The 266,175-nt window shown below is 40.6% G+C and overlaps 6 protein-coding genes across 23 annotated transcripts; 4 read left to right on the top strand and 2 right to left on the bottom strand.

The window, feature by feature from the left end:
* Positions 1-383: 383 nt before the first annotated feature.
* KIAA1109 (KIAA1109 ortholog) lies at positions 384-92,188 on the bottom strand. 11 transcript variants are annotated; one of them, XM_017825130.1, is made up of 87 exons: positions 92,109-92,188; positions 84,702-84,831; positions 81,877-81,993; positions 80,403-80,481; positions 79,661-79,725; positions 76,107-76,293; positions 74,989-75,070; positions 74,262-74,455; positions 71,708-71,787; positions 71,069-71,219; positions 69,308-69,464; positions 68,470-68,548; positions 68,082-68,173; positions 67,127-67,244; positions 66,547-66,702; positions 65,870-65,967; positions 64,712-64,890; positions 64,460-64,566; positions 62,688-62,896; positions 60,123-60,350; positions 59,447-59,584; positions 58,993-59,169; positions 57,150-57,278; positions 56,599-56,718; positions 54,312-54,589; positions 53,947-54,197; positions 53,258-53,516; positions 52,031-52,874; positions 51,165-51,235; positions 50,522-50,695; positions 50,113-50,233; positions 49,125-49,271; positions 48,815-48,942; positions 48,494-48,696; positions 46,637-46,834; positions 45,787-45,998; positions 45,445-45,596; positions 44,450-44,600; positions 43,478-43,630; positions 41,989-42,229; positions 40,794-40,942; positions 40,129-40,348; positions 39,067-39,225; positions 38,049-38,224; positions 37,782-37,957; positions 36,478-37,184; positions 35,501-35,728; positions 35,028-35,121; positions 33,970-34,020; positions 31,153-31,359; positions 30,779-31,017; positions 29,938-30,182; positions 28,835-28,940; positions 26,729-26,826; positions 26,257-26,442; positions 25,347-25,515; positions 24,649-24,860; positions 23,196-23,394; positions 22,553-22,612; positions 21,077-21,303; positions 20,363-20,566; positions 20,026-20,156; positions 19,407-19,530; positions 18,819-18,928; positions 17,903-17,993; positions 17,437-17,499; positions 15,607-15,851; positions 14,750-14,965; positions 14,281-14,461; positions 13,194-13,386; positions 11,049-11,210; positions 10,795-10,934; positions 9,733-9,934; positions 9,336-9,539; positions 9,040-9,219; positions 8,174-8,311; positions 7,431-7,691; positions 6,854-7,004; positions 6,433-6,590; positions 5,705-5,897; positions 5,336-5,553; positions 4,893-5,144; positions 4,133-4,336; positions 3,097-3,291; positions 2,448-2,582; positions 1,827-1,992; positions 384-1,104 (listed from the first exon to the last, which is right to left on the bottom strand). In XM_017825130.1, exons 2-87 carry the CDS (start codon positions 84,796-84,798, stop codon positions 888-890), a joined length of 15,264 nt encoding a protein of 5,087 aa, XP_017680619.1. In that variant the 5' UTR covers positions 84,799-84,831; positions 92,109-92,188; the 3' UTR covers positions 384-887. The 11 variants fall into 11 exon arrangements, with proteins under 11 accessions (XP_017680619.1, XP_017680624.1, XP_017680625.1 ...); XM_017825135.1 differs by having other exon boundaries at positions 13,290-13,386; XM_017825136.1 differs by having other exon boundaries at positions 15,607-15,710.
* A 29,175-nt stretch (positions 92,189-121,363) lies between these two features.
* TRPC3 (transient receptor potential cation channel subfamily C member 3) lies at positions 121,364-158,215 on the top strand. Of its 2 annotated transcripts, none has more exons than XM_017825196.1 (12): positions 121,364-121,401; positions 130,686-131,457; positions 140,876-141,061; positions 145,583-145,747; positions 147,838-148,054; positions 148,728-148,961; positions 150,299-150,563; positions 151,283-151,478; positions 153,263-153,472; positions 154,730-154,813; positions 155,289-155,364; positions 157,658-158,215. In XM_017825196.1, the coding sequence occupies exons 2-12, from the start codon at positions 130,717-130,719 to the stop codon at positions 157,798-157,800; spliced, it is 2,517 nt and encodes an 838-aa protein (XP_017680685.1). In that variant the 5' UTR covers positions 121,364-121,401; positions 130,686-130,716; the 3' UTR covers positions 157,801-158,215. The 2 variants fall into 2 exon arrangements, with proteins under 2 accessions (XP_017680685.1, XP_017680684.1); XM_017825195.1 differs by lacking the exon at positions 121,364-121,401 and adding an exon at positions 121,829-122,486.
* A 632-nt stretch (positions 158,216-158,847) lies between these two features.
* On the top strand, positions 158,848-179,291 carry BBS7 (Bardet-Biedl syndrome 7). Of its 2 annotated transcripts, XR_001876462.1 has the most exons (20): positions 158,848-158,954; positions 159,119-159,184; positions 160,352-160,414; positions 161,240-161,415; positions 161,974-162,160; positions 162,833-162,905; positions 163,794-163,910; positions 164,835-164,965; positions 165,686-165,770; positions 167,164-167,266; positions 167,825-168,017; positions 168,892-168,966; positions 170,006-170,071; positions 171,317-171,456; positions 172,320-172,484; positions 172,925-173,034; positions 173,139-173,242; positions 174,712-174,835; positions 175,666-176,186; positions 179,281-179,291. XR_001876462.1 is itself a non-coding variant. In XM_017825178.1 (19 exons), exons 1-19 carry the CDS (start codon positions 158,919-158,921, stop codon positions 175,800-175,802), a joined length of 2,151 nt encoding a protein of 716 aa, XP_017680667.1. In that variant the 5' UTR covers positions 158,848-158,918; the 3' UTR covers positions 175,803-176,345. The 2 variants fall into 2 exon arrangements, 1 of the variants encoding a protein (XP_017680667.1); XM_017825178.1 differs by lacking the exon at positions 179,281-179,291 and having other exon boundaries at positions 175,666-176,345.
* On the top strand, positions 177,814-183,690 carry CCNA2 (cyclin A2). 2 transcript variants are annotated; one of them, XM_017825180.1, is made up of 7 exons: positions 177,814-177,939; positions 178,821-178,936; positions 179,269-179,492; positions 180,039-180,243; positions 180,970-181,083; positions 181,349-181,482; positions 181,909-183,690. In XM_017825180.1, the coding sequence occupies exons 1-7, from the start codon at positions 177,924-177,926 to the stop codon at positions 181,958-181,960; spliced, it is 861 nt and encodes a 286-aa protein (XP_017680669.1). In that variant the 5' UTR covers positions 177,814-177,923; the 3' UTR covers positions 181,961-183,690. The 2 variants fall into 2 exon arrangements, with proteins under 2 accessions (XP_017680669.1, XP_017680668.1); XM_017825179.1 differs by lacking the exon at positions 177,814-177,939 and having other exon boundaries at positions 178,799-178,936.
* A 1,630-nt stretch (positions 183,691-185,320) lies between these two features.
* On the bottom strand, positions 185,321-190,397 carry EXOSC9 (exosome component 9). Of its 2 annotated transcripts, none has more exons than XM_017825192.1 (12): positions 190,281-190,397; positions 190,005-190,099; positions 189,284-189,403; positions 189,089-189,191; positions 188,513-188,650; positions 188,328-188,410; positions 187,883-188,015; positions 187,346-187,434; positions 187,011-187,157; positions 186,462-186,652; positions 186,069-186,147; positions 185,321-185,577 (listed from the first exon to the last, which is right to left on the bottom strand). In XM_017825192.1, exons 1-12 carry the CDS (start codon positions 190,344-190,346, stop codon positions 185,496-185,498), a joined length of 1,326 nt encoding a protein of 441 aa, XP_017680681.1. In that variant the 5' UTR covers positions 190,347-190,397; the 3' UTR covers positions 185,321-185,495. The 2 variants fall into 2 exon arrangements, with proteins under 2 accessions (XP_017680681.1, XP_017680682.1); XM_017825193.1 differs by lacking the exon at positions 190,281-190,397 and adding an exon at positions 189,486-189,585.
* Positions 190,398-195,326: 4,929 nt separating this feature from the next.
* On the top strand, positions 195,327-233,099 carry ANXA5 (annexin A5). Of its 4 annotated transcripts, none has more exons than XM_017825174.1 (14): positions 195,327-195,371; positions 210,568-210,648; positions 213,963-214,004; positions 220,647-220,731; positions 221,756-221,850; positions 222,231-222,344; positions 224,447-224,537; positions 225,475-225,554; positions 225,962-226,018; positions 228,213-228,306; positions 228,638-228,733; positions 229,222-229,280; positions 231,364-231,486; positions 232,569-233,099. In XM_017825174.1, exons 1-14 carry the CDS (start codon positions 195,342-195,344, stop codon positions 232,629-232,631), a joined length of 1,110 nt encoding a protein of 369 aa, XP_017680663.1. In that variant the 5' UTR covers positions 195,327-195,341; the 3' UTR covers positions 232,632-233,099. The 4 variants fall into 4 exon arrangements, with proteins under 4 accessions (XP_017680663.1, XP_017680666.1, XP_017680665.1 ...); XM_017825177.1 differs by lacking the exon at positions 195,327-195,371 and adding an exon at positions 204,590-204,615; XM_017825176.1 differs by lacking the exon at positions 195,327-195,371 and adding an exon at positions 205,029-205,100.
* The last annotated feature ends 33,076 nt before the right edge of the window (positions 233,100-266,175 follow it).

Below are 266,175 nucleotides of genomic sequence, written 5' to 3'. Positions count from 1 at the left end.
GAAGACAGAGTACTAATTAATAAGAGAACTATGTAACTTGTAGCCAATGAACACTAATTCTTTTGTTTGATAAGATGTATAAATAGTAAAAAGTTGGCATGATTGATTTATGGAATACCACCGAGCACCCAGGCTTGCGCACTTCTGAAATAAATAATCAGTGTCTCTGTTGAGTGTGTAATTATTGGCTTGTTGCACATGGGGTAAACAAATCCGAGGGTTTTTTTATGGTTGGGGCCACACTTCCTGGCTGCTTTCCAAGAAAGCTCCTGGCACATGGCCAGGATTGAGATTTACCTCACTTAAATCACACTCTGTGCAGTTACACTTAAAACACTTTCTTCTTGTTGTTCACCTTTCTTCACTGAAAAAAAAAAATAAAGTCCTGTACAGTAGTTAAATTTTATTACAAGTGTAATAAACTTCATGATTTTTAGCACTAAGGCAATCACAGTTTCATAAGTTATATATATATGTATATATATATATATATAATTTACACCAGTCTACATTGACAAATCAATTACTGGTCACATCAACAAGGGGTTTGTGTTATGGCAAATAAAACTTTTAAGAAAATTCACAGTTAATCTGCAAGTATTGTAAAGATGCAGGATCATATTGCACATAATAAAACGGATGCTGAGGAGCAGATTTACAGTGTTCCAGCTATTCCTTCACAGAATTTACATTGGTCATCATCATCATGCAATAACTTCAAATACAGAATGGTATCAAGTACCACAGTAAACAGTTACTCACAATGTAAGTTTTAAATAGAGTAGCAAAAAGCTGTTAGGTTTCTCTTTAAACCATATTTAAGTTCTTAAAATATAATAAAACACTTTGATAAAATCAAACGGAGTTACGGTTGTCACATTGTATTTTTAATATTCTTCTTTGTCTTTTCCTTTCTTTTCCTTTTCATCCTGTAATGCAGTACCAAGTTTCTTTATAAGGACTGACAAAACTTTGTCCAAAGGATCCATGACACCACGCTGCAGCCATTTAGGGATAGTAGTCCTTGCATGGTGAAAGCCTAGCTTTTGGAGGATGTAGTCAACACCAACAGGATCAATTTTTCTCCCGGTCCAGGATATTAATCTAAAAAAACCCAAATAAATAGAAGAGTCAATCTCAAATATATAAATATAGCAAAAGGCATTTGTATAAACAAAAATCAATTTTCCCCACTGTTACTTACTACCAAATTAAATCCAACAAGCATTGTTTCAAACTTGATTTATATAGATAAGCTCAAGATGATCAATGGAATATCCTCTTGAAGGAAGAGAATGTTCAAAGAGGTGAAAAACCAGACTGGGCTGCCTGCAGATCATGTTTAAATTGATTTATTACCACTGCTAACACAAAATGCCAATTGTCAAGATTTGTTTGGCCTGATGTGTTGTTTTTATATGTGAATGAACACTCAGGTGCTCCAGAAAAGGTTAAAAAAACCCAAACAAAACCCACACAGAGAAAAGTCAGTTTCAGTGATTATATACAGAGAGTAGTGAGTTGCTGCCATTCACACTATTCTTTTGTGCTAAGTTTAAAGTGCCATATAGCAACGAGTATATTATCCTTTTTCTATTTTAAGGTGTTTAAAAACTAAAACTGGAATGCTAAAAATGGAAAACTTCAGGATGAAAAACTGCATGGCTGAAAGTGAATGGGCTATTGTAGGACAGAGTGAAATTAATGAGTTTAGGTTTCCTGTATCCTATTTTTGAAGAGCCTTCAACAATATCCTTAATCTGCATAAATTCTAATCTAGAAGTTCATGCATAGCCAAAGAGACTGCAGATAAAGCAGCTTATTACCTGAGTGTGGGTTCCAAATGCCAAGTATTGCACATGAATTCTCTCCAGTCGACTGTAGTGTAAGTAATGCTTTCCTCTGCCTCCTTGTCAGTGGAGCTGTCCTCCAGAACACCAACTGAGTTCTTCTGCCCTGGTCGAGCAGCCAAAATGCGAGGAGGAAAAATTGCTGCAAAGTGGAGATAGGAAAAACCCCACACTAGTCAGTCTCAAGCAGCTCAGCTGAATTCTCTTTGAATTGAAATAAAACAGAGGCACAAATCTCAACAAAAAGAGAACCACTTTGTGTTTTACTTTTACAGAATCTCTGGTGCAGACCACATATTATTTAAGAATGAACACACCAAATTTTAATGCTGCAACTGAACATATTCATGTATAAAAATAAAGCATTCTGAGGTCAGAAAAATGCATGTCTTCAAAGGACTCCGCTGGTGAAAGGATTACAATAAAAAAAATAAAGCTTCCTAAAACAGTTTACAGTTTGTCTATACCAAAGAGAAAGTTAAACTAAACACCAGGTGTCAAAATAGGAGCAAGATTATGACAGACTATATTTACTGTCAAATAATCTGACAACTGCAGATTGTCAGAGAAGTGTTACCTCCTAAAACAACAACTCACCTTTTTCTTTTTCTTTTAGATAAGCAGACACCAAGTCATGCAGAAACATGATCAGTTCAGCATCCATAGTTACACAGATGTGGTCTGTAAATTCAGTTACTACACTGCATTCCACCTTTGGTTTAACACTTGTATCTACAGTCAGATAGAAATAGTATTAATACACTTACAAGCACATACGGTATATGCAAAAGTACATAGAATTTGAATACAAATCATTTAAAGATCTGAAGTCTGAAGATACCATTTTGAAAACAAGAGCATAAAATTTAGGCTCCTATCTCGTATTCCCTTTCTGAGAATGGCCCTCCTCTTCTCTAAGATTTTAATAAATATAAGAAAACCAGCCCCCTAGGCACAATCTAGCCAATCTAGCTCAAATGTTCATATCAATTCTCTCACTAACTTTTAGTCTATAGTCACTGGTCTCTGGACTAGATCTTCATTCTCTCAACAGAATTCCCTCTACGTTTTATGTAGAAACATAAAATGAAATGTCCCTCCGCATGAAATTTTACCCTTTCTTGCAGATCTACAGTAATTCTAAGATTAAATCCTCTTCTCTTTACCAGCACGTTACCCTTGTATTTAACTCCTCATTAGTGAGAAATAGTTTTAGTCCAAGAAAAACAAATTATGTTTACTGCACCTTGTAACGAAGGCTCTTGGGGCTCTTGAACATGGATAGATTTAAAATCCAGCTGCATCCTTGGCAATGCAAAGATGGTTTCAGTTTCATGGTTGTAACTGGAGCCACCTCTGAAGCCACTTAGCAAGCTGGAGCTCTTCACTGTTGTGCTGCTCTCTGGGTTGTTGGCATCAACATTCCGAAGCAGGTTCAACTCTGCAGGAACAATGGGAAATGTTTAATTGTGACAAGGCAAAAAAGTTAAGAAAGGTCACTTGTAAAATTGTATAATTATTAAGAAGATTGTATCTTTGAGCCTGCTCCCAAAAGCATGGCTAGAAAAGATCAAACAACCAAATGTTGTTGTTTATAAACTTAAATCCTTCACAGAGCTACACAAAAACATCTAATAGACAGGCCCTCCGTTTGTGAACTTCAACCACTACCTCCTGCTGGGTCTTTCTAAAGGAATAAGTATTAGAATAGTATATCGATCATTTAAAAACACTTTTCCAAGAAATTATCATCTGTTCATTTCTCACTATATGCCATATATATTTCACAGAAGTTCTATTAATGTCAACTAGTGACTCTACACTTTGTGACTGAAATCAACAGCTGTATTTTCAGATTTATTTTAACTGCTTGAAGGTTTTATTTTCCAACTAACAATGATTTAAAGACATGATTCAAAATGTTTTAAGGCCTAGAAACAGCTCAAGGTTGAAAAGCTTTAGGCAGATGAATAATTTAAGTGTTAGCTGTAAGCGGTGATGGAAGGCTAAAATATATTCCTACTTCAACTTAATCCATAAAACCTTTATGTATAGTGAAAATACATCCTTACATTACAAGATCACAACTGAATGTGAAAAACACTTTTTTTGCATATAGTGAAAGAGGAATTTCAGCATATTCCACTGCTTCATTCCAACCATAAGGTCCTCAGGAAGAAAAAACTTCCATTCTCCCTGTAGCCCACTTCAAGTTTAGCAGCTTTTAAGCAGAAACATCTCCCAGCAGATCAATCCCCAGACTTAATGAACATGACTCTAACCTTCATTCCTTGTGGCTGTAACATAATTGAACCACTCTTTCACACTGGCAACTCCATGGGGTGGATTTTCGTGGCGGCGCCGTGTTATCTTTGTGATTGTGGCCATGGGGCTTTCGAGGGCTCCACAGGGTTTGGTGACCATTGTGTTGTGGCCCAAATGGAAGTCCAAGGTTTGCACGATGTATGTGGAGTGTTCACTAGTACCTTGATTGAAGGAGTGGGCAGCACGGGGTGAGAGATTAAAAAAAAAAAAGGAAAAGCAGCTTGGTGAGGGTAGCAGGATTTTCTCTCCCTCTCCTTGTACAGGTATTTAACAGAAATAATTAGTATGCCAGTGGAATAAAAACTGGTATAAAGCTTGCAAACAACAGAATAATTACATCCTCAGTAGCTACAGACAGTAAAACTTCTTAAGACAAATACAAGCAATAAGACCATCAAAATTCATCATACAGAGAGAAAGGACTACATAAACACACACAAGCAATTAACATGTCAGACAATTCACTTTGTAGGCATATTATCAGGGACATATCCAATATATTTGATAAGGTACTTTGCATTATTCCGCAGATAAAGTAAATTGTGCTAAAGATGGAGAGAAAAGATATTTTTTTTAGGTAAGTGGTATATTTGTGGGAAATAATCTTGATTCAGACTTAAAGAAAATAATTTTTTCTTTGATTTCTTCTTATATATCAAAAAATTTTAAAAACTCATTTAAAGGAATTTAGAGAAGTGAGGAAAGGGTTTAAATTACCATCTTCCAAAACTTTCTGGGCTTCTGTCCAAAATGCAATATTTGGTTCTTCAAGGTGAAATAAGGCCCATGATTTTGAGCGGAAATTAGGCCCATGAAAACAAGCCAGTGTCATGTGGTTTCCATGCAAACTCATGGATCCTCCAAATTGCATTCCATCTTCTGGCAGTGGCATCTGAAACAAGGATATATGGCACCCAGATACCACTTTCAGAACTCCTGGCCAATGGCGATGATGGGCTGCATCCAACACTGGAAAGTAAACAGGAACAACAAACTTCAGGAAAGATGCAGAAAAGACTGCTGCCATAATTATATTTTTAGTAAAACATGGCATTATGAGTGATATTTTCTTATCTGTTTCATTGACACTGTTGCTCAGAGGAATTTTTGCAATTAAAACATCCTAATGGGAAATTATGTCATTTTTTCGTGCCACTTACATTGCTCTTGTGAACTTCTCTCCAAGTTGTTGGCCATTGTCTTGGGAGGGAGATAAGGAACAGGTCCCCAGGTGGACAGAGCTCGCTTGCTTGTATCAAACTGCTGTGTGAAGAACTCCTGGAGTTTCATCCCTATTTTTATTAGGTCTGGTGTTGTCGATCTTGAAATCATCACTTGGAAGATATCCCATTTCAAGTCCCCATGGACAAAGATCTCACTAGATATTGAAAATAGCAAGAACATTAGCAGTTAATCTGTTTCCTACTGGCAACCCAACAAACTACAAACCAACCCCAAAAATAGAACTGGACAGAAGTCATTTGACCTTATCAAGCATTACACATTTTAAACATAGGAGACATTATTACCTTTTATCAGTCATGCTTGAATCCAGAGTATTATACAGATTAATTTTCCACTCATCCTGCAGTTTAAGATCAGCATTACTGAAGATTCCCATTAGGATACTGGATCCCATATAGTCAACACGTGCTTCAGTAGAACCCATTGTAATTTGAATTTTATGATTGGGCTGCTGGTTTGGATGCTCAGAAATATGAGCTGAAATAGAAGCAAAGCAATATAGAAATGCAGTATTAGAGGTAAGGAAATCAGTTTTTCCAATGATAACACCTTTATGCCATCCAGAGGATACAGAGGGGACTGAGAAAGCACTGTTTTTTTTCTAGATGCATGGGAAGGCCATGACTCTGGTACAGCACCAGAACACCCAGCCCCTTTCCAAAGCCAGTTTGGCATTTACCTGACCATAAGCACTTGTGAAGCTCTAGGAGGAGCTGAACTGCTGTCAAATCCTTGAGCTGCCGTCAAATCCTTGAGCTGCCATCTGTCCAGACAGCTGAAGGGTTGCACAACTAGATAGCGTAATTTTACTGCAACCCTGAGACTGACTTAGCCCTGATCAGAAGGTTAACCCTTCCATTCAAAGTGTGTTCCATAGTCAGAATGCACAAGTAAGAATCCATGATTTTTCCATACTAGCAGGTTCACAAAGTAAGGAACTGTGTATATTCTTTAAGTTTTTCACCTTTATTGGCTGGAGCATACGCTAATACCAGGCAGCTTTCCAACTTACCCACCATCTCCAGGGTATTAACATCTATGGTACCTCCAACCACTCCCCCTCTGGAGTCCAGCTGGGATCTTCCCAAACCCACAGACATGCTAATTTCCCGATCTCGGCTACTTCCCACAGATAGACGACCCTGACTTTTCAAACCACTGGTGGTCCACCTGGAACAGAGGTGAAAATAGACAACAGTTATCCAGGCTGTCAAAAGAGAGACAAAATATTATTTACTGGAAACCAGTAAATAATGTGGTTTAGGATTAAGCATCGACAGTATTCATGAGAGGATTAACAGTTCCGAACTGAAAAAGTTAGGATTTTAAAGCTAAAGATAACAGGCTGTTAACAGTCTGTGGGGAAGATGTTCCTTTGCCCCCCCCAAACAACCCCATCTGTTAAAACATGCCTGATCTTGTTTTATACTTACGTAGTATTGCCCATTACGTTGCTCATATTCATTTGAACATTTAATTGTTTTAGGTTCATAGCAAAAACAACCAGCGTTTCCCATGGTGTTCCTTGCTGGCTTCCAGCTTTATTTGACTTATTAAATGGAGTTGATGTTTTTGAGAGAGCATCTAAACAAAAACAAAAAAGTAGACAAAAATTTACATTATTCCACATGCTAGGAAAATCTGGCAGAATATATCCATAGTGAAGATCACAAAAGGACTGACAAACACCATATTTAAAGAGCACAACAAAACTATGAGTAAGGATAAATGAAAACTAGAGGATTTGCAATATGTGTTGCTTTAGTTGTCACAGATGTTGATTCACTTCACAGATACCAATATGCAATTTTATAGAAAGTAAGCTAACACAGTACACTTTAATTCATTCATTTCAGGCATTTTCCTCTCTCTAAGCCATTGACTCTCCACTCCCAGGCACTGTGGAAAAGAATATTTTCTGACTGCTTTTTACAAAGCAGTGGTGACAATTTTTTTCATACAACTGATAGAAATACTTCAAAAAACCTAAAGAAATCATTGCCTACTCACCTCTCTGAGGCACTGAGGAGTCAGACACACTCCTGGACCTTGTAACAGCTGGAGACTTTAGGCTGTGAGATGCTGTCCCGGGTGACATACTGCTGCTTGCACTGTGTTCACTAAAAACATTAGGTGACTGTGCCATGTGAGTAAAGGAAGCAGACTGGCAGGGCTGCTCCCATGTCCTGCAGTAGGCTTTCCGTGAGGATTCAGGAGAAAGATGCTGGCTGACTCCTTCAATGGAATCTGGTGTTCCAGGACCCGATGCTGCTGGAGGAAAAGCAGCACGTCAAATGCAGAACAACTATTTCATTTTTGACTGACTATACCCTCCCATATAATTAGAAGCATTTGGAGAGTGTTAAAATATATTTAGCTTAATGTAACTAAAGGTTTTCTACTGTCTTCATTAATATATTATAGAATCAGAGAATGGTTTGGGTTGGAAGGGACCTTAAATATCATCTAGTTCCAAGCCTGCCAGAGGCAGGGATGCCATCCACTAGATTAGGTTGCTCAGGGCCCCATCCAACCTGGCCTTGGAATATTCTCTTTAAATTATTCAATGACCTACTTTATAAATTTTTAAATTCTTCCTTCTAGGATTTTCTATTAAACTTCTTCGAGTGACTGTGCATGGAGCCATTTATGATACAATTATATCTAGTCACACACATGATAAGACACAGGTAATAAATGCTTATAAATAACGCATTGCACAAGAAGTTTTTTCATGATAAGCAGTCTCTTACTTGGCAGATTTATTGTTTGATCCCCAAGGAAAAGCCGTCTAGCAATGCTTCTCCTGTACCAAGCCCTGGGAAAGGCCAGAATCTCACTGAGTCGGCGCATGTCGTATTTGAAAGAAGCAGATCCTATATCACAGACAGCTGAAAAACAAAAAGCATATACAGGCAGTTGTAAATTCTCTGTAGTAACAGGTTTTGGTAACCAAGTGTAATTAAAAGGCATTCAATATAGTCAAAATTCTTCTTCACCCAGCAGTTGTCTCTGCTGTAATGCAAAAATAGTTTTCCTGAGGTTTTGCCATTTCTCCAAATCCAATATTAGATACAAATATATTTCATAAATGCAAAAAGGAACCTAAGAACATAAATGATGTCAAGTCCTACTTCTTTTGGATGTGCCTCAGACTCCTCACGTGAGGGCTTCAGTGGCAGATTAATCACAACCATTCAGCTGTTTGCCCAGTAAGTCAGGGGCAGAAAATGAGTAAATAAGTCTTTAAACCCCATTTTTACTTCCTTTAGTATTCAGGAATCTAGCTTGCACTGCAGTTTCATAGGCACCAGGTAGCAAGGGTCACATTAAGTGGGATGGACTGATGTCAGGGATGTGTTTGAGCCAGTCCATTTAGTTACATTAAATGGATCAGGAGGCTAAAAAGGCACACCTGGCAAACAGATACTCCATGCACGATTACATTTAATATATCAATCCCCACCTCACTCATAAAGAGCAAAGATTTTACTACACAACTGCAAGTAGATGGCTCTCAACAAACAGCTACAAAAGCTGCCCGGGGTGAAGTCCATCAGTGGAACAGCGGTTCCCTAATTAGCTGGATAGATGGGATGAAAATGGAAGCAGCATTTACCAGATATGTTTATCAGTGTGGTATCTATCTTGCTGGTAGCTTTGCTCGCAGACTGACTCTCAAAAAAGGAGGAACCTCCTGAGCGCCTTATCCGTGACAGGCTGACTTTCACGAACTCGAGGTTAATGCTCAAAGAATCCTTGCGGCCGGTGACCGAAGTGGGTTCCTCATCCACGTTTCCTAGAAGCAGGAAGGAAAAAAATTTAATCTCCCGTGAGCTTTTGCCATCTCCATCTCAGAAAAGCATGCCAATGTTGAACAAGGTTCGTTGAAGCAAACACCACCGTGCTATGTACCTAAGGCTCCTGATCCGGGGGTTAGCACGGTAACAGCTGACTTTTGTTTTCCAGCTCCATAGGGATGGAAGACGTAAAGGGAGAAGTCGGACATGCAGGCGGTAAAGCTCAGGCCTGAAGAGCTGCTGCTGGAAGTCGTCAGGTCTGACTGACTGCTGCTGTGCCGTGTCCTGCCAAGAGGGCTGCCCAGGCCAGGTGAGGAACCTGAAGTCAATATTTTTTGGCAAAAAATTAGACTTCGAAAGCGTTTTCAAATGTGAAATAATACTTAATGTTAGCAGCAATATTAAACAGACCAAGTACACTTCAAATTATGCCCTTTAGCAGCAATGTAGATGAAATATTCTGGGTATTGATGTGAGCCATAGCAGAGAATCAACATTCCTACACATATTACCTGGTGCTCCAGATTTGCTAACTGAGTTCTTTGAGCCACTCTGTGAAGTACTGCCACCAATGGACACACTTTCTGAGGGGTATGTTGTGCCTAAGGTTTCCAGTTCTCCTCGGTTTGAAGAGAAAACGAGATCCAGGGAAGGCAACTTCAGCATACATTCAACTCTTGATACTGGCAAGCAACTGAACTTGATTTGAGAGGGCTGAAACACAGCAAGAAAATAAAGCATTCATTGAACAAATGTGAAATACTGAAAACATCTCAAACTTGGATTATAACATGCTGTGGATTGATTTTTAAATCTGAGCATATTACAGCCTTTTCAGACTGGCTTTAGAATTAGTAAGGTAATCGCATACAACTTGATATAGATACATTAATTTCACCAGGGCCAACACTCTTGGCCAAATGAGTTTCCAGCTAAAAGCTGAGAGAGGGTACAGATTGTTGTGGCTAATTTTCACAGGCAAAAAAAAAAAAAGTGTTAGAATAGGTTCTTCAATTTGGCAACATAATCAAGTTCATGCCAAGAAAAAGTGCTGTTTGAGCAAAGTGGAAAAATAGCAACGTTCAGATCAAGCTCAAGTGCTCTGAATCACTTCACAGTAGCACTTTTCTCTCTTACACATACAAAAATTCTGGACACATCAAATATTAAGCAGTATGGACGATGCCCCGTAGATCCTAACTGTATATTCCTACATTTTCCACATAAACTGAGAAAATCTGAAATTATTAATTTTGGTTTGCAATGGTACCTATAAACAAAGGATAGAAAGAGTAGCTATGAAAGATACTTTCAAAAAAAGTGCAAAACACAAGGACAAAGTGATGACAAAAAGTACTCAGAGCTTTCATTACTTTTCAAAATAGCTCATTTCTTTGGTCTCCAAGGGACTAAAATATGTCAAAACTCCTATTTTATCATCACACTATACATTAATATCTCAGAAAGGACACTTGAAAATGTATTTTATTTTTTAAAAAGCAAACTTAGAAGCATAGATTATTTTAAAAGCTGTGACTAAAGTTACCAGCCTTAATGTTGAGTTAGAACCTCACCTGAACTCGTACATAAACCACCACATCCACAGGGAAGGACGAATATGCTGATGTTGAGGATGATACTAATGATGTTGTGGACTCTTCTAAGGGATCTTGTATATCAAATTGTCCCATGTCTTCGTCCTGTGAACTGACAGCTTTTAACAAGCACAAGAAGTCATTAGAAAGTGGAATCTAAAGGGAAAAGCAGCTCAGTGCCACCAAGAGATAAAAAAAAGCATAAAGTAGGAGACCACAAATGCTCAACTTACCTGTGTAATTCCTTTCAATGGGTGTAATGGGAATGGTTTCCAGAGCTTTCTCTAGGAAATCCAGTAGGCAGGGGCTGATCACCATCTCCTCTGGCAGGGACTGGAGTGCAACCCACGCATAGAGTTTAGCAGTTTTCACTCCACCACTTCCTTTCCCTTTGGCTGCAACATTTAAAAGATAAATTTGTCTTATTTAATACGACTGAACAACAACTAATAAACATTACAAGAAACTTGATAACTATCAGCTGTTCCCTCTAATTTTCTTTATCACCCGAAGAGACATAAATCAGATCAGTTAGAAAAAATTAAGTTATTAAGTTTTCACTAAGAAAGCTGTGCAAAAAGAACTGTTAGCCTGTAATCCTCAATTGTAGTAATTCCATTGCTCATGTTCTTGACCAAACACTCTGATGTCATTGTCACCACCTCACTTTTTAAAAACTAGCACTGAAAGCTGATACACACAAATCCTCTCCAAATACCCAATGCAAAGTAACCACAGCTGACTGGAAATCAAAGTGGAATTAGGAAAACTAAATGCACAAGTCTGGAAAGAATGTCAGTTTAAACAGAGAAAAATACATCAAAAACCAAAACTGTAAATGGCAACTCTACTATATTTATGCAAAGAATAACTAAAGATTCTAAACCAGCATTTTTAAAGGCTTATACTATAAAAGTATTAAATAGTTCGTATTTTATAATTTTTATAACTTTTAAACTTTTATAAAAGTTTATACTCTGGAACTAGACAGAGTATAAACTAATAAAAAGGTTACTGTCTTGTAAATCTGTGGAAGAGGCTTGAATCCATGCTCACCAAAATATAAATATGCAGAGAAGATATTAGTACCAGCTCCACTACTGTCTCTATGAAATACAGCTATTAGGATCAATAGATATAAATGGAGATATGGATTTTAAATTCTCCAAGAAAAATATCCAAACTACTAATCCAAAACTACTGAAATGGAGCTTAAAAATCCTTTTATTTGTTAAAAAGCAAGCACTGAATTTTCATTCTATGCAAACTATTCTGTCTAGTGCTTTTACTGGAAACCAAAGACAGTAAGACAAGGTGGTTTCCATTCCAGAGAAATGGTTTCCAGAGGAAAAGCACTATTTAATAAAAGTAGTATAAGCAACAATAAATGTGTTTCAAAACAATTCCGAACTAATAAATACTTATAGAAATACATTGCATAAAGAAATAAAGTAATTACAATCCAATCCCTAGGGAGTCATTTATATTATCCTACAAGTGCAATTCCTGTAAGCTCCCCACTAAATGAAGAGCTTACAGCCATAAAACCAGCAAGACTCAGTAACTGGACATGATACGGTAAAAATTCAAAGGCAGAGATTAGAAAGAAGATAGGAAAGTAGAGAACAAAATTGAAGAGTAGTAGTATAAACCATTACACAACATCTGGTAATCATAAAGAAGATGGCCACTTAGAGGAGTAAGAGCTAATGGTTTAACAGCATGGAGAACTGAGGAAGGTGTCCCCATTTCACTGTTCTCTCCCAGCAATTCTGGTGATTTTATAAGACAAAACCCCAACGCACCACCTTTCAGTTATTAATTTTGCCTGCTCATCGAATTCTGACAAATTTTCAGCTTTGTATTTCAAGCCATATCCAAAATGCTGAAGGAGAGAGAAGTGAATGTCTCAGAAATTGGAGGTGCAATCTACATAGCTCTAGATCTGACACGATGTAACGACACGCTCCTGCTTGAGAACAGGAATCACTGAAGATAAAACAGAACTTTTCAGTTTTACAACTCAAGTTCCTCCAAATCATGGTTATATAAGGGCCTGCAAGAGTTTACAGATGTTTAAAATTTGCTTTCCAGCATCATTGTTTTGTTAAATGAGAACAGGGAGAAGGCAGTGACAGGCCATCACGGGGATACGGTGATTATGGCAGAAACATTACTGAGACTGCTTTGGCAAACAAAGTCTAAAAATGCAGCTTTATGAACTGCATTATTGTTTCTGGGATCAGCTTTCTGCAGCCAAAGTTAAGGCTTGATAAACACAGAGCATCAGGTAACGTGCAGCCGGATCCAAAGCCAGTAGATTACACCAAGGAAAGATATACATCCATGACAGATTCGGAAAGTTTGTCTATAAGTACCTGATGGGATGGGTGGGGGTTGGGGAGGAAGTAAGGTGTTAGTCTTGCTGTGGATAGTGCTAGATAAAGGAGGAGATGTGGCAGTGTCTTTCATACCATACAGCTTGGACTCTTTGGAAAGAGTTCTTGGCAAAGAGGATCCTCGGGAAGTGTTTGGCGATTCAGTCTTTAGGGTCTTAGAGTTGTAGTGCAGCTGGAAAGCAAAGAAAGATCAATTTACTTCACACAAAGAACTCAACTTCTATACAGCCATTTGGTGTCACTCCTTCCCTTCAAAATTTATTTGTTCTCATTATTTACACAAATACCATTGTAAGATACATCCACATTCCAATTCATGTCCTACAAATATTAATATCTGAAAATTTAGTACAAAACAAAAAAAATCAGTTAACAAACTCTAGAAAAAAAAATTAACTGAAACACAGAGAACAGGGTAAAGTAATTATTTAGAAGCAATGTCTAAAGCTTGCTTCTCTGCTCTGTTGTGTCTCATGCATCCTGTGCCACCACCTATTTGTTCCTGTGCACACAGCTTTCTTTCTGTTTTACTGCATGGTGGAACTGTTCCACTACTAAACACAGGCATACAGAAATCTGCATTAAAAAAAAAACAATAATAAGATATTTCAAGAGTTCACACCTCTTCTTTGTACGTAATACATTATCAGTGAAAATACATTACATAACAGAAGCTGTAGAGAATGTTTAATTCTTCCTAAATTTGACTAAAAGCAACAGGCAGGACATGAGGTGTAACTGTTATCCCTGAGGACAGCTTGGAATCCTGGAAAATGGACACACAGTCTTTCCATATCAAGAGACTAAAAGTCAAGCTATTTCAAGTGAAGAGCATTTGATTTATGCTCTATTTGAACTGCATGAAGTTTCCATGCAGCAGTGACTGACTTTTCCTGTTTTTACTCCACAGGATTTCAAATCACAAAATACAAGAACATTTCTGTTGAGACCCTTTCTTACTAAGATCTAGAAACAGTGACTGAATAAACAAGGGAGTGTACAGTTTGATGGTGTTTGAGAGAAAACATTGCCATTGCTTCTGGGCTGAGTTACACCCTCCTTTTACCTTTACATCCACCCCTGGAATATAAAACACTGTTGTTTCCACATCACTCGATTTTGTCTGTAGAGATGATGGCACTTTCTTGCCAGCGAGTAAGTGAGTAGTAGATGCATAATTAGTTTGAAATTTCTTCTTTTTGGAAGGAGACTCTTGATCCAAACTTCTGGAACTCCGATCATAGCTCCTAAAAGAAATATCCTCATGTTATTAAAGGAATTTCCCATGCTGTACACAGGCAGAACAATTGCAACTTACGGTGCTGCTATGAGGTGATAAATACTACAAATAAAGTGATGGTAATAAACTAATGCATATTTCTATGTTTTGCAAACAGGTCAGTGATTAGGTGTCATTAATTATCATACAGGTGGCTATAATTTAAATGATGGAAATATCAGAGGAACTCAACAGCTAAAGCAGAATAAAGTACTTACGCCCTGTTCCTCCATAAGGCAACTAACACATTCCCTACCTCCGTAAACTGATGTCATCGTGCTCTTGCTGGAGCATTGTCGGGTGCAGCACACACTTCCCACAATCGATTTCCACCCTGATGTCAAGTTCAAAGTCGATGTTTCTCTCCGTGGTTGTGCCAGTCACGCTCCTGTTGGTGGGTGTTGTTGGCCAGCGCTCGGTGAAGAGCTGCTGGACCGCAGCAAAGCCCGTGGTTTTCTTGCGAGAGGTGCCCCTGCACAGGATCAGAACATGAGCATCACATCTACCTGCACAGCTGGCAGGAGGCCTTCTTGAACTGAGCCCACACTCAGTGTATCAGCTTTCAAAAACTTTCTGGAAAAGGCCTTATCTGATAAAGCAGCAACACGCTGACCCATATCTTCCGTTAACACGTTACATTTGTTAATATTTAGGGTGTTACAAAAAACAGCCTTTCTTGAATTCTCAATCAAAAAACGAAACAAAAATATACCCAGTAATTTGCATATTTGTAAATATTTGCATTGATGCATGCACTTTGTGGAGGTATAATCACTGGATAAAACTGAAAGTTATGCTGTATTTGACTAATCTGTCATTTGGTCCCAATAAAACCTGTTCTGTGCCTCAAAAAAGAACTTCCTAAATTTTTTTATTCTGTTCCAGCGCTCAAAAAATTCTAGCAGTTGCCTCCTTTTCCAATCAGAATTCCTCCTTCCCACACAGTCACCTCTGCTCAACACAACCTCCCCTGACTTCCACATACACGCTGAAGGCAAAATTCGGTATTTCAGCAGCAGCAGATTTTGTAGCTTTAAATGCAATATTTCAAGTTTGAAAGTACACTCAAGTATTTTCTTCACTTCTGTGTTCTTCCTTAGGGCTGTTACTTACGGTGGTTTCTTATAAAAGTATGTCCTCTCTCTTTCATGGTCATCCTCCTTGTCAGAGTCCTCACTGCTGGATGACAAGCTGTCATCCCGGCGTCCTTCTTCAGGCTGGAAGGGAATGCCGGGTGAGAAGCCTACTGGAGTTTTGGGTGAAGCAAATACCGAGCATGAGCCTTCACTAGTAGATGAGTAATGGGAGGGACCATCAATAGTTACAGACAAAAGGTCCATTTCTGTCTCCTCTGGAAACTGATTATAGAAAGACAAAAAGATATTAAATTTTCACAGATAAGATTTCCATTTAGAACACAGTAGATAGATCTGGAAATAAAGAAGCAAGAGTGCTATGAGAAACTCTCACTTTCAAGTTCCTCATAGTAAGGAGAGAGCAGGTAAAGGAATTGCCAGACAGATTATGAAAAAGAAAGCAATGAAAGCTTGGTGGGGAGACGTTTGCCATTGCCCAGTGATTGATCTGGCAGCTGAAGACGTATCATGCTCTTATCAATTCACAGGATCAGAAGGAATGGAAACATTTAATTTAACAAATATTTGACAGAAAAGAACAAAAGACAGCCAAAATCATCATGACTTGCAGAGGGGTGATGCATCCCAGAGTGTTAGTGAGGTGGGAATGCAGGATGCTACACAGAATGTACGGCACCACTCTGCAGCTCTGGGCTGCGCTCCCGGGCACGCTCAGGCCAAATTCCCAAAAGGAGCCTCCTGTCTCTCACATAAAACACGCCAAAAGCACCACACAAGCAATTTTCCAACATTAAATTCTTAAAATGCCAGTGAAAAGTATCTGTAAGTGTTAAACACCAGCACTACCTACACAATGTTACTATAGAGCTACAACAGTCATTGTCTGCAAATGCTAATTAGAGCTCTGCTGAAGAACTGTCCTCATACTGTCAGAAAGATATATTTTTTTGAATATTCAGCATTTGATGCTTCTAAGTGTTTCACAGCATTTTGCTATGTCGAAAAAAACTAAGCAAACTGGGCTTATACATAACAACAGGTAGGAGAGCTTTTATATGTGAATATATTTAAATGTGCAAAGCACATTTCCAGCTTCCATTTCTACCTCTCTCTCAGAAACAGGAATTTATTTCCTAGGACCATGAGGTGAGTTAGAAGGGAGAAAAAGTACATTACTGTCTCTTCAGTTTGGTTTTTTTTTTTTACTTTTTTTTTGGCTTGGTTTTGCCTTCGTTGGTCTGTTTTGTGTTTGGAGTTTGCTTGGTTAAAAAGGAAAAAAAAAATCTTTACTATTTCCCTTGAACAAAAAAACTGTTTTGGAAAGCAGTTAAAAAATTCTACCATCTGTTCTCAGGGTATTAAGTTTTGGCACATTCCCTACTCCCTATTATTTGAAAGTATCTTATTCTGCATTAAATATAGGGATTTCAACAGAAATAAATGTGTGAGATGATGTCCTCCCACCTGGTAATTACTTTGTACTGGTGTTGATTGCTGCAAACTTGGAACACAACGTAACAGATGAAGGCACACACACTAAAATCCTCTTCTAAAGCACATTTCAAGGCTTGACTTAGGTCACTTTACATCAGCCTTGATCAGTGTCCAAGCAAAATCCAAGTAATTCATTTTACAAACAGTTTTATGTCTACATAAGGGTGGAGAAGCACTTTGATTGGTGTTCATCTCATATGTAAAGTAAGCTCCTCTGCTTACTTTACATACTTAAATAATTTGAGATACATTCTGTTTAGCTGAGTGCAAAAGAGATGAAATATTGAAAAGCAGCTCCCTGTGAGATAAATTAGTTCTCTGGCAAAGAATACTTGTTTCTTCTCGGAAATACCTGAAAATACCCTTCCCCTGGACAGCTGGATTGTTGTGCAATCCCCAAAGCTGTTTGATTCAACTTAATTGGAAATGAAAAAAAATACATAAATTAAAACAATTACAATAAACTCCGCCATGCAAAACAACATTTTAAAAATGAGAAAACATAGCAACAAAAAAAGAAAATCAACAATTCAACAATCCATTTTAAACAGTCAGAAGGCCACAGCGAACTAATACCCATTTCCAAAACTCTCCTGATTCAATTAATTTGTAAGTTAAGAAACTAAAATACATCTGTCTTGTCACAAAACAAGTCTATCTTCCAAAAACACATCCATAATTTGAGGCACACACTAATGGAAACACACACACACAAAACCATTCAGGCAACTCGGGTTTCCTTAGATATTCCTGTCTCAGGAACTTGTGACCAACTGGCACAGGGAACATAATTATATGGCATATAAAGTAATTCTTACAGAATCTTGGATGTTGAAGGTCACTCTTGGCCCAGGAGATGCAGCATCTACACGGATATCTGGGAGGTCTTCACTGTCTCCGAGTCGAGAGCTGGAAGCAAAACCAAACCAAAACAGCTTGTTGGGTTTTACTACAGGATTTTAGGGTCATCCAAGCATTTAACAACACAAATAACACTTACAATTTTGTTATGGAACAAAGTATAAAATTTTAATTGAAGCACTTAAAGTATGTGAAATACTGCTGCAGAGGTATTCCAATTCGAAGCAAATTTCTGTTATAGAAAGTTCTATTCTCATAAGTCCAAAGAACTCTAGCACACCTCTCCACCTTTTTAATTTTCAAATCTTTTTACATTTGATACTTAATAATGCAACTTTTAATTCCAAATTTTGACTGCTTCAGCTAGATCTGCAGAGGCAATAAATACTTTACTAGGAGATGTCATTATACAACTACAGTTGGCTCAGCAGCCATTAAATGATGAAACAAAACCAATGCTGGTTACACAGGTGAAGAGATGAAGTGAAAATGATCATTCACACACAAAAAAGCATCTCCCTTCCTTCTTCTCATTAAAACAGGCCTTTTAAAGGCCTGCAAATCAAGTGTAGAAATCAGAATTATTACACTCTACCATTTTTGCTTATATACACTTCCTCAGCATGTCTTGAAAGCAGGATTCTGTAGGAAACCCTAAGTTGTTGTAGAAGTGGAATCTTCTCAGAGGTTTCAAAAAATGGAGAAAAAACTCTTTTTACAACATGCCTGCCTTCCAAAATGACCTCTCCTATCCAGTTCCACCAATTACAGCTGCTGCCTACAGTAAAAGGACTCTTAGAGCTGAAGTCCAATGTTTCCTCTGTTCCCTATGCTGCTGTTGCTATCACAGATCCCAAATTCTCAGCAGCTCACCTTGCTCTGTCCATTCTCTTCAGAGGTGGCCTTCCTGATGCTGAAATACTCTTAGACCGGCTATAGCTGGGTTTGTAGCTGAGACCCCACTTGTCTTTCAAGGAGGCAGCCTAAAACAGAAATAACATTTAAATGCAACAACTGAGAACAAAGAGAAGAACTCTGGAAAGCTAAAATATTATCTTATACAGCTGTGCCAGTAAAGTAAAAAGGTGGGTTTGTCCCCTAATAGCTAAAAATAGTCCCCTAAATAGCTGGATTCATCGGTTCAGCAAGGAATTATTTGTTAATATGTTAAGAGAATGTCTAAATGACATCTTCAAATGCATATTTTCTATTTCTTGTGAGTGTTCCAATAGCCCATTTACATTATACCATCTGTGAAATATCTATTTTCCTATCATTATTATTATAAGGGAGAAAAACCTTTCCTTGCCCCTCCTACAGGTAAAGATGGTGCTGAACTATTTGATGCTTTTAAACTTCCTTTTCCATTACTAACATTTTCCTTGCTTTAATCAACATGCAGAAAAAGAAACATTCAACACAAGGGCTACAATATTTTTAAAGTTAATTAATCCTGCTCACCCTCATGCTGGATCTACGGAGCTTTTTCCGAACATCCCGGCGGATATCGTTCACAGCCACCGACTCCAGCTGCTGATAGCGCTGGATTTCTTGATTTATAGTTCCTTCACTTGCCCCTAATTTTCTGGACATAAATCATGGTTGAGTTATCTTACCAGCCATTTAAAAATCTGTGTTGTAACAATGCTTGCCCTGAGACTTATCCAATTTTCTCATTTATTTCAGCAGTTACTTATGACCAGTGTCAAATAGAGCTGCAGTAGTATTAGAATAAATGTTTAATCTAAAATACAAAGTTGAGATACAACTGCCCTTTGAATGGTGACAGCAATTTCATTACAAGTACAAGCAGTAAAACATGTCTCCTCTTCAATATTTAACATGTAATGACCAAGCTCTGTATTCTCATCCCAGACAGATCCATATATAATAACTCTGTCTGGGGGAAAGGGGAAATAAACCCCAAGCCCAACAAACCATGCCTGTGGAAAACTATTAATAACATTCACAGAAGTTCAGGTGAAATCTGGGACCTTTAAAATATTTTTTTCTTCAGGGCTTTCTCAATTATAGCAGAGGAGATTAAAACAGCATGTCCAAGAAGCAAAAACCAACTTACTTTAAGTCATCAATAACTTTAGCTTGCTCATTGAGTTCTCTAATATCCACCAAACGTTTCATGAATTTCCTTCCTCGCTGTTCTCCAGTCTGGATACTGGAAGGTCCCTGCCGTCGGTGATCCACAATCTCCTGTTTAAAATAAATGTCTAATTAACACCTTCATCAAAAATGGGCCATGAGTACGATTTAACAATTGGCAAAGTGAATTTCACACCTCGAAATTTGGACCAGTGCATGCAAAAGAATCAGCTTCATCTCAAAAGGATTGGATTGGATTTTTTTCCAGTGATCCAAAGCCCATCATTCAGTTAAGACACACTGTAGCTACTACATACATGTCCCCACGAGCAGGACCTGCCTGCTTTCATATGTGATCTGCTAGACTGGAGAAAATCCCGCTTCGCTGACCCCAAAAGATATTCTACAGGAACAGAGTATCGGTGGTTTGGGGGGCTCAAGCCCAGCAGGTGATTTACAATCCGCTGCCCAAATGTTAGCTTGGGTGCCTCTCCATACAAGGAAACTCCTCCACCTGATTTCTAAACAACAAACAGGAACATTAGTGCTCTGGGATGATGTTTTCACTGCTGGCAGGCAAGAGACACGTAAGATACACATTAAGGAATATCTGATTAAACGTTTTGTTGTGAAACCAAAAGGCAAGATCAGCAGCATACTGTGTACAAGTACCAAAACAGATTTTTTTTTTAATTTGCTCATGTCAGTAATTTACTCCCCTGTGAAGAAAACCTATATCCAGCCACAACTTTTACAATTCAGGCACCTGAAGTTATGTGCTGTGTCTCCGTATTTTCAAATCCAGATCAGTGTTTCCACAGAACATCAGTAGAAACATGATCTGTGATTTCTTGCCTTTGAAATAAGGAGTAAGAGAACACAGACACACATTTTTGATTTGCAACAAGACTTAAATGAGCCACAAGGAGTAACACGCCAGACTCGGGGCAAGACTAAGATCTCTCCGTTTGACTGAAGACTTCATCACACCTTTTCCAATTAGTGGCACTTATTTTGGTTGATTCACTTACTGCATGTATGGTGGGAGACATAGTGTCAACCTCATCCTCGTCTGAAAGGTCAGCTATGTTTACAGAGTTGAGGTCAGCAATGTCATCAATATCCTCCTCTCCTGTCAATGTCGTGAGGGTGTTGCCCAAAGCGTTCAGTCTTTTCCCAATGTTTGGATCCATGTGGACATCAATACCACACATCTTCCACAGCACATTCAGTGTCCAGGTTCCAGCACTACTACTTTCTGGGGGGGGGGGAAAAGAATAAAAAAAATTAACCACTTTTTCCTCTTTTAAAAAGTCCCTCATACTGAATTATGTATTAATTAGCTAAGACAGTGTTTGTCAGTTACAAAGAACTGTCTTTTCTGCCTGTTCTGAGAAAAACATATTCCACAAGTAAAACACTTGCTGGAAATACTTCCCAGCTCTGAAGTTAGTCTTCCTTTAGCAAGTGAAACATATACACAGGCAGAACTAATGAAAATACATTCCCTTCAGCCAAGCTGATGACAAGGAGAGACCACCTCCAACTTATTGCAGCCAAATTACTATTCCAAAACAGAATTTCCAACAGCAGGAAACATAAAAGATACCTTTCTGCATGTACAAATGCTGACCTATTTATTCACGTCTTGAACAAAGATGCAGGAAGATTTTTTATGTGTAATGTGCCTGCTGAATATCCTGTCTTCCCAGGATTTTTCTAACAAGGGCCACCTTTCAGCATCAAAATACAGAACTTGCTTTAAGCAGAACTACAAAAGATACTGGTTTCCTTTCTAAATGGATTCAGCTTGTTTGTCATCATTCACAACTCCATGTGAGGTAATTTTTTAATTTTTGGAGCACGTGTTTCATTTTTTTTTTTTCCCCTCAGCACAAAAAAAGCAAGTGGGGGACAAGGAGCAAAACTACAGGGGCAGGAGACACTGCAGATTGGGCAAAGAGATAAAGAAAGAAGCAGCAGGTATGGTGACCAATATAGAGATTTCCAGCTATTTTTGAGGCCTCTGGAGAATGTCCAAACTACTCAGACTGGGAAGAGAGGGAGTTTGGGAAAAATAGAGGCCTTCTCTGGGAGAGGTGAGGGAGGAATGGGAGCTCAGGGTGCAAAGTCTCAGCACTAGAAGGACTGGAAGATTTAGCAGTCTCTAGGACAGGAAGCAATAGGACAACATTACTGTTATTGCAACTATTGCTGATTTTTCTCCCACCAAGGAACAATCACATCTACACTGTGTCTTTTCCTGCAGGTAAAAATCTGAAGCCAGTGTTGCTGATGTGACTCAAAACCTACAACAGCTTGGAAATGTCACACAGATGAAAACATTGAGGATTTTACCGGAAAAACAAGACACTAAGCAAAACAAAACAAAATAAAAAAAAACCCAAACCACCAATTAAATTAAAACACAGTTAAAGGACTCAAACTTCATATTTTATGAATGTTTTATTTATGTAGGACTTGATTTATTAAAAAAGGCATATTACCTGCTGCAGCTTGTCCTGTTGTCCTAGAACATACCTCATAGGTACCGTCTGGCACAACACCTACATGAAGGATACAAAGCAGAAACACTGGTTAGGGAGGCAGTAAAAGTAGTTTTAGACCAGCCCTTCCAAATCCCACCCTCAGTTTCTTGCCCTCTATAATTAAAGCATGAATGGTGTTGGATTGGAGATTTAGTTTGAATTCCCACTGAATGACTTTTCTTATTTAGTGAAGTGAATCTACTTGGTAACATCCAAGTTTATATCAACTTCATACTGCATAAAAATTCTAGAATTTTCACTGTAATGAAAGACAGATATGTATAAAAATCTATAATAATCTGTATTAAACTATTAAAAACTTAGTGGGATCTTATGAAATTATATAAAAGCAACACATCCAACTCTTCCAAAGTCACCCAGACAGAACTTAAATTATTACAATGAGATATAAAGCAACAAAGTTTATTAATAAAGGAAAACAAAGGAATACAAGTTGTTAGATCCATATTATTTTGCTTTCAGAAAGCCTTTTCTTTAAGTTTTTTTGGGAAAGTTCAGAAGTTTTTAAAGTCAAAGGGAAGGGTAAAAGTGGATTTGTATCTGAAATAGTACTGTCCAGTATGAAATCACACCCACTTACATGCATTCATGACGAGATCTCCTCTTATTTCTGGTTTCCAGTCGTCCCAACTTGTCTCAAAGCCATCAGCAAAGCGGATACAGAAGTTTTTAAAATGCCCTTTGCTAACTAAAGACTCTGAGGAGCAGGCAGTGATTAACGTGCTCTCAATAGTCAGGACTAAAGCAGAGCCAGTGTCAAGATCTGCGGTGTGGTTAGACTGGAAAAGAAAACCACAGGGAGAATTCACTGGTCAGTGCCATGTCAAAGGGATACTGCACATGTATTAAATGACATTTATCTTTCCATACTGGAAACCTGATCCCCTGTTTCTATCTCCATAAGGCCCATGACCACAGAACACAGGATCCATTCTTTTCTCCATGAAGAGTCACACATGAGCTGATTAACAATGACAAAAAGTAGCTTTAATTTTTATGTGATTTGTTTTGTGCTTGTTTTGATATCTACAATTACATACAGTCTTAAATACACAGGTTGACTCATTCTTTTCCATCCTTGTATATGAAGATCCATTAATAAGACAGAACATATTTCACATAATTTACTATCATTTGTAACACATAAGAGCATAAAGAGCCATTGGCTTTGTCCACAGTTGCCAGATAGAACATTCACAATCAAAATGCTATGTCATTGTGACTTCCAGGTTCTTGGTCTCTTTACTCCTTCACATTTCTATGTATTGTGACCATTTCCCTCTACGTCATTAAAATGATTCATTTCTGTTCTGGAATTATTCCCCATTAAGAATATTCCCAGTTCAATGTTCCCTTACAGAACAATTTGCATTAACACACTGCACAATGCACTGTGTAGCCATTACTTTAATAGAGAAATTATATTAAAGGTAACTGCACACTAAATAATACACAATCCAGTGTAACATATTAGACTTACCATGTACTACAATAACACAATTGTTGTCAATGACTGCATTTTAAATATCTTTTCTAACCCAGTCTGAGTTCCTAAATAAAACTGTTTGAAAAACAGATATATATATATAAAATAGTTATTCACACTCTATTTCCTTGTTTTAATTAAACAATCAAACAAAGGAGTCAAAACATCATGTTAAAGCCAAGTTTTCAGAGTTTCTTTATCTATAATCATATGAAAAAGAAAGGATTCATTGGAATTTGTGATGGCAGCATTCAAGAAATATATTCCACTGAAACATTTTCAAGGACTTTCCAAAGTGCTCAGCTCATATATAGTATAAACAAGAATCCATGACATTACCCCAAATTGAAAACAATTAAACCAATTGAAACACACATAAGCTAATTCTTCTATAAACAAGAAGAATTACAAGCCATGCCACTAGTCCACTTATCAGTCTATGTCTATTGTATTGGTGTGAAGAAAAATTACATTTATGGACATAAAAGCCATGTACCACATAGAAATAGATATTTTAACAGACTTCTGATAGGTCAATTTTGCTTACCTGAGGAGTGTTTGTGATGGGCAGGCAAATTCCTAAGTCATTGACAGTCAGCTGAAGGAACAGGGTCCCAAAAGCCTGTGCAGAGGTTTGTTGGATTCCAGGCAACATATCTACTACTTCTTTTGTGGCCATGTGAATATCTTTATGTAAAGCCATTCTCTGTTCATTCCAGTTGTCATAAGCAGCCTTGTAGTTCAGCCAAAACAGCACAGCTTGAGGAGGAAACAAGAAATGTTTCATTGAAATCAACACATAGAAAAAAAATAACGCACATTGACCAGTAAAGTTGTGGGGGTTTTAAATTTTTTTTCAGCTTCTCCATTACTTTAAGATAGTGGATGTATAACAATGGACAGACACTCATTCAGGATGCAGTGATCAGGCTCGTGCTGCAAAGGACAAGATGGATAAATCTGATGATTTACCATTGAAACTGAAATACAGAAAGTGCTGTTGCTTTAAGCATTATTCCTTTGTGAAGATTTACAACTACCTCCAAACCATCTGCAAACTAATCACCTCAGCAAGTAGAATTTTTAATGTTTGGAATTATCAACCTGTTGGCATAGAGTAGATCTCCCAAACTTCTCAGCTACTTAACACTTTGACTTAACATAAAATACGAGTTTTGAATAATCAAGAAAAAGAAAATCTTCTTTAGTATGAGGACAAATCTGTAGCAATTGTCTCTTCAATACCTCTATCAAAGGCCACAGGCTGAGCAAAGACAATTGGCCTGTTCAGAGTAATGAGCACAGCTTCTCTGTCTGATGAGCCACTGATTTCTTCTCTTAGAGCATTTCTTAATCCAATCCTTGTCTTGAAATAGGCAACTTGATGAAAATCTGAGCCAGCTTCTTCATAAACCTTAAATGTTCAAAAAAATGGGATGAGGGAAAGGTTTGCAGTAGGGAGGGGACAGGGAATTGGAAAAAAGAAATAATGAAAACAGCAAGTTAAGATCTCTCTTTTCCCCTTTTTCTCCTCTAACCAGGAGAAGGCTATTTGAGGATATTCAATATTCTTGCATTAAAGTCTAATCACAGTGTTATTTTCCTTATTTATCATAAACTGTTAACTAAAATAATTGTTTATATATCCAGATCCTCTACTGTGACAGTTGATTTATAGGTTTTAAGATTTCTATTTGTTTCTAGGCATCGCAAAATACTTCATATCAGAGAACCAGTGATTCTAGGTAACAGCAGGTTTAGGAATACAAGAAGTACAACTGTCAAACCAAGACAGACAAACTAGGTCAAAATGTAGGTCTAGCCATGTTTGGGTCTTCTCTGATCTTATTATTTCATTCAAATACCCTAAAAATAAAAACAATATCAACAAAAATTTTGAGTTGGACTCAGCAGAAAGGTTATTACTGCTATAAAGGGCTAATAAGTTCTAAGATATTAATAGTATGGGGGAAAAAAGCAAAACAACACCTCCATACTTGACTCCTTCCATCTTTTATGCATGTACACATTTGATACCCACTCCACAGCCAGATCAGGTAAGAACCAGCAGTGTAAAACAGCTCTTGGCTTGGTTATGTATTTTTTTAATCCCACACTACTAAGAACACCACATGCAAAGATGTTGAGCCCTGACCTGATGTTTAACAATCTGTCCTAGTGCCAGATTTAAATCCACCTGGCACTTCCCAAACAGTTTGAGGTAGCTGCTGCTTCCAGGCATTGCTTTGGTTTGCAGTCTGTTTGAGAGCTCAAGTTCAATCAGTCCAGTTTCAAATCTCACAGCGCGCATGGAGGGAGTTGTGGCTGTCACTTGAATTCCCTAAGGAATAAGGAAGGTACAAAGTTATCAGCATCTGGTTCAGGGACATAAAGAGAAGGAAAATAAAACAAACCACCAACAAAACCAATAAAAACCCTTTTCCACTGTGCAGCAGTAAAAAGAGGACATAATCATTTTTCCCATTTGAAAAGATTACAGGAACCAAACTTAAGGTCTTTAGGTCTTTTTCTTCATGCAGAGTATTCCTGATTCAATAAACTTTGAGATAAACACCCAAAAGCCACTAATAGCATCTAGGGCCACTGTTTTGTCATCATAAGATTACCTTAAACTGTAGGCTCAAGGAGTAAAGAAGAATTTTTGGTTTGTCTCCATCTGTTGTGCCATCATGTTCATTCCAAAGAGGTATCGGCTGCTCCCCTCCTGTACACGTTAAATATACACTTTCAGAGTTTTAACAAATAAAACATTTTAAAACCAATAGATACAAAAGGTGAAAGTGAATGAAGCCTCATTTTAAACAGTGATTAGCTGAAGATTTATACAAACAAATGAAGGTTGAATGGAAGACATCAGTGCAGATTCATCTTCTTACGTACAATTAATAGCTCTCTACTAAGAAGGAAGGCAGAGAGAGTCATGTTCCTTCCTCCTGGGAAACTTTCCACAGGAAGGCTCAAAGCCTGTAAGGAGTAACACCTAGTTTTCAAAAATATATTATCTGTCCCCTGCACCAATGTATTCCTAATTATCTGACAATAAAAATTGAACACTTGACTATAAATACTATGCAAACTGCATGAAAAGAAGAACCGAAATTATATCAGTATTTTCCAATGAGAGGAGGAAAGAGTATTCTGCAGTTATTTTATTTCTGTGTTTAATTCCTCATCCTGGCACATTTCATCCCAAGTTAGGTATCCCCACAGGCCCTAACTTGAAGGAGGAATCCTGGTTTTAATTCTTCCTGAGATGTGATCTATATTCCATCTTAGTTTATAGGACGAGCTTGCTGCTGGAAAAAGCCAAGCCATTAATTCTCTCCATACATGCCAATTCTTCTAATTACAGTTATTTGGTGGTAAGAATAGGCAGTTAAATCATGAATTAAAAAAACCCCCAAACAACAACAGTAAATTTTTATCACTCAATTTTCTATCTGGATAATTTTCTTCTTTTAATCAACACTGCCTTCAAGATGCAATTACTATGGACTGCTCTTTCATTAACTAGCTTTCAATCTGTGCAACTTCACCTTAAATAACTGGTACTTATTCAGTTTTTATATAAGGATAATATGCAAACAATATTTTAGTGCAACATAAACCAGAATTAGAAACACCACTGTAGTATATTACACTAATTGGTATTTTCAAGTCACGTCAATTATTTTGCTCCATGGCAGAAGGACAAAGCTGTTTTCTGCCCCCATTCTTCTGCATCCAGCACCCAACTCATGGATTGCTGATTCCTGGTGAGTTCCTCCAACATGGAAGGTAACAGTCACATTTCAAAAACCATCAGGCTGCTACTTGCCACACAAATTTACAGTCCAGAAAACCGAAGAACAAGCAATGGTAATAAATTCCTCACATAAAAACACAGGATAAAAATACAGGGGAGATCAAACTTCAGAGACCAAGAAATGTAGTAAAATCTAATATAGGGCTCATGGTTTACCACTGTATGTTCCTCCATAAAAAATATTCTAATAGAATAATGACAGCTGATGAGGGTTTATTCTTCCCCTAAGCATTTTCTTACTACCCAATACTAATATATTTTGAAGGAAACAAACATCAGGGTGTTTAAAATTTGTTTCTTCTTGTCCTTCAGGGACTCTGACATTTTCCATTTCTTCCACTGCATCTTTTAACTGCCTTAAGGGCACATCATCTAAATCTGCATATTTTTTATTACACGTGTATACATGAATATAAATACATATATAGATATATATGAAAGGAGGTAGATGTACACACACTCCTTTCACTTAGATACCACTTTTTTAGCATTTCTTTCCTCACAATGTTTCCAACTATTGATGAATCTTTCCACTAAAAATTAGCTGTATTTCTGTAACAGCCTTTTAGGGTAACTCAAAAATGAGTTCCAATCAAACAAAGCTGAATGAAGTGAATACAGAAAGTAACCCAGCCAAGGTCATGTCATGGATAGAGACAGAGACTAGTGTCCAGAATGCCAAATTATCCTGCTTCCCAATAAAAAGTCTTGTTTATGACAGAACTAGAATAATTTCCAGAGCCTCTGTTATTATTTCACACTCCAGCTCTGCTTCTTGCTGCTGGAATTCTAGATGTGAAATGATGATGTCTCTGAAATAAAGAGCTGATCCTGAGAGCTATATCATGTTGCCATCAAACAAGGTTTAAGGTTCTTACTTAGAGTTGGTTTTAAGTGTTCTGCTTACCTGAAACCTTCTGTATGACTTCATTTACTTCCTTCATGAACACTTTTTGCACAAATACCAAATGGTTTAAAAGGTCAGTTGTGAGATTATGTTCAAAGGAGCCAACCTGCAGAAACAGAACATTTCAGAACAAAACTTAAGTTTTCAAAAGAGTGGATTTTTGGTTTTCAGGCACGTCTTTTCAAGTCCAATTCTATTGTTATTAGCATAAAAAAAGACAATTATATAGTTTTGCATTGCAATTTTAAAGTTGATTCTCCTGGTTAAGTTTATTTAAACAATAAAATGCAGGACTTGGTTAAGGTTCATGGAATATGTGAAATGCTACTTAATTACAGCTAGAAATCCATTATCAGAAGAAAACAGAAATTAGCAGCCAGCCTCTAAAAGTACATTATTCTAATCACTTTAGGTGAATAAATTTACTGGCATCTTCAACGGTAAACTTACTGTGTCCAGTCTAATTTAAAAGAGTATTTCTAAGAACTGGAGTCTGTCTAAGATTGTTTAAATTGGCCACTAAGATTTTTTAACTAAAATTAAAATACAGACATTTTCTAAAACTACTTGCACTTGGCTTTTGCCTTGGCTAGGCAGGCCCTCCCTTCAGTTTTACAAGCTGAACAACTTCAAAGACCCAAAGGCTTTTCTTCAGCCAGGAAATAACATAGTACCTAATTACACTTCTAATAAAGATGCAAACATCAGAAGTCTCAATTGCTAGACTATTTTTCTGATTAAAGAATCACAGTAAGTGAAAAAGCCCTGCTTTCCCCCCACAAGGCTTGCCTTGAAGCAGCATCACTTTTCTCCCTGTGAAAATTAACTGTAGAACTGGTACACAAACAGAACTTGTGAATAGAATGGAAAATTTTATATTATTTACTAAGGTTATATATAGCTTCTATCTGTGGAGCTGTCTAATCACGAAAAGATAAACTATAAAAAAATAAAATTTTCTTTAAATTTTTTAAGTGTTTATATTCAACCTGTAAACGTGAGAGTTCTGGAGCAGGCAGATTATTAAAATAATATGAAGTTGCACACATAGAAGTGTAACAGAGTGGAAATAACAAGTTATCAAGGATGTCTTCAACATCTACCTCAGCCACACAGCGCAGGTAGTTCCCCTGTAGGTAGTAGCCTTGCTTAGCAGGTAGCTCATCTATGCTCCAAATTTGGTCTGAGTAAGTGTCGTGTTCTTCCATGACATATTTCCCTGACATAGTGACAGGAGGGAGGTTGAGGCTTGCAGAAGGAGGAATGGTTGACATGTCAGTGGCAGAGACTTTGGAAGTGAAGCGCAGTCTGTGGTTTGGAAGCTCGAAATTAAATCTGGTTTGGGCACCTGTAAAAGGAAGGCGGGGAAAGAAAAGGTATGAACTGGCAAAAGGATCTTTTATTTATCCTTAAATTTAAAAACACTTTTGGAATTAATACAAAAATAAAATATTGAAAATGTTACTGAAGCGCAGAGACCTAAAGAGCTATAAATATCCACCCAAATGACTCTGGGTTTTCTTTGTTTTTAAAGAAAATGAAGACTTCACTGTAATTAGATGGAGAAGGGAGTCACACAAACCACCTCAGGTGTAGTGAGGGCCTATTAAAGTATTCTCAAATAGACTTATGAATCAGAATTTAATTAATCAAAGATCATAAACTGATTTTAGCAGCCAGTGGGAAGCTTACTGGGAGGAAACTATAAAGGAATGTACACATCTTCATCTGCTCTTGCATTATCCCTCTGGCAATTGTGTATAACAACCACAATGGAAGTTCTCTACATAGCCCCGATTGAAGTCCACATTAAAAAAATAAGCTGGTAGCAACAGATTCAAAGCTCTAGCTATAATTCCAGCAGAAATACTGAGTGTTCCTGGATGTTTATAGGAAGGGCAAACTAAAAGCAATAATGTTTCTAAAGTTTCAGAGAACTGTTACCTGTCATTCCATGACTCCTCATTCTTCCCATCTTATATTCCGCCTTTAGAGAGGGCAGGAGCGCTGCTCCAATAGCTATACCATCTATCATGGCACTGAACTTGAGCACTATGGGTTTCTTCTCCAAGCCTTCTGGCAGCTGTGGGAATTCATTTGTTTCGACCGGCGTTTGATTAATACTCGTCGGAGTCTTTTCGGAGGGCAAAGGGGTCGCGACGTCTTCTTTGGTCGGCTGGGGCCTGTTTGCCAAGACAAAGAGCAGAAAACCCTTTTTGTTGTGCTATCAGGGATATATGAACAGCCTGACTGTCCCACACAGGTAGCACTGGGTGGCCACCAGCAGGCTTTGGAAGTGCCACGCAGGGAGCACTCACGCGGTGGAGGGCTGGCGGATGAGGTCGGAGATCTGCTTGGAGAGCTGGTGGGAGCTGCGCACCATCATGCTGTGCAGCGTGGCTGGGTGCTGGGGGATGTTGATGCTGATGGCTCCGACCTTCACCACGGCAGCATTGTTTGTTTTCAGTCCTCTCTGGGCACTGTAGAGGGCCTGGGATTTGGCAATGCTGCACTTCACGACAGTCCTAACGGAAAAAGGGAAGAGGAGTCATTTGCACGTCTTTCCAAGCGGCTACAGTTTTAGGTTAAAATGAGTTTTTAAGTGTTACCATAAGTCATTTTGTTTATAAACTCGATACACATTCCTTTTACTTTCACTTGACACACACAGATGCACTACATGCCACAAACAACTATGCTACGTTTAAGAGAACTACAAGTCATGCATTGCCAAAATACCTGTTAAACTGTTACTCTTGCACAAAGTAAGATGGTCTCAGTGCATACACACTAGACAGACAAATTTGCACACACACAGAAACAAAGAAGAGCCTTCCATTTCAACTCCTTTTCAGGAATACTCTCAAATCATCCTTTTCGTAAGAAGACTTAGCAAAATTTGATTTTAGCATCCAAATAGGTCAATGGAGGAAATGCTCACTTAGCATCCAATACACAGCAAGTGATAAATGGATTTGTGAATTAATACTGCTGATTAATTCAAACACACTATTCCAAAATATATTGTCTAAACTTTATTTTAATATTGAGGAGGATATGGTTCACAGTGGTTACCCATGATAAAAATACAACTGCACAGAACTGACAGCTTTTGTTGCCAAAAGGAAATTTTGGCATAGCAGAATTCACTAAGGTCCTATTAAAAAAGATTATGGGGGTAACACATTAATGTTTCCCATCTGTGGTCAATTCCTGGAGGGTTACCCAATGGAAGTATTTTAAGCAGCCAACACAATATTACAGCCTCAAAGAGAAGGACATGTAGCTGTGAAGATGCAGTACATCAGCTCAAATGGCTGAAAAATAGACTCTATAAAACTGCAACATTACATGCAAGTTTCTCAAATACTACATTTCAAGGAGCATCACTAAAATACTTTTTGTATCACAATTTAAATTGTTCCCTAGACAACTCAGTTTCGTGATGGAAGCTACAATATTCTACGAATTCTACTCCCAGGTGTGGAAATACAAACAAAGGAAAAGATATCATCCTTCTGCTTATAATAAAGAAATAAACAGCACTGTAAGGCAACCACAGGCCTATCAACAGCAGATCCATTGACTGAAGCTCAAGGAACAGCCTCAGATTTTCAGAGCTATGCAAGGGCTACAAGTGACCTAAAGTGGTTATGGATAATTTTTTAGGACAGACTGTCAAGTAGAATATGGAGGAGGAAACATATCTTAATTCACAACTATTTTCAGAAAAACATTATACAAATAAACATTAATTAAGAAAAGTCCAAACTTATTTTAATCCACCTCTTTAATTATTTCTCTCTTGATATTTGCTTATTTCCTGCTCTCTTCCTGCTACCATTCTGGCTCAACTATTGTGAGGCCAATCAAGAATACATTTCCATCCCCATCTATAACACAAAATACCACTACATTCAAACAATTTTAAAACATTTTCTTAATTAAAAAAAGTTACACCAACACAGGTGTTGCAAGAGAAAAATATTTCAGCAAGATTAACTGTGCTTTTCTGCTAAGATATTTCCATATGTCATGCAACAAATTAATTTCACTGTTGCTTGCCTGCAACAGTGAAACTACTTCCATGACAGAATGAAATGTGGAATGACTCTCTGGATATACCTTTATTTGGATTGAGGACTGCACATGAATTATCTACAGTTTGCTTACCTACGGTGATGTGCCTATGACAGATCTGGTTATATATTATTAAAATCATTAATCAGTATTTAAGTTATGTGCCAGCAATGCTTTCTGAAAGAATTCTATGTTCTCACATCAATTCCGTGAGTAATCCTTCTCCAGACAAACTCGTGAAAAAAGTATTTGTCCCATTACAGAACTGACTACAAGGCCAGCACTGAAAAGATTTTTGGGAATGTTATAAGAAGGGAGGGAGAAAAAGGTCAGCAGGAGGTCCATAACCCACAGGAACTATTACACTGAGTCAGCTGAAAACTCAGGCAGTAGCAGATACATGAGATGTGAATAAAGTGATTCTTCCCTTAATTCCAGCATTCATGACTCACCACCAGACCTATCCTCCATGGATTTATGCAATCCTTTTAATCATTTATACTTTTGTTAACCACATCATAAGGCAATGAAGTCAACTGCTCAGTGATGTATTAAGAACAAAAGTACTCCCTTCTCTGCTGGTTTAATGTTGCTCCCAGACAAAGAGGAACACAGATCCCAATATTTTCTCTACATCACTTGCAGTTTTACAGTCCATCACCTCTCCTTCCAGAGCTACCTTCTACAAGGACATTTTGAAGTTAATCCTGTATTATCACAATACTGAATATACAAAGAAGACACTGCATCTTTTGTGAGGGAGACCAACACCCACATATAGAGATCTGGGGGACATGAAGAGCGTCACCTTCATTAGCAGTAAAAGCACAGGCAGAGTTTTAAGCCCCCACAGCTTGATTGTTAACATTTATAAGGGCCTGTTTGGACAGATATTTAGCAGGCTACATTAAAAGCTTATCTAGGTAATACTAATGCTAAACTAAAATGTATTCAAGCAACATCTTCCTACACAATCACACGCAGTAGGAATGCAGCCATTAGCTACACGACACAGAGGTAATTGCAAGACTATTAAATATAATAGTATGACATACAGAAACTCTTGTTTGGCTGTGCTTGTAGGAGATGTAGGAAAATCCTCCAGTCTACAGATGAAGGTTGAAGAGAAAGCAAGAAAAACAAAAAAAAGCAAATAAAGAATAAACATCCATGCAAAATTAGTCAGTTAATTACTTGTAACCCACAATATGACATTTACTTTCAAATTTACCAAGGTGAAGGGTTTGGGTTTGTTCAGGTTTGTTGTTTGCTCTTGTTGCTTTTAAGATGTATCAGTATTTCCCCTTTCCTTTTGTACCCTCCCTATATGGAAGCTCAGTAAGATGATGATGTAAAGCAGACATGAAGGGCCTCAGTCACCTTCAGAAACCCTTCATGACTGTCTGATTAAAACTCTTCTTTATGCCTCTGAAACACTTTTATTGGAAGCTATTAGGCTGAGGAAATCATAAAATTCTCTATGTTTTAAGTTCTTTGTAGCATCTTCCAAACTAACCAGGAATTCAAGGGAGAGGGAGAGAGAGACTCAAGTCATGTTATTTAGCCCCTTTCCTACAACATTCATATTCTAAAACCAGATCACATACTGGGGGTTACCCAGCTAACACCCAAACTGTGTGAGGATGATCTACAACAAAGAGTTGTGGTTCAGCTGTTCTGCAACTCAAACAGAAAGAAGTTCAGCTAGGAACAAAGAAAAATAATGCGTGGCCTGTTGGAGCTTGTGAGCCTGGCAAAAAAAACCCCAAACCCAAAACAATGTGGATGCTGAGCAAGTCATTCATGACATCCATGTACAAGAAAAGATTCTCTCCCCCTCCCCTGCCAAGTTGTGTCAGTTATATAAAGGGTGGAAAAGGCATATCTGAAATGTAAAAATAACATGAAGAATGGAGCATGATGGGAGTTCAAAAAGATCTCTGTTAAAGAATTTAAATGGGAATAATCAGCATCAGTAAGTTAACTACTCCCTAAAAATCTTATATGGTTTGAACCTATAAATTTCAAAAACAACTAGAAGCTTAAGAGAAACACTACACAAACTCACTTCTCTGCACTTGAACAATTTTAAATTGTCAGGCTTCCTACTTACTGGATATTTGGGGTAATTCCCTCCAGCAGGACAATATTGACACCTCCTATGTGAGCAGTGGCACATGTCTCAGTCATCTTTTGATGTAGTACATCTTTAAGAAAAAAAGGTATTTAACAGCATTTCATTCAGTAAAATACTTCCAGGTATGCCTACTGCTTGCAAAAACATAGTAGCAGGAAAATAAATTAAAAATTACAGTTATAGTAGTTTTTTCATGTTAAGTAATATCAAATTTAAATTGTGACGAGAAGATGAAAGGAGTGACTATCTTCTAATATCTTCTAATATAATTTCCTCCATGGCATTTTCTGAAAATCTTGCATCCTTTTAAAATCCTTCAGTATCCTACTAAGCTTTTAAAAGAACTTATTGCATATTATTATACTACCACCACACATATTACACACACACATAGCATGCAAAGCTGGCAGTGAGTTTTAAATTACAGAGAACACTGTAGCTCATCCCACCTTTCATTTTCTCTTTCAGGGTGAAACTGCCATGGATCCTCTTCAGTTCAGACTCCATGGTCAGCCCCCCAATGTCTGCCTCCAGGTGGGTCCTGTTCACCATGCCTATCCCAAAGACTATGAGGGTCACGTGCTGCGGCTCCGACGTCACCAGGCTGCGCTTCCTGCCATTCTCCTGCTCGTTCTCAAACACCACTCTGCAGGCGGGGTCAGTCGGGCTTCGAACACCTGCAACACCACGAGTTATTTAAGGAATTATTCACCATAAATCCTTGGCACAGCTGATTTATATCTGTATTTGAAACCGAGGATTGTGTTAGGCAAATCACCCGTGCCTCGCTCCTTCCACCCTAACGCCACGCCAAGTGAACCGAAGCACGTCCCCAAGGCACGATGGGGACAATAATGAGTGATGTGATTTCATTACTATTCATAGATATGTTCTTATGTATATTTATAGCAGCCCAAGGTCACCAACAAAAAGAATGATGCTGTCAGCTCTCAAATTTACTCTGCTGTGCTAAAACACGTCGGAAATAGAGAGCAATGATTATGCCAGATCTCAAAGCTTTGGGTGAAATTATGGCCCAAGCACCTGTAATCTTTGTGGGACTTTACCAAAATCAGTATTTCACCTTTCCTTCTCTCACAGCCAGGTTCACAGATTATTTTTTTTTTACTGTCAGTCATTCTCAAGGCAAAAATTTTTGCAGAATGGTAATACACTAATTCCCAGTAGCCCCTTGAAAACAAAACAGCACCTTGGAAGGAACAAACTCAATCCACACTACACAATTAGTAAGAAAAGTTAAAACTTTTCATTTGTACACCATCTTGGTGAACTAATTACATCCTCACCACTTTAGCCCCTCTGATCCAAGTTTGATGGGGTGGGCAACTTCCAAAAACTGAGTTATGATCAAGCTTTAGAAGAACACATTTGAGCAAAAGCACATGCTCTTAATTCCTCGGATTACCTGTTGGCCCAAAAGTTTCAGAAGACTTTTCTAAAATGCCAGTTGGATCAGAAATGAGCGAGTAGAAGTTCAACAGCTTATACATGTTCTGCCAGCACTCGGCAGAAGGTTCGCTCTGTTCCGACACGGTAATAGAGTCCGAGTCATCCATGTGAATAGTCACGTGGTCAACTACATCTTTTGACCCTTTCCTGGACACTTTGGAAGTCCTTCGTTCTGACCTCCCCAGGGAATTCTTGTTCCGAGACTCTTTTTTGTTGTTCTCGTTGTTTGTCCGTTTGCTCTTGGTGTTGTTCACTCTGTTGACCCCGTTGAGGCTCCCTCGGGAGCTGCGGCTGAAGTCGGAGGAGCGGAAGTCTCTGTGCTTGCGGGTTTTGAAAGTAGGAGTGGGAGAGGCTGATCCAGCTGTGTATCTGCTAAGCTTGATGTCTGTCTGTGTGGCTTTGATGTCATCAATCATGGTGCTGAACTGATGGATGAGCCGAACCAGCGCCATGTCCACGTGCTGGCTGATGGATTGGCAGGAAATGGTGAAATTGCAGTGGAAGGTGTTGTAATAGCGTTTGTTCAAGTCGTGGAAGGAGAGGGCATTGGTGGAGTTATGAGGTGTGCACATGGACTTCTCCATCACAACAGCACTAATACTGAAAGTTTCCAACATCAAAGCTGGTTTGAATTCCAGAGGAGGAAGGTTGACAGCTCCTTGCCTAAGTTAAAAAAAAAATGGTACAAGTTACTACTTTGTTTCTTTTTATGAGAGTGAGAGTCATATGTTTTTTATACAGCCTTTTATTTCCCTTAGAATATCACCTTCTTACCATAGTTCTAAATATAATAAAATGAACTTTTACGGTTTCATACTGTGTGCTACTGACATAGCAATCATTCAGTTCTGTGAAACTTAGTTTGGCATGCAATCACTCCATCATATCCTAAAGCCTCGCCCAAAATTGGCCTAGGGGATGATTCAGCATTTACACAGAAACTAACATCATCATTTACAGGATTAATTGTAAAGCATCATTTAATAGCCACTGGAATTTCCCCCACTATTATTCCCATCAGCTCTCCCTTCCCCAATCGCCAATTTTCAAAAGCAGCTGAGATTCCAATGCTTACAATTCCCACACCATTCTACAGAAAGATTAAAAAAAAATATTCTAAAAGGAAGACAAGATGTAAGATTAAAAGAATAAAGGCCGCTCCTTGTTCTGGGGAAATGCTTTGGAATTCTGTATCATCACTAAAAACGTACCTTGTGTTCTTTAACCAATATACACATTTTCAAGTATCTCACGACATACCTTCGGGCTCGCTTGCTTTTCCTTTCTTTTGCTGTGTCTGAATCAACAATATCTGCTCTGAGGCAGTCCAGAGTTCCTGAGAAGGAGAGGTACTCTCCGAAGTACATTCTGTAGCAGAGGGGCATTGCATCCTGAGACTGAATTCCCGTGTAACTTAGGAGAGGTTTGAAAACAACCTGCAAACCAAAACCCACTGATTTAGTTCTGACGGTCTAGATTATTCCTATGTTCTTGCTCCACCATTTGTTGATGTACAACCCCAGTTACCTGTGCATCTGCCAGCTGGACAGCAGGAAACCCCTGGTTACCCTCTTCCACACCTGCAATGTCATCCTGACTGGTGCTGTGCTGCGAGTGGGTGCCATCCAGGGTGTTCTGGTCACTGGACAACACTGTGTTGAAGTCTGAAGCAGAAGGGATAGTAGGAAGATTGGGTGCCACACCTGAAAAATAAATACCCATGGAACACTAACACCACAGCAAATTTTATCACTACCGACTCCATTAATTCAGCAAGATTAACACATGCCATATACAGAGAAAATCAGAGCCACAGTCAGGTCTGTAACCTCACAAAAGTGGTATTTAGGATAAACAAACAGTCTGATATTGCTGAAACAGTGTTAGTGAAAAAGAAAAGTAAGTATTATTAATAGTGTTAGTGAATAAGAAAATTAAGACACACATTTGAATTTTATGAATGATGACAGGCTTACAAGAATAACAAATAAGCTGCAATAAGTTGTTACACATCTGTTTCTTTATTTTTTTCTCCATTCCCTTACACCAATTAATCATTCCCATTCCTAAATTACTCTCCCAGTAATGTTTATGTTTAGTCTCAAAATAATGTTTATGTTTGGTCTCAAAACTGAACTGAGAAAGAGCAAGAATTCCAATGTACAAACTACAAAAAAAAAAGGCATGTGCAAATTAGATTAAAAATAGCCAACGAAATCCAAGGAACTCTGCAACAGATGATGATTTTACGGCTTAGCTTTTGGCAGCTACACATGGTTTTGGAAGCTACACTTACAGTTCCAAATGTAAGAAAAAGCAACATTTTTGGAGGCAGGGTGAGGGAAATGAAAACAACACTTTTGCTTAAATCACAATTTTTCATTTTCTGCTCTGCTGAGAAGTCCCACAGGTAGCATTTTGAAATGATTAAGTTCTGTTGAACATAAGTCACTTGCTCAGTTACTTTCAAACAGAGTGTGGCAAACGCAGGACCAGCCAACCCCTAAAAAAATCACCTCTGTAATTCAGCTGTAATTAGCAATACCTGTTGGAAGACTGTTGTGTCCAGACTTAGTGGCAGGACTTTCCTGCACCACACTTCCTCTGTTGCCCACAGCATTTGACATCCAGTTATAGAAACTCACAGAAGATGGTTCAGACAGCAAGGGATGCTCAGACAACATGTCTGTGGCCATGGTGTTTCCTACACAGATAAATCAGGAGCTTCGGAATTCGTTGTAACAAAGTCAGCAAAACCAAGGAACACGGCACAGTTTTACTCACAACATCTATTTACTACAAAAGGAAGCCTAATTCTCAAGGTTTATTCCACTAAGTTACTTGTCAGACAGCACTACAGGTGCTACCACAGAAGTTACACTATGACACTAGTGGATGTTGCACTACAAATGTCTTTGCACTTGTTCATCTCTACCATGAATTAAAGGAAAGGAGTCATTAAGAAACCAAAAATACCTTTTTTTCTGAACAATATTTCAGTCCCTGACAGCAAAGGAGAGAGGTTTTAGAGAAAATACAGTATCAAATTTATAATTTACATATGAAGAAAAACAGATAACACCACACTGAACAATAACATAGAAGACAATAATTTCAATATATGTATTTCGAACTTCTAACCCATTTGTTCCAAAGACCATTACTAAAAATCTGCAAATTATTAAATGCAAACTAAGTTACTGGAATATTAGTTTTAGTCCACTTTTTGAGCTACCTACAAGATTGAGAAAAAAATTACAAATACAGAATGATCACTACGTTTCTTTATTCCTTCAGAAAGGCTCACTTAAGTAATTATGTAATAAACTCAAAAATTCAAGGTAAGGAAAGGGAAAATATTTTATGTATTTTGTTAGTCGTAATTTCTTTTCCAACCTGATGCACTTGCTGTTTGCTGCATGATACCATTTCCTAGAAGCAATGTCTAGGAATTGCTCATTAAAAACTATGATTTTTATTTGGGGGAAAGGAGGAAGGAGGTGGGATTTTAAACAAATATGATATTTCATAGTGACAACATAGTACTTCTTTTAAATCATTAAAATCAAATCAATACCCCCTTTAGCTTATATAGGCTACATCATACCTGTTCTTGTTAAAGAACTGCTTTTAACTGCAGCTGTACTTCTTTGAGGAGTCCCTTCCAGAAGGTTGTGCAGGCTTGGAAAACTCCCAGTCAGGTAGCTGAGCAGACTCTCTTTCCTTGGACTTTCCTTGACGGCCATTCCGGAGCGGCCAACGTGCACCGGGGAATCCGTAGCTGTGTCTCCACTAGTGTAACTCAAGGAATGATATGGATGTATGCCCTTTGGGGAGAAAGCAAAGAAAGCAGTGAAGCACTGTGTGAACTGCAAAAAGGAAGGGACATTCGGTCTGAATATGAGATTGGAACACTATAACTGTACTACAAGTTATTGGAAAGCTTTGTCAGTCTTAGGTTTGGTACCGTGATAGTTAAATCCTCGTTTCTGCTTCCCTAAATAGGTGAAAACACACAAAGGTTTAGGCATACCCTTAAGTGATGCACATATATATTGCTTTAAGCATGTCTCTCACGTTAATTGACAAGAAAAACAATAAAGAACAGATGCAGAATAGAAGTCAAGTGATGGAGCATCGCTTCCATAAGGTCAGGAGCATACCTTCCATGTGTTACACTTACAGTTCCCTTTTAGACATGTGATTATTCATCTGCAGCCAACAGAGCTGCTACAAACCACTTTCCCCCCGTGCACAGTGCTAGAAACTCACCTTTATTTTCAGAACAGAATCACTGTGAGTGTGAGTCTTGGATAATTTCCTCATGATCTCAGCACCAGTGACAGGCCCAGAGGAGCCGCTGGCAGGGGGAGGGCGGTTGGCTGTTCCTTCCAAGAGCATCGTGTGCTCACTGACAGTGGCTGGAACCAAGCAAAACCATTTTTCCTCATTTTTTTATATATATGGGGAACCAAGATTATCTATTTTTAGGCACACTTATTTACAGGCAGTCATGAACTTCCAAATTCTGACACACACCTACACACAGCTGTCTAGGCAATGTTAAGACAAATGAGAAAACTTCAGACATGGGCCTACTGCATTTGGTTTAATGATCCAAGTGTTTCTGCTGAACCAAAGCAGATATTTTAGAGAAGGGAGTAAAAATTTCCATCATATTGTATGATTACATATAAGTTTCACACAGAAACATCTTTGAGTTTGCTCTCTTTGCCTGCTGCCAGGCTTTTAACTAAAAGCAGATTGTCCTCCTGATTTTTGAAACGACTTTTTCCTCAGTTAATGTAAATAACTAAGTGAACTCAACAAAAAAAGAGTGCTCAAACAACATGTATCTATTTATGCCCCTCCTTTCTGCAGGTCTTACGCCAGCTCTATATCAAATACAAACCTAAATGCTTTGATATAGATCAAAAACAAAGCTAAATCAGCAGCTTATTTCAAATTGGGAACGTGTAAGATGGCAACAGACATTTACCATTTAAGTAGTAAAAATGAGGGGGGGAGAAAAAAAGAAGAAGAGAAAACATCTTCACAAAGAACAAATAAGAAGGTAGGTTTAAAGCTATGCCTGGAAGAATTCATTAGAATTGCATCTTACAACTCTTAACAAAGGTCAGAACGTGCACAAAAAAATCCTAATTCCAAGGTAGCAGATAATTAAGTTGATGTGTTTTGTGCAGGAAATAACAAGACAAAGCGTGTGAAGAAAGTGTGGTCTCCTGTTTTGTTTTTCCCTGAACAAGTACTAATTATTGTAATACTATAATTATAATTGGTAGCAGCAGCTTCAGAATGAAGATGGTTTTAAAAAAGAAGCTTGATAATTCTAAAAAATGAAAAACATAATGTATTCAAGCATTAAAACTAAAGAAATTACAAATGCTCTGAGGGGATCTGCTTGTCTCCATGAATTCTTCATGGAAGCAGAAGAACACAAAAGTACCTGCATCAAATTCAAATTCTGCTCCATCAGCACTTGTGTCACTCTGAAGACCCCCTCCATTGTCTAATCCAAGTCCATCCTCATGCTCATGGCAGGCATTTGGCTGCAGTTTCACTGGCTGGGTTGGTCTGTGCAAGCTGACTCCTTTAAAGGCTGGGGTTACCACAATGAACTTCATCCACTGCCTTGCTAAGGCAACTAGACCTTTCTTTAGAGTCACTAAGGCAGGAAGGCCATCACTCTTAAAAAAAAAAAGATAAATTAAAATTTATATCGCAGCATTTTGAAGTAAACTTGGAGGAAAAAAAAGTCAAAGCTCCCTTAAGTCTTTGTGCTCAAGAGATTTATGACAAATATGCTGGCACCACGCCACGGCAATTCAGATAGAAGAAGCCAAAGAGCTGAGAGATAAAAAATTACAGCTTCAGTGAACATAGCAGATACATTTATCTACATGACCTGAGGGGCCAAAAATAAACAACAGGAAACAGGTTTGTTAATATAAAAGTACTTAAGTAATTATAAGGCTCTGAACTACAGACTAAAATTAATAGCAACGCTAGGCTGACTGTAGAAACAAAACTGAAACTGAAAAGATGATGGTTTCTCCCATTGTTGGTAAGCAGTATTTTAAGAACATAAATTTGAGGCCAAAAATAGGGATTGTTTTGATTACATCACTGAATTGTCCTAAAGAAAAAAAAAAATCTCATTATTTTGACCGTAATTCAAACAGTGCTATTTCTGCCACAAACTGTGCTATTTCTGATCACGGGCCTCTCAGTTGAATATCACAGAATCATGTTGAAAACCAGAGTGTTTAAAGCTGACAGCTGTGGAATTGGATTATGAAAATGACACAAAATCAGGAATAAACACTCCTCCTTATGCCTAATGTTTGTTCAAACAACTATTTCCCACTACAATCTAGGCATTTACATTCCAAAGGCATCATGATTCTTAAGCCTTAAAGTTTGTGCAATTCTAGTTCCTTCCTTACACTGTCTGCATTATCCCAGTATTTCTACAAGACATGAAAACTAGTTCCAAGGAGAGCATCTGGAATAAGGTAAATGGTTCATGCACTTGCCTTAACAAACTTGAGATTTATTCAATTTTAAAACCATGAAAAATGAAATCTGATAAAAAGGCCAGTGAAATCTGATAAAGAGGCAATGAAATCTGATAGAAAAGGCCATTAATAATTTTAAAGGCATGCCAGTTTGGTTTATGATTTGTCATGTATTTACTAATAAAACAGCTTGATAAACATTATGCATATATACAGGCCACAACAAAAATGGCAGATGTGAAAGCAAACAACATGAGAGAAGCCATATCTACTTATCATTTTGAAGATATATAGGAGTTTGGGTTATATTTCCTTGCCTGTTAACCTTCCTTAAATGGTTACCAAATTTAAGACAGTAGAATTGGTACATTTGAAACTAAAAGACTGAGCTATTTCCAGTTTTACAGGGTAACTCACCATGGTGGCATCCTCAATAATGGAGTAATTTGCTTGATGAAGGTAATGGTGCAATATATTACACAGTAAACAAGAAGGATTTTCTTGCAAGAAACGAGCCACCTTGGTAAGCCTGTTGTACTTGCTTCTCAGAGGGAAGTGCACACTTTTATTCTAGAATAAAATAAAACAATTTTCAGCATAGGAACATCCTTGCAAACAGAGCATGAGCAGAAATGACAAGATTTCACCCATGATACAACAAACTCTAAACCCATTTTAAACAAAGATTTGCCACATGGATACTCACCTTACTTTCAACAGTGTATGTGAAAAATCATACTTGATGATTATCTGTTTATATGAAGCAATAAAACAAAAGCCTGGATACAAATAGCAGACTTTATAAAGTTACTTCTGGACTAACAGACATATATGCAAAGCTAGCTGAGATTTTTCAAAGAAATCATTTATTTGTAGTTGAAGACAAAACAGGCATTTTTGTAATTTGGTTTAATGCTAGAAAAAAGGTAAGAAAAAAATAGGAAAGGAGGCAGGAATAAGAGACTGCTGCAAAGGATGACTTTTGAGTACAGCAGAAAACTAGCCTCACACATCAATTTTTCAGTGCAAGACAGGATCTCAACGATGGGCATCACCTCAAAATCTTCCCACTAGATGGTGCCAACCAAACAAACAGCAGACAAAAATATTTCATTAAATATACCAGGCACTACAGCCATATTTCTTACTACTTTCATATTTCTTACTCTGGAGAGTAAGAAACACAAGGCTTCCTCACTAGTAACACCTGACTATTTTTTGTTCTGAAATTTATTGGGACTGTGCAGTGAATTCTTGTGACCAGTTCTGGAGCTAAGGGTTCATAAGAGGTGCTGTAAGTTTGTCAGTGAAAAGACCCAGAATTCCAAACAGTATATATTCCTTATTGCACTGTTCTGTCCTGATAAGCCTATGGATTTTACAGTTTACCTCTAGAGCCTCTGTCATAATGCAGCCCATGACAGCACAGATCCGCAGGGTCCCTTCGGTTTCCAGTTTGTTTAATGACGATTTCACCTGGTCAATGGGAACAAGCCAAGCACCAACTGCAGGTGTTGCAGTGCTCAGGAGGTTCAGCTGCCTATGAGAAAAAATAAAGAGAATTAGGATTCACAGGCAGCAGCAGTTAATTAGCAAGATTTTTCCAGTGCTGTTATGAATGACAGTCAAACAGGTGGAACACTGATGCAAAGAATTTATTGCCCTGAAGGTGAAAACTGGCAAAAGGTACCTGTGGTGGTTTAGACTCAAAACCATTACAAGTACCTAAGGCAGTTTTTGTTTTAGTCATTCACACACTCATGATTCCACCCACTTTTGCTACTGCTATTCCTCCCTTTTCCCATTGGTATTCCCTACTGAAATCATACAGTTTGAAATTGCCATCACTGACTGACTCCCACGTTAACTGTTACCAACCCCTCATAAAGGACTGTTGCTGAAGGGCTGAGGCAAGAATATTACCAGAATATTTTCTAATTTATAGCTCTATGCTGACCTTAAACTACTGACAGACTGACATATTTGGCTTATTCTACATACACCATATAAAAAACTATCTTATCAAACATTTATACTGAAATTCATAGTGCAAAAGAAATATCCTCCCCTGCCTTTCTCCTTCATACATTTCCATCTCACCAGAAGCTTTTAGTGAGAGGTTTTTGTTTGGTTTGGGTTTTTTAATCTTCCTTTTCTTCTTTTAATTGCATCTAGCTAAAAGTTTTCTAGCAACACTTCCATATAAATTACAACAGTATAAAACTGAAGAAAGAGTTACTGTGATAAATATATAATCCAAAATTTTCATTTCCAGAGAAGCTTCAAAATTTGTTGAAATTACATTCAGAATCTACCAAACACAACTGAAATTTAACAAGGCAGAAGTACCATTTTTTTTTCTTTTAAACCAGACAAAAGTATACCTTGAATATATATGGGCTGGAGAGCGCACATTGGTTGGGGCTGCAAAGCTAAACCAAATTTCTTTGATTGTTAACTTCATGCTGCAGGAGTCGGGGGGAGGAGGCATCAGGGGTATATCTTTTTTTAGATCATCAGATTCAACGCCTTCATCCTTAAAAAAGAGGAAACACAAAGTCAGAAGTGAAATTGTTTTCCAAAATTATTACACTGAAAGGCACTACCATACCATGCTCATAAAAAAATTGTTTCATGTGCATTTAGGCAAAGAAAAATAAACTAATGATGTCAAGTAACTCTCCCAAGGCAAAGCCAAGAGATCTTGCAAAAGGTGAAAGACATACCTGCTCGTCTGAAACTGAATTTCCATTAATATCTGAAGAAGGACTTATTCTATCACAAGGGAGGTTGTCTTCAGACACATCAGTATTATAACCACTACCAGTTGGGGAATCTGAAGAGTTATTTGATGCAAGCAATCCACCTCTCTCTGTGTCTCTTGATTTCCCCATGACTCCAAATGTATTATACAACACTGCTCCAGACTGTCTTCCTCCTGCAAAAATACCGAGACTGTAAAGGTTTGCAGGGCATAAATGTCTCTAAGTTATACCCCATAGAAAAGATCTGCACTTAAGAGGAGAAATACACACCATTTGGGTTAAACATGATGCATTAACAGTTTATACAAGAATTTATCACTACAATTTCAAGCTTCTGATAGTTTGCTCCAAGTAGATAAAGAGTACTCACACAAAAACTGTTTTTAAATACTATTCCCTGAAAAAAATAACTTGTATGACAGACAATGCATATATACTCTTGTTTTTTTTTCTTTTTGAAGCTAGTTCTCCCCTCGCAGAGCGAAACCCTGGCCTTACCTGCAGACACTTACTGTGGGTAAGGTCAGGATTTAAGTGATCAGTGAAAGCATCAATTTCAACAATTTCATTTTAAGTTCAGAAACAGATGAAACCAGTTTATATGGAATTATTTCATATACTGTTGTAAGTGGCATTTACTATTAAAAGTTCCTTTACTGTATAACCTATCTAATTTAATTTATTTACCACATACATGTACTATTTCGTACCACCTGTATTCAACAATCTCTAATCAAATAATTACTAAACTGGAAGATCTAACAATCGACTTGTTAGCAGTTTTATCAGACAAAATAATAAAAAGCTTTACCTTTTATAGTTAAATTTTCTATTCCACACTCAAACATTATCCAACCCCACTTCTCTTGACTAGGACCAATCCGAGCTACATCTGGAACAGCTTGTTGATCTGTTTCATCCACAAAAGCAAACTCATCCAACTCTTCCAAAGTAAAAAGAACTTTTGATTTCCCAAAAGGAATAGCTGTTATTGCACAAGTTCCAATATCTGTGAAAATAAACATATTTACTACTTGGTTACAAAACGAAAAAAACTTTCCATCTTCAAACAGCTCTCTGAAGTTTAGTGTATTGGGAGTGTTATTCCTTTAGTATTCCTCAAATAGAAGGGGAAAAAAAAAAGAAAAAAGACAGGAAAAGATTAAAGTTGAAGCACAGGAAAGGAAAAAAGAAGCACAGAAGGAGGAAAAAAGATCTTGCTCTTGGTATGGTAATATGGGCATAATATAATAATATGTAATATAGCGCACTGAAGGATATTTAAAAATGAAGTTCTACATTGAATTCAAAGACTGCTTCGTGGTTGGAAGCATGTCCATGTCTGCACCGGGGAGATGTAAAGCACTAAGTCTCACTGATTCCCAAGACAATCCAGACTCAAGCAGTTTTTAATTTATTAAGAACTTGGCTGTCAAAGATCCAGGAGGGTGCTATGCCACCTCCATTTCTTTGATGTTAGGATGTAGCTTAAGTATAAATCCTTTCTTTTAGTGACATTCCCAGATGAAACATTTTAAATTATTTTATACCTCCTCACTATTAAGTCACACAGGGGCTAAATGTCAAATAGCTGAGGAAAAGAACTACGCTGAGTCACTTCATATCCCTTCCAATCCTCACTCTCTGCCTCCCATTTATAACCATATTCACTTTTGATGTCTACATCGAATGCTAAGATCCTTACAAAGGCACTTCTCAAACCATCTAAACAGAAGATGATGAGTTTTCTTGGTTAGAATTCCAAAATTAGCCTTCTTGAATGCCTGCAACATACCCAACACAGGGAACTGCTGCGGAAATTCTCCCCATCACCCAGTGAAAATGGAGTTACACCATTTTAATGTCCTCTTATTGCTTTTGTTTTCCTCCAATTCCATTTGCTCACTCATCTTGGCACAGCAGTGGGCTGTCTGTTGTTTATTTATATATGGTGTATTTTTTAATCACACTTGCTTTACTTCCTCCTGTCCTAAAGACTCTTATTCTTTATGGGACAGAGTAAAACATGGCATCAACCGGTATAGATTGCATCAAAACTGACTCAGTTCTAACAAAAAACTGCCTCTACTTTTGATCATCTTTTCCTGCTTAGTTTTTCCAGGATCAGGAGTTATAGCAAAATGTAATTCCTAGCTTCTTGAAGGCAGTTCCTTAAAACAAACAAGAAGGAAGTCCATTGGGCAGATCTCATTTTCAGTTTTAGAGCCACTATAGTTGAAAATCTACAGTTTGTCATGCTGAAATTGCTGGGACAACAGGAACATTATGTCTGTCTTCAAAGTGTTAGAAAGAAGTAAGAAAGCAATGAAGCATAATTTGTTCCCCACATAAGGTGACAAGAACTGGTAACTGAAAAGAGAGGAACTGAGAGGAAAGGATCTCAGGCCTGAAATTCCACCAGTGCAGGTCAATATTTACAATGTGACTCATCTGCCACACAAACTGCTTAGAAGTTTATCTTGATAAGTTTTAAATCTGCATACATTTACATCCAGCACTTTCTAGAATAACAGAAAATAATTCAGTTACCATCCTAACCTCCTTTTGAAAGTAACTGCAAAATCTCCAGGTTTAAGAGTCTTTTTATCTGTGTTGATAAAAACACCACAACCAAATTACAAGATCGAGACCAAGAACTGTTTAATACCTGTTGTATCAAGGCCTCTAAGTTGTCCATGAACACGATGGATGTTCAATTTAGCAGCAATTTCTTTTCCTTTTTCTGCCCCAGAACTGGATCTCAGTGAGCCAGAAGACTGGGGCTGCATTTTGCTGGTTTGGATGTAACGATCGAATGTGACAGAATTCCTCCCGGTTTCTGCACTGTTTGAAGCCTCCTCAACTATACCCCTTTGAATATAAAGGAGAAAAAAACCAATGAAGCAAATCTCAGCTGGACATAATTCCCTTGATTATTTTTGTTTAAAGTTTATTACAAACAGTGCTATGTGCTATGTGCTATTCTTACCTGTTCATACGAACTTGTGTGGCAATTCTATCAAAACACAAAGCTACCAACGAAACGTGAGTCACAGTTTTGCTGGAAGAAACCCCTGGGGATTCATCCACAGATGCTTGTAGTAAACACAGGTTCACCTAGACAAAAAAATTCCACCAAAGAGGAAAGAAATTTAGAAAAACATGTCACAGCAGACATCACTAATTTCTGATACCATCTTGTCTTGTACTTCTCAGCTTTTGGGGAACTAACAGGGATAGAAACTAAGGGTAATTTTTGAGGCACATGTCTACTAATAAGCTAAACAAAAAGTTGTTACCTTTGGTACCGTAACATTGGCCTGAAGACCTTTAATTGTCACATTATCTTGCTTAAGGGAGAGATTGGTCTGTGCTGGTCCCTGGTTTGTTGTTCCTGTGGTGGTAGTGTCTATTTTTGTTCCTCTGATATCCTGCTTCGAGGATAACTTGAAGGGGGGAGAAAAATCAGTTGTTAGCACTGAAACTCAGAGGTACTAAGCTCAAGAGTAACAGGATAGTTTATTAGCACTGAAGCAGCAAGAGATTCTAACTTCATTTATATCACAACACCATGATTTCCAGAGCAAGGGCTGTAGCACTTACAATAGGTCTAGATCCATAAGGGCAGTAATGCTATTCTGCAGTAAACTTTCTAATGACCAGATTCCAACTGAAAGTTTGAGTTCTACATATCTAAGTTGTATAAAACAACTCATTATGAAGCAAATAATTAGTGTCTGCCACACTGTGAAGTCTAAGGAATCATAAAATATAAATATGGTCATTACCTTGGACAGAAAAGACTCCTAATTCTGTAGAACTACCATACAATTCTTTTCAAGCTAAATGAATTTTTTAAGGTATCAGGTGAACTGCAAAAAACCCACAGGCACATTCACAGCTCTCCCTAACTACTGTAAAATAATAAAGTCTTGCTGATATGAATATAATACTTGAGAATATCAGTTTTAGTAATTTCAAAGAACAGAATGTACGCTCTGATCTCATGCAAGTTACTGTAGCTATGACTAGGCTGTCCAAAACAGAAAAACTTCACTTCAGTCCTGTGAGAGATTTCTGGTCACTGACAGTATATAACAGTTGATTATAGAAATGCATGTACATTAGGCACAAGATAAAAATAAGCATCTATTCCAAATTAATATAGCATTTAGCTACTATATCGCAAAACACTGAGTTAAATGAAAGCTTTTTCTATGTAAAATATAGAAAAGAGTATTCTTTCAAGTCATGTGCATTCTTCCAAGTCCTTGTTCCCTTCCTTACATTTTCTGAGAAGCTGGTTTTGCTGTTCTGCACAGCATCTCTCAGGACTTTGCAGTGCAGATCATCCACGATGGCTGCCGGGTGGCGAGAGCTGGCACAGTGCACCATCGCCTCGATGTACCTGTGAGGGGCAACAAGCCACAACAGACCACTTCAACTTCCAGTTTCACGTGACACACCATCAATCTTGTGTAATTAACACCACAGGGGAAAAAAAATAAGCACTGACAGACATAAAGGGCACTTCCCAGGTGAGCAGAACATTCTTCCAGCTGGGAAACGCAGAATTTCATTCGCTGGGCACAAGGCCCTCCCGCTCCATCAGCTACGGTATTCAATACTTTTAACCCAAACCTTGATTTCAGACCATTTTTAGCATAGACTGTAGTAGTAAAATAAAATTAATTACCTATCCAGTGCCTCTGCTACCAGAGGAGTCAGAACTACATCTACAGTTCCTTTCACTTCTACTATTGCTGTTGTCCGTGTCTGGAAGACAGGGTGATCCAATGTCCATTCCTCTGTGATTGTTTCATCATCTGTATTTTCTGCAGACTTCTTATCCAAAGGAGTGTAAGGTGTGCTAAACAGGACAAATACGGATTAATAATCAGGATTTGTAAAAAAAAACCCAAAAAACCCCAAAAGTGTACTGGTATCATTTTAATTCTTATTAGAATTACTAGGTTTCTTCTACTATATAGCTTAGAAAGTACACAAATATAATCCCAGGCAATCCCTAGATTCAAGTTCAGCTTTTGGCCATGCAATGGACACTTGCCATTACCACCTCCCAAATTAATATAAATTAAATTGCCATTTTTAATCTTGAAAACATACAAGTGAAATAATTTAATGTGTATTTTCTCTTTGACCAAACCCAAAGAGTTCATAATAGAATATCCTAATTCTAAAATATATCTGGTACTGAAAACTACTGCTATAAATCAAATTTTGGACGGGCTAGCAAGAGCAAAAATATTTATAAAGAGCATCAGGAAAATTCTACTCTTAAAAAATATGCTAATAATGTTAGACAGTATTCAACTTACTTAGATGTTGATCCTGTGAGCTGCATGCCTCTGTCCAGCAATGAATTAGCTGTGAGACCCTGTTTAACAATCTAAGACAAGAGTGCAAAGAAATTTATTACATTCCTTCCATACATGAAAAAAAAAACCCACCAAGGAGTCTTCAAACATTCACTTTGCAGGTTTTTTTCTTGAAAGAATCCCTCATAAGCAGATTCTCCAATATAGTATACAGAAACTCCTAGGTTTATTTTTCAAATTACTTGAGAGATTACTGTGAAGTTTTTAGATAAACATTGACTCATTGCTTTTTAAAAAAACTCAAATACTAACATACAAAAGGTTTGCATGAACACAAAGTTTTTCCTGCAAAATGAAAACTAATTGAATTCCAGAGGTCAGACACCTATTTTTTATCAAGTCCTTTCCATTATTTTTGATGTATTTTGTTTCAGCTCCTTCCTTAAGCCTGTATGCTTCTGTCATTTCAAAAAATCATTTGCTAAATCTGAGTTTCAATTTTACTCTGAAATAAAGCACTTAGAGCCAGGATTATACTTGATCAGTATCAAATATACTCCTACAGAAATTCTGTATAACATATTTTAAACAAAGCTCACATAAATATCATTCAACAGGCAGCATTTTTAAGAGCAATAATGACCATTCAGAACACACATCTCATCCACTGAATTCTAACTCCATCTTTTCTTGTCCACAGCTTCCCAGTCACTCAGCCCCATGATCTGAAGCCAAAAATTCAAGCTATTCCTCAACAAAAAGCAAAGAAATTTCAAGTTTCTTGTAGCCTTATTTACACAACAGGTGTACTAAGCAACTTTAAGCTTGAGTTCTTACTCCTTTCTCTATTCCTCCATCTTCCATACCTTAAAAGTTGGGACAGAAAGTTGCTCAAAAGAGGATGAACTTTCTTCACTCGTTGGTGTGTCAAGATCTAAAGGGCGATGTAATGAGGATTTTGAAGTTCTTTTGTTAGTTGGATGCTTTACTGACCAGTTGATCACCTGGAACTGTGTAAGATAATTTTGGTAACATGCCATTACAGGCTGCTGGGAAGTTATTTGCTCACGTTCCACAGTCTTCTCAGAGTCCATGACATACATGTTATCAACATGCTCATCATCTCCTCCCAGAGCTGAAACGAATGAAGCCTGTGAAGGATGAGTCTTAATTGGCAACGTTTTAATATCTTGGCTAATTTCTCCATGGATTGTGCTTGTTAAGGGCCCTTCCACACTATGATAAATAGACCCTCTACTGTATTCAGTTTTCTGAGCTTGCTTTTTTCTCTTCTTCCTCCCTGGATATGTTCCTGGACCCTCATCACTACTTATTGGCTCAAACTCCTCTGCTGCAGAAAAATAAGCTTCGCTGTCGGCCATCGACATGCTGGAGTCCATGGAGCGATACTGGTGGAACGAGTTGGAATCTGCAGAGGGAGTGTATGGAAAAGAACCAAAGCTCCTCCTCTGCTTTGGGGAGTCCAGGACATTCTCGTCACTGCGAGACACGTCGCTGCTGAACTGCACCCCCACTGGGACAGGCTGCTTGTCTCCGTAGAAGGCGGCCGTGAGGCTCTTGGTGCTCCCGAGCCGGGCGGAGCACACGGACGATTGCCGCTTCAGCGGAGACCTCATGGGAGACTGCCCAACCGGCCTCTCCTGGCTGCCAGGGGACGCAGGACGGCCCTCTGCAGCCTCAACTGCAACACTGGAAACAGAAATCACAGGTTCATTTGCTTATATTGTTATTAATGCTTCTCTTTTTACATTGCAGAAGCCGTCAGATGCATCAGTGGTTCTGCGACTTTCTATTAGCGCGGTCATTAGTTTCATAATGCTCATTATACACTGAATTCTGCCATTTGTTAGTCCATTTATCTACATAGAGAGGATGTAAAAACAAACATTAACAGCAAGTGCTGCTGTCTTACATGCTGGATTTTCTACCATTATCAGCTAATCATCCCCTATCAGGGATCCAAACTGACATTCAAAGTAGGAAATGCACTTCAGCAGCACCATTAGAAAACAACCAATGCTTTATAAATTGCTAAATCCAAGGCTTATTTTCCATACTCAGAGAGTACCAACCTTCCATGACCATCTTCCCTTTTGGCACCAGACAAGAACTCCTTCTGTCCCAGGTGATCCTCCGTGGTGGATGAGGGGCTGTCCTTCTCCCCTGCCAGCAAGGGCAGTGCAGCGCTGGAACTGCTCGTTTCCTCGGAAGAAGATGAGGAGCTGTGGGAGCGCAACGGCACTTGGAGGCTTAGGTGTTGTGCTTTCCTTTCCATTTCTATACCCATAGATCTGCAATCCCAATCTTTCCTTTTTACACCATTTGCTTTCCCTAGGATCAGAAACGGAAAAGGAAAATTGAGTATCTGACAACACACCTGCAATGGTCTCTTCCTTGCCCACTGAAATAAAAATCCTCATTAAATAAAAGCATCCTAGCATGTTGTACTAACAAAAATTAATAACATCACAGTATCAAAACATCAGATTGTCTTGGGAGGCTGCTTTCTACATAAGCAGAACAGACAAGTCAAAAAGAAAGGGTTTTACTCAGAAAGGAGTTGCAAGTTGCATGTTAATATAAAAATTCAGCATATGAAAGCTTGCTTACTACTTTCAAGCTCTGTCTGCTCTTAAAAGGGCCCACGCCACAAGAACACAAGTAGTTGTGGTTATTAACCAGAATTGTAAACATTATAAAAAGTTAGGAAATTATATGTTTGGCCAAAATAAAATAAAAATACAGTACAATGCATTCTCACCATCTAAAATCTTAGGAATCTCTTTAGTAATTATCCATTCTCCTGGCTGCAGTAGAGACTGCCCGTAAAACATATCAGATTCTGCACTTGTGCTTGAGAAAGCAGAGCTGCTTGAAGGTGTCAGCTCCTCAAGTTTGAAAAAATCCAGTCCTGTTAAGGTGCCGCCGAAGAATCGGCAACCACCAAGACAGCCACACTTGTTCTTGCTTCTCTTGTTTCTCAAATTATCATCAGGCCACAAAAACCACAACCTACAGAGGCAGAAAAACAGAAAACAAAAACATGACCACGTTTAAATTCAGCAAAAGCAAGATGAAAAGATCTCTCTCTCTCTCCAATGCCCCTCCTTCAATGGTGTCTCTCACCTCTTAGTTCGGTTGTCGTGTGTTTCTAAGAAGTGTCTCTGCACCTCATGTTTCGAGGGATGATCTGCAGCCAGAGCAATGTCGGCAGTGATGAGCCCCAGGTTGACAGAGCCAGCTTCCAGCCAATATGCCCTCCTTAATATGGGCTGGAGACCAGTCCTGCAGTTGTTCACCTGCTCCACGTACTGTCTCAGCTGAAGGTCCTGAATGGCAGCACTGACACCTTCTCCAACAGACTGGTTGTGCAGGTTGCAGTTGGCAATGCGTATGGCACCCATCTGAAAACAGGATTTAAAGCATGAACTCTGTTTATTTGCGAGTAAAACAAAGAGAGAGTAGCCTTAAACCACTTAACACACCACATACCACATAGTCCAGAAAGATCTCTGTGAATTATTCTCTCCAAAGAAGCAGTTTTATATGCAGGCAAGCACATGGACAAAAGAAAGCAAGCTTAGAAATTAATTTCCACCAGTTTTTAAAAAATAAATAAAATCTCTACTTAGAAGTCTTTGTAAACAGATCAAAAAAGAAAGCTCAGCTTTGGACAGATGTTGTAATGAAACTTTAAAAAAATTAAATCATTAACTTCTTTGCTGTCATGAAAAAAACTAAGAAATTAAAACTTTCAAAATCAGATTGTTTGATATTACACATATCATGCTATGTCCTTAGACTAAAACTGCAATTATTTACTTTGAATACAAAACTGTATTAGTTGTACAATTAATAAATACCTCAATGAGAGAACCATGTTAACCACTGCAAAACTCAAGAAATTCCAGATCCTAAACCTTAACTCAGATCCATATGAATTGTGTTATAGTAGCTTCTAATGATCACTCTTTATTTCTTGTTTTGATGCAATTCCAGTAGTTTTGGTGAACCAAAAAAGAGGTTGCCCATCAAAGATGATCCAAAAGCTCTTGCTTTAGCCCTCCTGTGGAAAACTGGTCGCTATACAACTAAGCCACCTGCCCAGACCATATCAATCCTCCCCAACACTGGTGTACACTAAAACAACCACAACATAACCCTGCCACATGCTTCAGAATTCAAATAATCTGAAGACATTGGACCAAGTTTCCTGCACAGCTTCAGTTCTCTCCAAAAAGTCACCATGGAGCACCTGAAATTTCAGCTCGAGTTTCCAACTTGAAAGCAAGAAAAGCTGAAACATAACCCAGCCATGGAGGAGCAACCCACAGGGTTAATATTAAATTATTACTTCTCATCTCTGTCACAGATTATAAAGAAGCACTGGAAACCTTTTTTTTTTTAAATTTGAATGAAACACATTCAGGATATAATTTTCTAGAGTGGTTCAGGTTATTAAGCTGCCTTTGAAAATATTGCCATTCATATTTATGCCTGCAGACACAGTTAATATTTGTGATGGTGCTTTTTAATATTGGATTCAAAAGAATTTGGAGGCTCAAATATATTTTTTTACTGCCACAGGGCAGCAAGCCATTGAAATGATGAGATACCACGTCATTAAAAAAATGTCTAAAATAATTATCATAGATTCTTGCTTGTAATGTGAAGCCGTGCCCAAAACCTTACATTTTAAGTCTACTGTTTAAGACTGTATTTATTAACTAACAGCACAACTCTGAGTCAGTTATATCAGCATAGCAGTTTTCTTCTTTTCTGTTGTTGCCATAACTCAATTACCTCTAAACTTATATTTTGCTACACTCAGTAAATTATTCCAGATTTTTCCTGTGCAGCAGGATAATGGAAGAATTTCAGCTCTTCTCTGCACAGCTCTTTTTGAACAGAAGATTCAGTCAGGCAGTGGCACTAACACTTCTCCCTTCTCTATCAAAGATACCTCTTAAATCAAAGAGCTGTATCCCACAAGAGGATCATGTGTTACTAAGCACTGACTTGTACACGATCCATAGCAATCATTTCCATTTGCTGAGTTACCAACTCACAGCACAAGTTCTTATTAGTTCTCAGGTAAAAACACTGAGATTTACATTGCCCAGTGTTTTCTGAATTTTTTACAGCACTCCTGCAGCTTCCACTCTTACTTTGGCAGATAAATACTCCTCCTTACCATTTTCCAAAACCATTAAGGGAACTAATGAGTAGAAGCCAAACTGACCTACTCCTGGTTCAGTCCAAGCCAACCTTTCATCACTTCAAATTCCAGAAATTCTGCTTAGTCCATTGCATGTAAGCAAGCAATTAATTCAGGTACCTATTCTCCCAAAAAATGCAAAGAACTCTACTGACAAAGAAGCATTTCAATTGCTGTTAAGAGAAATATTTTTACCTTTATATTGGTGGCACAGCCATGTTCTACCACGTACAGATCTGCTCCATCCATGGCCAAGCGTGTCATCGTGTACTTTAAGTCATCAGATGTTGGGCATGGCCCAGGCACACAATTCATCTGGAAAAAAGGAAAAAAAAAAAAGGAAAATACATTTAAGCATCTAGTTTAATTTGTGCCAATCCTTTCATTTATGTTCTGTTTAACAGAGGACTAATACTAGAGCAACAAGGAGTTATTTATTCTACAGTATCAACATGGGTATGATGGGGTGTTTCTGTGCTGAGGTTCATTTTCCCTTGTGCATGTTTAATTCTTCTGTCCAGCAATGTCAGTGGACCCAGCTGGCTCTCCTGGCTTCCACTGTGTGTATCCACGGGAAAATCCAAAGAGAATCATTTTTCTTTTAAAACATAATTCTCATTTATCAAAGGAAACATTCAATCTGACTATATACTCCACGTGTCCTGATAACGTTAAGGCTCCATTTCTGAACTGTTCCAAAGAACCTGTGCACATATGGTGAGCAATTAAGAGGGATGAAAGGGTACCTTTGAGTCACAGAACCGACGATCAATCCCGTGCTGGCAAATTACTACGGATTTGGGCCTTTCCAGTTCGAACTCCCGGCACACCACATGGAATACAAAGGTCTGCCCCCACTCCAGAAGACATGCCAGCTGTAAGCAAACAACAACAGCACATTGTCTAACAGCCCCTATGCAAACTGAACTTTTGGTGTTCAACGGAGAGCTGAAAGAACAACACCAAAGGCTGGGAGGTGGGCAGGGGTAAAAACAAAGACCCCACCATACCATTCTGGCTGTTTACACAAAGGCTGTTTCCTGATTTTTATTCCTGTGTGCACCATAACATGCAAATGTTTTCACGGAAAACATTGTGACATGAAACAATTTCCTAAATTATTTCCTAATAAAAGGCAACAGCTATTCCTGTTACAAACTGAGAAATTCACTGTAAAGACAGAGGTCTCCACACTTTACCACAAAGAATACCTCAAAGTACTTTACTACCATTCACAATTCAAATGTCAAACTTGCTTATGTGTAAGCAAGTTACATTTGGAAAGCAGAGGAGTGCTTTCCAAATGTAAAGTGGCTCAACAGAGCACAGCTGATTCTTGCTAGACCTACTAATTAGCCTATTGTTGATTTAAGTCTTTTATAGAGTTAGCTCGCTCATAAAGGAAATGATTCATGACTGTCTGCCTCTGTTGTGAGAGGGAAATGGGTTTTCTTTGGCTAGCCAAAGGAAAGGGCACTTAAAATCAGCAGTAATTTAAATGGAATTTAATACAGCTGTGACTGTCCTGCACAAAACCTCTCCTCCTCCCTTTACTGTTGTCCCTTCACAAGTTCTTACAATATATCACACTATGAGAGGAAAAAAGCCAATGACCCTGAAACAGCAAATTCAAGTTCTGCTCCATAGCAGTGCTGACAACTAAAAATAAATAAAAACCCTAGATGCTGCATGCAATTGAGAATGGCTTTATAAGAAAAGAAAATCCTTAGGTTCCATTAAGCATTTAGAAATGTCCTTTAACCTTAGAGTACTTTGAATCATCTATGTTTAATTTCAAATCACAAAGCAGTGCAGTAAAAACTACAGATTATTTAAATCAGTGGGAGCATTTTGGGAAATATCACTACTAATGTCTGTACATATAGCATGAAATTGTATCTGGAGTCTGTTCTTTAGATTTACTGAACCTGTTTCCTGTTTATGTGCCTTATTTTGATTTTATTTGCTTCAGAAGTCTCATGATGAAACGTGTTCAATCCTAGAAAACAATGCCCATTTTTAGAGGAACAAGAGGAAGTGTCTTAAAAAAATTAAAAATAAACAAAGCAAGCAGTAATTAGTAAATAGAATTTATGTACTTTTCTCATGCCTCAGAATACACTGGCAAAGCAAACTTCTTTAAAGAACTGGCAGATCACAGCAGAAATAAATCAAAGCGATCTGCCTGGATACATTCATCTGTCATCCATCATCACTTGGAGCCATTCATCTATCTGGAAAAATAAATGTATCATAAATGGCACAACTAAAAGGAGTTAGTGCTAAGACTGAACTAATAAGATCCAAGACTGGGAAAGCAAACTGTGTTCCCATGGGACCAAGCAGCAGAATTTATGCAGTGAGCAGCAGCACTGTCTCCGACTTTATAACGTGACTTGGACAATACTTCATTTGGCACCTCCTATCCATTTATAGAAATTATTAGATTTTCAAACTATAAAGGTTACTTAAGGCACAGATGCATCCAAATCCAGCTAAGACCACGTGCTTTCCAAAAATCCATGCCATACCAGTTCTAGAAGAAAGAAGAAAGGTAACACTTCAAAGTAAATAGTTTTTAGATGGTACCTGTGGTGCTGTAACTTTGGCTGTAAGGCTCCCAGCCTGGACATCTATGAGCCATGCATATTCCAAAGTATCACTTCCAAGGGGCAGGCCTTCTGCTGAAAACATGGCATGAGCCCTCAGCTGCAGCCCTGACAGGCTGATGTGACCCTCCCGAAGAACCTCATCCACTGCAGGTCTCTGTCAAGGACAAGGGAGTTAAAGGCAGTTCTTGTAAAAAAAAAAAAAAATTCTTAAAAATAATATTTCCTAGAGAACCTTCTCCAAAATGTTTTTAAGCACAATTAAGGAAATGCAATCTTGTCTTTTGTGCGTTTCACTAAAACGCAAACTGGACAGAAACAAAGATTTTAAAACAGGATTTTCCAACAGGAAAGTTCCTAACAAAAAGGAATTCAGTTTTAAGATCAACACAACTTCCACAATACAGACATGTAAAAATCAGATTACTGACTACCTGATAGTTGTCATTAAGAAACAGATTCACTGGAGACAGTACAAGCTGAAGCATTGTTTCCCTGAATCCTTTCTTCATCTCGAAACACAACCTTTCCAAGAAAGCTGTAGGGCACTCTGGACCATCTGGACTGCAATGCTAAAATAAAAAATAACCACGTCTGTTTCAGAAAATACACAACATGGTTGAAATTTTGAGATTAGTGGCAAATCTCTGAGTAGGAAGCATGATAATTTTCCTTCAAGTGGATACTCAAAAAGAAGCCTGTGAAACTTTCGACAACTGCATAAACAGCAATTCAAGACTATTTGGGTAAATCCAATCTTTTATTCCTGGGGACCTCTCAGAATACAGCTGCACACAGCAGAGTGCACCATTAGAAGACAGATTTGCTAATTGGCAGAGAAATCATAATGGTCAATCGAAAATATCACACAAATTAAGTTCAGTGAATAAAAATCATATAAAAAGTTATCCAGTTCTGCCTCCCAGATAAGCAAAACAAATGATGCCTCAAATCAGTTTAGCCACGGTTTCAGCAGAGAGTATACACACACTTTGGTAAGCACCACAGTGAATAAACATTCCAGGGAATTAAATTTAGCTCCAGATTAAGAAACTAAAAAAATAAATAAATTAAATAAAGCAAATTATTTTAGGATTTTAAAGCACTTACCACTGGTAATCGCCCATGCACTTTGTACAAATTAACAAGCACAGTGATATCCCAGGGGCGTAAAGTGAGAGGGTGAACTGGTTTGACTGAACCTTCGTTCTCTTTTTTATCATTTTCTACTCCAACAGCTGTCCAGCCAGAGCTTGAGGATGTTGACAGGGACAAAACAGGGCTTGAAATAACCTCCTCAAAATCAGTGTACATGTCATCTTCCCCGAAGTAATTTTCCTAGGAAAAAGAATTATGACATATAGGAAACAAATGAAAAACATGTTGACAGTGTATTGGAATACAAATCCAATCTTCTTCTGTGTGTTAGTCCTCCCTAAAATAAGTGGTATAGCAACAACCTACAGCTAAAGGAACATATACTTCAATTTTATGAAAACTGGATAGTTTAAATGAGCAAATTTAGGCCATGTGCTTTCATAGGAAATCAAGGGGCTCGGTAGTTTTTGCAGTACTGGTATTTTAGATGAATGTAATACAAATATTATTATTGACATTTTTAAACAGATTTTGTTCTTTTAAAGACAGATTACAGAGTAAGAACACAAAACACATCCTGCAGGAAGTCACCCTCGTCCAATTTTGTTTCCAACTTAGAAGTCTTAAACATGCTTCTAAAATATTAGATCATAAACACTTCTCACTCGGGTCTAAAAGCCACCTTGTTTGTAAGCAAATCCTCCTCAATTATCTAAAACCAAAGTAATTTTGCCAAATACTACTGGGAAAGAGAAAATCTATCACTAATAAAAATTAAAAGAAAAACCAAAACACACTTTCTTCTATTTTACTTACTAAATGCATCAGAATCAGATTTCTGAGAATTTGTCACACCCTTGCCTTTTAAAAAAAAAAAAGCTAAAGAAGAATTTTCTTTGGGTATTTTTTTATAAGGCAGACCCAGCAGAGGGTGGTAAGAAATCCACAAAGTCCTTAGTAAGAAACAGGGTGTGCAACACCAAAAAACTACTTCCCAAGATTACAAGGCTTAACGGGGAATGATGCATGTACAGGAATCTCTATCACATGTATTAGAAAAGATAATGAAAACAAACTGAAAACAACATTTCAGCCACAAATCAGGAAAAATCAGAAAAACCTCTTAGAAATTCTTCAAGAGGTGCTCCCGGCACAGCTGGACAAAAAGATCAAAACAGAGCCATAAAAATTGTAAAAAGAACAATAAATGCACATTTTTAAAACAAGGTATTAATCTAAAATTTCCCTTGAGATTTAGAAGAGAAAAGCTAGATTTCAATTGAGAAATCTGCACCTAAAAATTAAATCAGTATAGAAACAAGGATCTAATGTAGCACTGTTTACATCTACCTCCAGAGGCAAAGAGCACTGAAAAAGTGCTGCTTTGCTTGGAAAGACAGAACTACCTCATGAATTATGGGTTCCAAAAAAAGGGGCTCAATAAACAATTCAAACATGGGGGCTTTTCCTCTGCATCAGGAGAAATCAAGCCTTCCAAGATGCAACACCGGCCTATTTTTAATCTTATTTATTTTATCAACAACATGAAAAAATAATGAGCTTATTTGCAAGTCCTATACCCTAAAAAACTGCTATTCATTGCTTACATGCAATGCTTATATAAATTCATGAAAATTACTGTTTCAGTGATCCCCTGTCTCAGAAAACTCCTCATCCTCTGACTCAAAATAACAGCCTGGAGAGCATTACCTTAGCCTAGATCTGCATAGGTTGAAACAGACCTCCAGAGAAAACAAACAAGCAAAAACCCACCAAAAAACCACTCCAAAACCACACAAAAAAACCCCAAACCAACAATCACAAAAATCAACCAAACCCCAAGTGTTTCACTGGAACTCAAACAGAACTGTTGTGTTCAACTGCCTCTGCTTTTGTCACCACAAGGGAAGGTGAGGGAGGTGGGAAGAAATTCAACTGTTTCTAGATACCCTAAAAAATCAGGAACGGAAGAGGCCACAGCAAAAGCAACACAAACACATTGTAAAGAATAACAGATTTACATCAAGGAAAGGATCAATCATTCTTCTTCACTATTTATTGAAGTAACTTTTTAAATTAAGCTTATTCTCCTGGCCTTCCCCACTCCCCTCCATGATCCCAACTCCAGAAACTTCACAGAATCTAATTAAAACAAAATCAAACAGATAATTGGGGCACTCTGCAGAACTTAAGATGCACTAAAAGTATGGGTTCTGCTATAACTTTGCATAAAAAGGGTTGTTTATATAAGCTCTAGTTATAATTGTGATTTTATGTTTTATTTTACTGCTGCAAAACTCCAAGAAGAAATTTTGGGTACATGTCCAGAGCACACACTATGCCTTGAAAGGAAAATTATGCTGATGTGGGTCTACATATATATATATATATGTATATGAATTTTTCTCATAAGCCTGTGCCAATTGAATTCATCCCTATCAAAGTCATTCCAAACTAGTGCTTACAGAAAGTTTCCCTCCAAACTCACGTCTTCTGTGGAATTCCAGTTTTCCATTTCAAACTCATCGTTTCCCCTTTCCTACGTGTGGCCATTCACAACTGTGTTCCCATGCCTACCTTTATGGACAGAAAGGCTTTGAGCAGGGGGCCATACAGGGTTATCTGGGAATCTGGGGAGAGTTCCAGTTCCACGTGGAGCTTATCCGGGGGCAGCTCGGAGGGGTCGAGGGGCAGGCGGGTGGAAGCTGTGGGAGATGAAATCACACTGTCGGTTGTTTTCTGCGACGGCCTGAGCACAGACAACATTGTTTCTTCCATTTCTGACACTTTGGGGCAAAATAAAGCAGAAAACAGATTCAGATCACAAGTCAGGCTTCTCTTGGACAATATTCGGTGAATATCAATGTGTATTAAAGATATAGCTTGTATTGTGTAATTATGTGAACGTGTCTGTGCTACAGAACTGGTTTCTCAACTCTTGTAACTATGGGAAGACAAGAAAATATAGAATATTTTAGTCTATGTTAATTATGCAAGAGAAAAACAATCCCTCGAGTTCTGAAAAAAATATTCCATTTATTTATTTATCTTGCTTTTGAAGTTAAACAGAGACATGCTTTTATTTCAGCAGCGTAGAAGATTTCCCACAACCCACATCTACTGCAGAGTAAACAAGAGGGAATAAACATGAAAAGTGCAAAAGTTGTATTAAAAAATTGACTCAAAAAAAAAGAGAACCAGATGTTGCTACCGCAACAAACACGTTCTATGAGCAGCACAGATTAGAAGGAAACTGGACTGTGCTGGATTATTCAGTGAAGGAAGCTGCAAAATTACCTGTGTATGCACCAACTGTCAAGTGCAGGTTTCAATTGCTACCATTCTGAGTAAACGTTTTCAAAATGTGAAGAATGCACATTTGACACGAGCTGGCAGTCTCACAAGAGCACTGAATGAACATCTGCAAAATCAATCTTACCTTTTTCTGCTTCGTCCTCTAAAATTTCAGTTCTTTTAGATGTGAATTGTTGGAACTCAAAACCTAAAAATGCTCTCCAGCATGTCTTCTAACACCTGCTGATTGAGGCCCATTCAAATTAGCCCTCATTATTCTTCTAATACCTCTCCTTCATCAGTTCTGCTTCTACCGTCTCAACTTGAAAGAGTTTTATGTCACCCCATAACTTCCTGCATACCTCCCTCTGCATTTAAATTAACTTACTTGTATCTGTGTTTAATGTTTTGTAACTTTTTTTGCAAGCACATGCTTAGAGGATATTTGTTATTTAGAAATATTTAGACAGTTAAATTCAGAAAATTCTTCGATATTAGTGTTAGACTGACCAGTTTAACACTCATATCTGGTGGCCATGGTTCTTCACTTCAACAGGGCTACAGTGAAATCTCAGAGTTTCATATCCATAAGTGGAAGACAAAGTGATTATATATCATATATAATGTGTTCAAACATTTAAATCCTAAGACAACATGACTATATCTGAAGGGAAAAAAATCTTAGAAAAGCTAAGAAACGTGATATTGCCAAAAATATCGTACTTCCTATTGAATATACCGATATTTAATATACCAAGTGGTATTTTGTCTTGAGCAACAACCCATTTAAGAGATCCACTTTGTTAAGGACAAGGAGAAGGGAACTGCAGACAGTATCCTCTTTTTTCCACAAGGAACTGGGACACAGTCTGATATTTGGCAGCATGAAATGTTGTCAGTTTTTAAATCAAACCTGGTGCATTCTAAAGATCAGCACAGTCCCACGAGACATACAACAGCAGTGGAGTTCCAAATTCATTCCTGCAAATGTGATCCAAGCTCATAGCAGCTTCCAAAACGAAACATGTTAACAAGGAAAAGGTAGTGACACTTACAGGATTGCTTTAGCTGCTCATCTGCCTTCTGAGGATAAATTGGGTGCCACGAGTAGTCGATTGTAAACATCACACTCGGGACTGTCCAGCATTCGACCCATCCAGCCCTTTCAAACAGAGACATCGTGCTTTTATTTGAAGTCCAATACTTCCATTAAATATCTTTCATGAACTTATGAAGTTGCTTTAATCACAAATGAAAGAAGCAAATATGACGAGCCAATATAAACATAAATCCAAACAAAAACTCACTCTTCTTGAGTAATGTTCCTCCATTTGGGTTTGCCTGTTTTCTGACCACTTTGACATTCTGAGGACATACAAGACTCAGGATTTATTTTATTAGGCTGACAGTCTTTCACCAGCATAAAGAGGGAGTATTTACTAGGATGACAATCTGGCAGGTACAAATGAAGATCAACATCTTCTCCCTAAAATCAAACATTAGGAACAGAGTAGTTCACTTTCATTCACTTTATGCACAGTGCTCAGGCTATTTGCATATGTATGTGTCATCATCTCCACTTTACAGGCAAAGTTAGACAAGAAATCTTTGTTTTCCCACCAATTTCTACTACAAACTTAAGAGCTCTATAGTTCTGAACACTTACAACTCCAGTAACTTGCACATAAAAACACACCAAACAATCTGTAAAACACAGGGGCACAGCTTTCAGTGATTCCTGTTCTTTTGTTGTTCAAACCATACTGATAAAGTTATGTAGCGGGCCCAAGGCTACCCTACATCTCAACAAAATCACACTTTAAAAAGAAAAAAAACATAAATCAATGCTTTCTTTGCTGTAAAATTATATAAAATTATCAACATCCCCATCAACTAGTTTTTTATTTTTAGTAGCAGCAGATAGCTTCTATTTCAGGGAAGACAAGAAGTACAGTCTTTCAAAGAATTATCTGTGTCTGTTAAAAACACTTTATCATCATTATCTATTCTACAGAACCTCTTAAAAATCTGGAACATGGCTCTGCAAAACAGTTTGGGGGTACCTGCTCCAGTATTTGATTCTATCATTGAACATACATTAGATTTTCACATTTCATAAATGAAAGGAAGCAGAATTTCAAGTGATAAAATACACACACTGACTAACAGCCTAAGTGTATGTAATAAATACACATATTAAATGTGTGTATATATGTATGTGTGAAGCATATGCTTGTAAATATTTTAAGAAAGATTTTTATTTTTATATATATATATAAATAAAAACAGTCCATGATTAAATGCTTCATACAAGCAAACTGAAACCATTTGCCTCTGTGTTACTCAAAGAAAAATTCTATGAACTTAAATGAAGTGAAATAGAGTATTTTTCTGTCAGGAAAGAGAGAATTGAAAATGTCCTGATTCAAGAAGCTATCTCATATTTAGAAGAAAAAAGAACTTACCCTTAAAGAGAATCTAGTATTGCATGTGGTTGGAACAAAATCAGTGAAAGGCAGACTAAAAACAATGTTCAGTGTTTCTCCACAAGCTGCCAGATAAACTGGGAGAGAAGAGGAAAAACAAACAACAAAAAAATCTGTCAAAATTACTGCCTATTTTGTTCTCACACAAGTTATCAAACACACAGGTAAAAATAATGAAAATATATTAAAGAACTCAGAGGAAATTGCCATTTTAACTACAGTGTATTTACAGTAATAAATTACTGCTATAAATTATTCTCAAACTATTTACTCCCCACGGCTTGTCCTTTCTAGAAAGACACTGTACTTAGCACTATGAAATTGCAGGCAAACAGGAAAAATATCTGTAGTATCTGATGCTTTTCTTTATCGCTTCAGACATCAGTTTTTGGACAAGAAAACACACATTGAAAGTTCCTCCGGTTTCTGATGAAGTGTTGAGCTCATTTTTAACTAGAACACAATTTAATGATTTTTAATCCACCATCTTCTTTCTATGTTGAAATTATAAGATTTGAGCACAGTGTAAACTACTGAAATGCTGAAATATTTGAATTCTATTACTCTCTTTATATATATTTATAAATATACACTGTATATTTTGTAATAATTTTACAGTATGTACTACTTCTTCCAAATAAAAAAAATGATCTCACCATTCTCTTGTTGTTTGGTGGAACAGTCAATCCAATTATGTTGATTTGCTGCCCAAATCATTTCAAATTGATGAAACATGACTTTGAAGTTCCACATATATGGAACAAATGAAAAAATATCAGGTGCACTATCACTGGACCAGTCTTGGATCAAATCTAAACCCACACAAAGTAATAAGAGGTAAGTTAGTAGCAATCAAGTGAGAGATTTCTTCTTTTAAGATTTCAGTGTTGTAGAAGTTCATGATTGCCCTGAACACATCAGCAAACAACATTAAACAAATCAATAACTGTGATAAGAGATCTGATAAGAAATAAATTTAAGATCATTTAACATAAATGCAGATCAAATTTAGTTCAGATATCAGAAAACTAAATTATGTGTATCTCTACTGAAAAGTAAGAATATCATGAACTTAGACACACAGAAGCATCAGGAACTTTGTTCTCAGAAACAATTTGTTGTCCTAAATATGAGAAACCAGACAACCTGACCTTGCACAACTCAGCAAGATTTGACAAGAAATCCCAAAGAAAGAATATTTAATTTGATATGTAACTTATTTAGTAAAGAGGTTACCTGTAAAGAAGCTTTTCTGAGCAAAGATGAAATGATAGGTTGCTTTATAAACCTCAAGCTCACATTGCCACGTCTGGGGCATGTTCCATATCCGGGGATAGCTGGCATTGATATGGAACTGTGAACAAGATATTAAAGCACCAGAATTACCTCAAAAGATGACAATGCTTGACCCTGTAGCTCAGCAGTTTTCACATATGTACCCTGCTGAATAATTAAAATTGTTCTCCTGCTGGGATGAACAGAAGGCGTCTCCAGTTCCTTAATAATTTAATCTCTCTTTCTGCATTTGAAGGTCAAGTGTTAGTATATTAATTTATTTGGAACGGTATATTACGAATCTGCTGTAGTAGATGTACCAAGCAATTTATAAACAAAAGTTTTCATCAATACACCAAAGAAAATCCCTCAGAATACAGTATTTTTCAACCATTGATACAACTCTCAAATTCAAACATTAAAAAATATAACCCTAATAAGGTCATTTAAAAAACAATAAGAACAGTAATCTACAGAATGACAGTATTGTAGAAGTGAAACAAAAAAATAATAGGCAAACAAAGGAATAATACAGTATTAGACCTGTCTCAAGTAGTTCAGGCACACTTAAGTACTTTTAAAGTATTTATGTGCACACATTCTATAGCAGAGCTAGCAAGTGTAATCATTTATTAAGGCAAAGCCTGTATGAACATGTGGCTACACAGTAAATGAGGCAAGATCTGTAAATGAAAAACACTAACTTGGTATATAAATTATGTAAGTCACTGGAGTTACATGCATGCATAGTTATGTGTGTATATATAAATTCATACATTAGTCTTGCAAAATACATTCAAAAGGCATTTTTCTCTATTGTTTAAGAACCTAAAGGCTGCTCCATAGAAAAATAATTATATTCTTCATTAAAAATCCTCTAAAGACTGAAGCTCTATGTTTATTAATGCAAACTTACAGCCAGCATTTCTGCTTCCAGGAGAGTCCTGTACTGCATACTGCTCGTGGCATCAACGTGCAGAAGCTGCCCTTTAATTGTGGGTGAATAGCCTGGCAAACAAAAGTTATCAAATAATCATTCAGACACAAGAGTTACACCAATATTTAAACATCCTTCACCAGAGATTTCAGCAGGCCACTAACAAACAAGAAGTATCCTGATGGATTCACACCTTAATGTCTTGCAGTGAACTGGGCAAGGCAGTATTTTTGTTCCTTTGCATAAGAATATACATCTCCAAGTCACAAAGGAAGAACACTACGAGACATTCACACACACAGGAATTAAGATAACTGCTCAGGAAAAAAAGATTAGGAAAAAAAGATCAGGCTTAGCCTTAACTCACCATTTTCACCTACTGTCATGGGAATATTTATTTCCAAATATGATCCTGCACCAACATTTACATGTACAGCATTAGTTTCCTGCATTGCAAGAAAGGAAAACGATCCAAACATTATTTCTAGGTTTGTTGCATCAACCAGTGTACTTCATACCTCTGGCTCTCATTACCCACACCTGGATTAAGGCACCTGATTATTCAAGTCTTTCCTGCTTTTAGAAAAATTCCTGATGAACTACCTGTGTGCATCGATACCAAATAACACCATTTTTAGGCTTAACAAATGCTGAGGTCCACTATTACAAACAGCATAATCTGATCCAAGGTATGTGAGGGCAGGTGAATATGTATTTCTAACCCATTCAGTCCCCCAAAAAAGAACAAAACAGGTATACAGTGAAGTTATGCTATATCCCATTTATAAGAGTGGCAACAGGGGAAAGAAAAATCCAAATCCTTACACATACATGTTTTGTCTCCCCCAGCATCACCTCTCCAGTACTATTAGATATAAATTCAATATCAGAAGTTATTATCTTTTCATCATGATGAGCTTCATCATAGCTTAAGACTGCCCAGGAAATGTCCAGATCATGAATTCCCAAGACTGTAGGAGCCAGCATGGCTTAAAAGAAACTTTAAATAAGCCAACAAATTAATGCCTCTCAGAAAATACTACTCTTTGAATGCTTTACTCATAATTACTGAAGACTGAGGCAAAAATCACCCAGCTTTTAAAACCTGCAATAAACACCTGAGACAAGTAAAACTGTGCACAACCAAAGAGCAGAGTGGAACCACAGAAGACAAGTTAATTTCTTGATAAGGTTTCATTATTTACCCTATTTTTGGTAAAAAGCAAATCAATGGTGGCATCTGCAATAATATTCATCCGCAGTTCAAAAGCAAGGATCTGTCGTGGCTTCCCAGGCTGAGCAATTTCTGAGACTTTCATAACTTGGTAGTCTGGTGGGAAGAAAAACTTCCACAAGCAATCCCTAGTGGGGAAGAAGAAAAGAAAAAAAAAAAGTTGTCTTTTATTCACTGAAGAAAACATATGTATATTTATGCATCCGTTTGGTTCATTTAATTATTTTCCTTTTAGCTGAATTTTTAGACAACCAACGGGTGAGATAAGAAAGAATGTTTGTTTAAAATCTTCATCATGGGAACCTTCCAATTCATGACTGAAATTTCTAGAAGTTTCAATGACAAGAAGTTACCTTTGGACAAAAGCCATAAATGGATTAGAACAGAAATACTTTAATTCAGAAGGCAAACAAGGTATTTTTTTCTTCCTATTTCCAATCCTCAGTTTAAAAATCTGCTACAAAAACATAGTAGGAAGTAATCTATTTTGCTTCAGTTTGTGCACTAATAATTGATGTAATGCCCAGAAATAAACAAAATACAAACTTTAGGACCTCAGAATGAAAATCAAATTTCTACAGATTTATAGAGGAACATGCAACTACATGACAGGAAAGGCACAGCAATGAAGCACAGACAGCAGAGCTTACACAGGTCTCAAGAGGATGGAAATAAGCCTTTAGAAGGGGTTAATAGTTTCCTGCACCAAGCACCTGACCATTGTAGCAGCTTCAGAGTTTCCAAAACTCCATGTTCTATCCGTGGCATGATGTAAAAATTCCCAGTATGGATCTCTGAACTCTACATGCACTGCACAGGCACCAAACTTCCTTCTGCCAAGCCAGGTAAGATTATAAAAAGCCTACTGTTATAGGGCAGGCCTTCTTTAAAGTATCATTAATGATTCACTGCCCTCATGTTGCTAGTAAAAAATTCTAGAAATTGACATTTTCTCTTAAATCGTCTAGGATTATTTTTATATATATATATATATAAAATGACTACTCTTTGGTCTGCCATCCTCACACTCCTAAGGGACAGTTAATCATAGTAGTGTCACAGGAGAATTAGTGAAGGCCAAGGAGAAGTATCAGCCTGTAATTAATAGGGGAAAAGAGAGAAAGCACTGATGATGTCACTTTTACTTAATAGTCCTTTATTCTCTCAACAGTCCCATTGTCCTCACCACAAATACTCATGTGCAAAAGAGAGAAGTAGAGCTCTGGCCTAATATTTTGTCACTAAAATAACTAGATAATAAATACTTTGCGGATCACATCGAGGAATTGATTATCCTAAGAAGAAATAAATTATTCCCCCCTCATTATTTTCATAGCCAGATTTCTACTTCTCTACAATTTCCTCACCAATATGTAGTGTATTCCCACCCAAAGGGCTTGATAAATCTAAAGATCACCAATTAAAAAGTTAAACCCTTACTATGTAAAACTTGACAAATAATAAAACTACTTTGCTCACAAAAAAGGAGACCATAATTTGTTAATTTAATAATAAAAATTCAGAGTGATCCCGACTTAGGAAGGTCAACAAGATAAACAGCAAGGAATTTTCTAATCTTAAACCACTGGGGCAGGACTCCTCTTTCAGGCTGTCCAGTCTACCCTAACTCACACAAATTAGAAGTCTGAGCAATCCCACAATGGAAATTAATGTTTTCTCAGTAATATTAGATATCAAAGATGAAAACTAAAGCTGTAGATGATGGTAATACCTTTGCCTATCAGCCCAAGGACCATAGTTGAAGTCTGTTCCTTTTCCACACACAATGTCCAAACCCCAACAGGGTGGCAGATCCTGTAGTTTGCTGTCTTCGTTGCTGGCTTCTCCATCATTACTTTCCTCTGTCTCTTCTGGTACAAGACCTATATCACATAATATAATAAACAGATTATTAAAGGAAGCTGCTTCAAATTAGCATGAAAAATGTTTGCTAAGCACAAGACAACTGAAGTGATCTGATGTCAGTTTTATTTGAGATCACCATAGTATGTAAATATAAAGACATAACTCAGTGCAGACTCCCAGTGGAAAGCTAAGAAATATGACCAAAAATCCTTGGGATTGTCTTAAACACAGCTCAGCAGTGTCAGTGATACACACAGCAGTTTTTAAGGATGCTTTTTACCAATACATGCACATTTAGTTCCAAATCCAACTTACAAACCTTGAAAGAAAGATTAGGTTAAAATAATTTCTACAGACAATGCAAGTAAATGAAAAGGAAGACTTAACTATAGTAGACCCAAAATTAATCATAAACATTCAAGAAGTCAAAGAAGAAATTGTCTAGCAAGTCCAGCAGCCTTCAAAAATCCCTTAAAATGTTATGTTTGTATTTAACAGAAGGTACCTGGTTCATCCATATAGTAATAGATGTCAACATCATTGGATTGCATCACAACAAAACCTTCACCCATCAGCCTTGGTGGTCTGTAATGAAAAAGTGCAAAGATAAAGGTTAAAAATCCATGTGCTCAGATTAAGCTTTATGAATTCAAGTAATTCGAAATGCAACATATTAAGCATAATGGATTTGCATAACAATTTGCCAAAAAAAATACTTGTTCATTATGTTGCTATTATTATTATTATAATTATTACATCAAACAACTTAAAGTTTAGTTATTTTAAGCATGAGAATACCATGTTCCTCTCCACAAAGACATTGCTCAGAAATTATAAACCACGAGTAACTACCAAAGTTTTACTTTCATTGTTTCTTTCTGTCAAGAGTTCCTTTCTCCTTGTCCTATATTGTTCTTTCACCTGCTAATTGTTTTCTTACTAAAATAGCACTCTAAACCAAAGGGACAAGACATTCAGTAATTAGACCATTAGTTAATAAAAAAAAAAAAGAGAAAAAAAGCTGTTCTGCCTCAATAACACTTCCCTCAATATAAAAGGATGTGATAAAACTGATAGACAAAACACTTCTCCTAACACTATTATATCGATATATTACAATCCCTTTCATATAGTGCTACCACACATTAATTTACATATTAATATATTCTATAGTAGTAATACTATCGTAATGTGAAAATTCTGGTTTTACTGCAAAACGTGGTTTTGCAGCTTTTCAGCCAGTTTCATAAGTTGTCAACCCTTAACAAAAAAAAAGCCAATTCCAACGACAGAAACACACGGTGTAAGAGCGAGACCTGTTAGAAGCACATTGCCCATTACCCCGCAGCTCATTGCAAGGGCAGGACAGCTTGGAAAACACACAGAAGGCAGCAGATGCAGAGACCATGCACTGCCAGAAGTTCTTCAAAAGCAACAGAGCAGGAACCTTGAAATCAATTTTACTTTGCGAGTGAAAGACTAAATACTTTAACAGCAATTAGATAATGGCAACGAACGATAATGACATTACATCATCATTTTCAAGTATTTCCTAATATCTATCCTGAACTTCCACTTCAAGCCTGCTGGCTTAGTTGCTGCTCTCCAAACTTGCTCTGCTTTGACCTGCTTTTCCTAGCACAGTTTCTTTTTTTTTTTCCTTGGATTTTGGAGGATTTATTTGCAAAGGGCGATGGAGATGTTGAGGTGGGCGTTTGTAAGATAACAGGACAGTTTTCAAGGTGAGGTTTTGATGTTTGTATTGATTAGGCAGTCTCTCAGCTGTTTGTCATACCTGCATTGCCTGCAGGAAATTCTGAAATTTAAAACACCCAGCTTAAATTTTAAGCCAAAGAAGCATAAGAGGACAGANTCACCAAGTCACTCAGCTGTTTGTCATACCTGCATTGCCTGCAGGAAATTCTGAAATTTAAAACACCCAGCTTAAATTTTAAGCCAAAGAAGCATAAGAGGACAGAGTCTAAAGAGTTAAACACTCTCCATTTCCAGTGAACTGGGTAATTTGTTGAATCCGCCCAGTAAATTAGAGCACATTTTGTGCATCCTTCAGCCATCAGGAGCTGCAGGGATGGTAAGAGCACAAAAAGAAAATACTTAGAGGAAGCAGGAGAAAAAGCTAATAGTTTGAGTATCTTAATCCTATTTTGTTTTAATCTTGTTTGTTTTCAATATTAGTTGGAGAAATTTCCTTTGTCGTCATGTTGGAAGAGCAAGATTCTGTGCACATCCACAAAATGCCCTTTGGAAAATACATAGAGGCATACTACAGACAGCAGTATTTGGCTGATAAAAAGCCAATTAAGGTACAGTCAAATGATGTACAGTTTATTTTATTACTTCATGCAAGCCCTCTTGCTTGTGTTTGACTTACTTCAGCTTGTTAAAGCTGCATAACCCCACTTATGCAGAATACACAGAGGTAAAAGGATCAGCCATCTGCCTGCAACAGATAACGTGATTTCCACTCCACCAAGTATTATGCAGCTTTTGCCCATTTTTTTTTAAATATTTTCCAAACCATATGTGAATCAGCTTTACGGAAGTCAAGACCTTAAACCTCGCATTTAACCCACAACTAGAATATTTACCACTGGCAAAGCCTGTGACCAGCTGTAACACCTGAAAGAAGGAAAATAAAGTGGAATGCGGGATGCCTCAACCCTGGAAACAACCAAGGCCAGGTTGGAGAGGGCTCTAAGTAACCTGATCTAGTTGGAGATGTCCCTACTTACTGCAGAGGAGTTGAACTAGATGACCTTTAAAGATCCTTCCCAGCCCAAACTACTCCATGATTCTATGTTTAATCACAGAGCAGAACACACACACACACAAATAAAAACTTAAGATAGAGACAGAAAACCAGCACTATTCTCCACACATAAAATTGTTTCAAAGATCCAAAATTTAAAACCTTCAGAGTGGTAAAAATGCAACTGTCTAAACACACTAAGTAAAATACAGAAAGACAACCAACATTGTCTTCTTTTTACTAAAATAAGCAATAAAATAACATGGATACAAAAATACCCCAAACTCACTCATCGTTTTGCAGGCCAACATATCTTGGACTTGGAACCAGCATGACTCTAACATTTTCCAGTTTTCCTTTCACAATGTGCATAAACTGATCGAGGTGGCTCGAAGGTGGTTTTGTGGTGTATGTCAGAAAGGCATCATCAAAGTTAATGCAAAGTGTTTGTGGCTGATAGTGATTCCCAAATGCCAAGCGACCCTAAAGCAAAAAGCAAACCCAATTCCTCATTATGCACTCCTCTTTTATATATATGTATCTATTTACCTATAATAATGAAGTTTAATCAGATATATGCAAATAAAGACCATGGACAAAAATCCTGACCATAATCTGTGCATTACCTAAAAGTACTACCTTGTACATTAAACTCTCAGTATTCTCTCTAAGTATCTCTATTAAAACATACAGGAAGAAAAGAGAAGAAAAAACCAACTCCAAACACCTCTGAAAAGCCCAACACCCCACACTTTTTACAACAACATTCATTACCTAACTTAATTACTTGGTGATATTCTTGAAATCCTTACAAGTCTAAGACACCGGTATTTCCCAAAATACTGAGAACATTACCACATTTCCACCAGCACCAGCAGGATTTGTGACTCTGTCAGGGGAGTGCTGGTGGTGTAATTTTAAAACTTTATTAAAGCACGAAGGAGAACAAAAGCCTCAAATAGAATGGATAAGAAAAATGAATGGCAAGCTTAACTTTTAAGGACCTTGTCGCTTACCGTGCTCACATTGACTTTAATGACTGGAATAAGTGACCTCCACGAAGAAGAAGGGTCTTGAGATTCTGTTTTTACTTTAACACTAAAGAAAAAAAAAAAAGGAGGGGTTATTATTTTGTCTTTTCTTCAGAAGAACTAACCAAATTATTCTTCTAGGGATCTTCAGTGCACAGATCTTGGGGAACACTTCTTCCCTAGCAGATTACTTGCCAATTCCTCCAAGCCTAGAAGAACAGCAGGAAGCACACAGAGCTACACCTTGGCTGCTGACACAGGTAGAAAGCAAGCTGCTATGGTTAACTCAGAGCAACAATAAAATAAATCTTCCTCGGGGGAACTTGGTCTGCTCTAAATACTCCTGTTGAGGCTTTTTCATTTCCCAGGACATTTCCCTCCTCCTTCCTGTGCCTGTCAGCTTAAGATGGAAACACAAAGGGACTGGCTCAGAGGCACAGTCCTTACTCAGACTCAGGACTGACACAGCATCCTGCACCTGCCCACTAGGTAATTTAGTAACTGGCCAGCAGCAAAGGACCCAAGTCTCATTAGATCTTTCCCTGCTCCTGACAATAAATCAGTCCGGTGTGATTCTGCTCAGAGAGAGACTTACTATTGAACATCTGACTCCACTACACGTAAGCCACATGGAAAAACTCCTTATGTACCCACACCATCTTTTCTGGAGTACCCCATAAAGAGGAATTAACAGAACAAAGTTTGTGTAGCTACCCACAATACCACAGAGATCCTCACATTTTGCCCATTCAATGTCTGGAGCAGCTGTTACTTCTACTGAGCAAAACCATCATTATTCTGCCAGCACAACCCTCTTCAACACACGCTCCCTTTCTACACTGTATTTCAAACAGACTTTTCAGCCCGTCTCTGATCATTAAACAAGAGTGTTTGGTTTGGTTGGTTGTGGGTTTTAATTATTATGGTAGGAAGTCTGAGGAAAGGGAAGAGACTTAGACTTTCAGGCTTGTCAGTGCAATTTCTCTCTGCTGTGCTTCGATCATTTGGCCTCCAGAGCACACGCTGAACAAAACATTACCCAATTAGTTCAGGCCTTTGCAGAACAAAGCATCAACAGAACAGCAAAATGAATAATAATTTACCTTTCAAGATTGGTATGTGTTCTCTGCCTCCCATTTACTTGTGCTCTTTCATCATCTTTCTTTGCTGGAATTATTGTGGGATCCAAGCCAAACAGTTCCTGAAGTTGTCCGTAAAGCTCAGAACGGTTGTACACGTGAAATTCGAAGTCATTCACCATAATATACAGTCGTGTTTCTGCCTTTGGATCTAAACAAATAGCAGGAAAAGAGTTTCTCATTCTTTTTCAACATTCCCTTGGAATATTTGCAGTTTCTCATATATGCACATTTTGCAAAAACAATCCACAGAGCACTGAACAAGCTGCTGAAGTAATATTAAAAAGCAGTAAAAAACTCTACAAAATAATTACACCATCCCAAGCAAATCAGTAAAACTTGGCAAATAAGACAGTTGCATACAAAATATAAAACCTGAAAGGCATTTCACCCTTAGGTCACAATCCAAAAATAAATCCAGGCAAGAACTGCACAAAATGGTAAACAAAGTCTATGAAAACAAACAAAATCCCTTTTGATGCACAACACAGAACCCTCAGTGCAAACTTCTTTTTAGCACAGATATCAGTACTTGAGATCAATTCCATCTAAAAAGCCCATGTGGTTTTCTAGCCAAGCTCTCTGGTACAGCATGCCTGAAATGGGAAAAAGCTTTCTTGTACAGAGAAACAGGAAATATTCATATGCAGACCTAACAAGATCATACTCATTTTGCTCAATCAGTCCACATTTTCACAAATTTAAAATTCTAACTATTATCAGCTTGACTCTCTGATACTTAAAACCTAGTTTAACATCTGCTGATCAAATACAGAGCTGGTTGGGACATACTTCGACATACTTTTGCCTCAGATAGTATGACCTAATTATGGAGTTAATGTGAGGGAAAAGCTCGCACCATTTCCCCCTAATTACCCAGTTGAAAGAGTGCCCATTACACATTCACTCCAGAGACCTGAGCTGCTCTAAAAACCTCATCTGGTCTTTCTAAGTCAAATAGACTTTAGGAAACTGAAGCATCAGTGGTTATCACAGCAATCTGTAACTCAGGGGGTACAAACTGAAGGCAACACTTCCCAAAGACAATATAAATTAAAAAGTCAGAGCAAACACTGTTGTGATCAGGGTCAGGAGAAGAAATGCAGCTGCCCAAGAGCCAAAGTTTAGAGACACACCTGCTTGATTAAATGCACTCTCTTTGCTAACAATTTGTCCCCCGAAATGACACATCTATACAACACTCTGTTCCAACAACAGCAACCCACCTCTGACCTCTCGCAGCCAAAGTACCAGAAATTTCCATATCATTACAAAAAAAAAGTAAATGTATAATAAATCTCCAGAAAGCACTGACATCACAGTTTTCTTGAACAGGAGACAGAGAAAAGTTAATGAGCCAGTTTCAGTTCCTTCCTGTTTTCATCAGAGCACCATCAAATCCGTTTGTTCCCAATGTTAACTTGCATCAATAAAACACAGGCAAAGAATGTCATGGACAAGGATTGGGATACACACCAGCTCACCAGGGAGATCTAACTATCATCAAGAACACAAATAAATATAATTTTTCAATTCCTGGAGACAAGCATTAGACTTCATTAACTAAATGAAATCATAGGTAGTAATTCATTTCTTTAAAGGAGATTTAAAGAGACAAGTATCTCTTTCTCCTAATAACAAAAATGAGATTTGACCTCCACACATTTATTTGCCCAAAACACTTTAGAAAAGAAAAACAGAAAAAAGGCAAGGGAAAAGAGACAAGCAAATCTAAATATCATCTTATTGAATGATTCAAAGTATATATGTAGGTTATGTACGAGTAACTACCAGACTGATAGCAAAATACTGAAGTTTTATCAACAGTTGTTGATCCAGGTGACTAATGTAACTAAGGGTTTGAAAATTGCCTCCTACAGAGCTTAATCAAGATGCATTATTTATTTATTATTTATTCAAATGTTTGTATCATGCCCACCCAAACAACTCAAATACTAAATTAAACCTGATGGGAACATGACAAAAGCCACTCCTGACAATAAAAAGTAGAGCAACTGCTTCTCAAAAACAGTATTTCCCCTTCAAAACATGAACTACACTATAGGGTCTTACAATGTGAAAATTGATAACGTGCTGTGGCACCTAAGCCAGGACATCTGGGTGTGCCCTATTCACAACCTGATCCTCCAGCTTTTGTCCCTAAGCCACTTTCATTTCTTAGGTATGTACAAAACCTACTCTGCAGTCCCAGTATGATTTAACTTAACACTGAAGAGTATTTTAGTCATGTTACTTTGTTGTCAGACCTGTACACCTCTGACTTCCTTGGTTACTTGGATGTGGTCTTAAATACCATCAGAAAACTTTAAAGCCTTGCAATATTGCCATGCAAAAATAACAGCATAGAAGACAGACACAACTATCTTTACTGCATTAAATTCATTTCTTCATTCTGTGAGCCACTAGAGAAATCTGTTTTAACTAGCAGATGAAGGCAATTCTATCAAAACCTGTTGGACAATAACCTGTGGTTGGAAAAATCTAATTAACTCTAAGACTAGGTTCCATTTCTTGAATTATTTTTCTTACGGTATAAAGAACTTGAATTGTGCCCTATCACCTCAGAGGGTTGGTAGTGCCTCAATAAACAGGAGTGGGCAGCTCTTAGTAACTCCTATCACTGTAAGAGTGGTGTCTCACATTCCCCTGACTAATTGCAGCGCTGCTGAGTTGGTACTGACACAGCAACAGCTGTACAAGCTTGCTGACAAGTCTAAGAGGCTTCACACCATCAGAAGCCACTTCCAAAGGCAAGATAGCAGAAAAAAAAAAACACCTCCAAGGTTCAATGACCCTCTCAACTAATGTCCTCAGCTGTAGACAGCTGCCATTTCTGGACCTCCTTGAATTAGCAACGGAGCTGTGATGGCTTCAAAAGTCAAGAGAGGTAGGACCCGAGACTCATTCAACAAGATTCTAATCCCATAAATGATTAAGTACAGATCCCTAGGCTACTTATGCTCTCTCACAGTGTTTTTTGCAGATACACTTAATCTCTTGCATCTGGGGTTAATCATCCTTCTTCAGCCAGAGATAAAGAAGAAAAATAAATCAATTTTTCACACTTTCCCACTTCTACACCCACAGATGTCATCAAGACACGGGCTTATCAAATACTAAAGAATACTTTTGCTGAAATACTGAAAGTACAACATCAAAACTGAGAAATTAAAATCACTTCCAGAACATAAGATGTCTCTATTCATCATAGTTATAAACTTCAATACAGAGGCAATTATGCTTGGACTACAGCTAATGAAGGCTACTATTAAGATTAATGGTTTGTCTTAAGAAAGGTTCATGTCCCTGATAATGAATCCTGTATTTATTTCATTGTGGTGTTCTAGTCTGCAACCAGTTAAAAGAACCTTCTGATGATTCAATGTACTTTAGGTACATATTAACAAATCAATTACACATTTGTGATTGAGTAAATAAAGTATTTTTCTGTTGGCCATCTGTAAATTTAAACTTTGAAACCTTTTTGGGAAACCTACCATGCTGTTTCTGCTTAGGGTTGTACATCTTCCACCAGCGAAATATGATAAATCCATCCTGAATCCTAAATCAAATAAATGAGATAAAACAGAAGTTAAGAGAGTAACAATCCAACATCCTTTGTGCAGCTGCATGACATGTTGCCTTATGCAGAGTGCAGAGATTTGCAATATTAAGCAATATTAAGCGTATAAGCAATATTAAAGCACAAATGGTTACATCATAAAGGATACAGTGTAATATTATACAGCTACTGCATTAGCTGAAACTTGTATAGTACTCCATTGCCTTCTCAAGGCTTTCCAAATTTGACAGCAAGAATCAAAATTACAAGCTATTTGCTAGTGTGCAGTTCATGGAACAAATCATTCTGAATTCCAGTAAATAAATGCAAACTACTTGGCCAAGATGAATCTTCCAGACTGAAAAGCAGAAGCATGGGGGAGTCAAAGACATTAATGAAAAAAGAGTTCTCTTTCCTACTCCAAAGTGTTTCCTTTTGCAAATATTAAGCACAACTATAATCTTATCCAGTATTCACTCCCAAATGATAATGCTGAAGCAGCAGACGAGTAACAAGTACCCAGGAATGTTAAATACTATAACCAAATGAGGCAGTTTAACATTTATAAATATACTGCTCGTTTGTAAGGCTGTATTTTGATATGTGTTATTTATATGTATACATTTACTGTATTGAAAATTGTTATTTGGAAGAGGGGCTGCCTTGGAAATCTGTACCTGATGGACATGTCTTCTGTGATGAAATAGATTTCACGCACCATGACTTTTCCAGAGAGCACAGAGAACGAAAAGGAACCTAATGTGGAAAAAAGTTTATCAGACATTAGCCTGAAGGTGTTGATCCTTTATATTCTGAGCAGGAAGACTAAAGTATCCAATATCTGAAACGGTTTAACCGGCTATTTGGAGTTTTCCCTTTGAAGGAAAGTCAGAAATCAGGAACAAAAAGTACACAACTAAAAGATGGTGGGTTTGGCACTACCCAAGAATACAACCAGCCCCCTGAGACACATTAGTCACCCAGAAACATTCAGGTGCCTTGCAAAGCTTGTGAAAGGAGTTAGAAAAGCTATTTTCAACATTTATAGTTTCAAGCCATTGTTTGCAAGACTGTAATTGGAGAAATAAAGATTCCTGAGAGACTAATCTTTTAAATTTTAAATGGCTATAAGGACTTCTGTCCAATTATTATGAGAAATTGTGTTTACAGCAGGAAGGATTAATAAGCATGAAAAGACCAGCAGGTAATGCAATAGCCCATATTTTTCCTAAGGCTTTTCACCTCACCCACAGAAAGTTAAGTAAACCATGATTTAAAAAAAAAAATAAAAAAATCAACATTAATCGACTGAAACTAAGCTGTAAATCATGGCATTTAATTAATGTTATGTTCTACTTACTGATTAAGTTTATGAAGAATACCATATCTTTGGCCAGCTATATCAGCTGTCTTTACTTAATGGCAGTTTCACAGAGAAATTTTAATAAAAGCCTATAGATCAAGTGCAGCAGCCAATAAGTATTTCATCTATATTGCTCTTCAAAAAGCTGGATTTGAAGATGGTTTGGAATACAGCTCTTAGATTCTTGAGGATACAAGCAAATGAATTGCAGGGGTGTCTTTGGCAGGCAAGTTTGGGTGGGATTTTTTGGTTTTCACTACATTTATGGTCAGTCCTTGCAGATAAAGTCCAGAACTAAAGTCACTGCTGTTCTGTGAAGCAGACAGAGGAAGGCAGAGGAGTAAATGAAAGAAAATTCAAAGTGTGATTGGAGTGAGGTTGTGGGCTATAGGCCTCTGTGACTCAGCACCAGATATTTTTGTAATGTGGGTGAGTGCCCAAGGGATTTGTACTGACCTGTTTTATACAAAAATGTTTGAAATATTTTAATAAAACGTTAATGGGTTTTGATGCAAATGTTCTAGCCAGTATCAATTCTACATGTCACAGTCCCAGTATGGATTAACGTGGTTAGTTGTTCTGACAGCTTATTTAGAAAGCAAGGACAGTGCTGGAACAGGGACTCAAGGCTTGAGACTCCACTCCATAGCGAACATTTTCAAATGACTATAACAAAGGAACACTGATTTTTCCCTCAAGTTTTTAACAAGTTAAGGCATAATAAAAAGCAGTAAACAGTGCCTTACAGTGATAATGCAAGTAGTGGCACTACATTAATCACAACTTACCAATATGGATGTAGCCATGTTTATATAATCTGTTAAGAACCAGCGTTAGAATGAGTCCAATGTTCCGGGAATTATAATAAGTTAGGTAGATAATCCATCCACAGGACAATATTGTTGCTGTTGAAAGATTACAATTAATTAAAGCATTTTTAAAGTACACTGACCTAGATAAAAACCTTACCTATTCAGACTATCAGGCATAACAGTGTTCTTCCTAATCTCCAAAATAATGATGGGACCCTTTAATGAGTGTTTTCAGAGGGAGGGTGTGAGAAGGGTGTGAAGAGACAGGGGGGAGGAACAGAAAACTGGAAGTCCAGAAAAATATACATTCTTCACTGCTCTTCCATTCCCCAATATAAAAAAACTGTCCTCCCAGAGGACTTGCACATTTCATTACATCATTACAAACCACATATTTCAGTATATCACTCATCATCTAAGAAGTCAGGTTTTATAGATTGAACCACGTGGTCATTGATTTCAAAACACCTTAAAAGAAAACCCAACACCACAAAAGTCATACTACATTCCTTCTCTGCTCTTCTCCAAACTGTGAACTGTAACTCAAACTTCTAGCCTTTCATATCTTATCACAAGAAACAATATTATCACATCTGAAATCTTTTCCTGAGCTGCTGCATCCTGAGACAAACATACCAGTCCTTGGGTTAGCAGAAATCTGTCAACAGCTCAAGCATGGAATTTGATAGGAAAAAAAAGGAAATAGCAATCCAATGAGAAAAATGTAAAAAAAAAAGAGAAAAAAGTAGGTCTGCTAATCCCCAGAGTAATTTTTACTTTAGTTGATTAAGAGCGAGTAATCTATTTCTAACTACAAGGGTTCTCAAAGCTTCCAGAAGGACAAACCCAAAAGGAGTGGCACTGTCAGGGAATGGACTAGTCCTAATTCACTTTTCTGATAATTACCATTCCATTTCATCCAAGGCAGAGTAGGAAAAAACCCTGAACTTTGTAATAGAAATTTTTCATTTCTGTGTATGCTGCATGCTGAAAGACTCAGATTTATTGTGACTTTTATGGGAAATAAGAAGTACAGAAAGGCATATGGGTATGATGCCTTCACTCTGCAGAGAGTTCAGATGATCACTCAAAGAAAACCCCCCAGGCAAACTTACAAAAAACTTATAAAAACAACCTGTCCTTTTACTGCCCCTTAAGTTTTTGCAGTGCTCCATAACAATGCCTGTGCCTTGTTGAAAGATGAGGTGAAGGGAGAAGAGAAAGCCTTGCACAGTAACTTTGTCTTTTCCTTAGTGGAACAGTGTGACCAAAATTCAAGTAGCTCACACCCTCGGGCAGTTCAACTGCTTGACAGGTCAAAACAAAACTAATCTGTGGGGGTGATTAGACAGGAACAAAGCAGGGAGGGTTAAAGCTACATCCCAGGAGAGAAACTGCTCTTGGCATTCAGGAAAGGCACACTCCAAGGACAGTGTTTGCCTCCCTCTCTTTCAGATGAGTAACTCACTGTAGGGCCTCTATCAGGGTAGGGGAAAGGGTGGAATGACTCACCCTCAGAGGGTTCATTCCAGCAATAAAGATTAATTTCAGATTAAAGGTCAACCAGACACCTGGGGTCAAGAAGGTGCCCTCTTGAGGTGACATATGCTGAGAAAAAACAGCAAACTAGTGCAGTTTTCAGGCACTACAGTTCTGATCCACTGCCTTTACCACTAGACCTACCTCTGCCTTTTCCCCTCACCAAATTCAGTCTCCACTCTCAAGTGACAAATCCCACAAACTCTATTCATTTCATGGCTGTATTCTTGATTTTAAAAGCCTCTTTACTGAAACCACGTTTTGGAAATTATATCTGGAAAGTTGCACTGCATGTGATTTTCAGAAATTATTCTAGAATTGAACAGCATGTTCATTTCTGGAATTCATCACCACTTTTACTGGGATCAATAGCTGTTCCAGCATTCAGGAGAAGAAATTACTGGTGTCTTTTTCATGTTCTCTTATAACAGGATGCCATAGGTCAGCAGATGAAAGCAAAGGAGGAATGGCTGGTTGGAAGTAGGTCAGTTAATAAACATCACTTGAATACATTTCTATCCAAACCTTATAATAACAGGAGGCAAGTCAAAGCTTCTGGAGACAAATTTTTCAGATCTGTTCACATTTGTTCCATGTTTTACCAGTGAATTCCCTTATTTTCATCTTGATTACTCTGAGAATTTTATGTTGACTCCAAACTTTTTTGGCCTATGTCTTTTTCATTCAGTTTGACCTACTGAAAAATAATTCCAGTATGTCTATAGCCAATAGACTGCTTTTACCTGCTGGAAGTGAAAAAACAAAGGTATTTTTCCTGTGCTGCCCCTCACTCCAGGTCCCAGAGTCAAGGCTGAAAAGCAGGCATTACCTACTTTTGGAAAAGTCTAAATTCATTACACACCTTAGGACTCTCACCTGGACACAAATACAACTTAACACTTATTTTGCTGTCATTCATCCACCTATCCATAGATTCAGAAAATGAAAGTACCCACACAAATATAGGCAATAGCACTAGTGTTGTAAAAAATTCAGCATACTCCTATCAGACACGTTTACAAACCCAGCTCATAACTGATTACACAATAGTTTGGCTCAAAGGTTTATTGTGGCACACAAATTAGTCTTGAACTTGTGTCATTACACACAATAGTCTTGAGATCACTTTTCAAACTAAACCATACTAAATGGCAAGTATGTACAGATTGGTATAACGTTGTTTTTGTATCTGCCTGTCATGCTAATCCTTTGGTATGGTATTACAAAAGAAATTTAACCAGAACAGGATAGATTAGCCTTACCTACTAACAGCCAAACCACGTTGGAGTCATGTTCTGTTAGGAAGTCTTCCAGCTGCGTGATACTTGGGACAAAACTATCATTTTTTCTTTGATCCATTGCTACACTGTTTTTGCACCAGCACCTATAGAACTGAAGGAGAAAAAAAACCCCACACATCAAAATCAAAATGAGTAACAAGCACAGTGCAGAATTACGAATTAACTTCTTTTAGTCCTTGAATAACATCTTCATGATTCTCAGCTGCCTCTTCTTCTGCTCTAGAAACGCTTCCATTCATCTCTGCTGGAACAGTTTCCAGGCACATGCCTCCCCAAAACAAATCACAGGTCAACAGAATGCCAGAATATGCTCTCCAAATTTAGCACCATGAATGTCCTGTACTGCATATAAAAGCAAATAAATGTATACCACTGTTGTGCCATAGCAGTAAGTCAAAAGATAACTGAACACACAAGTGAAAATTAGTCTCTGTTAAACCTCCTAACATGCAAAAACGTAATATGAGACTAAACTCCTGCCAAGAAAAGGCCAAAGCAGACACTTTCAGGAGTTATGGAAAATTCCCATAACCTTCTACTCTACTGTGCCCATTAATTCTTCTTCTTTAGATGGATTTGTTATAAAAAGTGACTATATAGTGTCTGTGTTATAGAGAGCAGAAAACCAGTCCTTCTGATCTCACACACTTATTCAAACCACCCATAAATCACCTTGCAACTGGGTTATATTAATTAAATGTGATTAACAGGGTGTTGCTCAACTCAGCAACATCTATAATTACAAAGCAGTATTTTCCTTGCATTAGTTTCATTGGAATTCTTTTCCCTTGTCAACCTTTCTTACAGGAAGAAAAGCATTAATTCTGCTTTATCTTTTCTGTTATGGTTTTTTAACACCTTCCAGCTTCTGGCAGTCTGTCTTCCTGTCAGTACTCCATCCTCAAAGAATATGAGTAGATTTTATTCCCCTCCTTTATCAAGACTCTGATGCTCTCCATCAAGGGCTCTAGAACATAAAACTAAGTAACATCCTTAGTTTTTCAGCAGCGTAACAGCTTTGGAATAGTCAGTATTTAGAAATGTTACCAATAAAAGTCACAACTTATCCAGTTTTTCCTGTAATATCCACACTACTCTCATTACTGGAAAACGAAATGTGGAAGAAGTTGGAAAAAAAATGCCTTTAATGCACTTGTTTCTCTTGTTGTACCTTGAACCAAGAGCCTGTGTTTTGAACTAAAATACGAGTCCCAAGAATAATTGCTATTAATTTGTCCACTACCCTTTCTGTAAGAAGGAGTAGAATAGGGAGAAAAGAACATGAAAGCAGTTGACAGAAGCAAAGAAACAACAACAAAACCCCAACCAACCCCAGTTTCCAGCAGTGATGATAAAGAAGTTACTTACTCCCTGACAAAGAAGGATAGTACACAGACTTGAAAACAGAAGCTGTTGTTTTAGAAGGGATGTAACAACAGCAAATTAAATCACATAATGGCACTGTGATTTGCTTTAAGACATCCACAGCACCTTAATAAAAAAGCCACATGTCAACTTGTGTTATGAAGCAGATGATGCCTCTGTGGGCAGCCTCTGGGAGCCTTTAACCCGTGAATCACAGGGTAACGGGAGAACCCCAAACCAGCACTTCCAGCATTAAGGAAGGAAAGAAGGAAGAACAACTTGTTTTCTCCCTTTCTTACCAAGGGACAACAGGGTCACTGTTGTGATCAAGACCATCATGGAACTGCTGTCAGTAGGTGAGGACTGCCTATCTATTGCCTCAAACACCACCATTATTTAATTCCTCCATGAAGCAACCTGGGGCTTTTTCCTAAGAAATTATCACCCAAAGTTACATGATACTGAGACAGGACTTTAAAAATCATTAAATAGGACTGTGGCAAGACAACTCAGAGGCTGCAAGTATTGGACTCTGATATTTGGCTACTTAAACAAGGACACTGTTCATCATGTTTTGTCATCACTATCCATAACCATAAACTGGACGTCCTTTGCATTTTTTTTCAGGAATACATTTGCTATTTGCATGCAAATAAACTCAGGAATCCTCCATCAGTCATCATGTGTCAATACATCATATTAAGAGCTTCACAGTTGATCCTTTAACACCCCACTCCACTGATTTTTTGTTTGGGTAGTCTTTGCCCTTGATCAAGTGACCTGAGGAAGATGACGCTGGCAATGAAAGTGTAACCACCCAAAACGAGGCAGCAGCAACACTTGCCCCAGATGTGAGCTCTCAGAGGAAGCAGGTGCTTACTCCACTTAGATTATGAGGTAATTTTGGCCACATTAACTGGTGTAATAGAAAGGGGATGCAAGCAGGGACTGTAGGAGTACACACTGTTGATAATGTCCCTGTGCATTTCTATGGCCTGGAGGATGGAGAGGCAGGATCTGGATCATCATGATGCTTAAGAGGAAGAGATGTAGCCTTATCAGGACAGATATTTGCTACTTTCAGTAACCAGCAATTCTTTCTGTGGAGACTCCTGCACTTTCCAGCCTTCATCTTCCATACCCTACATACTGTAACCATATTTAAATCCTCTCACTGCCTGCAGTCTGTTACATTTATTCCTGAGTGCAAACTTACTTGGCAATCAGACCCAAGAGGAACTGTTGCACCCTCCAGGAACACTGACCCAATAGGTTGCTGAGCCGGTAATTTTCTTTCATGCTACTACTGTATTCTTCTGAAGTAACAGGATACTTTGGAAACTACTTTTAGAAGGACGAGAGCCAAGTCTGGGTGTGAAACTGAGTCTTACCAACCATGTTAGTACACAAAAGAAAATGCAACAAAGAGGAAGAGAAACCCAGAACTTCCCATTTACATCTCTGCATTTATTTGTAATATTTTCCCAAGGTCTCTGCTGTTTTGTGATAAAGAGCTCAATCAATTTTGTGATGAAGAGCTGAAATATAGTCCAAAACCATGACAAATGTTTGGATTTATTTGCCTTCCCCCCACCTTATTTTTTAAGCGCATCTTGACTATCCCGTACATCACTTGTGGCTCTCATTTACCACACACCACATTAATAAATAGAACATGTATAAGCTTTCTCCTGGGAAGGGGACAGAGAATAGGAAGATTCTGTGGCACTGAGGTGACAGAATCCCAATATTCTTATTTATTATCAGCAGTCCCTTAGGGCATCACGTAGTCGCCTTTCTGCAAGGGAATCTCTGAAGCAAGGAGAGACAAAGGCCAAATCCTTTATTTTTGATGCCCAGGCTGAAATACTCAGAGCCTGCTTTTCAGGTTGTACACATTTGGAGCACTCAGTGGGCTCAAAGCAGACTCTGGATTGGATTGAAGATGTGAGGGTTCAATAGTGCTATAGAGTTACACCTCCTGGTCAGCCAGGCTGCCTTTATAGCAGAGACACACATTACAAACTTTTACAATGAATTTTAATTACTCGTGTCACACATTAATCCATTCTCCACAGCGCTAAAAAGATGCAAGGGAAGTTATAATCCTGGGGGGATGCACTTCATTTCCAGCTTGCTTCCACTATTACAAACTCAATCCAATTTTCACTGCAACTATTCCATCCCTAAAAAGCCAAATACTCACAAGCAGCTGCTCCAAATCTTTATAAACCCGTTTCAACTGCATCAAACAGACAAACTAGTTTTAACCTCAGCCTGGCAAATTAACACAACACCAAGAACAAACCTCTGCTTGAACTGAGCCATTAAAAATTTACAGAAGGCATGAATATATGTAAGAGCTGGCAGGAAAGAAACCAGAGGCTCGGTCACCGGGCTCTGGGTCACCAGAGTGCAGTTGCTTGGCAGAGACAGCTGCAGCCTAGGGAGGAACAGCCCACCTGGAAAAGGCCTGTCCTGTACCTACAGCTCAGGACAGAGGCACTGAACGTTTTACTCAGTGCCTGGGAGCATTAGGGTAACACAAGTTTTGAGCTGCATAACAAAAGCAGAGAGAAAAAGAAATGTCTGTTTATCACATCCTTTGTAACACTGTTTTCCTGGTACACTCAACAGCTGAATAAAATGAGTGTCTGAAGGTGGGAAAAAACTAGCATTTCATATCGAGAAGAAATACTTGTATATGGTTATGAAGCAGGGAGGGACATAATGGACACCAACAATTCCCTTATTATTGCTAGAATTCATGTGGGGAATAAACCAAGAGTTTAAATTTGTCAGACATATTCTTCAGATCTTCACAGAAATCAAGTGCTTATTGAGTGGATGTTAATTGACATTATTAGAGGTTAACTACCATTCCAAGGACACCCAACTCCAAACTTTCACAGCAATTACAAGTCAGTGGAGTCACAATTACACCCAAAATGACACATTAAACAAGAGGAGGCAAATCCCTGTGGTCTAAATAAATGAACATAGATAACAGGCCTGGATACTTCACATCTCCAGTAAAGAAGCTGTATCCAGGGTGGTTCCATAGAGAAAAGGAAAAATAAAAGCCATATTTGCATTTTACCCACTCCATCACTGTCTTTGAAAGGGTCTCCAGCAACAGCTGCTAAGAAATCAAAGCTTTAGCTTTGGTTTAAATTATATTATAAAGGAGCCTCACAAACGTATCACAACTGGACTGAATTTTCCTCGAAGGGTGTCCTTACACTGTCAGCACCCAGACACACATCAGGCACATCTCACTAAACAAAAAGCTGCCAACCTTGGCACCTCTCCCAAAACACTCCACGCAGGCCCTAAGACTTCAAACCCATCCCAGCACCGCTTAGGAAGCTCAGCTACTCTTCAATCAACAAGCAAGTGAAAGAGGAAGGAAGGGAAGGAAAGCCTTTCTCAAAAAACACATGTACACAAAACCAAGTGGAGTGACAGCACCTGCACAGCAATTCGGCCACGTGACAGGTTGCATTGCCTTCATACCCGACGCCGAATTAAAGATTAGCAGTTCTTTTTTTTAAAGAAAAAAACACCTCCCTGTCTTCTGCTGCTTGAAGTCACACTAGCAGTAAACTGTAAACAAACTAAACTAGTGCTTTAATTACACTAATGAAATCTTGTTCCAGTGGGAACAGCTGAGCTGGAAACAGAGCCCAGCAGAGCCACACCTGGTTGAACCGGTGCTTGGACAGCCCGAGTTCAACTAAATTTGCACTACAGTGGCTTAGTAAATAACACCTTTGCTCCAAAATAATTAAATCCAAATGAAAGTATATCCAAAGGAACTGTGAGATAAAAGATAAAAGCCATTCTCAACAGCAGCCTACCCAATGAGGCTGAACTTCACAGCACAAGTGATATCTTTTATCTTTTTTTAGTAGTACAGGACATGAGTTTTCATCAAAAACAAACCCCTGCTATGGCAACCAACACACAGTACTCCACTGCATCACTCCACTGTGAGCCTAGGAGTGCCTAATCCAACCCTGGATGATTTTTCACTTTATTTTAATTTTCAAAAACTAAATACATATTGTTTAACTTCACCTCCCAGGTTTGCTCAGGAGAGAGGGTTCTTTTCCTGCTTACACTGCCAGCTTTTGATGCTGCAGAGGGAAAAAGGACAAAATCAAAAAAAAACCCCACAAACAACAGAACCTAAAGGCTCACAACAGTAGAAATAATTCAGAACTTCCCTTTTGCACACTCCTCTACTTGGGGAAAAAATAAAAATACTCCTTTTTGGGGCTGGTCTCAACACCAAGGCAATGCCTTCTTTTCCCTCCCACTTGCTGATTTGAAGTACAGCTCTGTACTGCTGAAATACTCCATGAAACTGAGTCGTCTGCTCCTTACCTATAAATTTTTCCAGAACTACACTTCCTCTAAATTTCTCCCCTGACACATCACCACAATTTGGGGAAAGGGGAAGTCTGCCATAAATCAAACTAAAAAAATCAATCTTGTGGCTACGTATGCCATCATCCTTAAGGGATGATCTTCATCAGTGTCCGTCCCAGCTTGAAGTCAACACAAAGATTTTGGCACTGCCACAAGTGCTATAATCAGTTACGTAAGGAGATAAGGAGTTACCAGGAGAAGGTATTACATTTCACAGTAAACACAGCATAATTCTGCACACTGCCAACTAAGAGCACTAAACTCTCGCCTATTTCCCCAGGATAAAGTTATGCAAAAGAGCAATTACCAAAGAGCAGCTGATGCACATTTCACATGCCAAAGTTTTCTAACAGCACTCCCAAAAGGGTGAGTGACTCCAGCATGCCACACACGAGGATGAGAGCTCCCCCTGAACACGTCCATACCTCCACCCAATTGACCCCAGGCAATCCACCATGAGCAACATCTACTCCTGACCACTGTCAAATGGTGCAGTCCTAAAGAAACATCCCTGAACACCCATTCCCTCAATACTGGTTTTATCAATGACTGTTTGAATAACCTATTGACATACTTTTACAAACAAGAGCAATACTCCTCCCTCCCACACTCCAGTTTTTCTTCTCAGCTTGCCACCCTCTCTGGCCCAATTGTTACACATAAAAAAGTAGAAACAAAAATCCTGCACGGCCGCAATAACATAAAAAAAAAAAAAATTGCCAGAAAAGCAGAATTAATGGATTAAATGACACAATAGAAGGACTCACATGGCAACAACTGTGGCCTTTTCAGTATTAAACCTGATAATATGTTGCAGCAAACTCCCAGCTTTGGAAGTGCTCACAAAGTTGAGCGAAGGCTGCTGTGGAGATGTGTCTGAAGATGGGAAACCCATCCAGGCACAGGTTATGACTGGGATATTGGCCATATCTAACCTCCAAAACGCACCTCCACCGTAACAGTGCTAAGTTATACATTATATATGTTATGTGCATGTTATACCGATAAATTACACCAGGTTTTTTATTGTTAATGCAAAGTGCAAGCATGTTATCGTTACACAGCACTACGTAGCATTATCATTACAGCTTAGGACACGCCAAAAAGCAGGTGCACCTGGCCTTAAACCCCCGTATCGTGTGTTAAACCCCCCTATTGTGTGTTAAACCCTCTCAGGGCCACAGGCACCGAACGCCTCCCCCCATCTCAGGGAACAGCACGGGGAAACTTCCCTGGCAGGCCGAACAGCACGGGAGGTGCCGGAGCTCCCGTCCCGCAGGCTCACACCCTTCCCGCACCGAGGGGGAAAGCAGGGAAGCCCCGGCACCGGGGGGGCTGCCCCCGGCCCCTGGCCCCGCTCCCACGGGAAACACGGCGGGACAGGCGCCAGGGGGTCCCCGGGTGCGGCCCCCGGCCCCTTCCCCGGCTCCTCCCGGCGCGGGGGCGGCTGCGTGAGCCCTGCTGCCGGCAGGCCCAGGCAGCGCGGCGGGGCCGACCGCTCCGCTCCGGGCCGCTCCCGGCGGGCAGGGGAGCGCAGCCCCGTCCCCCGGTGTTTCCCCCCGCACTTACGCCATCGCCCTCGGCGGCTGCTCCCCCGCGCACCCGGAACCGGCGGCGGCGGCGGCGCCTGGGGCCCTCCCGCACCGCACGGCCACGGCGCGGCCCCGCCCCCCGCGCCGCCCGCAGCCAACCGCGCCGCGCCGCCCGCCCTCCCGGCCAATGGCGGGGCCGTCCGCCCCCCGGGGGGGCGGGACGGAGGGGGCGCTCGGCCAATGGCGGCAGGCGGCGCCTGCCCCTGTGTGTGTGTCCGTGTCTGTGTGTGTGCGCGCGGGCAGCGCCGCTCCCGCCCCCTCGGCGGCGCGCGCAGGCGCGGGCACGGCGGGCGCGGCCCCGCCAGATGTGCGCGGCCCCGCGCCCAGGTGTGCGCGGAGGGGCCAGGGCCGCGCGTGTGGCCGCCCCCCCTGTACTGGGGGGGGAAGGGGGCGCGGCCCGTAAATTGTAGTCTCGTTTAGTGGACCCCGCACCGGGCTCGGCCCAGTGACCGCGGCCGTTCGGAGCGTTGCGCCCGGGAGAGGGACCGAACACCCGCCGCGCTCCCCTGCCCTCGCAGCTCTTAACTGAGAGATTAGTTGGCCGAACCGCTGCTTTCCTGCAGCGGTTCGTTCGCCTGCCCGTTGTTTGCGCCCCCCCTCCGCTCCACCCCCCAAGCAGGTGGAGAAAAACCCGCCCCCAAAAATCGGATAAAAAGCGAACCGTCGGGCGGTTTTTGAGCACGTGTGGCCGTGGCTTGACTGCCAGGTGTAGCCAGATACGATAAACACATGGATTTCTTTATGGCTTTGAAATCACCCAGGCGTGAATCCTACAGGCTTCAGCAGAGCGTCAGAGAAAACCAAAGCAATGAGTGTCTGTGTGTGTCTGTACCTCTTTCCATATGGCCCTTGCACAAGACTGGTGCTGAGCTCCACACTCCCTCGATGCCCCCAAGGCTCCCAGAAGCTGCAGTATTCCATGTCTCCCTGGGCTCTCAGCCAGCAGCAGGGCGAGGGGTACCCAGCCTTGGGCGCCTGGATTACAAGGCTGTTCGTGCCACTTTGTACCTACAGAATCAATCCTATGGATGAGAAACACAGATTCCCTAAGCCAGGATCCTGACAGTGAGAACTATCTATGAGCTGCCTGGATGAAAGTGAAACTGAGCCCAGCTGAACAGAGGGCTCGTGGCTCCTCTCTACGAGTGTTCTTGCCTCTTGCCTCTCATTGCCTCAGGAACACCGCACGGTTTTCCCTGCAGCTCCAACTTTCCCCTGGATCAGCAAACAGCGAAGTGCGATCCCGCTCGCTGCTCAAGGGCAGGGATGCCCCTGGGGGCCTGGCAGGAGCTCTTAACCTGGCACAGAAAGGCAGGATTATCCCTTGAGAAGCACCATAAACCAGAGGTGACCCCTCACCTCGGCTGCCCCTGGGCGTCCTGAGCAGCTCGGCTGGACAGTGCCGTGCTCAGAGCAGCTCCAGGCACCCTCCACCCAGCACGTGAACCACCATCAAAGCAAGTGTTTTCTAAAAAGGTTTATCCTTCATGTTTTCTAATTACATTCCCGTCATACTAAACGTAGTAAGAAAAAATATTGATTAAACATTCCTGGGTTTCATATTGAAGCCCCCCCTTCCCACCTCCTTCCCCGCTGGTGCTGGAGCTGTGCAGCCCAGCGATGCTCTGACCTGCTGTGCCCAGGGGATGGATGCTCAGGGTCTCAGGAGGCTCTTCCAAATGTTTTTATCCACATGGTGCCTGAAGGCTTTAATGAGGTACACTCAGCTAAGCCACGTGAAGAAATTTTAGCTCAAAGCCATCACTACAGCCTGGGGAAGGTGGGCCTTTGCCTGGTGTAAGAGATGGAAAGGAAAGCTTTAATGCTGATACAGGCCTGGCTAGAAAATTGAAATATGGAGTTAACACAAGGAAAAATATTTACCCCTCTACGACTTTGAACTTATTTGTTTCATAAAGGGCATTAATATTTACCTACTCTGTAAAAGAAACGTGCACTTTCTTCTCATAAAAATATTTTTATGTTTGCAAAGGCCAAAGTAGATTTATTTTTAAACTCTTATCAATACAGGGCAGAATGTGTCCCAGAACAACCAAAATAAGGCAGAGGGAGAATCTTAGTCTAATACCACTATTTAAAGTTACCAGGATTGAAATAGAAAAGCTGGGATAGCTGAAATTCTGGGTCTTAACCCAATATCAGTGGTGGGCAGGAAATGCAGAGACTTCAAGTCTACTTGTGCAACAGATAAAATCAAGCTCTGCAGTTATTCCATGCAGTATTTTTAAGTAAAGTTCAGCTTAAGTCCAACATGCCGCTGTGTTTATATAAAATATTAGTACCTGTGTGTATTTGTAGCCTGCAATCCAACTGTTTCTCTTTGCCTTGGGACAGACAGCACCACTGCTCTTTTATATGTCCTTGGTCCCTTGCTTTGCTAATGCAGCAATAACAAGAACTGTTTCCAAAACCAACTGCAAAGAGTAATTTTAGCAATTAGTGGCAACAGCTTTATACCATTTTTAGATTTAGATATGTTCAGTTTTCAGACATCTCTGGTTTTACACCTGAGAGGTATTTCATCAGGGTTCTCTGACTTGGTCTAAACAAATTAGTTCTTCTCAGGCTCTCACCAAGCCTTGCACCTGGACAATGCCATGAGTCACTGCCTCACAGCCTGGGGCCATGGGGAGTGGGTGCCAGGCTTTTCTATTTTTTGGGTGGGCCCTTGGTGTTATGTCAAAGTTTCTGACCCCATGATTGCAGCCCCTTGAAGGCAGGGGTGTTGCATGGGTGTGCCGGGGACTGGAGCTGGTGGTTGCTGTAGGTTAGTGCTGACGTGAGGTTTGTGGACTCTCACAGCAGCCCTGCCTGATTGCCTGCTGCTTTTTTTGAAGATTGCATTTTTGAGATGTTTGCCTGTGTTGCTGATTTCCATCACCACTTTCATTCCTTCCATTGCCTCCCATGACCTTTTGGGGGAGTGTCTACAAATTAGCTCCTGATATTTTCCCCCTGCTTTCTTTTCCTTCTCTCTCTTCTTAAAGGAGTTTTTCCTTCATTTTCTTACCAAGAAGGAATGATGCTGGATTGCTGTCCTCAGCCCTTCCTTCTGAACACCGATTCCAGAAAATGAAATATATTTGACATTTGAAACTGATTTGTAGAAATTACTTTTAGAAGGGTAAACTAATAATCAAAGCTTCAAGATGTGTTATCCACACAAACCTAAAAGCTCAGGTAAAAGGAGAAATGAGTTGATGAATTACCTTTGTCTTCTGTAATCCAGCTGATGATTCAGATCTGAAGTACCGAGAAAGCCTCTCCCAACACATCAAGCCATTCTGGAGGCAGCTCAAGATTAACAGGTGAACTATAACCCACTGCAATAAGATTCAGTACCTTAAAAGCAGAGCAACATAATGACTGCAATATATATATATATATATTTATTTTTATGCCTAGAACTCTGAGATTTACTTTGTAAGCAAAGAGGAGTAGTTGAGTAAAAGCACTGTCTTTAAATTATTTATCCCTTTTCTGCTTTGCAGTGGAAGATGCTTCTCTGAACACTAAAAGCTCCCAAGTCGTTTAGATCATAGGATTTGTCTCTGGTTGATGCCACCCAAGGGTCAAAGCTAAGCTGATGTTGAGGCTGCCAGAATTTATTTATACAGAACCAGAAGCTGCTGGGTACATGACACTATTTAAGATAGAAGCAAAAACGTGATTGTGGATATTCATACTCGCTTCTTGGACTTAAAAAATTTACTTCATTAGGGCAGCCCTGGCATTCTCCAGGGGAACAGAGCAGCCACTGCCCCAACTGACATTCCTGATACTCATGGGCATAACTCCTCTAAAAATCCTGCGACAGCCCAGTAAGCAGAATCAGACATTCACCATCGTGGAGCTGGAGGCTGATTCACCGGCATCAGTTACTTTATGAGACAATTCATTTAATCAGGAAACTGTGAGGAGCCCTCTCATAGCCCTTATCAGATTGAAAAGCCCTTGTCAGGCAATCCTCTTGCAGGGAGTTCTCTAACAATGCCATTGGGGAATTGTTTTCCTGATGCTGCACTGGGTATCCCAGGAGGCTGCAGAGTGTCTCAGACTTTGGGCTGGGCTCTGGCTTGGATGGACCAAGATCTCCATGGTAATCATCTCAGAATTTGAAATATTTCGCTCTTTCTCCCATCTCAGAGAAAACAATCAAAAGTAAATAGAAAAACCCACATTACTGCCGTTCTGTGTATCAAAAAAACCCAAATTCTGTCTTCAGCTGTGCTTTAGTGAGGGGTTTGAAGTTGCTGGAGCTGTGACTATATCAATGAAAGTACTGCTTGGTTTACTCTTTCTCTACATAACATCAATGTTTACTATAAGAGTTCATTCTAGATTACATTAAAAACAAACAAACACTGAGCTGAGACATAAATAAATATAAATACTCCTTATGCAAAGTATTTACAGCACTGCAAAAACTCACTACAATAAGCCAGAAGCTGCTGGGTCGAAACACCCACGTCCTTTAGCTTAGGGGCAAAATCTTAAATTCTTTGGTTCTTTTCATCTGAGGATAAAATCACAGACACTCAGTTCAGAAAACAAACAAATACTAATAACTTGTATTAAGCACATAATTTGCCAGAGCTGGAAGTCACTTGTTATCAATTACAGAATTAATTTATTCCATACTTGACCTTTCAGTTCTCACAATGTCTTTTTTTTCTTCCAAAGCATATTTATTCAGGGAATTTCACTGAACACTCTCTGTCTTTCAAAGGAAATTGTCCATCTCAGGGTGTACCCAAAAACTGATTCCCCAACAGGTTCCTTCTGAGCTGGAAGAAATCTTCCTTGCTCTGAAAGTAGTTTACTGGTGTCTGGATCTGTACACCCGGACCCTATGTGAATGCAGGAAAAATGTAGAAGGATCAAGCTATTTTTCATTAAATCCCTACAAAAAATGTAAAGGAAAATATAACTGCATTTTACAAACCGGTGCTGTTTAGCCAAATTCACAGGAATGTTCTTGTGCATCTCATTCAGAGCTACTACTTACAGGTGATCCCGTGAGGAAACAGGCATCAAACCACATAAAATGAATTTTGATTTCAGCAAGCCCAGGGTTTAGCTGGTAGGAGCCAAAAGCTTTAACTGGCAGCTTGTTAAAATTCATCTATTAAAGATGTTTCCAAACAGCACAAAAAATCCCATTTCTGTGAAAAATTAGTACTTTTAATTTCAGAAAATGACAGGTGGAAACAAGCAAAAAAGTAGGGATTTTGTGAGATCCCACCACTGTATCTTTGGCAATCACTAAAATGCACTTGAGTCTCCCAGTGTTGCACCTGTACATTTTTTCACAAAATCCTTAACTTATTATTTTAAAACCCCACCTTTCTCACCTGTCCCCCACATCACTTGCTGGATGTGCACACATGAAGCTTCATTGTGTTACTGCTTCCTTTTCCAGCATGGATTTTTTTGGGGTGGATTATAACTTCCTTATTATTAAGAAAATGGTTGCTCTTGTGTTTTCCTATGATCTGTTCACTGAAACTATTAAAAACCTGTGCTTGGCTTCAGGTGAGTATTTGGAAGCCCCTAAAGATCCTGGATAACCTCCCTGCTCTCTGACGTGTGTTTGCCACAGGTAACAGCAATATCCAGCATTGTAGAGCTCCATCTCGACTCTTTCTCTCCATTTTTTTTCTATCTAGTTGCACTATTGATTTCTACTGGATTTTATTGTGTGTCTGTGGCCCTATAAATAACTATCTGTAGAGTAACTAGAAGCAGTTATGCCCATTCCTTCAGTGTTCACGTCTTATGTTTCACACACTACATTTTGTGGTGTTCTGCTGCTGATAAATGCCATCAGATGGTAGGTTAGCTTTAGGCTTTAACATTTCTCTTATTTTTAGTTATTCCGGCTCTCAAAAGGAGTGCATTGTACAGAAAGGCACTATTAGAAGAATTTTTGTGCTAGATGTATAGGCAAATTGTATAAGCCTTTTGTCTAGGCAATCTAAAACCTATTTTGAACATACAATGAGAAGTATTTACCAAGTAAAGTTTCTTTTTTAAACTGGAGACCCCCATTCCCGGCCCTACTAATTATCTAGAAGAATGAACTGGCACACAGCAAGTGGGTGTAACACTCTGTTGCCAGAGAAAGAGGTGAAAGCACAGTCTTTTTCGTGGTTCATGACTATTTTTAACTTTAATTTCCTTTGTAATTATTTCCTTTCCTGGATTCATAAATCTGCAGTAGCCTGTTATATAAATCCCATCTATCCCATGTTTACAAATAATTCTGGCTTATACTCTATGTTCCTTGCACTCTGGAAATTCCCACAGTCTTGAAGTTTGGGTGTATAAAGACAGACACGGGATATCACCCCATGTTTAATACCAGCTCTGTAAAACTCCTTTGGTAATAACAAATACCCACCTACATTTCTTTTAACCTCCTCCAGCGTTTTTGTTGGAGAAGCTACTTTTCACTTAGTGTCTCAATGACTGCTGTGTAGCAGGAAAATACTGAGACTTTGTGGGGGCTTATTCCTTTCATTACTTGTTCATTTTTTTGCTTAAAAGCAAAAAGGGTGGAGGAATCCAACAGTGAATTCTTCATGCACAAATATAACATGGATTTTAAGGGGTGATGTAATTGTGCAACTGAGGGAATAATGCCGCTTAAGTGCAGTTTTTAGGAAAATGACTTAGAGGTGAAAGAAGAGATCTAAAGGTAATAATCGTGGCACAGAAAACAAGACCAAAGGCTATTAAAATTGTGCTTGTGGAGAACCATTTAACAGAGGAAACGGTGATAGTCAGCTGTGCAGCAAATTACCGTGCAATGCAACTTACCTGTGTTCAGCACTTGAAATGCTTGTGCCCTACGTGACCAAGGGCTTTGAGAGTTGTGTAGGAGATCCTCTGACACATTACACATCTATAATGTCACCCAGTCTTGTGGAGAGCTGCTTGGCAGTGTTACTACAGAGGTGACCAAACTCAGTGAGAGCAGTGACTGCTCCTACGAGCGTGTGAAGCGACTGCTTTATCCATGTTTTCCAGGTCTTCTGAGAGCCTTCCAGGATAAATAAGAGAAATATAGGTGAAGCATTGATGAAGCTGTAAGGACAGTGTCTTAATTCACTGTGGATACCTCACATCTAAAGGCCAAAGTGTCAAATTGCAAAGATACTGCATCTTACCTTCCTGGCTTACAACACTTAAGGATGAGCAAGGTGACTTTAAAAATGTTACTTAAAGTAACAAGCAGCAGTAGAAATAGAAGAGGAACCACTTCAAGATGTACAGTGTTCAGGGAATTAATCAATGAGGAGTCAAGACTGACCATAGAGCTCTGACCCATGGAAAGCTCTCAAGCCCTCACCTGGGAGACTGATGCAGTGGGATCATGCCAGGAGAGAGGAGAGCAGCATGTGCAAGGCTTAGTCCTGTTCTCAGTGAAATTACTGAAAGTTTGGACCATGATATCCATGGGTGCATGCCCTCAGTGTCCCCCAGAGACCCAGAGGAAATGCTGCTGACACTTTCACAGTGTAATCATTGCAGATCACACTTAGTGCACAAAGCAGTACATTGTTAGTGGTAATAAAATATGATGAAAACTGGCTGGTGGAAACACTCAGAAATAATCTGTGTGTCATTGCTAATACACAGATCACAACCTTGGAGACATATAATTCTGATGCTGCTTCTGATTCAACTACTAAACACTTCACAAATTATATTTACAAGCAGTAAATAATTTATAAAAAAGCAGTTTATCACTTTTGCATTTGTTAAACCATGCAGCTCCTCTGATTGTATTCTGGCTATTCTGTTCTGCCGTTTGCCACTCTGCAAGACTGAGGTGGGTTTTGCCTTTAAAAAATCAGCTATTCACTGCTCCTGTCTCATGGGTAGCTGGCAAACAACAGCTCAACATTTTCTGTTTGCACAGTGTGTCCTCTCTGTCTACCTGAACCACCCTTGAAAACAGTTTACACCAGCAAGTCTCCTTGGATCGAGGGTCAAAGTTATTGAAAGTGTCGGTGGTAAAAAGAGAAAACTTGTTGCCACTTCTGTGCTGTTTCATCAGCTGATATCTGAAATGCTGGATGCTTCCTATGGCAGTGGGGAAAATGGGGGAGATAGGGAAGCACTGCCTATCTTGTAGCAGAAGGAGCTGCACAGTTTCCCTTTCAGCCTGTGGTTAGTCTGCTTCCCAGGCTCACCACGTGCTGAGGAAAGGGTTTGTCGATAGGCTTCCTCCCTTCCATCCTCCTTGTGATGACTAGGAAGCTTTTTTTAAACAAGGAAAGAGTCAGTAACACTTTGGGAAGTGTTGTTATAAGTGGCTTTTCAGGAAATATTGCTGCTTTTTTTCCGCAGAAGTACACAGAATGTTTTGTGAACCTGGCACAGCATCAACCCAGGGAGTTTGTAAAAGGAGAGGGATCTGTGAGTTGTTTTCTTTCCCCGGTGTTTAGGCATTCCTCTTTCCCAAGAATTCCTCAGAAACACCTCTGAGTTCTCACGAGCAGATCTACCTGTCCATGCATACCAGTAAATCAGAATATTCTTTCCAGAGAGATTTTCTTTGAGCTGTAGCCAACACAGCATTGTGCCAAATGTGACAGACATGTGGCAAACACTAACATCTCTTCGCCAAGATGCCCAATAGTTGGCTAAAGAAGAAGAGCTCTCACTAATTTGTGAGGCAAAAAAAAGAAAACTTTGGTTTTTCAGACAAGTGCCAACAAATACTCTGTTTTCCATGAGTCAAAAAATGGTAGAAGACTGTTCAAAAGTCTACAGATTTATTTCCTAACCACTGTATGTTTGATGAGTTACTAAAGCAAGCTTCCCTTAGGGATGCTATCAGAGGAAAAGATGTGCCAGAGGTTTTAGGGAATGCGGGAGGATTTTAGGTTTTTGCTTTGAAATGTGTTCCTGGTGTTTGCATTTTATTATTATTCGATTTACATTTGCAAGGGATGGGGAAGGAAACCAAAAATCAAACTTACTATGGAAACTGTTTTCAGCATTAACTGTGCAATATAAGCAACTCTGATCTTACTAGATTTTGCAAGTACAACTTGAAAACCTTTAGAAACAGGGCTTCTGCTAAACTGACAGTATTCCTTTGACTTTGGCCACAATAGTCATGGCTTTTGCAGACTTAGCAAAAAGGAAAACTGCTTACTTTAGCACCAGCACTTCCACAAAAAAGCAAGGCTTCTCTCTTTTGGCCTTCTGCAATGTAGGTGCCAGCTTAGTATTTCAACCTAAGAACAAGCATCTTTGTCAGTCCAGAGTCAGGTCCTGCTGGCAGGGAGCAGCCCTGGATTAGATGGTGTCTCCTAGGTGTGTTTGCCTTTGTCACTGTCACCACAGACACATCCTCTGAACACAAAGAGCCCAGCAGGGATGCAGCTGACTGCTTAGCAGGTGCATCATTCAGGCACCAAGGTGGCTTTTGACTGGCTGAGTTCCTGGACTTGTTACTGCTTTTTAATCAGCTCTTTTAATACTTTATATTGATTCCAGATCTAATCCAAAGCCCACTAAAACCAGTGAGGACAGGCTCTGTCAGGGCTCTGATGGTGATGACAGAAGTGATGGATTTGGTGTAACTATCTGCAAATATGAAACCCTTCTGATGGGGTGACCTGGCAGCCCTTGCTCCCCTTCCAAGCACTGCTAAGCGGATACATCTTCTGCAGAACCAAGAGAGAGGATGAGAAGGGTTGTGATGGGGGCAGGGAGCTCATAAAGGGCTTGGAAGCTGCATCCTGGATGTTTTCCAGCTGGGTTGTTGATCTATCTTCCGAACAAACAATCCCAGCCTGGGCCCTTGACACAGCCTTTTGGTGCCACTAACAGTTTTCCAGCTCTCAGGACACACTTGCCTCAGTCTGGGTCTGCCTGGGATTTAGAGGTGATGCCTGCTCTGCCCAGCAGGTGCACGTGGGGAAAACTTCCAGCTCTGATCTGCCAGTCCCAGCTGAGGGTATCAGCATGAGCCCTTGATCCTGTATTTGAGACCTAATCACTGCAAGCAGATGAGCATCCAGCTTCTTTCCTGCTTCCCCAGCCATCTCTGATGGCCACCTCTGCCTCAGGCCAGCCCTGGCACCCACACTTTCAAACAGGGTAGGAAACCACATGGAGATGGGAAATTACTTTAAAACAGAGCTCCCGTGTTTTAGAGCAATAATTGGTTCTGTGGGTGTTTCTCTCTGGGAAAGGTGTTTTCTTTCTGCCTGAGAAAGACAGTGATCTGAGAGCTGAAATTAAGCCTCATCTTTACTTCTGAGTGTGAGAAGGAGGTAATTAAAGCTGATAATATCTGTAGAGAACAGCAGAACTCATTACATTCAGGAGGGGTGCTGTGTAGGGTCGGGTATGGGGGGTATTTGGGGGGTGTGGGTATGCTTTGTTTACATTTTAGACTCAAGCAAGAGAGTCCATTCTTGTGTGTGCTGTTTTGTTCTTGCTTGAACTGCAGTGCTGTGTGTTTTAACTTCAGAAATAAGAAAGCTCCAGCAAGTAATTCAAAAGCTCATCATGTATTCTTTTACATTTATCATGTATTCTTTTATATTCTGTGCTGGACTTACAAGAAAGTATCAGCAATTCTCTGAGCTGTGCAAGTCCTTCCTCAGCCCCCCCCACGGCTCAGCTCCAGTAACAAAGTGACTATCACAACCTTCTGTTCAGATAACAACTTCCTGATGACCTTATTGGAACTTTGTCAATGCCCTCCTGTTACCAGTTCCCGTAAAAGAACATGAGATATTGAATTAAATGTGCTTCTTTTCCCTTTGCATGTGCAGTGCTAAGGGGCATTCTCAGACAATTTCATTGACTGTTTCAGTAAGAGCTTTTGTAATAAAACCCAGTATCAGTGCACCTACATTGCCTCGAACATCAGCTTTATGCTTTTCGAGCATTTAAGATGCTGTTTCTGCAGAGTCTCTGGCTTTATCCAGACTGATAAGGAGTTTTTGCAGCAACTGGTATTGATTCCAGCCTGCCAAAGGTAGCACTGGCAGGCGACCTTCACATGATCTATGCAGAAAGTCTCTCCTATTTGTCAGCAGGAGCATCTTCTCAGGAGTACTTCAAATCGTTGCACTGCACCAGCATTTTCCAGAGCCTGCTCTACATTCGTGTCCCTAATGGCGGGTACTTTAAAGGGCAAAAGGTTACTCTAAGTAGCAGAGGACTCACTGCCATTAACACCATTGATAGTCCCTATTGTAGACTCAGATGCAAAGTCATGATTAAACTGAAGAAGGACACTGCAATCCTTACTCGTGTGCATAATCCTTATCACCAGAATTTCTCCTGCAAAACTCTTTTCTCAGTAAATACAAGCAGAACTGGCCAAATTTGAATTTTTTGCTGAGTAACTGAAAACTTGTGATAAACTCACAATGTATTTGGCAGTATCAGTAGGCAAGCAGGTCAGCTGGCACTGTTGTGCTTCCAAGCAGGATGTGGCCCTCAGATACTATTATCTGGAAATGAGCTCTCCCCCCTCAGTACTTACATACCACAGTCTAGACTTGCAGTCTTTGTTTTCCCTTCCATTTTACTGGTTTGTAAATTCTTCTTGTAGCTCCTGACTCTCAGAAGTTCATAGTTTTTCTTCCATCTGTAGCTGCACTTTTGTCCTTCTAACCTGGTCTGACTGTGTCTTATAGGTTCATCTTATTTTCTCTGCAGCCTGTGAAAGAGAAAAGCACATGCAGAGTCCCTCATTCATTCTGTCCCAGAACTTCTGAATTTGCTGATCTTTTTTTAAATTGATCTGTTATTTATTGCAAGTTCAGAACAAATACAAGCTACAGTGACAAGAGAAGAAAAACATTTTTCCACCTTTTTAAACTTCTCATAAGTTAATTACTAGTTTAAATCTATAATCAGAAAGAAGGAAGGCAAATTGTCTCTCGTTCTTATTGAACCACACACAAAGACTGAATTTTATTATGATAGAAAAGGAAAGAATTTGTCATCATTAACTGTAATGTTTTCGGGAAGGAGGTTAGATAGGAGACTTAGCATCATTAGAGGTTTTTATCTAAAGATTTCCTGCCTCAAGTAATTGTTCTGAAGAAGTAAACACATAGAGAGATTATGTCATTAGTTGTCTTTAATGAAGTTCTGTGCTAAGTGTTGTTTTGTAGGCTCATTTGAAGAATGTTTTAAAAATCTCTGAGGTTCTATTTATTTACTTATTTTGCAGATGCTATGCAAAACTATGCTGAAATAATACATTTTGTGTTCACTGTATTGCTACTGGCTTAATTCTTTGAAATCAAATGAGGTGGCTGGTTGTGTGATTACTTTTCATATTTACCAGCAGAGCCTCAGCAAACTAACATGGATACAGCAAATGTGGTTAAAAGTATGATTTTTGTATTATCTTTTATTACATGAATTGCTAAGCAAAGTGTCTGATCAACTGATGCACATTTCTGTGCAGTGCTGTACTGTGTAGTCTATACAAAATATTTGGAATGGATCACCTACTCACACACTACCAGTATCCCATGTTTAGTTATTCTAAATATTCCTCCTGTTCTCTGTTCTTAAAAGTTATTCCCATTGGAAACCACCATCTTCCATTCTGCAGGAAGCAGAATTAAAACAAGAGAAAGTGTGTTTAGTTTAGGCAAAAACACATGTGTGCATTTGTGCACACACCTGGACAGGTAAGTGCTACTTGGAAGACCAACAGCAGCACTTTTATAAAGAATATCCATCAGTTCTTATCAGAAAATTCCATTTTCAACTGTGTATAATTCTATTAAACTTGGTAATGCAGCATTCTAATTTTAAAAGCAATTTTAAAGAGTTTTCCCAGAGAAATTTCTCCCCAGGTCCCTTACTGAGATGTTTCTCTGAAGGAATCTCATGAGAACTTTTTGTCTGTTCTTGTATTGCAGGGAAGGTCTATTAGAAATTAATTTAAAACATATTTTCCTGAATGGAGCTGCATTCTAGCAGCTGTTGGTGGTGCAGGTAATACTCCAATGTGCCACCAATGAATTGTTTGATTACAGAATTTGAGATGTTCACAAGTGGAGAAATTCCTTAAATTAAACATACTTTGTTTCCTCCTTGCAGTGTTTTCCTACCTCTAGGACCTGATCCTCTAACAACATTTTGACCCTTCTTAATTTGTGGGGTAGGATAAGAATTGTCTTTACTGACTTTATTATATCACTTCTCACCTGTAACTCTCAGTGGGGTTTGAAAGCTTAAAAAGGGAGGGGAAATAATCTGCCATTTGCTTTCTCATTGCACTCTTAAGTGGAATTGCCAGTAGGAAATCCCTAATGCCAATGATTTTTTCAAGTGCTCCCACCTTTTTCAAAATTTCCATGGAATTAATTTTCTTTTCCCATACATTCATACGCAGGGAACTGGGTAAAATCTGGTGAAGGAAATAAAATTATGATTTAAAAAAAAAAAATTATCACTTGGGAAAATCCCTGTTTTCCAGTGTGCTGGAATTCACATGGAAATAAAAGCTTTCGAAGAATTATGACAATCCCCAAAAAAGGCATCCTCTTTCCATAGGTCGGCACAAGGAACATTCTTTTCCCCCTAGGATTTGCACATGCCTTAGGGGAATGAATAACAGTGGAGAATTACTTTATTAACCACTCCTGCTCCCAGGTTCCTGTGTAGGACCTGCACTGTTAGTGGGACATCATGGAAGAGACTCGAGTGAGCCTACAGGAAAGATGGAGAGGGACTTTTTACAGGAGCATGTAGTGACAGGACAAGGGGGAATGGCTTCAAACTGACAGAGAGTAGCTTTAGACTAAATATTAGGAGGAAGTTCTTTGCTGGAGGGTGGTGAGACACTGGAACAGGTTGCCAAGAGAAGTTGTGGATGCTCCATCCCTGGAGGTGTTCCAGGGCCAGGTTGGATGGGGCTCTGAGCAACCTGGTCTAGTGTAAAGTGTCCCTGCCCATGGCAGGGGGTTGGGACAAGATGATCTTTAAAGTCCCTTCCAAGCCAAACCCTTCTATGATTCTATGAGTGAGGTTGGTAAAAGAAACTGTAGAAAGGCTTCATCATTCCTCCCTTATGGAGACTAATTTTCCTGCTTCTTTGTTCCCAAAGGCATATTAGAGAAGAGGGAGCATTTGTTCTGTGTCTGTTTCTTTCTGAATAATGAGCAATCCTTTCTATTATCTGATTAGGGCTTGCTACAGTCCAAATTAATTAAAAAAATAAAAAAAAAAAAAGGAGGAAAATAATTATTTTAGTATTCCACAGTGTTGAATGCCTTGGACAACACAGCTGCTTGAATGTATGTTTGGGACAACTCCTCTTGGCTGTGGCAGCTGTGGGTACGTGGAGGGCAGCAGTGGTGGTTCTGGGCAAGCATATTCTCAGGATAAAACCCATTGCTTGTGCAGTTCTTTGGGATTATGTACTGCAGGTCCCTGTTCTCTGAGGCAAAACTCCTGTGCAAAAGAACATTGCACTGTTTGAGGTGTTTTGTTAACAGCATCCAAGCACACAGGTAGGATGGAGCTTTCCTCCCACAAAGCAAAAATACAAGAACAATTAATAAAAGGTCTCCAATTCAGGGGATTATTCTGCCTGTGACTTAAGCCTGAGGAGGATCATTATCACCAGCCAGCAGAGATCTATAAATAACCCACAGAGCTGAGTTTAAAGCGTTGGTTTAGCCTCTCAGTGGAAATTCAGAGCATTGTCTCAGTGTGGTTAGAGGCAAATATTATCGTAAAGCAACTTATTGTTTTATTTCACAGCAGCAAGGAAATAAGCATTTCTCATTATCAGGACAACTGACATTATTCCAGCCCGTCCCTAAGACTTGTGGCAGAACAGGAAGAAAAAATGAGGCAAAGCTGCAATTCCCCAGCAAGCCCTTTTTCTCAGAAATGGGAAGAAGTGGATATCCTAAGTCAGGGTCGTTTTGCATGGAGGATTAAACAACCACTTGAAACTTTTTGGCACTAATGACTTCAGCCAAGGTGGAGCAGGTGACAGCACTTCACATGCCTCCCTCTTTCTGTCTATCAGTCTGTTGAGGCAATCTCTTCTTCCACACCAGATTGTGAAGAAATGTTGTTTTAATAAGAGTTTCTTTTATGTGTTTCTGTAAAGGGTGTGCACACATTTATCTGGCCAAGTGTTTTGCATCTCCTTCAGCTGGCTGGTTAGGATATGAGGGCTTGCAAGCTTTATTAGGTGGTAAAGTTGTACTGTTAATCTTAGTTTCTGCATTGAACCCCATGCCTGGTAAAGTGGCCCTCACATCTTTAGTGAAAAAATGTTGTATGCCTGCCAGTGAAAACTCACAATGTTTTTCTTACTAAAACAGTGATATTACCTCCAAAAGTGTTGATAAATCCATATACAAAAGCAAAGCAGTCCAGTACCATGCTGCTAGAACTGTGATCACTTAAAAATAGTGCTTGAATAGGCTAGATCTTCTATTTTTACCAAATCAACATCATTATTATTATTATTAATGGCTACAAAAATTGTTTCATTGTTCTTAAGAACACGTACAACATCTCTGTTTACATTATCTGTCTAGAGATACTGAAGCAGCCTGACACTTCCCTTCCTTAGGAGGTGAGTTGCAGGCAAGAGTTATCTGGGGGAAAAAAGGAGGCTTAAACATGGATGCCACATCCTTGGCAGTGTCCAAAGCCAGGTTGGATGGGGCTCTGAGCAACCTGGTCTGGTGGAAGGTGTTCCTGCCCATGGCAGGGAGTTGGAACAAGATGATCTTTAAGGTCCCTTCCAACCCAATTCTATGAAAATTACTGTGATTCTGTGAAAAACAATTTTTTTTTACATGTAAAAGCTGTATCACTGTAGTTGGATAATAAAAGTATAATTGTCCATCCAGAGTGAATGTAATTACATATATACCAGCCTATGGAAATAAGTGGATAAGCACTAACAGTGGGAGCTCTTTGTAACAAAGCTGTCCTTGAAGCCTGTGACTCCATAAAACTGTCATATTAAGGTACCATGGCTGCACTCAGGCTAGGTCAAATTAGGTTAGAATGGTTTCAGTGAAAGAATCCATTTTCAAGCTATACATTGTACAATGAAATTAAAAATTAAAATAATAAGGGGAAAGAAGAGGAGGGAAACAAACTAGTGAGAGCCAGGGCCCTGAGTGCACCAAGAGATCAAATTATGGAGTGCTCATTTTGTAAACTAAATTTACTCTTTCGTGGTGAGGGAAAAATCATTTTTAAATATTTAAAGGAACAACTTTCTAACAACATTTTAGCAATAAAGAGATAATTTGCAGAATTCGTGGAATCTGCATTGCTGGGCACGCCTCAGGACAGGCTATACAAATATCTCTGAGAGCCAATACACTTGATCCCAGAGAATGGAATTGATGGCTGGGATTATACTCAGTTCTACATATCTGTGGTTTCTGAGACCTCTGTTATAGCAAAGTAGATCTTCATTTAAATGTGGTAGCCTATAATTACCTATACTCAACCCCTGCTACATAATAATACCTTACACTGGTCACTGAATAGTTTTTTAGGTAAGAAAGCTCAATGCATAATTTATAAGTTGTTTTGTACACTTCTAATGGATGTAAATTAATAAACATTTTCCCCAGCCTGACTAAGAAACTCTCATCACATTTGGCCAACCTATTGACCTCACTGTCTAAAAAGGCAGGAGAGAAAATGCACTTAAAAAGCAGCCAGACTAAGTGGAGTGACCTGTACACGTTCAGTATTTCATAATCTGAAAGACCAGTTGTATTTACTGTTATTGCAATCACAACACAAAGATGTATTCCCAGAAGCATTCTCTAGAATAGAGCACAGTGACTGCTGATACAGCACCAAAATGGCCAATCCAAATTCAGGGCAAAGGAGCTGGGCAATGACCCAAAAATATTTGCCTGAGCTGAGACTTAGCGAATGAGAAACGAACATTTTGGTTGTTTGAGAGCAGCTCTCACCCAGAATGTTTTATTTTCCTTATCTCCAGCCTGTCCTGATTTCAAATGTATGTCAAAGTTATTTTTTATCCTTGAAAATTAATGAAAATTATTTAATTTCTCATGCACAGATAAAGATGTATGCATGTTTTATATCAACTACTATTTTTTGCTTTTTGCCAATGCTTTACTTAAAAGCTCATAAAACTAATGGGTTTGTGCTAATAAAAAGGAAATCCCTTGAGACCTTATATTCCCTGGCTGCACAGAGCTGCACAGATGAGGGCAAGCTTCTCATAAATCCCTTCAACCTGAAAGATGGAGTAAAACTCAGGTTTCACTGTGTTCTGGAAGCCGGGAGGCATTTGCAGGCATCCTTAGCATCCAGGGATGTAACTGTTTGCCTACATGATCCAAAGAAATACCTTCAGAAAACAGCAGGAATCATCACACCAGGAACCTCTTCATGTAACTGTCTTGTCTTGGGTTGTTACCCACAATCTTCCTTGTTATCTCCACTTTCAGGCCTCTCAGAAACAATTTCAGTTTGTGCCCAAGCTGTCATGGGTGTGAAAAGCTACTGCTTTGCATATCATTTTCCACCTCTCCCAAAACCTTGTGACAGGGAAGTTGTTATTTGTGACAGCTTATGCCTTTTCGGTGTCTTCTCTGGCTGCTGCAAAGAGAAGAAATTATCATCATCTCTTTCCAGCTGCCAGCTATGACTACTTTGCAAGGCACTTCCAAGCCTTTCCTGAGGTGGAGGCAGATGATCTGGCCCTCAGCTTGTTATGAGTTTAGATTCTGCTTAACCTTTTGAGTAGTGGCTACACCACAGCAATTATTTATGTTCTTTAAGCTCTTTGAAAAAATAAAGCACTCTGTGAGCATTAAACATCTGTTCATATGGCAACACGACCATTCCCAAGCGAGTACTTGCACAATGTTGAAAGGTCTGAAATGAAAACACTTTTAAGAAGCACAAAATTCAGGTAACATCAGGTCTTCTTTTTGAATTTTGCTCATGGCCTTGCAAAGCAATGCTCAGTTGTCATGTTCACATCACTGCTCACAAGTGGAGCTCTCTGGACAAGTGTGGGATTACCAGGACAGAGGAAGCTGAACCCTGCAAGCTTTGAATAGAAAGCCAGAATAGCTTTTGTACTTGGGACCTTTTCACCTTCTTCCTCATGTCCTCCACTTGTGTTTTCCTTGCATCCTTCTCCCAGGGAAGTGTCCAAATCTGACAGGAGCCAGAACAAATGTTGCAGTAACCCACTTGGCATTTAAATGTCCATTTCCAGCAATGGATTCTAGTGGAGCTGGTGCCTCAAAGTGCTTAACATGCCTGTAATGTGCCTGTGATAATATAGAAAAAGATAAAGCTGGTAAAGCAAATCCTCTATTCTTGTGTTCTGTAGGACTTAGCAAGTGCAAGTCCATTGGCAGTAGCTGTTTGTAATTCACTCCTGAGAGCCTTTCACCTCTTTCTCTCCATGTTTGTAAATTCTTCTCTTCAGTTTCAATAAAAACTTCACCAACTCATTTTGACAACAAACAAACAAACCAAAACCAAACCAGAGTTACCAAATTTAATTGCTCCTCATCAGCAAGGACGTTGTGAAGCTCACAGGCAGTTCAGAGGCTGTCAGACAGAACTGTTCTTTTAAAACCTCTGCATAAGTTTATACATATGTGGCATATATGTGAAAAAAGCATATATATACTTTTTCAAAGAAGGAAAAAAAGGAAAGCAGGGAGGAAATGGGAAGTATTCAAGAGTAATATACACCTTTTAGTTGAAGTTTGTTTCTTCATTTTATCTTGCTAAAAATCAAAAGGTGGTTAGCAATGCCAATCATGTTTTCAGAGAAAAGAAACCAAATGTTTGCTAAGTGAGCTCTGGACCTAAAGAATAGCCTCAGTCTCTCAGTTATGGCTTTATTTCTGTCTCTATTTCAAGGTTTTAAAATGTTGTTTGTTACTAAAAGGACCAAGTTGCAATCGTAAATTGCGTGTTAGCAGTTCTGAATGACCTCTGTTAGTCCAGTTCTGACATCACATAAAATCCATGTTAAAATACAGCAACCTTGGCTCTTCTGTGTTTCCCAAAATTCTGGAATTCCCCCATCTCCGTTTTGTTGCTGACATAAAATATCCCCTGCCCTAGCAATTCCTTTTAGGGCTTCTCCTTTCTGACTCCAAGGCACCACCTGACTTTAGGGACCAAATGTAGGTGGCTAAATTGGAAAGCCCTTGTTACATTCCCTAATGCAGGCCTTTAGAATGACTGTTTGGAAGAGCTGCTCCTTTTCTCCATTGATACATAAAGACACCAGGAAGACTCTTAATTCATTACTTAATTTAGAAGTTAGATAGTGTGATAGCCTCCTTTGCTCCTATTACTGCTCACTGGAGGATGTTCACCCCGGAGTAATTTAATAATTATGAAGTAAACGACTTGGAGGTAGATGGATTTTAAAAGCTCTTTTCCTTTATCACTGTGGAAAGGTTCTACAATAGCTTTCTAGCAAAGGACAAGGGAGAAGCAGGTAAAACACCTAATTACTTTCAAGACAAGTCCCTTTAAACTTAGGGAGAGGGTTTTGTAGCACTAATGGGCAGCCAGGAAACCACAGTAGATGCCCTGCTTTGCCCTTTTCCTAAGGGTGTGGACTTGCCACAAAGAAGGCAGCAGAGAATGATGTAATTCTGAGATACTTATCCACTCCAGCCCTGCTTTTGCCTGTAAAAAAGGTTTAAATGTTTTTTTTGTTTCTTAATTCTGGGTTAATTCTGATAAAAGGTTTGATGGCTGTGGGCTAAGTAGGTTTGTTGCGTTTTACTGGCTGAAAGGGAAGAAAGGCAGAGATCACTGGGTTGTATCTCTGGTTTCCCAAGCCTATTCTCTTCGTTTTACCCAGAGATACTTCTGTCACAAGTCCACCACATTTCTCAGCCACACAAAGTTTTGCACCTTACATTATTATAATATAATAATAATAAATTATATGTTTCATAAATAAATCTGTAAATCAGAGAGCGGGACTAAAAAGTCAAGCTACGTAAAATTAGTAAGTTTTAACGGAAATCGTGCAACTTGTAATTTTTTAATATAGGAAAAGGTCAGAGGAATATATACATTTACTTTTAATCCCAAACCTGTGTTTGGAACAATGCCCTCTGCCAGTCAGTTTTAATAGGAACATAGGATCTGCCGTGCTCCATTAAGCCAACGATCCATCAAGTCCAATATTCTCCACTTTGCTTGGCAAATGCAAGATGCTTCAAAGGAAGGCAAATTGCCCGTCATGCACTTGGCCAATTCTTCACTTTGAATAGTCCACTGTGCAAAAGCCATTCCATTCTTCATGTCAGGTCCTTGTCCCACGTGGTTACAAATGTTAAAGTAATCAAATGGCATGAATGACCCAATGTACCGTTTTAATAACATTTAAGGCTGTGTTTATGCTCTGCTTGGGTCTGTTTCTCTTGAGCTGTCAATTGTTTTTGTGCACAATGCCCCTCACATTCATTCTCATTATGTCTCCTATTTCTCCTTCAATTCAGCAGCCAAATAAATCAATAGTATTCACAAATCCCCACAATTTTGCGTCAGTATTAAAAAATCAGTTATGATTTTAAATGGATGTTAGAGGATATTTCTATTAAGCAGCTACTTGGTGTAACAAACAGCACCCACTGATCAGAGCATTACAGTGGTGCTGAATTTCCTTCATTTGAATCCTACTCTGTTGTTGCACAGGAGGATCTTTTATTTTCTGAGGTGTTTACCAAACCACCTTAGGCTCGTTGGTTAGGCCCACCCTCCCACATCAGGAGTGTCCTGGGCATCAAGAGTATCCAAGTATTTTCTGAGCAATGCACAGAAAATGCCTCAAAAGCCAGACTAGTGGGAGACAACTGGAAAATAAAGGCAGAAGCAGCACTACAGTGACTGGTATGTTTTATATATATATTTATAGTCTAGGATTATATTGTATGTTCTGTGCTGTTGTGCCCTGCACCACGGGAAAGTGGACTCCCTGACATAGGGACTGTATATCTATATAAAAATCAGAAGGAAAAAACTTTTAAAATAAGTACATGAAAAGAGACAAGCAATGGATATTATAAAATGCAGATTTTTCTTTCCTTATCTAGGCTAATTTGGGTAGAGCTTCTGTTTTTCTGCACTGCGTGACAGAGAGTAATAAATATAAGAGGGCAAATAAATATAAGAATAAAATACAAGGAGAGAAAATGTAGAGGAGACAAATGGAAGAAAAAGTTTATGCAGAACACAGAAGAGCTGAGAAGACAAAAGAGAACAATCTCTGACTGAAGGCCAGTAAAATAGTACCTCAAATGCAGCAGGGATTGATCCAAAGTGCCCAGGTAACATTTCTCTTGACACTTCCTTCCCCAGTTTCACAGAGTCCATGGTGGTGACAGGTAACTCTCTGCCAGAGCTTTGCTGCTGAACTGGCTCCAAACGCCTCAGCGAGAGCTTCTGATAGTTGTTGCTCCATTGTGCAGGGATGGCAGCAGAGGGAAGAGAGGAAAGATGGGCCAAGTAAAGGAATATAAGTAGGGAACTTGTATGGGAACAAGCAAGATTTATGTGCACAAAATTTCCTGCTTATTTTTCTTCATGGGATGTAGAGTTAGGTCTAACATCTCAGTTTGTCACATGGATCTTTCAGTTCCTGCAGAAGTCAAGGGCATGCTGGTGCCTTTTATCTGGATTTTATTCCTAGATTCCACAAAACTGGATGCTGATGATTTAATTGGCTCAGCATATCTAACTTAATAGGGCTACAGGGAGACACTGTTCAGGAAAGTGTCTGGCAGACCTTTTAGGATCTAATGAGCTATGTTTTTGTAATTGGGGGGGTGTCACAGGGAAAAAAGGACAAAAATGCTGATGCACTCGTGCTTTCTTCCTTCCCTTCCACCTCAATATCTACACCTCGTTTCTCTGGGGATGTCACCTCTGAAGATGGCCAAAAATAACCTCCAAAGTATTTTCAGTTTTCTCCTGTTTATGTCACTGGTTTGGAACAAGTCAGTGTCTCACTGTTGGCCTTTTCAGAACTTTGCTTGTGTTCTAAATAATTTTCACCCTCCCCTTTTTATAATGCATGTAATTCTGGGGGTGTTTTACCCGGTACAGGGATCTTCCTTACAAAGCGTCAAGAGGAAAGAACAGTTCTTTCAAGCTGCATTTCTGTCCCTCGTGTATGACAGAGACACCCACTTCTATCAGACAGTCACGTGCAGCCAGTCCTTTCCATTTCTGAGTGTTGGACAGAATGGGCAGTGTAACAGAGTCACTCTTGCTAAAAGGTTTGCTGAAATTATACTGAATTATGTCCAGCACTATCTGAATCTGAAAATGCACTGTTCAAAAATGGCCAAAGCTAATAGCCTGGTTTAAAGTGACAGTTAAGCAGTTAAAGGGTTCCCCTTCGATGGTTTATGATGTAATTTCAAAACCAGAAAGTTTAATTGTTTGAGGCTCTCGGAATTTTTTTATCTAATGCCGCAGGTTACTTATTTTTTGATTATAACCTATGTAAAAGGGATGTTATTAATTTGAGTACCCAATTTTGGCCACAGTTTTATTTTTGCAGCTTTTTAAAATGGCTCTGTAGGTCTTTTAACACACTGGTTTTAAACAGAGGATGTATATTTACACATCAGTTTTTAACAAGCCCTTGAATAACCTTCGGAGCTCTTCAAATGAATTCCACACTCACATCAAAGTCCACAATGTGCAGATTCCTAACTTTCCAAAATCTCAACTTGGCAGGCACATATTTCTGTCAACAGCTGTTTCATCTGATAAGGAGACCATTTGTATCACTTTTCCCTTACAGACTAATTTTGATGCTCAGTATTTCAAGTTTTCAGGGCTTATTCTACCTCTTCTTATTAAGATGAATTTTCTTTGTGCTCTCTATTGGTATCAAATCCCTAGGTTAGCTGAACCTAAAAGCAGAGGGGGTGGGATTCCTGGACAAAGATTTCATTGTTGCAGGCAGTTTCCACTCAGCAGCTGTGGCAGTGTAATGAAAAAATATTGAGGGAGATGGAAATACCTCTATTATAGTCATAGAAATGCTTTCTGCATGAAAGACATTTCCCTGTGTCTGTCTGTCATGTTATCACAAAATACTTTACCTTCTGCTGAATAAGCACCTCTGGTCTCATTTTCTGAGCTTTAATGGGAGCTGTAGTTGCTCCTAAAAACCAGGACATGGGTGTTTTAAAAATTAATGCAGCCTATGAGGGTCTCCTGAGATTTACCTTTTCTCCTTAGTTTGTCTGAGGCACCAGTCCAGCTAGATTTGGCTGTGTCCTGAAACCCTGGGAAAATTTCTCCCAGCTTTTCATGGGTTCCTGTTTTTATTAAAAGCCAAATATGAATCTCAAACTTCATGGAAAGCGATTGCAACGTGATTGATGGGATTGACCTGAATTTACCAAAAAAAAAAAAAAAGTGACAATATCCTTAAAGGTTTTCTTTCCTTCTTTTCTTTCCTTAATTTGGACAGTGAAGTGGGAAAGGTGACTTCCACACCTTTGTGTCAGTACCTGGTCATACATGCCAGGGTACCACAGGGAGTGGTGAAAGACAGGACTGCTGAGGTTCTTTACCCTTTCACCTCTACAACCATCTTCCTCCCCAAAACACACATTAATTCAATGGCAGATCTACCTGTTACTGACAACAGCAGAGTTATTCTAATTTTCATGGCAAAAGATACTGTATCTTCAGTATATTTTAAATTGCCTGCAGGGAATAATTCACAACTACTGTCACATCTCCCTTTTTCCACACTTACTCATCTTCCCTCTCAGTTGCTTTGAAGATTGCTACCAGCAAGTGCAACAGAAATAGTGTCTTTCAAAGAAATATTCTGTTTGTTTGGGGGTTTTCCTTTCTTTCTGTTATTGAACACCTCTCAGTTGCTAGAGACATTGGCATTTCCTCACTCCTTTTTCTGAAAAGCTGTTTTTCTTACATACAATGTAAGAAAATTGCAAGGAAAGTATGAAATAATAATTAAAACCCCCCCTACATATAACACACAGAATATGTATATTTAAGATTTAAAATTTAAGTAGGCTCTGAACTATGACAGAATCAGGCAAACTTTCAGTCAAAACCACCAGAAATCCTGGACAAGGGAGCTTTGAATGGCGCAAAGCAGGATGAAGGATTTTGTCCTCCTCAGGGAGCCGTGCTTGTCACTCAGATTTGTTTTTTATACCAGTAAGCTGCTGTTTAAATTTCTTTCTGCTAAGGTGCCACAAGTGAGAATGTGTCTACAAATTAAAATATATTACAGTATAAATTCACAAAACAACATGAAAAATCCACTTGTTTCTGGGTTTAAAACTCACTGTGAATTGTTTTAATTCATCACTTGACCTGTTTGCTTCTTGCTATTATTTTTATTATGTCCTCTTCCCCTATTCTGATCCCCACAGTGACTCAAATCCTGCTCCCCCAATTAAAGAAAGATCAAACTGTGTCCAAAAATACTCAGACTTAATTACTTGCACAGGATGGAAATCATTGATAACTTTCTAAAATAAGAGCTACTCTGCACTCCATACATCCATTGCAACTCTCAAGCTCATTAGCTGAAACACTGGATATTATCCATGCAATAATTTTTGCTATCAACCAGCAAGGGGACAGCAGGGCACGTTGCATTTATCCACCCATATCTGAACCACTGTCAAAAAGAAAACTTACTTGTTAAAGATGGTGTCTTGTGACAATAAATTTATTTATCACATGGTTCCCAGCACTCAGCAATAAGTGAAGGCTCATGTTTACATTTTCAAGGAGTATTGACTGACACAGGAATATGGAAACCAAGTGAAGGAAGAAAATCCAGCCTTATATATAAGTGATAAGCAAATCTTATAAAAGTATAATTTTTAAAGGTTATGAGCTACATACAATCCCCAGGGCAACGCAGAGATAAGGGAATGGATTCTGTAGTCCCTTCCCTAGCAGCAGTTTTGTTAGCTTCTCATTTCTACTGGTATGAGTGAAAAGAAAGGAATAAGACTTAATTGGAATAGGCTCAGGATCCTGCGGATTCGCTCAGATGTTCACAGAGACATTGGGTTTGTCTAAAGACATACCTGGCTTGCCTTAGGGAAAAAAAAAAAGAGTTAAGAGATGCAAATATGTAAATGTACATACAGGTGCCACTTAATGCCAAAAAGAAAGAGGACTAAGTCCATTTTGTCTGGTAGATATTTTGCAGACCTTTGAAAATGTGGCTGTCTATCTAGTGGCTTCATTGGCAGGAGACTTCAGTAGCCTTTTAATACCATAAAGCAGACCACATAATACAAGTGCAGCACACAGCTCTGAGGGCCTGCTTTGCAGTAGGTGATTTTGTACCCACTCACTTCACATGGGCCTGAATGGCTGCACAGTGTGCCTGGAATTACAGGCTCCAGTCTCAGGAATGTGTCTTTTCATCTCATTTTAAAGCCTTAAACCATAAATATTAGTTCTGAGGCTGAGATCTGCTTACAGAGCACTGACATCACATCACTCCTTCTTTTTTCTTCACGCTGATTAACCTGTTTAGACTTTCATAGAAGTCCTTGATGTAGGAGCTAAATGTCCTTGAAAACACTGGGTTCTTGGCAAGTAGGCAAATTCCCAGTATGAGGCAAAGAAGGCCAATTTTGCTTTCATTACACTGTTGCTATTCCCACCAACTTCCCAATTTTTATGAAAGTAGTGCACACACACTTAGAGAAGGGTTCAATGTACTGCACGACCTGGATTCTATTTCTAGCATTACCAGGAGTGTCTTTTTGCTTCTCTTCACCCATCACTTCAAGCAAATAAAAACCAGTTTTGTTTCTTGAGGGAAGATACTCTTACTGTTTTGTTGGGGTTTTTTTAATAAAGCAGGAAAATAATAATTTGGCATCCAAGACATACAAAGTTGTTCTGCAAGGGAAATTGTTACTAGAAGTTTCTTGGATCTTGCTCATTCTTAATTCTAAATCACTTAGCTTCAACAGAAGGTCTTAGTGTTGACAACCCAATTTTCAACAAGGAGGTTAGATTTATTTTCAAATTAACAGTGTTAATGTAGCTCTCAGAGAAGGAAAACCCCAGGGCACAATTCACTGAGATATTTTTTTCCCCATCACTTTTCCCAGCCTTACTGAAGTGCATATCCACTCTTTTAGGTGCTTCATAGACCTGGAAGGCCTTACTGCTGTGCTAGTTCAGTCTGAGAATCTGAATATATTTCCTGATATTTTATTATACTGAATGCCAGCTGTGCTATTTGTTTTCATATTTCAGATCTTTACTTCGTTCATTCTGAGTGCTGAAAGAAAAATGGGAGAGAGAAATACAGAACTCATGTTTTTGACAATATTTCAAGGAAATTTGTTGCTGGGGGTTCTTAAGAGGGACTTTATTTCAGTTTAGAAAAGCAATTTTTTGATCACTCCCTTCCAGCTGAAGAATATTGCCAATAGCAATTTTAAAATCTGAATTGTATAATTCTCATAATTTTGAGGAGGACAGAAAAATATTGCCAGAGAGTAGTTGATCCATATAAACAAAACCCTATTCCACTCTAATTCCATGCTGTCTTGGTCAAGTCAGTCTGGTGAAAAAAAAAAAAAAGAGGATTTGTATTCTTACTGCAATTCCAATTCAAACATAGGACAGTTATGACATTAAATCCATGTTCTAAAAGACAGAGAGTATGATGAACAATCTAGCACCTTCAGTAATATAATACCATATGTTTCACTGTTTGCTGTAAGTCTTTTGGGCTTTTCTGTTCAGCGTCTGTCCTCAAAGTGGTACTCCTTTCATTATTTTACTCCTGTCTAAGCAACTTCCAGGAAGCAGTTTTCAAAATTAAAATGACATCACTTCCAAACCCTGTAAAGTCAAGTCAGCTTTCACAAAATGTACCAGATTGGCAGCCTTTGTGAAGTCTTCACCCACCTGAATCAACAGCCAGCACAAGATTGCCTGCATCGCTCTGCTTGCTATTTCCAATCCACTCATCCTTTCTCTCTCTCTTTCTGCAGCTGAGATATGTTGACATCTACCTGATACTTTGATTACACTAGATATTTTTGAGAAGAATCATGATTTGGAGCATTGGCATGTTAGAAATTGGCATTAGCAATGATTTTTAAACTCTTACTGTCAGGTAAGGCAGTGATGGCTGATGTTTGATCTCATAAAGATTCTCCAATCCCTGTTCCCATACTGTGTTTTGGTAGCAGCCTGATACTACAAACTGGAGTGAATTTTCTAGACACCATTTTACAGTGACTGAGACTGTTACCCTGCCCATTTCATCTAGAAATATGAAATAGTCTAAGACTGTAACCGCACACAGCTCATTTGAGATTTGTAATGGATTGTTTTGTTGCCATCCTGGCTGTTTTTCAGGTCGGATCTCCAGAAAATTTCTCCACTATTATTTTGCTGTAGAGTTCAAATGCAAACAAGTGCTGGCCAAAATTGACCTCTGGTAATTTCCTGCAAGTAAAGCAGGAAGAGCAGGATGAAGGAATATATACGACGACTTAATAAGGTTTTTTGCCACTGTCTCACAGGGCATTCTCAGAAGTAAAATACAGAAACAGTTTAGGTGAATATTCTGTGGCATGAAATATAGACTGTAATGTATAGCATTGTAATTACTTAGGGATATATCATCATTTTACCCCTTGAAATGGAGGGATGTGTCATGAAGGCTTCTGGAAGGGTGACTTCCAAGTCAAGTGTTATCAGTGACACTTGGACAACAGAATAGATAGCGGACATTACCTTTCCTTGTAGAAACAGCAAACTAATCTCTACTTACACAGTACTCAAATTATGAAAAACACAGCCCACAGAACACATAAGTCAAACTATTGATGGGAAGCATGGTGGAAAAAGCAAAAACATAAATTTCTTAAAACAAAGAACCAATATTAAACCCCTTTTCTGTCTGCTTCCGAAAAGAAAATAAATCTTGATATGTGGAACCCTTGCTCTGAGCATACATTTGGGAAGCAAGAGCATTTCTCATCGACTTTCATCTGCACTTCTGTGTTCTGTTCTCAAGGGAAATTCTCAAGGCAATTGGAAGTCCATTCCTGTAGCCCACTGCAATAACAGGGGATTTTTTTTTTAAAAAAAGATATGGGCACTATCATAAGACCCTGGAAGAATGCAAGGTTTGATGCAGATTGCTCCATGGCTTTGCTCTGAAATGTATAACACCGACAGTGTGTATAATTAGGTTAGGCACCTAGACTGTCCTAAATGAATAACCCCAAGCACTTCAAAGTTACAGTAGCTACACAATATATTAGTTTCTTAGAGAGCAAAATTTGCTCTATTATGTACATAATTCCACTCAAAGGCCTCAAAGGGCTTTTGCATGTGACAAAAGACATAAAAGGCCACTTCCCCAAGCAGTTCAAGATGCAAATTAATTAAACTGACAACAACAAAACCCAGTTCTTTCTTCAAAGCTGTAGCTGAGCTAATTATCTCCATGAAACTCTTGTTTGGCTTTTCCTGTGTCTCACGAGGACAACTTTCATACACAGGGAAACAACAAAGATAAAACCATGGATGATACTGATAGCAGTGTGAACTAATGAGTTATTATTTAATTATGCTAAGAGACTTGATGATGCTCGCAGGTGAGAATTCCATCTAAGCAGCCATATGTGGATTTAAAGTCCACTTTGAAGCTATTGGAAAACTCATCTAGATATCAATTTCAGCAGGACTTGAATACAGAATTTGAATCCGGATTGATGCAAATTTATACTGATAGTCACATAATGCTGCAAAAAAGTTTAAAGCAAGAGGAAAATGGCATCTCAGTAGTGCATAGACAAAGAAATATCTTTATTATATATAGTTAGACACATGTGGTCTGTGTGTACGTACTATTCTGGATGCTCTGGGAATAAAAACACACATGCTCCGTCTTGATTTTAACAGGGTTGCAGTCTTGTCACAGAATAATTTTCCCCGTGGCATAACACACCAAAACCCCCTCATAAGAAGAGAAAAGGTAATACATCTCTGTACAGCAGGAATCTTTGTGACTGGTATCTATAGAGCATAATTAGCTCTGATTACATGCCATGGGTGTCTCAGCATCCTCCCACTGTTTTCCAGCTTGGCACCACGCAAATCAGTCAAGTCTAAGGCAGAGACATCTGGAACACCTTGGGAACATTGGCTCGCTTTTACCCTCGGTAAGTCAGTCAAAAGTATCTCTTTTTACCTGAAAATTTCAACTTCACTGTTTCCACCCTGGGGCTGAGTATTTCTCTAAGTAACGACCGAGCTTTGTGAGGGTTTGATCGGGCTGGGCACAGCTTTCGGGCCATTTTAATAAAAATTACCTTGCTGCCGGCAGCCCACCGCCTCACGTTGTTACCGGAGCCGAGCAGCCCCGGCCCCCTCAGGATTCGGTGCCGGCTTTGCAGGGACTCTCCGACAGCGAGAACATCCTGAGGGCTCCCTCAGCACATCAGCAGTGCCGACACCTGGAGCCCAGGCGTGGCGGGAAAAGGATGTACCTCAGGTGGGCGGGAAGGCGGGGGCGGCTGAGGGACATTTGTAGCGGTCCCGGGATAACGCGCCTCCCCCTCACGCCCCCCGAGCCGTGATGGAGGTGGGGTGGGGGCGTCCCCTCCTCTCCGGAGCGCCCGCTGCGGGAGGCGGCCGTGCCGTCCCCGGCCCCGCTGCCTCCGTGACGATGCTGTCCTAGCGAGGGATGATGACAGGGAGAGGAGGAGCGGGGCAGAGCCGCCGCCGCCGGGAGCCCTGTGTCTCGCTCGCCTCCCCGGCACTTCCCGGCTCCCGCTGCCGGGCTGCGCATCGCGCCGCCTTCCCGACGGGCGGCGGGAGCACAGGGCGGAGAGGCGGCCGCGGCTTTGTGGCGAGGAGTTTGTCCTCTCCAGGTGCTCTGTCCCCCACCGGGCAGGGCTTGCCTCCTTCTCCTCCTCCTCCTCTTTCTCCCGCCTCCTTCCCCGCCGCACACGCCGCAGGACGAGGCCGGCCGGGAGCGGGAGCAGCCGCCGCCAGCACCGCCGCCTGAGGAGACCCTGACCATGTCGAGCAAGAGCAGGAAGAGCAAGGAGCAGGGGAGAGTGACCTTCCCCCCGCAGCAGGAGGAGGAGGAGGAGGGGGCAGAGGAAGAGGAGCAGCAGCGCCGGCGCCGCGGCTGGAGAGGCGTCAATGGGGGGCCGGAGCCCCCTCCGCCACCCCAAAGGGCTGTCAAAACCCTCCGAGAGCCCTACGGCTACTACCCGCCCCCCCCTTTTGCCAGCACCATGTAAGTGGGGCCCGGGGGGGGGGTGTTCGGAGGGTGCCGGCCGGCAACTTCCCCGGAGCGGCCGCGGGGATGCGGCTCCCGGGAAGTTGCGGCGCTCGGGGCCGGGAGGCGCCGCCGGCCCCGCGGTCCGGGAGAGGGGCTGGACCGCGCCGTCCGACCGCCGGGACACCGGGAAAAGTGCCCTCGGGGCATCGCCCGCTCCTTGCCTGCCCTCGGCGCCCCTCCCCAGCCCCCGGGCTTTGCCTTGCCCCGTGCTCCGGAGCACAAGAGATTCCATCTCTGTCTTTTCTCCCTTTGCCCCCCCCCCTCCCCTGGATACAAGTGTAGCCGCCGAGAAATTGCCTGATTATTGGTTCAGCTGAGGTCTAGGGAACCCATTGCACCCTTTTGTACTCGCGGTGCTAATGCATCCCTTTCAGATCTGTGTATTTGTTGCAAGTCTATGCTGTGGTAAAGACAGATTCCCCACGGAAATCTAGGACACCTGTACAGAAAATCCTTGGTTCTTGGGATGCATCTTATCCTGTTTTATCCTGTTTGATGTGCTCTTCCAAAATTTAAGTTCATTTTCTAAGATGCAGTCATATATATATATATATATACATATAAAGATCTTGACCATGACTAGATTTACTGCAAGACAAGTATATTCAGTTTTACTAGTAGGAATGTTAACTTTCTTTTCCTTGATTTGTAAATGTAGGTTGTCCATAAATTATTCACTTATTTTTATAGCATGCTGCAGTTTAGATAGATATACCTCTGAGGATTACTTGAGTATTTTATGCTTTCAGGACAATATTTAGTTTTTAATTAAATACTTTAATTACCAGATAGCAAACACGCTGAGTTTTAAGATAAGATATTCAGCATTTATAGAAGAAGCCTTAATTAAAATCACCCTAGAGACAACTGTAAAGTACAGAAATAATTAGGGTAATGCATACAATAGGATAATCACAAATAAAAGTGATTTTTACCATCCCAATGCAGAAATTCTTCACGAGTACCCTGTGCCCAGCAATCTGGACTTCAAGTGAATTGACCTTTCGCGTGTCTTTACCTGTCAGAAAGTTAGTTGTGCTTGAGTTGCTTGTCTAGGCTCCCTTATAGTTGATGGAATGGGAGAGGAAATAGCAGTGGGAAAGGCAGCATAGTCATTTGTCTTCTTTCTTGAGGTGCCTGTCTTTATCCACCATAAAAAGAGCCTGGAGGATTAGTTTAGACTTGGACACTTTATTTTTAGACAGTTGAAGCTAGCTGAGATGAATTATAAGGTATGAGTCCTAAACTCCTGGATCCCCAGTGTCCTTCTAGAATAGTTGGCACGTTCCTTTCTTTAAGAAATGGGTATTATGCCACCAAGGGATCAAACTGGAATTCACTTCACACAGCTGTAGGTATTTGAGCCTGGAGCAAGGTCCATCTCTTGGAATTGCTTCCTGGTGTATAATTCTTGTGGTCCTGTCCTGGGAGTCTGTTAGAGCAGTGCTTCAGATGGACTGGCAAAAGGGCTGACATTGATTTATGGAGTAGGAGTCTACTGAACTATTGGGGCACAGAGGTAAAGACCCAGAACTAACATTTTCCCTGTTCTGTGCCCGTGGTCATCCTCAGTATGGCACTGGGAGTTTTCTCCTGGGGTAACATTTTGTGTTTGGTGCTAATGCCTAAAATCAGAGGGTATGCTAATGAAATAAAGATGAGTTTATTTCTGAGTATCAATTTGCTCACAATGCACTCATATTGACACAGGTAAAGCTTTAGTGTACACAAAGCCAGCGTGAGAATCCTTATCTGGAAGAATTTGTAGTCTAAATATTCAGTACAAGGTGTGAGGGGAAAGAGGCAGGAAGATGTGAAGTAGTTTGCACAAGCAGACAGACTTAGTTGGTGTTTGAAATGTCTTCTTTCTGGAAGCTGCAACCTGTGCAAGGTACCCGTCAGTGTACAACTGGCTCCCTCCTGTGCCAAATATTGCTGGAAAAAAGTAATTAACCTCAGATTCCCACCAAGATTGCAGACTGGATGTAATACTTGTTTCCTTGTTTCACGAGGTACTATATGTCCCAGTGGGAAAAAAGTGGATGAAAACTGTAAATTAAATGTTCTAGGCATTAGATGCCTGATTTTCTGAGTATCTGAATTATATTCTGAGTATCTCTGAAAATCACAGCAGAGTTTTGTGACTGGAACAACAGAACACAAATAAAGGACTGAGTTCCAAAGAAGCTTTAAAATTCTTTGTTGCTGCAGCCCTGTTAACTTGGTTCTTTCCTGGTGAGATATTTTCCTTGCTCTGTGTGTACATAGATGCCCTCCTGTCATCAAGATCTAGTCCTCTTTTCCCACAGGAATTCAGATGGATGGTATTTTCCCTTGAGGAGTTAGTGAAGAGTAATGGTAGGAAAAAGCTCTGCATAGTTTGTGGGGCGGGAGGGGATGGAACAAACTAAGTGTGTGTACACCTCCTCCTGATATCTCACTGTATTTTGTTCCATTTGTTTTTTGACTAATTCTTTCCATTTTGGAGCCAGAACTTCTGTGAGCTGACACGAGGGCATTTTGGATGATGGATTGTGTCGTTTCAGACCAGTGGGAGAGTATAGACCTAAGTCAGATCTTGCAGCTGGCCTGATTTATGTTCTGCTGTTAGCTCAGTTCACCTCCCTCTTCTGGAAAGCCCAGGCAGTAGTTCACAGAAGGGAGAAGGAACCTCTCATTTAATGCATTTGGATTTGCTGCAGGGACTCCCAAATTGTGTGGAACAAGTGCAGGCTTCCATGCAAACAAGAGATGAAGGTGACACCGTTTTTACTGGTGAAGAAACAAATTTAACCAGCGGCCTCTTCTGGCACATGGCTGTAGCAGAGCTTGGAGGGATGGGAAAGCCTTTGTTTGGGAGAGGGAATGAGGATGGGGGATTACCCCTCCAACACTACCTGTGGCCCTGCACCGAGCAAGGAGCTGCTTCCTCACATGGAACTGCACAGTCTTTTCTTGGGATAGCAACAAGACTTTTGAAGTTGCTTAGTTTAAGCGATCTCAGATGTCACGAGCTACAATGCTGCTCTTATGTATGTGCATGTCTGAGCACTCACTTTTTAAGGTAATTATCATCTTTAATTTTAAAACTGGGGCCTTAGAGGTTACTTTTAGCAGACCAAGACTCACAATCCTCATCTCCTTTGTGGCTGAGTCTGGTGGTGTTGCTTTTAAGTGCCGTGGGCATGATGGGCTTATCTGATCTTTCTGTAATCACTGGACTGCATTTCCTTTTCAGAGATAGAGTAGCATCAGGATCACTAATGTACTGTAGTTCAGCAGTGGGGTAAACTGCTTGTAAATTGTTGATGCCATCTTTTATTGCATTTAATAGTTCAGGGAGAATAACAGCCTGTTCTTCAGCACAAATGTTAGAAAATTGCTCTATGGATCTGGGAAGGCCCAGAATGAAACCACCTGTTTTTCCAGCTACTCTCCTTTTCTTTTAGAATTACTTATGTGGTTTGCAGTGTTCAAAGAATAGACTTAGAAACAAGATTATAAATCTTTTGGATTGCTGTAGATGAGATAATGAGCAGGATAAGGAGTAAGGAACTCTTGTGTCATTTATTTGTCCCACTTTTCTGTTCTGCTGCAGTTCTAGAAGTTTGAACATGAAAAGGGGTAGGCAGGGAACAGAGAAGGATTCTGTCATTGAAACAGCCCATGGAAGAAGCAGAGGGATCATCAGGCTTTCTCCAGCCTCTTGCAGTTGCTGTGTTGCTCAAATACCTTGCCCTGTATGTAGGCAATGATATGATGCAATGTAAGTTCATAGTAAATGTGATTTGTTCAAAGCACAAGAGGCGAGGGGGCATTGCTTGTTTAGCGGAAAATTCTTTAAAGTAGTTTTTTATTTCCCGTACGAAGGTCACACGTTTTAGATGAAAATGTTTAAGGTAAACGGAAATATGTTATAATGTAGGATAGTTCTTTGTGTCTTATTTACCTGGTATGCAATGAACCAGTTGGTTGTTCAGAGTGTACGTAATGTTGCTCTGTCTGAGAGCTTGTGACACTGCTCACTCGGTAAAGGTCTTGAAAGGTGATATGATCCTTTAGGAAATAAATCCAGGTAAAACATGTCCAGATGTGGTGAAACAGGTCAGTTAACATGACTGATCTCCGATTCCATCCTTCCTTATCTCTACTGAATAATTAAAATAGAATAGCTGGGCATTTTTCTTACTTGGTGTTTTCGTGGGGTTTTTGCCATGCATCCTACAGATTTTTTTTTTTTTTTTGTGCGTTCTTTCAACTATTTGAAACAGTTGGAAGAGAAGCATCATGATTTCCATCTTTCCTTCCTTCCTTTAATGTCACTTGTCAGCTCTTTACAGAGACAGGGTTGACAATCTGAACTTAAAAGGCTTTGGAAATAGAACACGAGTAATTAATGCACACTTAGTTCTATTTTAATCATATTTTTAAGCCAGTCTAATGATATTTAGAGACACAACTTGAGATTTTGTTGGTTTGTTTATTTCAGTTGGCAAATATTACACATAAAATTCTCTGATAATGATTAAACACTTAAAGTTTTAAGTATCTTCTTAATGCTTTGAGATAGCTTAAAAATATTAGATGATGAAGAGGAAAGCAGAAAATGGAATAGGAGACCTTGTACCTGATGCTTCTCGCATACAGTACTCTGACCAGAGCTGTGCTGGCTTTGAAGTCTTTGAATTTGCTGAGGGAAAAGTGGAAGAAGAGAGGAGAGAGATGTGGATGAACCTAAAAGCCTTCTGGCTGTGTGGTGCTGTACAAGATTTTTTGCTTTTTATTTTTTTTGGGGGGGAAGGATGTCTTGGCAATATTTTAGTCATTGAAATGCCAAGCAACGTTCATCTTGATTTTGAGAAGATATTGCAGTCACTTCAAATATATCATTTCTGTCACAAGATTTATAGTTAAGGATATCTTCCTTATTGGGAAGATGCTCTGATACAACAGTTTTGAAAGGATATAGCTCTCTTTATGGAAGTCAGATGAATCACCTCAGTCTGACAGTGGGTTTTGAAAGAAAGATAGATAAAATGAAAATAAATGTCATATTTCAAAATATGCTGAAAAATTAAACAGAATATATAGGGGAAAATCTATTGTTATGTATTTCATGAAAGATAAATGAGATTTGGAGTGGCAGTTTAGAGCCTTAAATCAAGAAGTGAGCATGAGTCTATTTGTCTTTTTTGCATTTTTAATTTTTTTTCTTCATAACATTGCAGTAAACAACTACGTTTCTATTCCTATATGGTTTTGGATGTGGAGGAAGAATAGAAATGTAACAGCGTAGCAGGCAATAAGATCTTGTTTAAAGGGAAACTATGAGGAAAAAAAAGTGATTTTACTTCTGATTTTGTTGGGGAATAAGGTAATAGCATAGTGTGGCTGTTCACCATGTGCACTCAAATCTTTGTCTGAGTACTCCTAAATTGGAAATATGCCTGAGCTGTAAGACATTAAGTCAATTCTATGTTTAAGAGTCACAAATCCTCTCTGTTATGCTGCCTTTTTCATAGATTTAAAGAAAGCGGTACAGAAGAGAAAGAAAACGAAAAATGGATCCTGTCATGTTTGCCAAAGCACTTTTGCCACATATTTCAAAAGATAAATAGCAGTTAGCATTGCTTGTACTGCAGTGCCACTCAGGCTGTTTCAGGTAGTCCAAAAATACCAACCACAGCTGAAAATGTGAAAAATCAAATGCTTCATCCCACGAGAGACCTGCCCTCGATAATGAGCATCACTTGGTGTGCAGTGGAGCTGCCCATTTGTTTGACTGGGTTTTAGGATATTTGTAGCTGTGATAAAGTGATTAAGATTTTACATTTTGCTGAATTTATTGCAGCTGATGCAGATAGCTGGGAGGCCAGACATATTCTCCCAACCTGAATGGAATTAGTTATGCCCAGTGAAAACTCTTAGGGCTGACATTGCTGCATCCAGTGATGTCAAGGGGTGTATTCTGTGCAGTGTTAATACAGCAAAGCTCACTGTTGAAAGATCCCACAAAAACCACCCCCCACCAGCCTTCAGGAGGCTGTTCCTGTGGCTGTGAGTATGAACTTGAGGTCATCAGGATATTTAGCTTTTGCAGCTGCCCATGCAGGTTCCACTCTGCCCACTTCAGTGGGTAATCTTTGTGTGCCCAAAGGTGCAGGTGGCATTTTTCCCTTGGTCCTGTCCTTTCTCAGACTGACAGGGTTTGCTTAAAAAGGGCAGTTTAATATTTTGGTTTGCCCTCAGCATTCATTACACAGACCCACATCTCTTCTCATGCACTGAGGGCAGAAGGATTAATTTCCTCTTCGTTTTTTCTGTCTGGCCTTTTAGTCCTGTATCTGAGTTTTTCACCAAAGTGAATAAATTAATTTTCACAATGCTCCTGCAAAATAGAAGCCAACTGTTCTTTTTCTAAAGATGAGAAACAGAGACACACAGGACTTAAGGACCAAATTTAGAATTATGAGGCCTGTTTTTCTTTATGTAGCATATGTATATGCACATAGTGTTATGTGTGTTCAAAGCACACCCTCCATTAACTCTTACGTTGTTTATCAGCTGCATTTGGTGTTCCTGTGCCCATCAGATCATCTCAAGTGATCCCTATCCCTTCATAAGGATCTGTATCAGTGGATTAGCTGATAGCAGCTGGAGACTGTCTTTCTCACTATTGAGCTGCACTAGAAAGTAAAGGGAGGTTGCTGAGGGGTTTCACATTTGTTTGCAGATGGTGGTGAAGGAAGGTTACAATATCCTGAGCACCTTTCCAGGCCTTTGGCCTCTGCTCTGGCAAGTGTAAATGCTTCTGTTCTTCCCCCAGCTGTGACCTCTTTAGCCTGATTCCGTCTATTCTGTTGTTTTGGACCTTGCCAGGCAGTTGTTTCCTGTTGTTTTCTCCTGTTAGGCAGTGCCTGCTCCTCAACCTCTCATCCTTTAGCCCATTTTCTTTGTAATTCCTATCTGGTCTCAGTGCTCTGAACCTCCTGTCCTGTCTCTAGCTTCCTTACCTAGCTAGATCCAGCTCAGCATCCCATCTGCCTGTTCTCCCAGCCAATACCTTCACTGGTTCATAATTCCAGTTTCTGTGTTTTCCAAATTAGCTTACTCGCCCTTTCTTTTCTTGTGTTCCCCTTCTCTTTTCTCCCTCTTTCTGCTTTTGCAACCATTTTTTTGCAGGGAGTTCACAGGCTCCCTGGTTCTCAGTGTCGTTTCCTAAACAATCTCACTTTCCTACACTCAGGTTTTCTCTTCCCAGAGCAGCCTCTCATCCCAGTTTTCATTTTCATTCATTAGCTCTTTGGCTTTCCCTTTTTTCTTGATTGTATTGCAAGAATGCATGGGAACTTCTGTAACTAACTAAATATATATACATACACTCATGTAATGATTTTAGCTCTCTTCTTTCAGCTGCTGGAATGGTAGATGTAGAAATAGGATGAACAAAATCCACAACATTGCAGGAGTCCTAAATGGAGTGAGAGCCACTCCCAGTCTATGCTGGATGACTCCTGAAGTCTGGAATCTGTGAGCAGTTTAGTTAGGAAGTCTGCTGAATGTGTATGTACTGTTGTTTTTCAAAGGCTTCTAGTTTGATCAAATTGACTTGTGAGTAGAAGCTTCCAGGTTTAAATGTTTCTAGTAGTAACAGTAGGTGTGAGATCAGCTTCATTATGTGTTGCTTGGCAAGACATCATGAAGAAAATGTGTTTTCACCTCCCTTTTGTGTGATCTACAATATAGTAAGCACAAATGTTACCTGCCTTATACCATCAGCTTGAATGCCTGTGATGGATAGTTTTAATTACTACTGAAAGTAGTGTAGTAGATGTGCTTTAATTTTATATATGCACTGAGCTGAGAGGGGTTTCTGAAGAGAAGCGATGTCTTAGATAAAATAAAAAATATTAATAAATTTTTGACCATGCTGAGAAAACACAAATAGCCTGTGGCATTGAACCGGTAGGTTGCAGACAAGCAAGAGTGACGGCAGAGTGATCACAATACAGGGCACCGGTTGTCAATAGATGGGCAAATGACAAGGGCAAATTCGTTGTCACTGTTTTAGCCACGGGAGAAGTGGAAGCTGCAAATAACCAACACAGTGAATTTCTGTTACTTTTGGTTTTTTGTTTTTTTTTTTTCATTTAGGTACATTGAGGAAAGTCCATCCCTGAGACGTATGACCATGATGAGGGAAAAGGGAAGGCGCCAGGCCATCCGAGGCCCGGCCTTCATGTTCAACAACAGGGGCACCAGTCTGACGGCTGAGGAGGAGCGGTTCCTGGACGCGGCCGAGTACGGGAACATCCCCGTGGTGCGCAAAATGCTGGAGGAGTCCAAAACCCTGAACGTCAACTGTGTTGACTACATGGGCCAAAACGCCTTGCAGCTTGCTGTGGGGAACGAACATTTGGAGGTGACAGAACTCCTGTTAAAAAAAGAGAACTTGGCACGGATCGGAGATGCCCTGCTGCTCGCAATCAGCAAGGGCTACATCAGGATAGTGGAAGCAATCCTGAATCATCCTGGGTTTTCAGTAAACAAGCGACTGACTCTGAGCCCTTGCGAGCAGGAGCTCCAGGATGATGATTTTTATTCCTACGACGAAGACGGAACCCGCTTTTCTCCAGACATCACTCCCATCATTTTAGCTGCCCACTGCCAAAAATACGAAGTCGTGCACATGCTGTTGATGAAAGGAGCGAGGATAGAGAGACCTCACGATTATTTCTGCAAATGTAATGACTGTACAGAGAAGCAAAAACACGATTCTTTCAGTCACTCTAGGTCGAGGATAAACGCATACAAGGGACTGGCGAGCCCGGCCTATCTCTCCCTCTCCAGTGAAGACCCAGTACTCACTGCTCTAGAACTCAGCAATGAACTCGCCAAGTTGGCCAACATTGAAAAAGAATTCAAGGTAACGGTGGTTTTGTGTTTCTCTGTCTTTGTTATTGTTTTAAAGTTGCTGCTACTTCATGCTGTCCTTGGATGCTGAAATTATTTCCCGTGTCTTTACTTTTTTCGATAACAAATACTTTCATGTTATTTATTGTCTCTTTTATTCTCGATTTTGAGTTTTCGATACGTAAACCTTTAATAAGAATTTTTAATGAAACGAAATTGCTTTTGCACTTCCTGTGTACAGAGAAAATTGGGAACTGGAAAAAGTGTGTGTTCTGATAACCTTGCAGCAGATGGAAAACAATTTTGGTTGCAGTAGCAGACAAGGATTCGTTTTAATTACAAATTCTGAGTGAAGTAAGTCCAAAAAGCAGAAATGTTATGCTTTTCTTGAGCAACTGTAGCATTGACCTTATTCCCTCTTTTTAATTTGTACTAATTGTGACTGATGTCTCCAAATTGTTAAGAATACCGAAAGTGGGTAATTTTTTTGACACACCTTTTAGAAATGTCACTTGTTCAAAACCAGCTGCTAGACTAATCACAGATGTAGGTCCTGTTGCCTCATTTTGAGCTGTATCTGCTTTTGTTTCTCAGTGCCCCGACTTTTTTATATGTTTCAGCTCCTCCATCAGACAATTAATGACTTAATTAACTGTTGCACAGTACTTTTCTTAATGATTTTTCCCTGAAAAGTACAGTAACACCCACTTCCACTCTTGCCTGCCCTCCTCTTCCCCCAACAAAATCCCACCAAAACATCCAACCCTGCTAGACTGTGCTATAAGAAAAGCTCAGTTTAGGGGATGACAGATTGTTCTCACTGAGTAGTGATGTTAACAGCATTGCCTCTAGTTTTAATAACGAGTTCATTGGGGTTCTACAAGGTCAGTGTTGGGTACCACTTGTTTGTTTAGTGCCTTCAAAAACGATCTGAGAGAGACAAAAATAACCAATAACCTTCCCGAACAACAGCAAACACTGTTATCCCTGTGGAGTGCTCAGAAGGAATATATAACAACCTGGAGAAAAACAGGCAGAAATTAATCAAGTGAACTCTGCCAGAAGAGGAAGAAACCATTTCGGACTCCCGAGAAAGAATAGCTCCAGATATAGCTAAATGAGTTAAAACATAATTTAAAAATAAAGTTTTCAGGGGTGAGAAGAATTCATGTATTATACCATGCACTAATAAAGTGTAAAATTCAGCTTCAACCTTTCCTTCCTTTGCTGAAGGAACCCACTCATACCATGCTGTGTATTGTGTAATCTGGCAAATTAGTTGAGTACTTCCTCTATGTATTTATTCAGGGATATAGGAAAAATGCTAGGTTTTTTTCCCTCTGCTGAAGAGGTACTGAAATGTGGGCAAGCTCTTTGTGAACAAAAACCTGAAGAATTAGAGGATTTTATCATGTGCACAGAGCCTGTCAGCTTGTGTGCTGCACACAATGAATTAGTTATGTGCCTCATTTAGAGAGCATTCTAGAGGGTTAAATCTCTCATGTGTGTAATTTAGTCTGTTTATCACTGATTCCTTTTCAACTAGGCCAACAACCTGAGAGCCACAGGGGCTCCAGAATCGTGTGCCCAAGATGGAGATTTATGGGTTTTCTGAAAAATGCTTTGGTGGTTGTGGATACAAACCTTTTTTTTTTTTTTTCCCCTCCTTTTTCTCCTGTAGTTTCTTAGAGAGAACTTCTCTTCTGGGTTGGCTCCTCAGAAACTCTACCATCCATCTTTATCTATGTGATACTGCATACAGATTTTGTTATTATACCTGTGCTCACTGGTGGGCTTAGGGATTCAATGTAAGCGTTATACAACTTTCCAGGAACCTAAAATACAATATCTGTCACCAAAAGCTAAATTAAGTGACGCTGCATCATGCTTTTGTTAGGTGAGGATGCAGATGATTAGAACTGCATGGAAAAATTTCAGTAAAAATAGAAATTCATGGGAGGCTCCCATATCATAAGTACTAATACCATGAATAGAAGTTGCATCAGAAAAATAAATCAGCTTGAAATTTTGGAGGAGGAAAAAGCAATGTTTTTTGATGGGGCTTCTCATTTCAAACCAGAACTTAAAAAAATTACTTCAGTTTTTAAAATGTTAATTCCCTGATATTTTGGGATGCCTAAAACCCCAAGAAATTCACTGTTCTCACAGTTTTCAGTATTGTTGGATAGCATTTTACATGGCTGCTGACCTTGCCAGGTGTATAAGTCAATTCAGTTTAGGCACCTATAGTAGAAGTTGTTCCTGGCTCCTTGCTAGCATGGAATTTCCAGCTTCTCATCAACATCAAAACATTCCAGTGAAATAATTACTCTCCTCATTGACATCACATCTGTCTCTTTTTTTCCCCTTCTGATTCCTGCGCATCTCAGGGCATTTTTTTTCTGTTTCTACCAAGCCTGGCAGGAGAGTTGACTGTTTGCCTGGAGTCCCATCTGTAACTGTGTGTTCAGGGCTTTCTTTCCCACAGATATGTCATCTGAACGTGCTCCCATCCCAGAGGAGAAGGCTTCTAGTCCAACATTCACCCTCCCTGTGAAGCAGAATGACTGACAGCCTTCTGCCGCGTTCTCCTCTAGGATCATTCCTGGGAAAGGCTCAAGTATTCCCATCAAATTCAATGTGTAGCACAGCACTGAGCGCCTTTGTTTCAGGGTGAAGAAAAATGGGCAGAACAGTTTGTCTCCCACAAAAAAAAAAAAAAAAAAAAAAAGGCCAGATCTGTTTAAAGGGACTTTTGATAATATTCATGATTTATTCTTAATATCTATGGTCTGTTAAGTCCCACAAAGTTTCCTGTACATGCTCCACTTCCAGGACTTAGAGCAGTCATACAAAAAAACTACTGTTCTAGGTGGTTTTCCCACAGAGAATATGGGTTGAACCTGCTTAAAAACACCTGAGGGTAAAGTTTCCTGGTAAATGCTTGTTAAATTGAACCTTGTATCTTTTGCATATGCAAAGTCCCATCTGCCTCTGTCGCTTATGATTTATACTAACAAATTCTAATGAACAAACTGGGGTTTGCACAGGAGTATTAGAAATGTGGGAAGGTGGCTTAGAAACTTCACTCGTGATAGTCAGCTCCCTATGAATATTAAAGAAAACCTGATTAATTACACTGATTTTGGTTTTGTTTTTTTTTTTTCATTTTCCCTTCAGAAGAAAGGAGAAGGATTCAAAGAAACCAGTGAACACTCATTTTTCTTGGGAGATACAAGACACGTAGCCAAAAATAAGGACTGAAAATGAGTAACAATAGATGAGGAAACTGAAGCCCTAAAGACAATTGCACTCCACTTCTTCCATCTTCAATCCTCCTTACTTCCTACTTGTTTGTGAAATCCTTGTTCCAAGCTGCTGTTGGTCCTTTTGCTCTTCTTCATGTATTTTGTTTGTTTAGTTCCTTCTTGGTGCTTTTACTGCTTTTTGTTCTTTGCATCCATTTGTCTTCTTCCCTTACTTTCTTCTATTCTGTTCCCCCTCTGGATTTTCCTTTTTCTTGCCTCCCTTCTAAGTGCTCACCTGAGTTTCTACTACATAATTAGAAAGAAAGCAACATTGTTGACTAAGTTCTGGGCGTGAGATGCAAAACCAGAATTCTGCTTTGCTCTGGGCTCATTCACCAATTCTGATATTTATAAGGACTTTTATTACCAATGTGCCTGATCAGAAAGTGTTTTCCAAGGATATCAAATTTGCTGGTCCAATTCCTTTCTTTTGTTGAAAAGGACAGTACCTGTTTAAGGTAGAGAAAGTTATGGAAGGCTGTTCTAATGGCATCTGTCTTTACGAGTGGTTGGAGATCTCTGAGGTGCATTGCTTTGTACCTGACAGACTGTCCAGGGAAGCTCAGTCTGGAACTGTATCTTGTCTTAATGTAAATAAGTGTTCATTACAATAGTTGGAGGATTGTGTTTTCTGGTCCCAGCAGCAGTTTGCAATACAAAATATTCCCAACTTTTATGTTTTCTTGTTCTTCTATTTTTAGCAGCCCCTGGCCACTGTGGCTGCTGTGGGTTACTAAAGTTAATTGATATTTACCCTCTTCCCTGAGAACTTTAAAACTGTTACTGCACAGGGATGGGAGAATTCCTAGTAGTCAGAACAGCTGATGGAACTTTCCTTTGGAGTCACCACAGGAAAAAAGGACAAGGTAGCTAAAAAGCCACAGATAATCTCTTTTTACCAGCTTTCAACTAAATACCATCCTGTGTAAGCAAGCTCGATTCTCCAGCTGGAATTGCTCTAGCAAGGATCAAAAAGATCATAATCCTGCTTTATATAGGATAAATCCCTGTTCCCAGTTTTGCTAAAAGCTCCTCCTGGAACCGACGGAAGATGTGGACGTGCATCCAAAAGCGGAATCTGTCCCTGTTCCAAGTAAATTTACATAGTGTTATCTCAGCTGAACTAACAAAGAATGTTCAAGCTTGATCTACGTTTAGGTCCAGCTTTTGGAAGGACAGGGCCCAGATCCATAATCAGCAGTGCAATTACATGCTTGATTTGCATATACAGTTGTGTGTGCAGACTGAGTCTATATGTGATCTCAAAGTGGCCATTTAATACACAGTACATTTAATGACATAAATTTATGATCACGTATAATGTGTGCGTGAACTAGTTATGGGATTGTGAATACTTGTGAAATGTGGTGCTTAGAAGAATGTAACAGAAAACATCTCTACATCTCATCTGACTGCATGGGATTGCTCATTGTACAGTTTCTTTGGAATAGTTTAAAAAATCCTATGGGTGAAATCATCTGAAGGCTTTCTGTTCGTGTCCTTCGTTCTTTGCATGCATTGATGTGTTCTTTGTAAAAATTCTAGATGAATTCGGGAGGTAGTTTTTGATGTGAGGAGTGAGAACAGAACAGGCAGAGCTGGGCAGCCTGAGAGCCAAATGTTGATGTGGGCCAGAGTCCTCCGAAATTGCTCATGAGACACAGCTCTGCAATCCCAGTCATCATCAGTTGTCCTTTATACGTACCAATATCACCCACAGTGTCTCTGATTGTAGGCTGATATTTCTGATGTTACAAAGATCTTCATGTAACTGTTAATTTTTTTTTTTTTTTGAGAGATAACATTTAAGATGCTATAACTAGTAAAACCAGCTGAGTTAGGCTGTGAATTAATTGGAGAAGCACTTTGTTGATTAAGGAATCAGAGTCCCTGTGTTACGATGGAAATTAGGCCAAGAGCCCTGCTGTATAATATCAGTGCCTACTCTGTTTGGTGTTCTCCTGAAGATCAGCTTCATGTCACCAAGCTGTCAGCTTGCACAGGTCCTTTCACCTCCACACAGGGAGTTCTCGTAGCCTTGTTTAGGACATGGAAGAGGTGAGTGATCTGGTGGCTGTGTTTGTGTGTTCTCAAGAGTAAACACGAGTGGATGTGTATGACCGAGACCACAGATTGAGGTTTCTGATATTTGCACAACACCCCCGAGGTAGAAGATTGTTTAAGAATTGGATCCCACGGTCACTACGGTCTGTTTAATTCTGTAAAGCAAACAAATAGACTGGGATAAATTTGATTTGCTAATACATAAGTAAGTAAAGACCTGGAGAGGGAAATCTGACAAGTTTTCCTAGCATAAGATTCGAAGCCGGAGTTGGATATTAGGAATGCACATACCAGTTTTCAGTTCTCATAACAGCATTTGCAAGTAACATAGCCTGTATTTAATCCCTAAATTTGATACAAGAAAACTTAACCCATCATATCTTTAATCTTATCTGGCAATAAGCATAACTTTCATAAGCAAGCGGCCTATCTGCCTATCAAAGAAAAACGTAGCACTGTTATTCAGTGGAAATGTGGGTAACTTTGTGTTGTAGGCAAATAGTCCATGCAAAGCAGTCTGTCCTTCTGGAACCAGCAGGGCTATTCTAGACTGAATGGGTGTATATTTTGGGATGCCAGTTAACACAGTGTGAGCTGTGAGAGCAGAAGCTTTGCACCCTCTGCCAGGATCAGGCAGGAGCTCTGACACACTTGAGGGGATGAGTCTCCATCCATGAGAGAACAGCAAAATGAAACCATCTGTGGTCTATTGAATTAACAGTCTTCATGAGATACTACTGGAGCTGCAGTTTGTCCCCCTTTTGCCATTTGTAGGCAGGGTTTCACAATTGTAATTGCAAGTGAAAATATGTTCTTGCTTGGTCTGTGCTAACTGAGAAAGTAACTTCTCAGTAATGTACCTTTTGGCTTTACATTTGTGTTATTTTAAGGAAAAAAGTTAAATAGTAAAGAAAAATGAGTGAACCTTTAGCAAGAATAGCTACTGTTATTTCCTAACTATTAGAAGCCCATTATTTCTCCTTCTTTCTCTTCACATTTAACAAAGGATTAAGAAAAGACTGTGTAAATGAAGCCTCTCCCTGCAACTGGACAGCCCATGTTCATTCATACAAGAACAAAATTTGGTTATGAAACACTTGAATAATACAAAACCAGCTAAACTAAACCGTATTAAACTTTAATGAGATGCCACCTTGAAGTGTAGGGTAGATAGAAATAACACCAAAACAAGTACTTTAAAATAAAAAAAAGCTACAGGTGCCTGCAAAGTCAGGCAGGAAGAATGTAGTTTCTCTTTTAGCCATATTGTACTACTACTGAAATCAGTGAAAAATTAGTGTATCTTCCCATGCACTGCATACAGTTACTTCATAGTGTTAAAGAAAATGTGATTACCAGGTTTTTTCCTGTTGAATTCATGTTAAGCTGTATCTGATGATTAGTATGGTTTTTGCTCAGCCATCTCTGTAAATGCCTGCCTTCAGCTGTAGTGAAAAGTGTAAGCAACTCTTGCTTGAAATTGGATGTTTAAGGATGTTCAGGTTCTCACAGATACATAATAACTCTGTTGTAAAAACAATATAAAGAGTTTTAAGGACACAGGGCTTCATTAAACTGAAGGCTCGGTTTTGGTTTTGGCTTTACTAGATTGACTTTAGTCACTCCTTTGTTTTCGCTTAAGAAAATCCCCATCTTCTTTTTACATTGTCTTACCTCTTTGTGCTTTGCTGAATATCCTCTCTAACCTGAATTCTAGCAGTTCATACTTACAGTTTTTGGCCCCTGTGATGAAACTCTTCCTTGACCAGACTGTCAAGAAAGACTGTTCCTCTTTTATCTTTTTTTTTTTTTAATGACTGCTGCTGTTCTAGCCACCATCCTGGAGTCTTCCTTTGCACGTGTTTTATCTTTGTAGGATCCCTTCCCTGAGTTTAATCATGCATCCCAGTATTATTTTTATAATTGGCTCTTCTGTACTGTTCTCCTCGGTTACCAAAAACAAATCTAAAATAACCTTACATCCTGTTGGTTCACCGACAACTGAATTAATTTGTCCTCTATGACCAAAGGAAATAACTGGCTCCTGTTTAGGTCTGTGATTAGGACTGGTTGTTTCCAAATCTGTATCTGGGATGTTAGTCTTATGCAATAACACAATTCCTAGTAGTATTTGTTTGTCTCCAGTCGTGTTTCATTTTGATTCATATCTGAATCTGACCTATGGGATCGATGGCTGATTCTTGCAGTTATCCTATGCAGTCTCTTTTCCCATCATTTCCCAAAATAATTTGAAACTACTGAGAGCACGTTAGTTTGTCCCATTATATAGATCCTAAGCTGAGAATTTAGCAAAACTAGCAGTAGAAGGAAGTAAAATTACTTAGGAAAGGAGGAAAAAGTGAGGGTTTCAGGAAAAAAATTGAGATTAAATGAGAAAATTATGAGGGTGGAAGCAATAAGGAAGCATTTTTTAGAAGACAGGCAGCTCAAAGGGAAAATCTATACCCCCAAAAAGTGATTTTGAAAAGGCAGTGTCTGGAAATGAACAGTAAACACACACAAATGAAGAAATAGAGGACTCAAACTAGTGTTTTGATGGCCTAGTGGGGAAAAAAATAGAGAGTAGAAAAACTGTGGAGTCATTGAAAAAGAAGGCTGTGCTGTTTCCAGTTGGGCACTGAAGCACTTGATACAACAAGGTAAAATTGGCACGTTCAGTCAAATTTCCTTCTCCAGCTCACTTGAGGAAATCAGAGGCTGCATCTCAGATCTGGAAGCTCTGGAAATCTATCTGAGAGGACATGAACACAAAAACGAAGACCAAGGTTTCTGCTGAAGTAGAGATCAGATGAGACCTTATAGGTGATGTCACAGAGATGGTGGGAGACATATACAAATATAAACCAAAGTGCAAGCAAAGATTCAGACGTGCCTTACAGAGCTAATCTAAAAAATTTGAAACGGAGCCACAGATGTTTTGTCAGAAGAGGGAGGAGATGAAAAGGAAGCAAAGCTTTGTGATGTTACCATACAGGAGCAACTGAGGAGTTTAAAGGTAGCACCTCAAAAATAAGACAAAAGCTATGTTGAGTGCTGAGGGGTTATGAAAAGACTCTGAATTGGAGGAGGGAGATGTTTTTAATAACAGAAAGCAAGTGTTGGCTTCATATACTTTCAGAAGGTAATGCAAGAAGAGCTGTCGATTCCAACAGTAATGGAAGGAAAAGCTGATGGAGCGAGAGAAAACACGGTGGAGATTAAAGAAATAGTCATAAAAGGAATGGTGTGTGAGAGGTATAGACAGGGAGGTGAAGGGGAGGAAGGGCAAGATGGACAGAGCTCTTAGATAAAAGGGTTGAGGTTTTCAGAAATGTCTCTGTAGTTCAGCGGTGTTGTCAAAGGAAAGGTTGCCTCTTAGAGAATGACCAAGGAGCCTGATACCTTTGAGCTGTCCTTTGAAGAAGCTGGTTTCTGTACTGCCTAAACAGGAATTTTGGGGTATTTTGCCCACAATACTGGTGTCCAAATTCGTGCCACAGTTGTTCTGTGCAGTTACTTTGTAACCCACTGTACACATTGTTGGGTGTGAGCCGTTCCAGGGGTAAGTCCGAAGCAGAGAAGGGGGGTGAAAAAAAGGGGAAATGAATCCAGGATGCATCGGAGTAAAGAGTAAGCAGCCATTTCAGCAGTGTAGAAAGAGCTAAAACGTATTCATAGCCTGTAAGAATGATTTCGTTAGTTGTCTGCAAAATTTTTGCAACAGCGAGATTACTTTTTCAAGTCCTGGTTTGTCTGTGCAATACTTATTTGTCCATTCAGCTTTCCCTTGTTGCCCATCCAGCTTATTTTATTACTCTATTGTGTCGTGTTCCCATGCTCTGTTAAACAGCTGCCACCATCTGCTGTTGTTCGAGTGTCCACCTCGTGTCACAGAATAATTGGTTCTGCCGTACGAAAATTCTGTAATGCGCTCCCAACTTGACGTAGTGCAAGTCAAAAACACTGTTAATTTTCAGTGACTTGTACAGGTTCTTCTCTCCTCCCTGCTGGCTCCTAAGTGTTTGTCACGGGCCGTCTTCTGTATCCCTCCCGTTTCAGAATGACTATCGCAAGCTGTCCATGCAGTGCAAGGACTTTGTGGTCGGTGTCCTCGATCTCTGCCGGGACTCGGAGGAAGTGGAGGCCATTCTGAACGGGGATTTAAACTCGGAGCCGGTGGAAGCGCAGCGACACAGAGCCTCCCTGAGCCGTGTCAAACTGGCCATCAAGTACGAGGTCAAAAAGGTAACTCCTCGCAGCCGGTGCTTGCAGGAGAGGGGCCATCCCATCGTTCCGCAGGTTTTACGAACCCGCGGTCGGATCGCTTACCGAGACAGGGTGTGTGCAGTCAAGACTCTCACAAGGCAGGAGCTGGCAGAAGGGGACTGTAATGAAGGAGTTTAGTTTAATCTACTTCCCACAGCTGAGAAGTGGCAGGAGGTTTTAATGACATAGATCAGGTGTGCTGGCAAGGCTGTGACAGTTGGTCAGATCCTTCTCCCCATTAATCCAAAAGCAGACATTTCAGTGGAGCCAGATTTTCACTCAGGAAAAAGTAAGGATGTGTCTTTATGCCAGTTTCTGTGATAATATCTAATCCAAAGAGAAGACTGTCTAGGTGAAACTGTTGGTGACAACCCATGAAAATATCTGTTCTGTTCATTATTTATTTTTATTACTTTTACTTCCTACATTAAATAACTCGATTCAGCAAGAGAATTCTGGGAAGTAAGTCTTGCAACCTTCTAATAGTGTTCCTATCAACACATGGTTTTTTTTTTTTTTTTTTTTTTTTTTTGTTTGTTTGTTTTTTTTTCCAAAGAAAAGTCTCCCTTTCACTACTTCAAAAAAAGGAGAGAGAACATTTAAGTTGACATTAAGTGTATTATTTATGAATTTATTTCAAAGTGTGACAGTAAATCAGCTCATCTGCAACTATGTGAGTCGTAGTGAGAAATTTACTCTGTGTGTTCCTTTAAAAATATTTTAAAATTCAGCCCTGAAAATGTATGGAATATGTCTGTGGCTGGTTAATCAGTTCATCTTTGCACGTGGGTTGATTAGTGTTTTGGAAAGTACAATGTGTTTTCAGTTGATGCCCCTCTCAAAGAAATTTTTAATGAACAGTTATGTTGTGAATGAATGTTATGCACTGAAAAATGGAGCTGTGTATTGCAAATTTGACATAATACATATCCATAGCAGCTTTTATTGTATTGCTATGTTGTTCTCCTCAAGATCCCACACTACCCTAGTGCAGAGAATAGTTAATACTGAGTCCTGCTGTGAGAGGACCCAGGAAATACAGCAGTGCCTATGTATTATTTACAGCTACCTATTTACATGATTAGCATAATTTCCATTCTTTACAGCCATTATGGTTTCATCATCTCCACAAGAAGCCTTGTGTTTCTCAGAGTAAATAACCCTGTATTCTGTGGCAACCTCTCGAGCCAATCTGCCACATAAAATGGGTTGTGAGCACCCTGCCAGAACAACTGGGAAATGCTGGTGTTTATCATGTCCCCAAAAGATTGGTAACAAAAATTCTAAATACAGATCCCAAGCAGCGAATCACCATTTTCAATGCAGACTTGATCTACAGCAGATAAATGCACATTAATTACCAAAATTCAAGGTAAATATATACAAGCATTAAATTAATTAAAAAGAATGGAACGGGGGGAAAAATCAAAGTGCATAAGCATGTTAAGTGTCTAAATATCACATAAATTCTTTATGCTGTTGCATTTTAGTGTGTACAAACGTTGAGACTCGTGTCTCAGCTTTCTTGCTGTAGACTGTGGGTTTCTTTTAAGAGGTTATTGTCACTGATGAAATTCATTGCTGAGCAAAGGGCCACACAGATCTGTTAAGAATAACAAAGATCTGCATAGTGGGGAAAAAAAAAAGACAATTCCACACAGCAAACTTGTTCTCTTCTCTTGCAAGAGATAAACTCGAAGTGTTGACAAATTACAAATACAGTTCAGGACCTACAAGACTAATAATCTTGGTGAAAGGAAATAGATGGTGAAGAGTTGTTACCATATGGATACATATTCCCTGTAAGTGGCCATTACAGAGGGCATGACAAGGATTGAGCCAGGAAATGTCTCTGCCATGGTGGTCCTTTGATTTGCTGGGCTTTGCTCCATCACAGGTGGGACAGATGACAGTGATATTCTGACTAGAACGGATTCAGATGTGGGAACTCCACACGGGATTATTTCAGCCCTCTAACTGTAGGAAGCAGACAAGGCTGTGGCTGTGTTCCTTAGCTTTCCATATTTCTAGCTGTGCTTCTGGGTCAGCTACATTACGGTCAGTTCCCTTGTGCAAACAGAACTACAGGTCCATGAAATAGTTAATGAGCCATATGCCCTTTTCAGAGGGAGGAAAAAGCATATGACAAGTGAGCAAATGTGCTCAGAAGTTCGCTGCCAGGGAAATGGAGGTTTTAATTCTATTAGTAATGAAACTCTTGCACTTAATACCCCAGGTACTGCATCAGAGTTTAGCCCATCTTTTAAACATGATATGATTTTGAAGGTAAGGTTCAGACTGAACTTGCAGCCCCGATAGTGAAGGACTGAGGGAATTAAGGAGAGAGAAAAAAAAAGGAGTTAGAACAAGTAGTCTTGCTTTGTATGCTGAATTGCTGCTGCAGTAGTGCTTTTAGTTTTGTGTCTCAACTCTGTCTTTAGATTGCCAATAAAATTTCAGAGAAGAGCTGACACTGGGCCAAGTTCTGCAGTTCTTGCCACGATAAAAAAATCAGAATGGAATTTCTGAGTGAAATCAATAAAGGTTGGAGTAAAATCACAGGATTTAATTTTCAAACACTGAAGTTTTGAATCAATAGATAAGAAAGAAGATACAGAATTCTCTTTGTGTGTTGTGTGCTTGTGTATCAGAGCGTGCCAGGATCTGCTCTTTCTACATCTAAACTCAGCCATTAGGATGGTAGGAATAAATAACATTATAATCACTCTTAATCACAGAGAAAAATATTTACATACTGATGACTTGGTTCGTGGTCATGAAACTGAAAACATCAGAAATGTTACAGTCAATTGTGCTCAGAAAAGCAGCTACATTAAAATTGTTTTTAATTTCTTTTAGTTACCGGATACTGTCCTCATGCACCTTTTTTGTTCACTGGGTTTTGGACTGGATCTGAAAATATTAGATCAATGTGACAATAAGATCAACATATGTAATGAAAAGTATGATGCTGCATGGAAAGTAAAACGAGAGAAGAGAAATGCAGAAAGGTTGTAGGATGATGTGATCAGTAGGTAAAAAAAGTACTTAAAATGTGATGGGGACCTACTGTCCTTGGAGGAGATGAAGCTGTGGGGGGAGACAGATAATACAGGAACATACAGACACAAAGACGGATGGGCATAGAAGAGTTTACAGTTGCCGAAAATAAACCCAACACAATCATAAATTGAAATATTTCAGTAGACACAGAGAGAAGAAGGATGAATTTCAGAGCTTTTATGGCTGAGAAGTGACACAACTTGCTCCGAGGGCTTGGAAGTGCTGCACGTTGTGCAGTTGCCAACAGTTAAATGAGTCGCTGAGATCTTCTCAAGAGCCCTCAGACTCACCGCCCGAGAAGAACTTGCCCATAACTCTTGGCGTCTTATTCACTAAATCTTCCCTTTTCTGTGGAAAATTATAGCCAGGCAGATCTCCTCTTAGTGTCAGATCCAAATGTTGATAGAACAGGAGGAATAAACCAGCACAGAGCTCTGGGTGAGATGCCAGAGCTCCCTTAAAGCTCCTTTACTGTTTCTTCCCGTTCCCTCTGGTAATAGAAGGAATGATGTGGGTGTTTCTTCTCCCCTCTTCCCTACGGTTTTAAGCCTGATTTTAAAAATGTCTTTGTAATTTGAAATAATTATTTACTTTCCTGCCTTTGTCCGCAGTTAATCTGCTGTGGGATTTGTCCCTTTGATGTCCTGAGTTGACAATGAAATTTATCTTACTGAAAGAAGAGGCTGGGGGCATATGTCAGAATGCACAAGCACACAAAAAACCAATCTCTTCTTCTCAAATGGGCCAGGCTGGCAGGTTTTATGCTGCATAAGCTTCGAAGGTGACAGCCTAGGAAAAAAGAATAGAAACGTAGTTTGAGTTGACATTAATTTCTTAAAAGACTTTTACAATCTTTTTATTTCTTTCTGTTGGCCAATCCACTCTATGTACAAACCTCATTAATATGTGAACTGGCTAATGAATCACACACCAAAATGCTTAGGGACTTTAATTTTACAGCAAAGTAGATTAAAGTATGAAGATTGCTTCCCTTTTTAAAGTTCATGCAACAGCTTCAGATTTCTCTTCTTGAGAGCTTTAAAGTTCCCTGTTTTCATTGCCAATGATTTAATTTGATTTTCTTTAAGAAGTCGGTCCTGTTGTACTACTCTATGCACTTTTTAATGAGATTTGGAATATTAATGGAGTTTTGCAGGCAAGACCTGGCAAACAACAGTGTGTATAGTACATAACGATCTCTACTGAGTACAAGGGATAATAAAATGGGTATCCAAGATTTACAGTATTTTAGTTATTTTTTCCGAAGTATAACCAGCTGATATCAAATCTCACTCTTAACCCAAATTATCAGTGTTACCAGGATTATTTTCCAGTCCTTTCTGTGTAACACCTAGCATGGTGATCGTGGTTGTGTATGTCGGAGTTACGTAACTCTTCTTATTAATGATAACATGTTTTATTTCTTTTTCCTTGCAGTTTGTGGCCCATCCAAACTGTCAGCAACAGCTCCTGACTATCTGGTATGAAAACCTCTCAGGATTACGGGAGCAGACCATTGCTATCAAGTGTCTGGTTGTGCTGGTTGTGGCACTGGGCCTTCCATTCCTAGCCATTGGTTATTGGATTGCGCCGTGTAGCAGGGTACTGAATTTTATAAATTACCTCTCTTGTAACGTTCTGGGAGCTGGTTTTCAATTTCTGGCAGTTAACATGCAGTATTGTACCTCCAGTACTGCTGCTTCCAAATTTTAATTAATTAATGATATTTTTAGCGTTCTCTAATCTTGAGCCAGAAGATGCTACTTGTTTTATTTGCACTGTGAAGAGGGGACCACAGTGATGAAGCATGAAAATAAACTGATGTTAAGTTTAAAGAAAGAAAAGCTCTCTCTTCTTTGAGAGCTTTTTTTTTTTTTTTTTTTTTTTTAAATTTCTGCAGAATGTGCTCACCTCACAGTCTCTGCTATGTAATTATATCTGTAGTAGTAACGTGGGTTTTTTGAAAGTCACCACTCAGATTCTTTATTAAGTCTCCTCTGATGGCATCTTAAGGTCTCATGCTGTTCCCACATAAACCATTAGCAGAACATCTGTTGACTTCACTGATGCAGAACTTAATCTTAAGTAAAATATTTGTTATTCCTGCCCTAGGAGGTCTGTTTACCAGCTGAACCATGGAGCAGAAATTAAACTAAACGCAGTATTCCAACCACGTGATAGGATATATTTGTAAAAGAACATAAGTGTAAACTCCTAGCTTCTTAAAACGATGCGAAAGTGTAAGGGTGCTTTCAGCTTTCCTGATGATCTCCCAAGGAAAGTAACAGCAGTAGTTTCTTTGGAATCCTGGTAGTCTGTGGCACGTGAATTGTTTGCAAATGAAGTATATTTGGTAGATCTTTGGTAAATCAGATGGAGGAAGATTTCTCTGTTCCTTAAATTTTTTTTGAAATGTTAGTGTAAATTTACTTCTGTGCTGAATGTGGTCTTTCGATTTTATTTCCTTAAGAAGTGTACAGCAAAGAAATGTGAGTTTCATTTATATTTCACTCTTGTAATTCATCTCAGGAAGGATACAATTTTCCTCTGCTTCTATATATTTGAAGGGAACCTGATCTTTTCTCTGGGTTAAATATTTATTTGCTTTAAAGATAAACCTTTACGGAAATGGTGTAATTGTTACTCTCATTATTCTCTGAAATGTCACTTTCCATTACTATCTTCAGTAAATATATCCCTCACTCACAGCTCCATACCATAGAAACATATTAGTATATTTTTAGCTGGTGTCCAACACGGCAAAGTGACATTTGTCCTTGAGCTCTAATTCCCAGTACCAGAAACACCTGATGTTTTTTCCTAGTGCTCATGTCAAATAAAGTGCTATACATTCAGGTCAGTTGTTTGATACTGCAATTACAGAATGCTTTCTAAAGGTCAGGAGCAGGAAAGGAACCTGGGACTGTTTGCACAGGTAGTAAATGCAGTTTAGTGTGTGCTGCTCTGCCTAGTTCCCAGCATCTGACCCAAATTCTAGGAAAACCATTCCTTGAAGTAAGAGTCTGATATTCTGCAGGTCCTCTCCTTTGGTACAGACAGACTGCCCCTGCTGCTGCTGCTGCTCTGTTCTTTTACCAGGTGCAGATGTGAACTGAACCTGTTGAATTTATTTGAAAATCATTAATATTTCTGACCTTATTTTTCTTAGTCCATTTTGTGGAACAATTAATTATTTTTAGTAGGTACAGATATTTATTTGGCACTTCTATGTCTGAACATATGTTCTGAGGATGGAGTACAGTAGCCAGAGACAGACAACTGTAATTTTTCCTAGAGCTATAGTCACAGACAAGCTAATAGTACACTCTTGTTGGTAGGGAAAACATTTTGCTACTTGAAGATTTTAATAATTTATCTTTCTCTGGGCTTGCTTTACAAACTCCTTCTGGTCACTGCCGTTGTACATCCGTAATTCCTTGGAGAGTTTCCCCTCAAACATTGCCATCTAGAGTGTATGGAATGACATGCACGCTCAGTAACAGGACAGCATATTCCATGAGGCTCCCTGTGGGAGGCTTTCTTCTGAAACAGTGAAGCATCACAGCTCAGTGCACTTGGAAGAGTATCCTTTAAAAATGAGCTTGCTGACTGTCCTGAGCCCGTTTATGCTTCTGGAATGCCTGATGTTCCTTTGAGAAAACTGAGTGACTGCTTTCATTCTGCCTTTGCAGCTCGGAAGAATTCTTCGAAGCCCATTTATGAAATTTGTGGCACATGCAGCATCCTTCATTATTTTCCTAGGCCTGCTGGTGTTCAACGCTTCAGACAGATTTGAGGGTATATCAACACTACCCAATGTCACTGTTACTGATTACCCCAAGCAGATCTTTAGGGTGAAGACCACCCAGTTCACCTGGACAGAAATGCTGATCATGGTATGGGTACTCGGTAGGTATAAGGCCCCTTCATCTTTATATCAATTGTTTTCATGCGGATATAAATTCTAAAATATAAATTACATAAAAAATGTAGATTCTGTGAGGCTGTGATCTGGATTAAATCCATGTCAGTTAACTTCTGAGGAGATGTTTGAGTAAGAAATCTGAACTACACACAGCCAAATTCCACTTTCCATGCTGAAAAGCATCTTATTCTGTAAAGTGGAGAATCAGTAGTGTAAATTGTGCCATGTATATTTGCTCATCTGTGTTGTTGGGTAGTTGTGTCCCTGTGGAAAAATTCAACCTGATTCAGAAGTGGTTTATGAGTGTAAATGGTAAGAAAGTGAGAGGAAGGGTTTTTCCCACATTTTACATTTTTCCTCCTTTAGAAGTACGGAAGTTATGTTGTTAGGCCATAATACTTCCACTGCAGTCATGGCTCCATGCTACCCTTTGTGGAGGTGCCTGCGCTTTATCCCTACTAATTATTCTCAGTTAATACCTTTCTATTTGATCAACCCTATTGAAACCAAGAGAGCCTTAGTCAAGGTGGACGATGATGCTGTGACAAGAAAAAAATGAGCGAATTTTTGCTCAGTTTCATGAAATGGGAGAATGCAGAGAATTTAAACAAAAAGAGTTCAGCAAACATCACCGTGCTTTTTAATTTCTTGTTGCAGGTATGATGTGGTCGGAATGCAAAGAGCTGTGGCTGGAAGGACCCAGGGAATACATCCTGCAGTTATGGAACGTTTTGGATTTTGGGATGCTGTCCATTTTCATTGCTGCTTTCACAGCGAGGCTCCTGGCGTTCCTGCAGGCCACGAAAGCACAGCAGTATGTGGACAACTACATCGAGGAGAATGACCTCTCTGAGGTCACACTGCCTCCAGAAATAGAATATTTCACTTATGGTGAGTTTAACTTTTCTGTAAAGCAGATCTGAACGTAGAAAAACTTGATGGATGCACTGGCATTTAGAAGCCCGAAGATTAATATCTGCATGGGTTTGTGTTCGTGACACTGTGTAACCTCTTGTGCCTCAATATTTTTGTTTCTGTGATATTTAAACAACAGTTTTTATGAGGCTAGCTTGACAAATAAGTTTGCTAGAATATTAAAACCAAGTAATAGGCATAAGGAGAAAATCAGTTCCAATGTAGCTGCCCATAATTTTGTTGTATCTCTTTATCCTAGGATTAAACTTGACCCCCCTTGATTTTAAACATTCACAAGTCACATTTTATTCTTGTCTTATTGCCCAACAGATAAAATTTGGATGTGATTTTTTTTTTCCTGGTTCAGTTGTTTGATAGTTATTCATATTCATAAACATCTGTTGGCATTTCCTCCTGTAGGAAGGATGCTGGCCAAGTAAAGATCTGCTCAAATAGAATAAAAGTACTAAATACTTATTGCAGTGCAGAAATTGTCATTAAAGGTGTGATGAATCTGTATTTGCAACACAAGCAAATGCTGTATTTGCTGCTGACAGTGTATTTTAGTATGTGCTTTATGAACTTCAATAGATTATAACAGCAGACTTGGTTTTGTTATTTAACCTAATTGCTTTGTAACCAATCTGAATTTGTGAATATGTAAACACACATTTAGAAACACGTGGTATTTTGATATGAAGCACATTTTAATACAGTGTTATTTTGCTAAGATGGTGCATGAATTCACATAGTAATTTAAGAATTTCTACACAACTCAGTGGTTTCTGTGCACATTGTGTGTAAAACCCACGATCCAGTTTCTTTTGAGGTGACTGGCAAAAGTCTTTATGATCACTATGGGAACAGGGTTATATCCTGAACCTGTAACAATGGCAAAGGCTTGGTGTGATTATTAAAGGAAATTGTTCATCAACCAACACTGTTAACTTCCCATCAATAAAACATCAAAGAGGAATAAATTTCCTGTTAGCATACTGCTTATTAAGACAGCTAATAATACAGGCATGTTGAGAAAAGCAATAAGGAATCAGTTATTGTTATTTAGTTCAGTTAAAATGCCAACTGTAGAAGAGAATGTCATGTTTCTTCAAGTCTCTTTTTCTTCCAGCAGAAGGTAATGTAACTTATTTTCATCATTTGTGACTTAAATGAAATAGAAACAGAATAGCAACTATTAGACTCCTCAAATATTTGTCTCAGCTAAATTCAGACATGTTAATGGAAAAATCCTGTCAGGACCTATTTCCCAACATTGTGATAAATGGGTAACCCCTGTGTTTTGTATCTTCCAGCCAGAGATAAATGGCTCCCATCTGATCCTCAGATAATATCTGAAGGCCTTTATGCCATTGCTGTCGTCCTGAGCTTTTCTCGGATCGCCTACATCCTTCCTGCAAACGAGAGCTTTGGGCCCCTGCAGATTTCACTGGGAAGGACTGTTAAGGACATCTTCAAGTTTATGGTCCTTTTCATTATGGTCTTCCTTGCATTCATGATTGGGATGTTCATACTATACTCCTACTACCTTGGAGCTAAACTAAACCCGGCCTTTACAACGTAAGTCTGAAGTTTATTTTAAGTAAAAAGCCGATATGAGATTTTCAGGTTTTTCACTGAGGTGACAAATTCTGTGAGATACTGTATGCTCTCTCCTAGCACTAAAATAAAACTGAAGACAGTTGCAGTCAGCAGGAAATCAGGTGTCTCAGAACCTTAGAAACAGAATACAAAAGACCAGTTGTTTCCTGTTTGTATAATGGAAACTTTCACTGCAGTCTAAAATAATTTTACCTCTATATTAATCACACAGATGTGAGCAACAAATTGTAAGAAAATATTACCTGATATCTTCTGAATGACCTAATGCAAGGTTTAACCAGAAGCTCTTGAAAGGAGAGCAGTGGTTTCGTTCCCATCAGCCCCATTTTAACTTTATTAGGACAGGGACAGTCTGCCCCTGCAGAGTTAGACTGGAAAATAATGAGATGCAATTATGGTTCATCTCAAAACCTAGATATGAAATACCTTTCTAGTTCTTGGCCTGTTGTTCTGCATGTATTGTTACAACTAGATTAGCTCTGATGGATAGGTGGAGCACAGAGGAGAAATCGAATATACTGGAAAAAAGCTTCCTTGCCTGTTTGTTGATCAGTGCTCTGCAAACCTGATTCACAGACAAATTAATTGAGGTTGTTTATCAGTCACTGCAAACACAACTTATATTTATTTGTGTAGTTAGTAATAATGCCTTCCTCCTTTTTTTTTTTTCCCTACAGAGTGGAAGAAAGTTTCAAGACCTTATTTTGGTCAATATTTGGCTTGTCTGAAGTCACCTCTGTTGTCCTCAAATACGATCACAAGTTCATAGAGAACATCGGTTATGTTCTTTATGGCATATACAACGTGACAATGGTGGTAGTTCTGCTCAACATGCTCATTGCTATGATCAATAGTTCCTATCAAGAAATTGAGGTGGGCTCTGTTCTCAACTTGTTCTCTTTCGTTATGTTGAAAAAGGGGTAGAATTACCAGGAATTACTTCCATGAGCACATCTCGATGCGCAAAAGCACAAAGAAGAGATTACCTCAGTAAAGGATATCAGAAGAGATATAAAACAGGGCTGATTTTAACAACCCAGCCAAGCTGCAGAACCTTACAGGATCTAAACAAGTAGTTCTTGTGCTGTGTATATGCATCTAAGGAGATGTCATCCCTCCAGAAATCTTAAAATCCAAAGTAATACTGAAATGAAAGCTGCTGGGAAGTAGGAAACAAAGGAACTGGGTGTAAAATTTGAGACGTGGGTGGTTCATTCCCAATTTCCTTAGAATTCTTATTGCATGTTTCCTTTTAACAGAGTGTGCTTCAGTGTTTGAAAGATCATTAGGTTATGGATTAAATGTATTTTGACATGTTCTTTAATGGAAATCTGGGGTTTAGTTCTAATCCTCAAATGAGTTAGGCACTTACGTACAGCAGTGATACACTGGATGTAGTTCATTACCATTTCTATGCCTCTGTACCTGGAGTATGATGCAGGTGATTCTCTTCAGGACCGTTATGATTGAGCCATGCTTTTCAATGCTGACACACTTTGTGATATGTGCTTTTTTCCCACTTCAGGTACAATATTTAAACTTGATTTTAAAGATTTACTGAGCTTTGCCATATGCCTCAAAACCACAGTATTTCTTCAAATTTGCCAAAGGGCTCAGTTGAACAAATAACTTAAATTTCACAAAATGTTATTGGCTGCATTGCTTATTAAAAGAGATATATTTTGAGTTTCAGTATGATGACAAAGTATGTTCGTTTTTAAAGATAATTAAATAGTATATTTAGCATCCAAGGCCAATTAAAAAAACAAACAAACAGAAAATTTAAAGTAATGAAGGTCCTTAGGTTTAAAAATTAAATTAAGTTGCTGAAATAAAAGTAAAAGTATATTTATAGTGCCAGCTTCCCAGACCATGAGTTCAAAGAGTATTACATTCACACAGATGCAGGCACACACCCACACAAACAGGAAAAGGACTAAGACACAGTGTACAAATGGATATATAATTGCCAGTACTTTCAGTGAGTTCTGGGAAATGTCAGAGATTTCAGCAGGAATATATATATGATAATAAATATATATATTATAATAAACAAACATTTCACCTTTGGAATCATCCAGGTTCAGCTTTGGAATGCTGCAGTAAAAATCTATTAGGACAAAATAAGTTTGTCAGTATTTAATGATTTCTTTATGACAACAAAGTTTATATTTTCTGTGCTCTGTTATAAATCAGAGCTATTAATCATGGTTATGTAAAGAGCTGTGAGCACAACCATTTTAAGCCATGTCTGCCTTGAATCTAATACTCCAACACTTGTGTGAGTACCAAACTCATGTGACCTTTCCAATAAAAAAAACAAAGCCTTAAAACCCACCAAAAGTTCCACTTTAAATAGCAAGGAGTTTATATGTTGGCTTGCACTCAGTGCAAATATAATGCTTGTTTAAATGCCTCACATGCTTGAACTAAGTATTATCAATGAAATGTTGCCATAAAGAGACAAGTGAAATTTGGTTAAAACAAACTCAATAAAGTGGTTGCATTTCTGCAGAACTCCTGCAAGTCTTACTAGCAAGCAAATAGCATCTTATGTAAAACCAGAAAGGGTCAATATTTAAAAGAAGTTTCATTTGCAAAAAAGTTTGGGATTTCATAAAAACCAAGCACATACCTGGTTTTATTTCTTACCACAGGATGACAGTGATGTGGAGTGGAAATTTGCTCGTTCTAAACTCTGGTTGTCGTATTTTGATGATGGAAAAACGTTACCTCCACCCTTCAGTCTCGTACCAAGCCCCAAATCTTTTTTCTATTTCATCATGAGGATCATTAACTTTTCTAAGTGCAGGAGGAGACGGCTGCAGAAGGACATTGAGATGGGAATGGGCAATTCCAAATCTAGGGTGGGTACTGAAGTCTTTTCATTGCATTGGAGAATTATGTGTCCATTCCAGCATTCTGCTTTTCTTTAAGTTTTAGGGTATTATCTGTGCTTCTGATGAGAGTACAGTAATTAATAATTTATATTATTATTTTACATGTATTAATATAATTATTAGTATAATAATATTAGTCCGTATTTCAGACTGCCTAAACATACTGTGTAAAATAGCTATAAATTTTATTGGGACAGCAAAATCCAATGACTGGAAAAACACAAATAAAACAAAAATTACTGAGTATTCAAAGATGCAGATAATTCCCACAAGCAGTTACTTGAATAAAGATGCTTTAAGCCTTCAGTAGAAAAATTTTTTAGTTCAGGGTAAAAAAAAAAGGGGGAGGGTTAAAGAGAGAAAACTTTATCCTTTTCCTGTTTTAGGGAAAGGAAAAATGTGGTCAGTAGGATAATTCACTTCCTGCTGTCAAACTCGTTCTCAGCAGAAGAAAACTGGAAAGAGGCAGGATTGGTAATAATAATCTTGAGTATTCCATGACATTCTAAATTTGGGTATCTAAGTGTTTTTTGCAAATATTAATGCCATGCAGTGTCCCAGTGCCCTTGTGAGAATTAGATAACAATTCCCCTCATTTCACTGATGGCAAAATGGGGCACAGATGGGTTAAAGAGGACACGTGGCTTTTTTTATAAGACAGGCTCAAGGCCCTGTGTATTACAAAGTCTGAAAGCAATACTTTGAAAATAATTTGTATTTGTTGCACTGTAAATTAACAGAAATGTCACTGATTTAGTGACTTTTAATTGGCCACACAGAAGATTGATGACAGATGCAGACTAGGAGGTTGAACCTTCTTGGCTTTGTCATCCTTGAGTCATTGTACAACCATTTTAAAAAATGTATTGCTATTCCTGAAAGTGGTTCTTTGGAAAACCCCTTTCAACTAAGCAGAACTGCTTTGGGGCATGTACATCCCTGCCTCCAAATTCACTATTTCCTAAAATTATCAATGCTAAAAAAAAAATACCCAACAAAACAAAACCAAGAAATAATTCAAGGCAATCTCATTTTAAAAAATAATATTCTGATACAGTGACAATAGAAACATCCCCAACATGTCTAAAGAAAAAAAAATGGAGCTGAATTCTAACTGGGAATTATAATATAATTATATAATAGATAGAATGTATTTCAATAGATAATTAAATATTATGTATATGTATCTATTATATATATTAATTTTGTCTTATTTCTTCCCAGTTAAACCTTTTCACCCAGTCCAACTCCAGAGTTTTTGAATCCCACAGTTTTAACAGCATTCTCAATCAGCCGACACGCTATCAGGTAAGCACATGCAGTGATCACTGTTCTGAGTAACAGAACTGTGTGAAGGTACTACCAGAATTTTGTGTTTCAAGTACATTTTGCCTTCACCAGATAAAGAAAACCTCCCGTAGAAAACAAACTCTAGGGTGCTACTGGAAAAAAAGACAATTATTGTTGAAGCCCCGTTATTTGAAGTGCTTCAAAACCAGCCCATCCATTACTTAAAATTTTTCTTCGATGTTCCAGTTTGGAAAGCATGAGAATGAGACATCTGAAACTGGTTTCTGGGGAAGGGATGTGGAAGCTGACTATGTTGGCTAGTTCCCTTTCTTTCTCAGCGTCCCACCAGAAAAGCCCATCTGAGGCAACTGCTTGATCTGGGGCTGTTCATTCTTTCACTTACACAGATGTGACAGAGATAGTTAAGAAAGAAAAATGAGTAGTATTTAATTATATATGCTCACCTGATTATATAACTGCTTTAATCTGGCAGCAAATAATGAAAAGACTGATAAAACGTTACGTTCTGAAAGCACAAGTGGACAAAGAAAATGATGAAGTAAATGAAGGTAAGAAAGACTCTCTTTGCAATATTCACAGCCAATTTTGGAACCAGTATTACAGTGATGCATGGAGGTTTTGAGTAAAAAGAGGGATTATTTCTATTTCACATGCACTGAAGCTCAGACAGTAGTAGAAGGATGCCTGTGATGTCAGAAAAATGGAAAAGGTGGACCAAAGAAGTAGAACTGAGAATTACGGGCCCCCTTTTAAAGGTAGAAAATGAGAGCACAGACATGATGCACAGCTACAGAGGAAATCTGTGAGGAAGCCACCTGTACTTACACTTTTAGTCAGAGCTGCAGGACAACTTTCTCTCTGTTTCCTTCAGCTGAACACACAATTTACCACTTTACACCGTGAATCACTTGTTCTGCCTTCCTTTATAAAGCTGTGAGGAATAGTCACCTCTGAAGCCACACATCATTAAACAGAGCTCCATAGTCAGCTGCATGGTGGGGAAAACCTGTAGCCACTCTTTTAGTGTGTGACCAGAGACCTTCTGAGAAGTGATGGATCTGAGCTTGGTGTCTGTTGACAGTGCACAACTTCCCTGGTAGCTGTGAGGGGTGTGTGCTCCAGGCACAGCCCCAGCTCCCATTGAGATGAGGTTAAGACAAATGCTGTCCTCCTTCCTCCAGCCATCCAGGAATGAAATACAGGCCTACAGTCCAACAAAGAAACCCTTGTGCTCTAGGCAGTTCCCCAAACAAAATAAAAGAGGTGTGTGCAACAGGGAGTGTATTTACTCTGCCCTCTAGCTAAATATCAGGCGATAGAGTGATGTAGTGATGGACAATGTGGGATCAGAAGAGCTTTTACATGGAAGCATCAGGCAGCTGTGTGCATATGTGATGTGAGGGACCTGAATGGGCTGCTCCCTCAGCTAGGACAGCATAGCTTCTATTTTGCTTCTTAGTTACTCTCTGCAGTGAGAAGCAGGGAGCAAAAAAGGATTCAATTAAATCCCACTCTGTGCCTTCAAAAGGCAGCACTGTGCAGACTGTTATCCTGCTGGGTCCCCATCCTATGTTGGCTGCACAGAGCTGTGCTTGTGAGTGACAAAAGCAGAGAAGCTCCTAAAAGTGTCTTCCTCTCAGTGTGCCCTTCTCCTGATTCCCATTGCTTTCCTCCTGTTCCTGCTCTGTGATGTGGGAAATCATCTGAGTGAGTGATGAAAAGAGTGTTCTGTCCCCAGCAGGTCTTTCCAGTGCCCTGATGCCACTTTGCTATGGGTATATATGTGTGTCTAGATAAGGAAGACAGTGCAGAAGAATCAGGGTTTACTGACATGATGGTTCATGTTTTGTCACCTGTTTTTGTAGAGGAAGGTCCACTTTGAGCAAGGCAGGCAACCCCTGAATCTCACTCTTGAGCTGCACAGCAAAGCTAATGCTCTGTGTTGTGAGCATCTCATTGGTACCCAAAGGACAGATCCAACCTTTGAAGACACAATTTTTGAAGTTCTGCTACATTCTAAATAGGAAACATCTGAATTGTTATGTACTGCAGCTATTTTAACATATCTAGGGACTTTCCCCTGGTTTGCATCACTAGAGAATTCAGGTGCACTTCCAGAGTCTTTTATTTCACACATGACAAATCATTTCCTGAGGCAGATACTGTGTAAGAATTCACAGGCCTCACACTTGATGGAAGAACGGTATTTGAAAGTTTTAAAAAGCTTCTGCTCTTGAACTGAACACCCTGTGATGGAAAACATGCTGTTATGAGCCTGGCCTCGAGAGTTGGTTTCTTTTAAATGTGTTTTTTATACTTGTGCCAAATTTGTAATGTAATTTTAAATTGGTTGACTTTTTCTAATTCCAAGGATGTTGGTAAGGAAGAGGAGAGAGACTCAGAAGCTGTGAGTTTCACTGCCAGCTCTGCCACACTTTTCCTGTGTGATCTTGGCACATTCCTTCGGAAAAAAAAATATCTCTGCCTTTTCTCTCTAAAAAGGGGATACTAATATTTACCAGCTGTTCAGCAGTGTTGCTGTGATTAATTCATTAACATGTGTACAGCACTTTGTGCATATTTGGTGTTGTGTGTACACCTGGAGCATAACATTAATGTTCAATGGATTTTTAAAATACCTTTGGTGCTATTTAGGGTTGGGGGGACACTCACATCTCATTGAGAAGGAAGAAGAGGTAAATCCTCCTGCCCCATTATATATCTGCTCTCACAAACATTTTGGGATAATAATCTGAAACAGATGCTGATGGGACTTAACAGAAGAATACTGAATGAAAGTTAAACTTTGCTAACAAATGCTTCTTTCCATTATTAATACAGGTGAATTAAAGGAAATCAAACAGGACATCTCCAGTCTTCGCTACGAACTTTTGGAGGATAAATCCCAAGCAACAGAAGAGTTGGCAATTTTAATACATAAACTCAGTGAGAAACTAAACCCTAATATGTTGAGATGTGAATGATTCGACAAAGGAACCGTGGCTTTGACTACAGCACAACTATTTATTGGCAATAATATTTCAGTATCTTATACTTGAAAAAATGTATTGTAGATTTTTAGCACTAAATAACTTTATGTACAGCTTCTATGGAATTTAGTCTTAGGAAATTTTATTAACTCACCACAAAAGGATTGCTCTCTTCATTTTACTTGTCTAAAAGCAAGAACTATCATAATATTTTTTTTTTGCATTTATGCATTAAAAAACGGTATAATGGTATCGATTTGCTGATATTTTAACAGGTTTATGAGTACATATGGAGAATTCTTTGCACTAAATTTGCAAGAAAAAAGTTAACAGATGCAGCGTAATACTCTGTTCCTTGCAGTGACCAGGTACAAATAGGAATTTTTCGTCATACAATAAACCAACTAGAGATCAGTGGAGGATTACTTGAAATATTTGTTCTTTATTAGCAATGTGTGTAAGCCCAGAACTCGTGGTATGACCGCAAGGAGTTAATAAAAGCCAGGTAAGTGTGGATGTTAATTGTAGCAGCACTGTTCGACATGTCTGTATATACACGTACCCACAGCTACGTTTCCTAACTCAGCGTATTTACTTACCAGAGTAAGGACTAGACCTTTTTTTTTCTTTTTCTTTTTTTTTTTTTTTTACAAACCCCGCCATGTGGACCTCACGTGAACTCGGTCCAAAGCTCCTCGTTACGTGGGTGAAACGATTTTTAAAAAAAAAAACCAAAAACAAAACCAACAAGCAACTCGGTACTCCGTGCGGGGCTGGCATTTTGTTACACCGTTCCCAACGACGCTTCGTTGTTAAAATAAAACATTCCTACTCTACCGCTCCGTCCGCGGTTTGGCACCCGGAGCCTGGACAGTCCGCACGGATGTGATCCCGGCTCCGCTCCCCGGCGAGACGCCCCGCCCACTTGGCCTGGGCCCCGCCCACGCCGGCGCGTCCTGGCCAATCGCAGCGCCCGGTCGGCCGAGGCCCCGCCCCCCGGCCGCCCGCCCAGCCAATGGGAGGCGGGCTGGTCGCGGGGTTGCCGCGGTGACGGGGCGCGGGGCGCGCTGTGCCCGCGGGAGGGACGGGCGGACCCGCATCCCACGGGAGCGATGGAGCCGGGCCTGGCGCGCGTGGATTACCTGCAGGTGGGCTCGGGATCTTCCCGGCGGCGGGCAGGGCCCCGGGCGAGCGAGGGTGGCCTGGGCGGGGAGGGGGAGCCGTGCGGCGGGGCCTGCGAGGTGCCCGGTGCCGGGTCCCGCTGGCGGATCCCGGTAGCGGCCGTGCCCGCTCAGGAGCGTCTCTTCCACAGGTGGGAGTCACGGCGCAGAAGACCATGAGGCTCCTGCCCGCCTCGGGGAAAAAGGCCACGCAGAAGGTACCGCCCGGGGCTGCGTGCTCCAGCTCAAGGCTTTTCTGGCTGGGGAGTGCGTCCCGAGAATATCCTTAATCATCCCCCCGGGTTTCCTTGGGGAACGACTGCGGGACCCAGCTTTGGAAAACTTTTATTTATTTGGAAAAAAAACCACCTAAGTTGGTGCTTGGAAAGATTTCAGAATGAGGAAGGCATTGCTGAAACAACAAGGGAGTTCTTGCATACTTCTCTTATTTCTGTATTTATAACAGCCTTAAATTGAGACAGGGGAGATTGAGATTAGATATTAGAAAAGACTTTTTCACGGTTACGATGGTCAGGAATTGGTTGCCCAGGGAGGCAGTGGAGTCACCATCCCTGGAGGTGTTTAAGAGGCACCTGGATCTGGCGCTGGGTGATGTGGTTTAAGGGTTACCGTGGCAGTGCTTGGTTGGTGGTTGGACTTGGTGACCTTAAAGTTCTCTTCCAACCTTGATGATTCCATGAAATATTTCTTTTTAAGTTTTCCTTAACATAAATTCAAATTAAGGAAGCCTGGTTAGGAAAACTCAATAAAAACAACAGTGCATTTTTTTTTGCTTCAATAGTAAAGTCTCAGTGTGAAAATACAGCTCTTCCCCAATGCATCTTCCCCTCGTGGTTGCTGGCTTAGAAGCAGGAAAAGGATTGTAAATGCTTTTACTTGAACTACTGATCAGTGTCCCATCCAGAGCACTTCATATAGATTTCTAAAGCACAGTCCCCTGTGGCTGTGGAATTAAGTACTCTAGAATTTAAAGTCCTTAAGTATATGGAAATACCATTAATGTTATAATAGATTATTTACAAGGGCATGTAGTGACAGGACGAGAGGGAATGGCCTCAAACTGATAAAGCATAAATTAGATACTAGGAAAAAGTTCTTCCCTGTGAGGGTGGTGAGGCCCTGGCACAGGTCGTCCAGAGAAGCTGTGGCTGCCCCATCCCTGGAAGTGTTCAAGGCCAGGCTGGATGGGGCTCTGAGCAACCTGGGATAGTGGAAGGTGTCCTGCCCAGGGCAGAGGGGGTCAGAATGACAGGATCTTTAAGTTCCTTTCCAACCCATAGCATTCTGTGAATACAGAAAAAGCATTATTTAAGAACATAGTTGTGTGTGTAATAAAAAAATAACTACGTGTTATACTTTTGAAGGTGGTTGTTGGAGATCAGGATGGGGTCGTTACATGCTTCAGCATAAAAAAAGGAGAAGCTGTGGTAAGTGGCAATGTTCCATTTAATATTTTGTTTTTGAAGTATTCTCCCCAGTGAACTTTGAAAGTCTCTTTTTACTGACGTGACAAATAAGATACCCGTGGAAGGTGTCAAGGTAGAGCTGTGGACTGATACCTGATACTGTGGTGGGGGCAAGAGGATTTCATGGCTGGTCAAGCACATCCACAGTTTTGGAGTCAGACACTACATGTGGATCATCACAAAGAAAGTCAGTTCCACACCTTTTCTTCTGCAGTTAAGTTGGGCTCAGGCCTGTACACTGACACAGTTACTGTGCTGGGACAAAAACCTGCAGAGAGTCATTAAACCACATTAGGGATTTTGACAAACTGATTGCTTTTTATGCCCAGCTTAAAAAAAAAAAATATTATTTTGTTTTATGGGTTTTGTTTTCTCCTTTAGGAAGTTCGTGGTTAGCTCATAAGGGTTATACAGCCATACAAATAAATCTAAGTAGTATTCTGGCATAAGAATGCAATATGTAAGAGGGAATGTGTGTGTAGGTTTTTCTTTAAAAAAAAAGATTCACAGACAAAATCAGCTGACAGCAGTGAATTTTTTTATGTGGATGAATAACACTGAGGTAGTGAAGTCTTAATTTATTAAAAATTTTTATATTTATTAATTTTTAAAATGCTTGATTGCTCTGAGATTCTGAAGGCAGTTGTGCAGATTGTTTTTCCTCTGCACATAATCCATAGTGTCTTAGTTTTTCCAGAAATTGTAAAGCAAATTAATTATCCGTTCTGTTAAAAGATTACCATAAATACAATTTTATGATGATGAAAATTGCTTTTCTGTTTACAGCCAGTGTTCAAGACACTACCAGGCCAAAAAATTGCAAGATTGGAGCTGGGAGGAGCTCTTAACACACCACAGGAGAAAATTTTTGTGGCTATAGGACCTGAAGTTAGAGGTTTCACAAAAAGAGGGAAGCAGTTTCTTTCCTTTGAAACTAACCTTACTGAAAGCATCAAAGCTATGTATGTATGATACTTTGCTTTTTTTTCATAGCAGATTGTTAGTTTATGGTTGTATTCAATTATTTTTCACTGTATCGTGTACTTGTAGGTAACACTGACATGTAGGAATGAACTTGGAAAATCACAGTGAAGTTTAGGAAGTTTAGAGGGGCTTGGGAGAGGCATTGGGATGGGTTTGGAGGCACTGACACAGTGCAAATGCAGATGAGCAGGGCTGGGGTTATTGCCACAGTGTGTCATGTCCTTATACCCTTCCTGTAGCAGAACGGGAACAAGGTTTTTGTTTTTCTCTTTGGATCACATTGTAAGATGCTGCCACAGATAAATCAGCTGGAGAAGAATGAATATATAAAAAATATAGTGATGAAATTTTTATAAGGAGACCTGAAGACAGAACAGGAAATTTGAGAGCTACAGAAATCATGTAGTTTTAACATTTACAGGGAACTTTTGAAACTGGAACAGCTTGCAGGGCCCCATAATACCTTGAAGCTACAAGCATGTAGTAAGGGTAAGAGTACTGGGAAAACGCTCCAGGAAGTGTTTTCTTTTCCTCAGGCATATTTCAGGAGCAGATCTCTTCCTCTGTGCAAGCTACATCTATAACCATTACTGTGACTGCAAGGACCAGCACTACTTCCTATCAGGAGATAAGATCAATGATGTTCTCTGCCTTCCTGTGGACAAAGTGAAGTGCATTACGCCGGTGCTTGCATGTCAGGATAGACTCCTCAGGGTTTTACAGGTTAATTTACTTGTTTCTTTATGTTTGATGTGTTGATGCTACAGAATTCTGCTGATTCTTAAGGGAATCAGTAATCAGCATGTTTTAAACACCAGAAGGATAAGTGTATTGTGTCTTATTTGGCAGTGTTGCTGGCTGTAATGCTGGTACATTCTTTTTATTTTAAAGGAAAATCATGGTTATAAACTTGCTGCATGAGGATCGATAAAACCACTATGAATAGACTTTGGAATTCATAGGTGGAAGTAGATGACAAATTAGTCCCTTCTAACTAAACATGCTCACATAAACATTTAATTTCTTCAAATCTTTATCAGTTTGGAAATTCTTGCTCTCACAAATTACTGTTGTGACAAGTCTGAGTGATATTAAGTGCTTAGATAAATTTATATGCCAAATTCATGGATTGTTTTTAATAATAACACATTTCAAGAGTCATAGGTTTTATTTCTGTAAACTTTACTCTGTTTTGGCTTAGAAATGGTTCTCCCACAGGTGTTGGGAGATGGTAAAAGTGAAGCTTATGTTACTATGATCCACAATAAGTTTATCCTTGCGAGGTTTGGTTTGGTTTGTGGTTGGTGTTTTGGGGTTGTTCTTAGTTTTGGTTTTGGTTTTGGTTTGTTTTTTTTTTTAATCAAATTCATTCAAGATAGTTCTCTTTGTCTTTAGGGATCTGATTTACTGTATGAAATAGAAGTTCCTGGACCACCTACTGTTCTTGCTCTGAGCAATGGAAATGGGGGTAACAAGATTTTGAATACACACATAACTAACTAATGCTATTTTACTGCATTTAAAAGTTTTTATTGCTTGTATTAGTGGATTACTTTGTCACGATTTTAAGCTGATGTAAAAAATGCAGCATAAAATTAACTGTGTGAAGTCATTTCTTACAGACAAGTGAATACACACACACATAAAAGTGTTTTAGACAGTTTTAAATGATATTCACATTTAATTGAAAGCCATTTACAAGAGCAGTGACATATAAAGTGATCTCATTGTGTAAATACAAACTGGACTTTCAGGGGCCTTGTCAAAATTTTGGGTTTGGGTTTCTCTAACACATGGAATTCCATAGCTGGGATCCATGGATGGCTAGGAATATTGAACTAAGACTGGAAGGATCAAGCTTAAAATAGTTTGATCATCCTTCTTGCTAATCTGTTCTAACCAAATAGAAATCGCTTTAGTGTGTTAATCTGGTGCTTAATTTAGTTTGTTAGATTGTGTCACAACAACACTGAGAGCTGTTTGGAAAATAGTTTTAATTACTGAAGTTTTGGCACAACACTGAGCATTGGAGGTGTGTTCTCAATGGATCTCTCTGTTTCTCTTCTGTAAAAACAACTGAGTAGCTACCTTTGCTGAAATTTAAAGTATTGGATTCTGAATGGGTTTTAGGCAGAATTCCAGTGCAGGGTGGGCAGTCATGGCAGAGTAGTGATGGTCATGAAGAAATTACCAGAATGGGTTCAGGTTTCATGTATTTGATTTTTGTTTGGAAGCCTAACAGTTCTGTTACACAACACTAATTTAGTATTTTCCCTTGGGCTGTAGAATGTAACTACACAGCCTTTTTAAATTGGCGTACTTAACTGTGTTGATTCTAAGTTCAGTTTGTGTTTAGGTGATTCTGGGGAAGAAATTGTGTATGGAACTTCTGATGGTAAACTGGGTGTTACCCAGATCACTGGTACCAAGCCTGTACACAAGTGGGAAATTGGAAATGAAAAAAAGAGAGGAGGTACGTGTCTCAATCTCTCACTCTTTAGCTTTCCAGCATATTTGAGGCTTTATTACAAGTAGAAAACTCAAGAAATCTTATTCATAGTTACTTTGGAGAAATATTTTAATTATGTGAGTGTGTGATATTAATATGACTAAGGTCTCTTTCATTCTTCTGATTTTCTTGCAAATTATTCCAATGAGTTTGTCTTGCTTTCTGTTTTGTGTTCGTTTTATTTTCAGTACATTAGCGTGCTTTTGTTTTCACAGTTTTTTAGTTTCATGCTTTCTAGTATGTCCTCACTCTTCCTATGAAATAAGAAGGAGTCCTGAAAGTTAAATTCCATCTTTGTTTTCATATTAATTCTTGTACAGACTCTCTCAGTGCTTTTTCCTTTTTCCAGACCCTAACTCTCTTTCCTGTCCAGAGATGATTAGTTGTCATAGGCTGCCTCCACATGTGCAAGTACTGAGTACGTGTCAAGCAGCAGTACCTAGTCCAGGCCTGGCACAGTCAGAACCCTCTTTCTGTCATCTTACCCAGAATTCATATTCCATTTACCCCTAGCTTCAAGTCAATTCTAGGAAACAAAGAATACTTGCTTCTTCAACTGGCAAAGTTACGGCAGTGAGGGCAGACAAATAGTTCGTCTGGGGAAATGTTTGATGAGGGAGGGTTAAACCCCTCATAAGTAAGTGATCTGACCATCAGAAGGGGTGTCTATTCAGCAGTTTCTATTTGGAATTCGTTGCTGTAAAATCCACTGTACAGCCTGGCACAGATGAGGGACTTGAGCCCTCTAGAGGACTCCCCCAGAAATATCTTTAATTACACCTCAAAAGCCGACCGAGAGTCTCTTTCCCTGTAACAGAGCGTGGCCTGTGTTACTGTGTCGTAAACAAATAAAGATGAAGCAAACAGCTTTGTTTTCTTCTTCTTTAGGTATCTTATGTCTTGACAGCTTTGACATTCTGGGAGATGGAGTTAAGGAATTACTTGTTGGGCGAGATGATGGAATGATAGAAATCTATGCCTTTGAGAGCCCGGATGAGCCTGTCCTTCGACATGATTATGTGAGCCCACATTCCTCATACTCTGCTGGGAAAGAATTAATTTTTACAATGTTATCCGTCCTTCAAAATTTACATGAGCATTACCACTAAAATATGCGGTTTGTTTTTAACTTGAAAATGTTGACAATATGAATTTGAAATCAGCATTCTAATACTTAATAATCAGACAGTGAAATAGTCCTGATATGAGCACAAATCAAAATAGTGTAGAGGGTATGTTGAAGGTCTGGCTCTGCTGACTGCTGAAGTCTCTCCTGGTGTAACCTAATACAGTATTCAGTGAAAAAACAACCCCATGTTGTGTATAGTTTGTTTTACGTGCAAAATAATAAATGTCAACTGTCAGGACTTTACTGAGCATAATGACTTCGGTTATCAATTGTTTAAAGGAGCAGATTGGATCCACAGAGATCATTTCAGCCTTCAGTCAGATTGCTAATTCCCGATGGAAAAATATTGTCTATCAGTGTTTTGCTTTAAACTTTCTAATATATTTCTCAAGTGGAGTAGAATTGGAATGTATTTATTAAACCACCAAGATTTAGCTGTGATAGTCATCAGCTACTATTTTGTAGGTCTAGATATTGTGCATCTCCATAGGTATTTTGGAATGCAGGTAGAAGGAGGAGCACAACCCTTAAAACCCCCACAAAACCCCCCTCCAGACTTCTAAACTGAGTGCAGTGATATTTCCCTCTGCCTGAATGTGTTTACTTGAAGGCTTTATCGGAGAGCATTGCCTCAATCCAGGGTGGCTGTGTAGGAAAAGATGGCTATGATGAAATTTTAGCAGCCACATACTCAGGTAAGCGTCATATTATTTACTCAATAAATTCCATGTGTGGTGATGTGATAAAATGAAGCAGGCTATGTTTTTAGTGCAGCTCAGAGCTCTGAAATTTTTTGTGCTGATTGGAAACAGAATACTATTAAACTATGAGGGTTTTACACTTTAAGATATTCTTCGTGTGTTCTGGCTGGCAATTTGTTTTGGTGCAGACTGTTGCCTAACTATGATGAAATAATGAATATGTTATGTCCAAAGGAACTGTTTATAAGTTCTTTAAATCAAAATTAGTGATAGATGTGCTTTCTTTTTTTACCCCGTCTTTTACAAAATTTCGTTCCTTTGCAGTTTCACAGGGCTTTAAATGGGGTTGATTTTGCTTTCAGTAGAAAATAAAGCTCCCCCCTGTGAGGCATTTCAGCAGCTCCTCTGTAGGGTTTGAGCCATTGGCCTGACTGTCACAGAGGTCATGGTAAACAGGCTGCATATGTCAACTGCTGGGGCTAAAATATTGCTAATTCTCTATCTTGGGTTACCTTCAGGGCTAAAATTTAGCCAACTGGAACTCCTTGTATTCAAAATCACGTCCTTTGGCAAGATATAATTCTCAGTTAGTTACTGCCAAGTAATGGTGTTCAGGTGCCTCTTTTAAGTGGTCTTTGAGTGATCAAAAGACTCTTCTACCTGACCTCATATGAATTGTTTTGGTATGATGGGCTGCAACAGTACTGTGGCCAAAGTAATCTGAGGCTTCTTTCAGTGGGAATGTTATAAAGATTCATGAATCACAGGAGACAGAAAAAAGGGCAAGCCCATATTCACCTGTAGGTTTTCAAAGGTAAACTCTGGTAGGATGTGCACTAGACTGATTTTGGCAGGTAGCTAGAGCTATAAACACCCATTCAAGTCTGCATATCGTGCCTGAGGTGTCAGAATGTAATCAATTGGCATTTGCTTCTATAAATAAATGTAATGTAGTGAGCAAAAAGATAATTTTTTTTCACTTCAACCAGCAGCATTTAATCTCTAAGCCCACTGTGCAGGGTACAGTTTGCTGTAAACACGCTGCACAGCTTTTGTTTTGTTTCCAGCTGTAGTCCTGACAATTATTTGAGGTTTTGTCAGAAAACCAGAGGTGGGAAAAAATTCAAGTGCTCAGTTAAAAACTGTCACAGAGGGATTTATTGCTCAAAGCACTTAATGAAAAAGAATAAGTAATGTTTTCCACTTTAAGAATGAAACCCATAAAAAATCATGCTCAGTGTCTAGATTAATCCTCCAGAAAAGGATTAAATTAGGCTCTATTCTCTCTACCCAATATCTGGAACAAACATAGCTCCACATGTACAATAGCTGAGTGTAGAATTTCCTTTTAGCTTATAAGGAATATAAATTTCATATATTGGTTTAGGCTGGCTGACAGGACTGACTACAGAACCTGTCCATAGAGAAGGTGGATCAGGTGAAGAACTAAAATTAAGCCAAGAAATGCAGAACAAGATTTCATCCTTAAGGTAATTGCACTAGAAAGAAATTTAAATGGAAGAATTGAAATGTTAAAAGCTGAAATGTCATTTTTCCCTTCCTATCTCGCTGGATTTTCTGTATCATTAATATATCTAGAAGTGGAATCAGACCTTTTCAAAGTAGAAATGAATAGCAACCTCATTTCACAGTCATGAATGTGATGATGATGTCTCAATGCCTTCTTCCTCAGCATCAGCAAAATAAGATTCCCTTCTTCTCTGCTGCCCTATAGCTCCTAAATGATGGCAGGAAAGTAGGATATTATTCAAAATGCATTGCAGTCTTGAAGGAAAAAAAAGTTGTCCTTTCCTGTGTCTCAGAGAAATCTCTTTTGACAAGGAACTGTAGAACCTACATTTCCATGTGATATAGTTTATATTTTGTCTTTGTTCAGTATGTGGAAGGGGAGTCACCAGTCACTTCTGGCTGAAAAACTGAGGACAGGAGATAAACATGATTGCCTTGCAAGCTTAATCTGCATAATTTCTATGGTAGCTTTTCTAGCTGCCGTTTTAAAGACATTATAAATTGTTTCCCTTTTCTAGGAATGAACTGGAACACTTACAGATGAAAGTACTTCAGGAAAGGGAGAAATACCAGCAGTCCTCTCAGTCCAGCACTGCTGTTTCCTCAGTACCTGCCTTCAGTGTGAACGAGAAGTTCACGTTAAACAAGGACGATGCCAGCTACAGCCTCATCTTGGAGGTGCAGACAGCCATAGATAATGTCCTGGTGCAGGTGGGTGTGGGTTTGTTCTTGGTGGCTTGAGCAGAGCAGCATTACATTGCCAAAACAGGCCAAAGTGCCTGCTGTACCAGGAGGTTTCTTTGCAGCTTTGTGTTTGCTTTTGCACGTCCTTATTTAAACACCAGTTAAATCTTCAGTGAGGTGCAGATTGTAATTCGCCAGTTAAGTACCCTCTGTAGTGGAAAATTAATTTTAGGATGTTATGGGCCACCTGTGCACTTTCAGAGTGGAACAGCATCTGATTTGTGTGCAACTGGGGATAAATACTGCTGCCCAGTAGAGCAACCTTAATTAATTGTTCCTCCTACTGCATCAGCTGAAATTAATGTTATCTTTGGTAGATGACTCAGAAAAAGTTGTGGTACTGAGTTACCGTCTTTTGGGAAGTGCTTGGGGAGAAAAATGTGACAAGTTGAGAGATTTGTGAGGTGAAAGAACTACTGCAGGATTTTGTTTTTCACTTTCTAATAAAAATCCTACTTTTATTAAGGATGTTACAGAACAATGCTAAGCTACAGCTGATTTGCAGCTCTATATTATCTGATATAGCTAAGTAGCTAAGTGAAGAATAAATGAAATTGTTTAATCTACCCTTTCTGACTGAAAGACAGTTACATACCTTACACTGACGTTGTTGTAAGCCAACCCTACAAGAGTTCAGGACTCTGTAAGAGAATAAGAGGAAGATCATGATGTTACTCCAGGATTAAGTAGTAAGCTGCATGTCTGTTAGGCTTTTACCCCTTGGATGAAGCAATCATTGCCTCTGCCTATTAAAAAGATTGGTGACAGTTAGAGGATAAATGCACTAGAAGCTCCTCAGGAACTTAAGCTCTTTATTTTTCCTTCCCCCTGTGCTCTGCAGAGTGATGTCCCAATAGACTTGCTGGATGTGGATAAAAATTCTGCCGTTGTTAGTTTTAGCAGCTGTGATTCTGAGGTAAGTGAAACAGAAGAGATGATATTTATGGGGATCACCTGATGAAAACTCTTAATATTGAGTAGTAGAAATAGGACTTGGATTTATATTTTTGTGATTTCAAATATATTGATTTTTAACTACTCATTTGGTAATTTTGGAGAGCTCAGCTTCTTTAGAGATACTGCAGAATTAGGAGTTAGTGGCAGGTCCTGACATAAGGCACAGCTAAATATGTACAAAAGGATCCAGGAGAAGCTGCCCTCTTGCTTTTTTTTCCAGCCTGATAAGGGACACATTTGCTATTGCTCTCTTTTCTGGATGTCATCGAATCAGATATTTACTTCAAGGTAATTTAGGTGAAGAATGTTATATTTCTTCTTTGGTTCATTTCTGAAAAATCTCTTTAGAATGTGAAAGTTCCTCTGTGTGGAGAGTCAAATGTTTAGTGCATTTTTTTATATAATAATTACAGGCTTAAGTAGTTACAGAATTACTAATGATGCCGAGGGATTTTCTGGGGAAAAAATCCAGACACCACCTTAGGATTATGAAAATCTTCTGTGAAATCTTTTTCCTTGTAACATTCCTCTGTTTTAAAGAACTAAATTTGCCCATCACTGGTGTGACCTGAAGTTTTTAGAAATCAGCTTTTAATTTTAAGTTTCTGGTCATTTATGATGATCAATTTAGCACTTTTTTTGGTGTGTTTCCTTACTGATCTTGCTTTACTTTTTGGAAGTTGAACTGATATTGCAGGGGCAGGCTGACATGCATTTTTTAGATGAAAGGAAGGTATATGTGGTAATCTTTATGGTGATATTAAAGAATATAAAAGGCTTTGGTTGTTTTCTCCTTATATAGAGAACTTTTTTTTAACTCTGCCATACTTAAAATTATTAGAATATTCAGGGGAACCAAAGATGACTTTTTTTATTTCATTGTTGTAAATAGCTGTACATAATCAAAAACTTTACTGTACAAGTCTACAGTCAACACACCAGCTGGAAATTTTGTGAGTCCACAGACCTATTTTGTATTATTTTTTTTCTGTTTGCAGCCAAATAGCAACTTTCTTCTTGCAACTTACCGATGCCAAGCAAACACCACAAGACTTGAACTTAAGGTAAAATGCTCCAAAATATTTTCCACAATAAATTAATGGTTATTCCTGCTTAGGAGTGGAGAGTTCTCTACCTGGACTGAGTGTTCAGCCTAAGGAAATGATCAGTCCAGTGTCTGCTGCTGGTCGTTTCATGAGAACCTTCTAATATGGGGTTTATATTTCTTTATAAAAACGTGTTACCTCAAAGGTCCTCCTTGAATTTCCCTCAGATGAAAGCAGTGGGGGACATCACAGATCAGGAAAGTACTGGATTCTGGAGGCAGTGTGTGGATCTTAAAGCTCTGGCACTGATAATCCTCCATTTGAAGGCAGTTCCACTGGGAACTAACCAGGGAATAGAGACTGGATTTGTATTTCGGAGAGGAAGCAAATCCGATCATTCCAGCTCATTATACTAAAGGCATGTGGGTGCTTTGGAGTTTATTTTTAATGATCCACCAAATTCACATGTTTTATGGCAACCACCAGGGGAAATAATGAAGGAAATCATGATTAGGAAAATCCTCAATGTGCACACAGGCATTAAGTTTTCTCTTTCTCACTGCAGCCTCCTAATCTGATAATATGTTTGTGTAAAACTCTCAGTCAAAAGATGATCATCAGAAATTTAAGCCTGTATAAGGTGCACCCAATGCAGGAAAGTTGGGGGTGGTTATGTGGGTTTTGGTGAGGGATACGACCCTGGCCACCTTTAATACTGAAAATACCAGGTAAAGAATTAATAACACAAGAAAAATTAACCAAATGCATTCATAGTAGACAAAAAGAGGGGTTTTTTACTCCCACCAAAAACATTTATAAACTTGCTGTTGTGTGTCATCCAAACACTCTATTATCACTCTTACTTGGCTCCCAGTGTGGTGGATTTGATCTGCACAGGTTCTGCTGCCACCTTGCTGCAGTACCTTCAGGATCTCCAGTGACTTACACCTGCCACTGGAGTTTATTCTCTTCTTTTTATCTTGTCTGTGCACATGCAGACAATGTAAGTCTTGGTGATTTTATTTCCAAAGAGAACTCTTTACTAACTTTTTTTTATTAAAAATATTGAAATGGATGTCTTCCTGCAACACATTGCTTTTTGAGTTCTGAGACCCTATAAAATAATCAAGGTCATAAAGCAAACCTGTATTTGAACTCCTTAATTAAATTCCTTCAGTTCCTTAATATATGTTGAATATTCACCAAATTGTGGTGAATTAATCTCTTCCCTTTTCTGTTTTTGTGGGTTGTGCCTTTCTGCAGGTTCGCTCCATTGAAGGTCAGTACGGGACACTTCAAGCGTATGTAACGCCAAGAATTCAACCAAAAACCTGTCAGGTTCATCAGTATCAAATTAAACCACTTTCCCTTCATCAGAGAACTCATTCTATCGACCATGACAGGTATTTGTGAAGAAAAACCAATGCCTTTTTTCTCTTGAAAAAGGGACACAATCCAGTTGAAGTATTTGCGCTGTAAACTTAAATAGTAATTTTGAACCCCTAACCTACAGTTTTGAGCCTATAGTTCTGTTTTATGGCTTTCTTAATAGAAAATGTGGATTAAATGGGTTCCTTGCCATTCTTGGTTCTTGTTTTCAGGTTATTTTTAATTTTTCTCCCTGGGTTATGGTGCAGCCCCATGTGTTAGTAGACCTGAGGGTGTGGTAGAAAGGAAACTCTGCTGTCTTAGTAACCACAGTCTTTTCAGTTTCAGCCTAATTTTCCACTCCACCCTTTTCATCTAATATTTTTCTCATAGCTGACTTGGCCCCAAAACTAAGCCATGACTTTTTTTTACCCTTATCCTTCTGTTAGGAATTCTGCATTTCGGGCAATTTCTAATTGATTTTTGCCCACCCTCAGTCAACATCATGTGTTGTCTCCAAGGAATTGCTTGTTCAAACCAAACCTGAAAGACTGAAGGGAAGATACCAAAGTCTTCAGTGTGCAAATGGGTTCCTTTATGTCTTGTTCTTGATATAAAGGTGGTTTACAGCATGAGGGACTGTTGAGGCTCTCTCTTAGTCATATTTGCTGTGTTGTCAGTTGTTTACCATTGTCCTAAATCTCAGGTTTAACAACTTGAAACTTGTCAAAAACTTGGTAGCTGTAATCTACAATATGAATCTCTGCTTAGTGAGATATCTGATTTTACAGGTCTTGATTAAAAGGGAAACACTATGTGGAACTATTTTATATGGACAGTGTCCCTCCTTCTTAACTATTAACTGTCCTCTTTTTCTTTTAATTTCTTAATATCACAGACCCATGAACACCCTGATGCTCAAAGGCCAGTTCAGCTTTGCTGAAATTCACTCCTGGGTTGTGTTTTGCTTGCCTGAGGTGCCTGAAAAGACTCCTGCTGGGGACAGTATCACCTTTTATTTTCAGAACACCTTCCTGGGAACGCAGCTTGAAAGTACTTACAGGTATATACAACTGCTAAAGCACAGTGTGACACTTCACACTCATCCTACTGTTCAGCCTTCCACCCTCAGCTCCTTCAAAACTCCCCCTAAAGAGAGCAGCAATCTTTCTTAAAAAGGATTTTCAGACATTACCAGAGGTGAGAACTATCCAGTAATGATGCAATCTGTAACCTGAATATGGTTTCTCTTGAAATTAGTCCAAAAAACCCAAAATTACCAGGTAGGAAAGGCTTGGTTTTTAGAATATAAAGAGCAAAGCTGGCTAATATAGTGATATTATTGTTTTCCAACTTCCATTTGTTTGTATTGAGGAGCAGAAATAACTTCAAAGGCATTTAATGCTCATGCAAACAAAAATGGGCATTAATTTAAAGACCTTATTTTTTAACATAGGGACAAATCTATAAGTTTGTTCATTTGAAGTTTTTCTTCCTTTTTAGAAAAGGTGAGGGATATTTTAAGTCTGACAACATTTCTACAATATCCATCCTCAAAGATGTGCTTTCCAAAGAAGCCACTAAAAGAAAGATTAATCTCAACATATCATATGGTAAAAATTTCCTCTCTGTTTAGTCCTTGAGTTCATTTGATATTCCTGTAAGTGGAAGAAAGAGTATTCATTTGCTTGTTGGGGTTCTTTTCACTCCCTGCTAGATGTCAGTGAAGAATCTGTGAGGCACACTCTAAAGCTCATCCACCCTAAATTAGAGTATCAGCAGCTGCTGGCCAAGAAGGTTCACTTAATAGATGCTTTGAGAGTAAGTATCTGAACTGTCGTGGTTTGGTTTTTATGGGGGATTATGCTGTCAGATACCAAGTTGTGTGGCTCAAGTCAGATGTGTGTCGTGTGGGGATCTGTTCCACTGCTGTTCCCCGGAATTAAATTAAATCATGTGTTTTAAATGTCCAGGGGACAGGTTTCTTTCAAGGAAGATTCCCATTTTTGTTATATAACTAGTGATTAACACGTAGGATTACTGACTGATGTTGAGAAGGCTGAAATGGGACAGCAGAAGGCAGCCAGCTTTATCATCTAATGTTCTCTTCTAGCCTGCTGTTATTTTCCAGTTCCTCCTGTGTCTCTTTCCACAAACCTTTAAAAGTTTTTTAGATCTGGGGTTGATCGTCCAGGCCAGATGCAACTTCCTTGCTTTGGAACTTCATCCCAGTGTCTCATAATTTCTGCATTATCTGCTTTTCAATCTTTTGCTTAATACCCTCCTCAACAGTTAGCTTGTCTCAGTTCTTGGACTTTTTTCCAACAACCAGGACTTCACTGTCAAAAACTTGCTGTCATCAATTCGGTATTTTTTATTTAGGTGGAGAGGAGATGAAAATGGACAGCCAATTCTCTCTTGTCCTTCAGGGCAATCAACTACTTGTTGTCAGAACTCTGTACTTAATAGAAAAGCTGACTACCAATGAAAATAATGTGTATCTTTGTTATCACTGAAAGCGTTTTACTTGGGCTGGGTTTGGCAAACCAGGGCCGTAAACAATAATAGAGAATTTATTCTTAATGCATATTATGTTTGTGCAATAATGACGTTGCATATCTTGCTTTTTTTAGGCTTTTTTTAGACAGCAGATCTTCGACTTTTTTAATCACTCATTTTTTTGGATGATAACTTACTGATAGGCAGTAAAATAATCTAGTGATTGATGAAAGCTGTTGTCCCAGCAGACTCACAATGCACAACATAATTACTTTTCTCTAGAAGAGTCTTTCTGTGGAGGATAAAAAGATCTATACTATCAACCACCTCCGATTGGTCTGATGGTAGACTGAGGCATTTTAGAACAGATCTTCAAAACGTTTTGCTGTCATGATTGAGTGATACTTTCAGAGTCCACTTTTACCTTCAGACTTCAGCACGTGCTACAATTTTTTAGGACTTCACTTATTCTGAAAATGAAGATATGGTCAAGGTTTGAGTCTGTAGGGGCAGGGCTGTGGCGTGATCCTATTCTGGCAGGACTTGGAGCTGGAAGCTGTAATACACAGGATTTTGAGAATCTAGTCTATGAAATGACAAGTAACATCTGACACTTCACTAGAAGACTAGCAAATGAGGCACTCTGAAAATAACTTTTGCTAGTGTAAAAGGAGATTATGTTCCCTTTGAAGTACTTCCTCCTGTCAGACCCAAGCTTAATTTCTTCTTGCTTTTATGCTCTTATGATACTTATCTGCTGTTAGTTCTTATGATTTTAAAATGTCTTTGAGGAATTACAAGTTCATGAAGGGAATGTGGACTTCCTGCTCCCAAAGTATCGCACCATTTTGGAAGAGGCAGATCAGCTGCTCGAGGAATACAAGAGACAACCTGCACATCTGGAGAGACTTTATGGTTTGTCGATAATTCTACTTTATTTAAATGTGATTTCATGTCCAGAGAGCACGCTGGGCATGGCTGCAATAGTTAAGAAGTCAGGATTAGCAGAATTTAAATACTTTGAGTGGGTACACATGGGAAGCTTCAGCAAGAGGTTTTTTGGATTCCCCATTCCTGGAGGTGTTCAAGGATGGGGCTTGGAGCACACAAGCATATCGCTGAGAATGAACACGCCAGGATTATCTGCAACTGACTTGTCCACTTTTTAAATTTTTAATAGACAGCTGCTTATATTTGGGTGATCCTTGTCTTCATGGACGTGGTTAAGGAGCGCGTTCAAAGTCAGGATGGCATTTTAAGAATGGTACAAGTTAAATGAGCATTTCTGGGGGGTGAAGTTTTGCAAAACATCAGAGGAAAAAAAAATGCACGAGGAGTGGGAAGGGAGACTCACAGAAGATGATCTCGTTTAGTGAAGGAAATTCTGTCACATTCTTTGCTGTTTCCCATACATCTTTCAGCCCAGGGAATGTCTGCCAGACACCCACTTTAATAAGCTTGTACAGTGTAAGCAGAGTCCTTGTTACCTGTCCTGTGATAGTTCCTTCCTTTTTGGTGTTTCAGATATGGGTAGTTCTAAGGCAGAAATACACATTTTGGAATGAATCTGGAATCCGGGCTCACAGTGGTTTGTGTTTGTTTAAAATCAAACCACTATTTAAAACATGAAGTTAAAAAAGTCTTGTAACAACTAGGATAGTTAGTACATAATAATGAGTTAACAGTAGGGATATCTCTTACTGAAAACAAGGCAAAGAGTAATTCCTGGAATTTTATCTTTGCAGGTATGATCACAGATCTCTTCATAGATAAATTTAAATTTAAAGGCACCAATGTGAAAACTAAAGTTCCTCTCCTCCTGGAAATTCTGGATGGCTGTGATCAAGATGGATTAATTGCTTTTTTTGATGCTGCAGCCTGACAAGGAAAAAGCAGAGTAATTTTTCTGGTTTTAATCAAGGCATTTCAATATTTAAGTCCAAAACACTTTTTAAGAAAAGCGCTTTTACTCTTTTGTTGTACTGTCAGCTCTTAGCTTTTATTCATATTTATTACATTTTGGATACAGTAGTAAATTTCATATAAACTGTTGTGTATGTTAAATGCTTGCAGAGGTTCCATGTACAGTGTTAATAGCTGAAGAAAACTTAGAATCGGATGTAAATACCAAATACCCTTTTGGCAAAAATGTTTTCACTACTGTTAAAGACAACATGGAGTAGTCTCTGTTCCAGCTGCAAGAATGGATGAAGAAACTGGTTTCCAGAGACTTGAATGGAAGAAATTTGTGTGTGTAAGATAGGTAGTATTTGCCTCCTGCCCTGAGAATCTCAGATCTCACCAGATCTGATGTATCTGAGGTAGAGGGGGGAGAACTCTGAATTTTGGACTGAAGACAGCTCCATTTAAAGCCACACGTTAAGTCTTGTTTAATGATGGATGGCATTAAACTTCCTCTGTGCTTCTCTAGCATCCTTGTGGTTCATTTCAAATCTCCCGATTACTTCTCACTTGGTTTTATTTAAAATTAGAAGAGATGAACCGGCCTGTGAATATGGAGATCTGTTCACAAGTAAAAAAGGCCAACTTCCTTAAAGGGACAATGAATCACAGAATTATCAAAGTTGGAAGAGACCTTTAAGATCCTCGATCAAGTCGAACCATCAACCCAGCACTGTAACCCCTAAGCCATGTCACCCAGCGCCAGATCCAGATGCCTCCTAAACACCACCTTGGATGGAGACTCCACTACCTCTCTGGGCAACCTATCCCAATGCCTGACCATCCTAACTAAGATCTGAGGGTGGTGAGGCCCTGGCACAGGTTGCCCAGAGAAGCTGTGGCTGCCCTATCCCTGGAAGTGTCCAAGGCCAGACTGGATGGGGCTTGGAGCAACCAGGGCTAGTGGAAGGTGCCCTGCCCATGGCAGGAGGTTGGAATTGGTTGGTCTCTAAGGTCCCCTTCCAGCCCAAACCGTTCCGTGATTCTGTGATAAGCTGAGACCGGGGAGACCCAGATCAAGGCCATTTCCCCTTGTGCCCTCACCACAGGCACGGTGGCGGACACCGACCCGCACCTCCCTACACCCTTCCTTTAGGTAACGGTAGAGAGCGCGAAAAGGTCCCCCCGAGCCCCCTTTTCTCCAGCTTAAACACCCCCAGCTCCCTCAGCCGCTCCTCCTGGGACACGGTCCTCTAGACCCTTCCCAAGCCTTGTCGCCCTTCGCTGGACATGCACGTTTCCCACACACGTTTCCCGGGGCCGAGGCCCGAGGCGCTCCCCTCCCTCCCTCTCTCCCTCCCTCTCCTGCGGGCCGGGGGAGCGGCTCAGCCGCGGCTCTTCCCCCGTCACGGCCGCTCCCTTCCCTTTTTTTTTTTTCCCCCCTCTTTCCCCCCGTCCCTCCCTGCGCGGCCCCTCCCGCCCCATCCGGCGCGGCCGTGACGCCCCGCGCGCCCATTGGCCGGTTCAATAGTCGCGGGCTACTTGAACGGCGCGGGCGGCTCCAGGCGCGCCCGTCCCGGCCCCGCCGCCCCGGCCCCGCCGCGGCGTTCCCCCCGCCGTGCTCTCTCCCCGCTGTGTCCCCTCCCGGCCCCCCCGGCCGCCGCCGCCGCCGCCATGCTGGAGCAGGAGAACCAGGAGAACATCCCCCCGCCGGGCGGCAAAGCGGCGCCGCCGCCCGCCGGCCCCCGCGTGGCGCTGGGGGTGCTGCGGGGCGCGCAGGAGCGCCAGGGGCTCTCCCTGCAGGTGAGGGGGCCGGGATGTGAGGGCAGGGGGGAGCGGGGCTCCGGGGCGGCGGGGGCTGTCAGGGCCCGGGCAGTGACGGCCGCTCTCCCCACAGGCGGCGCGGGGCGGCTGCGAGGGCCATGGAGCGGCGGCGGGGAGGCACCAGCCCTTCTCCGTCCATGTGGACGAGCCCGATGGGGAGCGGGACCGGCGGCCGCGGGGCGCCCCGGCGGGGCACAAGGAGGACGCGGCGCTGGGGCTGCGTGCGGCCGTGTGTGTCCTGGGGGAGCGGCGGCCCCTGGCCCCCCTGGGCAACGCCATGGAGCTGAGCTTCGGTACGTGACATCCCGCGGCCCCGGGGCAGGGCAGCGCTGCCTCGGTGTGGCCTGGGCTCCCACCTGCTTTCTCCTCAGTGCCCTGCCCCCGGCAAGCGTGGGGGGTCGTGCCGAGGTCTTACCCGGGAAATGGTTTCCAGAGCGAAATGGGGGGCTGCAGGTCCCGGAGCAGTTCGGGACACAGACGGGTCTGGTTTGCCTCAGGAGCCGGTTTGGTTCCTTCGAGCTGGTCACCATGATACAACAGCTCTTCAGTCCATTGCCTGAGCCTCTGCGCTTTTGTCCCAGGAAGTTTCATACTCTTAAGTTTATACTGTAATTTTAACTATCAGTACCTCATGAGAGAAAACCAGATTAAAGACGAGAGCAGGCCTTAAGGCCTCCCCCTTTGCTAGCACTACAGAGTTAGAAGGGGACTTTACTCAGGCAGATCCTGAGGTGTAATAGGCTTTTCTCCCAGGAAATACCCTGTAGAGGTGCAAGTATTTCTTCCCACTATGTAAAAGATGGGAACTGTCAGATCTGTCTTCTGTAAGACTTGTGTGAATATCTGAGGGGTCACTTCATTGTGGTCCACTTTGCAGTCTACAAAAAGCCCTGTTTTAAGCCACACTCTAAGGTTGTAGGTTCCACATCTATGTAGCAAGGTAACGCGGGATGGACTGAGCACTACATAATTGCAAGAGAGTTTTCCATCCCTTTATTCTTAGGGGGGAGAAGAGAAAGGGGAAGGGGAAAAATCCCTGTTGCCGTGACATTTTGGCTTCCCTAGAGCCTCCTCAACTCCCAGTCTACTTGAGAGAGCCTGCACAAGGTTCCCTGTGCTGTGAGGGGGTGTTCTGATGGTGCCCATTTTAACATGGCTGTTATCCTCTGCTTAGACTCTCCAAGTATTATGGATATTTCAATAACCTCAGAAACCGAAGAGACAAAACCAAACGTTAATAATGTGCCAGACTATATCAGCGAAATCCATACGTACCTTAGGGAAATGGAGGTGAGCTGCTGTCTCTTTTCTAATTTGCTTACAGCTTATGGGGGAGGGGGTTGGGTTTGAGAAATGCATCTGAACATGAGTTACTGCTATAGTGACTACATTAAAGCTTGCTAGAAAGGGAGAGATGAGATGCTGTAGGCATAAGACCGGTTTATTGTGCCATGCACTGAACGGAAGCTGCAAAGCAAGATTACAGAAACATAACTTACTGATCCTGAACTTACCATTGTTTACTTCTGATTTGTTTAAACTGTGGTAAATTGAGCTTAAACAGTTGCTTCCCTACCAGTGCTTGCTCCAAACTCAGCTTTGTCTGTCATCTAAATCTACAGGTGAAATGCAAGCCTAAAATAGGCTACATGAGGAAGCAACCTGACATCACAAACAACATGCGGGCTATTCTTGTGGACTGGCTGGTGGAAGTTGGAGAAGAATACAAACTACAGAATGAAACCCTGCACTTAGCTGTAAATTACATTGATAGGTTTCTTTCTTCAATGTCTGTTTTGAGAGGAAAACTTCAGCTTGTGGGTACTGCAGCCATGCTGCTTGCATCGTAAGTGAAATTACTTCATTTCAAATTCCACCTGCCGGTCTCCCACGGATGGAAATCTTGTGGCTATCACTGTTCTGCTGCCCATAGCTGGGCTGACTCAGGAGGGCTTCACACTAGAATAAAAATCAGGAGTTATGCACCTAAAAGCTTGGCAGTTGTCTTTGTAGATTGCCCTAGAGTGAGGATTCATCCTTTCCAGCTGCAGCAGCAGGCATCTAAAGAGTATTTGAAGTATGCATATGCATAAGGCATGTGAAAAGAAAGTTTGGCTTGCACCAATTACTAGTTTAGTGGGTTCTTCTGGAATTTCAGTAACTCCAAATCCCAAACTGCTTAGTCCTAAAATATCGGGCTGTTGTAGCTCTCTAATTTCAAATTCTGCTGATTCAAGAGCTACTGAACCAAGTGCAGGAAACTTGTTTGGTGCCACTGCCCACCTGCTTCCCAAGTCAGAATTTAAACGAGTGTGCTCACTTTCATTAAATGTTGCTGGTTATCTGGTTTTCTAGCACTCAATTATTCACTCATAACTATTTCTCCTGGCAGAAAGTTTGAAGAAATCTACCCTCCCGAAGTAGCCGAGTTTGTCTACATCACAGATGACACCTATACCAAGAAGCAGGTTCTAAGGATGGAGCACTTAATTTTGAAGGTTTTGTCATTTGACTTGGCAGCTCCAACAATCAACCAGTTCCTCACCCAGTACTTTTTACATCATCAGACAGATGCTAAAATGGAGAGCCTCTCAATGGTAAGTAAGAATTACTGGCTCAGCCCATGTCACTAGAGTGTTCTATTGCAGAGATATATATATACATTAGGAAGTGTGCTCCTCCAGAAGTGGTGCCACACTGCTGGAAGCTAATGCTCCAATTGCACTTACTGTTTGGGATACTCCATTCTTATCAGAGGCTGGCACTTGGCCTGGCTCAAGCGTGCACACTTACTCAGAGCAGGCAGAGATTAAAGAACTTTAAATTGGGGGTTGTTTCACTGCTAGATAGAAGTTTCCCTCTCTCTTATCCAAAATTGCCACACATACCCACCCACTTTGGCTAAAAAGGGCTTTTGTTTTGGTTTTCCCCTCAACAAGCAGCAAGTTCTAAATCCAGAGGGTAATTTCTAAAGCAGAGCACAGATAACATTTCAGCTAAAGTTTTAATAAATCCTAGCTGTATGGTAGCTACCAGAGCTCCTAAAACAGCAGCCTTTGTCTCATTGTGCAAAGGTCAGACCTGACTACGTTCTTTCCTCTAGTTCTCATATATCCCTAAATATAAAATGTGCTGGGAAAAGCATGTGTTGGGAACACTTTAGCAGGAGATGATAAATGAGAAAGTAAGTAGAAACTAATAAAAGCTGTTGCTCCAACTGATGGTAGGATTGTAAAGCTTAAATTAGGGTTCTGGTGCCACTGTTAAATGATCTTCCTCTTCCTTTTGGAAGTAGATGACTCCCTTTCTTGTTTCCCTTGCAGTACCTTGGGGAGCTGAGTCTAATTGATGCTGATCCTTACCTGAAATACTTGCCATCAGTTATTGCTGCTGCAGCATTTCTTTTAGCAGACTACACACTCACTGGACGAACTTGGGTATGTAGCACTCAAATGTGAGCCCTCATGTGCCTCTGTGTGTTTAGTGTATTTGTACACAGTTCTGAATGCTGAGGCTGGGCTGCAGGAATTGCAGTTCCTCCGTGCTCCTGGGCTGTTAATTAGGGATTGCTCCCTCTGGTATTTGAAAAGTGGGATGGGGGGTATTATGGTTTCAACAACAAACCAAAAACTCCACTGGAGGTTGTGAGCATAAGTGAACAGAACTGTTCCAATATCCCTCTTCCTTTCCTTTTTCCCTCAGCCTGAATCCCTGTGCAAAGTAACTGGTTACACCCTTGAAGACATCAAGCCTTGCCTCATGGACCTACACAACACCTACCTCAAAGCAGCCCAGCACACACAACAGTCCATAAGGGAAAAGTACAAGAGTACAAAGTGAGTATCTCTGGAGATGCTGGGAGAAGCCAGGGGGGTTACACCTGAGTTGTGCTAACACGTAACTGCTTGTCAGGGTGTGGGTGTGGGGTGCACCTTGAGCCTTCAGGCAGACTCTGCTCACCAAACCCACCACTTCAGTGAAATGGTGATGAGACTTCCCCAGGTTTTTGCACGGTGGTTTGTTGAGCAATACTTGGTGTTCTGTCTCTGCCAGAACTGTCAGGTGGAAACTGGAGGAGTTTTCTTGATGTTCCTACAGTTGGTGATACCTGATGCTCCTAAAAATCTCTGTGGGCATGGCAACCAACAAGCCCCAAAGTGTTTCCTGCCTTGTGGGCAATGTTGCTGCAGTGTGTGTGCTGCTCTTTGTGGCAGACAGCACTGGAGCAAGATGACATCCTGCATCTTTTTTTCCCTCTCTAGGTACCATGAAGTATCGCTTATTGACCCGCCAGACACACTAAACTTATTGTAATAATCAAGAGACTGATCTTTTCAAGAGATGTATATTACCAGGAAATGATGTACAGTTTTAAACGTGGTTCAGAATTCTAGATGTGATCACTCAGAATACAGGCTTTGATGACTTTAATTATGAAGTTAGTTTTATGAGGGTTTAATGTAAATCTTTTGTACATGCAATCTTGTTAAAGAGTTTTAACCGTGTTTTTATCCAAATGTTTTCTTCAGGCACAGAATTAACCATGCAGACTGTGTGAGGTCTGAGACTGCCTAACTACTTATAGCCTAAACGTTAATATTAGGGGTGCACTATTATAGTGGGGCTTTTTCTCCTTCTGGGTAAGAAAGACTTGGGCTCCACAGCAGTATTTGTAGCATTTTTATACTGTCTAGTTTAAACTGAGACTTAGCATAGATCCAAAGTGTGGCTTCATGTCTATTATACCGGAAGAAACTGTATGGCTGTGAGGAGAACACCTTGCTGGAATGGACTCGTGAGCCTCTTTTAGGATGTGCCTTGTGATTTAGTGCCAGAGCTTCATCAGGCTGAGTGCTCTGCTGCAGGGGCTGCACGGTTAAAACTCCTACACACCAGTTCATACTTCTCGCTGCCACTACATAGAAAATGGTCTTGCTACAGGTATTTTCTTGTGCATGTGTAAAACTGATACTAATAAACCCATGGAGTTCCCAGGGACATGTTAGCTGTCCCCAAAGCCCATCAATACCTACTAAAAAAAAAGAGTCTTCAGTCTGCTTACCTTGTACCTCTTTAAGGGTGGTGGAGGGATTAAACTGCAGGAGGGTGAACTACTGCTCTGTGCCCTCAAGGGGAGGAAATGTCTTCTGGCATGGATGGGCTACGTGCAGAACTGTATGGATTCTGTACACCCCTCATGCTTGGAGAGAGTTCCTCCGCAGCAAAAATGTAGACCAACTGGTTGTATTTTTCCTTAGTTCTGGAACTCTGTTACATGAGCAAACATAATCAGCATTAGATCCAATGGATGTTTACCTTCAGCCTGTGTAAATGGAGTGATGCTGCCCTGTACCTGCTGTTCTCTGCATGTAAAGCAGTGAGTGCACAGAAGTGGGGTTGAATTAAGCCATTTCCAGGTTGGCCAATAAACAGTTTTTGTATCTGATGTTAGTGGTCTTGCTAATACCTTAAAACCACTGAGGAGAAGTACTGCCATCTTAAACTGGCATTCATTTCTAAAGCTTTTTGGCAGGGTGAAATCTTTGCCTCTGACTTGAAGCTGATTCAACGCTGTCTGTCTGCTTATCTGGGCACCCAGTAGTGAGCAGTATAAACTCTCCACAGATGTCCAACAGCTGTCAGGGTGGGAGCTATTTAAATTTTTTTAAATCATCAGCCCTCTGTCAAGCTGGCAAGCACATTAATGTGAGACAACTCACAGGTCTCATCTCAGTAACTACAAACGTACTGTTCTGCCCCCACCCCTGCAGTCTGAGCCCTCCGTGAACCACCTCAGTTACAAAACTATCGAGTGGTGCTTATCCTGTCAAAATATGCAGCAGAGGAGGTCTTTTTGGCCGATATGAGCTTCTTAAGATACACTTGGACTTTTATGCATGTTCTAATGTTTAATGGGAGAACAGTATTTCATTGGTCACTAGCCTTTATTGAGCCTAATTTCAGCGGGTTGCCACTGTAAAAGCTGAAACTATCTGGGGGCAGCCTGCACAGTGTATCATGTCTGGTGCTTAGGATTGGAAACACACTAACCTTGCAGGGGTGAGAGTTTGTATATACAGGAATGTGTTTTCCACGCTCGTGACCTTGGAAAGATAACTCACAATGCTGACTGGCAATTATTACTTGAAGACAACAGGCCACGGCACTCTTCCTGAGAAACTGGGTTCTGTCTTCCCTTTCCTTTTAGTGGTGTATTCCAAGACTACTGAGAAATATCAACATTGGAAAGAGGGTCACTTAAAGGAAGGCTTTGAATTATTTTCCCCAGAACAGAGCAAGTAGCAGTACTGAGGTGAAAGGACTTCAGGGGGTTTCAGTGTTGATTTACTGCCTAATGAAACACCTTTGCTCCAGTTTCAAGGAAGTTGTTCTGTTACTGTTACAATAACACAGACAAAAATTCTTCCATGCTCCCTCAGCTTTAACTTTTGCCATATCAACCTGCCTTCCCCTACAGCCTAACAAAAAAGCATCAGTCCTGGGCTGGCACCTCTGCCCAGCATGACTACGTTCCTCCTTCCTCACTGGCAGCTCTTGCTGCTGCAGTAAGTACTATCTTTTTTCCACCGCCTCATTTTCTGAAGTTAATATGGGACAATTCCAGCTTTCGCTACTAAGCTTTGAACAAATTGTACTGTACTACTGTTAAGCCTAATCATTAACTTCTAGTCCTTTCAAACAGAAGGCTCTAAGGAATGTAGCGATGAGATGTTGTGTGTGAAGAGAGAAATAGCAGTGCAAAGGCTGTTCTTTTTCCTGAAGAAGTTTACAGTCCAGTGGTACCATGGAATTAAGAAGAAACTGCATCTTCACCCATTTTTGTACTCAGGACAGTGACTTTGGGTTGGAAGAACTGACACTAAGAAAATGCACTGGGTTAGCAACAAGGAAAGAGAAAAGGTTTTGTGTGTTGGTCCCATTCTAAAAGAGCACAACTTGACTAAAGCTTTGCATGGCTGGGAGCAATTTTATATTTTCTTTTACATTAAATTCCTAACTTCATTTGGGGAATGCAACATCTGCAACAGTAACTTCTGTTCACAGCTCATGTAACACTGAGGTCACATGTAAAATAGCCCTACTTTGCTCTTGTAAATACGTGTGTGTTTCCAGTGTGACTTGTTTTCAAACAAAGCGCCCAGATCAGATATTTTGGAACCTTCCTCCTCCCTTTGTTTTGCCCAATTCTAAGTTCAGAGCATAATTCTTTGCCTATAAGTTCAAGAAGCATTCCTGTCTGTTGCATGTAATATTTAAATAAACTTTTTAAGAAACTCCACTGCTGAAGTATGAGTTGCTTCTCTATTATCTTGCAGAAGTTCTATACTAGTTTGTTAAGTACATGGATTTATATTGCTTTTTATACAAAGCAGTTTGAGTAAAAGGTAACGTGCAGTGACATGGGCAAGAAGATCTCAGTCACAGCACATCACCTACCCCAGTGAAGCATGACAAACTCCCAAGGAGTGGCAATAGCTACCTTAAGAGAAGCTTTACCTTGGTATGAAACTTTTCCTTTTACCACCTGAACTCTGACTGTGCACAGGCTGCTTTGTTAAGAAAATGATGCACCTTGTATCTGCCCTTCAGGTTGTGGAAGTTAGTTCAAGATAACTAGAGAGTTTTTACTGCAGCTGGATGCCAACCATGCAATTTCAGTTACAGGCAATTTTTTATTTAAAGCTGTGTACAATAGTTTTAACATAAACATAAAAGCAGAACCAGAGATGGGGGGGGGGGAGAAAATAAAATTATCTACAAAAATAATCTCAGTAATAATACACTAAATTCCATATTGTACAGCATTTCTGCAGGAGGGATGACGGCTTTATCGAGAAGTTCTCTTCTTTCTTCTCCTTTTGTTAAATGCTTTCTTACTTGTATTTTCTGGTTTCGTGCTGGTCTGTGTTCTGTGAGCAAACAACATTTGTATCAAAGGAACGTACTGAATAGTTTTACTATTTCAAAAGAACACACGATGATCATCCAGAACTGGGCAGCCACCCACCACGCTCGGAGCCAAGTTCTAAGCTAATTTCTGGGAAGTGCACTGCACACAACAACGAGGGTTTCCATGGCTAGTGCAGGGACACAGCAGCAAACCTCACTTCTGGGAGATAAAACTTAACATTAGCTCTAGTGTAGCATGTAGAATCTCTGAAGTATCTCTTTGGAATGATTAAGATTAGTCTGTCTATAACTTCCAGGCAGCTGAAGGCCAGCCAGGCTCTGGCCTCCCCAGACAGGAGTGAACTAGCCCAGATTTAAACCTCCTCGCTCTCAGCTATCTCTGTTGTCCCGTTGATCAATTGAAACCTTCCCTGGCCTTGCCGAAATCCTGTCCTTCCTGGAAATACTCCTTACAAACTCCTCTTCCCTCCTAATTTCACAGGATGGTTACCTTGTTTTCCTTGGTACTTCCTGTGGTTCCAGAATGACAACTTCTTCCTCCTCGCTGTCAGACAGCAAAATAGGTTCATCTAAAAAACAAACAACCCAATCAACAACAAACTGCTGATCAGTCTTGTACAAACAACTTCTGTAACTAATAACCACTTTCAAAGTAACAAACATTCAGACTGGCTTACTGATTCATTTGGAGCCCTCCCTATACTACAGGAATCAAGTTTTGAAGAGAAGTGACCAGGTGAAGTAGAAACAGCAAATGTGTGAAGTGGTTACAATGGCTTTTTCTTGCTAAGAACTTCTTAGCATCTTAATCTTAACATTTTAATTCTAGACTTTTAAAGTGATATAATAGGCATGTCTGATATTGAGATCAATAAATACTTACCCTCCTTAGTTTCCTTCATCATATTTGTATCCTCAGTTTCTGTCTTCTGACATTCAAAAGCAGCTGCTTCACTTTCACCTTCCTCTTCTGCTACTTCTTCCTTCTCAGATTCTTCAAGGTCTCCCCAGGAGTTCTCTATTCCTTCCCCAATTTGGGCTGTCCCAGGAGTGTGCAATATTGGATTGGCAAAACTGCAGGAGTCAAGAAAAATCTTGGTGTTTGCTGGTAAAACTCTGTATTCTGAGAACAAACCAGTTTGATTTTTAAGGTGTATCTTTTCTCTCTGGTGGAGAACAGCCTTAACAGGGAGTTAAGAGTGCCACTTCTCCAGTTATTGTAATAATCACAGTTCCAACCACAGTTTTACACTTTATACAAGGAATTAAGGTACCTAAAAGCAGTCAGAACCAAACCCAAGATGCCGAGGATGTTTCCTCTGAAGGCTCCCTAATCTGTGAGGAATCTCGGATGTGTGTTTAGCTTGTAGCAGTGTTAATACAGAGGATGGGAAGCCTGGTTTTCCCCTGGATAACACCCCAGAAAAGATACACTTCAGAAGGAGGGTCAGCTTTAGCGATGATCTCTCCTGCTTGCTCTTCCACGTTGTTGGTGTCAACAGCAGCACTCTCCATTTTGAAGGCAGTGATCCTTTGGTTCGGGATAGATTCCGCGAAGCCGAACTTCCCACCTTCTTTCCTAGTCATTCAGGGACAGGCATTATTTCAGGATGTTCCACACCTAAAAATGGTTTCTGATTTTCAAATTCAAATATACTTGCTATTTAAATCAGAGGCAAGTGTAAACGATTTGCTGTTCAAACTACAGGTTACTTTTTAGTGCATTTCTTAAAAATACCCATTTCCATCCCTTCCCAAAACACTCACCTGGCTTTGTGGTCGTTTTCCAAGGCTTTCTGAATGAGTTCTGTTATTTCTGCGACCTTAACAGCTGTTATTTTACTGCATCTCAGAATCTGTTTGTTATACACACAACAACAGTTTAAGACCATGAAAGCAAGGTGTCTTTAACTAAAACTGTAGAACATCATAGGAATCACAAACACTTAAATCACAGGAATTAAAAACACTTAAAATATGGCACCTCAGCATGAGGGACTGGATTCACTAAGAGTTATGCAAAAGATTAATACACACCCTGCAGCCTTTCCTCAGAGTGCAATGGGAAATAATTTACAGATTCCCTCAGCCAAATCACGGGGGGGGGAAAAAGATGCAAATCAGACCAAAAACTATGCCTTTTCAACACTTCTTCCACAGCATGGTACACAGTGCTATGCTCTTCCACTAGGACTAAAAATAAATAATCTTTTCCGATAAAAGATTGATTTCTCAGCTTCCAAATGTCAGGGATATTTCCATATCAAGACTGCAGCACAGGAACTGCTCAAGGCAAAGGATTACCTGGTCCTGCACCAGCATAACCACTCCACTGGACTGGATGGTACAAATCTCCCGGTGTTTATTCATGGCAATCACCAGGAGCCCATCCATCACACGCTCCTCGCGTTCACTTGGATCCACCAACAAATAGGTCCTAGAATCAGGAATACAAGGCAACAGTAAAAGTTTGAGGCAAGTTGCTACTGATTAAAGACAGGAGTTGATTTATGTATTAGTAACTATGGGTATACTCCCCCTGAAAGTTTTCTACGTCACCTGTGGAAAGCTGCTGGTTAGTTACACTGTGCAGAACACAGAAATATCTCCCCCTGGCGTTTCACCTCAGATAAAATCTTTTAAGAAATCAGCTTGTCAATATAAGTATTCTAAGGACTTTTCTACGTTTGAAATAAATTCTGCTTAATTAACAATAAGCTGTTGGTGTCAAAAGACTTCAAAATCTTACCCTTGATGGAAGAAGGCAAAAGTGACACAAATGGGCATGTGGTGGATACTCAGGGGGACAGGATCACGTTCCTCAGGAGTGTACTTTGAAAGGAATCGGCCCAGAATACAGTTATTTATGAAACACATTTAATTTTAAAAGGTCACACTGTACAAAGATATTGAGAGAAATGAAATAAAACTTACCACGGTTACTTCCTCTCCTTGCACAGACACATCTGGTCTGCGGAAATGGCACAGAGCTACAATTCCTGCGATGCTGGCAGCATCAGTGATGTTCCCGTCGTGGTTTAACAGGTGCATGTCCAGGCGAATTTGCCAAACCTGGGCAAAGTACAGAACTGCTTGGCAATCCGAGACATTATTCTACAGAAGTTGCTGTTCTTCAAAACGAGTTCATTTTTTTGTGCCATAAAAAGAACCAGCATACATTGCTCAGGTCTTTGCTTAAGAAGATGAAAGACCTCGGTATATCCCAAGACACCCAGTGCGCCAGATTTAATTGCGACAAAATAGGTAACACTTAAGTACAATTTACACTTTATTCTGCAAAGAAATGTTCGAGTGTGCAGGGTCCCAACCACTTCAGAAAACCTATGCAGATATGCAAGCTAAAAATACCTGTCAAGTCAGGTGTGTGGAACTTTACATCAACCTAAAATCAGCATTTCTGCTTTCCAAAATAAGACAGAAATCGTCTTAAAACTTGAGCTACATGCACCTATTAGTTTAAAAACACTTTAAATTCGTAGGTTTTCCTACCTTTTCACCAGCAACAACACAGAGAGATTCAGTATCTATACATTTGGAATCTCTCAGGCATCGCTCTAGGAGTCTGTTCAGTGACACCAGTAACTCAGATTGCCTGTTAAAACAAAATTAAGTTTAATACGATCATGCTTCAAAACAGTGGCTCTTCTATCATCCATGTTTAGTCATTTTAAGACAGCTCCCTACCTGCCAGGCTCCAGCCCGGGTGCAGCCATGGGGGAGAGCTCCAGATTAAAGAAGAGCACACCTTCTGTGGGCCGATTTGGCTTGGGGGAAACAAGTTCACATGAGACCTGTGCAAGAACCCTGCAAATGTAAATAAACCATCAGGTCACAGAATTTACCAGGAAAAAAAAAATCTTCTACCACTAGAAACAAAATAGCATACTTGGAAAAAAAGCACACAATTAGGGTGTTAGTTTGTAATTCTTAGTCCTGACAGTTGCTCATTCAAAGCTTTCCATGCATATTTGAACTCCGGTCAACAACTGGAAGAACCAAATGTAGGAATGAGAACACAGTCCTGTCCTTTAGAATTAAAAACTGACTCCCAACACATGAGAAACTGTAACGAAATAGTTATATAAGGGGATATATTTCACTTTTCAAAAAAAGCGTCGTTTGATTTGCAGAAGAACGCAAAATCAGCGAATAAGGGGATGAAAAACTGGAGTAATTCTGCCATTTGTAAATTATTTGTAATCACAACCAACACGGAAACCACTACTCCTCTATGGCCCTACCCTTGAACTACTACGACTTTTGGGCTTCGGGAGTTAAAATCCGTGCCCAGCGATCCCCGCGGGCTCTCACAGGCGGGACATTCCCCGTTCCGCCCGGCAGGTTTGGGAACCCGGGGCTCCTTCGCCCCGCGGGAGCCGCGGCCCGGCCGAGCCCCCGCGCCCACCTGGTCTTGCCCAGCTCCACGATGCAGCAGCCGCGGTCGGCGCCGAAGGACACGCGGATGTTCCGGTAGTCGTAGCACTGCCGCCCGTCCAGGCGCTGCGGGGACACACAGACACACAGACAGACACACAGACACACACGGGGTTAACGCGCCGCGCCCGGCATGGGACGGGATGCGACGGGGCGGCGCTGGGGTACAGCCACGCCAGTCCCCGCTGCCCGGGCGCGGGGAAAGGGGAAGGGGGAAGGTCCAGGGCAGGGGGTGCCGGCGCCGCACCTTCCTCTCCTGGATGGCGCGGAGGAGGAAGCGGCGCTCGCAGTTGGAGAGCGGCGTCGCCTTCATGGCGGCGCCGTGAGGGGGCAGCGCGCGGCGACGGGAAGGCCGCAGAGGGAGGGGGGGTACAGCGTGGGTGCCGCGCGCCGCGCCCGTGCGTCATCGGCGCGCGGCGGCGGCGGGCGCTCAGCGCGCACGCGCAGGGAGCTCGAGCACGGGCGGGTCCCCCCTCAGGGAGGACCGCGGAGCGATGGGGTGTCCCGGGATGGGAGGGAGCCATCGGGAGCATCCCGGGATGGGAGGGAGCCATCGGGAGCATCCAGTGCGGCTCCTGGCGCTGCGCAAGACACCCCAAGCGTCACACCGTGTGCCTGAGAGCGTTGTCCACACGCTTTTTGGGCTCTCAGGCTCGGTACTGTGACCACTGCCTTGAGGAGCCCCTTCCAGTGCCTGACCACCCCCTGTCGGAAGAACCTTTTCCTCATGTCCAACTTAAACCTCCCCCGACTCAGCCTCATGCCGTTCCCCCGAGTCCTGTCGCTGGTCATGAGAGTGAGCGATGCCTGCCCCTCCTCTTCCCCTCACAAGAATGTTGAAGACCTCGATGAAGTCTCCCCTCAGTCTCCTGCAGGCAGAGCAAAGCAAGTCCCCTCAGCCGCTCCTCACAGGGCTCCCCCTCCAGACCCTTCACCACGCCCGTGGCCCTCCTTTGGACGCTCTCTAATAGCTTAATTAAAAAAGAAACCAAACACATATCCCAGACCTATCCAGAGGCTGACGCTGTTGTGGTGCACAAACAGTGCGGGCAAAAACGGAGCTACTGCGTCAAATCTGTCAGAAGAACGCCCCTCCCTGAGGTTCTGAGGTGCTGCCGTAAGTAAAAGGCCCTTACAAGTGACTTTTATGCTTAGTTTAAGTTTAAGCCAGCATTAAACCCCAGGCACTCCGACTTGCTTCACACAAAACTTCAAATATGTCACACTGTCTTTTTAAACCTTGCTAACACACTTCAGTTCTTGTGCAAACTAAAAAGTGAGTCCTGTTTCGGAAACTCCCAATTTTGTGCAACTGAGGACAAACGCCATGTGATTTTCCCATGCTGTTTTTATATTTTCAGGTTGGCATAAATAAATAGAATCACAAATATTCAGTGTAAATAGTATTGATGAGATTACAAAAGACCCTCTTCCTCTAGGGACAAAACCGAGGAAATAGTTTTCCCAAATGACACTAAGTGTGAAGCATCAATAAGAAACAAAATTATGTAACACTTGCAACTTTGGCCACAAATAGGATAACATTTGGTATAACATTCTCTCTCGTCACAGCTGTGTGGATATGTGGATTGGATATTTTCCTTGGAGTCTTACTGGCAGTCTTTAGGTAGAAATTCTGTCCAATTTTAATTTTTTTAATTGTGTAAATTCAGTGATAATATTATTAGTGAAGGCTTGGGGTTAAATTCTGAAACTCTTCAGTTACAATCAGCAACCTTGGAAAGGTTTGTGTTGTTTGTGGGAGCCTTCCAAACTATGTTAGTCTCCAACAATTACAAAAATATCATCTTGGGCATATGCTGAGATTTCTGCTTGGGGTAGAGTGGGAAAAATTCCTGTACCTGTTGTCCTGGTGAACTGTTTTATAACTGCTTCAGTGACATAGTACTTTCAAAGGAATCACATTTTTTAAACTAGGCCAGAACATCCAACAGTCCTGTCATTCATTTGCGTAGGGTTTTCTTGTATTAACACATGTTCTGTCAGAAGCACTTCCAGAGGTGTTAATTATACCCTTTTTTGCTGGAGAGTCTGGATTTTTGCTTCTGATACTGGTCCTATTCAAGACAGAGAAGTTGATGGTGAAATTCAGGAGGAGCTGGATGTGATTCCAGGAGAACCGAGTCGTGTGTTGGGGCTGGAAATCAGCTGTGTCCTTTGATCCAAAGCCTACTTTGCAGCTTCTATGTGTGTGCACGTGTGCCAGGAAGGGTAAAGAATTCCATGCACAAATTAAGGAGGCATAAAATCACAGCACTGGAAATCTGTAGGAGGAGGGCACATGGCAAATGAGGTCAATATAAAAGGTTAACGAAATAGAACTTGAGCAACCGCTCCGTTTCTGTACAGTGAAAGGCAGAGTTACAGTTGTAATCAAATAATGGAAATTGTGTGTTCAGAAGGAGTGACTGTCATACAGTGCAGACTGAATAAATGAGTGGATAAATCACAGGCACTTAGGCTAAAGCAGGAATCGTCAGAAGGAAGGTCCTAATTATCTATTGTGCCCACATAGGAGCGTTTCTTCATTTGAGTTGAATGCTCTGTGGGCTGAAATGCTTGAATTGGATTATCTTCCCGAACTGAGACATGAGGGAAAATCGCATTGGGGGACTGAAAAAGAAAACCAAACTGCATCAGAATCTCAGAATCTTGACAGCAACCTTCCAGCAAACAGGTTTCACGGCCTAATAAAAATAAATAAAAAAAGGACCTCCTCCTTTCATGGCAGCCTTGACTGCAATGTGCCTTCACTGTTCAGCTGCACATCCTGCTCTCTGGTGCCTCCAGTGCACCCATTTACACATCTCTGCACAGCATGATGTGTACACTTATGTGTGTTTCAGCTTACAAGGTTGTTTGGGAAGAAAGGCTCTGCGTAGGTGTAATAATCGAATTTATAATTTGCAGGTACAGTTCCACAGGGGTGGGAGGGCAGGTAATCCCTGGAAGCAATGCTGCTGGCACAAGCAAGGCACTGCTGTAGTGAAGCATAGGGTATTCTGGCCTGGATCCAGGGAAGCACTTAAACAAGCTCCTTATCTGAAGCACAGATAAAGCACCTTTGTCCCTTACTTATTAGAAGAAAGGTGTCACAGCTTACATGGCTAAAATTTAGGAAAGTAGTTGCCTGGTGTGTATATGCTCATATATATATATATTCATATATGTATGAATAATTTTATTCCAAATAAAGGGATCCAGAGCTGCCAGAAAATCATCCAAACACCAGCTTAGGGAAAGTTGGTAATAACTTCTGCTTCATCTACTTGTTGGATGTTTTCTTAATCGTCTTTCATAGGCTAGATTTCTGAGTAAACCCCAAAATATTCTTGCTGTTTCCACCCATGTTTAGTCTTCACATCATCTCTTGGGGTTTACTGCTCTTGTGAAACAAGTTTTTTGCACCAAAGAGTCCTGCCAAAAGTTCTAATCCTGTAGGGAGTGCTGCATTCAGCACTGTCTCAGCTCTCAGCAATCGTTTTGGGCAAGTGGGAAGTATTTGCAAGGCTGGATTGTAGACAAGCAACAAAGTCAGGGGGAGAGAAACGACACTCCTTCCTTTTTTGCTGCTGCTGCCTGTTTTACCCTGTAGTCTTCCCAAGAGCTACTGAACTGGCCAGAGCTGCCCTGCAGTTAATTCATCTGCAGCTTTGAGTCTCAGCACAACAGCTAAAAACCAAGAGCCCCACTGTCTCCACATCCTGCAGTTTCTCTGTCTCCAGGCAAACTGTGTCCATGATTTCTATTGCATCAATTGCAACCAGTTGCTGAGTTAAGTGCCACATTAAGCCAAAATAGTTACAGCTATAGCTGAAGGCTCTAAACACACAAAACCAATGTCTGGGTTCAGATTTTAGTGTTAAGATTTTCACACCTTTTAGAAGCATCTTCAGATTCTCTTCAGAAGTAACAAATGTCCATGTTAGAGTAAAAACTATGCTTCTTTTCATGTAGCATAGGCAAAAATAAACCAAAATTGTTGTAAAAAAAAAAAGGCACTTTCTCATATGCTAGTCTTAAATGTTACTTAGTGGACATGTTAAATACTGGCTTGATATAAGGACTCAGGAGTGTGAAAATGAAGTGAATATCTATTTTTTTTCTACTGGAAAAAGTGATAGAAAATGTTTGCTGATATCACATATTGGTACTCCTACAACTCAGAGGAAATCCAGGAGTGACACCCGAGTGTTTGGTTACAAACATGCGAGGAAAAGCTGACTATGCACATGCAGCACGAGCTGCTGCCACCACCTCAGAGCAGTGTGTCATGATACAAGCACAGCAAAAGTGGTATCAGCCCCAGGATAAACAGGATAAAACCCAGAAAATCGAGTTAAACCATTAAATCTGAACGGCTTTTTTCAATTATTTTTCCGGCTTATTCAGCTTCCAAGCTTCTGTTGCAGAGCTGAAATTAATCCTGACTGCCTTGAAGTGCTGAAAGTCATAATCTTTTCCAATCAAGTCTTTTTGTTGTTCTGCATGGACAATCTCTTTTGAGACTAATAAATCTTGATACTAAAATGCTTCTTTTAAATCAGGAGATACAATTTAGAAAATTTCTGCTTATGCCTCTTCTGAGTAATTCTATTGACATTGTTCTGTGGAGCCTGACAGCTGCTTGCTATGAGGAGTAAGGACTGAGGAGGAATTCTAGGATACCTGCTTACTTAGGTTGTGGATTGTTCTTTCCTGCATTATTTAGTTATAGGATAAAGCAAAACATTTAAATAATAAAAGAAGATGAACAATTTCTCTTCTGTGCAACTTTAAGAAATTTCAGAATTCTGTCATAAAACCCACAAACAACCCCCCAAACAATGTATCTTTTTGTTGATTCAGCTGCTTTTAAATGCAATTTCCCATCTACAGTTGTATTTTAAAACACAGGCATTGTTAGAAGTTAAAAGCCTGGTTTAGAAGTGCCTCCTGTTGTGTACAACAGCCACTCACAAGGTGTCTTATCACCGGGATTTCGTGCAGATATGTCTCCCATGGAGCTTCTGAGACAAATTCTGTGTGTATCCCATGCAAGTGCTAATCTCTCCATATTTCTCAAAGAGCCCAGTTCTTCATTCCTTATCAAGAAATGCTTGTAAGAAAACTGTGTTATGAGGAGTTGAAATCTTCATATTAATACAAGCAAAGTAGGAAAGTGCCAATTATTGTGTCAGAGAACACAGAACCAGGATGGAATATGTGGGCTCTGGAGAATGATGGATGCTGGCCTTTCCTTTTTCCACCAGATAATGTCTTCCTTAGTATTGATGAAGTTGTCAGAATGATTTCAGTTTTATTACTTCAAGAAAAGGTGAATGATCACTCTCCCAAATTGCCTCCAGTTGTTACACTGAGCATTATTATGAGGTATTATTCAGAGGTTCAATAAGGAAAGAAGATTCAGTGTAAAATAATAACCCAATATGTAGTTGTCTCCTTATCTCAGATTTGCAGTGATGCTTATGTTAAGAATTTGGGAGGCTTGATGAAGTAGAATTTTTGCATTTTTGGATGTATTTCTTCAGGAAGTAACACAGTCTGTATGGCTTTGACAAAATTTGCAAGATATGCATCAGTGGCTTGTGTTTCCTCTGTAAAATTTCACTTCCCTTGCATATAAATCCATGGAGGCATTTGGGATGTGACTTGAGCAGAGACAAATCATGTGGGCAAGTGGACAGATGAAAGTACAAGCAGAGTTTTCCCTGAGGATGGCAGCAAGGTGACATCCCTCCACCCCTTCACCTCATCTGCTCTCCCACAGCCCCATTGCATTAGTGCTCTTTGGGGAGCAGGGAGATCAGGTGCAATAGTCTGACAGTGTGAAATATGACTGTGCTTCTCAGTAACCTGGCTGCTAAGGCTGGAGGCTCATGCATTTAGCAGAGTGTTTCCAAAGGCACCTGTGGGAGCCACCAGGCCATGCCAGATCCACCCCAGTGTGCCCCTCTGCTCAGTTACCTGACCGACAGCCAGATCTGAGTGCTATGGTACAACAAAAGGCAGCTGGGATTTTAGAAGTCTATTTTTTCATCCCCTTCAAAGTCAAAGTCATGGTGGGTCCACTACAGTTGGATCATTCACCAAAATCTGAGTCAAGTGGCCGAAAACCTAAGTAACTTTTCTGTTGCCATGGCAATATCTGGCAAATGTTTGCGCTTCTGGTCCGGGGGACGGTTCTCAAATGTCTTCAAGGGAAGAGAGATTTTCTGGCACCCATGGAGTTCAGAGCTGGTTGGCCTGTGTGAAATGTGAGGTGGGGACGGAGGAGGGTGCATGCTGCCTGTGAGTACCGCTCTATGGGCACTTCAATTCGGATGGGAGGCTCGGTCTCGCAGCGAGCCCGGCGAACTTCTCTTGGCGGTGACGGGTGGTCTGGGAGCATCAGCTCTGTGACAGGGCACCTGTGCCCAAGGAGCGCGGCCAAGGCGCCCCAGCTCGGGCCGGGGCTGCCCCGGGCCGGGAGGTGCGGCAGAGGCGGGGGTTGCAGGAGGTCTGGCTCCGCGGGCTCCCGGTGCCCCTCTCCGCCGCCCTGCCGCAGGGGAGGAGGCTGCGGCCGGCCAGAGCAGCGGCGGCTCCGGCACCGGCACCGGGCGGTCCGCGGGGAGCCGAGCCGCGGGCGGCATGGAGTGGGAGCTCAACCTGCTCCTCTACCTGGCGCTGTTCCTCCTGCTGCTGCTGCTGCTGCTGCTCCTGCTGTGCCTGCTCCTCCGGCAGCTGCGGGGCTCGGCGGGCAGCGCCCCCGGAGCAGCCCCGCGCCGCCGCGCCAGCCCTGGGCTGCCTGCGGGGAGCCGGGAGCCCTGAGCCGCCCATCGCTTCCAGGTGAGTCCGCGGGAGGTAGGGAGGGCCGGGGTGCTACCCCCGGAAGGGCATCGGCTCCTGCTCCGCCAGCATCCCCGCTCAAGCGCTGCCCGCGACCGCGCTCCGGTCCCCCGCTCCCTCTAGAGAGGCTACCTTTGCCTTGAGAAATTCAGGGGAAATTTGAAGGTGAGCTCGCCCTGCAGCTTTTACTCTGTAGCAAAGTATTATGAACTCCCCTCAGTCCCTCTTTTGCCGAGAGGATTTATGTTGGTTTTACTTTGGCATACAAAGATCTGAATTTGACACTAGTAGAGCATTTTTAAATTTAGCATTTTCCAGTGCAGAAGGAGATACCTTTTAAAAGAACTCTTTTCTTCTTAACTTTAACCACATCTAACTCACATCTAACACATCTTAAGTTTTCTTCTGCAGGAGTTATTCCCTCATATAGCTAAAATGCTAAGCAGGCTTCGCTCCCTGTGGGTGGAAACAGACCTGGCAACATCCCATGGCTGACCTCTCCCCATGCATGGCTCACTGTGGCTTTTTATTGCAAGCTTTTGAAATGGGTACACACTCTGTGATTTGTGTCAGTCTTTTATTTGGTCATTATAGACCCGGTCATCTCTTATACAAACTGTCCCAACACGCAGTCCTGCTTTCCAGGGACTTTGCAAGACATAGGACATTTGGGCTACTCGTACAGGAGCCTTGGAGCTGATGCCATCCTGAGCATCCTGCCTCACATACCTCAGGACATGAGGATTTCGGGTCTGTAGCCAGCTGGCAGGAGCTGGTGAAGTCAGGATTGTGGCTTCCACTGCCCATGGCAGCCCTTCTGTGGTTCTTGGACCCTGGGGCCATAACTGGGCCATGCAGGCAGGAACAGTCATGCTCCCCCATGGCCAGCTCCTGCACCAGGGGGAATTCGGTGCACAGGGTCACACGGACAAATTCAGCTCAGTTGAAGGAAACTGTATCTGTCACATTCCCAGAAAGTGGGTGCACAGGCGAGAGCCAGAGCCCCAATTCTCTCTAGTCCTGCCATGCCTCCTCCTCCAATTGCCCTTCTGCACTCTTGGTTGTTTATTTTTAAAGTCATGGGAAAATGATGAGAGAACAATACAGCACAGGTTTCCCTGCCAGCGACCCATCAGCCTCTTATCTATATGGTTTTCTTGTTCTTTCTCTGTGGAAATGGTGGGAGTGACTTCGGCCTCACATCGGTGATTAGAAAGAAGGTGACTAATGGTTTTGCTCAATTAATATAAGTAGCCATAAAACTGTGAAGCATATTCTGCATGAGCACAAAGAGATTATCTTTAGACCCAGCTGACTTCACAGATAAGTAGCCCTGAAGTGCTTAAAATCTTGTGAATGGTTGGGGCACTTTTAATAACTTGCTTTGCAGAAGCACTTCATACTTACTTTATTGTGTGGAACAGTTTTTGTAATGACTTTACAAGCGTGACTGACAGGCTGAGTTACCTTTCTCTAGAAAATGAAAACTAAAACATGATTTTTCTCTGACATAATACGCATTTTACACCAGCAGTACAATAGAAAGTTTTGTGGGGGCTACTCAGTGAAATATCTGGAAGTCAGAGGATTATAACCTCTTTGTCTTGTTTTGGTACTAGTAATGCATCTCAAATGTTCTAATTTCACAAAGACCTGCAGTGTAGGAATAAATACCCCAAATGACCAAGATGAGTGCTCCTTTTACATAAGTTCCACGTTTCAATGCTGTCACCAGCAGCACAATTTGAAGGACAAGCAGAGGAGTTTTTTGGCATCACACCCCCAAGTGGCATCAAACAGCTGCACTGTTCAAATGGATTTCTATTTCTTGATAAGTATTTTAGGGCACAGCTGTGGAGGCAGCACCTTCCCCTCTGCTGGTATTGTCACAGGGCAGGAAGGTGGAAGGAGATGGATGAAGATGGCTCTTCTGTGCTGATGTTGTATCTGATTGCTTTCCCAAATAAAGATTGATGCTGTCAATAGCCCCTTGTCCAGAGGAGGGCAGGCCCCTTGTGCAAAGAGTGCCCTTCCACTGTTCAGAGATCTTCTAGGAAGTTTCTAAATTCCCAGTGTCCAACTGCACAACAAAAAGTGTGCATCCTTTCGTTTAAGCAGTCAGAAGTAAGCCAAAACTCTAAAAGATTAGCCAGATGTATAATCTTGGAAAGATCAAAACAAACTGCAGGGTGAGAGAAATACAAGATGGAATCATTAGTAGCCAATTAATCCCAAGTCCTCTGTGTTGCTGAGGGTATCCTCTCCTGGGAAGTTTTCCTTCTGTTCAGCACTAGGGTGTTGGGACACCTGTTAGAACATCTCATTACTAGGCCATTGCTGGCAACCACAGGGAATTCAGATAAGAGCCGTGAAAAGCATTTGGTGAATTCAGAAGGAAAGAACAAATAGGTTAAATATGTATGTTTTTGCTACCTGGCAGCTATAGGGGAATGCAATTATCTGCCAATACTTGAAAAACATAAGCACTGAGAGAGAAGATGACTTTTTTAGCATAACCTGTAACTAGGCATAACTACAGAGTACAGACAGAGACTAGTCAAAAGAAAAGCAGGAGAAAGTACTTGACAGCATGGTGTGTTAAATCAAGAAATAATCTCCCAAAGAAGATGCACAAAGTTCAATGTTTGTATGTTGAAAATCAGTGCACGAGAGGGAATAATGCTGTGCTTTTGTGAAGAGGCACTAACTATGTAATCACTGCTTTTCCCATCTCCAGGTTAAAAGACACAAAGGCTCAGTGGACCAAAATAGCTTCCAGTGAGACCTAAAGAATTGTGCCAGAAATGTCCTAATTTGGGCATTTGAAAATACTCTAAAACAAATGCAGCAACATTTTATTTTTCTCGTGGTTCACCTGGAGTATTTTCACAGTGACAGTGTAGTTCCACTCACAGCCACAGCTGTGCAAGACCTGCTCAGTACCTTTAATTTCTTGGCATTCCCCAGAAACTCTTTACTGTTTTGGTTCCCTTCAAATGTTGTTACATCTCTCAAATCTTACTTTGAAAATCCACCCCTATGGAGGGCTGTCAAAACTCTGACAGTCATTTAAGATCTCTTTTGAGGTGCCTTGGGGGGACTTCAGCTGAACAGGTTTTCTGTTCAGATATAGAAGCACATCTGAGCTGACAAAGCTTTCAGTGCAGAATATGATGGTCCACCTGATTTGGGCTTGCAGAAGAATTTTTTTTTTATTATTAAATTGATATTTTAGCTTCCCACATGGTAGTGACTGAAAGTTTTAGAACATGGGGAATATATTGCTTGATGCAGTTACGAAAATTGAAGTATGATTCAGATCTATGAGAGACCTAGATAATGATTGGAGGAATTGTTTATGGAAAGCCTCACAAATCAGAATGTTCCATGCTTTCAGTGTGACTTTTAGTGAAATTCCACAACATATGCTCCAGGTGACTTTTCTATGGAAATGCATGTACTTTATTTTTGATTTCAGAAAAATAAACATCTTCAGAACAGATCATGTCAATAGCAATGGTCTTTAAATGATATTCCACTTTTTCTGGATCATTCTTTTAATAATCAGGCATAAAATGTACATCCTCAGTCCACTTAGTTCATTATTTATGTCTTTAGGGTGTTCTTTTTAGGATTCAGTTTTGTACTTTTTCTGAAGCTGTGTTGACAGAAACAGCACTCTGCAAAAAGGGTTAAAAGACAAGTCCCTGCTTGCTGGAGATGGCAGATGATAGAGAAAAACAAATTAATTTTCATTCCAGCCTTTGTACACAAGGCTTTACTTAATCTATGTTAGTAAGTGGCCCTTCTGCTCTTCGGGGAAGATTCAATATAGTGTTTTCAATATCTTTAAATGCTGAATGACCTGTGAGTCTGCTGCGATCACCAGGGCAAACTCACACCTATTTAACACCTGGGAAGTGGTGTGTGCTAACGTGCATCTCCTGCTGAGCACGAAATCTCACTTTCCTTGCTGTAAATATTATTTTCCTTGTGCTTTTGTTTTCCAGAGCAGTTAGTGAAATACCTCCTAACACAACCTTTCTCTCCAGACTGCTGAAATGAGGCAAGCTCCTTGTGTTCCCATGTCAGCAAGGGTTTAGGATAAAAGGATGTAGAGTGAAAAGTGCTCAGTTGCCTTTGATTTCACTTTCAACAGTGAATCCAGGAGTCAGAATATGAACTGGAAAGGTTGTTAAAAGACAATAACAATAAGCGTGAGGTGAGGACTTCTTTCATTGCCTGTCTCCCACCACCTGCTTGGTGCTTTGGACTGGTCTCACCCAAGGGTATTTCTCTCATCTTTAGCTTTTCTGACCCCAGAGTGTGTCTGGCCTGGGACAGGAGGTGAAAAGGAGCCATAGAGAACTGTTTTCCTAAGGCTCAGCAGAGCCTGTGAGCTGCACTGTAGCTGTTTGTGCAGGCCTTATTAAAATTTATGCTGCATTAAGAACACTTGTCAAGAGGCAACTCTTTGTCTTAATGAATGGTAATGAGGTTTTCAGAGGTATCTGTTCTTTCACAAAAGATCATCTGTCTTTGGTTTTGCTGGAGCCTTGATTGATTGCTGAAGACAAGTTTAACTATTCTGCTTGGCAAGAAAGGATCACTGGAGTATACTTTTCCTCTTTTGTTTTCTCTTCCTTTGGGGTGATTGATGTACTCAAACCAGTTCCTTTCCACATGATGAGAATGCCATGTAACATTGAACATGTGATGAAAACTTGATATTCCCATACTGAATTTGATAAAAGCCTCCCCAAATCCAGCTCAGATCTTCATATTAGGACAGTGTTGCTTGGTTGTTGATTCTTTGGGATAGACTCAGGCTGCTTCTGTGAGCCCTGTCAGATTCTGCCAGTCAGAAGGAGTTGTGTGGGGAGCAAGGGGCGGGCAGGAGGTGGAGAGGGAGCAGAACAACACACAGGTGTGGCCAGTAGAGCCTGGTTTGCTTGCAGGAGGGGGTGGAAACAGAGAGGTTAAGAGGAGTGGGACAGGCAGCTGCATGGGTTTTCTGGAAAGAGGTGAGGGCTGGGGAAGGATGTCCCAGGTCTTGCCTGCTGACCTGGGCAGTAGCAATACCCTCTGGAGCAACTTGGTGGGTGTCTCAAGAGAAGCAGGTAAGGAAGCAGGGAGATGGGGGGCCCCAGGAAAAGCAGATGGCATGTTTATGTATTTTGCTATACTTGGTTTCTGTTGTGTAGGAAAGAGGAGCACAGAAGCCCTTTCCCTATAGAGGGAAAGGAAATGTGTTTATGGGGCTTTTTTTGCTTTCTTCAGCCGAATACTTTCCAGGAGAACAATGACATTTGACAAGGCAGTAGATGATGAGACCTCTCATGCTTTGTCAAAGCTGGGCATGAGACAGACCCTGGGCCTACGCAGGGGACTCGCTGCCTTCATCTTCCCCTCTGGACCCTCAAAGAGGGATCAGTAACCATGTGCCAGGAATGAAAGGGAGGCCCTTGACACCCCCATATGTAGCAAGGACAGCCCAAGCCATGGGGAACCATGGAGGGGTCTCTTAACACACTCCCCAGCACTTCCTCAGGGGTGTCAGGGTCTGTCTGTGAGCACAGCTTGGCACCCTCTTGCTGAGGGAACTGTATCTTGTCTTGGGGACAGGTGCTCTCTTCTGCTTTAAAACTGGGCAAAAAAGACAATATATCTTTATGGTCTTTTCACAAGCCCCTGATGAAATGATCTTGTTAACAGTGACATGGTAATCTGTCAGTAGTTGAAGTTATATAAACCCCTTCTTTGTTAAAATCCACCGTTTTGCTGAATTAGAAGTCTTTAAATTTTTTAACTCTGATTTACTGAAGTCTGCTTTAATGGACTTGTCTGTGTCAGTTGTGCTGATTCAAATATGTAATCCCTGGAGACTCATCAGCTGGCAGAAGACTGTGGATGTTTAGCAGAGGAATTAGAGCTCTGCAATATGTTGTTGTGCACAGAATAAGCACGAAGGAAAAGATGATGTATTGCTGCTCTACACCAGTCCTGCATTCACGTAACTCATTCCAGCTCTGCTGAAATCAGTCACCTTGTACCTGGCTCACAAAGCTGGGAGGGAGATGTGCTGCACCTGGTCGGTGTGGGCACTGCTGCTCCTCTCCTGGCAGCTGTTTTTGGCAAAATCTTGTTTACCTAATTCATCATCCCTTCAAGTTTTAAAGTAAATGTATAGTCACAGAACTGTGCACTGTTAATTTGAAGAGAAATTATGTTAAAAATTGTAATTTTTTTCTTTTTTGAAAGTCTAATATCTTCACTTGGGTCCAATCCTTTGAGCACAGTCAAGGCCTGGCTGGATTTCTCATTCACTAATTGAAAGCTGTTTGCTTGATGTCTTTTTTGAATATCAAATTAAAAAAAAAAAAGGTTTGCCTGACCAAAATCGGCTTTGATTGTACAGATAGTTCACTGTTGTGAAAATCCTCCCCCTTTCAGCTTTCCTTTGAAAGGAGTTATTTGAATACTAGAAAGTACTGAAACTCTATTCAGTGCTGGTATAGAGGACAAAATGAAATGCTTCTAGAAATTGTGATGGTTTTGATTGCAGTTCCACTGAAATAATCTGACTGATCTCTTTTCTCTTTATTTGTTCATCACAACTGTAGGATTTGCAGTGTCTTGGGCATGACATTGATTTCCTCAACAGTAACACCTAACCCACAATTAAATGCAAATCTTAATAAGGATTGATGACAAAAAAACCCCAAAAAACTCCAGGACCTTTTTTTTCTCCCCTATTGATCCTACTGCAACTGTGTTGGATTCCAGCTCAGCTTTCCTCACTATTAAAGACAAACTCTTGGCATGAGATTATCCATCAGTATGGAGCATTCTACTTGCAGAAACCTGCTCACAGTTTCATCCTGCACAGAACAGAGCTGGTGGGGGATCTGCCTCCAGCTGCCGGGAATGCTTAGTTAGCAAAAGTATTCTGGGATCAAATAAAAAATTTCCCCAATGCCAGAACTCTCTCCTTTAACTTACTAAAAGTAATTGCAAAACCATCGTGTTTCCAAGTGTGAATCCATAATTCAGATGCAGCAGGATGGCATAATGTAAACTTTTTGGCTGGTTTTGAAGGAAAAAGGGAAAGAAAGTGCAAGAGTTTGATAAAAGAAGAACCCACCAAGTGGAATACCTGCCTGATCACTTGATGGTATTTTTTAACTACTTAGAAAGGGTGATTTTTGCATGAACTCCTGGATTAAAATTGTATCCTGTGTGAGGATTTTGGAGGACTCTTACGTGCAGTTACTGTTATCCCTCTGATTTGTCACAGTGTTCACGAGTGTTTGACCCGTCTCTCCCCCTGCAATTCCCGGATAATGCCACTAGATGTCCCTTTTTCTACAAGGTTTATGCTGCTTTCAGAATCCCCGGAACTATTTCGTGTTTGAAATACGGGATTTCAGCAAGTCAGCATTTACATTATTTATGTTTTCACTTCCCCTTTGACTATTACCGTAGCTCTTTTTGAAAAATTTGCTACTAAGACTGGTTTAACATGGTTTAACTAAAATTCCTACGGTGACTGGGAATGGGAGTCTGACGAACTGCAGGCATCCATCCTTCTCTGTCGCTGTACTCAGCAGAATAACTTGCGGTGAGTTGGTGTTGAACTGCTGTATAGCACGGCTGCTGTACTGGGATACACATCTTAATGAAACCTTGTACAAAACCCAAGCCCTCGGCTCTGTAGCTACTATCAGTGGGAGGTATTTGGCATAAAGTGCTTTTTTGTGGGTTCCTTTGGTTTAAAAATAATTTTGAGGCAAAGCTATGGTTGAATCGTGCCGTATGTCGCATCTCTGTGCAGGTCTGAGCAGAGGGCTTGGGAATTATGCTGCGAAATACCACCAGGTGGTGACACTCAGTGCTGCCTTCATGCAGATTATATACACTAGGGCTCCAAAAGTAGGTAGCACAAACCAAAGGACTGTTTCTTGATCCTTTTGTCAAGAGCCCCTGGAAGTTTGTCCTGAGAGCCCTTGTAGTTCGTGCTGAAGCTGTATCTGCAGCTCTGCCCCCCAGAGCCATGATGTGGGGCACGATGGGATTCCTGCCCTCACAGATGGTGCAGATGGAGGCTGGTGGTGCTGTGAAGGCTGTGTTTCCTGGTTTCCCCCTGTGTTGGGGGCACAGCAGCTGGGATCGCTTCTGGCACCTGAGGTGTTGCCTCTTATTGCAGCAGCTCGGCCAGGTGAACACTCACAACCCTGAAAAGGAAGTCCTAATTAGCCATAAATATTTATTTATTTTGGCTGAAGGCAGAAAAGGTAATTTAAGTCTGCAGCTGTCTTCAGCAAATAATAGAACACTGGAAAGCAAAAAGGTTAGCTATTAAAGGAATAAAATGCATCTGCTCCTGTTTGGTAGTTTGGATGCCAAGTTTAACGGTGCTGGTTTGCCAGGTGCCATTGCACAGATGTGACTGTGCCACCTTTTCCTACAGCCCACAGCCTGCTGCTGCAGATCCTGCCACTGCAGGGCCTGGAGGTTTTAACAGTGTTGGAGGGATGAGGGCAGGAATTTCTCCCCTTTTCCTCCCTCTCCCCAGTCCAGAACTGGGAGGTGTGCAGCTAGAGAGGAGCAAGAATTGCTGTGTTTAGAAAAGCTGTGTCACAACTTTAGCGCTCTCCAACCTCAGTTTCACTGATCTGATGCTACATGTGCAGGCAAATATCCCAGGGGATAGTGAGGTCTGGATATTTCTCTTTTCTCCTTCTGGGAAGATGATTTGACTGGCTCACTTGTGACATCTCATTCCTTCTTATCTCCATGTTTGCATTTGGGTGTTGTCTTTTTTGAGCAAATTTTATTTTTAGTGTTCTGATTACCTGGGATATGGTCAAGTGAGCAGGCAATCCACGAGAAGTCATTCAATCCACTGACTGGAAACAGATACAACAAAAAGACAAGCTGAAGACATGCAAGCAGGAGGCAGGGAATGACATTTAACATCAGGCAGTCTCTGGTTGCCCTTGCAAATGTGCTTATCCTGTTGCGTCTGAATGCCAAAAACCATTCTGGTTTTTGGTCTGGTAACGGGTTGGGGACGTGGCAATTTCAATCTATAGCGTAGGATTTACTGCTTGTTATTAGTTCTTCTGTAGGGGTTTGCATCAAGGCATTTTTATGAAGAGTAAGTATTATTTAAACTGTATCATTCCTGGAAAAAGAGATTAGGGGTTTCATAGCAGCCTAATAGTGAATCTTGATAAGGACCCACAGTCCCTGACTATCAGTTCATCCCTCTACTCTGGAAGAAATAGCATTACAAAAAGCTGTCAATGTGATCAAGAAAACCAGGTTTTCCTTTATGAATACCTGAATAACAGCTAAATAAAAGTTACTGCTGGGGGTGGGGAGTGGGAATGCCTTTCAGTAAATGGAATTGCAGTTTGCATCAGGATGTCATTTGTTGCTGTGTTCCTGGGCCCTAACTTGGCTCTAGTTCACCTAAAGCTCTGCTGTGATTACCACTACTTAAAGTTCTTGGCATGCTATAAGTCATTTTAAGCTTGAAAATGTGAATTAAGGTAACAAAAGCTCCATCAAAAGAGGAGATGCAGAGGCTTTTTAGAGGAATGGTACCACAGACATTTCTCCCAAACTTATAGCTTATTTTCAGGCAAATAGCTAGTTTATGAAAAACAGAAATATTTTTACATACAGCCAGCTCTTAAAAATATGATGGGAGTGAGGAATTTAAACTACTGATAATGTCCTTTTTTTTGAACAGTAGGACCAGCAATCCATGGAGAAAAAAAACACCTCGTGCCTGGCAATGATCAAAGTGGGAACAGGAGAATGCTAAGAAATGCTATTTAAAAATATCTCTGAACATTTTCTTGAGGCCAGGGTTGGGGTTTAGACTGTGGCAGGCCTTTCAACCTTGTATGGCAGCAAGTGAGAGAGAAGGTTTGTGGAATTTTTTCCTATACAGGACTATGCCCAAAGTCTCATGTCGGCATGGCTTTGACCATGCCTAAGCCTTTGCTCACCTTTGAAAGTTTCAAAATTAAATAAAGAAATGGAGCAGTTTTAATCTGGAATGTCTCTGTCTGGGTGTGCATTGGCAGTGACTTATCAGGAGCAAGTAAAACACACTTTATGTGCTGGCAGTTTAGGTAGATTTGTCTTAGTTCAGGTATCAAAACATGTCATGGAAACCAGGAAAGGGGCTTTAGAGGTCTCGAGCTAAGTGCTAGAAGTGTTTCTTGTGTTTACAGGAGCACTGAGCATCCAATGTTGGGGGATATATGGGAAGTTAGGGACAGAAAGAATGAAATTATGTTCACAGACAAATCATTAAAGCTCTGTAAGACACTAGTGCCTCCTGATAAAACTTTGGGATATCTAGGTGGTGGTGTGGGCTCCACAGAGTCTGCAATCAAAGCACTCTGTTATTCAGGGTTTTGCTGAATTAGTTGCTTGCAAGGTTGAGATCAACATGTTTTAGAAATTTAATGAAAGGCTGAAGAGAAAACAAGTCCATGTAGGCTGTGTTTGGTTATTTCCTCATAATTGAACTCAAATTTTGTGGGCCTGATTCTGCTCTTACTTATGGGAATCAAGCCTTGTGCTGTTTCAGATAAGAACAGCCATGCAGAGTGTGGAGGTGCTTCTTCTCCTGGCATCTTTAGAATAATTTATGGGTTCTTTTCTTCTTCATCAGTCAATATGTAAACCAAGGAGACAGTTTTCAGTGACACTGAGGTCCTTTGGCAAAGGAAAGGGAGAAAGAACAAAGCAGTGCAAAGTCAGTAGCTTGTGACTTGAAACCTGGGCTCAGTTACCAGCACCTGCTCTGACCTTGGGGAAACCACTGAGCCTCATCTTACCTGGATTCTCCATTTGGAAATTAAGATAATGGTGTTCCTGTATCTCAAGACTCTCGTGGGGGTGCTGATGGGAGGCCCCTTCATGAGAAAGGTCTTGTTACAGGACCTCACTTAGAAGTATTTTAGGAATTTAGTATTTAGTATTTCAGCTAAACTTCTTATTTCTCTCCTCCACAGAGAGGGAGAGAACCACTCATGGATGATTTTTATTTTCTTCCCTCAGATTTTTCAAATTTCCATTAAGCTAACATAATTATTTTTCTCTCTGCTCCTCTTTCCTAAATAGAAGTAATGGCCTAATGCTTAAAGGAAATTACTTTCTGAACTTGCATTTCTTACTCTGGATAGTTACTTAGTGCTCCCCCAAAGGTTTGCAAAGGCTCTTAAAATCTGCACACAAGTTCCTGGATGGGGGACAAGTGTTCTGCTATTATTGATGGGCTGTGCCCTCATACACCATCACTGTGTGGAGGTGTGTAGAGCACAAACCCTAAGTGATGTGCTCAAGATAAACTGTGGTGCAGAACAGCTGGAAGTGCAGAAAAATAACCAAAGCTCCTGGCTCTTTTTCTGTCCCCTTGCCCCAGAGGAGGAGTCCCTATCACTGGTCATTAGGGATGTAAATTGTGTTTCTCAGGCCGGATTAGGCAGCCTGGAGATCAAGCCCTGCCTTAGTGTAGTGTTGCAGAGCTGTCCTGGTAATCAAGATTAGCATCCAGGACCTAAGGCATGGACTAGAATCTGGCTCAAGTGATTTGTCTTTGCTTGAATTGAGATTATTGCATTGATGACATCCTTGTGATGTGTCTTAGTCTAAAGACAATTTCAAAGAAACCTTCCCCTCCTCTGACTAAATGAAAATAACACTGTTTTCCAGTAAGACGAATTCAGCTGCCCGATGCTGTAACTGGTATGAATGCTCTTACCTCCTATTAACCTTTCCACATCGTACTGGTGTCCCAGGAGAAATCAAGAATCTGACAGAGCGCTGCTCTGTAATGGGTTGTGGATTAGAAGTAATGAATCACTTACAGGAAGTTGTCTTTGCTGGAATATAAACCAATATTTAGTCTCCAAAGCAACTCTCAAAGTGCTTTAAAAAAACCCCAAACAAGATAATCTTCTTCTACTTTGTACTCTTGGCCTGTCCTTCAGCAGCCCCCTGATGCCAGAACGTGCAGCATGGAAAGAATTTTCTAAACTTTCTGTCAGCATTAAAATCTGAACTTTTTACCCTGCCTGTAAAGCAGCAAAACCCTCCTCTCTCCTCTCTTATTTTAATAGTGTTACTGCTTATTGTTCTCCTCATACCTTCCACTCAAGGTGCTGGAGTGCAGCACAAAGCTCTCCATTTGTGCTGAACTGTTTGCTCTCCTTGAGTAGGAGCAGAGGGAAAGGAGGCACTGGGAAATTGCCATATACTGGCACCAGAGTGGAACAAAAGCCATTTCTCCTCTGTCAGTGTTAATCAAACATGAACTTGAAATTGCTTTATTTTTCCCTCCTTCACCTTTACTTCTGACTCGTGGCTCATCAAGCAGTTCTGACTGTTTCAATTCCAAAGAGACATTAAAGTGTGGAAAAGCGTTTCAGATTGATCTTCAGTTATAATTCCATATGGAAACTGTCTGCTCCATGAAATTTCCCAAGCCTGAAAATCTCCCTCAGTAAGCCTATTGCACTTCAGTGCCTCTACAATAGGCTTTTAAAATATTTTGCAGTAGGATTTCCTTTAAGAGAAAATATTTTAAGTAGGACACCAACAGGCCTTGGCCTTTCTATATCGTGTGAAAAGTGCTCTAACTCGATTCCTGTGCTCCAGCTCTATCAGATAAATTGAAGGACCTTTCCCTTTTCAGCAGAGCAAAGTTGCCTTTAAATGGGCCTTGCTCTTTTTTTCTTTTCTGTAATGCATTTAAAGTAGCTGATGTAGAGTCACATAATGGCTCTGAGATAGTATTGATAGCAACATGATGTATGGTGCATTTGGGCAGGAGATGAGCACACCCACTGGAAGACTGTTTTGATACAGCAAACCATCCATCTCTATTTATTAAAAAAACCTGAAGTTATTGGTCTTTCCATGATCTGGCAGTCTGCTGCTGACAGCAACTGCAAGAGGGCATGCTTTTGACATGGACTGCTCTTGTGCTAACTTTTCAGCCCCTAAGACTTTTACGTTGTTTCTGGAAAAACATACAGATGTGTTTTAGTGCTACAACCAGACTTTGAAAACATTTTCCAGCCTCTTATTAGAAAGCCCAGATCAAGTTAATTATTTCATATATCTGTGCAGATCCACCTGTAACAACTGCGTCGGGTAACTGCTGTGTGATGGCAATTTTGGACTCTCTAATATGATCAGCACTCAGGGAAAACTTACTTGCTTGTTTACTTTAAATAAATATGCCTAGACCTGCTTGCATATCTGAATTTCATACAGCAGTGAGAAGGTTTGCTGAGCTCATGGTGCTTTGGGCAGCACGTGCACACTCGTTCTGTCCTCTTGAACCGAGGCCAAGAGGTGCGGGATATCCTGAGGTTTGGGATTTTTGGCTTTTCAGCTTTCTGGTTGCTGAACACTTCCTGCTCCCTTAATCCAGGCCCGTTCAGCCTGGATTCGGCATTTCCTTTCCCTTTGAAAGTGTAACTTTGGGACCAACCCCAGAATTTCATTCTGTATGGACAAGAAGTTTGCCTTGAAGTGGATTGGGAACTGACAGGGCCCTACTTGCAAAGTTACAGTGTGTGTGCCAGAGCAAAATACATCATCAGGGCACTGCCACTTTGTTTCTCGTATTTTATTGCTATTTCTCATTCCAGGTGTTTGCAGCTCTGTGTCACAGAAGAATTGGAAGTGCACTGTGCCAGCAGCAGCCCTGGGAAGCAGACTGGTACATCCTGGTATGATTTTAGTAGTGTTTGAAGATACAAAGAGCAGGGAGGGGCTTGGAAGGTGAAAAGACTGCTATGTTTTGGGGGTTTTTTCCTTGTGTGAAAATTTATTTTCATTTAAAAAAAAAACCAAGAAAAAGAATTATACTAAATCTAGAAGGCTGACTTTTGGCTTGTGGCTGAACACTATTGACCACTAGAGCTGCTGTCTGGTTAAATACTTGCATCATGTCATCTGGTGCTTATGACTCACCATCTCTAACTGTTTTAGCTGAACTTGAATTGTTTCCACTGAAGGCAGTGCAAAATGCATTTCCCTCTAGTTTTGTTCCTGTCTTCAGGTTCATTCTGGATTTGCTCATGAGCTACTCCTGCCTCTTTCCTTTGTGCTCAAATCGATGCAAAGGCTGAAATGCTGTGATGATCAGATTTGTTTTCTTTTCAAACCTCTGCTCTTCCCAAATGCTCTGGTAAATCTTTCCCATGATTTCACTCCAGCATTTCCCCCTGCTCACCCAGGCCTCCTTGCTTCATGAAGTTATGCAAATATTTCCTTGCTTAAACAAACATTTTATATTGACTGGAGTAGATTTTTACTCCTAACTTCATCTGTTGGCAAGAAGATCTGATGAACCTTTTCCTACTGTTGCAATTCATCTTGGATCACGTGTTTCAGACCCCTTCCAGAGCAGGAAAATATTCTGTGTTCTCACATCCAAGACTCTTTCCTCTGTCCTTCACTGATTAGAAATCCCGAGGTTATCTTCCACCGACTGAACATTACCTCATGCTTGGCTAAGAGTGTGCACAGAGATTAAAATGGTGAGTTACTGTGTGTAAGATGGTCAAAGGTAGAAGAGTGGAAAACCATTTCAAATACCTTGAATTGAAATAAGGTAGACTTCTACCACTGGAAATGGGAAGCAAAGTGTACACAGGGACACTTACTGCGGAATAGAAGGCATGTGTTAATTTGATTACAAATCCACAACCCCCAACACAAAGTTTAAAGGGAAAAATGGAATTCAATGCATGTTTGACCATTTCCTTAAATTTGAGAGTTGCTATAAAATAGAAAGGATACTAAAGAAGGCATTGGAGGCAAAAATCCCACAATCCAGAAGAACCCATCCTAAATCAGAAGGTATGAGAAGAGGCAGTGAGAAAACAAGCTTTTCCCCTTTACCTCTTAACGTCCTATTATACACATGACACACTTGCAGCATTTTCATTGGGACAGCAGAAATTGTGTGTTGCAGTGCCTGCTTTAAACTATACTTGGTATTACAGGGAGCCAGGGGTTCAAAGCTTGGATTGCAGTGCTGGGATCCAGGAGGGGCTTGCTGCAGCAAGGAGAGGGAGGGGAGGGAGGTAGGCCTCAGGAACTGTACTTCCTGAGCCAGTACAGTTACATTCCCTGTGGTCACATGCTAGCTGCTAAATAATATTAGACAAATAGACACCTTTTTCCAAATTATGCAAGGGTTTGTTTCATTTGTGAAGTTTAATAAATACATTTGTATCAGGAAAAGTAACGTACTTACTGTAGTAGAGATTCTATTTACCTGTTTCTAAGTGGCAATGACTACAGCTTTATTAGTTTCTAGAGTCTTATTAATTGTTCACGCGATACTGGTACAGCTTTTTTCAAATTTTCACATTACCCAATAACTTTTCCTTATCTGGCATCTGAGTCACTGAGGAGGCTTGGCTTCCGTTGGCTGTGCTCACACCTGCGACACTGGAGGCCTTGTTATCGCCGTGTTTATGTGCCTCATTCTGGTTGACAGCATTTTGGAGTGTGTTAAACAGGGCAGAGTTGGATCCCACTGCATTTCCTTATGTGTGCCCTTTCTAGATGGTAAAGCTTGGAATATGATTCAGTGTGGCCTGTGTCTGGCTCTGGATATAATGTGTAAGGGGAAAAAAAGACTTAATTTTGCAGAAAGAGGTGGGTGTGTCTGAGCAAGATTGTGCTTAAACTAAAAGCAACCCATTTCAATGTCAACTGCTCTTTTTTAAAACCACTGCATAATCCTTAATGTTTTCTTTAATGTTGTTATTCTACACTATTCCATAGGTGCATTTCCACATGCATGTTATGAGCAGCTCACTATTCCCTTCGTGCACCTTTGAGCATGTGTGGAATGCTACCTCAATGGATTAGATTCAAATCAGACCTTAATAAATAAATTGGGACATTTTAGCAAACCATTTGATTCTCAGTCCTGCAAAGGAAGCCAGCTGGGTGGATCCTGTGTTTTTGCTGAACTGAATGTGCACTTCTGGGACAACAAGAAATGCTGGACAAAATATTTAAATTTATGCCACGATCTGCATTTCTGTCGGTGTTTTCTGAGGTAGACACAACTCACTGTAAGACAGAAGTGACTGTTACATGTTAAAATGCTGACACAGTGGGATTATGTTCGTGCTTTATTTTGGCACAGACAGTAAATTCCATTTGCGTTGCAGTTACTTTTCCTCCTTTCATCTGACACGCAGCTGGATTGTGCTTGTATGGCTGAGGGAGCAGGTCTGCAGCATTAGATGAAACAGCTCATTCAGTGGCCATGCAGACTGATCCTCCTTGCTCTCGCAAACTGGATATCTTCTCTGTACCTGGGTTGGTGAAATGGTCCTGCTGGAAGACGTAAAGTAAACCTTGTCATCACCCCAAACTCTCGCCATGCTGACAGTCTGGAGCTACAGCCCTTACACTCTGTTCCAGCGCTGTGCTTGTTTTGCTAACCTGGCTTACTTGGAGGCTAACCCAGATCGGCTAATGAAATGCCTGCTTTTTTAACTAAATGTCTTCTTTTCAGAGTTGCCCTTTAGTGCCGGGATATGATCCCCTTCAGATGAACGGGAACTCATTTCTATATCCATTTCATCAGGAGGGGCCTCGAGGACCTGCTGAAGCCTATCTATCCACATTGTAATTTTTCTGTTAAAACGTTTATGACGACTAAGAAACACAGCAGTAATTACACCCGTCCATGGCGTAGCAGGGATGGAGGAGCGAGCCCCGGGGCTGTGCAGGGTGCCGCTGCCCGGCCTCCAGGCGGTCCCGGGGAGGCGGCCGTGCCTCGGCTCCCGCCCCGGGTGGGGCTGGCCCGGCCCCCGGGTGAGGCAAGAGCCGGGGCTGGAGCGGGTCCTGCTCCCTCCTCCTTCACTCGGTGCTCCCGCTGGCTCGGAGCGGCTCAAGCAGCGGCAGGAGGTGAGGGGCGCCGGCGGAGGAGGCGAGGCGGGCGGGCGCCCACTGCCCCTCGCTGTCCCTCCCTGTCGCTCCCTGTCCCTCACTGTCGCATCTCTCTTTGCAGATTCGGATCGGCCCCACCCGGAGGATCCCAGAGATGGCGAAGGTGAGGAGGGCGGCAGCCCCGGGCTAAGGCGGCCCCTGCCCTGCCGCTCCCGGGACATCCTCGTCTTATCCGTCTCCTTTTACTCCTCACGGATTGAATTTTTGGGCTCCCTTGAACCGCTCCATCCCCAAGCTGGGCAGACGCGGGCGGGCGGGGGCCGGGGATCATGTGAGGCGCGCGTCAGACACAACTTTTTTTTTTTTTTTTTTTTCCGCCAGTTTCCACTAATTTGGCCAAGTTTTCGGTACCCTGTGTTTATAGCGCGCCTGGGTGGAGACTCTTTCCACTGAAAGAGGAAGGAGAAAAAAATACTGCCGTGGCAGCGCCTAGCGGAGGCTCGGGGCTCGGTATTCCCGTCCCCAGTTTTCCCATACCTAACATTAATTTTTCCGGAAGCCTTGGAGCTCTCGTGCAGTTCTTCGTTTGATATTTTTTTCCTTTCGTTGCTGTGGTTTGAGCCTGGATGAAGGCATGGAAAATGATGCGGACTCCAGTGTGTTTGTTTCCATAGTTGCATCAAATGCATACGCTCTGAAAAGTAAAATAGGAGTTTAATGGCTTGTTTGCGGGTTTGGGAGGGCTGTAGGAAGTGAAAGCAATTGAAGTGTATGAGTGCTTTCACAGAGGTCAGAGTAATTTCACTTAATGAGTGGAGTGATTAGTGGTGTTTTAATGCCCCCATGAATGTTAACTCATATTCTGGATATAGTTCTGAAGAAAGAAAGGGTACTGCTAGAGAAAAAAAGCTTTAAATAGTATTCTTCTAAATCCTTAAAGTTTAGTTTTGGTGATTTTTTTTTTTTGAGGGACAAAGCAGGGATTTTTCTTTCTTTAAACAGCAGTCCTGGTCTGTAGGATGCCTCTTAAGAAGACAGGGACCCCTACCCATGGCAGGGCGGGACATCTGACCAGATGGATATACTTGGACAATAAGCCTTTTATTACAGAATATGTAGCATTGCTTATAGGCTTAAAAGTAACTTCTTTTTAGTAAAAGTATGAACATTTGCAATACTCTTGTCCGTTCGACAGACACTCCAACTTTAACTCTGAATCTTTTTAAAAGGAATATTTCATTCTTCAGTAGTGCAAACCAGTTAGTCTTGTCTTCACATTGTAGAATTTTCTATTGCCTGAGGTGACACCTGAGGCTGGGTTTTCAGCTGTGGTGGATGATGGTAGGTTAAAGTCACTGGAACCCTGAGGTCTTGTACTAGGTGGGCCTTGTTCTCCAATTTCCACGTTCAGAGATGTTTTTTACTTCAGTAGTATTCTTTGCCTGTGCAGTTAGGCAGCCATGAAAGGCTGGGAGTGTTAAAGCTTTTTAGCCTAATTTTATAAAAACAAAAACCAAAGTGAAGAGGAAACTCTACTCCTCATGGCAGGTGTCTTTCTAAATGTTGTTGCGTCATGAAATAGTGGCAAGAATGAAAATGCCCATTAATCATGAAATGTTGAGTGTCAATTGGCAGAAGCCCTTTATGTGCACAACTAAAGGTTCAGAGTTCACAAAGGGCTGCACAGCACCGAGTAGTGAAGTCGAATTTAGTCCAGATGCATCACTGAAGAATAAAATCTTTGAAGAAGGTGAGTTATATTTGGAGTCTTGGTCACTGAAGTCCTTGTTCTTGCTCAGTTCTGGGAAGATTTTTGTTGGTTTTTTTTTTTCCCGAAGACCTGGGGAACTTTGTGTGTTCCATGTCCAGAACAAAAAGGGTCATTCATTTTGTAGGAAAACTACAGCATGCTGTGCTGTGCTGCACAGACTGGTCTCTCCATGGCCATGTTTTTCTGCTTTCTTTGAAGGAACACTAACAAGCTGCCTTTTCTCTCACATCTGTATGTGCAGTGCTCTGTTACTGTATAGATGAGCATGGTACCATCTCTTCCTGCTCAGTGAAAAGCTGGGAAATCTACCCTGTGTTTGCTAGTTCAGAAATCTGGAAAAAGAGCAACAAGCGTATTTTCTGCTTGCATGCTGGGGGCTGATCTGTTTTGGTCTGCTACTCCCATTTTTTTTTTCCTGACTGTGGACTTGGGAGTATTTTGTGTAGCCATTTGTGAACTGCCAGGAAAGGATCCCTCATTGCTGGTGAAGGTGTGGCCTCTCTGTGCTAAATCTGGAGTTCCTGTTCTGCCAATGTGCACGTGTGACTTGGGAGCACAGGAATAGTATTGCCAGCTCCAGCAGTGCTTCAGGGGATTGTCTCACATTCCAAAGTACAAACACTTTTTCAGCTCTGGGCCCTAAGCGACTCTCTGGCTCTGTTGAGGTTATTTGTGAGGACAGGTTCTTTGAGTGGTTTTGCAAATGTCCCTCCGTTGGTTCCTACCTTGCTGCTGCTGCTTGCTCTTCTCCCATTCTCCCACCCCCTGCCTTCCTTTTTTGTTTTTGGCTTCCCTCCTCCCTGTCTGTGGTATCTCCATGGTGTACTGACTCAGAGTTCAACACAGATGTTGTGTAATTACGTTTTTTCTCAGGAGTTTAAATTTAGTGGGGCAGATGTGAGTATAGTCTGCTGACCAGAGCTTACTCCTCCTGTTTCAGTGGGCAATCTGAAGCATTGCTGGACTTAGAGAGGTGTTTTGTAGAGATGTCTTTAGAGCTGTGCATTTCCATCCACTCACAATGTAATTTGCATTGTACTGCCCTCGAAATTTGGGTGAGAATATAATGAAATAATGGGATATTTCTTTTGTGATGTGAGTTTTAAAGCACAGATTGAACTGGGATCTCTGTGTGGTCTCCAATGGCCGCAAAGGCTTTCAGCTCAGCAGTGAGCACTGCGTTGTGTTTATCTGCAAGGTGGCTCTTCTTGTGCAAGAGATCTTGGGACAAGCTTCCATTTCTTCTAGCATGTGACCTTGTGGGCTCTTCTGTCTGCTGAAAATAGCACACCTTCTCTCTTTGTCAACCTGTGTGCTGGTAAATATTCTCCCTTTCCTTTCTTGCCATTCCACAGTTTTCCTGTGCTATCTTGTAAACAGATAGCTGCTTTAAAAAAAACCCACAAAACTCTCATAACACATTCTCTGCACTAAACACTGGGCTTTGCAGCAGCAAATTTTTGAGATGCTGCTTTTGTTGCTGCAGAACAGCCTTGTGAAAGGAGATATCTCTTTATCTGTGAGAAGTCCAACTGATAAGATCTTGCTGTGATGGGTACAGAGCAAGGATAGAGGAAGAAGTCTGAATCAGTTCAAGTATGGCCTTTGTTTGCTGATATGAATGCTTTGTATTGAACAGTGGCTAAATGTGGAATCTTGTGGGTGGGAAATATTTTGTGTGCTTGGTGAGAAAAATTAAAAGGAGCCTCGTTAAGTGGCTATTGTTGATCTTGCAGATAATGCTGTTGCCAGGTTATGTGGCCATATCAAGTTGTCTCTTGGGAGAAGTTCACCTAGCTCTGAGCTCCTTAGAAACAGTTCCTCGTCACCTGACGAGGTATCTTCTCCTTCTGCAAACTTTTGCTAGAATAGAATTAAACAAAAATACTAGAGAAAGTGAATATACTCATTTGAACAGGCATAAATTCTAAAGCAAGATCATCTCTTGCTTTGGAGTCTTCTTTTCCTTCTTTTTTTCCCCCTCTGCCTTTGCTCTTCATGCTAATTTGGTCTGTCAAGGGGCTTTGTTGATCTCATTGGGAGGTGTCTGGAGAACATATAAGCTGCTGTGATTTCTACTTTGAAATCACAATTTGCACTTGCACTACACATGATTCCTTAACAACAGTCAGTGTATGAGGGAATGTAGACAGAAAAGAATGTGGGTCAGTTTTGGGTGTTACAATCTTGTGATACACTTTCTGTGGAGATCTTGTGTGTTGTGTTTCTCTTTGTATTTAACTGCCCAGTGTAGGGCGTTGTGATTTATTAAAGGATGGCTCCAGATTACAAAAGGATTTATATCAGACTGTGTTTTCCGCATTTCATTGATGTGCTTTGAGTTCTTTTGGATGGCAGACTTGGTAACCAAAGGAAAAGGGACCTGTAAGGCAGTAGTGTTATTGTGTATCTATTTACATAGGTGGCAAGGAGCATTTTTAGATATACTAAAACCAGATAGATTTTTCTAGAGGTGAATAAAATATGAAGTTTGTAAATAAATGTTAAGTAGATGTCTTTCATTTCATCATTTTTCATATTGGGTTAGGTGGCATAGCAGTTGTGATGCTGCAATCCATCTGCAAGAGCCAGTTTGCTTCAAGAAAAGTTTATATTCTACTTAGTGTTGAAACTGTGGCTGAGTTGTCTTGATAAATGAGTGTCTGGCTTTTGTCAGAAACTCTTTTGTATGGATCTGTTATTTTGCTATAAATGTCTGGTCTGTAGCTCCTGTTTCAGATTTGCTGTGACCGTGAGTTGCCTTCAGTGGTTCAGTCAGTGATGATGGTGTAGAACAGGTGCTTGCCCTCTCTTTCTCTGGCCCAAAAGTGCCACGTTTGGGAAGGAGGAGACGGCTCTTCCTTCCTGGTACCCAGGTGATGTGGATTTTTGTTATGCTGGATGGCAGAGCTGCAGCACTACTTCTGGCTTGCAAGAGGGGTGTGGCTCAGGTTCTGATTGTGAGGGTGATTGTGGCAGGTAGGGAAAAATCAGCCGAGTGCTGTTCATCAGAAGGGAATGCCCGGAACGCAAACAGTGCTCAGGCACCAAGGAAAGTCTCCCAGACTTCAGCTGCACCAGAAGATTTTCAGGAGCTATTTATCAAGCTTGGTGTGTGTTGAGGCTTTCCATGCAGTGCTTTTGAAAAGAGAGTTATGAAGGATTGGGAATAGTAGTGCAGAGGTAGATTTAATGTAGCATTTAGTGTTCACACATACATTGTCTACAATGACCACAGAGGAATGTTGGGCCGTTAGCACAAGACTTAGGAATTGTGAAGAGGAATTCCACTTGCTTGGAACAAGATAAGCAAAGGAAAACTTTAAGTTAAGGATCAATAACTCCATCCTCTGAGGCTTGTTGACATTGGTGATTTCCAAAGGAGAATCGTGGTAGTTCTGTAATATTAGTTATGTAAAGATGATATGAAACAAAACAGTGGGAAATCCACTCGTAAATAACCCCATGCTGGCTGGTGTGGTAATAAAGGAGGAGGAGGGAGAGTCTTTAGCTGATTTACCAAATTAAATTCAATTTATAAAACTGCATCCCAAATCCTTGAGATTTTTTTCACAGTAACCTTTGGAATTAGCTAGGAAGATGACAATTAATACATATTGCTCTGCCTAAATTCGAAGTGCTGCCTAAAAACTTGCTTGTAATGGGAAAAGCAGAATGTTTCAGTGGGATTGCTGCACCCTGAGTTAAACTGGGTATTGGAAAGCATCTACCAAAAAGAAGCTTGTTGCTGTTAAACACTGTGATACTTTGTGTTCTGATCTGCCAAAATACATCAGAAATAAAGGTAACTCATTACTCTGCTGCAGTGGGAGGGGTGGGGAGTCTGCTGGCAGTGACACAGAGGTGGTCTGAGAGGCAGGAGCACCTCGGGACAGTTTCTGGTTCGTTCTCCCTGCTCTGTTCTCTCTGCTCCTCTGTCTGACCTGTCTGAGTACATTGACTGGAGAGCAGGGCAGGGAGTGCCTGAAATTGCTGACTTCAGGAAGGGCTGTAGCCCAGAGGCCACATGGCTCTGCTGCCTGTGGAGTGATCTGGTGCCAGGCTCAGGAGGTGTCTTGGCACTTCTTTTCATGCTCTTTCTAGAGAGTGGAAAAGTGCCCTGCCTGTACTGATTGTTACATTTGGACAGCAATGCTTACAGGAGATTTCCCTTCTTCAGCTGTTGGAAAAACCTTCCTGTTCCCCCAGCCCTTTTGACCACTGCTTGACTCTATGTAGTTTATAAATTAACTACTGTGCTATATACATATATATGGTATATAGGTTCCTGAACTATCATATTTAAGTAAAGGCAGAACTTTTCCATAAGGGTGATGAGTATCCTTTTGTGCTTAATCCAAAGAGAAAATCCCTGAGGAGCCATGTTCCATGGAAACCAAGTGGAATTATTTTTGTTTGGACAAGCTGATCCTTATGTTTGAACTGTTATTTCTCTTTAGCTGTAAACTAATGTGGCTGAGTCACTTGTATAAGAAGTTGCTTGTGTCAAAAGTAACATGATGAAAAATTGAAAGCCACTGCAGAGTTCAGTGGGTCTCATTTGCAAGGTGGTAGAAAAAATCAGTGTGATGCTGCTTGAAAGTTCCAGTAGGTTTTTCTTATGGACAGGAAGTTCTTGTTTCCAAACTTGTCTTGGATCTTTGTGCAGCTTTCCTAGTGTATGTGATTTGTGCAACTAATTTTTCAAGCTACTTTAGCAAATGATAACTTGTTAGTAATTTTCCTGCACGCAGTTTCCAGTGTTGTAAATACCAATTCTGCAAACTGTTGTCATGTAAATATACCCAAATTTAACTGGAGTACCTCTGAGCAAAATTGTAGTAGGACCTTTTGAGGGAGCTGTGTTTAAATACCCACAGGCTGCAATTTGGCCAGATAATTGCAACAAAAGTGCTATCAGCTTTGGACTGTGGATTCAAATTTGGTCTGAGCTCATGTATGGAGAACTGCAAGATGTGATATTTTATTTCATGGCTTTTTCTCTCTCCCCTTGACCCCTTTTTCCCCCTCTAGAACACGAGAGGCACCGTGACAGCCTTCTCTCCTTTTGATGCCAGAGCTGATGCAGAAGCTCTTCGTAAGGCCATGAAGGGAATGGGTAAGGATAATTTGTATTTTACAAAAAGGAAAGGGCTCTTTCTCCTCCAAAAACATCCTTTCTGAACTCATTTTTTGATCTTAGTAAATGAGAGTAAGGCCTGTGTCTACATGCCATGGAATGACAACCCCAGGAGTGCACTGGTCTGGGCGTGTCCTGGTTTTGACTGTGCTGCTCTCAAGGATGTTTATTTTTAGCTTAGAATGACGGGGGAAAAGGTGGTTTGCACATTCCCCATTAAAAAATGGATACTCCATAGGCTTTTCAGCTCAGAGTTTTACAGCACAGTAGCTCGACTGTGGATTTACAGGCAACAGCTGTGGAGAATTATGGCAGTATGGTAGAAACTGCTTGGAAAATCTGCAACAGCCTCCTGGGTCTGGAAGTGTGTGAGCACATTACAGATCCCAGGAAAAAGAATACAAGCACACAGCAGGAATGCAGACTAACCACTGGTCTGTAAACTCACACTGTAGCTTTCTGGCCCCAAACTCCCCTGTGAGAACAAATCCTGATTTGCTGCTTTCTTTGGAGCCACGTCTGGAAGGAAGTGAAGGAAGGGAAGAAGATACATGTGATACACCTCAGCCTACAGGCAAAAGTGAGGACTACCTTGCAAGCTATTGTATATAAAATGGGTAATAGCTCCACACTTCTGTACTCTGGGCTGTTTGGGGTTACTGGACTGGGTTTTGCTGGGAGCTGGCAGATTGTTGGTGAGCCCAAAGCTTCTGTGTGGAATACAGACTGTGACTAAATGTTGCTGTTAGTGCCTGGAGCACAGTCTGACACAGAGACTGATGGAGAACAAACAACACATAGGTCCTGCTGTCATATTTTTGCAACAGCAGAACACCCAACCTGGTGGCTCAGCTTGGGTTATGGTGACATTTGTTATTTAAATGCTTCTGCTGTTTGTCAGTAGGCTGTTGCTTTCACAGCGTCTTCCGTTGCCTTTCGAGTTTGTGCCACTGCTGTTTGTTTTTTAGAGTGTGTTTTAACTCTTTGTGCTTTTTAACTTCAGGGACTGATGAAGAAACTGTGCTGAAGATCCTGACCAGCAGAAACAATGCTCAGCGACAAGAAATTGCATCTGCCTTTAAAACCTTGTTTGGCAGGGTAAGATGAAGAAAATACGTCTGGAAATGAGCTGGTTGTGGCTTAAGATGATTACTTAAAACTGTGAGGCACATTCATCACGTGAATGTGTAACACTGTAAAACATTCCTTGAAAGCAAATATAGTTTTGCTTCTGTCTCCCCCTCTTCTCCACCCTGCCATATCCTTAAAAGAATCACAATGTGTTTTGGATTTCCCCTATGCCCATGTATCCTTTTCTTCTGCTTTCTTTGTTTCAGTTGAGGTACCAATTAAAACAAAAATGTGTCCCTTGTGCTTTTTTTGCTGTGTCTCCAGAGTCTCTTAGCTTGCAGACTCACGTGCACCCATTTAAAATGGGTTAGTCCTTGTTCATTACAGCACTGTTTGCTCTGATCTAGGATCTCGTAGATGACCTGAAAAAGGAACTTACTGGCAAATTTGAAACGTTGATGGTGTCTTTGATGAGACCAGCATATATTTTTGATGCTCATGCACTGAAGCATGCCATCAAGGTAAGAGGAGGGAGGGGAGTTAATGTTACATGAAATGCTTGTTGCTCTTCTGGTTTTTTTTTTTTTGGGGGGGGGTTGGTGTTATTTTTTTTGTTTGTTTGTTTGTGGGGTTTTTTTTGGAAGGAACTTCTGGCTGCTAAGGGGAACACTAATAGAAGTAGCTTTTTAAAAAAAAATAGGAAAGTTATGCTAACACCTGCTAATGCAATCAGTTGGCCTGGTTTCTTTTTCATCCTAATAACTCAGAGGTAGTTTAGAGCTAGAGAGTGTTTTGCCCTGGTGGATTGCAGCACAACTCCAAAATTGATGGGCCAGTGTACTTGTGTAAATTGTTGTCCACCAAAATTGTGAGCAGTTATTATCTGTAGTATTGAATGTGCTTTAAAAGCTGCCTTCAGTAATAGAGAGGGAAGTGTTGATAGCCCTGTCAGGATTACCCTTCTAACACTTCTCTTTGACTGAATGCCTTTAGTGCCTTTCTGTGCAGACCAGGTAAACAAACAATTTACAATATGGATGTAATTTTCTTCCATGTGCTTTTTCTTTTTCTTTTCCCCTGTATGATATCAGCCTGTGGAATTTCAGGAATTGCATGTCCATGAATTATTCACAGAATTAATCTAAGTAGAGGCCGTTGAACTTGATTAGTGTAAGGTAGTGCTTTGTTGAATGACACTTCCACGTAAACTCCAAAGATCCTTGATGCCCAGCTGGTTAATATGTAGGCTTTAGTCAACTGTGCAAGCAAGTGCTCATGAACCTGTGACCCAGCAAATAGTAGCTCAGACAACAGAAACTTCAGTCCTGGACATTTCTGTGATGTCTTTATGTGCATTGGGGGAAGGGGGGATGACACCTGACAAAGAAACCGATAAGGGCCTTGTCGATTAAAAGAAAAAAAATTGTATTTCCAAGTTCCTCTTATTGATTTAGGAGTCACAGACTGAGAGGGAAATGACAGAACAGATGGGCGTAGGAGGGAGAATAGAGATAGTGGAACAAGAGTGGTTTTGTTCTTGTCACTTACAAAAAAAAAGATATTAAACACAGGATCACACGATTTCAGAGAATGTGCCTGCCCAGGAAAGGATGTCAATACTGGCTGCAGTTCAGCAAAGGGGGGATAACAGAAAAGGAGATGTGATAGAGGACTTTTGTACAGGATAACTGTGAGCATTAACTCTGTGCTGAAGGTTGAACCATCAATTTTCACTGCTGCTCCTTAGATTACAGCTGATGTAACTGTGCCTGCCTCACCTGGTGAGTAGGCACATTCTTGAAACAGTCTGTGTTTTGGAAATGATTCCATGTAACCTGGCAGGCTTGTATTTTGGATGGCTTTGTGTGCAGTTACATATCTTTGCATGCAGTTAGTATTTGATGCTTTTCTTACAGGAAAGGTTGTAAATAATGCACTGAAGCAAAAAAATGCCAGGTATTGCATTTCAGTGTTGCTTTTGTGAAATGACTCCTTTGTAAGCAAAAGAGCAATGGCTTATTCATACAAAGTAGAGTCAGACTTGTTGGAACAAGATATTGGCTTGGCTTTTGTGGATTTTATCCTTGTAAAAGTGAGAGTGTCTGTTGTGTCTGCTGTAATTAGAGTGCAGCAGCCTAAACTATCTGGATTACCAATTCAGTGTGTTCACAGTGGAAGAGAGGGTTTGTTTAACAGCACAGTTCACAGAAGGGTGGGGATCATTGCTGGGTGGCTCTGTGTGTATCTGTACTGCCTGATGACAGATGTCTGATGACAGACAGCACAGGAACTAGAGCCGAGATGGAAACTTAACTCTCTTCACTCACTTCTCTGGATCTCATTGACTGTGGCAGCAAAGAACTGAGGCCGTGCTTGAACATGGAAGGGCCCATCTGAGTCTGCAGCAGGGAGCCTTTGCTAATTGTTGGGTTGGCGTCGAAAACAGTCAAGCCACAACTGGAAGAAATTCTTTTCAAAACCTCCACAATACACCAGAAAGAAGAAAATATTTTTTCTTTATTTGGTCCAAGTGCATGAACTGATGCTTGCTTTTGATTGCCAAAGGAAACTTGTGTTTCCCTTTTGCTATTCCATCAACTTATTGATACTTGCACCCCTGCAGGGAGCAGGAACCAATGAGAAAGTGTTGACTGAAATTCTTGCCTCCAGAACACCCGCAGAAGTGCAGCAGATTAAACAGGTTTATCTGCAAGGTAATTTTCTGTATAAAATAAAGGGTCTCCCTTCAGTCCTCCTAATATGATTGTAGCTCATCTTTCACATAAGTTCTATCTGTGAACAGATGGATGTGTTCAATAAGAGGGAATTCTTCCTGCTGTGTTGCAGAACTTCATATTGAAAGAAACTAAGGAGAAAACTAAAAGAAATTAAATTGTAAAACTAAAATAGTTTTTATTTCAGGGCTATGAGCACAGGTTATGGTGTTTTGTGCTTTATAGTTAGAATTCTTTCAAAATGCATTTCTTCAACCCATTATATTCATCCTTTTGACTGAAAGGTGATTTTTAGTAATTGGAAACCAGAAAAGTGGGATTATACAAAAAAACCAGAAGTGATTTTTTGCCTTTTTCTCAGTGTTCTATTCAAATGCATTTGTGCAAAAGCAGGTGCAACTATTTAGCTGCCCACGGGAGTGCTTTTACCCTGTGTTTGTGGGGTTGTTTTTTTTAAGGCAGTGTTTAATTCAACGTATTTCTTTTACCTTTATGCAGATTCCTGCCACACAAAAGAAATTCTCATGGCTTAACAAATTTTGAGCCCAAACTCAGAATCTCTGAGGGCAAAACTTATTAGTACTAGACTTGTCTGGGCTCATGGTTTTTGTACAGTTGAGACTGCCATATATTGACCTGAATATAAATCTGTATCCTCAAGAGCTGAATCTATGCATGTCACCTTTAAAATATTTTGAGTAATCTGCTCCTGATACTAGGGGTGAGGTGCTCTGTTTTCACCTCTGATACAGTAAGGTTGTAGGTGGAAGCAGAATATGTCCTGGCTGTTAAAGATGTTTCTGATAGATGATTCTACAAGCTGTGAGTGTCAGATGAAATTTTTGCTTTTCCTTGCTTTCTCCTCAAAACAGCAAGGAAGCCTGTGGGGTGGTGAATGGGTATTGCTCTTTTGCAGAGTATGAGGCCAACCTGGAGGACAAGATCACAGGAGAAACATCAGGCCATTTCCAGAGGATGCTGGTGGTCCTGCTGCAGGTCAGTGTCTTGCTGTGTGTGTGACTGTCACTTCTGTGGACACGTGTCACTTTGTGCTTTCTAAGCTGGGTTCTAGATAGGCCTGGTGATAGGCAGGGTTGGAGCTGAGTCACTTCCTCTGACTCGCAGGGTCAGTCTTGAGCTCTGTTATGAGTCATTTCCATACCACAGAACTGAACTGTTGCCCACGGGTGTAGCAGATGCTGCCACGTGGGGTTTTGAAGGCAAAATGGGAAGAGAACATTTATTTCCTACAGACTTGTGCAAGCAGAAGGGAGAAATAAGGTGATTTTGGATTAGGGGTTGACTTCTCACAGTAACTCTTACAGTCTGAATATAACAGGTAAGTGTGCTTCTGACTTAACTTTCAATTCCTCAATTTAACACCTTTTAAAAATTCTCTTCAGGCGAACAGAGATCCTGATGTTGGAGTTGATGAGAGTCTTGTTGAGCAGGATGCTCAGGTGGGTGAATGACTTTGGTTTTGGGGCATTTCTACAGGTTATCTTGCAAAGAGGGTATACAGCTAGAATTCAAATGTGAGAGAGAAATTAAGATTCTCTGTGTGTGTTAATATGTTTTCCTGTGCTTTTATAAGTTCTGGATAAAAGAAGTGTGAAAATCTGAAACAATGGGATCAAAATTTTTGGCACATCTTGTTCTGCTTACTATTTAAAGAGATGCCTGAATGAAACAGTGATTAGGTCACTGGAAAGGGAGAGTTATAATTGCTGAGGTTTTGTGATGCCGAGGGACCCGCTGCTGGAAAACTCAGAGCCATAAACAGCTCATTCCTTAATATCTGACTTGAGCTGCTCTCTGAATTTAATCCACTGTCTGTGACTGCTCTCCAAACCCGTGCTCTGGATGAAAAGGAACACCAGCAGCTAATTGGTGTCCTTGGTGCAGTCTCTTGCTGGGTGCCACTTGGTTTATTGTTAGTTGTAGTGATGGTCAATATTTCACCCATTTGGTTACAACTCTCTTAATACACATTTCTTCTCAGTTATTTCTGGGGTGGACGTTTTGCCCTCATAGATTGACTGTTGAAGTGGAAGAAAATACACAGGTTGTTCAAGGTGACAAGGAGTAAAAGCAGAATATTAGATCAATAAAGCATTCCCCTAATAGCCCAGCAAGATGGGGAGACAGACTGGCAAAATCTATTTTACTGGCACAGGCCTGTCCTTTGTTACTTAAATTCAGAAAGCATTGTTCTCCTGCTATTAATTTCCTGTGGAAATTGCAGCTTGAAAATTAGTGGGGCAAGTGTTTGAATCATGAACTAGACTGCTTCGTGAAAGTGTCAGTCTTGGGAGGCAGATTCCTTTTGGCCTCTTTAATTGAGTTGAAATGAGCATCTAAATTTAGGGAGCACCACCCCTAAATGTTGAAAGAGTCCTGGGTTTCTAAATGGTCTCTGTGGTTTGCTGTGTACATTTGGCTTGAGCTGAGACCTTGAGTCAATGGACTTTACATTCACTATCCAACAGAGCTGGAACAGGTTCAGTAATTTTATAATTACTGTTGCCAGGTACAGATGGTCAGAATTGAGGTGCATGACTGTGCAAATGTTAGACTGTTTTTGACTTTTCAGTGTTTTTCTTGAGTCACATGATATTCTGGAAAGCATTGATACATTAGAAGGCAAAATTTTTGCTCAGCAGTGATTTTTAATTTTTTGAGTCTGTGATTAATAAATATTAATTCAAAGCAGTTGGGGGACTTTTCTGAGAATGCCTGAAGGAGAAAGTTTAACTTTTTGGAAAAGATTTTGTGAATATCACTTCTTTAAAGTTATGCAGTTGAAGTACCCTTTGGGTATTGCCCAGTGGCAAGACAGGTAAAAACTTAAAGTTCACATAAAATGTCATTTACAACTTGTAGTATCTCTAAAGAAATGTTTTCCTGGAATTTCTAAATGCTGTGCTGGGACTGCTCATTTGCTACTGGATGGAGAGTGCTGGTATTCATTTAGAGAACTTAGCATATATTTTTTGAATTAAATATCCTTACAGTGAGGGCTTTAATAGCTTTTTCCCCTCCAAGCCTATTTTACTCTGTACAATTGGTATTAAAAAGAGCATGGAGAGTCACAAATGTGGTTTGAATAGGGTTGGTCTTTACATCAAGAATTACTTGCCTGCAGAGCAATGAATGTGCTAAAATAATTAAATGATAAAAGTCTGGCTTCATATGACTAAGAATCTGTTTCTGAATCAATCTTCCCCTCCATGCTGGAAAACTTCCTCCTGGGCCAAGTTAGCCTGGATCTGCCATTGAAGAGTCCATGTGTGACAAAGTTTTCCTAGTCTGATTTAAAAAGGGAAGGAAAAAAAAGGGCAGAAAAAGCAGTATTGGGAATAGATTTTATCTGCTGTATTATGCCAGTTCCAGAAAACTTCAGGGCTTTGTGCAGTCAGTTTGAGGGCCTTAAGCAGCATTACTCATGTAAATGCTTTCACAGTCAATTCCAGATTATTTCTTTTATTTCTAAGACGAGTTCAGTGCTTGGCAATTTTATTCTGTTTTTTTCCCCTCCAGCTATAGCTTATTAGTAAGTTTAATGCTCCTTAGAGTGAGACAAATGGAGCTTTTCCACAGGGTGTGTGGACACATGACAGATGCTGTTGTTTTGATCTCTTGAATTCCCAACAGGTCTTGTTTAGAGCTGGGGAGCTGAAATGGGGAACAGATGAAGAAAAGTTCATCACCATCTTGGGAACCCGCAGCATTTCCCACCTCAGGAGGGGTAGGTGGTGTGGTTCCTGTGTGCCTGGAAAATTCTGCCTGAAAGCCAGCTCACGTATAAGTGCATAGTTCTATTAGCTGTTAATAAAGAGACAATACTTTTTTTTTCCCCTGCTCCTTATCCATTCATAAGTCTGTTTGACTGGGATGTTTAGGCCATTGGAAATAAAGGTGCAGGGATGTGTTGTGTGCTAACCATCTGGGAGGAAACTGGGACAGAGAGAAGAATGAGTGGATGGATAATGACCCCTAGATGGCATTATCCTGCACTGGGGAGGGACAGGGAGGAATGCTGGCCATGCACCTGACTGAGGACACTTTGTGTTTTGCAGTGTTTGACAAGTACATGACTATTTCTGGCTTCCAAATTGAAGAGACCATTGACCGGGAAACCTCTGGTGACTTGGAGAAGCTGCTTTTGGCAGTTGGTAATTAAGTCTTAATAGATTTAGAACTGGCCTTCTTTGCCTACTGCCAGGCCTCTTTAAATGGTAGTTGTTACAGGAAGTGGCATGAAAACATGGTTCCTTTTGGAAGTTAATCACCTGGGGTCTATTTTGGTATCTAGAGAATAGGCCTTTTATTCCTCCTTTATCAGAGGCTGAAGGGGAGGTGGTGAACTGCATGTGAGACAAAAATTTAGGGTTCCTGGCAGCTCATCTAGGACAGTGTGGTGGTAATTTGTATCAGGGAGTAGAATTTGACTAGGAAAGTGTCTTTTTCATTAGAAATAAATGGTATATTCTAACTCCCAGAACCCAAAGAGCTGTAACAGAGGAACAGAGCAGGTGACAACTGGACACTTAATTGTCCACACTGCAGAGAATGACCCAGTAACACACACCTTGCCTTGGCAGTGGAGGGTTGTCCTGTATTGAATAACAGTCAGTAATTCAATCATTTGCCTTTTTCTCAGTGAAATGCATCCGAAGTGTGCCTGCCTATTTTGCTGAGACTCTGTATTACTCCATGAAGGTATGTACATGTTTTCCATCTCCTCCAGCTACAATTCCTCTCCCTTTTGCTTGTCCTTAGCTTCTTTCACTGTAAGTGCCAACTGGATGCTGTTGGCAACTAAGTATCTGCAAATGGTTCAGGGCATGCAGATCTGAGAGATGATACAAACAATTCATAAGGTTTACTTTGAATTCTTCATAGGTATGTCAGACTGTAAATCATTTATGGTCTCATCAGCTGTTTCTTTACTTGATGCTGTTACGTTAGAAAATATCTGGTGACATCACTGGGCACTTTCAGCTGAATAAAGTCTGCAATGTCTTCAGGTGGTGGATGTACTGAGGAAGTAAAGACGACCAAAACCCAAACTGTAAACTGTGCAAATGAGTGCTCTTTGTTTTGGAGGTAGTTACAGACTGAAGGCAGAGTTAGCTTTGAAACATGTTTTAGTTACTACCCATCCTGTTTTGAGAAGGCAAAAAAACTCATCAGGGAAAAGGAAAGAGGCTTAAACAGCTACAAGAGTTTATGCAGGGGAATCACATTAGCAACACATCTGTGTTTCTGTTGGCTTGGCCTTCTCTTGGATGGGAAGAGATAAGCAGGGAAAACTGTATTTTTAACTCCCAGTGGATAATACTAATTAAAGCTAAGGTAGGTAGTCTGTTGTTTTCAGGCAAGTTCCCAGCTCCCCTGAGGAATTCCTCCCTTACCCTTGCTGGAAAGCCTTGAGGTATGTTTGTCACCAGATGGTTGTGTTGATGAGGTGTCAGCATGAGAATTAGTGATAAGACACAAAATGATGGCTTAATTTTTAAAAGTTGCTTTACTGCTTTTATAGATACCAATGTAAAATAGGGTTCAGGTGAAAAATACAAACTATTATACTAGTATGCTGAGCTGTATGAGGAGAATTGCTTTTTTCTTATTTATTAATTTTTATTTTTTAAAGAATGCGATTTTCCTGGAGGGTTTAGATTCTTGTACACTTTTATTATGAGGAGCCTGATGAACGTCTGCTGATGAGATCCCCAATTAATTTTTTTAAAATGAATAAAAATCATTAAGCACTTCAGATAAGAAAGCTCTTCATCAATTATTACTTTGGCAGAGGAGTTTGCACTTCTAATTTATCGGTTTGGCATGACAAAGTTCAACACTGAGCAGAGTTTGCTTTCATGATTAGGTGGGGCAGAGCTCGGCTTTTACGGGATTCTAATGTCAAATCCTACTCAGAAACCACTGGACTCATGGCATAACTTCTGAGCAGCCTTAGGGCATTTTTAGGTGTAATCCAAGAATATTGCACCCAGTCCAAGGATTGAGTGACCCTGAAGATGATCGTGGGGGCTCTGCCAGGTCCTTCCCTGAGGTGCATGAGCAGGTCAGCACACGGACATTTGTATCGCTTCAGCTTGTGTGGAGTCTGCCTTGTCTGAGCACAGGGGGCAGGATTTAGTCTGCCCAGACTGCCAGCACAGGAACTTGAAATGCTTGAAGTAATCGAGATGAATAAAAGAGTGGAGCATGTTTGTGTGGTTGGAAAAGGTTTATAAAGTTTGCCTTCATAATAAACAGCTGAATGGTCCATGGAACAAGTTGCTCTGCTGTGTCTTGCTGTACGATGCTACATGTTTTGTATTAGTCACTGTTAGGATTTCTGTGCCCCATTGCAGAACTGACTGTGGTTCTGCAGTCTCAGGGTACATTGGAAGGCTGATTTATATGTGATGCTGATTGTGGTGATCAGTTCTCCTGCTGTGTAACCTTGGGACTGGGTTATTTGGCATGTATCTGGGCATTCACAGTTGAAGCCTGTGAAATGAAACATGAAATGAGAGGTCTGAATACATGGCACTTGACAGAATTGCAGGGATTAGAGCACCCTGCAGGGTCAGTCCTCTGTTCTCCACATTGCAGTGTGAATGTCTTGTGATACTGTCCCAGTATTCTCTGTTTTGGAGCTGGGATGTAATACGGACTTGATTTGAGATGCCACTTGTTGCTTTCTTGTTGTACTCTGGTTGTTTGTAATTGTTGTTTTGTTGCAGCTGCCCAGAGCAAACTCATATTTGAATCTTCTTGAATCTCTTCTCTGCAGGGGGCTGGCACTGATGATGACACCCTGATCAGAGTCATGGTTTCCAGGAGTGAAATCGATCTGTTGGATATTAGGCGGGAATTCAGGAAGAACTTTGCAAAATCCTTGTATCAAATGATTCAGGTAAAATGATTGTTCTGTTGTCAGGGAACACAGGGGTGATTGAGGTGGCATTGTTGTCACAGTGTGTTTTCTTGGGAGGAGGTGGATGTGAGTAGAGCTGGAATGAAACATTGAACTCAGAGTGATGTGGTGGGTCTGCACTTTTGGCAAGCACCACATTGCATTGTTTAAGCAGGGGACACTTCCTACGGGAAGCTAAAGGTTTCCTTCCAGTGTTCACTAGGACAGATGCTGTGGGTTTCTGAAATGACAATTATTCATACACCCTTTTTAGCTGCTGCTTCACTTCCTTCTTCTTGCGTGGGTGCCTTGTAGTCAGTGCTTCAGAGAGGATGCTGGCTTCAGAGAAATGACACTGGGGCTGGGAGTCTGAATTATTGTGAGGTTGAAGTTAAAATCTTGGGTTGTGGTGTGGAACCTTTGACACCATTTCCAAGTGGAAAGCATTTCACTGTGGAACCAGTCTGAATCATAATCTCCTTTGAATGATGGAAAGGAGCAGGAAAGGAAAGAGCCAGCGAGGAATCCAGAGCCAGCTGTTGCTGCACAGTTGAAGCCAAAATGCTTTTTTTCCCTAGGATTTTCTTCTTGTTTTATTTTTAAGTGCTACTTTTTACAATTTTCTGTTATCATTCCTGACATTATGCTCCCTTGATTAGGCTGGGTGGAGTTGCTTTTGACACTGCCAGTCCTGCCCACACAGCTGTCCTGTGGATTTTGTATCAGAGCTTCCCCCTGATTGCCGGGAGCAGGGCTGGGGCCTTTCTAAGCCGTGGCAGGTGCACTTTGCTCATCAAATGTGTTGCTTTTGGTGCTGCTTTGAGGCTTCTGCTTTGGACTTCCTCCCTGCAGATAAATGCATTTGAATAAACCCTGGGCAGCTCAGTCACAGTAAAGCTTTTGGAGGTTTTTATGTTTCTGAAAGTCTGTCCGTGTAAATGTACGAGAGGCAGAGGATTTTCTCGTGTCATTCCTGAGTGGAGAGTCATCCCTGTGGATTTCCTGTGGGTGTGCTGTGCTAGGGCCCTCCTTGGCTGGTGTGTGTGTTGGTGACTCACAGTGACTGCTCTGTGTGTTCACAGAAAGACACGTCTGGGGACTACAGGAAAGCCCTGCTGCTGCTCTGTGGTGGCGATGATGAGTAACGGGGACACCCAGGATCTCTTGTACTCCAGCTTTGCACCCCATAGTTGGCATGTCTACCTAAGTTTTTATACCTTAATGCTTTGTGGCTGCTTGAATTTATACTGGCATTGCACTTATTAGGAATGAGCATATTGTTAGCCAAGTGATCCCTTCTTCCCCACATCCCAACTTACAGGAGTTTCAAGTGCCTTTGGTGATATGAGAGCCATCTTCATGGAAGATGGATGCTGAGGACCAAGTTCTTTGCAAGTGTTTTTGCTGTAATAGGAAAAAGTAATCATGTATTGCACTAATTGTTTGAAGATTATCCTTTTTTGCATACATTTCCACCAAATGTTAAGCAGGTTCTAACATGACAAACAAAGCAAAGATATCCTTTGTATGTAATGTCTGAATGAGTTTGCTGAACATAATACAAGCAATCATTGGAAATCTAAAGGACCAATAAATTTTTCCCCTCTTATCACGGTTGTATGTGGTTTTGAATCTATTTTCCCTTTCATATGATATCACTGCTCCAAATTGTTGGTAAATATTTCCTACTGTTTTTCAGGCTTCTAAGGACATATATGATGTTTTGCAGCTCTTCATCTTCCTGTCTAGCCTAGTATACGGTGGTGCTGCTGTTCAGTGTAGCTGGGAAACCAAATTACTGGTGCTTGCTGGGCATTGCATTCTCATTTTGTGCTGCTTTGTCTCTCTCTTCTCCGAAGCTGGGGGAAGGAAGGGAAGCTGTTGCACAGTGCCAGAGTAGAGCAGATGCTGCGTTGTAGGACCAGCCAAAGATTTCTGGGATGGAAACAAGTGAAGAAGAGATGGGAAGATAGTGATGAGTCCTTCAGGGATCTTAGATGCCAAGAGGATGGCTGCAGCACCACTCTCATCAGGTTAGCAGGGAGCAAAGCACAGGCTCAGAGAAGCACCGGCCTGTCACATGGGCTGCCTTAAATTCTCTGCTTTAGTTCATCATCTGTGACTGGCGCTGAAAATTAAATTGACACGTGTGAAGGAGAAGAAAGAGGCTTCTGTCTCATGCTTTATAAGGGCTGAACACCCTGGTTCTAAACTGAGCTTATCAGTTAGTCCCATACATCAGCTGTGGAAACTGCACTTTCTAATAGTCCTGTTCAAATTGATTCTTCATAGGTTATTAAGGCTTTTAAAACTTTCCTATTGAATAAACGTAAAGTTTTAATTTCTGTATTGTAATTCTGAATTAGTACTGTCATGATCTCCTGCTACTGAAGTACTTGGTTTTCAATGTATAATACGAAAGCTCTTTTTAGAAGTAAATATGTCAACTAAGGCCTTATCCACTCTCAAACTTTCTTTGTTTTCCATTCTGTCACAGACATGCACTCCCTCTTTCCTGCTCATGCACTCTCACTTTCATTCTTTCTCCACCTTGCTTCTTTTTGTCCAAATTTAAGACTTATGGATTTGGGGGTTTGTAGGTTACTTTTTTTAGTAATTTTTTAAGGTGATTTAATATTTGCCAAGGCAAAATCATGCACGGAAATCTTTGCTAAGGCACTGCTTTCTACTGCTTCAGAGATTAGACACTGTATTTAATTTTACAGCTTCTTTCAGGTCCTTTGGAATTCTTAGGAAAGTAGCATCTGATCTTCATGATTTGTTATCACTCCTCTTATAGATTTTGGTGAAGCTCTTCCAGCTGCCAATGAATTAATTACTTCCTTTGGCAATAGTTAATCATTGGTGTGTTTGGGGTTTTTTTCCCTCTCCATCTTCTGATTTTGATTCATGAAAATCTGTGTTCTGTTGGTTTCTGGCACAACTTTGTGTTGAGAAATCCTATCAAGCTCTTTGCTAAGTCAGGAGCCAATTGGAGCATGAGCACTAAAATCAGCCCTTGCTATCCATGAAGAATCTGTTTTAAAGCAAACTTCAGTAAATCAAATATTGTTTTGCCTGAAGAGCCTGCTGCCCTTCCTTCTTTGTCCTTCTTCCTCCCACAGGAGAAAGTGTTTTAGGACCTACTATTTTACCATGAGAAATATTAAACTCTTTATTTGCTTTCATCACACCTTTATCTTTGCACTACTGCAGACATACTGTATTGGGGGGGAAAGGCGATCTTTATTAACTTCTTTACTTGATTTTTCCCTCAGTTTTCTACTGATGCATATGAAATTATGATTTTGCTTTATTTATATTCCTGAGAAGTGCTATTTTCTTATTGTTTCTTTATCGCACTTCCACACTGACAGCTGGAATTGCTGTGGGCATTTATTTACTCAAACCTGTCTTGAAAGCAATAATTTATGAACAAGGCGATATTATGCATGAGGAGCTCTAAGCAGTAACTCCTTTTTGATTTAGTGTTCAATACATCTAAAAGTCAAACATCAGCCAACTTATCCACATATATCCATAGCTATACATTTGTAACAGGCAGGCTTTTATCTGCCTCCATTTGGCATTCAAGGAGAGGTGAGGTGGCTGGTGCAGAACATGGAGCTGCCCTGAATGGCTTTCATCAGAAATAGTGACTTTCTCCTCTGTAATTAACCCTTTCTGTGTCTTGCAAGTTTGAAATGAAAAAAAAAAATTCCTCAGAAAGCCTATGGTATAAAAAATGATGTTGTTGAAAAAGAATCCGGAGCCTGGAGTGGCTATGTGACTCAAAAGCACTCTGTAGGTAAGTCACCTGTCAGGTATCTGCAGGTCATTGCTCCTGATGTTGCATTTCTGACTTTATCTCTTTGTCTCAGTAAAGCTTCCAGTCACGTGATTGTTTTGTCCCTGTCCAACAAAGAAACTTTGTCCATCTTCAGAAACGTTGCAACCTCATGGAGTGGCTGCAAATAAAGCAAATAAACCACAAGGGTTTTTTTCTAGTCGTGCCTTCAAGAAGCTTTGCTGTAATCAGCAAAAAGAGCTGAGTGGAGAGGTTTGCTTCCTGTCTTTTGGTGTCTGTAGTTACAGCTCTGTTGATAGGGCGAGTGAGAGAGTGGAATTCCCATTTCCCAAATGGGATGGGAGTCACGTTCTCCAGGCAGTGCCTGTGCCATTCGCTGTGCAGGCAGGGGATGGTGCTGTTGTTCCAAATAACCTTGTGCAGGTCATGGTGCTGCTCAAGATTTCACTTCTCTCTTGAATCACTTGCTTAATATTTTGGGGTTTTTTTGTACCTCTTTCAGATTGCTTTCCTCAACCTAAAGCATGAGTCAGACAATTGAATTTTTTGTTATTATATTTTCAGGATCCTTTAATATAATTTTTTGTGCACTATGAAATGAGAGAGACTAGTGAACTTTATTGGAAACAGAAGCTGGGTTTACACACATGACATTTTTATTAATGTTAAGCATTTCCCTTCTGTAGTCTGAGCACAGCCAACCTCCAGTATTCCACCCCAGTCTCAGTTAGGAAAAATTAGAAAATCTGTTTATGTTAAACTCATGCATTTACAACTTGTGAGTTTAGTGGAACAGATTTTGCTGTGCCAGTATTATTTCATATACAGAGATTTCTCACCTGCAGCCCCTGAATTATTACCATGTTTTAGTGAGCCTGGGAGGTTATTTCATATCATTCAAGCAACAGCATGACTGCCCTGCACTGTGTAAAGAAATGGAAGGGCTGTGGAGGATCTGATATTTTAGGAAGTAACTATGTAATTAGCAGGAAAAACTCATCACTCTCATGGAGCAGAAAGGACAGGAAAGATGATATTTTTAATTTTTTTTTTTTATTTCAACCAGTTGTGTATGATGGGATAACAAACTGAGAGCAGGAAAGAGGAAGGATGGTGTAAGACACTAATCTAGTCTGCTACTACAAGAGGAAAGGACCAAAGTAATCTTCCATTGGTGTCTGTGGGAAGTGGGCTCATCAATCCTCCCAGATCTAGAGTATATGCACATAGCATTCCATCCACAGAGTAGTCTCATGGTTTTAACTTTTGGCTACTTCTAGCCTTAATTTCAGTAGAGAGCAAACAAGAGGTCCTGGTCTTGGTCTTTCTTTTACACACATCTATGAAGGAAAAAAGTCCCACCTACACTGGTTGGCTTTTTATTTCCACACACTTTGCAGTAAATGTGCTTCCCTCTTACCCTTCCTATTCTCAAAGCCTCCTTCAATAAGAGGGTACAAGCTGCATATAATGAGGCCTAAAAGGCACAACAGTACCTCTGAAATCCAGTGAAAATGTCATTAGAAGCCTTACTCTGTGTATTCAGCACATGTTGTGTTCTTTCGTGCTGACTGCTTTGTCTTTGTATGCAAAAATATTAAATCGGGGAATTTACTCTGGATGCCTCTAAAACTTCATTAGTTATTTTGCCTGTTTATCTGTGCTTATCCTTCTGGCACTTTATGTTTACTTTCAGAAAATGATTCTCTGATGATAAGGATGAATGGAGGAAATTAAGAGTTTATAGATCATGACTGTGCTGGCACCAAGTGGCTATGAATGCTAAAATAAAAGGAAAAGAAGTGCATTCATTTTTGGTGTGTTTCAGCAATGGCAGCTTAGTGTTTAAAAGTGACTTTCCACCGTTGCCATCCACTGCTGCTAACAAAGAAGTGAGCCAGTGTTCAGTCACAGCTTACACTTCTATTGTATTCACCATCTCAGTAGCAGTGCTTGCATTATATATTACATGCAGACCTCCACGTGGGCTTCACTTGAAACAGGTCTCTCCCAGGTTGTTCCTTACTGGACACAGCCAAAATTTTCCTTTAATGATGATACAGACATGGTATCAGATGATACAGACTTGGAAGGAAGAATGAGACTGATTTTTTTGCTCCTGTGGGATTTTTTTACCTACACTCCCTCTCCTTTTCTTTCATGCTTTATGTTAACAGGATCTATAAAATGTTTTAAAATCTTATCTCCAGGTAATGTAACTTGCTGCTCCATGAAGAGCATCACAGTGATTCTCCCACACAGCTGGTATAAAACATCTGTTAACCTTAAGGGTATAATACAGCAACCACCCTGTAGTGCCATTTACAGTGGGTAAAAACACACTGCCATCCGTCAAAGACATCCTCTGGCTATAGGAAACAAAACCCAGGCAAAATGATTGCCTGATTATTTAACCTGTTTACTTTGTGGTTTGCCTTGGCTCAGGACCCACTGTGTCACCTCCACTCGAGGCTGATGGATCATGATGTGTATTTACCTGAAGCCTCTTGCTGTTTGTCTCAGTCTGTCTTACTGGGCTCTTGTGTTGCAGGGTGGGATCCAAGCAACCCTCACAGCACTCATGGCTCAGGTTAAAGCCACATTTACACCAAAGGTCCCTCCTCACAGTTTGCTTCAGTCCTTGTGCAGGCAGAGCCCTGGTGTTACTGTGACCTATGAGCTGCTCAGGGACTGGGAGTTGACCGGTGGGAAGAAGGGAGGAGAGAAGACTTGGAATTGATGAATGACCAGGAGAAGAGGAGAGTCATTTACTGCTCTCAGACTAGAAGGGCCCCCCAGCAACACTGCCAGGTAGGAAGCTTGGAAGCAAAATGAAAGGAAAAGTGCGTCACGACATGATTAAATTATAGACCCTGCTGTTACATGGCACTATGGAGACCGTGACTACAAGTGACACTGGTAAGATAAAAAGACCAGTTCATGCAAACAGGTCCTTTGGTGGGTTTTAAAGCAGATAGTGTGTAGATCACACTGTTCCCAGCTGCTTTTTCTGGGATGTAGCAGGGAGCGCTGTCGCTGCTGACAACCAGTTCTTGGATTAAATTGCCCACCCTCTGAGACAGGTACCAGGTTTTATTTTTCCCCTCATAGTGCTTGGCTAGCAATTAATTTATCTTCCCCTTGACTGCCTGCTAAGTCATGTGTTAAAAATGTTAAAATATTCCTATAAGACTTTCTCCACACAAGAAAGTGCTGCATTATGAGGTAGTTAATTTATAGCCTCTGGGAAGTGACCTTGATGAATTCCGAGCTGAGCTGAAGTGATTCAGAGGAGACAACAGTCTGGAAGGAGTGTTGGAGATGTGGCTGTTCCTGCCTTGGGGAGGGGAGAAGAGAGGACAGTGTTTCTCAACCTATTTTAGTTGAAGAGTCACCTAAACCTATTTGAAAAACAAATCAACAAAAATGAAGGAAAGCTTGGAACATACACCTGTTTTTCCCTGATCCTCTCCCGTTTCATTCATTCACATGAGGTTTGTGTGTGTGTGTGTGTAGGTGAACAAGGCCTTTCTAGTAAGTGCTTGCAATGGTTTGTTAGACTGTGTTCTTAAGGAGTTTTGTTTTCAGCAGATTCATGCCAGTTCCTAGTCTTGGAAATGATGAATGGGGAGAGGCTTCCCGGGCTTGCACTTGCCTGGAGCAAAGCCAAGCTGACAGCGAAGATCTGACATAAGAGAAGCAGGTCTGTCCCTTTGTTGCTGTTGATACATTTCAGGGTGCCCACAGCTCTCAGTGTCCAACACTGAACCTGCCCAGCATCTCATGGGCTGGCCTGTACCAACCACATTGGGGTGAGAAATGAGCAGGCCAAATTCTATTTGCAGCTGCCAATGGGAACAACTGCATTTAGTTCTGTCCATACATGCGAAAAGCTGCAACTCCTCCTCTCCAGCTGCATTCCCTTCTCTCTCCACAGGTTGCTTGCTCGGGACAAATTTCCTTTTTTTGAAGGCCTGACAATTGAACAGTTTGCGTTTTGAACTCCTTTCTTCAAGTTTGTCAACTCAACTTCCCCAGCAACAGTGAGAAAGGTCAGATAGTCCCCAGCACAGAGCTTTCCAAGCCTCATTGGAGGAGTTGTTCTTTTTAAAATGGGGACATTAAACTGCCACACATGAGGCTTGTGTAAGAGGAGTAACACTGGCTGGGGGAACTTTCACAAAACCTGTGCTTATGCTGTCTGGCTTGTAGTCCTGGTGGATTTAAGCACACAAGAACTACACTGGAAGACTTGGATGTGGTTTAGGCTTTAAGGCACCTTGTTAGAGAGTCCCATATTAGAAATAGTAGTTAGGATTAAACATATGGCATGGACCAGTTTGAGCTTTGGTCAGAGCACTCTGCCAGAGAGGCTCTGGGGACTCTGAGTGCGACTGCAATCGATTGATGACCTCTACAGAGGGAGACTGTAATTGTTACATTTCTTCCATTTGAAAATGTCTGGATGTTCTTTTCCATGGGAACTGTAGGCTCTGCATTCCCTGAGTGCAAGTGTAACTGGCTTTCACAGCAGTTACAGGCGGGGAGGCAAGAAAGAAGTGACTTGCTAATTTGCTTTTCAGAAATTTTACTCTTTGCTCCTCTGGTAATAGGAAACTCTAAACCTTTTCTGCAGATTCAGAAGTGGCCTTTGTCCATGAACAGACCTTTTAACATGCTTAACTACACTCTTTTTCCCCCTAAAATTTCCTGGGAGATGAGGTTTTATATATAAAAAGAACATCACTTCCAATACTGTCAGTGCTTGACCAGCTATTTGTAAGAAGTTGAGTGAACAGAGCAATATGTAGTAAAGGATTATCTCTCTCTAAATTCTAGGTGTATGATTTGATTTGGACCTTAGAGCAATCAGGGAATTCAGGGTATTGTGGTGCCCTGAAGTTGTCCTGGGGAACACTGACTTGGTGACATTTCGTTCCTTCCCTGATGTCTCCACTCCAAGGAGCAGTGTGACCATTCCTTGCTGGTTTGCATGGGGAGCTGGGACAGGTGAAGGGAGGTGGGTTTTACTCCATAAACATGCTGTTGGTCCTGGGGAAAGCATTGTGGCAAAGAGCTTACAGGGAGAGAGATGTGATTAGCGTTAAAGGGTGTCAAGTCAACCACTAAAAGCTGCAGTGTGGCCAAGTTCCTTGGGAACAGGGGCTTGGGAACAAATCAAGACTTTGTGGCACTTTCAGAGCAGTTTTTGATTGCCTTTCAGTCTCATTCAATGCTTATGTAATGAAAACCTTGCAGAACTCCATGGCTGGCCTAAAAAAATTGTTTTCAGTCTCAGACTCTGTAAGCTAATTTTTTTTCCTCATCTTTTTTTTTCCTAGCATGAGTCACAGTAACAGAGGGTATGTTATTGAAGTTCACAGATGGCAACAGGGAGAAACAACATCCATTCCCAACTGTCAATCCTTCAGAAAAGTACTGGTTTGCTGGTGTGCTTAATATCTGAGTTAGAGCATGCCCAGGAAGGCACTGCTCCTGTCAGAGCTCTGTCAGCTCTCCCACCAAAACCCAGATGGAATATGCAGCCAAGATTTTGAGCTGGTTCATTATCCACCTGCATAACCCATGAGCCAGCCTTTCACAAATGAAAATTGAATTTTGACATTTTTGAGGATGTGAAAGTGGAAGTAAAAGCTGAAGTATCTTGCCCAGGTTCAACACAGCAAGTCAGTGACGGTTTCCCCTTTTCTGGCATCACTGTTGTTAAACCAACAGAATGCTCAGAGAGCTCCAGGAATGTTAATTGCTGACTCCTGGCATGCCAGTATTGCCTGTGACTTGCTGAAGGTCATGTGCCACGTGGGAATTCTGACTGGATATATGGAAGTTGGAAAGTTTTGTTGTCTTATCCATCATTTTAATGGCAACACTTATACATAGTTGAGAAAAAAACAAACCTACTGAGCTGGAAAATACAATGAACTGATAATTTTTCTCCATGAAGCCGAATTGAGCTGTTGACTCACTTTTGTCATCAGTTCATCTGGCTTTATTATTATATGTAATTTAGCTCCTTCCGTGTAATGTACTTGATAAAGCTAAATGGATACTCTGCTTTATGGATCTCAGCTGAGTACAACTGGAGAGAGACCTTTGCTGAGTGTTGAATAGACTCAAATCCCCCAACAGCAAATTCTGTACATGCTCACATTGTCAGAGGGGGGGTATTGAAAACAGGGCACTGGCATAGTGACAGTTTCCTTAGGGAATTGCTGCTTGGTAAAAGTCCCTCTGTGCTTAATGTGGAGAAATAGCAGAGAGGCAGAGAAGAGCCTTCCGTGTCTCTTCCAGAGACCTGTGCCACTGCAGGGTCACTGCCTGCACAGAGGGTAAAGGTTCTCTTGGATTTGGGATTGATAGTGAGCTCTGAAGCTGTGAGATAGGTGTGGTCCAACAAGAAATCTTGCACCTTAACTTTTTCAGGCTTCAGAAATTGCCAGAAGATCTCCCAGGAGATTTCAATCGTGCACTGATAGCTGGAAATCAGACCTGGACAGAGCACCAGATGCCTTATATGAATACTGTGTGTTACACAGGGACCTGTTCAGGTGTGGACTCTGAGAGATCCCATCTAACAAGATTATGCACCCTTTTAATGGCATGGAGATTGCTGGGACCTTGGGATCGTGTGGGATAAATGTGTGGCTTCTAACAGGCTTGAACAGGCCACTTCAGTAAAGCCTTTTTGCAAACTATCTTAGAATTACTCTGTCATTAGATACTGTGGCCATTTGGGTATGAATTTTGTTCCAGAATTAAAAATACCTGCTGCTTTCCTTCCACTTCCTCCACTCAGGCCCACCCAGGGGCTGCCTCTTGGCTCCTCCTTCAGGGCTGCACTGAGTCTCCCAGCCTTGTCCTTCCCACTCTGGAGCCATCTCTGCTCTGTATGTGGGACCTTCCTCTCTGCCCAGAATTGCACCCTCTATTTTACTTTGCCTACTGTGAGTTCAGGGACAGTACTTCCTGCTTTGGGTAGTTTTTGGTGTCAGAGCACTGAACAGCCAGACAAATGATCTCAAACGCGATGAGGAGTTTTAAAATCTGTGTGAATCTGTGGCTGTCTGCACCAGTGGCTTCCTCACAGTAACTGAGGGCAGGAATTTAGCCTGTAGCAGGTGCAGTTCCTCATGATTTAGCCTGAGAGACCCTCATCATGGTGAATTTACATTTAAATAATCCCATGAAATGCAAGGGTGGCTTTTCTTGAAAAGGTAAATGCAGATAATCAGTAAGGCCTTTCTTGGCTGATGGCTGAATTATTTTGAGAGCAGAGGTAAAAAGCTTTCTGGTGAACAGGTAGAAAAAACTTAATGCATTTACATGACATGGTGGAGCAATAAATTAAAACTGTCTTTTGTTTGTTTGTTTGTTTTGATGTTTGTAATATGTTTTCCACCCTAGTAATCTCTGCAAGTCCCAGTGAAATACATGAGGCTGTCTGGTGGTACCACAAGTGACTTATATTCTTGAGCTCACAACCCTCTGGAACTTTGAAAAAAAAATAAATGATTTAACGAGTGACAGATATTTAGCCTGGCTCAATAAATAAGTCTAGAGAAAATTGAGAGGGAGACTTCAGTGGGGGACTAAGGAAATGTGATGGTCTTTTGAATGAGAAGTGTTAGAAAAATGTTAGGAGGTATTGGTTTTTCTATATGGTTTCATAAAACCAGCTGAAACAAACACTCAGAAAGTGAAATGCTAACATGCTGGCATAATAAGCGAGATTAAATTAGATTTTGTGATTAAACTTGGATGAATTAATGCAGTATATATTAAGAAAGCCCCTGGAAATCAAGAACTGAAATTTTCTTTCACAATGTTAAAAAAAGACAGAACATGGTGCCCTTGGGCTATTTAATTTCTTCTTTCTATTGAGGTTTGAGAAAAGACCTTTTTTTTTTTGTTTGCCATTTTTTTGGTCTGTCTTAATTTACATTCCTTAAAGAAAGTGGTGGGGTTTTTTTGTGGGGCTGGATGTTGGAGGGTGATGTTTTTTTCTTCCCTCAGTTTAGATGAGACAAATAGAAGTCACATGGAAATAAAACCAGAACTCTGTTGCTGGCTCAAATTAGTCTGAAGTAGAATGTAACTGGTAAATTAGGCACTCAGTAGACCAGAGCAAATTAGTTTGTTGGTTTGCATATATCTGAACAGACAATTCTTAGATGTTTTTGTCCTGACTGTATGGTAAACTAATGCCGAGTTAATTAGTTGTTAACACTTGCTGAAGGCTGAGCTCACAATCTCTGTAAGAGAAGACTTCAAGAAATCATTTTGCACAGTAAGAACTTGCTTGTGGTAATGGCATAAATGCAAAATGACTTTATGAACTTTAGCAGAGTTATTCAGTACCAGCTGGTTCACAAGATTATGATTTAAGAGTCCAAAAGGCTGAAAATGGAACAATTAAGCAGAAAAGCCACAAGAAAATGCATCTAAAATTGCCCACATCTCACCACTGAGGTACCATGCACACCTTGGAACCCCCCTTTCAAGTGGGGACTCCAGTCACAATTTTGTTGAAAACCAGATAAATCCCTGTTTGAAAGAAGATTTCTCATTTATATGACTTTGAAGTACTTAAAAATTTTGTGCAGCAGAAGGCAAACCTTTGCTCAGTTTCTTGTTTGTGCAGATATATTTGTTTTGTAAGGTGTGAACCCCAGAGCATCTCTCTTCTCAACAGCAGTGAAACGGGTCCAGCTGTTTGATTTATGTGGGACTCTCTTGTTTCCTGTGGAAAATGCTTCCTGCACCTACATGTGGGCTAAAGACTCCTGGAGCTTTTGCATTCTGCCAGCATATTCTGTAAAAAAACTTGGCTGTTGGACACAACATCAGAAATACTTCAGGTTTTGGAGCTTTAAAAGCAGAGGCACAGTAAATGCCTCTTGTCTGTGCTCCTTGCATCTCTAATGTGTTCCTGAGCTGCTTTTCAGTTGCTGTTTCAGTGACCTGTACTGTGGCCCCCTATTGAATGAATGAGTCTCTCATGAAGGAGCAGGAACCCTGAAGATTTCCTTTTAGACATCTTGTTAGAAGTACTGTTTCTGTCTCCAGTCTGGAGCACACAGAAAATCAGCAATAGCCCACCAGGCGTGACCCTCCTGATGATGAGGAGGGACCTGTCCTGCTGACAGATCATAGGTGCACTGCAGAGTTATCTGTTTTTCTTATTCCATTGGGCAGGGCTCTTTCTAAAGTGGTTTTTTTCTGTTTTATAAAATGTTAGGCTTTTACCGAGACACAGAGAGTCGTAAGGGAAGTTGACATGTGATGATTCAAATCAGCATATATACATGGACTAAATCCACTTTCTCCTGCCTCATATTTTCCCTTGGACTCCTTTGACACACTCAGGTAAACTCTTATCCTCTTTGTCTCACATTTCCCCTCAGTGCTGCAGCCGACCTGCTCTGCCAGTCCCTTTATGGCTGCTTTTCATTGGGGATGGAGCCCTCAGACAGGGAGAGAGAAATGTTGTAAAATGTTTGATGGCAGAGCCATCTACAAACTGTGTGCCCTGGTTGCTTCCAGCTGTGGGACTGCTCTGTGTGTGTCAATATTTGTATTCATTTTGAAACATTTAGAAATACTATTGTTTTGGAGGTCATAGTCCAACTCAATACTAGCTTTAAAGTTAGGTCCAGTTGTCTAGGGACCTGTCCAGCTGAGTTTTGAGTGTCTCCAGGAATATCCTACAGCTTTGCTGAACAGTCTGACCCAGTGCTGAGCTGCTGCTGCTGTAAATATTTCTTTTTCTTATTGCTAGTCAAAGATTTCCTCTCTGCAGCTTGTGCCAATTACTATTAATCTCTTTTACTCCCAAACCCATGATTACATTCCAAGCAGAAGCAGATGAAGGGCAGGAGAGCCAGCTCTAACTTTGGATTCTTTATTATGCAATGACAAATAAGAATGTAAAAACACTTCATTGGCTGTGAGCAAACACTCGGAAAAAAATGGCTTATTTCTAGTAAAAAGTGAAAAAATCTGAGTGTTTTGCTTAAAAATGCATAAGCAGATAGATTTGATTAAGGAAAGGAAGAGTAGGAAATGAGCAGGAAATAAGGCTGTAAAACTGGGATGAGGTCTGTGAAGTACCATCCTGCACTCACATTTGCACACTGTCTCCACTGCTCTCATCTCTGGCCCTTTGGGTTGGGTTATGATGTACAGTCTTCATATAATTTACATCTGAAGTCACTTTAAATGGTAGCTTTGAGTTGTCTTCAAGGCAGTTTTGACTCCAAGCTTTCTGAAAGAGAATGGATTCTGGCAAAAGTTTAAGATAATCAGACTGGGTAATTCTGGATTTTGAAACAGGGAGAGCTTAAAACTGAAGAAAAGGGAATCCATCCCATTTCTCCAGTGTTCTCCCTGCTGCTGTGAGGATTTTTTTTTTTGTAAATGCTTAGAGGAAAACAAAGCAGTCCATACTCTTTACTGTAATAAACTACCCCTGGGTTTCTCAGCTGTCTCAGTGTCAGGGATGCCACATAAAGGAATGAGTAATATTGTGGTAATGGCAGAGTAGGAGAAAGTGCTGAGAGGTATGGTGGTAACAATTTAATGTGAATTCTGAAAAAGCTCTCACTGTAAGAAGGGAAAAAGCTGTGTTTTTACCATCATCGGTGTCTGCCATCTTCAAAAAGGCCTGGCTGGCTCTTTGTTTTAATCTGTGTGAACAAAGATGTCAAACACATGAATATCAATAAGTTGTTTCTATTGCCTCATGGCACGACTAGTTCTAAGCCAAGCTTCAGTGAGCCTTCCTAATGAATAGGCAGACATGACTTCCTGCTTGGTGTGTGTCCAAAGCAGATTGCAAATAATGGGGAGCATTTTATTTTATTTTTTTTCCACTCAAATTTCATTAAACAACTTTTCACAGATTTCTGCTGATTCCTATAATGAAACTGAACCCAGAGAATGCAAATTCTTAGGGATCATAATGCAGGCTGCCAATGTGGAGAGTGCAAGGGCATTAACCACCATACAGCTCTAACAGACAGACACTCTGCCCTAACAACAATTTTTGGAATTCCAGGTTATTTCTCGAGCTGTCCTTTCCAACCTGTATCACTCAAATTCCAAGGACACCTGCAAAAGAGCTACCTGCTGGTTTTCTTTTCTGTAGCTGTCCCCCAGCAACATGTCATGCCATGCCATGCCCAGTTCTCTTTTTCTTTGGCATGCTGCTGGCAACTCCTGCCTGGATTGTAATGAATAATCCAAAATTAAATTCCAGGCAAAGACATCTTTGTGTAAAAGCAGCTGTTTTGGTGGTTCATTTCAGGAAGACACTGTAGGCAATTAATTTTGGAATTCGATGGCTGGCAAAGGACAGGCTGAGAATAGAAGAGGTCTCGGGGAATCTGCAGGATTTAATGTCGTGAAAGGATGTCACACAAACTCCCAACATTTCCCAGAGCAAGGAGCAGCCTGAGCAGTTATCTGTGTGCTCACACCTGCTGGGAGAAGTGCGGGTTTTCCCTGGTGCTGCTCTCCCTTGCCACAGGCTTTGGGTAGAAGCTGTTTCAGTTTTGCACAAAGACAACATTGGCTTAAGTCCTGCACACCGTGTGCATTTCTTTGGTTCTTAATCAGCAAACCCCAATATACATGGGGGTTTTTGTTTTCCCTGGCATTTGTATTCTGGGGCATGATTTTAAAGAAAGATGATGTGGAACAGAGTTATTTAAGCAAAGCGATTTTCTGGAGAGCACGTTGTGTTGGCCTTGCCGGCTTACTGAAAATGTCACCCCAGCTGGTGTGAAACTACTGGGGAGTCAACTGCCTCTCTCTAATTTAGATGCTTTCTGTATCCTAATCTTGCTTTCTAATATGGAAGGAAGAGACTTTTGGATCTCTGGCAGGTCTCTGTTTTGTATATGGTTAAAAATAAGACTGCAATAAATTATTTAGTGGCTGCATTATAAAGTGAAGGTGTTTCCTGAGCCTTTAGAAAGCTGTGATCAAACATTACAAAGACACAACTGGTTTGTCAGCACCACAGAAGGAAAGGAGAGTGGCTCTGCAGTTTAAGTGGGCCCCTGGAGTTTGCATCAGAGCACTCCTGAGCTCATTCTGTAATTCGATAAATGACTTACATGGCTCAGTTACCTCCAGGAACAGTCTGAGTAAATCTCTAAAGGAGAGCAGAACATTGGAAGCAGGCAGACATCCATAGGTGGGAACTGCTGGTTTCTGAAAGGATAAATGATGTCAGCTTGCTGTGTTCAGTGAGGTGGCTCCAGGAGACTGAGCTTCCCTGCATGGAAACACCTGGGGTCTGGCAAAATGGCCTTCTTGGCCCAAATCTGGGGACACTGGCTGGAATAATCTCGCAGTGTTACCTGCATGGTCTCTGTTTAATCTTGTGGGGATCAAGGGATTGGGAGACAGTGAGAAATGTTGCAGAGAAATGGGGTATTTGAAGGTATTAAGAACAAGTAAAGATCTGAACAAAAGCAGTCAAAACTAAGGAATTATTTGTACCAGAAATTGTATTGTGCTACAGAGGTCTAGTACAGCAGTTCTCAACTGCTCTGTGCCTTAGAGAAAACAGTGCAGACCGGGAGAAATACAAAAATGTAACTCTGCACATTTTGGAATGTCATATCCTGGCTGAGATCTTTTTCCCAATGACACCAGCATGGTGGAAATCCATGGCCTAATGAGAACAAAGTCACGGGGTTGGTTATGAGACTGGTTGTTTAAAAACACTCCAAGCATAAAACTTTGCAAAATAGGATGAAACTTGGGCTCATGAGAGATTAACCTAGTGGAAAATCTGAATGTTGGAGTATTTTGCGTGTTTACTACTCTTTAAAGGCCCTGGCAGTGAAGCATGGAATTAGAGGCCAAACTCCAGGCTCGTGGATACAAGTTCTTATGCCTTCAAGGAACAATTATAAGGTGGGAAAAAAATGGGCATAAGCTTTATTGCTTAAACATCTTTCCAGGATTTTTCAAACTATTGTCCTTGAAACATCTGTCAGAGCAACATTCAAAATCCTAATGATTGCACAAATCACTGTCCCCTGGGTGTGATTTAAGCTGCAGATGCTTTGTATTGTAAACAAAGATTTTGTTTCTTGCCCCGTGGCTCTAATTATCTGCTGTCATGCACAATGGAGCAAAAGTGCTTTGGTGTAAAGCAGTGGTGCCATTTTAGACTGGCTTACATGAAGAAAAAAAATCCCAGCTGTTCCTACCTGTGTATCTTAGAGGTGAGATTTCTCTCCCACCTGAATGCCAGTGTGGCACTAAAGCCATACCCGTAACCCATCTTATTAAGGGATGCTGTCCTAGTTAGGACAGCTGAGTTCATCATGGTATGGGTGTAACCCAAAACTGTGTATTCTATAGCCTTCCATGCCATTTCCCAGAAACTGTTGTCAATAGACTATTAGCACCTCTGCCCATAAGAGCCTGACTCCTCAGGCTATAAACTAGGTGTTAAGAGGCCTGTGAGATAGGAGGATGCTCTTACCTTTTATGGAACTCCCTGAGGGAAAGAACTGACCATTCCTGCCTGAACTGGAGAATATATAAACCTGGAGTTTTCAGAACTTTTCAACCCGCTCGTGGGATCCAGAAGGAAGACTGCAGCTCGTCGCTCTCGACCTTTGCTGGACTTCAATCACCGCTTCTGACCAGACTGCAACAGCTCTCCCACCAGCAGGTTTCTCCCCTCTCCCTTTACTTTGGACTCAAGCGGGGCCCAGGGAACACCACTTTGTTCATGCCCCAGGGTACCAGGTTGTACATGGGGGTTTTGTGGGTTGGGACCAATTGTTTGTTTGTGTGATTGTGCTTGCTGTGTTGTTTTAATAAATTGTTATTCTGACTTGTGGTCTCTCCTTTGAGTTGAGTTCATTTCCCCTGCTGGTTGACTCTTAAACCAGCACAGATGCCCACAAAGCAAGAGAAGGTACATTACAGATTTTCATTTACAGTGGGAATCAGAATATGGATGCAGGTCCCTTTTCAGTTTTATGATCTGCATCACTCTCTCTCTTGTGCCTGTGCAGGTTTAAACGAGCTTGGCATGAATGTGCTCTGGGTAACTTGTTGCCGTGCCATCCCTAGCAGCTGTCTGCTCTGGAATTACCTGGCCTGGCCAAAGTGGGGGTTGTTAGACTGTCCTGATCTACACATCCTTTAACCTGCTCCTTTGCCATTCCTCCAGCAGCTGCTCAGGGATCAGTGACCCTTGGCAGTCTGGTGAGTGTCACTTAGCAGCATTTGGGATCTAATGTGTGAGTATCAGGAAAGCTCTGCAATGATATACCCGGAAGCTGGGCTGCAAGATGTTCTCCTGTGTAACACTCTGAAGTGGGCTTTGGTTTTCATTCTGGTTCATGACCTCTGGGCTGCCATCCCTTTGGAGAACAATAGGAAAACACAGCAAGTTTTCCTCCAGCCTTTGGGAAACCAAGTGCAGCACACTGAGGATCTGGGTGGAGGGAGCCGAGCGATCACTGCTGCTCAAGTGGAAGTGCAGCCCTGGAGTTCCAGGCTCTGCCCAACAAACAGCTTTTCTCGCAGCCGTGTTCTGCCGTACTGGGATAATTGCTTGGATGTAGTGCTGGCACACCAGGGTGTGCTCTGGGGCTGTGTTTGCGCATGTGGAATGAGACCTGGAAAAGTTCAATGGCAGGTAAAACAGAACAGAGCAGGAATTACAGTACAGTCTTCCCTGTGTCCTACCACAGTGGTGGTTCTGGGCTTGCTCTGAGCCCTTTTTGCTGACAAACCCCACCCAGTCCCCTTCTGCTCCCTGTAATCTCGTCCCTTCAGACCCCTGATCCTGTGTGTGCCTCTCTGTTTCCCAGGCTCCACTTGTGCTGCTGGCTGGATCTCAGTCTCTTTCCCAGCCTATTCTGGTCTTTACAACCTTTTCCCTCCAGTACTTTCCCAGATGCCACCAAAAGCCATGTGTGTAATCCCAGTTCCTTCTGGAGAATCCACAGCTTTAGCCAGGGCTGGGCAAAGCACAGCTTATTTTGCTGCCCAGTGACAGTGTTTTAAAGGAACACTGTGCTGTGACTTACAACAAAGAAATTGAACTGACACTTTCTACCAGAGCATGTTACTCTTCTTCCCCAATGCATTTTATGTTTCCTTGAACTGCAGATCTCACTCCATTTCCAACAGAAAGCCAGTTCTGCTTTTAACTGGGCTGTCTAAGCCCTACTGGTGGTGGGAGGGAGAACCTACTGGCATATGTGACTGACAGGAAGGTCGTGGGCCCAGCCTGCATGACTGGAGGGTTTTTAACAATAGCTTAAAATATATCAGAAATGAGACATTTTAGCTGGTCCTGCCCTGAAGCTGGGGCTTCATAAGATCTTTTTCAGGATTATTTTCATAATCTCTGAATTCAGTGATTATGATAAATGACTGATATATCCACACATAACAACTAATGTGTCCCGAGAATGAATAAACTGTGTAGCACATCGAAGTAAGGTGTAAGTGTAAAGAAGTTTATATTCCCTACTGTTATCATGCTGCAGGAGGCTGGTGGATTTTCTTTTGGTTTTGTATATCTAAAGGCATTTGATCATGTTTAGCAATTACTTCAGGCTTCCAGCTGTCATAGGGGCTGGAAGGACAATTGAGCTTATTCTCCTCAGCTGTTCTGCTCTTGCAAGACAACATCTCTGATTATCAGAGTGGATAAATACAGGTTCCTCAGGACCTCCCAGGCTTTCTGAATTCAGATGGGATGGGGGGATTTTCTTTAGTGAAAAGAAATAATGAAGTCCTTTGTGACTAGAGAGCAGCCTGCTGCCATGTCACTGAGTCAGAGTGAGTGTGCTCTTGGTTTGGAGGAATGATTTGGGGAGCAGGTAAGGAATCCTCTAGTACCGACTCACACATGCTTAAATTGCAGTGGGATGTACAATATTCAGCATTTCCTTATGTGTTAGGATCTTCTTATCCTACTTTACTGTCTCATTTAATGTGTTAGAGAAACGTGAGGAACTTTGAAATGAAAGACGTTGTCTCAGCAAGAAGTACTTCACTTTTTTTAATGAGAAAGAATCATCGTCTCTATTTGGTTGACTCAGTGAAATATAAAAAACTCTACTTGTGATATTGAAAATATGAAACTTTTGACTATCTAATTTACTGCTTACTGATAAGAAATGTGTATATGCTTGTGGCCCTGGGGGGACTGCCAGTTTGCAAAGCTAATTTATGTGTAAGAGAGTCACTGCTAGAGACAAGAGTAATAGCTCAGGGCTGGAGGTCTGGCTATGTGGTCAGAAAATTTTATATTAACTTGGGAAAGTGCAAACTACCATGTGAAAAGAAAAAAAAATGATCCAAGTGAGGAGATTGATTTGGGGCAGAGAGTTGTAAAATAAAAACTCAAGGATAGGAGAGTAGATGGCAGGTGCAGTGTCTTGTAACAGCAACAAAAGCCGTTCTGGGTAGTCTGGGATCCTTGTTACTAAACAGGAACAAGTTACTAAGCTCTTTTTCTACTGATACATCTTTATAATTTAGAAGACTGGATTGTAGATGTCATTAGGACAGATTTTTGGCAAACAAGGTGGAGTCTGACACAAACTGGAAGGTAATGAAAGAACCCATGTGTTACAAACAGTAAGTGGAATAGAGATAAAGGATTGATTTATTTGGCTACAGCCAAAATAGTGGGATGAAATGAAGCCAGGTACAGCATTTTGGATGAAATTTGCTCATGGTGAGAACTACTGTCTCTGAAATGGATTCCTGGGAAGCACTGAACTCTTTGCTGGGCAATTTTAGAACCCATAGGGATGAAAAGCTGATAAAGTACAATAAAGAAAACTAACCTTTGTTAAGAGAGAGAAATGCTGTAGCTCATTGTGAGGACTTTCCCCTGCTTAGGACCAGTGAGGAGCTTTCCAGTAGCCTAAACAAGGAGTGCTTTACTGCTTCAGTCTCATTCCTTCATTGCTCCATCACTTCCTTTTTGGAGAAGTCTGTAGCAGGAAAACCACAAGCAGTGACAGCTCTGGAGCTGCCAGAACACCTGAGGAAGAGCCCTGGGAGGTGCCAGTAGCCTAAGGCCAAACTAACAGGGACTGCTGGACATCTCAACAGGTGAAGCTTCTTTATGCAGCTCTAAAAAGGACTGTCATTAAAATTTGTACCCTCATTACTGGATTTCACTTCAAACTCAGGACTGTGCTTATTATACTGTTACTTGAAAGCCTGTGTTTAACATCCAGTGAACATGGCCATGGGGGAAGTTTCCCACTGGCAAGTTCTGCTGGTAGGGACAAGTGGTTATTCCACCAATTAAATCAATCCTATGTTTAATTATATGAAATTTTACAGAGCTGACTTGAACCTCACAAACAGCTTTGCCCTAGAGTGAAGTGACAGCCCTTCCAAACCAGGATTTTGTTCCCAGCATGCTGAAGGGTTATTCTCTTTCACAGAAGCAATATTTTCCTTTGTTCTAACTATTCATCAGCCTGTACCCGGTGTAGGAACGTAAACAGCCTCTCTTCTTCAGTTCTGTAAGCTGGGATGTTCCCACAGTGCTGCAGGAGTGTGATGTGAGCAGTCATTAGGATGTTATGTACTTCTCCTTTTCCTTTCTCACCCCACTTGGGAAGATCCAGGAATCTCTGAACATAGCTCCTGTTGCATCTTACAGCATTTTGCTGAATTCTTTATACTTGTTTTGTTCTGCAGAAAACAGTTTGTATAATCTTATATACTTGTATACTTACTCTGGGATATTCTATTTTTGAGAGGGAACACACTCAAAGAAGTGTGTTTTTAATTCAAGTCCCATGTTTAATTTAATAGTGGGCATACTAGCTTGCAAACTTAAAGTGAAACTCTGGTTTTCTTTTTCAAACAGCTGTTCTAGGCATAGATTTGGTTTTCTTGCCCTGTCTGTTCCTCTCTTCTGTTTTTTCTCTGATGTCATCTCTGATACACTTGAATCATAGATTGGTTTGGGTTGGTTGAGACCTTGAAGATCAGCTTGTTCCAGCCCCCGTGGGCAGGGACACCTTCCACTAGACCAGGTTGCTCAGAGCCCCATCCGGTCTGGCCTTGGACACTCCCAAGGATGAGGCAGCCACAGCTTCTCTGGGCAACCTGCGCCAGGGCCTCACCACCCTCACAGGGAAGCATTTCTTCCTAATATCTATCCAAACCTACTCTCTTTCAATTTTAAGCCATTCCCCTATGTTCTGTCACTCGGGCCCTTGTAAATAGTTTCTCTCCATCTTTCTTGTAGGTTCCTTTCAGGTACTGGAAGGCCACAATTGGGTCATCCTGGAGACTTCTCCAAGTTGAATAATCCCAATTCTCTCAGCCTTTCCTCATTGCAAAGATGCTCCCTCTGATTATCTTGGTGACCCTCCTCTGGACTCACTCCGACAGTCAGTGCCCTTCCTGTGCTGGGGACCCCAGAGCTGGATACAGCACTCTAGGTAGAGCCTCACCAGAGCAGAGTAGAGGGATTTGGATATAGCAAAAGAAACAGCTCGTTAGTTTGTAATAGTTAAGCTCAGTTTGTGATCTGCATGAGCCACAGAAGGAAGAGGTAGATCTGACTGGGGCATAGTTGTGCCTTGGGCACCCCGTCCTGCTGACAGGAGTGGAGGGAGTGAATCACTGGGGTGTGGAGCCTGCACCAGGCAGGGATTTCTGCCTGTCCAGCTTCCACAGGATAGCTTTCCTGGCTTGGACTTCCCTTCAGTGTCAATGTGCATCTCACAGAGCAAGTGTCCCTTTTGCCCCCTCTGCTGTAAATACTGAGGGAGGATGAGTAGAGGAGGGCCTGCTCAGCTCTCCCTCGTTAGGGGTTAGGGACAGCTGCTGTGGTTTGGCACATGGACCTCACCTGAAGGGGGCCGCAATCTTTTAGTGATTGCCCAAAAGGCATTCAAAGGTACAAGCCAAAGATAATTAAAACATTTTTCTGGAAGCCATAGAGAGCTCTTCTTCAGCATTGCTGTAACAGTCTGATAAGGGATTAACCAAGACCGTTTATGTGAGGACTTTACCCAGCCCCAAGGACACACTGTGGCTGGAGCCGACCTGGATCCTGCCATGCAGCTTTGTCCCTGCACTTTTCTGCCCTGTTCAGACAGGTAGCAGAGAGTTTTCTCACGGTGGGATGAACAGCATTTCCCTCAGTCAGTGCTGGAGTTACAGACCCCGTGTTAAAGGTTATGGATGCTGCTAAAGCCACATCTGGGATGGGAAAGGGAAGTGTGACCCCTGCTGCCTTCAGGTCAGACTTCAGGGATATCTCCTGTGTACAGGAAGCCTGAATATGGAATGCAAAATACATGACACTCATTTGCCTCCTCAGGTTTAGCCCTCCTACTGATGTGCCAAATACACGGGAAGGAGAGGGGCTTCCTGGTGAGAGCTACTCGGAGGATTCAATCTACCTTACAGGATTTGATTAGTTATAGGGAATTTGTAAATTGTTATATCCTCCCATCAAGCTGATGGAGCCTGGTGTTGAGATAGGTACAAAACCCCAGTGCTGCTTCTGGCATGGGATGTTGTCATGGGGTGTTAACAATTCTGCCTGAGAGTGCTTGAAGGGGAAGAAAGAGATGGTGCTCACTGAGAACGGGGAGAGAATTTAAAGCAGGAAAATGTAATCACCAATTTTTGAGTGGGAATGGTGAGCTCTGGAAGAAGGGGGGAGTTTTAGGAGTGTGGGTGATTGAAATATTTAGATAAATAATACATAATTTATGTGAAAAGAAACAAATTGGGTGTTTTCTTCCAGTGGCTAAAAAATCCTCAAAAACCTCTCTGGGTGTGTTCAAGGCTGCCTACTGAGTTAGGACAGCAGCTTAAATGGCAGAGAATATTTGGGTTTTGTGGGGGATGTACAAGGGATTTCAGAGCAGCCTGGTTTTACAGTAAGACAGGAAGAGATATGATTTCCCTACAAGTGAGAGGTAGCTCCTTTTCCAGAGCTTTCACACAGGAGGCAGGGGAGGAAAGCAAGCTTTACCTACACTGTGTTTGACTAAAGAAAGGAAGCTAATGAGCATTCAGGAAAGCAGGCACGGGGTTAGATTTACCCTGGTTTCAGAACAGCTGTTTAGGTTTTGTTCTCTTAGTTCAAATGAACTCATGGGTTGCTGTGATAAATCCCGGGCATTTTGCTCTGCTCAATGCTGCAATAAACACATAAATTAGCTCATTCCCTAAATGTTCCTTCATTAGCAATGAGTTCAGTTAAATAAAAAGTATCGAATGCATGTTCACTTAAAGCCTCTGGTGCTCACTCAGGGCTTGTTCCAGGGGCTGCTGAACTTCCAGGGATGGGAATCTAATGGCTCACCATCTGTCAGGATTTGACTGACACAGAGCAGGATCTGCTCCAGAGCCTGCAGTTTGTGAATTTCCTTATCTTTTTAGAATTATTAAAGACTTGGATCTGCCATATATCTTTAGGGGAGCAAGAGTTAAGCTCAGCAGGTGGCAGAAGCAGGGCTGGCTGAGGGCACACACCAGTGCTGCCCCGAGTGCCCTGCTGAGAGCTGGGCAACCGCTGCATCCCAGTGCTCTGCCTCTCTGAGCCGACATCACCCAAAAATACAGCTCTCATGTTCTGTACCTTGGGTATCACTCTGTGCCCCATTAGTCACCTCTCCGTACTTTGTGCAGTGATTTACACTCGTGCAGTGTGGCTGTAAAATACCTCAGCTCTTTATGGTGTGTAGTTGTGCACTTGGAAGTAATTCCACAGGGTACACAGCAGTGGGGAACTGGGAAAAAATGAGTGTTCTTCCTCCTGCTGTGCTGGTGCTACAAAGTTAGGGAGAGAAACCTGAGGGAAACATTTGTGAGTGTAGGAATAAGACCTTTCACCTCTGTCAGTTAACCCAGACTTTGGTAATTATAGTCTTCCTCTGAATTTAATTGCTATACTTCTGTCTCTGCTTTTATTGCTTTTTGTCCTGCATTTGTAGTGAAACATGATGGAAAAATAAATCAGTGGAACAGATTCTGTGCTAACTCTTAGTGTTGTAAAAACAAGCAAAATATTTGGTGGAACCTGTCAGTCTCAGAAGCAGCTTAATACAACTGGTCCCATTTAAATTATGTTGAAATAGCCTTTTTCTGTTTTATTGTTTCTATTCTATTTAATCTTAAATAGTTTTCAATGACTTTGTATCCACTTCAATAAACCATTTTTTCCTCACCAGTAAAATGAAAGCCATTTGCAGTTCTGAACTGAACTAGTAGTTCAGTACTTCTGAAAAAAAGTCTAGGGTTTTTCCTTTTTGTTTGTTCTGAGGTGGAGTTTTTTGTTTGTTTATTTGGCTGCTGCTGTTGACATTTTCATTCAAAATAGGAAAAAAAAATCGCTATTGGGATTTCCCATCTGGCAGAAGATCGAGCCTTTTAAACAGCTCAACTACTTACTTGGCCTTCCAGTTCAGACTCTTGGATTGCTGTAGGTATCAATTGCAAAGCTCAGCTTTGACGGTGGTGTATGTTTTTTTAAAAATGGATCATGTGGATCCTCTCAGTCACAGTTTAATTGAAATTTCTTTGGAAGCCCCTACATGAAGGGCACAGTTAAGTACCCTCCCCAAGGCTGCCATTTGCTCAGAGCCAAATCCAGGTTAGCAGGTGCTTTGGCAAGGAAAGCAGTGAAACCCATTAGTGGGAGGTGAAAAACTGCTGAGGGATAGCAGAGTCCCCTCATGGCACAGCAGGGGCTGCTCTGCCATTGCTTTCAGGTTTTTTCTCTGTATGCTAAAGTCTTTATTTCTTGCTATTTCAAATCTTGATTTTTTTTTTATAGAGCCTTTTTTTTTTCCCTCCTCATTATTTTATTCTGAGCAGAATATCTTATTCCAACTGGAACATTTTATTTGGAAAAGCTATAGCCACACAGAAGGGCTGGGGAGTCTCATCTACTGGTTCTCCATCATTTTGCATCATGCAATTGTTTATATTTTCAAAAAGAGGCAGTAAGATGCTGCCTAATATATATGTAGTGGGTTCCATAATTTTGGCATAAATATAAATAGCTGCTGTGCTATTTAAATACAAATATAAAAATGTAAAAATACTTACAACCTAAATGCTTTAATGTTATGTGGTGCTTTTTCTTTACAGCATGTCCAGGCTTTGCCTTCAGTGACATGCAAGTATTGCAGGATTTAACAGCAGTAGGCTGGAATGCCTACTATAACCAGTATTAATACAGTATCTTAGTAATTAATATTAGTATAACCGATATTAATGTTGAAAGTTACTCATTAAGTATTTAGCTAGATACTTAATGATTGAGGTCAACATTACCATTTTCAGCTCTAGTTTTGCTACTAATCTTCTGTAAGATGAGTCTCTTCTGTGCTTTCTATGTGATCTGTTAGTCTGTGGTGTTGGAAATACAAAGTTCCTTTCCCTTAGCTTTTGTAATTCCACACTAGTAGCCTGTTCTTTTCACTGGCATTAATTTCTTGCAGGAAATTAAGTACTGTCTTCAGCAGGGAGATATTTTCTGATGACATGTTTCCAAGGGAGAAATGGTTTCTTGTGACAGTTAATGCACGGGCAGTGGGAATTGGTGGGAACACTGGGCTGGGCAGAAGTGAGTGTTTAACCGCTGAGGGAGTTTTAGAGGGAAGTTCTGCCCCAGTCTCCCAGGCCTTGGCACCTCTGCCTGCTCAGTGTACACACAGAACCAGCTGCTGGAGATGCTGCTGGTCCCACCCGGGGACTGGGATGGCTGGTTTTCATTTGCTAATTACTATTTGTCAGCCCACAGCTCTCTCTCTCCCCCCTCTGGTGTAGTTCTGTCACTAAGATGTGCAGGAATCTGATGTTAATGTCTTTATTTCCCGTTTACACCCTGTGGGTGTCTGGTTTAGTCTCAATTTACATTTTGCATTATTAACTCAGCTTTAAAGACACTGAACGATTTACTCCAGTGGCAGGGTGTCACTTTTCAGAGGATGTGTGCTGTGTGCTTGGCTGACACAGAGCTCACGTTTTGCTCATCGGGGGGGGGTCCAGCAGCCCCCAGTCCCAGTGCTGCCAAAAGCTGGAATCAGCTTTCGAGGAGTGGAAGCTGGAGAGCAAAACGCCCACAGTATGAATGGGCTGCAGGGTTATGGCTAAACCTGGAGATAAATGTGGGGGCGTTGGCAGAGGCTGTGAAAACAGGGGCTATGTGGCTCCCAGAGTTTGATTTCATGTTGTTACCTGTCTCCTGGTGGTTCAAATTAAAGTGATACCTGTCTTAAAAAGTCATTTTTGCCAGCGTAGGCTGGTATTTCAAGCAGAGACAGTGGTCTGACAGAAAAACCCAGGGTAACTTCTGGATGTAGCATCCCTAGTGCTACACAATAAACAGGAGTTGCTAATTATTTTCTCTGGGCTTGCATTCCTGGGGCTTTGTGGGTATGGAGGTGCAGGAGATAGCGATACCAGGAACTCTTGGCTGTTCCTTCCTGCCTGGTTCAGTGTAATGCCTTGGTTCCTTGAGGTGGCCCAGTTCAGCTCCATGCAGAGGTGAGCAGCGAGCCTCCTTCCAGCGAAAGGCGTGGGATTGGGATCTCAATAACTGTGTTCTCAACGTGCATCTGCACAAATGTGGTCCTGAGTGGGCTGCAGAAGAGGGAATTGGCTCTTCTGACTCAATCCAGTGCCTTGGACATGGGTGCATGAAGATTTTCAGAGTGCAGAGAAATGGCAACCTGCTGCTCCTTCTGAGCTTTGGGGCCAAGCGGAAGGAATGCAAGAAAAGACAGAAATTAATTTGCAGACCCCACAGAGATTTCTAAGTGTAATTGTTTGTATCTAATGTTTCTTATTGTTTAGCCTAAAATCTCTTTTTAAGAGTTTAATGCAGACTTTATGCCTACTCGGGAGAACACTTAAAAAGTTTTTGTCCAGCTCTAGTAAGAAAGATCATGTGTAAATTCTGATAGATTAGAAATTATTCTAGGTTGCTGATATTAATTTAGTAGCCTGTGATAACTATGTGAGCAGCAGCCTGTGGTAACTGTGAGCATCCCCAGCTACTGTTTACTGACAGCCTTGTGTTTATCACTTAAAGGCAACCTTGGAAATGGCAGGCTTTGTCATTTACCTTCTGAGATAATGAGGAATAAGAGATTCACCTTCCCAAAGAACTAAGGAATGGCCACTGAAACACGTTTTATATACGTAATTTCATCTGCTTTCTCCGGATAAAGTCATACATCTCCAAAATTAACTCCAGTCAGGTCTAGTCACCTCATTCTTGCTTTCTGAAAATTAGTGTTGAATGATGGAAGCACTATGTAAGGAGCGAATGCAAACAAGGCTTTCAGTACCATGAAAAACTAGCATTGCTTCTGAGAATGAAGAGCAGGAAGGTGCAAAGTGAGATGAACTATACATTTCAGTACAATCAAATCTCATTCTCCTGACATGTTTTAGCGTTTGCAAGAAGATAAAACAAAATTCTCAATTTCAAGTTATGCGAGAGATTCATAAGTAATAATTCAGATGCAGCATCCAATTTCAAGGAATTGATTTCCAGCCAGACTGTCTGTTGCCATAAAACACAGTCAGATACAGGATAGATTTCTGCCACTTCTTGTCTCAATTTTGTACAGGCTTTGGATTTTTTTTAATAGTAAACTGAAGGCACTTTTATGAGATTGAGGTGTTCTGGTGTGCAGAGCTGGAAGTCAAAATCCTGTCAAAGCTTCAAAAAGCCTTGGAATTGTATAGGAGTTATGTGTTTGGGTTTCTTTTTCCTGTAAAAATGAAGCTCCAGTCAGAGGTAGAGACCAGTAGAAACCTTCTATATTACCCCAAACCATTTAGCACTAAAGGAAGGTGTATCACAACTTCACTTCCTTGCCGTCTTCATGGTATGGTTGTGCAATGTTATCACTTTAATTAAATACTCAAATTTTAGTTTGCCCGAAGTCAGGGACAGTTATCCACTTGGAACTAAAAAAAAAAAAAAAAAAAAAGAAGAAAATAATTTGCTGGAGTGACTGGTTTCTGGGCTGATGTTTCTGTGTCCAGAATTCAGTGACCAGAGGTAGAAAAAGGTACTTCTGAGACATTAGAAAACCAGCCATGAGACCAGGCTGCTTCCTGTAAATATGTTTGGTTGTTCTTGAAAATGCAGTAGTAGGAATAAAAAATGAAAGGCACTTTTCAAATGGGTAGCAGGTGCTGAGAGAAATAATTGCAGAGAGAACAATGTTTGCAATTATCTTTTTTAGGGGGATTGTGTTTCATCTTCTCTCCTGTGTTTTTTTTTCCCTTGTCCACTGTGTGGATTTTTATACTGAGTTCTGAAGAAACCTTCCTTTTCCCTTTATACACCTTGGCCTTTTTTTTTTTTCCCCTTAGTTTTAGTCAAGGGAGGCATTTTGCTTCAGATTTGTCCATCAATACTGATGCTTGTTGCTTGTCAGCTCTTGTGTGTGTCCTTCACCCTGGTGTGACTCGAAATGGCTTTACCTGAGCACATCACCCTGAGAAATAGGCATGTTTAGGGCATGACTTTCATGTGTGTTATACACATGTGCTTCAGGATGAGAGGAATATAATCTAGAAACTGTGCTGTAACGCTGGGAATTTACTGTCCTGCTCCCAGACTTTCACCATGGGAGCAGTGAAACTGGTGCTGCCAGGGCTGGTGGCTGCGATTCCAGTCAAGGGAAGCTGAAATTGTCTCTCATTACGATGGCGTGACTTTGTAATTTCCTACCTGACACTTAAAAAGCTATTTATTTCTGAAACACAGCAGAGCAGAAGAGGCAGAGAAACCCATGAAACGTGAATTGAGACTTGGAGTGTCACATGGATATCAATGGGAATAAATTGCTTGCTGTCTGATGCAGCTAATTGGTATTTCTGGGAGGTATTTCTGCACCGATTGAAATGTTGAAAGTGAAACCGTATAATTAGCATGGTTTTATCTTTTTTTGCCAAATCACTCATTGCTTTGCAGCCTGCCACCGAAAGGCAGCTCTCCCACACCTAGAGTTTGCACTATAGCAGCTGCCTATGTACCTTTTTAATTTGTATCTTCTCTAAGCAGGAAGGAAAAAGATTTCTGCCCTGTTTTATGTCTATATTCATGAACATGGGATTGAAAAGTTATCCTGGGTGACCAAGTCCTGTTTCCTGCTGTCACAGCCACCATAATTCCCTTTGCAAATGTACCTATTCCATCTTAAAAGGGGCTTACTTGTCTCCATTGCCCTCTGTCCTGACTGTCCTAGGATGTCATTGCTCTACTGATCCTCCTAATTTCCAGTTTAAAATCAGTCACTGTATTCCCATGTCTTGGGAACTGTCTTTCAGCTTGAGCAGCACCTATTCCTCACAGGTTTTCATGACAGTGTGTTTGTGGGAAGCAGTCACATCCTGCCTCCCCCTCTCTAATGTCCCAGGCCGATGGCACAGAAGAGTCAGGAACTCTCCTCTTGGTGAGGTGGCTGCTCTGCTTTCCACACCTATTCAGCATTTTAGCTTGCATTCATTTTTTTTCTGGTATGGATGACCAGAACTGCAGAGGCCCAGCTCTGAAAGAACCCTGAAAATCAAATTGCCTTTCATGGCTAAGATTTTTGGTGAACTGGTGGCACTGGTGAAGAAAGACACCACATCCTCACCCTCCATAGGTAGTTTAACACAATTTTGTTGCCAAAGGATATTAATTACCACCACTGCAGGGTCTTAAGAGCTTGGTAGTAACCAGCCCATGTTACATCTCTGACTTTCTAGCTGATGAAAGTAGACCCAAGTTCCAAGTTAGATGCCTGAATCAGGTTCTGCTTATGGCTCACTGAGTGATGTGCCTGGTGTGTTTGCCAGCCCAATCCCACATGGATGTGTGAGTGACTGAAAGTCACGCAGTGCTAGATAAGTGACCTGCACCTACACATCACCTCATGCCTGAGCTGGGCTGAAAACCTCTGGCAAAACCAGCTGCCCACAGGAATCTTATTTTCCTTACCACTTTCTCCTGGTCAGAGAGATTGTTTAGTTGCCCTCAGCTGACAGTGGTTGTCCTTCAGCAGCCGTTTGTGTACACCTGTAATGGTACTTGGGTGGATTTATCCCCTCTGCTCACTGAACCAGCGAGCTGAGAGAGACACATGGAAACTCTCCCTTGTGTTCACATACTGGTGGTGGTCTGAGACACACTTTGGAAGAGAAGTGTTTGGAAGTTCAGCCTGATAATTTGTGTGCCAGCCTTTGGAATGCACTGTCTTACAATGTTTGCTAACATTGCCAGAGATCTGTAGGCTGATGAAGAAAAATGTGTGTGCCATGGGAAATAGATGCATGGCTTGTTGCTGAGATGGGAGATTGTATTTCCTTAATGGATTAAAGGGGATCAGAAAATGCTGTCTCTGGCAAATGTGAGATGTATTTGTCTCATGGGTAGGCTTTCAAATTACAATTTTAGGCATTGAAGCAAAAAACAGCTTTTCTTAAAATGAAATTGAATGCATGGTTTTATCTCTTCCTCACCAGATGGAGCTGAGTACTTGTTTCCCTGGAATTCCTGTTTTCAGAAACATTATCAGGCTCTTCAGCCATGTTCTTTGCAGAAATGGTGGTGTTGGAGGAGAGGCACACACTGGTCTTGCCATGATATTCAAGGGGCAGCTCAAGAGCTCAGATCACAGCCATTCCCTGTCCCAAGTGCCATTGTGGCTCCTGTGAAGGTCAGGCAAGGCTGCCAGGGCGGCCCGTGGGGATCCAGCTCAGCTGCCAGGCCATTCCCCTGGAGCAGGGCCTTGGCACATCCATCCCAGCTGGCACAGCCCCTGTCACCGGGATGCCACTGCTCTCTGGCGAACGGGGGAGCTCGGAGGAATGATGACTCCCTGTGTGACCAAAGCAGAAGGTTATGATAGTCATTTTCTAATTAACCTGAATGAATTTTCTAATGCTGGAGTGTGGTGGGTGGATCACATCACACACAAAAAAGAACAGTGTTTTATCTCAATAATTATCAGCTAAATGATGTCAAAGAAATACTTTTTTCCCCTCTTCACAAACATGATTTCCTCAGCAAGTGGTATCTGAGATTTGAGATTAGCTTATCTCATTTCTGCAGCTGTGCTTTCTTTTGCATTTTCACCTACGACTATAAAAAAATATCACTTAGTCCTGCTAGGTCTTGAAGAAGAGGCTTGATTTTGCACACTGGTTTCTCAACAGTGTGCAACACCTTCTCATAGCCCAGGGTAGCCCAGATTATAGTAAGAAATTATTTGTGAATAGGCAAGTACTGAGGCTGTCTCTCAGCAAAAAAACCCTCAATTAAACCCCAAATGTGGCCCTCTCAGCAAAGAGAACCAAAAAAATCACCCCCAGCCCCCTCTTATAGCAATAGAATGGAATTCCTCAGTGACAGAAAGAAATATGTATTAAGGTAACTTAAATGCACTACCTAATAGTCTTTGTTTAGTAATTAATTCCTATAATTCCATAAAATTTCGAACATATGATCATTCAGAACTAGATGAAAATGTGAGGAATGGTGATAACCTGTGCTCCAGTTTCCTCTGAGCAACGACGTCTGAAATGGTTATGAAAAAGCATAACGCTTCCTCAGCTGACAACCACATGCTTGTAATGTGCTAAAATAATTGTTCTGACACCAATATTGGGAAATAAGGCATAAAGAGAAATGTGTGCAGCAGAACTGAGGTGCAAACGGTCTGTCAGCTCCAGTTCAGTGCTTCAGACAGAAAGATCTCGCTGTAGATCACTTGTATGACAAGTGCTAATGAGCTCTTTACTCTTCAGTAAGAACTCTTCTCCAGGAGGCTTTAGCAATACCCAGCAACCATGAAAGTGCTTTGTGTGGTTTGATCACTTATCTTGTCGTTTGGATTCACCTGCTCAGCTCAGAGTGTCTGCCTGGTTTTTTTCTTACTGAAGCATAAGTCATTTTCTTCCCTCCTCTAGGACTGAAATAGTAGGATTAGTAGGCTGTATACAAGTGGACAAAATAACTAAATGATACAAAGGAACATGAAGTTAAATTTAGGGAAAAATCTAGCAAGTCTAGGAAAAGAGGGTTTTTTAGGTGGTGTTGACAGAGGGTGGAGGTACTCACTGACATTTTGCAGGCAGATTCCTACAGAAAAACAAGCTGGGGACCCAATTCCACAGTGTGCTTCCCTTGAAGGGGGTGCTGGAACAGTTGTGGCATTTGTCTGGTTGTGCACTGAGCAGCAGGTGTGGTAATCCCACTTTTGACATCCTGTTGACATGTATATACTACTCATACTTAGGGTATGGATTGGTTTTTCACTTTTGGTTTCTGTGGGAATTAGAAAAATTATCCTCTTTAGTGCCAGCTCACAAACAGTGCTGAGCTGCAAGGATCTGAATAAAGTTTTGGGGTAGTTTGGGTTAGGGTTTTTTGGGGTTTGTTTTACTTTTTATTTCATTTTATTTTTTATTCTCAAGCCTCTCAGGAAGTTCTCTGCTCCCTTGATGATTACGGGCCAATTTTCCATGACTTTAGAGAGAGCTGAAATAGGCTGTAATAATGGCAAGGAGCGAGCCATTTCTCCTTTGAAAACTGCTTTTGGTGGCTGCATTTCTGTGAGCAGCCAGTCCTGTCTTGACAGGGTTCATTTGGGTGTTGGCACAGACAGTTACAGCATCAGTACCTACTTTTCCTTACAAACTCAGAGAATCCTTCTGATCATCCTTATGCCAATTTTGGATACATTTCAGTGAAATTGATTCTAATTTATATGTTGCTCTGTAATCTAGTTGATGCTTTTCTCAAATGGTAGAGGAACCTAAGACACTTGAAATCTGAGCTGGCTGATCTCTGCCTTGCAATTGATTTCTTTTTCATTATTTTTATCACATCAGCTCATCTACAGAACATACATTAATGTCATAAACTTTTAAAATATGATTTTTGAGCTCATGCACTGAAGTTTGCTGTAAATCATTTATGCACATTTTCTGATGCTCTTAGAATTATTTCTACTAGAAGTAACATGGATCCCTGAGAAGAGTCCAGAAGCAGTCCTTAGTAGGATCTTCTGTTGCATAAAGCTGAATCCTGGGTGAGATTTTGAAATATAGATGAGGAGTGCAATATGTAAAATATAGATAAGGTTAAAAATGGTCTCTGCTTTCTAATTCACTTTTACTCTTGATTAGTTCTGTTCAGTTGTTGGATGGATGGGAAATTACTTATATCTGTAACATTCAAACCCTCATGGCATAACAGAGCAGAAAAAGATTCTGGTAAGAGAAAGACACAGATTGAGTGAGATAAATATTGATAAATCATTGTAAAACGATTTTTCATTTAATTATGTACAGAAATTCCTGGGAATACACTTTAAATTTATAGCCAGTCTACCGCTGTTCTGCTCTAGTGTTTTCAATTACAAGAACTTGTCATTGACATCTTACGATTTCATGCAGAACATATTTGTTAGCTTTCTTCTTTTCAGCCACACTTATGTGACATCCCAAAATCACTGAGCTTGCTTCCTTTAGTGAGTTTAATCCAAAGCTGCATGGCCATTACCCTTTACCTGTGAGTTTCTGTGCATACCACCCCTTACAACAACGGAATTTGGGACAGTAATGTGCTTCTAAGCAGAGAGACCATTTTGGAGAGCCTATTTTTATTAGTACAGAGAAATACTATTGCGAGCACATGAAGGGAAAAGTCTGCTAAGCCTGTGGAGAATTTTGTTCCTGGCAGTTAGGAGGCTGTGCAATAAACTGTACATCTCTAACAAGAAAAATATCTGGGGAAATAAAATCAATGACTGAAAGACAGTGCTGAGGCTGGAAAGTACTAAATGCTCTAAAGC

Source organism: Lepidothrix coronata, unplaced genomic scaffold, assembly GCF_001604755.1.
Source record: "Lepidothrix coronata isolate B3197 unplaced genomic scaffold, Lepidothrix_coronata-1.0 Scaffold116, whole genome shotgun sequence".
Lineage (NCBI taxonomy): Eukaryota > Metazoa > Chordata > Aves > Passeriformes > Pipridae > Lepidothrix > Lepidothrix coronata.
This window is presented reverse-complemented; position numbering and strand designations above follow the sequence as displayed.

Bases quoted from the DNA above. Each gene is read 5' to 3' on its own strand.
- KIAA1109 (XM_017825130.1), bottom strand. From the start codon at position 84,798: ATGGATCAAAGAAAAAATGATAGTTTTGTCCCAAGTATCACGCAGCTG. The intron at 7,005-7,430 runs GTGAGTAGGCAA...GTTTTTGTTTAG, and splicing joins CTCCTCAGTGCCTCAGAGAG to ATGCTCTCTCAAAAACATCA. The intron at 6,591-6,853 runs GTAAGTATAAAA...CCTCTGTTCCAG, and splicing joins AACGTAATGGGCAATACTAC to GTGGACCACCAGTGGTTTGA.
- TRPC3 (XM_017825195.1), top strand. From the start codon at position 122,263: ATGTCGAGCAAGAGCAGGAAGAGCAAGGAGCAGGGGAGAGTGACCTTC. The intron at 153,473-154,729 runs GTGGGTACTGAA...ATTTCTTCCCAG, and splicing joins TGGGCAATTCCAAATCTAGG to TTAAACCTTTTCACCCAGTC. The intron at 154,814-155,288 runs GTAAGCACATGC...TTAATCTGGCAG, and splicing joins ATCAGCCGACACGCTATCAG to CAAATAATGAAAAGACTGAT.
- BBS7 (XM_017825178.1), top strand. From the start codon at position 158,919: ATGGAGCCGGGCCTGGCGCGCGTGGATTACCTGCAG. The intron at 162,906-163,793 runs GTAACAAGATTT...GTTTGTGTTTAG, and splicing joins TCTGAGCAATGGAAATGGGG to GTGATTCTGGGGAAGAAATT. The intron at 168,018-168,891 runs GTGGGTGTGGGT...TGTGCTCTGCAG, and splicing joins TAGATAATGTCCTGGTGCAG to AGTGATGTCCCAATAGACTT.
- CCNA2 (XM_017825179.1), top strand. From the start codon at position 178,799: ATGGCTGTTATCCTCTGCTTAGACTCTCCAAGTATTATGGATATTTCA. The intron at 178,937-179,268 runs GTGAGCTGCTGT...CTAAATCTACAG, and splicing joins CGTACCTTAGGGAAATGGAG to GTGAAATGCAAGCCTAAAAT. The intron at 180,244-180,969 runs GTAAGTAAGAAT...TTTCCCTTGCAG, and splicing joins AAATGGAGAGCCTCTCAATG to TACCTTGGGGAGCTGAGTCT.
- EXOSC9 (XM_017825192.1), bottom strand. From the start codon at position 190,346: ATGAAGGCGACGCCGCTCTCCAACTGCGAGCGCCGCTTCCTCCTCCGC. The intron at 190,100-190,280 runs GTGCGGCGCCGG...GTGTCCCCGCAG, and splicing joins GCGCCATCCAGGAGAGGAAG to CGCCTGGACGGGCGGCAGTG. The intron at 187,158-187,345 runs GTGAGTGTTTTG...CTGAATGACTAG, and splicing joins GAAAACGACCACAAAGCCAG to GAAAGAAGGTGGGAAGTTCG.
- ANXA5 (XM_017825174.1), top strand. From the start codon at position 195,342: ATGATTTCAGTTTTATTACTTCAAGAAAAG. The intron at 195,372-210,567 runs GTGAATGATCAC...TTCTCATTCCAG, and splicing joins TTTTATTACTTCAAGAAAAG to GTGTTTGCAGCTCTGTGTCA. The intron at 231,487-232,568 runs GTAAAATGATTG...GTGTGTTCACAG, and splicing joins CCTTGTATCAAATGATTCAG to AAAGACACGTCTGGGGACTA.